The sequence below is a fragment of the Salmo salar genome, chromosome ssa10, assembly GCF_905237065.1.
Source record: "Salmo salar chromosome ssa10, Ssal_v3.1, whole genome shotgun sequence".
Classification (NCBI taxonomy): domain Eukaryota; kingdom Metazoa; phylum Chordata; class Actinopteri; order Salmoniformes; family Salmonidae; genus Salmo; species Salmo salar.
The window spans coordinates 22305614-22556264 of record NC_059451.1 but is presented as its reverse complement, the minus strand read 5'-3'; the positions used below and the strand labels follow the sequence as shown (position 1 = coordinate 22556264).

Sequence of the window (250651 nt, the reverse complement as noted above, 5' to 3'; positions counted from 1 at the left end):
CATCTAATATTAAGGAAGTCTCAAGGTTTTGCTCTCCTGGGGTAGAGTATCTCATGATAAGCTGTAGACCACACTATTTACCAAGAGAGTTTTCATCTATATTTTTTGTTGCTGTCTTTTTACCGCCACAAACCAATGCTGGCACTAAAATCACACTCAATTAGCTTTATAAGGCCATAAGCAAACAGGAAAACGCTCATCCTGAACCGGCACTCCAAGTGGCCGGGGACTTTAATGTTGGGAAACTTAAATCCGTTGTTCCTCATTTCTACCAGCATGTTAAATGAGCAACCAGGGGGAAAAAAACTCTAGACAACCTATACTCCACACACAGAGACGCGTACAAAGCTCTCCCTCACCCTCCATTTGGCAAATAATTATATCCTCCTGATTCCTGCTTACAAGCAAAAACTAAAGCAGGAAGCACCAGTGACTCTGTCAATAAAGAAGTGGTCAGATGACGCAGATGCTAAGCTACAGGATTGTTTTGCTAGCACAGACTGGAATATGTTCCGTGATTCCTCTGATGGCATTGAAGAGACCACATCAATCACTGGCTTCATCAGTAAGTGCATCGATGACGTCGTCCCCACAGTGACAGTACATACATACGCCAACCCGAAGCCATGGATTACAGGCAACATCAGCACAGAGTTAAAGGGCAGAGCTACCGCTTTCAAGGAGCGGGACTCTAACCCGGACACTTGTAAGAAATCCCGCTATGCCCTCCGACAAACCATCAAACAGGCAAAGCGTCAGTACAGGACTAAAATTGAATCGTACTACACCGGCTCCGATGCTTGTCAGATGTGGCAGGGCTTGCAAACTATTACAGACTACAAAGGGAAGCACAGCCGCGAGCTGTCCAGTGACACAAGCCTACCAGACGAGCTAAATTACTTCTATGCTCGCTTCGAGGCAAGCAACACTGAAGCATGCATGACTGCATCAGCTGTTCCGGACGACTGTGTGATCACACTCCGATTGGAGTAAGATCTTTAAACAGGTCAACATTCACAAGGCTGCAGGGCCAGGCGGGATACCAGGACGTGTACTCCGAGCATGCACTGACCAACTGGCAAGTGTCTTCACTGACATTTTCAACCTGTCCCTGACTGAGCCTGTAATACAAACATGTTTCAAGCAGACCACCATAGGCCCTGCGCCCAAGAACACTAAGGTAACCTGCCTAATGACTACTGACCTGTAGCACTCACGTCTGTAGCGATGATGTGCTTGGAAAGGCTGGTCATGTCTCACATCAACACAATTATCCCAGAAACCCTAGACCCAAGGGTAGGTAACAACACATCTGCCATGCTGATCCTCAACACGGGGGCCCCTCAGGGGTGCATGCTCAATCCCCTCCTGTACTCCCTGTTCACTCATGACTGCATGGCCAGGCATGACTCCAACACCATCATTAAGTTTGCCGACGACACAACAGTGGTAGGCCTGATCACCGACAATGATGAGAAAGCATATTGGGAGGAGGTCAGAGACCTGTCCGTGTGGTGGTAGGATAACAACCTCTCCCTCAATGTGATCAAGACAAAGGAGATGATTGTGGACTACAGGAAAAGGAGGACTGAGCACCCCCCCATTCTCATCGACGGGGCTGCAGTGGAGCAGGTTGAGACCTCCTTGTTGTCCACATCACCAACAAACTATCATGATCCAAACACACCAAGACAGTCGTGAAGAGGGCATGACAAAGCCTATTCCCCCTCAGGAGACTGAAAAGATTTGGCATGGGTCCTCAGATCCTCAAAAAGATCTACGGCTGCACCATCGAGAGCATCCTGACTGCTTGCATCACTGCCGGGTATGGAAACTGCTCGGCCTCCGACAGCAAGGCACTACAGAGGGTAATGCGTATGGCCCAGTACATCACTGGGGCCAAGCTTCCTGCCATCCAGGACCTCTATACCAGACAGTGTCAGAGGAAGGCCCTATAAATTGTCAAGGACTCCAGCCACCCTAGTCATAGACTGTTCTTCTGCTACCACACGACAAGCGGTACCGGAGCAACAAGTCTAGGTCCAAAAGACTTCTTCCCAGAAGCCATACGACTCCTGAACAGCTAATCAAATGGCTACCCAGACTATTTGCATTGTCCCCTCCCCCTTATCTGTTACGCTGCTGTTACTCTCTGTTTATAATCTATGCATAGTCACTTTAACTCTACCTACATTTACATATTACCTCAATTACCTCGACTAACTGGTGCCCCCACACATTGACTCTGTACCGGTACCCCCTGTATATAGCCCCACTACTGTTATTTTACTTATTTTTTACTTAACACTTATTTTTCTTAAAACCGCATTGTTGGTTAAGGGCTTGTAAGTAAGCATTTCACTGTAAGGTCTACACCTGTTGTATTCAGCGCATGTGACAAATAAAATTTGATTTGATTTGTTTTGTATTGTTAGGTATTACTGCACTGTTGGCGCTAGGAACATAAGCATTTCGCTACACCTGTGATAACATCTGCAAAATATGTGTATGCAACCAATAATAAATTAGATTTTGTAGTGGCTGCAGCTCAATCTCCTCTGTCCGCCGATATAAAGTTTGCGCCTATTCCATACAGGGGCTTGTGAAAGCGGCCTTTTTCTATACATGAGAGGATCCGGATCAGAAAGTCATCACAAAATCGTCTGTATAACCCAATCCGTGTAAGCTACAAACAAATAAGTCACCACCATCGAACGATGAGCCTTTCACAACATCCAGAAGCCTTTTCCATCAATAATGTGACCAAACATAGGTCTAAATTTCCTTATATCCCTAACATATAGGACAGACACTTCAAAACCTTGTTCCTTATGATACATTTTTTGACAGTCTGTTTTGCCATGTACAAATGTGATATTCAATGTCTTTCTATGGGCTTTAGTAGTAAAGGCCAAATTCAATGTTTCAACATATAATGTTTTAATATATATATATTTATACTTACAGAGGTCCTAAAATTCCAAATCAAATGGCTAAATGATACATTTTATGACCATCTTAAAACAATTCCATATGTTAGCTTAGTAGATATTATTGGTCTAGGCCATGTCCATTTGGCTTCGGCCCTAAAAGTTACATGATTCCTCATCAAAGCTTTCCCATGGTCTGCCCAAAGACTCTTTTAACTAGACCAGAGACTGTCATTTCCAACAGGAGAAAATTAATCATAGTGGGCAGAACAAGCAAGGAGGTGGGCAGAGCCAAGCACGAGCTAGTGAGATCCTATTGGTGCGCTCTAGTATATATTTGCATATTTCCATTAGGGAACGCCTACTCTGTGAAGTGCGCATGTGCAACAAACAACACCATTTAAAAAAAATTGGCAAAGGGTAAAGTCTACAAAACGCAGTCCACTCTGTTTGTTACAGATTCTAGTTTTGGAAACAGAAAACTGTATGGAGATCAAATGTTTCATCGATGAGAAGATTAGCAGAATTTCAGCCAAAATTCATCTTCTCCCACTGCCGGCAACTGGGCTTCCTCTCATCACCGTGTTTGGTAGTGAGTGTAAACACCAACCAGATGCTTTACGTTTATACATCCGGTAAAATATCTGTCTCGTTGTTCTATCTGTGGTGCCTGTGGAGCTCTACTCCAGCCTTTATGTAGCCGTAGCTCCTACTGAAGATAAAAAACCAAGGATAGCTAATCCAATCAAATAAAGATTTTAAAGGACAAATAACAATCTCCAAAACGTAATATCAGGTACCGTAAATGAATCAAAGTAAATGATAATGAAAACAATTCAACTTAAGGGTACTAACACAGTAAAATAGGATCAATTCCAAACTATTCAGAAATCCCCCCATTCCTTCCAGGCTACTTTACCACTCTTGGTTTGAACCCCGGGAACCCCTCAAATCAATTCAAAGCAAATGACATTTTATTGGTCACATACACATTTTTAGCAGATGTTATAGCAAAATGCTTGTGTTCCTAACTCCAACAGTGCAGTAGTATATAACAGTTCAGTAGTATCTAAAAACAATTCACAACAATACATACAAATCTAAAAGTAAAAGAATGGAATGATGAAATATATAAATATTAGATTAGAGCAATGTCGGAGTGGCATTGACTAAAAATACAGCACAATAGAATACAGTATATACATATGAGAAGAGTAAAGCAGTATGTAAACATTATTTAAACATTATTAAAGTGACTAGTGTTCCATTATTAAAGTGGTCAGTGATTCCAAGTCTATGTATATACAATTTCTCTTGGACTCTCTCAACTCAGATTAGCCATGTCCTATTTGAACAGACAAGGGCAAGTGTCAAGTGAGTTTCAATGGCGACAACAAACAATTTTGATTTCAATGTTTTACAATACACTTCATCATGTTTCAGAATATAAAAAGTATCAGTGTCTTTCTTATGAACATCGCCCGATCCCACCTGGGCAAGATGAATACCTATGTGAGAATATTGTTCATCAACTACAGCTCTGCTTTCAACACCATCGTGCCCTCCAAGCTTGTCACTAAGCTCAGGGCCCTGGGTCTAAACTCCTCCCTGTACAACTGGGTCTTAGACTTCCTGACAAGCCGACACCAGGTGGTGAGGATACCAACAACACCTCCTCCACACCGATTCTCAACACGGGTGCCCCCCAGGGGTGTGTGCTCAACCCCCTCCTGTACTCCCTGTTCACCCATGACTGCGTGGCTATGCATGACTCCAACTCAACAATCAAGTTTGCTGACAACACGACAGTGGTAGGCCTGATTACCAACAACAATGAGACAGCCTACAGGGAGGAGGTTAGAGCCCTAGTGCCAGGAAAATAACCTCTACCTCAATGTAAAAAAAACTAAGTAACTGATCGTGGACTACAGGAGACAGAAGAGGGAGCACGCCTCCATCCACATCGACGAGGCCGCAGTGGAGAGGGTCAAAAGCTTCAAGTTCCTTGGCGTGCACATCACTGAGAATCTGAAACGGTCCCACCATACTGACACCCTGGTGAAGAAGGTGCAATAGCGCCTCTTCATCTTCAGGCGGCTGAAGAAATTTGGTATGGCCCCTAAGACCCTCACAAACTTCTACAGATGCACAGTTGAGAGCATTCGGTTGGGATGCATCACCGCCTGGTACGGAAACTACACCCCCCTCAACCACATTGAGGCACATTGCCTGCGCTCCAGGACATTTACAGCACCCTGTGTCAAATGAAGGCCAAAAAGATCAGACACCCGAGCCACGGTGTCACGACTTCCACCGAAGTCGTTTCCTCTCCTTGTTCGGGCGGCGTTCGGCGGTCGGCATCACCGGTCTTCTAGCCATCGTCAATCCACTTTTCATTTTCCATTTGTTTTGTCTTGTTTACCTACACACCTGGTTTCCATTTCCCTCATTATTTGTTGTGTATTTAACCCTCTGTTCACCCCATGTCTTTGTGTGGGATTGTTTGTTGTAAGTGCTTGTGCACTTGTTTACTGGTGCGCGTCGGGTTTTTGTACCCATATTCTGTTGTATTTTTATGCCGTTGGTTTTTGGATTAAACTGCTCCGGCTACTACCTAGTTCTGCTCTCCTGCGTCTGACTTCCCTGCCACCAGTTACGCACCCCTTACACACGGTCTGTTCACTCTACTACCTTCTAGCAGATAGAGATGGTATAGGTTCATCAAAGCCGGGACCAAGAGACTGAAAAGCGCTTCTATCTCCAGGTCATCAGACTAGCTGGCTACCTGCTCGTTACTCTGCCCTGCACCTTGAGACTAATGCCTCATGTATATAGAGTCATTGAATGCTGGTCACCTCATATTCTGTTTCTATATTGTTGTTTTCTCACTGTGTAAGTACTGTATATACTGTATTCTCAACCTAGCCCATCCTAATATACCTACTACTGTACATACCATTTTATTTCCAGAATATATACTGTCTATATACACACCATATTACTATTCTGGATGCTGACACATGCTCACTCTATATCTACTCAAGATTGTTAATTTGACCCGTTCTGTCATTTCTTGTTGAGATTTTTTGATAATTTGTGTATTTCTATTGTATTTTCAAGACATTCTACTGCACTGTTGGAGCTAGTAACACAAGACATTCTACTGCACTGTTGGAGCTAGTAACACAAGACATTCTACTGCACTGTTGGAGCTAATAACATAAGACATTCTACTGCGCTGTTGGAGCTAGTAACGCAAGACATTCTACTGCTGTCACGCCCTGAGCTGAGAGAGACGGTTTATTTCTCTATTTTGTTAGGTCAGGGTGTAGGGTGGGCATTCTATGTTTTGTATTTCTTTGTTTTGGGCCGAGTATGGTTCCTAATCAGAGGCAGCTGTCTATCGTTGTCTCTGATTCGGAATCATACTTAGGCAGCCTTTTTCCACCTATGTTTGTGGGTAGTTGTTTTCTGTTTAGTTTTCTGTACCTGACAGAACTGTGTGCTTTCGTTTTCCCTTTGTTATTTTTGTTCGAGTGTTTGTTTGATTCTAATAAAAGATCATGAACACGTGCCACGCTGCATCTTGGTCCCCTCATTACGACAGCTGTTACAACTGCACTGTTGGAGCTAGTAACACAAGACCTTCTACTTGCGCTGTTGGAGCTAGTAACACAAGACATTCTACTGCACTGTTGGAGCTAGTAACACAAGACATTCTACTGCACTGTTGGAGCTAGTAACACAAGACATTCTACTTGTGCTGTTGGAGCTAGTAACACAAGACATTCTACTGCACTGTTGGAGCTAGTAACACAAGACATTCTATGCACTGTTGGAGCTAGTAACACAAGACATTCTACTGCACTGTTGGAGCTAGTAACACAAAACATTCTACTTGCGCTGTTGGAGCTAGTAACACAAGACATTCTACTGCACTGTTGGAGCTAGTAACACAAGACATTCTACTGCCCTGCTGGAGCTAGTAATACAAGACATTCTACTGTACTGTTGGAGCTAGTAACACAAGACATTCTACTGCCCTGCTGGAGCTAGTAACACAAGACATTCTACTGCACTGTTGGAGCTAGTAACACAAGACATTCTACTGTACTGTTGGAGCTAATAACACAAGACATTCTACTGCGCTGTTGGAGCTAATAACACAAGACATTCTACTGCACTGTTGGAGCTAGTAACACAAGACATTCTACTGCACTGTTGGAGCTAGTAACACAAGACATTCTACTGCACTGTTGGAGCTAATAACACAAGACATTCTACTTGTGCTGTTGGAGCTAATAACACAAGACATTCTACTGCACTGTTGGAGCTAATAACACAAGACATTCTACTTGTGCTGTTGGAGCTAATAACACAAGACATTCTACTGCACTGTTGGAGCTAGTAACACAAGACATTCTACTGCACTGTTGGAGCTAGTAACACAAGACATTCTACTTGTGCTGTTGGAGCTAGTAACACAAGACATTCTACTGCACTGTTGGAGCTAGTAACACAAGACATTCTACTGCACTGTTGGAGCTAGTAACACAAGACATTCTACTTGTGCTGTTGGAGCTAGTAACACAAGACATTCTATGCACTGTCGGAGCTAGTAACACAAGACATTCTATTGCACTGTTGGAGCTAGTAACACAAGCAGCTATTACAACTGCAAACCTGTGTACGCGACCAATAAACTTTGATTCTCTAAGATATAACAACAAACAATCTGCGTGAGCATGCACTCACCACAATGAATGCATGCCAGTAGGCCTTTCCCGACTACAAACAAACGTTACAAAATGGCCATGGAATATAGAGCGTGGATTCATGGATTATGTGAGTAGTGCTACACTACACATGTATTATCGCCAACATGTTATCTTATGTTGATCAAGATAGTGCCGTTAGAGATGGTCGCCTCTCTTCAGGTCCTTAGAAAACGATGCAGTTTTTTTAAATGTATTATTTCTTACATTGTTAGCCCAGAAAATCTCAAGTGTTATTACATAAAGCCGGGAAGAACTATTGGATATAAAAGCGATGTCAATTTACCATCATTACGACCAGGAATACGTCTTTCCTCAGGTCAACACAACGCTGGTCTGACCAATCGGATTCCACGCTTCAAGATTGCTTAGATCACGTGGACTGGGATATGTTCCGGACAGCCTCAGACAACCACATTGATGTATACACTGACTCGCTGAGCGAGTTAATTAGCAAGTGCATCGGAAATGTCGTACCCTCTGTGACCATTAAAACCTTCCCTAGCCAGAAACCGTGGATTGATGGCAGCATTTGCCCGAAACTGAAAGCGCGAACCACCGCTTTTAATCATGGCAAGGCGACCAGAAACACGACTGAATACAAACAGTTCAGCTATTCCCTACGCAAGGCAATCAAACAAGCAAAGCTCAGTACAGAGACAAAGTAGAGTCACAATTCAACGGCTCTAACACGAGACGTATGTGGCAGGGTCTACAGTCAATCACGGATTACAAAAAGAAAACCAGCCCCGTTGCGGACACCGACGTCCTGCTCCCAGACAATTAAACAACTTCTTTGCTCACTTTGAGGACAATACAGTGCCACTGACACGGCCCACTACCAAAGCCTGTGGGCTCTCCTTCTCCGTGGCCAACGTGAGTAAACATTTAAACATGTTGACCCTCGCAAGGCTGCTGGCCCAGAGGGCATCCCTAGCCGTGTCCTCAGAGCATGCGCAGACCAGCTGGCTGGTGTGTTTACGGACATATTCAACCAATCCCTATCCCAGTCTGTTGTCCCCACATGCTTCAAGATGGGCACCATTGTTTCTGTTCCCAAGAAAGCTAAGGTAACTGAACTAAATGACTATCTCCCCGTAGCACTCACTTCTGTCATCATGAAGTGCATTGAGAGACTAGTCAAGGACCATATCACCTCCACCCTACCTGATACCCTAGACCCACTCCAATTTGCTTACCACCCCAATAGGTCCACTGACGATGCAATCGCCATCACACTGTACACTGTCCTATCACATCTGGACAAGAGGAATACCCATGTAAGAATGCTGTTCATTGACTACAGTTCAGGATTTAACACCATAGTACCCTCGAAACTCGTCATGAAGCTTGAGACCCTGGGTCTCGACCCCGGCCTGTGCAACTCGGTCCTGGACTTTCTGACGGGCCGCCCCCAGGTGGTGAAGGTAGGAAACAACATCTCACCCCGCTGATCCTAGACACTGGGGCCCCACAAGGGTGTGTTCTCAGCCCTCTCCTGTACTCCCTGTTCACCCATGACTGTGTGGCCATGCACGCCTCCAACTCAATCATCAAGTTTGCAGACGACACTCCAGTGGTAGGCCTGATTACCAACAATGACGAGACAGCCTACAGGGAGGAGGTGAGGGCCCTCAGAGTGTGGTGTCTGGAAAATAACCTCTCACTCAACATCAACAAAACAAAGGAGATGATCGTGGACTTCAGGAAACAGCAGAGGGAGAACCCATCCACATCGATGGGACAGTAGTGGAGAAGGTGGAAATTTTTAAGTTCCTCGGCGTACACATCACGGACAAACTGACAAACCCACACAGACAGCGTGGTGAAGAAGGCGTAACAGCGCCTCTTCAACCTCAGGAGGCTGACTAAATATGGCTTGTCATCTAAAACACTCACAAACTTTTACAGATGCACAATCGAGAGCATCCTGTCGGGCTGTATCCTCGCCTGGTAAGGCAATTCAAATCAAATCAAATCAAATGTATTTATAAATCCCTTCTTACATTAGCTGATATCTCAAAGTGCTGTACAGAAACCCAGCCTAAAACCCAAAACAGCAAACAATGCAGGTGTAGAAGCACAGCGGCTAAGAAAAACTCCCTAGAAAGGCCAGAACCTTTGAAGAAACCTAGAGAGGAACCAGGCTATGAGGGGTGGCCAGTCCTCTTCTGGCTGTGCCGGGTGGAGATTATAACAGAATATGGCCAAGATGTCCAAATGTTCATAAATAATAATAATCACAGTGGTTGTTGAGGGTGCAACAGGTCAGCACCTCAGGAGTAAATGTCAGTTAGCTTTTCATAGCCGATCATTCAGAGTATCTCTACCGCTCCTGCTGTCTCTAAAGAGTTGAAAACTGCAGGTCTGGGACAGGTAGCAGGTCCGGTGAACAGGTCAGGATTCCATAGCCGAAGGCAGAACTGTTGAAACTGGAGCAGCACGGCCAGGTGGACTGGGGACAGCAAGGAGTCATCAGGCCAGGTAGTCCTGAGCCATGGTCCTAGGGCTCAGGTCCTCTGAGACAGAGAAAGAAAGAATTATAGAGTTCATACTTAAATTCACACAGGACACCGGATAAGACAGTAGAAATACTCCAGATATAACAGACTGACCCTAGCCCCCCGACACATAAACTACTGCAGCGTAAATACTGGAGGCTGAGACATGAAGGGTCGGGAGACACTGTAGCACCGTCCGACGATACCCCCGGACAGGGCCAAACAGGCAGGATATAACCCCACCCACTTTGCCAAAGCACAGTCCCCACACCACTAGAGGGATATCTTCAACCACCAACTTACCATCCTGAGACAAGGCCGAGTATAGTCCACAAAGATCTCCGCCACGGCACAACCCAATTGCACCGCCCTCAACCGCAAGGCTCTCCAGAGGGTAGTGTGGTCTGCAGAACGCATCACCGGGGGCAAACTACCTGCCCTCCAGGACACCTACAGCACCCGATGTCACAGGAAGGCCAAAAAGACCATCAAGGACAGCCATCACTAACATAAAGAGGCTGCTGCAAACATAAAGACTCAAATCTCTGGCCACTTAAATAAACAGACTTAATAAAGATATCACTAGTCACTATAAATAACGCCACTTTAATAATGTTTACATTGAGGTATCACTAGTCACTTTAAATAACGCCACTTTAATTATGTTTACATATCCTACATTACTCATCTCATATGTATATCCTGTATTCTACACCATCTACTGCATCTTGCCTATGCTGCACGCATTCGCTCATCCATATATTTATATGTACATATTCTTATTCATCCCTTTACATTGTGTGTACTTGTGTGTATAAGGTAGTTGATTACTTGTTAGATTTTACTGCATAGTCGGAACTAGAAGCACAAGCATTTCGCTACACTCCCATTAACATCTGCTAACCATGTGTATGTGACCAATAAAATTAGATTTTATTTGATTTGATTTATGTGTGCCGGAATGATGTTACTGAGATAGAAATGAAGGATTTGACTCAGGTGTGTGTGTAACTGCTTTGGTAGACCTACTCTTTCTCCATAGGGCACGGCTAGCCCTGTGACATGATATTTTTAAAACCTTAAGGTCAAAAGGAAATTGCATTGACATCTGAACCAAATCATGTTAGTGAACAAATTATAAGAAATTAAGACCATATTTAAAGCAATTAAATTGTATGATAAAACCAAATAAGCTTCACTCAGCCACATTATCAACCCCAGGCCTGTAGTCCTAAGTGTGTGTGTGTGCGAGCATAGAAGTGTGTGTGGACATGCTCCTGTTTGTGTGTGTGTCTCAGTGAACATGGATAAACACTGTGCCATATCCTCCAGCAGAAGCCATCTTACTAAAGCTGCAGAGAGTAGAGTAGAGCCCAGATGAGTAGGGGGGTGGGGAAGTGGAGGAGGGTGGAGGGCGGATGGGGAGGGGGAGGGGGAGGATAGTCGCTGGAGAGGAGAGAAAGGAGCATAAGCATTTACAGGCTGCAATTATGTGTAATTTTCCAACGGCAGCGAAATTAGAGCCACCAAACAAAACAAGGAGGCAAATTTACTCCCCGGATTAGCTTGTCATTGACACGTGATACATGCCAGGGGAGAGAAAAGAGGAGACATTACTAATGCAAATATTGACAAACAGTGGCATCTGGAGACAGGTTGGGCAGGCAGGTGAGGCACACGGCCAGGGAGGCTGGGAGGGTGTGATGGGGAGGAGCTATATGCGATACGCAGCACTCCACGGTTGCCATGGCACCACAGCCTAATGTCACTGCAGGGCAACAACTGGGCTGGTCTCATTGGTTGGGTAGACCTCAATGTCGTGGAGTACAGGTACACGTTGTTGAGGGTCAATTCACTATTTAGACTGCCCAGCTCCAAACAATCACAAAACTCCACACAAGTGGGTATACATTCAAAGGAACACCAGGTATATTTGATCCTTAAATGGGCTTCAACTCTGTGACTTCCAGACAATGAAAAGCTCAGTGCAGCACTGTGTATACTTAATTTACCAGTGCCGTGGTGTCAGAGTGGAGCGCTCCATCCATCCATCCATCCAGCCCAGAGCCACCACTCTGGGCAGCACACAGTGGTTAGAGGTTACGTTTTCAATGACATCAGGATGGGAGTCATTAAAGCAGCAGTGAGCGGCATGTAAATAATCCCATCAAAAGGAAACAACATAACAACCTCTGTTTAATCCGTAATTACCCTGGCTACACCCCTCAAATTCTGCACCCTTTGGCAGTGTTAATTAGCTAGCACAGTGCTAACGAGTAGCCAGAGGTAGGCTACACCACTTCACAGTCCCGTTGGCTGGAGCACTATTGGGCCGAGCATTGCTACTTTACATTGACTTCTATGGAGTCAGTCCGCCGAGAAGGCCTCTCACCCTCAGACATTCACCCTCAGACATTCAGTGCCCAAAAAAGTAATTTACAGGAGGAAAATCCTGAATAAACATAGGTGTTCTTTTAGAAGTAGAGAGAAGAACACCTCTTCCTGGCTGAGGACAAACTGTTTGCTGTTCTCCTCAAATGGATTGTGTTTTTAGATGGGGACTGTCGGGACATTTAGACAGTGTTGTTGCCATCGGTCTGAGGATGACTCTGCTTTGGTCCAACTTGTAGTCCTCCAGGTTCATCCCTGCTCTCCGCTGAGTGTCTTTGTCTCCTTTTGCATCTGAGGCTGCATATTCTTGCAAGTTTAATAAGATTCATGGTTGTAGGGCCTCATTTCTATCTGCTATTGCATTTGTGACCAACCAAATCTAAAATTGGTTTTGTTCCTAGATCTTTTGAAACTTGTGAAAGTGTACAGTAACATGGTTTGTAGCATAATGCACCTTCAGAGGTATACATTGTCACGTCCTGACCATAGAAATATGTTATTTTCTATGGTAGAGTAGGACAGGTTTTTTTTCTTCTGTTTTCTATTTCTATGTTTAGGTTCTAGTTTTGTATTTCTATGTTGGGGTTTTGTTTGGGATGATCTCCAATTAGAGGCAGCTGGTCCTCGTTGTCCCTAATTGGAGATCATACTTAAGTAGGGGTTTTTCCACCTGGGTTTTGTGGGTGATTCATTTTGAGTTGTGTATGTTTCACCTCTGCTTCACGGTTTGATGTTTTTGTCTTTCAGTTTATTTATGTATTGCATAGTTTCACAGTGTAAATAAAAATGTTGAACGACACACACGCTGCACCTTGGTCCTCTCATTCCTACGACAGCCGTGACATACATAGGATCTCATATGATACTGTTAGGTACCTTTTGGGGTACATATTCGGATAATCAAGTATAATGGCACATTTTTGTACCCAATATTTTGAATATAGATGTACAATAATCACACATATATTGGAGGTGTGGCTTAGTAGGGGTGTGACTTTCAATTCGCCACCCGTGAATGGAAGTGTTGTACCTGTTTAAGTGGCCTATGGTTAATACAATTATCAGTACTTTTTTTATGAGTGTGGAATGGAACTCTGCAGGGTCTGACATAGTGTTATAAAAGTACTGATAATATGCTAATATCAGAAAGCTCTGTAGTTGTCAACTTGTTCAACCAGAACAGGTTGGACTAGTTGGGCTTGGAGCATCAATACTGCAGCCAAGGCTAGTTGCTTGATTATCTAATAGCTTTTCACTACTCCAGTAATAGATGTACAGTACAGTAACATTAGTAACATTACAGTGCCCTTATTAATGTGTAATTATTCCGAAAAAGTACAAGTATTTTTATTACTCATTGTTACACAGTACTTACACTGTACTCCTAACCCTAACCCTAGCTTCATGTTCATGTCCAAGTTTCACCCTAACCCTAGGCTCAACCCTACAATACTTGTTACACTGTACATAATTACACAGTAATAAGGACACTGTAATGTAAAGTGAAACCGTAAAGTGAACATACAGTACCTGTACGGTTACAGCTAGATACTCAATAAGCTGTGTGTGCAAGATATTTATGGGTGTGTTGTATAGGGACAATAAAGCTCCACAGGTTATGTGAATGAGAACCTGTGACCATCCAGGTCTGCCAGGGGATCAGCGTCTGGATGTTCCTCCTCAACTGTGAACACAGACAGATCTGCTGAAGCCCAGGAAAACAATCCCATCGGCCAGGGGCATTGAGGCAGCACTGTGTCACCAATGATTTACCCCATTTCAGACCTCCACACACCATTTATCCCCCTGTTCTTCAACTCTATCTCTTTTTGGTTATAGTTCTTCCTGTGGTCGTGCATTTTGTGCAGATCTAAATATTGTCTACCTGAATGGAAACATAGACTGACGTTCCCCACAACACAAAGTGAGGAAATGTTGCCGTTTTGGCGTTGCTGTTGTGTACTACCAAGGTTTATTCTGGATCCAACTCAGTTTAAAACTGTTCAGGATGATGTGAATCAAATCAAATCAAATCAAACTTTATTTGTCACATGTAGACCTTACCGTGAAATGTATACTTCCAAGCCCTTAACCAACAGTGCAGTTCAAGAAAATATTTACCAAATAAACTAAAGTAAAAAATAATAAAAGTAACACAATAAAATAACAATAACGAGGCTATGTACTGGGGGTACCGGTACCGAGTCAGTGTGCGGGGGTACATGTTAGTTGAAGTAATTCGTACATGTAGGTAGGGATGAAGTGATGATGGCATAATAGTATGACAATTCAATAGCGCATGCGCTCGCAAAAAAGGATGCACCACTCACTAAGGATGCCCCACTCGCTTTTGACAATTATTTCAGAAAGCCTTGTGGGAGAGAACTGGATTTAAAAAAAAATTCTATAGCCCATATTCTAGCAGCAATCCAAAATGGACTAAATGATCTTGATATGAATTTAAAAAAGGACAACCCCCCCCCCCCCAAAATATGGTAAACAATTATGGTTGGATTCATATTGTTTTAGGCAGTGACCCGTGAAGGCAGAGAAGTGACTGATGTCTAATCCTATCCGGTTGTGGCTTTTCATTGCCACTCAGTTTGGGGAATGTAGGGGAACCATGCAATTATTTTTGATTTATTTACTTGGACACTTCCAGACATACTGAGTTGATTTCGTCGCTCGTGGCCCAGACTTCTCCTCTCATGGCCCAGGAGGTTTGTGTCCTCATTATTGTTACTACACTAATCTACACTGAACAAAAATGTAAACGCAACATGCAACAATTTCAAAGATTTTACTGAGTTACAGTTCATATAAAAAAATCTGTCAATTGAAATAAATTAATTATGCCTTAATCTATGGATTTCACACGACTGGGAATACAAATATGCACCTGTTGGTCACAGATACCTTTAAAAGAAAGGTAGGAGTGTGGATTATAAAACCAGTCAGCATCTGTTGTGACCACCATTTGCCTCATGCAGCGTGACACATCTCCATCACATAGAGTTGATCAGGCTGTTGAGTGTGGCCTGTGGAATGTTGTCCCATTCCTTTTCAATAGCTGTGTGAAGTTGCTGGATATTGACGGAAGCTGAACACTGAACACGCTGTCGTACACGTCAATCCAGAGCATCCCAAACATGCACAATGGGTGACATGTCTGGTGAGTACGCACGCCATGGAAGAACTGGGATATTTTCAGCTTCCAGCAATTGTGTACAGAAACCACATGTCATCTGCTCAGTACAACTGAAACTGGGATTTATCCGTGAAGAGCATACTTCTCCAGCATGCCAGTGGTCAGTGAGCATTTGCCCACTGAAGTCAGTTATGACGCCGAACTGCAAATATATGCCCTTTTTTTATATATATACACTGCTCAAAAAAATAAAGGGAACACTAAAATAACACATCCTAGATCTGAATGAATGAAATAATCTTATTAAATACTTTTTTCTTTACATAGTTGAATGTGCTGACAACAAAATTACACAAAAATAATCAATGGAAATCCAATTTATCAACCCATGGAGGTCTGGATTTGGAGTTACACTCAAAATTAAAGTGGAAAACCACACTACAGGCTGATCCAACTTTGATGTAATGTCCTTAAAACAAGTCAAAATGAGGCTCAGTAGTGTGTGTGGCCTCCACGTGCCTGTATGACCTCCCTATAACGCCTGGGCATGCTCCTGATGAGGTGGCGGATGGTCTCATGAGGGATCTCCTCCCAGACCTGGACTAAAGCATCCGCCAACTCCTGGACAGTCTGTGGTGCAACGTGGCGTTGGTGGATGGAGCGAGACATGATGTCCCAGATGTGCTCAATTGGATTCAGGTCTGGGGAACGGGTGGGCCAGTCCATAGCATCAATGCCTTCCTCTTGCAGGAACTGCTGACACACCCCAGCCACATGAGGTCTAGCATTGTCTTGCATTAGGAGGAACCCAGGGCCAACCGCACCAGCATATGGTCTCACAAGGGGTCTGAGGATCTCATCTCGGTACCTAATGGCAGTCAGGCTACCTCTGGCGAGCACATTGAGGGCTGTGCGGCCCCCCAAAGAAATACCACCCCACACCATGACTGACCCACCGCCAAACCGGTCATGCTGGAGGATGTTGCAGGCAGCAGAACGTTCTCCACGGCGTCTCCAGACTCTGTCACGTCTGTCACATGTGCTCAGTGTGAACCTGCTTTCATCTGTGAAAAGTACAGGGTGCCAGTGGCGAATTTGCCAATCTTGGTGTTCTCTGGCAAATGCCAAACGTCCTGCACGGTGTTGGGCTGTAAGCACAACCCCCACCTGTGGACGTTGGGTCCTCATACCACCCTCATGGAGTCTGTTTCTGACCGTTTGAGCAGACACATGCACATTTGTGGCCTGCTGGAGGTCATTTTGCAGGGCTCTGGCTATGCTCCTCCTGCTCCTCCTTGCACAAAGGCAGAGTTAGCGGTCCTGCTGCTGGGTTGTTGCCCTCCTACGGCCTCCTCCACGTCTCCTGATGTACTGGCCTGTCTCCTGGTAGCGCCTCCATGCTCTGGACACTACGCTGACAGACACAGCAAACCTTCTTGCCACAGCTTGCATTGATGTGCCATCCTGGATGAGCTGCACTACCTGAGCCACTTGTGTGGGTTGTAGACTCCGTCTCATGCTACCACTAGAGTGAAAGCACCGCCAGCATTCAAAAGTGACCAAAACATCAGCCAGGAAGCATAGGAACTGAGAAGTGGTCTGTGGTCCCCACCTGCAGAACCACTCCTTTATTGGGGTTGTCTTGCTAATTGCCTATAATTTCCATCTGTTGTCTATTCCATTTGCACAACAGCATGTGAAATTTATTGTCAATCAGTGTTGCTTCCTAAGTGGACAGTTTGATTTCACAGAAGTGTGATTGACTTGGAGTTACATTGTGTTGTTTAAGTGTTCCCTTTATTTTTTTGAGCAGTGCATATACAGTACCAGTCAAAAGTTTGGACACACCTACTTATTCAATGTTTTTTCTTTATTTTTACTATTTTCTACATTGTAGAACAATAGCGAAGACATCAAAACTTTGATATGAACACATATGAAATCATGTAGTAACCAAAAAAGTGTTAAACAAATCAAAATATATTTTATATTTGAGATTCTTCAAAGTAGCCACCCTTTACCTTGATGACAGCTTTGCACGCTCTTGGCATTCTCTCAACCAGCTTCACCTGGAATGCTTTTCCAACAGTCTTGATGGTGTTCCCACATATGCGGAGCACTTGTTGGCTGCTTTTCCTTCAGTCTGCAGTCCAACTCATCCCAAACCATCTCAACTGGGTTGAGGTTGGGTGATTGTGGAGGCCAGGTCATCTGATGCAGCACTCCATCACTCTTCTTGGTCAAATAGCCCTTACACAGCCTGGAGGTGTGTTGGGTCATTGTCCTGCTGAAAACAAATGATAGTCCCATGAAGCGCAAACCAGATGGTATGGCATACCGCTGCAGAATTCTGTGGCAGCTATGCTGGTTAATTGTGCCTTGAATTCTAAATACATCACAGACAGTGTCACCAGCAAAGCATCACCACACCATCACACATCGTCCTCCATGCTTCACGGTGGGAACCACACATGCAGAAATCATCCGTTCACCTGCTCTGCATCTCACAAAGACACGGTGATTGGAACCAAAAAATAAAAAAATAAATCTCAAATCAGACCAAAGGACAGATTTCCACCGGTCTAATGTCCGTTGCTCATGTTTCCTGGCCCCAGCAAGTCTCTTCGTCTTATTGGTGTCCTTTAGAAGTGGTTCATTGCAGCAATTAGACCATAAAGGACTGATTCACGCAATCTCCTCTGAACAGTTGATGTTGAGATGTATCTGTTACTTGAACTCTGTGAAGCATTTATTTGGGCTGCAATTTCTTGTTGCTAGAACCTGAATACTGTAAGTCTCCATCATTAGAAACAGTGGAAGCTTGGTCTGGGTGGGTATGAAGTGGAGACTGAGTTTGTGTGTGTGTGTGTGTGTGATCTCACAGGAATGCCCCTTAACCATTCATGGCCTCTCACTTTAAATGTAGTGTAAGCCACCAGATCTCCATGGGTCAAAATCTCTCTCCCTCGCTCTCCCTCTCTCTCTCTCTCTCTCTCTCTCTCTCTCTCTCTCTCCCTTCCTTCCCTCTCTCTCTCTCTCTCTCTCTCTCTTTCTCCCTCCATCTCTCTCTCTCCATACCCACATCAGCAGTAAGTTGACACAGGTCCTTCAGTACAGCGAGCATGTGTAATTTTTGGTGTTGTACACTGAAAACAACATTGGACCCAAGCGTTCTCAGGAGATGGCTGCTGAGGTGTTGGCATCTGCATCCATGCCTCTGCCACTGTGGTTTCGATGCGCCTCTTTGTTCCAACGAATTCCTCATCATCATCTCTGCCAGCTCCCAGGCCCCATTCTCCATCCTCCACCCTACAGCCCCCACCCTTTACCCTCCAGCCCCCACTCTCCACCCTCCAGCCCCATTCTCCACCCTCCACGCTCCAGCCCCCACCCTCCACCCTACAACCCACACCCTCCACCATCCAGCCCCCACCCCCATCCTCCACCCTCCATCTCCCACCCCCCATCCTCCACCCTCCAACCCCCACCCTCCACTCTCCAGCCCCCACTTTCCATCATCCAGCCCCCACCCTCCATCCTCCACTTTCCAGCCTCCATCCTCCACCATCCAGCCCCCATCCTCCATTCTCCAGCCCCCACCTTCCACCATCCAGCCCCCATCCTCCACCATCCAGCCCCCACCCTCTAGCCCCCATCCTCCACCATCCAGCCCCCACTCTCCAACCCCCATCCTCCACCATCCAGCCTCCACCCTCCAGCCCCCACCCTCCACCATCCAGCCTCCAGCCCCCACCATCCATCCCCCACCCTTCACCATCCAGCCCCATCCTCCACCCTCCAACCCCAGCTAACAAGGCAGTTCAGTTACTGAGGGGCAGTTCAGTTACTGAGGGGCAATTAAATCATCAAACCAAGCCATGGAGTGCATCATGCATGGGGGGGGGCTTAGTGATCACCTCTGTGAATATACTCACTGATCTAACTAATCTAGTTAACAGTGACCAAAGGCACGTCATACAGTATTGTATGAAAGATGTTGCATAAAGCCACCTATATGTTTATAAAATATTAACGGTATGTGGTCTGATCTGTTCAGCACCCAGTGATTTGTCATTAGTATAGAACAGGGAGTGCTGGGTTAACGACCCTATATTCATATTAATTGGAATCCACTGGTCCTCTGAGTCACAAAAGCCTGTAGAAAAGTAATTTAGAGACCCCACGCCAAAGACTGACCAGTATTCCTCCAGCGCCTAATCAAAATGGCTCTTGAGAGTCAGCAATGTGCCATTACACAGGAGCAGTAATTGTTATATTTCATTCTGAACACAGTGTCATTGTGGTGCTGATGCTGTTTACAGGCAGAGGTGAAGAATAGGTGTGTGCGTGTGTGTGTGTGTGTGCGCGCACGCGCCGTGTCCGTGTTCTCGAGCCACAACTGGTGATAAATATGCATGGCACATCTACTGTCTGTACTTAGGCAAAATAGATTGCATTGCTGGTGTGCAGAACATCTATCATTTCAGTCTGTGATTAATAGCTGTCCTGGGGATGACTGCTGCAAACTCCAGCCACATAGAGCCAGGCAAAAAGATAGACAACAGCAAATAACCTCCACGGTCAGGGGGCTGGGAACATTAGGCAAAGTTCAAACATCTCTCAATGTGTCCTGTGGCTCTGTGGTATTTGTGTGTTTATAAGATATTGGAATTCAAAGTTGTAAGGGATTATGTGACTCACTATTGATAAACAGAGATTCCCCCATTTCACATTTACGTATAGGGGCCATTAAGGTTTATATTTTACCCTTCTTTCTTCTCCTTTTTTGGTGTGTTTTTAGAGTAACAAAACATTGAGGGACGACATCTGCTTTTGTCTAAAAGTGGTTAAGATACATTTTTAGTGCTATGTTTAAGTGGTCTAAATTGATATAGAATTGTTCATGCTAGATTTGATCTACAGCAAACCGGGAACATTCCCAGGACATTAGCTAACATTCCTATTAAGTTCTAGTTAGGGTTTGATCTAACATTAGGATGATAACGTCCCACAAACATTCAAAGAACGATCACCAAGGCCTCCCGGGTGGTGCAGTGGTCTAAGGCACTGCATCGCAGTGCTGCCAGAGATTCTGGGTTTGAGCCCAGGCCCAGCCGCGACCGGGAGGTCCCGGGTTAGGGAGGGTTTAGCCGGCAGGGATATCCTTGTCTCATCGCCCACTAGTGACTCCTGTGGTGGGCCGGGTGCAGTGCATGCTGACCAGGTCGCCATGTGTACGGTGTTTCCTCCGACACATTGGTGCAGCTGGCTTCCGGGTTGGATGTGCATTGTGTCAAGAAGCAGCGCGGCTAGGTTGGGTTGTGTTTCAGAGGACGCATGGCTCTTGACCTTCACCTCTCCTGAGTCCGTACGGGAGTTGCAGCGATGAAACAAGACTGTAACTACCAATTGGGGAGAAAAAAGGGGTAAAAAAAAAAGAAAGATCACCAAATATTCTTTCTTGAAAATGTTTTAACTGAAATATCCTTGGAATGTTCTCCTAACATTCGCTAAAATGTTGTTCACAACATCTGTAATAACTACCACAGAACATTCCCATAATGTTCTCATTACGTTGCCAGGGGATGTAATAACACAATGTTCCTGTAATACACATAGAACATAGTGCTACTCAGTCTGCTGCGGCACCAGAATGATTATGTCTGTAGTGGATTTCCTTTTGCTCTGAAATCCTTAAATGGTGATTCAAACTATATGTCTTAGTACATATGCACATCTATGTACACCTCACCACAATCTGTCAAGCAATAATTTAACATAATATCTGAAATCATGTTCGTAGGGAAAATAAAAGTCAAAACATCTCAACTTTACAGTATATAAAGAGGATTGGTAGAATAAGAAATAATAGAGGATTCTTCTTTTTCTAAATGTAGTTATCCTCTCTCTGCAAAGACAAAGACCACAACCAGGAAGTCAGAGTAAAGGTGTGAACAGCGTTTCATGTATGCAATTCCCGTGCCAGTGGTGCAGTGGATTAATTCCATTGATGACACTCCAAAGCTCCCAGTGTCACGTTCTGACCAGTAAAGGGGTTATTTGTTATTGTAGTTTGGTCAGGACGTGGCAGGGGGTGTTTGTTTCATGTGGTTTGGGGTTTGTTGGGTTATGTTATTATGTAAGAGGGGTGTTTGTTTAGAGTGTTTCGGGATTTGTTGGGCTATGTTCTATGTTAGTATATTTCTATGTTTATCTAGTATGTCTAGTTCTATGTTTAGTTAATGGGGTTGACCTTCAATTGGAAGCAGCTGCTCCTAGTTGCTTCTAATTGAAGGTCTTATTTAAGAGGGGTGTTTATTTCTATGGGATTGGTGGGTAGTTGTCTCCTGTTTTGTGTCTGTCACCTGACAGGACTGTTTAGTGTCGTTTATTGTTTTTGTATACGTGATTTGTTTGTTTTTCCTTCTTCACATTAAAAAGAAGATGAGTATACACGTTCCCGCTGCGTTTTGGTCTGATCATTACGACACCCGTTACACCCAGGTTTGATCCCTGCTTGCGACTATTGACAAAATGCAGTATAACTATGTACAATCAATGCCTAATAAACTGGCAAGTGATTACAAATACTTGACATATGTGTTTCAACATGAATTGTTCTACAAGCAAATTAGATAGTACTTACACATGAAAAAAATTCCATGGACAGCTCAAAACATAATTGTATAATTCTAGGAACATAGGAATAACACTCTAAGAACATTGAGGGAATGTTTTGTGCACCCTGATACAAACATTGTAAGAATGTCCTCACAACTGGGAACCTATATCTTGTAATACCACACAATACTAATGACATGTTTTGGGAACTTTTAAATAACAGAAAAAAATGTGTTCTGTGAACATTTTTGCAACATTAGGGGAATGTTTTGTTCACCATATTGCACATTTTATGAATGTCGGAACAACTGGACAGATTTTGTGTTTTGGGAACCTATCTATTGTAATGTCCCTACATGGTTATTTACAAGATAATGAAATTTTTTCGGAATGTTAAAAGAACATTTAAAAAAAAAATTCTGTTAACATTCTTGCAACATCAGATGAATGTTTTCTCCACCCTAATACCAACATTGTCACGCCCTGACCTGAGAGAGACGATTTATTTCTCTATGTTGTTAGGTCAGGGTGTGGGGTGGGCATTCTATGGTTTATATTTCTATGTTTTGGCCAGGTATGGTTTCCAATCAGAGGCAGCTGCCTATTGTTGTCTCTGATTGGGAACCATACTTAGGCAGCCCTTTTCCCTCCTTGAGTTGTGGGATCTTATTTTTGTACTGCTGTGTAAAGCCTGCAAGACGTGACGGACGTTTTCCATTGTTTATTATTTTGTTTAAGTGTTCAGAGTTCAAATAAATATCAAGATGAACACATACCACGCTGCACCTTGGTCTACTGCTTTGGACAACTGTTACAAACATTGTATAATCATCAAAACAACTTGAAAGATTTTGTGTGTCAGGGGGAATGTTCTTACACCTTTTCCACAACTTAATTTAATATTCTGAGAACATTCATGGTTTGCTGGGTATAGACTTGTTATCACCTAGAGTATAAACTGGTTATCAACCTCCTCCATTATAATATTACTGTCATCATGTAAATTTCTGCCATGCAATTCCCAAAACGGAGCGCTCTCCAGTCAGTCAGTTTCATTTGTCCATTCAGCATGTCACTACGGGCGGGTGAGGTTCATTTGAGTGCTTACCATCTGGCCTGGAGGTGACACGGTTAAAGGCAAACAAAGGGCACAATGCAAATAATGTAAATAGCCTTCTACTTGCCCGTCTTTGTGACACAAGTCACTGGTTATTATCTGCCTCAGAATTATGTGTGTATGCTAATGAGCAGACATGTGGATATGTAGGTCACATCAACCTATTTTCCACAAGGCTTCCACCTCCCTCCTTCTCCTCCTCTACATAACACAGATACAGTACACACGCGCACATGCACACGCACACACATGCACACACATACACACACATACTAGCGCACACTCGGCACAATCACACGAACAAGCACACACACATACACACGCAAGTACACACACACCAGAGGAGGCTGGTGAGAGGAGCTATAGGAGGATGGGCTCATTGTATTGGCTGGAATGGAACTGAATCAAACACATCAATCCACGTGTCTGACTCCGTTACATTAATTCCATTCCAGTCATTACAATGAGCTCGTCCTCCCACCAGCCTCCTCTGACACACACAAACACACGTACACACACGTACACACACACACACACACAGTCAGACGCAAGCCCCTAAAACCTCTCCTTATTTCCTTGCTTCCTCAGATACCCATTTTTAGTTTGCACCAGTTCCACTGATGCTGGAGCAATGACTACCTTTGGCACACACCAGGATGCTTTCACACAGAGCAAAAAAATACTCTTGTGAAGCCTCCACCCCAGCGTGGGGCCCAGTGTTGCTGGTCCCACGGCTTCCCATGGTGTTATCTCAGCTTTCACTTTTTACTTTTCAAATCCTCGCAATGAGACGAGAGCATATTCCCATACCCCTACTTTTACCTCCCTGATTTATGTTATGAATGTGACTGTAAGTGGAAAGGGTTCATATGAAAGGTTGTTTCCTGCAGAGTAACTACTGTAGATACAGAAGCTGCTTTTGTCATTTGAGCACCGAGCACAGATAAAGTACACTACATGATCAAAAGTATGTGGTCACCTGCTCATCGAACATCTCATTCCAAAATCATGGGCATTAATATGGATTTGGTCTCCCCTCTGCTGCTCTAACAGCCTCCACTCTTCTGGAAAGGCTTTCCACTAGATGTTGGAACATTGCTGCGGGAACTTGCTTCCATTCAGCCACAAGAGCATTAGTGAGGTCAGGCACTGATGTTGGACGATTAGGCCTGGCTCGCAGTCAGCATTCCAATTCATTCCAAAGGTGTTCGATGGGGTTGAGATCAGGGCTCTGTGCTGCCAGTCAAGTTCTTTCACACCGATCTCAACATACCATTTCTGTATGGGCCACGCTTTGTGCATGGGGGCATTGTCATGCTGAAACAGGAAAGGGCCTTCCCCAAACTGTTGCCACAGAGTTGGAAGCACAGAATCGTCAAAATGTTTATTGTATGCTGTATCATAAAAATTTCCCTTCACTGGAGCTAAGGGGCCTAGCCTGATCCATGAAAAACAACCCCAGACCATTATTCCTCCTCCACCAAACTTTACAGTTGGCACTATGCATTCGGGCAGGAAGCGTTCTCCTGGCATCCGCCAAACCTTGATTCGTCCGTCGGAGTGTCAGATGGTGAAGTGTGATTCATCACTCCAGAGAACGCATTTCCACTGCTCTAGAGTCCAATGGCGGCAAGTTTTAGACCACTCCAGCCGATGCTTGGTATTGCGCATGGTGATCTTAGACTTGTGTGCAGCTGCTCGGCTATGGAAACCCAATAACAGCACTTACAGTTGAGCGGGGCAGCTCTAGCAGGGCAGAAATTTGACAAACTGACATCCTATGATGGTGCCACATTGAAAGTCACTAAGCTCTTCAGTAAGGCCATTCTACTGCCAATATTTGTCTATGGAGATTGCATGGCTGTGTGTTCGATTTTATACACCTGTCAGCAATGGGTGAGGCTGAAATAGCCGAATCCCCAAATTTGAAGGGGTGTCCACATAATTTTGTATTTATATTGTATATCCATGCAATAGTCTGTGTAAGATGCTGGTCTTATCCTTGAATTCTATTTATGGATGTATTTTGTTTCATCTTTTTTTTTTAAACACTCCACAGTCTCCACAGTCTGGATCACAAAGCGCAACTGTCATCCGGTTGTGTAGGTGTTTGTAAAAAATTGCTGTTTACTTTAAAGAGCATTAGTCATATCAGAGCTCTGGCTGGATAATAATGTTGCTTGCTTCCCTCCCAGCCTTTCATACCGTCCTTTTGTTGACCCCCGCTTTGCATCACATGCACTTTAGTCAAGTTAGTCCAGTACAAGCAGCGGATGACTTCTGTACACCAAACAGCAGCCATCTCTTCCCATTGTCTTCGCTACTGTTTTCATACACAAACATGTATTTAAAAAAAAAATGTCAATGTTCGTCATGTGTGTATTGAACAGAAATCTACCATTCAAAAGTTTTCAAAATATCCACCTAGTGTCACGTCCTGACCAGTAAAAGGGGTCATTTGTCATTGTAGTATGGTCAGGGCGTGGCAGGGGGTGTTTGTTTTGTGTGCTTTGGGGTTTTTGGTTCTAGTTTTCTATTTCTAGGTTTCGTTTTCCATGTTTGGCCGAGTATGGTTTCCAATCAGAGGCAGGTGTTTTTCGTTGTCTCTGATTGGAAGCCATACTTAGGCAGCCTGTTTTTTCCTGTGGGTTGTGGGTGGTTGTTTTTCGTATAGTCTGTGCACCTTACAGAACTGTTTCGTCGTATTGTTTCTTTTGGTTAAGTGTTCACGTTAATAAAAGAAGATGAGCACTTTACACGCTGCGCCTCGGTTCAATCCTTCCGACAGATGTGACACCTAGGCAATGTACAGTATGTGCTATTATTGTATGTGTACTGTAATAAGCTGTGTAAGGACGTATGTTCCTGGTCCATGCAATAACATAAAAAACATGAATATAATACCATACAGACTTGATTGAAGCTGAGAATGACCCCTGACTGTTTGTATGGGATGGATGGATTACAGTATATACTGGTGAACAGTGAGGATGAATGGTAGAGGCAGAATGCCAATTTAATACCAGTGCTCTCTGTAGGACAGCAGTAACAGACAAGAGTCAATCCTTGACTCCCTGGTGTGGCAACCCCCATTATCCGTCTGCTAAAAACCGGAATCTGGAAACCCTTCCCCCTTCACACGCACGCACGCACGCACACACACGCATACACACACACACTCACCCTTCCGGGCACTGGGAGGTCATAACACTCTACTGCTTGTCTCCCATGCGCCCTATACACTGCTGGCAGCAGTGTATAGGGCGCATGGGAGACAAGCAGTAGGGACAGCCATGGTGGTGGGGAATGTATGCATGCGCTTGTGTGGGCACGTGTGCTGGCAAGTGTGGTCATGTGTATGTTTTGGAAGAGAGAGGGTCAGAAACAGAGAAAGAGGCAGGGAGGGAAGAAGAAAAAGAGGGGGGTGCAGAGAGAGAAAGAAGGGAGAAACTTGGCACCATTCACATCTTGTGGGTTCTACAGAGGCATTTTGGATGCTGGTTGCCTTTTTGCCAATGATGCAATTTACCATGCCTCTGTGCCTACCATGCTACATGTTTTACCAGCGCTCCTTATCAGACTCTGACTGCGGTTTGCCATGGCCCTCCAGGTCCGGCTTATGTGCGTCTGAGCATTTCGGCAGCACAAAGCTTATTAAAGGAACAGGCAAAGCCACAAACGCTGCCCACATTCAGAGCTGCTATTGTGGTCTGCTTTCTGTGAGCATTGAAATGGTAATTCCACTCTGTCTGAGAGAAGAAATGCCAATATACTTGGGGGAGCAGCCTGGAATAGTCTAATGGTTAATGGCTTTTGAGCAGGCATGGGACATGTACACTGTATGGAGCAGGAAGTCTGTTTGCAGTCCCCATCTAACACAGGGGCAGGAAGCCACAATGGAAAACACTGGAAATTCTTCCTCCCAAATATCACAGAAAATAACGAGGGTCTTTTGGCATCATTACTGCAATGTTTCCTGAGAGCAGCCAAAGTAGCAGTCCATATGGTGTTATTCACTCTCTCCAACAAGCAAACCAAACTATCTCTCCCAAACCCCATCTCTCCTTTCCTCTGCTCTCCTCTCCTTCTCCATACTCCTATAGTAAACTGATTGGAAAACGGCAGTGGAATACAGTCATCAATAACATGAACCTCCTTCCTCTGACTGTGAGAGGGTAGAACCTCTCACTAACACACACTGCGTCTGTGTGTGTCTGTGTGCATGTGCGTCTGTGTGTGTGTATGTCTTTGTGCATGCGTGTTTGTGTGTGCATGTCTGTGTTTGTGTTTGTGTGTGTATGTTTATGTGTGTGTGTGTGTGAGTGTGTGTGTGTGTGTGTGTGTGTGTGTGTGTGTGTGTGTGTGTGTGTGTGTGTGTGTGTGTGTGTGTGTGTGTGTGTGTGTGTGTGTGTGTGTGTGTGTGTGTGTGTGTGTGTGTGTGTGTGTGTGTGTGTGCATGTATGCAAGTGTGTGTGTGTGCTGTGGTGGGGCTGTGGCACTTCCCACAGAAAGAAAACACATGAGAACATTACCACTGCTGCGGCTGCCTCTCTGCGCCTCTCCCCGGCCCGGCTCTCTTTGCCTCTTAAAGGAACAGGCAGCCGCTTGGCGAGCAAGTGGAGGAGCTACCGTGACACCCAGCACTCTGTACCACACCACGCAGTACACTGTGTGCCAAGCAGCTCCCAGGCCTCCTGTTCTAGACACCACAGTGCCAATGGCTTTCACATGGAGGGGGCGGATGGACGGGCGATGTTTAGAGTGAGGTACCACAGATGAACTTGGTGACCAAGACAAACCAGAGAATCAAATCAAATGAAGAGGAGGGGAAGACTGGTCCACAACTGGGTTTATAGGCTGCATCATGGTATTATATAAGACATGCTTAGGGCATTAAACACCACTTAAAGAAACAGCGTATTTACAGATAGCCTATTGTCAGATATCTTCCTGGTTACATACAGTAGATGGGGCCAGGGTTAGTATTTAGGCCTTAGGTAGCGATGTACTTACAGTATACTATAGATCGGTAGTGACATCTGTGCTGAAATGGTCCTATCAACATGTGAGAGGGATCTTCTGACTTCTTAATCCAATCAGCAAGAGAATGTCAGTCCAGAGATAATTCAGCCCAATCTGGCTCCTATTGTACTGTGTCTGTGTGGCTGAATCCACAATTGATAGATGTTTTAGTCTGTCATCATATGTTGTTAATAGAATGATAATTAATATTTTTTTACATGCACTGTTACCCCAAGTGTTGTACTTGATCGGCACTTGATTCAATGAATCCTAGGAATCTTGAGTATGTCACCAAGTATGTGCAGTGATCTTTTTAAAGTATAGTCTACATAACCTTGAGCATGTCTGACAGTACGCCTGAATATGCAGTTTAAAGCTGGAATCCTAAATGGTGAAACATCCACGTCCATTTGTGATATTACAACAACAAAGAAGTTACTGCAAATAACGAACACTGTTTCTTCCCCTCGGACATCATTGCATGTGCGATAGTACAGCACAATACAGTATATACTGCAATCGTTTTTACCAAGCTGCGCAACGATCCTCAACTCGGCAACAGAAACAATAACAATGGTGGTGGAGCGGCCAGTGGCACTGTTTCCCCCTTCTGCGGATTCCATCATTTAAGGCCTCAGGTTTGTAGTTTTACAAGCACAAAAAGGAATCAGAGTCTCCAAAGTGAAGGAGAGAGAAGGAACAGGGCACCATTTATGAGTCAGGGCTGAGTCAGAGGATAGCAGGGCGGAGAGTTCAGTACTGCCCTGTGTTTGGATGTTTTGGGTTCTGTTCTCCCTCTCTCTGGCCCCAAAAGAGGCCGCAGCACCAAACATACACACACACACACACACACACACACACACTCACACACACACACACACACACACACACACACACACACACACACACACACACACACACACACACACACACACACACACACACACACACACACACACACACACACACACACACACACACACAACCCTCATCGGCCCCAGGGACACACCTAAGGCAGGTGCTGAGAATCGGGAGAAAAGCATCCATTGGCTTTGCATTAAATTATTCAACCTGTGATTAATTATCATTTGGCCCCACAATGGCAGGAGCTGGGGGAATTCCTCTGCTGGACGGCAAGCTATTGTTTTTTTTTATTCCAACTCAGTCGAATATTTGGGAATACAAATAATTTCCAATAGTGCACCTTCACACACCACAAGGACACACTGCACTGTTGAAATGGTTGCTACACTACCCGTATCCATTGTGTTTCTATTGACATTGTATAAGAAATATATAACATGTTTACTACAGAGGAAGGTTGCTCTGTGCAGGGTGGTGGTCTATGAAGGTTATTTTTACCACATCAAGACAATAAATAATGGAGCATGAGTAGTTCCACCCCCAGCCACTTCTTAACGATGGAGTCAGAATTTAGGTTTTCAATTAGATCAAACTGTCAATGGGGGGGGGGCTGTTCACTTTTTGGGTTTCAGTTGAGGTTGCTCAACATGCAGGTTACAACTCGCCATTGTGGATTTCATAAACACTTCAAATAAGGGCTGTGTTTCATGTAGGCTTACCCTGGCGGTGACGTTTTGATAACCGTGTAAATCTCTCTCAGACAAGGTGACTTTAATCAATATATTCGGCTCGATTTAATCTCAGGTTTGAAAATTCTAATTAGCATCAAAGTTGACATCATGCAAGACTAAAAATCCCTGCAAGCTCCTCCAAATCATGTCTGGCTGACACCTTTTCTGTCAGCTAACTAGCTATTAGCTACGATCCAAAACAAAATATATATTGAACATTAAAATTTACTGTCGTCGGCCAGCCTGTCCTCCTGATTCCACCCCCAGTCCAACGGCCAGTCGGAGCGAGCCAACCAGGACTTAGAGACGACTCTTCGCTGCCTAGTCTCCGCTAACCCTACCACCTGGAATCAGCAACTGGTATGGGTTGAGTACGCTCGCAACACCCTTCCTTGTTCTGCCACCGGTCTCTTGCCCTTTGAGTGTTCTTTGGGATATCAGCCTCCGCTCTTCCCCGTGCAAGAGAAGGAAGTCAGCAATCCTTCTGCCCAGATGTTCATCCGCCGCTGTCGCCGTACCTGGAAGAGAGCCCTGGCCGCTCGGTTGAAGTCCACTCCCAGGTATAGGCGACGAGCGGATCGCCACCAGACCCTGCTCCACGCTATCGGCTAGGACAGAGGGTATGGCTCTCCACCCGGGACCTGCCTCTCTGGGTGGAGTCCCGTAACCCCCCCCGTTTCATCGGCCCGATACCCATCTTTAGAGTCATTAGCCCCACTGCTGTTCGTCTTTTGTTACCCCATACCCTCCGTATTCACCATACTTTCCATGTGTCTAGGATTAAGCCCGTGTCTCACAGCCTTTATCTTCTGTTTCCAGGCCCACCCCTCCTCCCCATGTCATCGATGGCCACACAGTGAGATGCCTCCTGAGTGTTTGACTATGGGGCAGTGGTTTCCAGTACCTGGTTGACTGGGAGGGTTATGGCCCAGAGGAGAGGTGCTGGGTCCCGGGTGGAGAGCCATACCCTCTGTCCGAGCCGATAGCTTGGAGCAGGGTCTGGTGGCGATCCGCTCGTCGCCTATACCTGGAAGTGGTCTTCAACCGAGCGGCCCGGGCTCTCTTCCAGGTATGGCGACAGCGGCGGATGAACATCTGGGCAGAGGGATTGCTGACTTCCTTCTCTTGCTCGGGGAAGAGCGGAGACATCGTGGACCCAGCCCTCATCGCCAACTTCCACCGCTGGCACCCCGGTCAACCAGGTATGCGCCCAAGTAGGACGCCAGAGGGTGCCCTAGAGGGGGGTACTGTCACACCCTGATCTGTTTCACCTGTCTTTGTGATTGTCTCCACCCCCCTCCAGGTATTTCCCATCTTCCCCATTATCCCCTGTGTATTTATACCTGTGTTCTCTGTTCGTTTGTTGCCAGTTCGTCTTGTTTGCCAAGTCAACCAGGGTTTTTGTGTCTCAGCTCCTGCTTTTACCAGTCTCTCTTTTTCTCACCCTCCTGGTTTTGACCCTTGCCTGTCCTGACTCTGAGCCCGCCTGCCTCACCACTCTGCCTGCTGACCTGTACCTTTGCCCCACCTCTGGATTATTGACCTCTGCCTACCCTGACCCTGAGCCTGCCTGCCGTCCGGTACCGTTGCCCCACCTCTGGTTCACTGACCCCTGCCTGCCTTGACCTGTCTATTGCCTTCCCCTGTTGGATTATTAAACCATTGTTAATTTGACGTTGTCTGCATCTGGGTCTTACCTTCATACCTGATAGTTCCATATTTAATGTAACTAATATTTGTCTTATTTAAGCATTTGGTCTTATCTTGTACAGAATACTATCCTAGTGGCAGTCAGATATTTAGAATGTGCCATGAATATTAGGCAGGTGTTTTGCAACGAAGCTATATAGCTAGCTACCTACCTAGATGATACTAGCAGTCTACCCTTATTTTTTACCAGATCCTCTTCTCCTGCAGCTGATAGAGGTCTTTATTTAATCCCTTATAATTTCTGCCAAGTATATGAACAAGGTGAAATCTATTTCAATTCCTGGTGTCAGAATGCACTGCTGTAATAAACAATTCAGAACTAACTTGTTGACATGTTCTTTTCAAAGCCAGATTAACTCATTATACAATGTATCCAGAACCATGAATGAATAAGCATATTTATTGTACATGAATGCACCTAGTCACCCATCGATCACGTCAAACACCTGAACTCTAACAATTACATTGTTTAAAATAAATCAACAGTAAACAATGCATACATAAGCCTTTTATACACAACATATAAACATCTCAATATAAGTAAACATAAAATGATTTATTCATCAATGCCATAAACGTGGGACATTGAAGAGAACCATGTGTAATATTATTACTATCCGAGAGTGCACAGATTCTTCTGCTTTTCCATTATAGGAATTAGACCAGAACAAATAACACAAAATGTAAAACAGTATATTGGGATTTTTGGTGGGTGAGTTACAAATGGAGAAACAATTGGATGTGTAAGGTAGGTTTAATATAAAAGGACTGCATTACACAGGTGAAAAAAAGGTAGCAACAACAGTACAACACAACATTTTTAAATGTGTTCCTGAGTCTAGATGTTATCCAATCAGGTGACGAACAAGTGAAGGAAGCAGCATATGGAAAATGAGTGAAGGTAAGGAGGGTTTACAGAGATAAAATGGAGAGTTCCAAAGTGTCCAAAGTTGAGGGACTATAAAATACATAGTGTGGAATAAGGGGTACCTAGTGAGATGGCTGGCCATGGTTTAAACATAAAATATTTCTGCACCCCTTCTAGGTCGTTGTCACAAATATCCGGTCCATGTCCAGTCATACTCAGGGTCCCTCACGTCATTCCGTCTCAGTTGCATCATTCAAATCGTGGTCATCATCGTGTGTCTGTGAATCACAACATTAAAGACAGCATTTCCACAAACTGAGCCATAAACAATACAATTTAAGCATTGAGGACAACATTTTGTTGACAAAATGGTGGTTTACACTATGTCTACTGTGTGTGAATGATGGAAGAATCTTACCCCGGTTGTAGGCCCATTTGAGTGTGTGGGGTCCCTTAGGCCTGAACATCAACCAGTACTGGGACCGTTGGAGACTTGGGATTCTTTCTCTCAAAGTGCTGCTTGAATGCATCTATGAAGGCCAAGTACAAAATGGAGGAAGTAAACAGTCTGTGGCTCAGATTGAATTCAAAGTTGACACAATTGATAAACTAAGCAATAAAATGCAACAAGCTACTACAATTACAGTTGAAGTCGGAAGTTTACATACACTTAGGTTGGAGTCAATAAAACTTTTTTTTCAACCACTCCACACATTTCTTGTTAACAAACTATAGTTTTGGCAAGTCGGTTTTAAGACATCTACTTTGTGCATGACACAATTAATTTTTCCAACAATTGTTTACAGACAGACTATTTCACTCACAATTCACTGTATCACAATTCCAATGGGTCAGAAGTTTACATACCCTAAGTTGACTGTGCCTTTAAACAGCTTGGAAAATTCCAGAAAATGATGCCATGGCTTTAGAAGCCTCTGATAGGCTAATTGACATCATTTGAGTCAATTGGAGGTGTACCTGTGGATGTATTTCAAGGCCTTCCTTCAAACTCGGGGCCTCTTTTCTTGACATCATGGGAAAATCAAAAGAAATCAACCAAGACCTCAGAAAAAAATTGTAGACCTCCACAACTCTGGTTCATCCTTGGGAGCAATTTCCAAACACCTGAAGGTACCACGTTCATCTGTACAAACAATAGTACGCAAGTATAAACACCATGGGACCACACAGCCGTCATACCGCTCAGGAAGGAGACGCGTTCTGTCTCCTAGAGATGAACGTACTTTGGTGCGAAAAGTGCAAATTAATCCCAGAACAACAGCAAAGGACCTTGTGAAGATGCTGGAGGAAACAGGTACAAAAGTATCTATATCCACAGAAAAACGAGTCCTATGTCGACGTAACCTGAAAGGCCACTCAGCAAGGAAGAAGCCACTGCTACAAAACCGCAATAAAAAAGCCAGACTGGTTTGCAACTGCACATGGGTACAAAGATCGTACTTTTTGGAGAAATGTCCTCTGGTCTTGTCACGTCCTGACCATAGAAGCTTTTATTTTCTATGGTAGAGTAGGTCAGGGCGTGACGGGGTTGTGTCTAGTTTAGATTTTCTATGTTGTTATGTTCTAGTTTCTGTATTTCTATGTTGTTGTTTTTTTGGATGATCTCCAATTAATGGCAGCTGGTCATCGTTGTCTCTAATTGGAGATCATACTTAAGTAGTTGTTTTTCCCACCTGGGGTTGTGGGAGATTGTATTTTGAGTTAGTGTATGCTGCACCTCTTCGTCACGGTTTGTTGTTTTTTGTTTGTTAGTTTATTGTATTGTCTTGCATAGTTTCTGTAAGGGCTGTCTTAAGAGAGAGTGGACCAAAATGCAGCGGAGTTAGTGTTCATGATATATTTAATGAAACGGAACACTATACAATTACAAAAACAATAAACTGACAGCCAACACAGTCCTGTCAGGTGCAAACACTGTAACAAGAACAATTACCCACAAAACCCAAAGGAAAAACATGCTCCTTATGTGTGACTCCCAATCAGCAACAACGAGCTTCAGCTGTGCCTGATTGGGAGCCACACACGGCCCAAAACAAAGAAATACAAAAACATAGAAAAAGGAACATAGAACGCCCACCCAATGTAACACCCTGGCCTAACCAAAATAAAGAACAAAAAACCCCTCTCTATGGCCAGGGCGTTACAGTACCCCCCCCCCAAGGTGTGGACTCCGGCCGCAAAACCTGACACTGAAGGGGAGGGTCTGGGTGGGCCTTCTTACGGCGGCGGCTCAGGTGCGGGACGTGGCCTCTGCCCCACCCTTGGCGTCGCCCTCTTAGGTGGCGCACCTGGCCGCGCCGAAGGTCTGGTGGGCGACCCTGACTTCGCCCGGCTGGCGGACGACCATTGTTGCGCCCGGCTGGCAGGCGGCGATGGCTGCGCCCGGCTGGCGGGCGGCGATGGCTGATCCGGGCAGACGGGCCACTCTGGCAGCTCCGGGCAGGCAGGCCACTCTGGCGGCTCCGGGCAGGCGGGCCACTCTGGCAGCTCCGGCCAGGCGGGCCACCCTTGTTGCGCCCGGCTGGCGGGCGGCGATGGCTGCGCCCGGCTGGCGGGCGGCGATCGGCGATGGCTGATCCGGGCAGACGGGCCACTCTGGCAGCTTCGGGCAGGCAGGCCACTCTGGCGGCTCCGGGCAGGCGGGCCACTCTGGCAGCTCCGGGCAGGCGGGCCACCCTTGTTGCGCCCGGCTGGCAGGCGGCGATGGCTGCGCCCGGCTGGCGGGCGCCGATGGCTGCGCCCGGCTGGCGGGCGGCGATGGCTGATCCGGGCAGACGGGCCACTCTGGCAGCTCCGGGCAGGCGGGCCACTCTGGCTGATCCGGGCAGGCGGGCCACTCTGGCAGCTCCGGGCAGGCGGGCCACTCTGGCAGCTCCGGGCAGGTGGGCCACTCTGGCAGCTCCGGGCAGGCGGGCCACTCTGGCAGCTCCGGGCAGGCGGGCCACTCTGGCTGATCCGGACTGGCGAGACCCACTGGAGGCCTAGTCCTGGGAGGTGGCACAGGACGGACCAGGATGGGGAGACCCACTGGTGGCCTGGTCCTAGGAGGAGGCACAGGACTGACCAGGATGGGGAGACCCACTGGAGGCCTGGTCCGTGGAGCAGGCACAGGACTGACCAGGATGGGGAGACATGCAGGAGGCCTGGTTCTGGGCGCAGGCACAGGATTGACCAGGATGGGGAGACATGCAGGAGGCCTGGTTCTGGGCGCAGGCACAGGATAGACCGGGTCCTGAAGACGCACTGGAGGTCTAGAGTGCACGGCCTGCACAACCCGTCCTGGCTCGATGCCCAATCTCCCCCGGCAGATGTTAGGAGCTGGGATGTAACGCACCAGGTCTCCAACCTGACTCTGCCACACTCCCCGTGTGCCCCCCCCAAAAAATGTTTTGGGGCTGCCTTTCGGGCTTCCTTCCCAGCCGTGTTCCCTCATACCGTTGCCGTTGGTCCTTCTTTCCTGCTGTCTCCACTCTTCTGAGTGCCACTACCTGTTCCCATGGGAGGCGATCCCTTCCGACCAGGATCTCTTCCCAAGTGTAGGATCCCTTGCCGTCCAGGATGTCCTCCCATGTCCAGTCCTTTCTCTCCCTGGTCCAGGATCCTTGCTCCTCCTGGCGCTGCTCCCTCCTCCGCTGCTTGGTCCTTGTTTGGTGGGTAATTCTGTAAGGCTGTCTTTAGAGAGAGTGGACCAAAATGCAGCGGAGTTAGTGTTCATGATATATTTAATGAAACGGAACACTATACAATTACAAAAACAATAAACTGACAGCCAACACAGTCCTGTCAGGTGCAAACACTGTAACAAGAACAATTACCCACAAAACCCAAAGGAAAAACATGCTCCTTATGTGTGACTCCCAATCAGCAACAACGAGCTTCAGCTGTGCCTGATTGGGAGCCACACACGGCCCAAAACAAAGAAATACAAAAACATAAAAAAAGGAACATAGAACGCCCACCCAATGTAACACCCTGGCCTAACCAAAATAAATAACAAAAAACCCCTCTCTATGGCCAGGGCGTTACAGTTTCACAGTTAAATAAAGAAAATGTGGAACGATACACACGCTGCGCTTTGGTCCGCTCCTTCATCCAACGAACAACGTGACAGAATCTCCCACCACCAAAGGACCAAGCAGCGTGCCCAGGAGGAGCAGAGATCCTGGGCCCGGGAGAAAAGAGAGTGGAGGACATCCTGGACCTGGGAGGAGGTAATGGCAGGGGACAAGACCCTGCCATGGTAGCAGGCGGAGATAGCGAGAGAGGAACAGCGACGATACGAGGAACTAGCATGGCAACGAGGGAAGCCCGAGAGACAGCTCCCAAACATTTTTTGGGGGGGGCACACGGGGAGATTGGCGGAGTCAGGTTGTAGACCTGAGCCAACTCCCCATGCTTACCGTGGGGAGCGTGTGACCAGGCAGGCACCGTGTTATGCGGTGATGCACACTGCATCTCCAGTGCGCATTTTTAGCCCGGTGTGCTCGTTGCCGGCTCCTCGTATTTGCCGGGCTAAAGTGAGCATTCAGCCATATTACTCCAGTGCTAGCCTCCCTACACTGGCTTCCTGTTAAGGCAAGGGCTGATTTCAAGGTTTTACTGCTAACCTACAAAACATTACATGGGCTTGCTCCTACCTATCTTTCCGATTTGGTCCTGCCGTACATACCTACACGTACGCCACGGTCACAAGACGCGGGCCTCCTAATTGCCCAGTCCGGTGTGACCTGTTCCTGCTCTCCGCACTCGCCCTGATGTGCGTGTTACCAGTCTGGCACCACCTGTGCCAGCCCCACGCATTAGGCCTCCGGTGCACCTGCCCAGTCCGGTGTGTCCTGTTCCTGCTCTCCGCACTCGCCCTGAGGTGCGTGTTACCAGTCTGGCGCCACCTGTGCCAGCCCCACGCATCAGGCCTCCAGTGCGCATTCCCAGTCCAGAGCTTCCGGCGACAGTTCCCAGTCTGGAGCTTCCGGCGACAGTTCCCAGTCCGGAGCTTCCGGCGACAGTTCCCAGTCCAGAGCTTCCGGCGACTGTTCCCAGTCCGGAACCTCCTGAGACGGCCTACAGTCCGGAACCTCCTGAGACGTCCTACAGTCCGGAACCTCCTGAGACGGCCTACAGACCGGAACCTCCTGAGATGGCCTACAGTCCGGAACCTCCTGAGACGGCTCACAGTCCGGAGCCTCTTGAGAGGGCCCACAGTCCGGAGCCTCCTGAGAGGGCCCACAGTCCGGAGCCTCCTGAGAGGGCCCACAGTCCGGAGCCTTCAGCGATGTCCTCCAGCCCGGAGCCTCCAGCGACAACCTCCAGTCCGGAGTCTCCAGCGGCGGTCTGCAGTCCAGAGTCTTTTGCGATGGTCTGCAGTCCAGAGTCTCCAGCGGCGGTCTGCAGTCCAGAACCTCCAGCGGGGGTTCCAAGTTCAGAGCCTCCGGCGACGATCCAAGTTCCGGTGACACAAAAGCGGAGGGATCAGCGGGCGGAGCGGGGGGATACGCCCCAAACCGGAGCCGCCTCCTATGATGCTGGATTCGCAGGAGGAGAGGGTTCGTCGTTCTGCACCCGAGCCGCCTCCTATGCTGGTGGATAAGCAGGATGAGAGGGTTCTTCGTCCCGAACCAGAACCGCCTCCGATACAGGAGGATCCGCAGGATGAGAAGGTTCTTAGTCCTGCACCAGAGCCGCCACCGACATTAGACACCCACCCTAACCCTCCCTTTTTATTTTTTCAGGTTTGCATTCGGAGTCCGCACCTTTGGGGGGGGATACTGTCACGTCCTGACCATAGAAGCTTTCATTTTCTATGGTAGAGTAGGTCAGGGCATGACGGGGTTGTGTCTAGTTTAGATTTTCTATGTTGTTATGTTCTAGTTTCTGTATTTCTATGTTTTCTTTTTTTGGATGATCTCCAATTAGAGGCAGCTGGTCATCATTGTCTCTAATTGGAGATCATACTTATTAAGTAGTTGTTTTTCCCACCTGGGGTTGTGGGAGATTGTATTTTGAGTTAGTGTATGTTGCACCTCTTTGTCACGGTTTGTTGTTTTTTGACTGTTAGTTTATTGTATTGTCTTGCATAGTTTCACAGTTAAATAAAGAAAATGTGGAACGATACACACGCTGTGCTTTGGTCCACTCCTTCATCCAACGAACAACGTGACAGGTCTGATGAAACAAAAATAGAACTGTTTGGCCATAATGACCATCGTTATGTTTGGAGGAAAAAGGAGGACGTTTGCAAGCCGAAGAACACCATCCCAACTGTGAAGCACGGGGGTGGCAGCATCATGTTGTGGGGGATGCTTTGCTGCAGGAGGGACTGGTGCACTTCACAAAATAGATGGCATATTGAGGAAGGAAAATTATGTGGATATATTGAAGCAACATCTCAAGACATCAGTCAGGGAGTTAAAGCTTGGTCGCAATGGGTCTTCCAAATGGACAATGACAGCAAGCATACTTCCAAAGTTGTAGCAAGATGGCTTAAGGACAACAAAGTCAAGGTATTGGAGTGGCCATCACAAAGCACTGACCTCAATCCTATAGAAAATTTGTGGGCAGAACTGAAAAAGCATGTGCGAGCAAGGAGGCCTACAAACCTGACTCACTTACACCAGCTCTAACAGGAGGAATGGCCAAAATTCACCCAACTTATTGTGGGAAGCTTGTGGAAGGTTACCCGAAACGTTTGACCCAAGTTAGACAATTTAAAGGCAATGTTATCAAATACTAATTGAGTGTATGTAAACTTCTGGCCCACTGGGAATGTGATGATTAAAGAAATAAAAGCTGAAAAAGATAATTCTCTCTACTATTATTCTGACATTTCACATTCTTAAAATAAAGTGGTGATCCTAACTGACCTAAGAAAGGGATTTTTTACCAGGATTAAATGTCAGGAATTGTGAAAAACTGAGTTTAAATGTATTTGGCTAAGGTGTATGTAAACTTTCGACTTCAACTGTACGGTATGAAAGACTGTACCACATAGGGCAGTACAATAGCCTACACTTGGAAAGGAACCTGAAGGCACATACTGTACCAACCAATACTACTCACCAGACACAAGGCAGGTGTGGACCAGTGCTGCCTTGGCTGCCGTCTTCTGGTTCGCAGATGCTCCCTTCTTCTTAGCAGCCGCCGCCATGGCATCAGTCAACAACTTAAACTTAAACTTGAGAGTGGCACACACGTTATTTATCAATACCCCCTCAATCCTACCTCAAAAACAAATGTGTGAATACCAATTAATTTAAAACCCACCATAACAGGTTGAACTAAATAAGGTTACATAAACTTGCCTATGAGCTATACTAATGATCTGCTGTCCAGGGGGTAACAGCAAACATATCAATGTTTTCCTGCAGTAAAGTAAGCACACTGTTGACTCAAGAGAGGATGATAATCAGTCCATCTCTGTAACCTCTCAAAAAGCCAGACGGAAATAATACACCTAGCTAGGGGAGCTACAGGTGAAGTAGTAGGCAACCCACCCCTCACCCACAAACAATTTTAATTTTATTTAACTAGGCAAGTCAGTTAAGAACAAATTCTTACTTACAATGACGGCCTACCCGAGGCGACGCTGGGCCAATTGTGCGCTGCCCTATGGGACTTCCAATCACGGCAGGATGTGATGCAGCCTGGATTCAAACCAGGTACTGCAGTGGCGCCTCTTGCACTGAGATGCAGTGTCTTAGACCACTGCGCCACTCGGGGGCCCGAACATCATCAAGAACACCTAGCCCTAGATTCATCATCTAAGTTAGCTAGCTAGTTTACTAGCAAGCTAGACTGTTGGTTTATAAAAGCCAAAGAAAGCTAAAATCGTTTTTATGAATTTTCTCATGCAAAACAAAGAAATACAAAAAACCTAGAAAAAGAACATAGAACGCCCACCCAATGTAACACCCTGGCCTAACCAAAATAAAGACCAAAAAACCCCTCTCTATGGCCAGGGCGTTACAGTACCCCCCCCCCCCCCCAAGGTGAGGACTCCGGCCGCAAAACCTGACACTGAAGGGGAGGGTCCGGGTAGGCCTTCTTACGGCGGCGGCTCAGGTGCGGGACGTGGCCTCTGCCCCACCCTTGGCGTCGCCCTCTTAGATGGTGCACCTCACCGCGCCGAAGGTCTGGTGGGCGACCCTGACTTCGCCCGGCTGGCGGGCGACCCTTGTTGCGCCCGGCTGGCGGACGACCCTGGCTGCGCCCGGCTGGCGGGCGGCGATGGCTGCGCCCGGCTGGCGGGTGTCCCTTGCTGCACCCGGCTGGCGGGCGGCGATGGCTGCGCCCGGCTGGCGGGCGACCCTTGCTGCGCCCGACTGGCAGGCGACCCTTGCTGCGCCCGACTGGCAGACGACCCTGGCTGCGCCCGGCTGGCGGGCGGCGATGGCTGTGCCCGGCTGGCGGGCGGCGATGGCTGCGCCCGGCTGGCGGGCGGCGATGGCAGATCCGGACAGGCGGGCCACTCTGGCAGCTCCGAACAGGCGGGCCACACTGGCAGCTCCGAACAGGCGGACCACTCTGGCAGCTCCGAACAGGCGGGCGGCCCTGGCAGCTCCTGACTGGCGGGCGGCTCTGGCGGCTCTAGACTGGCGGGCGGCTCTGGCGGCTCCGGACTGGCGGGCAGCTCTGGCGGCTCCGGACTGGCGAGACCCAGTGGAGGCCTAGCCCTGGGAGGAGGCACAGGACGGACCAGGATGGGGAGACCCACTGGAGGTCTGGACCTAAGAGGAGGCACAGGACGGACCAGGATGGGGAGACCCACTGGAGTTCTGGTACGGACGCTCGACATGCTTACTCCAGGCTGAATGCCCACTTTGGCCCGGCACGGGCGGAGAGCAGGCATTGGGCGAACTGGACCCTCCCAGCGCCCTGGAGACCCAGTGCGCAACGCCGGCGCAGGATAACCTGGACCGAGGAGGCGCACTGGAGACCAGACACGCTGAGCTGGCACAACCCGTTCTGGCTCAATGCCTGCTCTCGCATGGCACTTGCGGGGGGCTGGCATGTAGCGCTCCGGGCTATCAATGCGTACTGGGGACACCGTGCTCTTTACCGCATAACACGGTGCCTGACCAGTACTGCGCTGCCTCCTGTAAGCACGGGGAGTTGGCCCAGAATTAAATCCTGGCTATGCCACACTCCCCGTGTGCCCCCTCCAAAAAAATTTGGGGGCTGCCTCTCGTGTCCGTCACACTCCCTTGCCTCGTACCAGCGCCTCTCAGCTATCGCCACCTCGATCTCCCACTGCGGGCGGTGATACTCCCCAGCCTGAGCCCACGGTCCACCTCCATCAAGCAATTCCTCCCATCTCCAGGAATCCTGAACGATCCTCTCCATTTTTTTCAACGTCCATGAGTCCCGATAGCTCTTCTCCTTCCTCCGCTGCTTGGTCCGTTTCTTGGTGGGGGATTCTGTAACGGCTGTCGTCGCAAGAAAACCAAGATGCAGTGGAGGTTGTGGATTCATTAAAAATATTTAAGAAAATGAACCACTATAAACAAAACATCAAACAGCAACGAAAGCTAACAGTCCTGTCTGGTCAAAAATGAACGAGACAGAAAACAATCCCCCACAAAACCCAAAGGAAAAATCTGCTCCTTATGTGTGACTCCCAATCAACAACAACGAACTTCAGCTGTGCCTGATTGGGAGTCACACACGGCCCAAAATAAAGAAATACAAAAAACCTAGAAAAAGAACATAGAACGCCCACCCAATGTAACACCCTGGACGAACAAAAATAAAGAACAAAAAAACCCTCTCTATGGCCAGGGCGTTACAGTGTCACATGATCACAGTATATTGACCCCTGTTCGGAAAGTCCCCAGAGTCTGAAACACCACTAAGCAAGGGGCACCACCAAGCAAGCGGCACCATGAAGACCAAGAAGCTCTCCATACAGGGACAAAGTTGTGGAGGGACAAAGTTGTGTAGAAGTACAGATCAGGGTTGGGTTATAAAAATAATCAAAAACTTTCAACATCCATGGAGCATCATTAAAGCCGTTATAAAAAAAATTGAAAGAATATGGCACCACAACAAACCTGCCAAGAGAGGGGCGCCCAGCAAAACGTACAGATCAGGCAAGGAGGGCATTAATCAGACAGGCAACAAAGAGACCAAAGATAACCCTGAAGGAGCTACAAAGCTCCACGGCAGAGATTGGAGTATATATCCATAGGACCACTTTAAGCCGTACACTCCACAGAGCTGGGCTTTATGGAAGAGTGCTTGAAGAAAAAAATAAGCAAACACGTTTGGTGTTCGCCAAAAGAGAACACCATCCCCACAGTGAAGCATGGTGGTGGCAGCATCATGCTGTGGGGATGTTTTTCATCGGCAGGGACTGGGAAACTGGTCAGAATTGAAGGAATGATGGATGGCACTAAATACAGAGAAATTCTTGATGGGAACCTGTTTCAGTCTTCCAGACATTTGAGACTGGGATGGAGGTTCACCTTCCAGCAGGACAATGACCCTAAGCATACTGATAAAACAACACTCAAGTGGTTTAAGGGGAAATATTTAAATGTCAAGGAATGGCCTAGTCAAAGCCCAGACCTCTATCGAATTGAGAATCTGTGGGATTACTTAAATATTGCTGTACACCAGCGGACCCATCCAACTTGAAGGAGCTGGAGCAGTTTTGCCTTGAAGAATGGGCAAAGATCCCAGTGGCTAGATGTGCCAAGCTTATAGAGACATACCCCAAGAGACTTGTAGCTGTAATTGCTGCAAAAGGTGGCTCTACAAAGTATTGACTTTGGGGGGGTGAATAGTTATGCACGCTCAAGTTTTCTGTTTTTTAGTCTTATTTGTTGTTTGTTTCACAATAAAAAATATTTTGCATCTTCAAAGTGTGTGTGTAAATCAAATGATACAAACCCCCCAAAAATATATTTTAATTCCAGGTTGTAAGGCAACAAAATAGAGAAAATGCCAAGGGGGGTGAATACTTTCGCAAGCCACTGTATGTACATGTGGGCAAGGGTAAAAGTGACTGAGCAGCAGGATAAATAATGATAATAATAATAATAATTGTAGCAGCAGCATTTACTGTATATGTAATTGTGTGTGTGTGTGTGTGTGTGTGTGTGTGTGTGTGTGTGTGTGTGTGTGTGTGTGTGTGTGTGTGTGTGTGTGTGTGTACATGTGATGGTGTGTGTGTAGGTGTGTGGGTATGTGGTTGTGTGTGTGGCGTCACACAACCACATACAGAGAGAACAGTCCATGGCTGGTGTGGCTGAAGTCTTTGGCAATTTTCCAGGCCTTCCTCAGACACCACCTGGTATAAATGTCCTGGACGGCTGGGAACTCGGCTCCAATGATGCACTGGGCCATCCGCACCACACTCTTGTGGTCGAGGGCGGTGCAGTTGCCATACCAGGCTGTGATGGATTGGTGAGGATCTGAGGGCCCATGCCAAATCTCTTCAGGGGTCATGCCACCCCCCCCACACACCCTGTTTCCTGTAGTCCACGATCAGCTCCTTGGTCTTTCTGATGTTGAGGAAGAGATTTTTGTCCCGGCACCACACTGACAGATCTCTGACCTCCTCCCTGTAGATTGTCTCGTCGCTGTCGGTGTTCAGGCCTAACCCCGTTGTGTCGTCAGCAAACTTGATGGTGTTGGAATCGTGCGTGGCCACGCAGTCATGGGTGAACAAGGAGTACAGGAGGGGGCTAAGCACACCCCCCTTGTTGAGGATCAGCGTGGCGGAGGTGCTGTTGCCTACCTTCACCACCTGGGATCGGCCCATTAGGAAGTCCAGGATTCAGTTGCAGAGGGAGGTGTTCAGTCCCAGGGTTCCTATGCAAGGCAGTATCCAAATTAGAGTGGGTCCAGGGTATCTGGGATGATGTTGTTGATGTCAAATCAAATCAAATTGTATTTGTCACATGCGCCGAATACAACCTTACCGTGAAATGCTTACTTACAGGCCCTTAACCATGATGCTCAAAGTACTTCATAATTTCAGATGTGGGTGCTACAGGGCTATTGTCATTTAGGTAGGTTACCTTAGAGTTCTTGGGAAAAAGAACAAGTGTGGTCAGCTTGAAACATCTTGTGATTGCAGACTGGGACAAGGAGAGGTTGAAAATGTCAATGAAGATGCTTGCCAGCTGGTCTGCGCATGCTCTGAGGATGCGTCTGGGTATTCTGTCTGGTCACGCGGCCTTGCGAGTATTAACCTGTTTAAAAGGGCTGTTCTAAAACAACTTGCTGGCCATTTGTTTACTTCTTGTTCAGTCATGTTACCTAGCTAGCTAACAACCTGCTAACTTTACTAGAAGTATAGAGTTTCTAAACCCAGAGTATCAACAGCTCAACACTTCTCGAAGCAGACTCGACAGACCAGACAGAGGTTTGGGAAGTCACTGGGAGAAGTGAAAAATTCTTCCTTAGTTGTTAATTTGCTCGAGATTTAAAGGCACACCTAGATTTGAGTCAATGCCTAAAGTAGCTGTACATGTTATTACGCCAACTTAGTGAAAGTAACAAACTGACACGTTTTCATCAAAAACAACTTGATATCGAAGAAGTGCCTTTGATTTGATGGCCTACACATGCGCAGTTCGGCGCGAGAAGATCTAGAGACCGATGACATGTTTCTGGCATGAGCTTAGCTAACCAACTCGCCATGACATCACCTACAAGCTTGATCAGGGATTTATTTTGGAAAAGCAATTTCTAGGCATCTTCATACTTTACAATCTTTGCTAGTAGGCTATATTCGAACATTTGGGGGCACAGAAAGAAAGGAAAAGGAATAGCTTCTTCAGAAGATCAATGATCATAGCAATTAATGAATGTCTGATCTCTTGCATGTCATCACACACGTGATGTTCTTAAAGAGGCAGTTTAAATAATGCTTTTACACAATGGAGAAACCTAATATGCCCAACAACAGGCATATTTACATCCTCAGTAAAATATATTACAAATCTGTGACTCAGTTGTGATGCACAATACTTAAACTGATACATTTTGGGGAGACTGACTCATTATTTTGATATGTTTTAATGCTGGCAGTAGCCTTTCACACAATGGTCAGTTTGGCTATTTGTATAATTCAATTAGCTACCGTGAAATGTATTTGTCCAGCCCCTCACCTCCCTAGAACTGCTCAGTAAATTAAGTCAACGTTGGAGTGCAGCGAAAATGGCCTTGAGACTTTGGTCAATCCAGTAGAGCCCTTTTGAATGTATGATCTGAGAAATGTAAACCATCAGCTGACAGTGAAATGTAGTACACAAAGCTCATGTACTCTCCCAGTTAGTGAGCACAATCCATTTGTTTCTCTTTCAGGGACTGGACATTTAAGAAGTCTGTATAGGTCTGAGTGAGTGGCCTCTCAAAATAAAGCTTGCTATGGCCTACCCAGTTTTCTTAGACATGTTCTCTTCTGAATCGTAGTTATTCATTGCGAAACCTAGATATTTATTTGTATTGATTATGATGATACATGTCTTACGTATGTTACCCATAGAAGTCTCCTTTTTTCCCAGTCAGAATTGTAATGCTGAGAGCTCTCTAATGGGTACATTATTCAGTTCAGTCCATTCATTGTAACCTGGTAGAAAAAAGAGACATCTATAAAGTAAATACTTTTTGTATCATGGTCAGACAAAATTGCCATTTTGAACATTTATATTCAAGCAAGTACGAAGGCCTTAAACTGAGGGCTTCAGTTAGTCTGTTTTTCATATCTCAATCTCTTACATGTTTCTGAGGTCAGTAAACAAGAAGAGTGTGCGTTCCCCTTTAAGAAGCCCCTACCATTCCATAGCGGAGGGAGTAAGAATACATTCTCGAACAGCGGTTAAGAGGGGAAAAAAAATCCACCAGCGGTCTGTTTCAAGTCCCCCCAATAGAAACTGTGCCTGATTTGTGGCCAATGTTGGAGATGTAAAAAAAAAAAAAAAAAAGGAGGGGGGAGGAAAAACACTAAAGGGGTAGCTATGGAGATAGAACGTTTTCCTGGCTGCTTTCTTTGACAGGTGTTGAGAGGGGTAAAAGTCTTAAAACAGAATCCAGCATGTACGCCAAAGGTAAAGGAGCTGTCGTCCCTTCCGATAGTCAAGCGAGAGAAAAGTAAGTGAATTATGCACCATTTAAGAGTTTTACATGGTTAAAAGGAAGTTCCAACTTTCTAAACTATAGCTACCATAATTTAAAGGTGTGTACAGTACTCGCTCGCTCTCCTGAGTGTTGTTTACCCCTGCCGTGGTACGTCTCTTTAACTTTTTTTCTTGTTAGTTGCACTTTCTCGTTCTTTTAGATGATATTTATTACAAAATTCTCGCACGTTGTGAACGCAACGCACGGAAGAGTTGTTCGTCTTTTGTAGTTATGTTTCATTTGGGGTTACAAATGTGTCGCTTTCTGGAATTTAAAGATACAATGTAGCGCGCATGCAGCGATTGCATGAAGTTACAGTATTGCTACTGCGAAAAAAGATTTTCTCTTGAGGTTCTGTTTTAAAATATGGAATACGTCTAATGTCTTTCTAGATGGAGTTGCATGGACGCTGACTCTCACATTGTTTGAATGTGTAAAGTTTTGAGACGTGTTACGAGGGACTTTTCAAAATGCAATCGACCCGTACAGAAGGTCTACTAGATATCTTCTAGACGTCTATGCTACATGTTTTCTTGCCATATTCGTGTTTATTAAGGACTTGTACAGGACATCCCACTTGAGCAAATGACGAGGACTTTGTCTTGTCTGTTAAATTAAACTTTACTTATACCAACATCAGCAGACTAAACTCCACTCCATGGTAAAGGAAGTTTATACATACGTAAACTTTTTTTAAGCATGGTATAAGCAATGTATCATCTATGTTGGAGTGTTACTGTAACATTTTTAGACTATATCGAACTGATACATGTTTTAAAAACCTAGGACTAACAATGATCTCAATCCTTTTGATGAAATATTGTCTCATTATGATGCTTTGAATAATAATAACTGCTATATCAGAGTTCAAACGACTCTTTTATCCTCTTTAGGGGTAAGCAGAGAAACTGCCACAACTTTTAAAATGTCAGATGAACGGTTTTGATCATAAATGGAGACTCAGATTTAAACCAGTGCTTTACATGAAGGCTACATCTTATGTACTTTTTTGCTTTTTATGCTACACAAACTATTGTGTAGGGATTCTGATAAGAGTAGCACCGCTTCCTTCATGGAACAGCATGATTCCAAGAAGGTTGTGATATGAGAAACACTTTGTTACATATTTACCCTTCACAGACTGTGTAACCGATGACTGACACAATTATGAACAGAGTTTCTTGTCCCAAGATCACAGTCAATACTGTGAATACGATTAGATCAAGGCAACTGGATAGCTACGCTATCGCATTTTGCTTTTTTTTCCCTCATGTATGAATAAATACTTTTTAAAAATAACCTATTTTCAAACTTTTGGGGTGTTTGATGCTCAGCCGGATGTTAGAATTATATTATGTAGTTAGTGTTCATTGAAAAATATTTAAATTGACTTGCCTAAGTTGCATTCATCCTATTGCTGACAGTGTGGGGCTCATCATGATGAGTATTACTTGTAGGCTTCAGTTATGTGTCTTAATTTCACCCAAATTTGAATGTGTGAAGTAAATGGCATATTCTCTCCGTTAGAGAAAATCTTTCCTGTGTATTGACAAACGGAGGCAGCATTGTGTGCTGAGGGAGTATGAATCCTAACTGAAAACAATTCCATGTGGTTCATGTACCAATACAGCAAGAATAATGCATTTTGAATGGGCATGTGATGCCCATATATTCCCTGATTTTATTATAGGGAATCCTTTTAAAAACTTGTGGATTCCTACATATGCATCTTATTTGTTTACAATCAAAGGCAGATCCAGTAGACACAAGTGCTCTTAAAATGTAGTGTTGACTGAATATTTCCTCACTTAGTAATACAGAGACATACAGTAGTTGTGACAGAACAATATTCCCTCCACCCCATCCCTTTACATTTTACCTTGAAGTTAAATGACGATACAGTTGTCCCGTATGTCCTTTGCCTTGTTGTATGTTTCACTCACAAGAAAAATGAAGTTATTTGATTGATTGGCATCAGTTTATGCAGTGAACCCTCTGGCACCATCCTCTGCATGTGTGTGTTCTGTCACTGTGTGTTCTTAGAGTCCGGTAAGCAGGTGATGGCCAGAGTGAGGATGCACTTACCTTCTCACCTAACTAATGACTCTGCCATGCACCATGAGGCAAACGCATGCTTCTCTTTACGCTATGGTTAGTCAGGACGCTACCCATGTTGTCTGAAGTCTTGTTAGATTAACTCCTACTTAATTTGGAAATTGAAATGAAAGACCTATATGGTCTCTCTTTTTGTGGAGGTCGTCCATTTCTCACCAACATGTTTAGGTACAGCAGAGGGGAGACCATAGAGTAAAGGTGTCTAGTACAGAACCACTGACAGAGCAGATGGAAGTTATAAAAAGTGGACCAAGAATGGGGAGGGTATAATGGCTTATCAAAACCTTGAAGGAATCTAGAAGAATAAAGACTGAACCTGAGCTTGGTCACTTTTTTTTCTTCTAAAAACTCTACAAAATCACTAAGATTTTAATCTGATGACTGATGATGGTGTCATTCAAGGAAGTGCTCGACCTAGAGTTCAAGAGAGGTGTATAGAATGGAAGAGATGTTTGTTAGTTTTTCTTTGTTTACCTGTCCTTGAGGAGAAGCGTCAGATGCCTGTGGAAAAATGTAGAACAAGAACTCGTGCCCTTGTGACGAGAGGAATTAATTCCATCACACTCACTCTTTCTGCACTTGATTTAATTTGCTTTCCACAGGGTTGAAACAGAGGCTCCAACATTAATATGACCTTATTGTTTGTTAATTACAACGTCATTGAAATGTGCTGAGGAACCCGCTATCACAGGGCCCTTCCATGGACTTCATCAAATTGAATGTTTCTCATCATGATACAGTAGTCGGTCGTGCGTGACCCTGTCACACGTTGTAGTATTTACATTTAAGGCAATGCATACTCTATACATATAGGTTAGGCCTATAAGACATTTTATAATATTCAGAGGATAATTGAATATCTTGAATAAAGTGTTTGATTTGAATGTGTTTTTTTACATCCACACCCTCCCCTATATTCGCATGGAGTTTAATAGAGTTCTTGAGGTCTGAATGCACGGTTTTGATATCATACAAATGGCCCTGCCATATGCATTTTGGACTTTTGAGAAAGACATTTTAAGAACCACGTACTCACGTATGCAAAAACATGCCACTATTTTGTGATGAACCTCTGATTTTCTCTGGTTTGCTTTGAATGAATATGCTCATATTCAGAGGTGTCAACAGTCAATTCATTTGGTGCATTGGTGCATCCGCACATATTTGTTAGCTTTCTCACTTTTTAAATAAGTGAGACAGTATAAATATTGAGGCTACGTGCGTGAAGTCAGTAATCAGGTTGGTCACGGCACAGACAAACTCATGAAGTCTAAGTGTATTCTGTTGATTACACTAGCCCACGCATTATAGAAATGTTATAGCGACATGATACCTTTGTTTAAGTCTTATGTAGCTCATTTATTAAGTATAGACTGTGTGGAGGGGTCCAAATTACTGTTATTTCAGTACACTAGTAGTACATATTCATTCTTAACTGATAACAATATCTATTAGCTGCTTATTCCATTTATAAACCCTGTCTGCTTGGTATCTTGATGGTATTCTATCTTGCTCATAGAATCAAACTTTTGTTGAAATGAATCAATTTCCCCAAAATGAAGACTCTCAGGTTAGAATACAATGGCGTCCTTTCAAGCGAAGCATGTCCATAATTGTGGAGTCAATTTAGCTCGAGGCTAGCTCCTGGTAAAGAGACAGAGATGACTTTGGCAATGGGAATCCATTTTTGAGTTTATTAAACTGAAGTGTGTGTGTGTGGATTAACCCATGGCTGGTTTAAGCCATGCGTGTGTACAGTCTTTTGTCACTGTTTTGTGTCTGCAAAAAAATGGCCACAGTGTAAAAATGTTCATTTAATCTTAGTTTCATCTCATAAACAGGTAGCCTAACACTTGGAGAATGAAATTCTTCCAGAGGTGTCCTTTAATCTATGCATCCTCCTTTGCTTACAAGACATGTCAGTACTCATCAACTTGCGATCATGATCTTAATTCCTCTAGGCCTAGGCTTTTGTGAAACAAGGAAAAACTAAAAGGGCATTATGAAAACTGATACAATTACTATCTTGCATTCACCCCAACTCCCTTCTCCATCACTTCTCATGCATACCTTATCTAACCAAGCCCATGCATACCTTATCTAACCAAGCCCATGCTCTCGCTGCTGAATTATTTACACCAAGACAGGAAAGTTAATTTGCTAACTGTCTGTGCTTTAGCTGGCTAAACTTGGCAGAGGTGCTTTCATGTCTTGCGGGAGCGTAGTCTGATAGCCTGAGGTGGGATGTCAGGAGTGTACCTTGGATGAGGTGGAAGATCTCCCCTTGAAGTGTGGACACCGTGTAAAACTCTGGGCTGACTGTGGAGCTGGGGCTGCTGCTGCCTGTGGAGCCGGGGCTGCTGCTGCCTGTGGAGCCGGGGCTGCTGCTGCCTGTGGAGCCGGGGCTGCTGCTGCCTGTGGAGCCGGGGCTGCTGCTGCCTGTGGAGCCGGGGCTGCTGCTGACTGTGGAGCCGGGGCTGCTGCTGACTGTGGAGCCGGGGCTGCTGCTGACTGTGGAGCCGGGGCTGCTGCTGACTGTGGAGCCGGGGCTGCTGCTGACTGTGGAGCCGGGGCTGCTGCTGACTCGGGGCTGCTGCTGACTGTGGAGCCGGGGCTGCTGCTGACTGTGGAGCCGGGGCTGCTGCTGACTGTGGAGCCGGGGCTGCTGCTGACTGTGGAGCCGGGGCTGCTGCTGACTGTGGAGCCGGGGCTGCTGCTGACTGTGGAGCCGGGGCTGCTGCTGACTGTGGAGCCGGGGCTGCTGCTGACTGTGGAGCCGGGGCTGCCTCTAACGTTAGTCACTACAGAGCGGATCAAACTAAACCACCCACTCAACAGTAGTTGTCTAACTGAGCGAAGTCTACTGGTCTCTTGTCTCCTAACCTTTCCACAGCATGTAATTTGTATGACCATTATCCATGATGATGGGGTTTCAGTGGCCTCAGAGCTCTTTAGCTGGAGTCTGGCACGGAAGAGAACAGTGGGTTAGAGGGGTGGACTGGACCAGCAGAGCAATGGATTAGGATGTTGAGATTATCTTTTTTTTAGGCACCTGAGACATCACTAAAAATGACAGAGAAGATGAACCAGCACCACTCTTGATACTTTAAATATATTATTACGGAGATGTTCCCTTTGAGAGGACAGAGGACATGGAGCTTGTGTGTGTCAGACGGAGTCTCGTTTCAGAGAAGGTTTTTGTATGAACGAATGCCTTGTGCTTGGTGTCAGTGCTCTGTCTGTCTCCTGTCATGTGTGGCCCTAGGGTCTCCACTATGGTCGTTATCCTGTAGATCTCCCTTCTCACCATCACACAGTTGTCTTAACGCCTAGCAAGTTCCCTCTCTCCGTCTCCTTCCCTCTGCTGACGCCATCTCTACCTGCGCAGGGAGAGTCTCCACAACCCTCTTCCCTTGGCGGAGTTACACTCAGTGCTACTGACAGTGCAACAAAAGGTGTCCCCCGAAGCCAGGATTGAATGAGTGTTTTTAAATAATGCATTAGAACAGGGCAGGTGCCCATCACCAGGGCACAGAACCCCTCAGATCATACCAGTGTAGCCATGAAAATTTCATCAGGGCACTCATGGGAATTTCTGTTCGATCCAGTTCAGTGTGGACCAGCTTATAGAAGTCCACACATGCCGCTGGGTATTACAAACAGCCATGAGGTAGTCTTCTTACATTTTACAGAGGGGAGGCGGCTGGTGTACCAGGAACCTGACAAGTTTTCAGACTGGGAGAGCACAGGTACTTCCTGGTTAAAGGAGCGCCTCATTTTTTACTGGTTTCATTTACGTTCATTCAGAGCACATTCCCAGTGCTCAGTTCTCACTGGCTAGTTTGAATTAAACTCAGTTGAGACCTGATTACAAACGCCACCAAGCATTTTCAGTGTTACCAGGTAGTGTGGTCACTCTCCCCTCTATGATGAGATGAGTATGAAAATATTGCAGCCAGCGGTTTGCTCCACCGTGTCATTCATTTGAATATCATGCCATTACCCATAACCCATTGTTCTGCCCATCCTTCTCTTCTACTATCACCCTTGACCTACCCTCTAAGCCAGGGGTGTCAAACATACGGCCCTTGGGCCGGATCCGATGCTCTACACAGACTATCGGTAACATTTCAACTAACTATCTACTAACCCTAAACTTAACCATTGCCTTAACCTGTACCCTAACCCTTACTCTAAACCTAACCTTAGCAAGCAGTTGCTTATTAACAGATAGTTGGTTAATAGTATGACATCTGTAGAGCATCTACAGAAGGACTACCCAAATAAAGTGCAAAAGAAAATGTACAAAGCTGTGGATAGAGGATTTATAATTGTGACTCTGGACCTCGACAGCCCTGCTGTAAGCAGTCACTCCAGCATAACAAATCCACAGCCATAAAACAGACAGACCAGATAAAACACTGTGGCCATGATTGTGTTTGTTGTGTCCAGAACCATTTGTTTACACTAGATTACTGAAATGAGCAGTGAAGGTAATGTCTGATGTAACACTGAGAAATAATTAAGACGATAGGTGTCCCCTTTAACTAATGTCTAACGTTAGTCAGAACTGTTTTTTTTTTTGCAGTCTGTGGAAGAAATGTTTCCCTTGTATGAAGCGGGCATATCAAATGAATGATTACTTAGAGACAATGTCCCTTGTGCTTGGTTCAACATCAATTCAACATCCAGCACAAGTGTTTCTGAGACTCTGCTCCCAACAGTAGACTTAACCTAATGTGACCAAACTCACTTCTTTTTTTCCCTCCCAATTTTGTTACCCAATTGGTAGTTGGTCTTGTCCCATTGCTGCAACTCCCGTACAGACTTGGGAAAGGCGACGGTCAAGAGACTTTGCGTCCTCCGAAAAAAGACCCTGCCAAGCTGCACTGCTTCTTGACACACTGCTCGCTTAAACCGGAAGCCAGTCGCACCAATGTGTTGGAGCAAACACCGTACAACTGGCGACCGTGTCAGCGTGCACGCGCCTGGCCCGCCACAGGATTTGCTAGAGCATGATGGGACAAGGACTTCCCAGCCGGCCAAACCCCCCACTAATCCGGACGACACTGGGCCAATTGTGCGTCGCCTCGTGGGTCTCCCGGCTGCTCCACAGCCCGGGATCGAACCTGGATCTGTAGTGACACCTCAAGCTCTGCAGTGCCTTTGACCGCTGCGCCACTCAGGAGGCCCTTTCCCTCTTAGTAGAGTGTGGGTTCATCACTAGTCCAGGAGCACAGGGAGTACAGTAATTGCCAGCACAGGCGGCTAAATGACAGTCATAATGATACCAAAAATGCACACGGTAGTGTGGGTTGTCAGATAGTGTGACACCGACCCACGCTTGGCTGTCTCTGCTTTCCTCTTGTTTTCCTCAGCATCCATGTTAAAGGAGGAGCTCCGTAAACCACAGATGCTCTTTTTATTTTCTAGAGCCTCCCAATGGCTTCTCCTTAGAGTCTGCATGTTATCTGGCTGTCATTGTGAAAGTCTCTGGTTCCTACTGTAAATGTTAATACTGTGTACATACAACAGGTCTGACCAAAAATAAAATTGTATTTTATTACGACAAAACCTGCGTTCTCCTGGTTAACCCCACTGGTCTGTAAGGAGAGATCCAGTACAAATGCATTTTTCACCTGAGTTCCAGTTGGATAGGCTGCCTGCTAGCCCTGGAGAGGGTGAGAGATTCTCCGGAGGGGACGGAGGAGGTGCGAGATGGAGCCTCGACATTGACCTTTTTCTCTTTGTTTTCCAGGTTAGCTTTATATGTGTACGAGTATTTGCTGCACGTCGGCGCACAGAAATCAGCACAGACCTTCCTGTCAGAGGTAAGAAATGGCTTTAGAAGAACTTCCTGAGGTGAACGGATGAATGGGATTCCTCTCCATTGTATAGCGAGGGATGGAATTTACATTAGCGGTAGCCCTGGGGTCAAGAACCAATTTGGTCGTCTCTGTTTTGTAACACAATTGGATTCCAAAGTTTCGTATACAATGATATGGATGTAATGCGTCTAGACTAAGCTATAAGTTGATGAATAACAACAGTATTAGTCTTAAGATTTCTATAAGGACAATAAAAAAAATGTTGGCTGTTCTATTTGCGTTCCATATCAACACCTAGGCCACGCTCCTTCCTCTATTAGTCTGATAGCCCCTGAACTGTCAATGAGGTAAAGCCCATGTAATGTGTTGCATCCTCTTCCTTAATGGACATCCTTCCTCCATAGTGGCCTAGTATTCAGGCCTTCACCTCTCTAACACCTTCACGCCTTAAGCTTGCTACAAGCTTGACTTGCGTAGAGCTACGTGCCGGTCCATGCATTTCTAGACTCCCAAATAGCAACGTTCGTAAGGGGGACAGACATTTTTATAAAGTCTTCCCCTTTTGAGGTAGACAAAGAGAAATTGCGTTGAACTTCACCACTATGCTAATTTGAAAGAGAACCAACTGCATATTTAATGAATAGCTAGGCCTACATGTTATGAAAGTTTAGGTTTGATTAACATCTCCTCGTTTTGTGCCTGCTAGTAGGCTGTAGGTTATTCTGCTAGCAGTAACCTAGCTTCCCACATCTTCCCCCATGTGAAATAATACAATTTATAAATAATTTTCCCTGGCAAATATTCTTATAGCCTACTCACCAATGTAACCTATAACATAATCCCAATTTGATATGCTGCTTCAGTGTATTCGCTCCCATGTCAGCAAAACATCTAATGTCGTCATATCACGGAGAAAAGGCATATGGCTACCAGTTGTAGTTATTACTTCTCAACAAAATACATTTTTTGGGGGGGATTATAATAAGGCTACAATGTTTGGTTTATTGTTTGAACAGTCGTTGAGACTGTATTTGGTTATCAATGCAGAATATGCTACTTTGATGCATAGCCTATAGATCAGATCAAGGAACCAAGTGACAACACTGCCCCCGCGGCGCCATAAGGAATGATATGGCACGTCTCCTCAATTTTCAAGTTGCACAAAAGTGTGTAGAATGCTCCCGCCGTTTTTGTGACAGGAAAAACGACATTGCAACTACTGCGCTATGCTCCGTATCTACTGTCTGTTTAATGTGTGTAGACCCCTTTATGCTGCTCACTAAATATTGTACCATTATGGCTGTGGAAGAACGTTACTGGCATGCAAATAATGGAGGACTATATGCTAAAGACAAATATTATTTATATTATGTATCAGCTGTGCCCTTTCCCTAGGGTCAGGAGGTTTTCTCTGACCACTTAACTGGTGCAGGAAGCCATAACTAGGGCCATGAGTTTCCTTCCCAGGTTACTTCTTCAGGACAAATTCCTGGCCCTCCTTATACTGCTCTGTGTGCCTTCTGGAAAAAGTTGGGTTAAACTCCAATATCCTCTCTGTGATACCCTGGATGCTCATACTAGTCTATTTAACTCCTAGATTATTTACCATTCATTTAGCCAGCAGTGAGAGCTCTACTCACACATTTGGAGTGGTGTATATGCTCATTTGGTTCATAACTGCTCTTTAACACTCCCATGTGTTAGAAGTCAGATTTAATATGTTCATTTAGATGGACAATTGGTTAATAATAATGTTCTTAACCCCTGGACCTGCTAAAGTGATCTTTTTCAAGTGCAATGAAAGGTTGTGATTTTTTTTTTTTTCTTCTCATGATTTATTTCATATATAAAAAAAAAAACTCTGGCCCGTGTTCAAGCACAGAACTATTTCAGTGGTGTGATTCACCCAGCTTACATCACAACATTTCCCCTCCTGTATTATAATCTGTTCAGCTGTTATCATGTATTACAGCGTTGATGTTTCACCACTGTTCATGACTGTACCTGTGTGTCACTGCGTTCAAAAATGTCTGACGCATGGCCCAGGCCTACCTATGTTATGTTTTGAAAGATGCAGGCGCATTTTTTTTGTTGCCTCAGCTGGGTGTCCCTTATCAACCACACAGGAAAAATAACTTTAGATGACGGTTTTCTAAAACAGCCTAATTTCCTTAGAGATCCGGTCATGACCTGGAATTAACAGCATACTATTATACACAGGCTATATTTATTTTCTCCTGAGTCTTAAACTAAAATGTTGCTCTTTATCTTTCACAATGAATCACTCATTCCATATGTTCCCTGCCATTTACAGTGCATCCGGAAAGTATTCAGACCCATTAACATGTTACGTTACAGCCTTATCCTCATCAATCTACACACAATACCCCATAATGGCAAAACAAAAACAGGTTTTTATAACTTTACATAAGTATTCAGACCCTTTACTCAGCTCTTTTCAGGTCTCTAGAGAAGTCTGGGCTCTGGCTGGTCCACTCAAGGACATTCAGAGACTTGTTCTGAAGCCAGTCCTGCGTTGTCTTGGCTGTGTGCTTAGGGTCGTTGTCCTGTTGGAGGGTGAACCTTTGCCCCAGTCTGAGGTTCTGAGCACTCTGGAGCAGGTTTTCATCAAGGATCTCTCTGTACTTTGCTCCTTTCATCTTTCCCTTGATCCTGACTAGTCTCCCAGTCCCTGCCGCTGAAAAACATCCCCACAGCATGATGCTGCCACCACAATGCTTCACCGTAGGGATGGTGCCAGGTTTCTTCCAGATGTGATGCTTGACATTCAGGCCAAAGAGTTAAATCTTGGTTTCATCAGACCAGAGAATCTGGGTCCTTTAGGTGCCTTTTGGCAAATCCAATCTGGCTGTCATGTGCCTTTTTACTGCGGAATGGCTTCCGTCTGGCTACTCTACCATAAAGGCCTGACAGGTGGAGTGTTGCAGAGATGGTGGTCCTTCTGGAAGGTTCTCCCATCTCCACAGAGGATCTCTGGAGCTCTGTCAGAGTGACCATTGGGTCACCACCTCCCTGACCAAGGCCCTTCTCCCCCGATTGCTCAGTTTGGCAGTGCTGCCAGCTCTAGGAAGAGTCTTGGTGGGTCCAAATTTCTTCCATTTAAGAATAATGGAGGCCACTGTTCTTTTGACCTTCAATGCTACAGACATTGTTTGGTAACCTTCTCCAGATCTGTGACTCGACACAATCCTGTCTCAAAGCTCTACAGACAATTCCTTCGACCTGATGGCTTGGTTTATGCTCTGACATGCACTGTCAAATGTGGGACCTTATGTCCAATCAATTGAATTTACCACAGGTGGACTCCAAGTTGTAGAAACATCTCAGTGATGATCAATCTAAGCTCAATTTCAAGTCTCATAGCAAAGGGTCTGAGTACTTATGTAAATAAGGTATCCGTTTTTTTTTTAATATAAATTTGCTACATTTTCTAAACACTTTTTGCTTTGTCATTATGGAGTATTGTGTGTAGTTTATTCATTAAAAAAAAATTAAAAAAATTCATCAATTTTAGAATAAGGCTGTAATGTAACAAAGTGGAAAAAGTCAAGGGGTCTGAATACTTTCCGAATGCACTGTATGTGTTATATTTTGATAACTAACCTGTAATGAGAGAGCAGCCTTTAATGTGACTGAGAATGTCACACGTGGAAATTATAATTTAAAAGGGCGGAAGTCAGGCCATTCAATGTCTAATGCTTATATTCTATCTCAAGGTGTGTTTGTGAGGCTAAATCAAACCACAACCTGTCCAGGTTGACACAAGAAAGTCATACAGTAACCTAGTCTATTACAATGCTGATAAATCAATACATCAATCACCTAACCTGCCCAAAAGCTTTTCCCTCTCTCTGCCCTAAACGGTTCAGTGCAGGCAGCAGTGTTCGACTAACTGCCACCAAGGCACAGAACTGGACTAAAATATTAAGCACAGATCTGGGACCAGCTCGGAGAGATTAAGTTGCGAGGCTGAAGTGAGGCTTGCTGATTGCAGAACCCTCCTGGGCGAATCTCCTCCCTGAGATGGAGTGTTATTGGTGTGCTGCTGGATAGGGGTTAAGTTATGGATCACAGGCAACAGGAGGGAGAAGCTCTGCTCCTCACACAGTTTATTTCCATGAGGCATGCAGAGGCCTTTTTCCAGGGAATTTGCTTGTACTTGAGTTGTTTTTAAATATATGAAATCACATACACAGTATAATGTGGAGATGCTGATCAGTGATGTTTTCAAACCATTTTGTTTCCTGCTTTCTGGAACTCTCTTCTTGCCCTTTGTATTTTATGATAGCAGTGTAAGTAAGTACACAATATTCAAAATGCCTTTATAGCTCCCATATTATCAACAATACTCATAACTTTAGCCACAAAGGTCTTAAGTTTCTCTGTTCACGGTCGGTCTCTTTTCATCACATATAAATGTCAACAGTTCTACAATTAGCCACATTACGCCAATATAATTACTATGCTAAAATCTCAGGACCTCTGCAAAGCATGTTCGGCCCTTTCCAGCCCTCCCGTCTCCCACATGAATAGATAAGGGAATTCAGTCCCTCCAGATATGCTGAAGCAAAACACACCTGCTTGATGCCACCTAATGAGAGAGCTATCACCTGGCCTCTCAATTAACCCCTCGTCCTACCCCTGCACACTCGCCCATCTCCTCGGGGAACAGTCACTCCCTGCTCCCATGTACAGCAGAACCCTTGAACAGCCTCCACTGGCCCACACGTAAGTTAGTCTCATCCATCAGCTGTGTATAGGACAGCCTATAAAACTGGCAACAGTCACACCAAAAATATAGTCCTGATCACCAGCCACGTGCCTTAGAACTACAATGCATCGCATTTAGCCTCTATTACATGCCACGTTTCAAGGCTCACCTGCAGGGCCTGTAGGACTCATGGTGTAATTCTAGGAACTTACAGGAACTCAAGTCATTTTGTTCACCCGACCTAGAATACCTCCCAATTAAATGCTGACCGTATTATTTCCCAAGAGAATTCTCCTCCATCATCGCCATGGCCGTTTACATCCCACCTCAAGCCGTAAACTCGATGGCCCTCAAAGAATTTCACTGGACTATGCAAACTGGAATCAACATCCTGAGGCTGCATTTTATTGTAGCTGGGGATTTTAACAAAGCAAATCTGAGGACTAGGCTGCCAAAATTCTATCAACATATTGACTGTCCTACTCGCGCTACTAAGACTCTAGACTGTTGCTATTCAAACTTCCGGGATGCTTACAAGGCCCTCCTTTTGGCAAATCTGACCACGACTCCATCTTGCTCCTCCTGTGCTATAGGCAGAAACTTAAACAGGAAGTGCCCGTGCTCTGTACTATTCAACGCTGGTCTGACCAATCGGAATCCACGCTTCAGGATTGTTTTGATCACGTGGACTTGGAAATGGTCCAGGTAGCGTGCAAAAATAATCTAGACGCATATACGGATACGGTGACTGAGTTCAAAAGGAAGTATATAGGAGATGTAGTACCCACTGTAACTATATAAAAACCTACCCTGACCAGAAACCGTGGATAGATGGTAGCATTCGCGCGAAACTGAAAGCGCAAACCACCGCATTTAACAATAGCAAGGCGACTGGTAAAATGGCAGAATATAAACAGTGTAGTTATTCACTCTGCAAGGCAATAAAACAAGCTAAACGTCAGTATAGAGAAAGTGGAGTTGCAATTCAACAGCTCAGACACGAGACGTATGTGGCAAGGACTACAGAAAATCACGGACTACAAAAGGAAAACGTCGCCGAGACCGCCTTGCTTCCGGACAGGCTAAACACATTCTTTGCACGCTTTGAGGATAACACAGTGCTACCAATGATTGTGGGCTCTCTTTCTCCGTGGCCGATGTGAATAAAACATTTAAACGTGTTAACCATCGCATGGCTGCCGGTCCAGACGGCATCCCTAGCCGCGTCCTCAGAGCATGCGCAGACCATCTGGTTGGAGTGTTTATGGACATATTCAATCTATCCCTATTCCAGTCTGCTGTCCCCACATGCTTCAAGATGGCCACCATTGTTCCTGTACCCAAGAAGGCAAAGGTAACTGACTATCGCCCCGTAGCACTCACTTCCGTCATCATGAAGTGCTTTGAGAGACTAGTCAAGGATCATATTACCTCTACCTTACCTGCCACCATAGACCCACTTCAATTTGCTTACCGCCCCAATAGGTCTACAGACGATGCAATCGCCATCACTATGCCCACTGCCATATTCCATCTGGACAAGAGGAATACATATGTGAGAATGTTGTTTATTGACTATAGCTCAGCATTCAACACTATAGTACCCTCCAAGCTCATCATTAAGCTCGAGGCCCTGGGTCTCGACCCCGCCCTATGCAACTGGGTCTTGGACTTCCTGATGGGTCGCCCCCAGGTGGTGAAGGTAGGAAACATCACCTCCACTCCACTGATCCTCAACACTGGTGCCCCACAAGGGTGCGTGCTCAGCTCCCTCCTGTACTCCCTGTTCACCCATGACTTCGTGTCCAAGCACGCCTCCAACTCAATCAAGTTTGCAGATGACACGACAGTAGTAGGCTTGATTACCAACGATGATGAGACAGCCTACAGGGAAGAGGTGTGGTGCCTGGAAAACAACCTCACTCAACGTCAACAAAACAAAGGAGATGATCGTGGACTTCAGGAAACGGGGGTGTACTGTCTGCTATCTACATCGACTGGACCGCAGTGGAGAAGGTGGAAAGCTTCAAGTTCCTTGGCGTACACATCACTGACAAACTGAAATTGACAACCCACACACAGTGTGGTGAAGGAGGCGCAACAGAGCCTCTTCAACCTCAGGAGGCTAAAGACATTTGGCTTGTTACCTAAAACCCTCACAAATTTCTACAGATACAGCCCGACAGGATGCTTTCAATTGTGTATCACCACCTGGTACAGCAACTGCACCGCCCGCAACCGCAAGGCTCTCCAGAGAGTGGTGTGTTCTGCTCAACACATTACTGGGGGCAAACTACCCGCCCTCCAGGACACCTACAGCACCTGATGTCACAGGAAGGCCAAAAAGATCATCAAGGACCTCAACCACCCGAGCCACTGCCTGTTCACCACGCTATCATCCAGAAGGCGAGGTCAGTACAGGTGCATCAAAGCTGGGACCGAGAGACAGAAGCTGTTTTTCAATCTCAAGGCCATCACACTGTTAAACAGCCATCACTAACATAAAGAGGCTGCTGCCTTTATGCATAGACTAGGAATTACTAGCCACTTTTTAAGGAATGGAACACTAGTCACTTTAATGTTTACATATCTGGCATTACTCATCTCATGTCTATATACTGTGTTCTGTACTATTCTACTGTATCTTAGCCGTTCCGCTCGGACATCGCTCATCCGTGTGTGTGTGTGTATATAGTCTTAACTCATTCCTACTAAGATTTGTGTGTGTTGGGTATATGTTGTGTAATTTGCTAGCTTTTACTTGTTAGATATTACTGCACTGTCGGCACCAGAAGCACAAGCATTTCGCTATACATCTGCTAAGTCCGCGTATGTGACCAATACAATTTGATTTGACCTGACCAGGAAAAAGTCCTGGCCCTAGTTACATAATTGTTCCTGGTCAAGTCAGTCAGCAAAACCCTGGGTCCTAGTCATAACAGGAGAAAGCCAGAAAGTTTGGCATGCAAGTGAGGATGCATACAGTGCCTGCAATGTTCTGTAGCTCACACAGCGGCCACAGACGGTGGCAGTTGGAGTTAGTACTAAAAGGGCCGAGTGTGGTAGCTAGCTATCTCTGGGTTGATCTTATCTCAGTTGCCAGATATGGGGGGTAGAGGTGTATGAAGTGTGAGGAGCTGCTACTGAGATGTTTTTAGTGTCAGATCCACACTCTCTGCACTCCATTCTTACTGCATGTCTGTCAGAGGTGAAGTGGAGTGAGATGTGGTGAGTATGCATTATGGATGCACATGCGGCAGAGTCTTAACTCTCTCTCTCTCTCTCTCTCTCTCTCAGATCCGATGGGAGAAGAACATTACACTGGGGGAGCCCCCTGGATTCCTACACTCATGGTGGTGGTACGTACATTGTCTTCTATGTAAAGTCACATTTAAACGCCACACTTTATACACACACACACACACACACACACACACACACACACACTGCCATTCACAACATGATGTGTAGGAGTGGGAAGGTAATTGCTGGTAACAACAGGTATGTCTTCTGATGTCTGTGTGCACTGTACTCTCTTCACTGGATGATGAACTACAATTGTCCTGATCCCCTGTGGATCAGTTGGTAGAGCATGGTGCTTGCAACACCAGGGTTGTGGGTTCGATTCCCACGGGGGACCAGTGCGAAAAAGTAGAGAAAATGTATTAACTAACTTCTACTGTAACTCGCTCTGGATAAGTGTCTGCTAAAAAAATGTCTGTTTTTAACGTTTTACCCAACAATACTTTTTACCTCAAATTTGAACAGTCGGTATTTCTTTTAAAAGTTAAGCTATGACTACAGCATGTGTACCTGGTACTGTAAATAGGTTTTAGACTTTCTGTCTGTCAGAGTTGAAAACACCTAACCCATTATGGTCTCTATGGTATTTGTAGAACCAGCTTCAGTTGTATTCTTCCTCTTGTTGTAGTGGACCTGTCAGACGTTTTGATACCAAATAAATACTTCAGTGTATTCACGACCAGGATGCAGTCGCCTCTGAACTGACAGGCTGACATGTATTTCTCACTGGATGAGAAGGAAACACCCATGCCTGGGCTCCCCACCAGCTGACGGAGGGAAATATAGAGAGAGTGAGAGAGCGAGAGATAAAGGGGAGAGGGAGGGAGTGAGTTCACAGGCAGTTTTTGTTTGCCCTCTGTCCTGCGCTCCTCATCCTGAAAATCCCCTCCACCGCTGAACAGGGGCATTTTTAGCGGCATTCTGCCCCCTGAATCGCTGACCTGTTTTAATTGTGAATCATCAAATCAAATTTTTTTTTTTTTAATTTTTTTTATTTTTTTTTGTCACGTGCGCCGAATACAACAGCTGTAGACCTTACAGTGAAATGCTTACTTACAGGCTCTAACCAATAGTGCGAAAAAAAAAGGTGTGTGTGTAAAGAAATAAAACAACAGTAAAAAGACATTTGAAAATAAGAGTAGCAAGGCTATATACAGACACCGGTTAGTCAGGCTTATTGAGGTAGTATGGTTAAAGTGACTATGCATATATGATGAACAGAGAGTAGCAGTAGCGTAAAAAGAGGGGTTGGCGGGTGGTGGGACACAGTGCAGATAGCCCGGTTAGCCAATGTGTGGGAGCACTGGTTGGTCGGGCCAATTTGAGGTAGTATGTACATGAATGTATAGTTAAGGTGACTATGCATATATGATAAACAGAGAGTAGCGGCAGCGTAAAAAGAGGGGTTGGGGGGGGCACACAATGCAAATAGTCCGGGTAACCATTTGGTTACCTGTTCAGGAGTCTTATGGCTTGGGGGGTAGAAACTGTTGAGAAGCCTTTTTGTCCTAGACTTGACACTCTGGTACCGCTTCCCATGCGGTAGGAGAGAGAACAGTCTATGACTGGGGTGGTTGGGGTCTTTGACAATTTTTAGGGCCTTACTTTGACACCGCCTGATGTAGAGGTCCTGGATGGCAGGCAGCTTTGCCCAAGTGATGTACTGGGCCGTACGCACTACCCTCTGTAGTGCCTTGCGGTCGGAGGCCGCGGTCAGGATGCTCTCGATGTTGCAGCTGTAGAACCTTTTGAGGATCTCAGGACCCATGCCAAATCTTTTTAGTTTCCTGAGGGGGAATAGGCTTTGTTGTGCCCTCGTCACGACTGTCTTGGTGTGTTTGGACCATTCTAGTTTGTTGTTGATGTGGACACCAAGGAATTTAAAGCTCTCAACCTGCTCCACTACCGCCCCGTCGATGAGAATGGGGACGTGCTCGGTGCTCCTTTTCCTGTAGTCCACAATCATCTCCTTAGTCTTGGTTATGTTGAGGGATAGGTTATTCTGGCACCACCCGACCAGGTCTCTGACCTCCTCCCTATAGGCTGTCTCATCGTTGTCGGTGATCACTGTTGTGTCGTCAGCAAACGTAATGTTGGAGTCGTGCCTGGCCATGCAGTCGTGGGTGAACAGAGAGTACAGGAGGGGACTGAGCACACACCCCTGGGGAGCTCCAGTGTTGAGGATCAGCGTGGCAGATGTGTTGCTACCTACCCTCAACACCTGGGGGCGGCCCGTCAGGAAGTCCAGGATCCAGTTGCAGAGGGAGGTGTTTAGTCCCAGGTTCCTTAGCTTAGTGATGAGCTTTGAGGGTACTATGATGTTGAATGCTGAGCTGTAATCAATGAATAGCATTCTCACATAGGTGTTCCTTTTGTCCAGGTGGGAAAGGGCAGTGTGGAGTGCAATAGAGATTGAATCATCTGTGGATCTGTTTGGGCTGTATGCACATTTGTATGGGTCTAGGGTTTCTGGGATAATGGTGTTGATGTGAGCCATTACCAGCCTTTCAAAGCACTTCATGGCTACGGACGTGAGTGCTACGGGTCTGTAGTCATTTAGGCAGGTTGCCTTTGTGTTCTTGGGCACAGGGACTATGGTGGTCTGCTTGAAGCATGTTGTTATTACAGACTCAATCAGGGACATGTTGAAAATGTCAGTGAAGACACCTGCCAGTTGGTCAGCACATGCCCGGAGCACACGTCCTGGTAATCCGTCTGGCCCCGCAGCCTTGTGTATGTTGACCAGTTTAAAGGCCTTACTCACGTCGGCTACGGAGAGCCTGATCACACAGTCGTCCGGAACAGCTGATGCTCTCATGCATGCTTCAGTGTTGCTTGCCTCGACGCGAGCATAGAAGTGATTTAGCTCGTCTGGTAGGCTTGTGTCACTGGGCAGCTCGCTGCTGTGCTTCCCTTTGTAGTCTGTAAAAGTTTGCAAGCCCTGCCACATCCGACAAGTGTCGGAGCCGGTGTACTATGATTCAATCTTAGCCCTGTATTGACACTTTTCCTGTTTGATGGTTCGTCGCAGGATTTCTTGTAAGCTTCCGTGTTAGAGTCCCGCACCTTGAAAACGGCAGCTCTACCCTTTAGCTCAATGTGAATGTTGCCTGTAATCCATGGCTTCTGGTTGGGGTATGTATGTACGGTCACTGTGGGGACGACGTCCTCAATGCACTTATTGATAAAGCCAGTGACTGTATTCCTCAATGTCATTGGAAGAATCCCGGAACATGTTCCAGTCTGTGATAGCAAAACAGTCCTGTAGTTTAGCATCTGCTTCATCTGACAATTTTTTTATAGACCGAGTCACTGGTGCTTCCTGCTTTAATTTTTGCTTGTAAGCAGGAATCAGGAGGTTAGAGTTGTGGTTGGATTTACCAAATGGAGGGCGAGGGAGAGCTTTGTACGCGTCTCTGTGTGTGGAGTACAGGTGATCTAGAATTATTTTTATTTTTTTCCCTCTGGTTGCACATTTAACATGTTGATAGAGATTTGGTAGAACTGATTTAAGTTTCCCTGCATTGATGTCTCTGGCCACTAGGAGCGCCGCCTCTGGGTGAGTGGTTTCCTGTTTGTGTATTTCCTTATACAGCTGACTGAGTGCGGTCTTAGTGCCAGCATCTGTCTGTGGTGGTAAGTAAACAGCCACGAAAAGTATAGCTGAGAACTCTCTAGGCAAGTAGTGTGGCCTGCAATTTATCACAATATACTCTACTTCAGGTGAGCAAAATCTAGAGACTTCCTTAGATTTCGTGCACCAGCTGTTGTTTACAAATATGCACAGACCGCCCCCCCCTCGTCTTACCGGAGTGTGCTGTTCTATCCTGTCGGTGCAGCATGTAACCCGCTAGCTGTATCCCGTCATTCAGCCACGATTCCGTGAAACATGGGACATCAAAAACTGTAATATCCTATTGGTAGGATATTCGTGATCGTACCTCGTCTAGTTTACTGTCCAATGACAGTAATCGCACGTTGGCGATTAATATTGACGGTAACGGCAGCTTTCCTAGTTGCCTTCTGCGGGTCCGGACGAGGCATCCGGCTCTTCGTCCTCTGCGTCGCTTCCTTTTGCGAATTATTGGGATGTCCTCCCTGTGGGGTGTTTAGAGAATATCGTGTGAGTCCTGCTTGTTGTTGAAAAAATCTTTGTCTAATCCGAGGTGAGTGATCGTTGTCCTGATATCCAGAAGCTCTTTTTTGCCATAAGATACGGTGGCAGAAACATTATGTACAAAATAAGTTACAAATAACGCAAAAAAAACACATGATAGCACAATTTGGTTAGTAGACCGTAAAACGGCGGCCATCTCCTCCGGCGCCATTTTTGTTTTTGTTTACACAGCTCATAATGGTCCTTAAGAGAGCCTGTGTTCCCTCCGTCTGACAGATTTCACTTAAATCTACCAGAAGCACAGACAGATTGACATACACAAACATACAGTTTTTGGACAAGTTTACTTTCACGTTGCCTAACTCACGAAGTTTTAAAGTCTCCGATTGCTGAGGCACGGTTTGAGGGAGCCCCCTGTGTGTGTGTGTGAGCAGTTGCAGAGGAGAGAGATTATTAGCTGAACAGGGCCCCAGTGTGGTGTGACCCAGTGGAAGGGTGTCTGTCTGGGGCTGCAGCATGTGGACGGGGAGGCTCACTGGGGGGGCCTCCCCCTCCTACGTCAACCCCCTCCCCCAAACAAAAGGTCCAGATGGTAAGGGAAAGCCAACCACTCCCCCTCCCTCAACCTTTGTCTGAAGGCCTGTCCTTTGTTTGCGGAAGAGACCCCAAACGGATTAACTCCTTACATTCCAGTCTCCTTTGTGTTAACCCAGGGTGGGGGATTTGGCTGTTTTTCTTCCCTGCTTCTGTCTCAAACAGTTTCCTGTTGGGCCGCGCAGGGCTGAATGGGTTGAGGGAGGGGGTCAGTCATCCACATCTGTTGTTATGGACGCAGAGATAAAGCCAGGGCTCCGAGAGGGGTGCAGGTGTTGATTGTGTCATTAGCTCTCTACATTGGTCGGCCAAATCAATTGTTTTAGCCAGTTTTCACTGGACATCCACTCTGTCACCCTCTGAGAACCTCACCACAATACTATGTACACGGATCATCCCTCAAATTGCTTCCAGCTGAAATTCCTCCTTGCGAGGGGCAAAGGAAACACTCCAGCAAAACAGACTTGCCCCATCCTAGATCTCCTGGTTATTCTTTATAAAAGCAGGTATCAGGCAGGAACCTGGGGCTTTGTGGTTCCTTTCAGCCCGTCTGTGTCAGGCAGAGTAGATCTGCTATACCTGACCGAGAAAGACACTAGATCATCTGGCCAGAGCTTTCCCCTTGTTAGATAAATAAAGGAATAATCTGTTCCTCTGTCATCTTTAACAAGATGCGCACACATTTTTCCTTTATTCTCTTCGCCCATTTTCAGATGTTGAATTTATTAGTGAAATCCGAGGGGAGGGCTCCTGTGGAATTCAAGAACAGATTTACATGGCATGCTGTTTTAAGAGATGGGGAGTGCCTGTTTCTCCTGTGGCCTCACATTGGTACCAGGAGAATAGCAAACTTCAGTGGGGGTAATAAAGACTGAATGATTTAGTTTTTTTGATTGCAGGGGTTTGTCCCATTTTAAGAACAGCTCAGGCTGATAATAATAGTAGTAGCAGCCATAGTCAACATGTGTCTCCTCTTCTCCTGTCCTATCCTCTCCTCTCCTTAGCCTGGCTGCTCTGTCGCCTGACAGGAACTCACTCCAGCCACATCACTGTTGATTTAATGCCCAGGCCCTTACAACCACTTGTCTGTGTTTACTCTGCCCATAATGGCGGAAGGCACATTGTTACCACCAGGCTTTGTCAGAGCACAGTTAATTGTAGTAATTATCACAATGGCATTTCATTTTTGTAATTGTCTTATGAATGTTGATGCTGTGGAAAGTGTGTGTGTGGGGCCTGTTTATGCTGCCAGTCCACATTTCCACATTGTTTTGACTGGCAGTTCATTTGGATATGGCAGAATTTGCATGCCCTCTTAAGCTGGAGTATGAATCTCACACCCAGACTAATCTTAGGGATTCCACACAGCCAAGTTAATTTATTTAAAGAGATTGAGCGGTTCTTTGGCGACTAGTGAGTTTTTTTTTTTTTTTTTTTTTTAAAACCTCCTGCTTTGGGCTGGATGTGTCAATGTGTATGTAGTTCATACATGCATATAATCCATGAGCAGAATTACGGTTTTACCTCAATTAGCCACGAAATCCGTAGTTTTTTAAAAGCTACTGTTTTCTGGAAGCTGTGCAGCGCCATTTTCCCCCACCTGTGCCAGCCCCCTAGTAATTTGAGTTTTAGCCAATGAGCTTCAGCCCGTTGCTGTTTGAGTGACAGCTAGCAAAAGGCCTGCCTAGCGTTATCCAATGAGTTTGCAGGGTGGGCATAACAGCTCGTTGGACACAGCAGAGTTCGAGTGAAAGCAATGACATGGTGCACATATCTGCACATGCACTGAGTGAACAAAACATTAGGAACAGCTTCCTAATATTGAGATGCACCCCCCTTTTTGCCCTCAGAACAGCCTCAATTGCTCGGGTGTGGACTCTACAAGGTGTCAAATGTTTCACAGGGATGCTGGCCCATGTTCACTCCAATGCTTCCCACAGTTGTTGTGCCAAGTTGATTGGATGTCCTTTGGGTGGTGTACCATTCTTGTGAGCACTACATTCAAAAACGACTGGCTGAAATTATACAAAAGTTTGACAATTAAGGAGAGAATGCATCCACAGTATGAAAATCTCCAGTTGACAAAAAGGTCTGAGCTTTTCAACCTATAGCTAGCTAGTTTAAACTAGTCTTGGCTACCTTCAGACATGCTCCAGTGTTGCATGTACAGTCTCACTGAGACAAATCAACTTTGCTATTTGAAACTTTGGAGGGTGTCAGGTTATGATAACCCTGCTCCCCAGTCCCCGTCCCCTGGTTTGCACCTAGTTGCAGCTTTTCAGTAACCAACTATAACACGCGTCTTATTTCATTTCCCAGAGAGCTGATTGGATTTGAGATGGACCCTCTGTCTCCCTTCGGCAAGCGCGGCTCTGACAAAGCTGCAATCTCTTTAACGGCAGCTGATAGATATGATAATGCCGCCTGGCTTTATTGTCAAGTGACTGAAGGGCAGGCTTCATGGGCCCCCTCAACACACACACTCGCGCATAAACGCTCGCACATGCATAGATCCACACGCATGAACACGCATACACACACTTCTCTGTTCTCCAGCTTTCTCTACTCTGTTTCTGTGTGCTATTCATCAGGGAGTACAGGAGGACAGCTGACCCAGTCAGTGCACACCTGAGAGCAGTGGCTAGCAGAAAGTAAAATGTGTTATTATATAAAAACAGAGGTAGTTGTATCTTTGCTATACTTCACTGTGCTTACACTGTAATGAGACCGTACATATGAATGTACCTACCTTGTACAATAACTACAGAGTTTTAGCACCACTCCTATAAAAGTGTGGCAATATACAGTACCAGTCAAAAGTTTGGGCACAAATCAAAATTGTATTAGTCACATGCGCCGAATACAACAGTGAATTGCTTACTTACAAGCCCCTAACCAACAATACAGTTTAAAAAATCAGAATAAGTAATTAACCTCTCTAGGGTAGGTGGCACCAAATCGTCCCACCAACGTAACAGCCAGTGTAATCCCGTGGCGCGTTATTCAAAAACCTCAAATGCGAAAACTTCAATTTTTCAAACATATGACTATTTTACACCATTTTAAAGACAAGACTCTCGTTAATCTAACCACACTGTCCGATTTCAAAAAGGCTTTACAACGAAAGCAAAACATTAGATTATGTCAGCAGAGTACCCAGCCAGAAATAATCAGACACCCATTTTTCAAGCTAGCATATAATGTCACATCAAACCACAGCTAAATGCAGCACTAACCTTTGATGATCTTCATCAGATGACAACCCTAGGACATTATGTTATACAATACATGCATGTTTTGTTCAATCAAGTTCATATTTATATCAAAAACCAGCTTTTTACATTAGCATGTGACTAGCATGTGACTAGCATTCCCACTGAAAAAGCTGGTTTTTGATATAAATATGAACTTGATTGAACAAAACATGCATGCATTGTATAACATAATGTCCTAGGGTTGTCATCTGATGAAGATCATCAAAGGTTAGTGCTGCATTTAGCTGTGGTTTTGTTTTTTGTGACATTATATGCTAGCTTGAAAAATGGGTGTCTGATTATTTCTGGCTGGGTACTCTGCTGACATAATCTAATGTTTTGCTTTCGCTGTAAAGCCTTTTTGAAATCGGACAGTGTGGTTAGATTAACGAGAGTCTTGTCTTTAAAATGCTGTAAAATAGTCATATGTTTGAAAAATGGAAGTTTTCGGATTTTAGAGGAGTTTGTATTTCGCGCCACGCCCATCATTGGATATTGGAGCAGGTGTTCCGCTAGCGGAACGTCTAGATGTAAGGGGTTAAAATCAATTTTTATGCCATTTCTCATAAAAAAGCGATAATATTCCGACCGGGAATCTGCGTTTAGGTAAACAGACGAAAGAAAATAAAGCATTCGGTCGACTCGGGCACGCGCCTAAGCCCATAGTACTCTGATCGGCCACTTGCCAAAAGCGATAATGTGTTTCAGCCAGAGGCTGCCTCGATATCGTTAAGCTTTTTCCCGGGCTCTGAGAGCCTATGGGAGCCGTAGGAAGTGTCACGTTAGAGCAAAGATCCTCAGTCTTCAATAAAAAGAGCCAAGATGAAACACAACTTCTCAGACAGGCCACTTCCTGCATGGAATCTTCTCAGGTTTTGGCCTGCCATTTGAGTTCTGTTATACTCACAGACACCATTCAAACAGTTTTAGAAACGTTAGGGTGTTTTCTATCCAAAGCCAATAATTATATGCATATTCTAGTTACTGGGCAGGAGTAGTAACCAGATTAAATCGGGTACGTTTTTTTATCTGGCCGTGTCAATACTGCCCCCGAGCCCTAACAGGTTAAAGAACAGCATTTAAATAACAATAGCGAGACTCTACCGGTACCCCCTGTGTACAGTCTCAATGTGCAGGGGCACCGGTTAATTGAGGTAATATGTACATGTAGGTAGACTATGCAGAGATAATAACAGAGTAGCAGCGGTGTAAAAGAGGGGGTGGGTAGGCAATGCAAATAGTCTGGGTGGCCATTTTGATTGCTGAACAATTAATCTTATGGCTTGGGGGTAGAAGCTGTTTAGAAGCCTCTTGGACCTAGATTTGGCGCGCCGCTACCGCTTGCAGTGCGGTAGCAGAGAGAACAGTCTATGACTGGGGGGCTGGAGTCCTTGACAATTTTTAGGGCCTTCCTCTGACACCGCCTGGTATAGAGGTCCTGGATGGCTGGAATTTTGGCCCCAGTGATGTACTGGGCCGTTCGCACTACCCTCTGTAGTGCCTTGACGTCGGAGGCTGAGCAGTTGCAATACCAGGCAGTGATGCAACCAGTCAGGATGCTCTCGATGGTGCAGCTGTAGAACCTTTTGAGGATCTGGGGACCCATGCCAAATCTTTTCAGTCTCCTGAGGGGGAATATGCTTTGTCGTGCCCTCTTCACGACTGTCTTGGTGATGTGGACACCAAGGAACTTGATGCTCTCAATCTGCTACTCTACAGCCCTGTTGATGTTAATGGGGGCGTGCTCAGTCCTCCTTTTCCTGTAGTCCACAATCAATTCCTTTGTCTTGATCACGTTGAGGGAGAGGTTGTCCTGGCACTGCACGGCCAGGTCTCTGACGCCTCCCTATAGGCTGTCTCGTTGTTGTTGGTGATCAGGCCTACCACTGTTGTCATCTGCAAACTTAATGATGGTGTTGGAGGTCGTGCCTTGCCGTGCAGTCATGAGTGAACAGGGAGTACAGGAGGACACTGAACATGCACCCCTGAGGGGCCCCCATGTTGAGGATCAGCGTGGCGGATGTGTTGTTACCTACCCTTACCACCTGGGGGTGGCCCGTCAGGAAGTCCAGGATCCAGTTGCAGAGGGAGGTGTTTAGGCCCAGGATCCTTAGTTTAGTGATGAGCTTTGAGGGTACTATGGTGTTGAATGCTGAGCTGTAGTCAATGAATAGCATTCTCACATAGGTGTTCCTTTTGTCCTGGTGGGAAAGGGAAGTGTGGAGTGCAATAGAGATTGCGTCATCTGTTTATCTGTAAGGGCGGTATGCAAATTGGAGCAGGCCTAGGGTTTCTGGGATAATGGTGTTGATGTGAGCCATGACCAGCCCACTATGGTGTTCTGCTTAAAACATGTTGGTATTACAGACTGGGACAGGGAGATGTTGAAAATGTCAGTGACAACACTTGCCAGTTGGTCAGTGCATGCTCACAGTACACGTCCTGGTAATCTGTCTAGCCTTGTGAATGTTGACCTGTTTTTAAAGGTCTTACTCACATCGGTTGTGGAGAGCGTGATCACACAGTCATCCGGAACAGCTGATGCTCTCATGCATGTTTCAGTGTTATTTGTCTCTAAGCGAGCATAGAAGTAGATTAGCTTGTCTGGTAGGCTCGTGTCACTGGGCAGCTCTCGGCTGTGCTTCCCTTTTGAAGTCTAATGGTTTGCAAGCCCTGCCAAATCCGACGAGCTTTGGAGCCGGTGTAGCATGATTTGATCTTAGTCCTGTATTGACGCTTTGCCTGTTTGATGGAGGGCATAGCAGGATTTCTTATAAGCTTCTGGGTTAGAGTCCCGCTCCTTGAAAGTGGCAGCTCTAGCTTTTAGCTCAGTGCGGATGTTGCCTGTTATCCATGGCTTCTGGTTGGGGTATGTACGTACGTTCACTGTGGGGACGACATCATCGATGCACTTATTGATGAAGCCTATGACTGATGTGGTGCACTCAATGCCATCGGCGGAATCCCGGAACATATTCCAGTCTGAGCTAGCAAAACAGTCCTGTAGCTTAGCACCTGCTTCATCTGACCGCTTTTTTTATAGACTGAGTCCCTGGTGCTTCGTGCTTTAATTTTTGCTTGTAAGCAGGAATCAGGAGGATAGAATTATGGTCAAATTTGCCAAATGGAGGGTGAGGGAGAGCTTTGTATGCATCGCTGTGTGTGGAGTATAGGTGGTCTCTAATTTTTTTATTTTTTTTTATTTTCTCCGTCTGGTTGCACAATTAACATGCTGATAGAAATTTGGTAAAACGGATTTGTTTCCCTGCATTGAAGTCCCAGGCCACTAGGAGCGCCGCCTCTGGATGAGCGTTTTCCTGTTTGTCTTAAGGCGGAATACAGCTCATTGAGTGTACTCTACCTCAGGCAAGCAATAGCTCGAGACTTCCTTAGATATCATGCACCAGCTGTTGTTTACAAATATACATAGTCTTCTCCACTTGTCTTACCAGACGCCGCTGTTCTATCCTGCCGATACAGCGTACAACCAGCCAGCTGTATGTTGATAATGTCGTCGTTCAGCCACGACTCCATGAAGCATTAGATATTACAGTTTTGAATGTCCCGTTGGTAGTTTAATCTTCTTCGTAGGTTGTCGATTTAAAAAAAAAAAAAAAAAAAAAAATATTGCATGTTAGCTAGTACAACCGAAGGCAGTGGGGGCTTATTCGATCGCCTACGAATTCTCAGAAGGCAGCCCGACCTCCATCCTCTTTTTCTCCGTCTTCTCTTCATGCAAATGACAGGGATTTTGGCCTGTTCCCAGGAAAGCAGTATTTCCTTCACTTCAGGCTCGTCAGACTCGTTAAAGTAAAAAAAAAGAAGCTTCTGCCAGTTCGTGGTGAGTAATCGCTGTTTTGATGTCCAGAAGTTCTTTTCGGTCATAAGAGACAGTAACATCAACATTATGTAAAGAATAAGTTTAAAAAAGAAGTTACAAACAACACAAAAAAACACAGTTGGTTAGAGCACGTAAAACGTCAGCCATCCTCCCCGGCGCCATGATACTACATCTACTCAAAGGGTTTTTCTTTAATTTGACTATTTTCTACATTGTAGAATAATACTGAAGACATCAAAACTATGAAATGACACATATGGAATCATGTAGTAACCCAAAAAAATTTAAACATATAAAATACACATTTTTTCAGCAAACTTAACGTGTAAGTATTTGTATGAACATAACAAGATTCAACAACTGAGACATAAACTGAACAAGTTCCACAGACATGTGACTAACAGAAATGGAATAATGTGTCTGTGAACAAAGGGGGGGGGTGTCAAAATCTAAAGTAACATTCAGTATCAGGTGTGGCCACCAGCTGCATTAAGTACTGCAGTGCATCTCCTCATGGACTGCACCAGATTTGCCAGTTCTTGCTGTGAGATGTTAGTCCACTCTTCCACCAAGTCACCTGCAAGTTTCCGGACATTTCTGGGGGGAATGGCCCTAGCCCTCACGCTCCGATCCAACAGGTCCCAGACGTGCTCAATGGGATAGAGATCCGGGCTCTTCGCTGGCCATGGCAGAACACTGACATTCCTGTCTTGCAGGAAATCACGCACAGAACGAGCAGTATGGCTGGTGGCATTATCATGCTGGAGGGTCATGTCAGGATGAGCCTGCAGGAAGGGTACCACATGAGTGAGGAGGATGTCTTCCCTGTAACGCACAGCGTTGAGATTGCCTGCAATGACAACAAGCTCAGTTCGATGATGCTGTGACACCGCCCTAGACCATGACGAACCCTCCACCTCCAAATCGATCAGGCATCCAGAGTACAGGCCTCGGTGTAACGCTCATTCCTTCGATGATAAACGAGAATCCAACCATCACCCGGTGAGACAGAAACGCGACTCGTCAGTGAAGAGCACTTCTTGCCAGTCCTGTCTGGTCCAGCGACGGTGGGTTTGTGCCCATAGGTGACGTTGTTGCCGGTGATGTCTGGTGAGGACTTGCCTTACAACAGGACTACAAGCCCTCAGTCCAGCCTCTCTCAGCCTATTGCGGACAGTCTGAGCAGTGATGGAGGGATTGTGCGTTCCTGGTGTAACTCAGGCAGTTGTTGCCATCCTGTACCTGTCCCGCAGGTGTGATGTTTGGATGTACCGATCCTGTGCAGGTGTTGTTACACGTGGTCTGCCACTGTGAGGACGATCAGCTGTCCGTGCTGTCTCCCTGTGGCGCTGTCTTAGGTGTCTCACAGTACGGACATTGCAATTTATTGCCCTGGCCACATCTGCAGTCCTCATGCCTCCTTGCAGCATGCCTAAGACATGTTCACGCAGATGGGCAGGGACCCTGGGCATCTTTCTTTTGGTGTTTTTCAGAGTCAGTAGAAAGGCCTCTTTAGTGTCCTATGTTTTCATAACTGACTTTTTGCCTACCGTCTGTAAGCTGTTAGTGTCTTAATGACCCTTCCACAGGTGCATGTTCATTAATTGTTTATGGTTCTTTGAACAAGCATGGGAAACAGTGTTTAAACCCTTTACAATGAAGATCTGTGAAGAGTTTGGGCTTTTTATGAATTATCTTTGAAAGACAGGGTCCTGAAAAAGGGACGTTTCTTTTTTTGCTGAGTTTATATTTGAGATTCTACAAAGTAGCCACCCTTTTTTGCAATGAGAGCTTTGCACACTCTTGGCATTCTCTCAACCAGCTTCACCTGGAATGCTTTTCCAATCGTCTTGAAGGAGTTCCCACATATGCTGAGCACTTGTTGGCTGCTTTTCCTTTTCGTCCAACTCATCCCAAACCATCTCAATTGGGTTGAGGTCGGGTCATTGTGGAGGCCTGATGCAGCATTCCATCGCTCTACTTCTTGGTCAAATAACCCTTGCACAGCCTGGAGGTGTGTTGGGTCATTGTCCTGTTGATAAGCAAATGGTAGTCCCGCTAAGCGCAAACCAGATGGGATGGCATATCGCTGCAGAATGCTGTGGTAGCCATGCTGGTTAAGTGTGCCTTGAATTCTAAATAATCACTGAGTATCACCAGGAAAGCACCATCACATCTCCTCCATGCTTTACAGTGGGAACCACACATGCATTGATCATCCGTTCACCTACTCTGTGTCTCACAAAGACATGACGGTTGGAACCAAAAATCTCAAATTTGGACTCATCAGATCAAAGGACAGATTTCCACCGGCGTAATGTCCGTTGCTCGTCTTTTTGGGCCCAAGCAAGTCTCTTCTAATTGGTGTCCTTTTAGTAGTGGTTTCTTTGCAGCAATTCGACCATGAAGGCCTGATTTTGTGAATCAGGCTGCCATAGGGCAGCGCACAATTGGACCAGCGTCGTCCGGGTTAGGGTTTGTCCCGGGGTAGGCCGTCATTCTAAATAAGAATTTGGTTCTTAACTGTCTTGCCTAATTAAATAAAGTAATATTTAAAAAACTTGAACCCTGTGAAGCATTTATTTGGGCTGCAATTTCTGAGGCTTGTAACTCTAACCTTTTGGTGGTCCTCACGAGAGCCAGTTTCATCATAGCACTTGATGGTTTTTGCGACTGCACCTGAAGAAATGTTAAAAGTTCTTGAAATGTTCCGCACTGACTGACCTTCATGTCTTAAAGTAATGATGGACTGTTTTTCTTCTTTGCGTATTTAAGCTAATATGGACTTGGTCTTTTACCAAATAGGGCTGTCTTCTGTATACCACTCCTACCTTGTCACAACACAACTGATTGGCTCAAATGCATTAAGAAGGAAAGAAATATGACAAATTAACTTAACAAGGCACACCTGTTAATTGAAATGCATTCCAGGTGACTACCTCATGAAGCTGGTTGAGAGAATGCCAAGAGTGTGCAAATACTTTCATCAAGGCAAAGGGTGGCTACTTTGAAGAATCTCAAATATAAAATATATTTTGATTTGTTTAACACCTTTTTTTGGTTACTACATGATTCCATATGTGTTATCATAGTTTTGATGTCTTCACTATTATTCTACAATGTAGACAATAGTAAAAATAAAAACCCTTGAATGAGTAGGTGTCCAAACTTTTAACTGGTACTGTATGTTTTCAAACTGAGGCGATGAATGATTATCTTATACACACACAGTTATGGGTCATCAGCTCATATTTTCTGCTCCATTTTGCAGTCTGTCATATCAAGTGTCAGGCGTTTCACACGTTAGAAGTCTGGTTTTGCCGCCTCAGCAGAAAGAATGCATATTGTGGAGTATTCACCTTCGAATGTTTTTGAAAAAGCGTAATGTTTCTCTTGAGCCCCAGTCAGATCAGCAGCTTTTATGTGCTATCCATTAAATCAATATCTTAGGCGCAAGCAGAATTTAATGGGGACTAGTTAAACAGGTAATTAATTTCAATTAAGTAATTCAGAGCATTTGGATTGGAACCTGGTGCCCTCTTCAACCCTTAAGGACTGGATTTGCCTTAATTAACAAATATCATAAGTAATTGATCAGTAACCAGCATCTCTGGCCCAGCAGAATGAGATGTACATGGTTCGATTCGATGACACTACTTTGCTGTAGCTCTGAGGCGGGCTACAGGTTGGATTAGAATAGTTTAGGAAAATAAACTGACAAAGTTCTTTAATTTAAACCCTGGTTATAAAGGGTATAAGTAAAGACTCCTCGGCCAACTAACTTTTTAGCTTGATCATGTTTCACTTTGTCATAGATGTGGTCTCCATGGATAGATGGTAATTTAGCTTACGCTTCACACATCCACATACTGGGTATGCATGTGTCCCATGAGGGAATCAAACCCAGAACTGCATGATGTTGCCAGCACCATGCTCCAACCAATTCAGTCATGTGAACAATATCTGGCTGTTAGTGTAAACTGAAATTATGTCTAACAATGTTCTCTCCCCACAGTGTATTCTGGGATCTGTACTGCGCTGCTCCGGACCGGAGAGAGACATGCGAACATTCCAGCGAGGCCAAGGCTTTCCACGACTATGTGAGTCAACCTGTCACTGGTGTTGTCAGAGGCACAGTGGCCATTGTCACGTGGTTCTGTGTGGGCTACTGATAACAGCTAGACATTCAATGTTAATTTTGCATCATCAAATTGAGACATTTGCGTGCATGATTGTTTTGGTCATGATATGAATGTAGTGTTGCTTGGTCTCTTACTGCAATAGGTTCTATCCTCCTAAGCTTAGTGAAACAGTTTCCTGGCTACCCCTCTCACTTCCTCCCTGTGACCCCTGACCTCAGAGCCTTACCTAAACTGTCTGCTGAAGGTGAAATGTCAGGCCTCTGCAAGGTTTTTATTGGCCTTCAAATGGTTTCAATAAGGGTGGGAGCAAATAAAGCAACTTGGTGAGCTGTTGGCCTGGATTAAGTGCAGTGCTGGGGCTGATGCATGGGGCCCAATTGGGGGTGGCCTAGGGGTCATGGGCTTGCCTTCCCTGACCCTCTCATCTGCAGAAGAGCTGGATGTTCCCTGGCGCTGGAATTGATGTGCTGCCTGAACATGTGGAGGGCCTCAGAGTGGCCGGCCTATAAAAGGAGGCTCTTTGTTGACGCCAATCTCGGACTGCAAATGACCATGTTAATGTGCCCACTGATTGTGACCTCTAGCTCATTGGCGGGACCTGAATGATTTGAAGGTTAAGCTGCAGCCCCCTCGGACTTCATCTGCATCACTCAAGGCAAATGCGTTTTATTTCTTATCACCGCCATACCATAGTGCAGTATTCTCCTTTTTGGTCATGTTTTGGCTATGCTAAATAGTGGTATGACATACCCTTTAAAATGTTTCAAGTAAGGCTTATGCAGCTAATAGGTTATGTTGGTCAGATTGTATTACTACTAGTTTGTCGTTCACCTGGCCAGTTAGGAAAGGAGCTCTGGAAATGGGTCATGATAGTTCTATTCCTGCAGTAGACATTTTTAATTTAGCAGGTTTCCCAGTTCTGTGCAGTTCCATACTCCCATGTAGTCCGACAAGTATGAACAGACCAGACCTCCATCAGAACAGAGTCATTTGTTGTGAGTGTGTATTACACCAGCACAAGATTAACCCTTTAGAAACCAGGGTATGCTTTCATTTGACTTTTTAAAGTGTTTCATTTAAAAAAAAAAAAGACTTCATTACTCAAAATGACAGTGCCGACATGGCTTTTCACTGTGATAGAGATTGTATCTATGTTGGTTGGTGATACGGATTTGCACACGTCCTTGCACTTTGAAAAGCTATAATGTCCAGGTGAGTGAAATAAGTAAACAGCAGGTATATGTTTGGTGTTGTTGACGTTCGATGCTGTGAAACTTGGGGAATTGCTCACAGATGAGCAAGTAATTCATGATAACTTGGTTGGAACAGGCTAGAGGTCGACCGATTTTTATGATTTTTCGATACCAATTATTGGAGGACCAAAAAAAGGCGAGACCGATTAATCAGGCGATATTTTTTATTTATTTTTTTATATTTAAAAAAAAATAAAAAATTAGAATTGTTTTATTTTTTAAATTTTTTAGTTTTTGTTTCATTTATTAAAAAAAAAATACTATGTTTATTTTAATAATGACAATTACAACAATACTGAATGAACACTTATTTTAACTTAATATAATACATCAATAAAATCAATTTAGCCTCAAATAAATAATGAAACAGTTTAAATAATGCAAAAACTAAGTGTTGGAGAAAAGTAGAAGTGCAATATGTGCCATGTAAGAAAGCTAACGTTTAAGTTCCTTGCTCAGAACATGAGAACATATGAAAGCTGGTGGTTCCTTTTAACATGAGTCTTCAATATTCCCAGGTAAGAAGTTTTAGGTTGTAGTTATTATAGGATTTATAGGACTATTTCTCTCTCTATACGATTTGTATTTCATATACCTTTGACTATTGGATGTTCTTATAGGCACTTTAGTATTGCAGTATAGCTTCCGTCCCTCTCCTCGCTCCTACCAGGGACTAGTTAACCGTAAGGTTGCAAGATTCAATCCCTGAGCTGACAAGGTAATAATCTGTTGTTTTGCCCCTGAACAAGGCAGTTAACCCACCATACCTAGGCCGTCACTGAAAATGAGAATGTGTTCTTAACTGACTTGCCTAGTTAAGGGTCTAAAAAAATATTATTATTTTTTTTTTAAACGCCAAATCTGCGTCCAACAATACCGATTTCCGATTGTTATGAAAACTTGAAATCGGCCCTGATTAATCGGTCGACCTCTAGTACAGGCGAGCACATCAGCGGTGGAGCTCGAATGATAGCGCAATCAATCTCATGGAAATAGTTGGTGTTTAGCTGTGTATATAATTCGCTAACTATTTGGTTGATTTGTCTCATTTCTACCGATGTAATTCAAATGGAAATGGCCCAAGCTGCTTGTTATAGCTAGCTAGGTAATCTGTCAGGCAAGAAAAGTTGTGCGTAGCATTACATTTGGGCTGCGCTCACGAAGCGTCAACCTCACTCTCGCTAACTAGCCACCGACATGCAGGCTAGAGTAATTTGTGTTCATCTGTTGGGCTTAGGTTATGGTTTGTCATGTTTGCTAGGTGCAGATATTCATAGGCTATACATTGCGTTATTTTCCTATTATTTGACATGTTAGCTGTCATGTTAGGGTAGACGGCCGCACAGTGGAGATCATATGATGAGTTGGATATTTGTTTACGTAACCATCTAACAAGTTGCTTGTTTTGTCCTCTCTCTACCGATGCAATTTATGTGGAAACTGTCCCAGCTTCGTAACTAATCAGCTAACATTGGCGAACTCTATAGTTAGTCTGTTAGGCAAGAAATCAAGAGTTGAAATAGTTAAAAGATTTACTAAATAAAATGACAATACCGAGGCTATATACAGGGGGTACCGGTACCGAGGTAAATTAGAAAGATGGTGTGTGCATAGTTGAGAAAAAGCGAGGAAAAAAGAGCGAGACAGTGTGAGAGGGAGGGAGAGATTATGTTTCTATAATTGTATCCTAGTTGTTGCTCCTCTCCCCGTGTTACTCTCTTCCTTTAGGTCAGTGAAAGAGAAGAAAGTGATGTGGGGAGTCAGGACTCAGCAGCAAAAGGCAGGGAGGAAGAGGAGTTGGAGATGATTGGAGGGATAGAGATGTGGAGGGAAAGGAAGAGGAGGAGGGAGATGACGAAGCAGAGGGAGAGCATACCTGAGAGGGGAGCCTACGTTTCCATGGTGTGTGTCTGCCCCAAGTCCTACCATTCACCCTTGTGCCACACAGGGGTTTTGGTAGGAATTGATATCTGTTCCAGAGCTTGTAAGGGATTACAACAAGACAATGGGCGGGGTTGACCATCTTGACCAACTGATGAGCTATTGCAATGTTGGACGCACAGGCAGAAAATGGTGGTAGTATGTGTTTTCGGGGATGCTCAACATTTCCATCATAAATGCTTACATTGTGTGGGGACCCTGCAAAGGCCCCTTCCCAGAAACCACAGGCGCTGGGCCCTGAAGGCATTCAAAATGCAGCTTGTGTATTCTCTTTGATATGGCTATAGTGGCAGGAAGGGGAGCCAAGTGTGTGGCACCAGGGCGTGTGGACCGAGTTGTAACTCATTGGAAAGCAGGTGAAGTTTGAAGGGCACAAGTGTGGTGTGCATCCGGAGTGGACGCAGGGCAAAGAGTGGGAGCTGTGTAGAAACCTCCTTTGGGAAGCTCTATGTGTTCTGAGCCATTTTGCAGGATGGGGTTGTGCTACAGTGTGAAATATGACTTTGTCTCACAAATCTTTTATTGTCACTGAACAGTTGTTGTGTTTTGTATCTTCTCTCTTTATCTGACTCATACTTGTTGCATTCACTGAATTGTTGTCAAAGTAGGGTACTATCTCTTAGTGTCAGGCCTGGGCTGTACTAAATCTTGACAGAGGTTACCTACATTTTGAAATAGTCTCCGAATAGGTGTTTGCATTTTTACATTGTTACAGAAGTATGAATTGTTGTTAATCAATTCGTTTTTAAATACTTTCTGAATATTGTCCTCTGATCACATTTTGGATTATTTATTTATATGTAAATACTTGTAAGTATAATATTTCATACTTGGTACATTTTGAGTGAGTAATTTAGTCAAATTTACTACAATTTAAATACTCGTGTTTTTTGTTGTGGAGTGTTAATCATTTTTTGATAGTGAGTGTCTTTACACAATGGAGACAAAATGAGGGTTGTTCCTATTGACATGAATGTGGTGTCATATTAAAGAAGAGGTTGTTCTCTTTAAAACTAAGTTAACTTGTAATTGTCATTTGTTCTTTGTTTTTGAGCCATGTCTGTTTGTTTGAAATGTGAGAAAATTAGCTTTATCTTGAAAATTCTCAGTAATTTACAGCAGCATTCTAGAATTCTATTGGGGTCTAAAGGGTTAATTACATGGTTAATTAAACCCCATGCTTAATTAAAGCTGACAAGTGTCCCCAATTAATCCACACTGAGTGTACAAAATATTAAGGACACCTTCCTAATATTGAGTTGCACCCCCCCCACACACACACTTTTGCCCTCAACAGCCTACTTCTTATCACTTCTTAACCATCATTTATTCCAATAAAATATTTGTTGTTGTGTATTACGTTTGTTTTATTTGATGAATTTATTTTTTAATTCCAAGTCATCTCTATAGAGCTGCTGCCTAAAATTGCTATTTTTGTAGTTCTTCAACGTAAATAAGGCATACTTTCATGACTGCTGAATACCAACTATCAATCACTTAGATCATGTATTTTCAGGTAGAGATTCCTCACGAAGCAACAGCTGCTCTCTAAATCCCCTCATGATTGCGCATGATTCTTAAGTGACGTGTAGTTCGCGAGCGATTCGTTCTTTTTGAACAACTCTTTTTAATGACTCCAGAGTCATGATTTTGGTTTTTCGAGTGATTTGTTCATTTTAGTTGTTCATTAGACCTGCTGGCCGCGATGACTTCTACAGCAGGATTAATATGCGCTGCTCTGGCTCAGCGGCTCCAGAGATGTGCTCCAACAACGAACTGTCTCGTGTGTGAGCAGAAAAATAGATCATACTGCAGGCAGCATAGAGAAGGAAAATACATGTTTAGAACTGATAAATGATAGTATGGTGCAAGAATGAATGCAATCATTTTATTTAATAACAATCAATAACAATCAATTTGATTATTGAATGTTATTGATGGACACCACTTTGTAGAACAAAAACATACACAGCCTTCCTCTGCTGCTCAACACTCAAATTCGTGAACAAATTGGTTTGGGTGGCTGCTGCAGTTCGTAGCCTATTGGGCAAATCTCCCTCGCGGCAGTCATTCCGTTCACAATCTAGTCTGGTTGTGGCAAATAGACCTCGTTTTCAAAGGTATCAATAAATAATTGTATTTTTATGCCTAGCGATCACAGATTACGGGGGAACAAGAGGCTTGTAGAAGCATGATTTATTTCAAGTTTTTAGTTTATCTTTTGCCAGCAGGGGGGTCCTGCGTCCTCAGGGCATTACTGACTCAAATGAACGAAATGAGTCAAAATATTTTTGATTTTGACTGTACGAGTCAAAGATCAGAGTCAGTAAAAAGAGCAGAACTTCCCATCACTAATTCCTCTGTCTATTCCGTAGCGGGTGTAAAAGAAGCACCGACCGGACAAGTAGATGTGAAATAGATTATGGTCGTTGTAGTTAATTACCAAACTTTGTAGAATATTGGCCTGTTACAAACTACAACTCCCTACTACATCGCACAGTTCAGGCTGGATCTGATTTATCTCTATAGAAACAGTGCAATGTGTGCATTGAGCTCAGAAAAAAACGGAACAAAATGGAATTCAAGTAATTGAACCGACGTAGGTCAATTAGTTGTTTAAAAATAACTGAAATTTCAGTTAATCCCTCCGCACTACTCTCGAGGCAGCTAGCTACCTGTCTCAACCGTCAGCTACCCTCCATGCTAACTCTCACGACCCATTCAGCGAGTTGGTGGCAGGACTGGTGGTTAGGACTTCCAAGAAAAGAGTACTTACCTACATCTAAATGTGGCATAGGACCTGAACAAAGAAATAAAGCAATGTCTGCTCAGAATCGTTTAGTGACACGCACACACGTTTCAAAACCGACATGGTCTTCGTAAGGCACCTAACCCACACACCTAAAGATACATTACGTCCTTCGCTCCAGTGTCCAGATGTGGGGCTCCAGTTGAAGGTCCTCTGAGGGGATCTGTCCTACGCAGTGGTCAGCCCAATGTGGTCACTCGGTGTGGATGCTGTGGGGCTTTGGGGACCGCCACAGGGGCTCAGATGTCCTGCTCTTTTTTTGTTCTAATTCAAGGATTAATGGTCAGTTTTCCTTTACCCTTGACCTGGCTGAAGGTCAAAGTGTATCCGCTCGTCCGGGCTCTGTGTGTGATAAGGGGCTTTGTGAAGTGGACATTTGTCTTCCTCACAAGAAGTACATCGATATCACTGATCACCAATATCGTTTGACAAGAAATTATTGTTGTTGGTGGCATGAGAGTATGTTATAATTCCACATTTATCTGTATATTTCTACTGGATGGATTGAGCAGATTGGTTGAACTGTATGAAAATGCATAACCCTGAAACTTTTAAATAAGTTTGTCTATAGTCAAATCTTCCCATCCCTCAGTCATGTTAATTTCCATAACTCTCTGTGTTGCTGGTGGACCCGGTGTGTGTTTGGGGTTACAGACAGACAGGACACAGGGTTAATGTTGTGTGAAGAACCTTACCTTGGGCTGTGGCGGAGGGACCAGGGTGGGGGTGGAGGCGTGAATCCCCCAGGCCTGTCTCTGTCTGATTAACTCCAGCCGCTCCGATCCCTGTGGACCAGTGGCCTGATCAAGTCGCTGTCGCGGCCCGGCTGATAACAGCCCTATTCCCCCGCCATGTCTCCCAGGATCACAGGGAGAAAAACAACACGACTCCCATGAGTCACACTCCCAGGGGGAACAGTAGACTCTGTCTCTGGTGTTAGACTCTGAGTTTGTATGGGTACACACATTTTAGATGCCATCTCTGACTGACTGGTTGTGTTTTGTTGGGTACTGTGTCCACTGTCCAAGGACATGATAGTGGCCCTGGCTGGGTTTGAAGGAATCCACCATGACCCAAACCCTCTCCTATTTCCTTCTCCTGGGGCCTGGGAGGTAGACTTTGTAGGCCTTCCAGATTGGGGAATATAATGTGCTAATCCTCAAATCTGGGGGATGGTTCATGGCTAATCACTGGATTTTGGTGGGATTCTGACTCTGGCTGGGCTCCCGGAACTGAAAGACTCTGCACCCCTGGATGGCAGATCCAACGTGGTACAAACCTTCATAAACACACACCTGAAACACACCACACTGGAGATGCATGGAACGGAAAAACACAGCCTTTATAAATGTTTAAGAGGAATTTTCCTTTATTCCTTATTGTTGAAACTGTTTCATTGATTCCTATTTTTTCTTCAAATCATGTTTACTTACTGAGAGAAATCCACATTCATAATTCTCTTTCCTACTTGAATTTAATGTTCCTCAAAAGAGTGCTTAGAGTGAGGATTTTTTAAACTTTTGTTTTGTTTTTCCAAGCATGAGTCTTCTTTAGGTAATTCAGAATGAATGATGAAATTAATGATTTAAGAAAGTCAGAAACACACTTACATGGGTGTAATGCACCCAAAAATCTTAGGGGTCACACAGTACGTGAGAATGACTGGAGGGTGAAGTTGGACACCTGAAATAGCTTTTTCCTGCAATCTACAGCCATAATTGCCAGGTCGCAATTGTAAATGAGAACTTGTTCTCAACTTGCCCACCTGGTTAAATAAAGGTGAAATAAAAAATAAAAGAAATAAAAATAATCATTATGCTTAATTCTATGTAAAAACAAATATATAAATAATTTAAAATATATATTTTTTGCATATCTCATACCTATTGAGCTGTCTGTACCTGACTGGTGCTTATTTATAAAATTGCTTGGAGGCTAGTAGTCTTATAGAGAAATGACAACCAAAAAAACCCAGGACAAATCTGGAAGGGGCACGTGCTCCTGTGCCCCCTATGGGCAAGACGCCGCTGCAAACATACACAAACAAACACTTTCAGGAAGTAATAATGCTCCATCGTTAGACTTTGGGTGCGTTCGTAAATTCGCTCTGGCTATCTACTCTGATTTCAGAGTACTCTCGCCTAAGTGTGCCAGAGAGCAGAATAATTGATGAATTTACGAACGCTCAACACCGGTTGAATATGGCCGGTGTCTGTAAACGTCTGCAAAAAAGCATAATTAAGTTGTTGCCAGCAGCACAGTTATAATCACCAACACTCTGGATAATATGAAGACAGCCTAACCAGCTCTGCTAGGGTGAGTAAAATGATCAGAGTGAGCTGTTCCTTCATTTGTGTCGGGAAGTAGCTATCAAACTAGCCCACGTTGGCCAGTTCGCTTGGGTGGTTGACTGCCGTCGTGAGGTCCAAACGCTCGGATCAACCCTACTCCTCAGCCAGAGCATCCAGTGTGCACTCTCTGGCACTCCAGATTGAATTTACGAACACACCCTTTGTTCTTAGCACAAGCTAGAGGTCGTGACCCCACACATCTGCGATTCTTGCCACTGTGACATCAGCGCCTCCGGAGTGTCACTGATTTAGTGACAGAAGTGCGTCATTCACAAAGCCGTGTCTTAATACTCCCTGGATGAGCTTCATGCTTGTCTATATGATTTGTTTGGATTGACTATTCTCATTCAGACAGCTATGATGGAGACTCTCCTGTCAGTGGAAGTGGGGGCACGTAAAGGCAGATGCTCATCTAAAAGTCAACTTCTTGTTTAGTTTTTGTTCAACATGTTATGAAAAATAGCAACTGCTGATCATTTGAAAACTGAACTGGCCTGTCTGCTTATGAATTTCCATTTGTAAGCTTTGATTTGGCCTCTCCCTGAACCTTTTGGTAATGACCAGGACTCCTTCCCATCTACACAAAGAACTCCAGAACTCTTCCTTTGTTTGCTGTGAGCCTGAAAAGGTCCGATTGCATCAGGTACAATGACATTCAGGATGTTGGGTCTGTGTGACATGATTTTCTATTGTAAAATATCACTTTGACACCTGCGCTGACTTGAATACTTAAGTGTCATAACCTCTTGTCAGGCGAATAGAGGCAGTCAATAGAGCTGATGGTATAATGTAGGGGTTGCCTTGTGTCAGGAGAGTGAAATGATGTGGGATGTCTCCAATGACACTTGTCTATTCTCTTTTATAGTGGGTCGTCAGAAGTGCACTCAATAGGGAATAGGGTGTCATTTGAGAGGTAGCCAAGCTGTGGCAGACTGGAGTGTCCAGCAGGACTGAAACAGGTGGCACGGGGCTGGAGCGCTTCTCTGTAAACAACAACCATTGAGAAGCCATCCTTTGTGTGTACTTTGTCTGACTGTGTGTGTTTCTCTCATCTAGAACAGGTGCTCACTTTCCCTATTTCAATGAGTCAGTTCAATAAACCGTTCGCTTTGCCTCGGCCTTTCCCTTCGTCTCAACTTCTGTCCTTTACAATAAATATCTCCATCTCATCCTACGTCTTTCTCTTGCCTCGATTTCTCTTAGGTCTGGTGCACAGTCCTCCTCTCACTCTAACACCCCCTCCTCGCTCCTCCTCGTCTCTACCCCCTCTTTCTTATTCCTCCCCCTCTCCTCTCGTCTCCCTCCCTCTCTCTCAGAGGAGATTGATTGGGTAATCTGGCTGTGTGCCAGCAGTGCCCGCTCCGCTCAGGGGAAGGAGAGAAGCGGGGGCGGAATGACGACATGGAGGAATTATAATACCATATAGGGAGACGATGTATGGATGGAGACGGGGGAGGGGGACAGGCAGAGATGAGGTGTAATAGAGGCAGGATTGGCACCGCCATATCTTATTCATATTGTGGTGATATGTACACACTGTAAAGGCATGCCCCATCTCTCTCTCCCTCCCTCCTGCCAGCTCTGTCCCTCTCACGCTCTTACTCATTCCCTCCATCTCTCCCGCTCTCATTCCCTCTCCCTCTCTCTGGCAGGTTTTCTCCTCTCCACTGTTTTCTCTAGCTATCAGACCGTTTGTGGCTCTTGGCTGCGGGGCTGACACCCGTGACTGAGCGGGGCTGTCTTTCTGCTCCATGTTTACTGTTGTCTCCCATCCTCTCTTCTCTCTGCCTGGAATGAAAGGGCCAGTCCACATCTCACATCTCTATGTATCTCTGTGTAGACGTTTCCTAGCTGAACCTCAGAACAAAGGGTTGAAATCTCTGCCCCCGAGCTGTATGGGCGACTGTGGGTCTGGGAGTGACAGAATTATGGATCCTTTTTGTTTATCATTTGCTTCCTCAGGATGATTCTGCGCACGCTTAACCATGCGGTTGGTTGGTGGTATTTAATCTCAATAGTTCTAAGAGGGAGGGCTGTAGGTGGAGAGGTGCTGAATTAGGTTTTCACTCTGCAGATTACACATTTTTAATACATGCCACACAATGACTTATTTGGGTCATTATCAGCTTGGTCTCAATAGTCCTCTAAGAAGCTGCACAGATGCATCCCTAAATGGTTGGTGTCCCCTTTTGGAGGAGTTTAGTTGTGTTACTCAAACTGTATGTGGGCCTGCTGTTGGAAGCCTACTAGCGTAAGTGTGTGAATTTTCTGTGGAACTGTTGATATGGTGTGGAGTTGATTCTATAGGAGGAAGCTACCACAGGCTGGCGAGGGTCAGGTTTGCCCCTGAGTCAGAGGTGTGCATGTAGCCGTGCTCGTCCTGTCTGGAGCAGCCCAGTCACAGCTCCTCTCCTATCCTGCCACTGTTTCATCTACAGTCACACAATGCTTTCAAGTCTGGGGGCTGGCCACACTCCAACCACATCCACACACACCGTTCTGAAAAAATACCCTGCCTGCAGAAATTGGCATAAATTACTGACATTACACAAATAATGCTGCAGCGTCTGCTTTTGGGAAGCCTCACATTTCCCTAGGCGACGTTCCGACTCAGGCCGGCTGTTTTTATTACTGTGCCCCCCCCCACATTGAGGAGGGAGATGGGAAGAGAGGGCGACCTGTTTAGGATAGTGGTGAGTGTCCACTCCCAGCTCTTAGGTAGAAGACCCGTGGTCAACCTGGTCATGCTATATATTCTCTCCAACACCTGTAGAGCTTGTTCCTCTTACAGCGAGGCTCATTAGAGAGCTAACACTGATGGTGATATGGCTTGTCAGTTAATTCCACGGGACTGAAATGGATCTCCAGACGTTCACATTTGTTATTGCTGTTGGGAGTTGTAGATGGAGGCCTTATTTTCTCCCACACAAATCCCCAATCGAATCTACTCACGTTTGAGCTACTGCCTCGGTTAATATAACACACGTTTGATTGCTTGGGCTTTTTATGGTCCTAGAGTACACATCACAATCCAGCTAGGTGTGTGTTTTCAAATGATGAGCAGGGGAATATATAGGTGTATGAAGTAGTGGTTTGCTGCTGATAGTAAACGAGCTAACAAGCGTCTTTGATATTAGCTTTTTGACTCACCTAATTTTCCCATTCTGACTTCGACATCCTTCGTTTTTTTTCTGTTTCAACCACACTGTGTTCATTGTTCTCTGCTCATCGTTCTTGTGCAATCTCTTTTTTTTTCTCTTCTTTCTCTCTCGCTCTCTCTCTGAGAGGAGTCAGTGGGCAACCGTGTGGCTGGCAGCCTGGGCTGGCAGGCTGTGCTGCTGGCAGGCTGTGTGTCTGCTCTGCTGCTAGTGCTGCCTGCATTGGCCGGGCTCTGTCACCCAAGGCCTGCCATTGTACCAGTCTCAAGTACCAGCTGGGCACCCCAATTCGTAATGAAAATAAACCTGCCTCTTTTAATCTGTGTGAGTCAGTCAGTCAGTCAGTCAGTCAGTTGGACACCATGCTCATTGAGTCAAGTGGTGAGACAAACCTGGCTGAGACGTGCAACTGTCTCAACTCTGCATTACACTGCCGCCCTCCCTGATAGGATTAAAGACAAAAACAATTAGTCTTATTTGCAATTTAAATTCTCCCTAAATGCAAACTTAATCCCCCCCCTTTTTTTTTTAAACCGGCAGAAAAAACACAGAGATTCAAGTCTGTCTGGATTTCTTTTAGCTTTATTAACATGTAGAAGTTATCCCGAATAACGGTTGTGCTTTTAGGTTTTTCTATATTTGGTAAACACATTGTTCTTTGTTGAAGGGTTTTGTCAAAATGATGGAAAAAATGTAAAGAATCAGGATGAGAAGTGAGGACCTCATCACTCATGTTTACAGCATCGCACACCATTCACCAAAAATGCTAGTACACACACACACACACACACACACACACACACCCTTGAGGAGAACCTGAGGGTGTTGGCGAGGCATCTCTCCAGTAGGTAAAGGGGAAGCCAGGGGGAGCCACAGAGGTAATCACTGGGTCAGTGGGGAGCCATTACACGCTCAGTGAAAGGCTGGGGAAGTATATGGTATAAAAATAATCATTACTGTGCATTACAGTCACTGTCTGTAAATATGCCCAGGATGGCAGTAAAGGAACACATGCGTGCCGGGGCAGAGCTTCCATCAGCACAGTCCCTTGTCCCCACGCAGACATACAGCCTGTGGGAGCCACTGGGCCGGGTGTGTGGGTGTGCAAGCAAGCACCTTTTTGAGGATCTTTGGCTCCAATTCATGCCAGGTCAGCTGAAATGGCACAAAAAACATGCAATGTTTTAATTTTCTTTATTAAATCCCCTTGTTCAGTAAGAACCAGTACTTATTACCCACATAGCAGTGTGTTTTCATCTGTGTGGTGTGACACAGCCATGTGAAGTCCTTTCCTCTGGCCTGTAGTTGGCGCGTGGTTAACTTGGAGCCTGTACAGATGTGTAGGAGATGAGAGGGGGACACATCTGACACAGCACAGAGGGTCTCTCTCTGGGTTCTGTCATGGCTGCCCAGCACCCCCCTCCCCCCCAGACTGCAGTTCACATAGAATCTCTCTGGGTTCTGTCATGGCTGCCCAGCACCCCCCTCCCCCCAGACTGCAGTTCACATAGAATCTCTCTGGGTTCTGTCATGGCTGCCCAGCACCCCCTCCCCCCAGACTGCAGTTCACATAGAATCTCTCTGGGTTCTGTCATGGCTGCCCAGCACCCCCCTCCCCCCCAGACTGCAGTTCACATAGAATCTCTCTGGGTTCTGTCATGGCTGCCCAGCACCCCCCTCCCCTCCAGACTGCAGTTCACATAGAATCTCTCTGGGTTCTGTCATGGCTGCCCAGCACCCCCCTCCCCTCCAGACTGCAGTTCACATAGAATCTCTCTGGGCTTATGTGAGACTGGCAGGAGACGCATACGAACACACACACACATGTGTGAGGACACACACATGCACACATGAGCGCACACACACACACCGAATGAGAGCACTACCCCAGCAGTCTCTCACCAGCATGGTACTTATTTTTCCTCGCCTTCTGTGCTGAAAGCACTGTGTACTGTTGTCTGTAAAGCCAACCACCGTTCTAATGCTGCTGACTACAGACAGGAGGCTGTCTCATCTCCTGGTGGCAGAGCACAACACAGCACAGACCTATCTCTTTCCCTTGCTCTCTCTCTTCAGTAACATTCTGTGTGATAAAAATATATATTCTACTAGATATACAGTAGTATTATTAATACAAAACTATCAGTGTTGTTTATCTCACTTGGTGGTGTTTATGAGAGTGCGTACTGTACTGAAGTACTTCCATAGCACTGTTGCACTGTGTAAAGAGTCATCTGTCATTCAGTGTAGTCAGTCCCTGTGTGTCTGTTTATTTTTTTTCATGTGGTGTTGACTGCTGTTCTGTTGTGTTGTGTCATCAGGCTGGCAGGCCAGGGGTTATCTAGGGGTCAAAGCAGAGCTGTCCCCTTGTTAATCTTAATTATTCTAATTCTGAAAGGACTGGAATCCAAAATTCAAATCGCACATTGCTTTAACTCTGCCATATCCTCGGTGGTACATTGTGTCCTCGGTGGTACATTGCCTGAACTTTATGAAGTTGCGAAAGCTTTAGATTAGATAATGTCATTTATACTGCTCCCAAGTGGCGCAGCGGTCTAATCCACTGCATCTCAGTGCAAGAGGCATCACTACAGTACCTGGTTCGAATCCAGGCTTCATCACATCCGGCCATGATTGGGAGTCCCATAGTGCGGTGCACAACTGGCCCAGCGTCGTCCGGGGTAGGCCCAGCGTCTTTCTGGGTAGGCCCAGCGTCGTCCGGGGTAGGCCCAGCGTCGTCCGGGGTAGGCCGTCATTGTAAATAAGAATTTGTTCTTAACTGATTTGCCTAGTTAAATAAAAAATGAATGAATAGTGTATATAGGATGCTGCCTGTATACAGTAGGGCATGCAGGGCTCTGAAGTGCGACCGCATATGCTCCTATATATATTGTTGTGCGACCTGGAATTTTAATTTGGGAGCACCATGTGCTTTGAGGAAAAGAATCTGCCAGATAATAAGTGTTGTTTCTGAGTGCCCTTGAGAAAAAAACGAGAGCAGATTCATTAGCGTCATGGTTGCACCATTACTACAGCGAAAACCGGCTTGCTTCTAGCCCAAACAGGTCAAAACATCTGGGCCCGGTTTCCCAAAAGCATCTTAAGGCTCAGTTCTTTGTGGGAAACCGGCCCCCTGACCCATATTACAGGAGCACCAGCTTGTCTTTCTATATAGCGGATCGCCAGGACCACATTTTTCATTCATAAGCCTTGTCGTTCATAAACTACTCGTGCGTCGTTAACCATTTGTTTACACTTTGTTCCGCCATGTTACCTCATTGGCTAGCTACTTAACCACCTGGTAACTTTACCAGTATATCCAAACATTTGGTGGCACAGAAAGAAAGAGAGCTTTTTCAGGAGATCTATGATCATAGCCATGAATGAATGACAGATCTCTTGCATGTCATCATCACAAACCTGTCAATATACCATTTTCAATCTAATTAATCTCAATAGGAAAATAGTATTTTTACACAATGGAAAAACCTAATATTCCACAAATGACTTTGTAATTTCAATGACAGGTATTTGTATCAACATCTTTAGTGTTAGATATTAGTTTCTAAGGCACAGCATGTGCTTCAAAAGTAGCTTGAATTCATATAGGCTCAATGTAGGCTGTATCTCAATCAACTGAAACAGATTTTCTGATATAGATGTATTTATTTTTTAAGTTAAATTAGGAGCACCAGTGCTACCAATGGAATGTGTTAATTTAGAGTCCTGAGAACATGGCATTCTTGCATGTTATTGACTGAGCCTTTGCATGACTAAGCTTTGTATGTGTGTTATGGCCTGTCGGACTGATGCTGATCTATCCGTCTCTGTGCTATGCTGGGACCAGCCTGACCTGGTTTGGGGACTGTTGTGCTGTTCTTAGCTAGGCTACACTGGACTAAGTTTCTCCGGACCAGGCCAGGCTGGTCTTGCCGGGTTTGTGGGGCTGCACTGCACTGTGCTGTGCTGCGCTACACTGCTGTGCTGCGCTGCGGAGGCTCTAATCCCCTCAGTGCATGGCCAGATTACTTTCTGCTCCATATTGTCTGGGGGCGGGAGGAGGCTGCTCTAAAAGGCTCAGCACGGATCTGCCCTCTGCCAGGGAAGATGGCTCTTTATTTATTTATCCTGCTAACCAGTTGATTTGTTTGTTTATTTATGCACATTAGGCTTGGGCGGTATACCATATATACCGGCTATTTGGAAATAACCAAGGGATTTTTTTTTTTTTTCCAATACCGTCAACTACTTCTTTGAAGTTTCAGTACATTTTAATATTTGTAGCAACTTTTTAAGTAAATACCTGCAGTCAACTTGTGCAATGCAATAGGAGATAAAGCAGATCACGTTCTTCATTTCACCTGTCACACTATGCAGTCTCCTACATATCCTCATTCCCATCTACACATGCAAACAGACTTTTACTGATGCTTGAATGCTCATAACGAAGCTTACCGTAGTTCCCCAGAACATTTGAGCCAGTCACGTGTTTTGTTTGTAAATAGCACAACAGGAGAAAGCAGGAGCAGGTGAGTCCAGCTGTGTATTGACAGGGGTTGTGTTTTATATTAAAGGCAAGTGGTTTTTTTTGTTGCTTCAGTAGAGTGATCAGGGATATGCAACTATAGTTTTCCTTCACAGAAAATACATTAGTGCAACAAATTCAGCAGAAAATAGCTTCATTTTCTTCAGATGACAACAGAAGTGCAATGCTATTTGACTGGCAGCCGCACAAGTAAATGAGCTTACAATGAAAAAGCAAGGTCTTTTTTGCAAAATATGATGCATGGCCATCATATTTCTAATGTTCATCATACACTGAACAAAAATATAAACGCGACTTGTAAAGTGTTTCATGAGCTGAAATAAAAGATCCCAGAAATGTTCCATACACACAAAAACCTTATTTCTCTAAAATATTGTGCCCAAATTGTGTTTACATCCCTGTCAGTGAGCATTTCTCCTTTGCCAAGATAATCCATCCACCTGACAGGTGTTGCATATCAAGAAGCTGATTAAACAGCATGATCATTACACAGGTGCACCTTATGCTGGGGACAATAAAAGGCCATTCTAAAATGTCCAGTTTGTTCACACAACACAATGCCATAGATGTCTCAAGTTTTAAGGGAGCGTGTAATTGGCATGCTGACTGCAGGAATGTCCACCAGAGCTGTTGCCAGAGAATTTTATGTTCATTTCTCGACCATATGCTGCCTCCAACGTCGTTTTAGAGAATTTGGCAGTACGTCCAACCGGCCTCAACCGCAGACCGTGTGTATGGCGTCGTGTGGGCGAGCAGTTTACTGACGTCAACAGAGTGCCCCATGGTGGGGTTATGGTATGGGCAGGCATAAGCTACGGACAACGAACACAATTGTATTTTATCGATGGCAATTTTAATGTCCAAAAATACTATGACGAGATCCTGAGGGCCATTGTGAGGCCCATTTTATATTTTTTTAAAGGTATTTGTGACCAACAAATGCATATTTGTGTTTCCAGTCATGTGAAATTCATAGATTAGGGCCTAATGAATTTATTTCAAATGACTGATTTCCTCCATATGAACTGTAACTCAACTCAGTAAAATCAATGAAATTGTTGCATGTTGCATTTTTATATTTTAGTTCAGTATAGAAAGAATGTAGCTAGCTACATTTCCCAATGTTTTGCTTAAGTTATGCTTGCATTTTACCGGAGAAAAGTAGACTGGCTACACTGAGAAAAGTACAGAGAAAAGTAGTCAAACTTCAGTCAGGGCACTGTCTACTGATAGAATGCCCGTTTGTGAATTCTCATCCGAGTGGAGAAGTGCAACTGAATCACAAAATGTTTCTGATGCGTTAACGCAACCCTTAAGTTTAACTTGCTAATTATCTATGTAAGTGGCTTAATCATTAAGGTGATGGGGCATCATATTGTTAGCTTTCTGTGGTGTTTTGAGAAGTCAAAGCCCTTTTGATGAATTCTGTATCTTGATTTCCTTGTGTTTTTTCTCCTCCATTCTCGCCCAGTCTGCTACTCCCCCCTCCTCTCCAAGCAGAGCAGGCAGGCATGTTGCTCTAGTGACTCCAGACTCTACACAGACACAGCGTGTACACATGCTGCTCAAGAGCCAGTACTGTTGTTCTAAACTGTTCATTTGCATAATATCTCAGGTTCACATTCGCTTGTAAATACGCTTGCAAACTCGCCAAAAATGACATTCGGTAGCTCCTACCTATACATGTATAACTTTATGAGCTGGATCGCCTGTCTTTGCAATTCGTTTATTTTCGTCGTTTTGTTAGCATTCTGGTAATGGACGCCCAATTCTTTTGTAGTATTTCTTGATTTGTTTTTGGCACCCCCTTGTGTACTAAGCCTGTAAATCTCGTCGTGTGCGAAGGACGATATTACGATATGAAAATCTGTATACTGCCTAACCCTAATGCACATGTTGACTTCACATCAAATATTCAAAAAATAGGCTATATGGGCTACAATAGGCTATATGGCCTATTGTAGGAGAATTTAGGTTACCCCCTGGTCCCATATTCAGTGGTTCCATGACATTGTACATTGCCTTGACATTCTCCATCGTTTGCGCCAATCAATAGTAGTGGATGTAAAGTAAGTGTGATGGTGATTGAAGGTTCATCCAAACATAAACACTGTTAACGTGTAGTTGTTCACCGACTGACTGGCACACTAATAAAGCCACAGTAAAACATTCACTTCTGTGCATTTCAATGACAAAGGTGATGCTGTATTTTTATGGCCACAATTCTACCTTTGATGTACAATATGTGTCACACTAGGCATGTGAAAGTCATTCAAACCTCATACTCTTGAGGTTAGATGTTCATATGTCTGTAACCTCTGAATAACGGAATAATTCATCGCTTAGTTTTTAGAATATGACCATTTTAATGACTATAGTAATCACAATGCAATCTAAAGTCATTCCAGAAATTGGCATACGAATTGGTAATATATCCTATACTCTGCACGTTAGACTACATCTATCTTGTAAATATCTTTCCCCACAATACTTTCATATTATACCAAAGTATTATACAAAAATGTAGATTGATTACACTCCTATCACCCCCCCCCGCTCTCTCTCCTCTTTCTCTTGTGCGCCCTTCCTCTCCATCTCTCTCGTCTCCTGTGCACTCCATGCAGAAATGATTTCCATTTCTGAATTAATGAGGTTCTGCTGAACTGAGAAATGGCAAGACACACACACACACACACACACACACACACACACACACACACACACACACACAGCATTTAAAGACCAGTACGTGCACACGTACATGCAATCTCCTACATATCCAAATTCACATTCCCATATGCACATGCAAACTGGCTCTTACTGATGCTTGAATGCTCAATACAATTTATATTCACATATTATTTCTCCAGAAGTTAGTAAATGTACACATTGCATATAAAATTGGAGAAAGAATATCAATCACGCACATATATACATGTTTATAGATGGGTTGTAGTAAACCTGCAGACTAATATGTTCACACAGAACCCCTGAATTGCCTAATGATGATTGCTACATTTGCGAGTCTGAGTGTACTGACTAGTATACATGCACATGCTCAGATCACAGTAACATACATGCACACAGGCAGGCACTGCCTCATGGGTCAGGCCCCAGAACTGGGCCTAGTCACCATGGTAACACTGTGCTGGGTATGTAAAACACTACAGTGCTTTGGGATCGGTGGAGGGTGTTAACCCCCCCTTACACACACACACACCCCTCTCATTCCTCAGCAGCCTCTCTTCTCCCCCTTCTCTCTGTTAGGTTCCATAACACAAAGGAGCACTTTCTAAGCAACGCCCCCATGATAAGGAGTTGAAACGATCCACAACCACTGAGGCTGTATGTTAGTACAGTATGTGTCAGGATGAGATCCCAGGAGGTATAAAGCTGTGTTGGCAAGGTGGTTTTATTATTGGACGCCATATCTACATCAGCTATACTGTGGTTAGTACGAGTCTTTAAACACTATTGAACAAGCACACTTGTTCTCTATCGCTCCATATGCAATATAGTGTGTAGATGCTGATTCAAGAACAGGACCCAACTTCTAATCTAATTGGTATTTGTCAACCTGCAAAATTTGGGGTCTCTCACGCGCACACACAGGCACAGAGGGAAACACAGGAGTGCACAGACACTAGTTATTTTCTGTCCTGCCTCAGTGTTTTCCTATCCCATTCATCATCAGCGATACAAAGGAACAAATTCCAATTTCATTTGTTTTCATTCCATTAATTCATTTGCTTATTTCTCTCCATTCCTTTTTATTTTGATCCCTGGAAGAACCAGTCAACAGTCAATAATCTGTTAAATGGTATTGATCGCCACCATTTAGTTTCCTGGCCAGCTACTTAGGCTGCAAAGCTGATCAATGCGTTTGAATGGGAACCTCCAAGATAGAGGATTGACTACTGTGCTCGCAGTGCAATCATATCATTTGTCTTCATTTGGCAGTCAATTATTCACAGTAATGGCTTCCGTCAGAAATGGCATCATGAAGCCCTGACACAGACCCCACCCCTCCTTCCCCACACTGGAATGTGTGTGCTGTGTGCACCCCTCACCCCTTTCCTTATACAACTGCCTTAGAGGTTTCTACTCTGCCCTGTGTCGACCAATAACGCCTGCCTGTTACTACTTTACTGACGTGTGTGTGTGTGTGTGTGTGTGTGTGTGTGTGTGTGTGTGTGTGTGTGTGTGTGTGTGTGTGTGTGTGTGTGTGTGTGTGTGTGTGTGTGTGTGTGTGTGTGTGTGTCAGCCATGGAATGATAAGTGTATGCTTTCTGGTGGAAATGTACTATATGAAAGTAGTTTAACACATGAGAAAAGTGGTGTGTGTGTCTTGAGTCTCATGAGTGCTGTGAGGCGTTGTGTGGAGAGTATACGTGTGTGGATGAGGTAGAGGCCCTCTGAGCACGTGCAGATGGTGCCGAGGCTGGGCTCTGTGGACTGTGACAGACCTAGACTGGACTTCCTGAGCTGAAGAGCCCTTTCCTGAACCCATCAATCACTGACCGCTGTGTGTGTGTGTTCTACAGCCTAGAAGGGGTAGAGAGAACCCCTCAACACACCAGCCCTTATCCACACAACGGGGAGAAGCTGCCCTGCACATCTGTTTGTGTGCCCTTATGTGCTGTGGTGTGTTTCCAGCACTCTGATTGAAATTGACATTCAAAATACTGGGTCACCTGAAGTGCCTCATTTCAACATAAAAGGCACCCCGTTGACCTCGTCTGTAGGTGCCCCCTCCTATACACACAGCTGTACTTTGAGTGGCTTTTCCAAAGTGGCATTTTTATAGCGTGCTATAGGGGACCATCCCTTCCTTCCTAGAAACATTAACTCTTGTTCATCTCTAGCTCCCTGGCCAGGCCTCCTCCTCTCCTAGCTCCACCACCCCTGGTTTTATTGGTGTGAAGGAGTATCCCCCTCCCTCTGCCTGTTTTGAAGCGGCCCTGCTCGTATATCACAGACCTTTTCTCACAGGATATCCTCCTACTTCCTGTCTGACTCTCCCAGGGCTCTTTCTTTCTCTCTCTCCTCTCTCTCACTTTCTCTCTCCTCTCTCTCTCGCTCTCTCTCTCTCTCTCTCTCTCTCTCTCTCGCTCTCTCTCTCTCCCCTATCCCCTCCGCGCTCTCTTGTTAAGCCCAGGCGGGATAGAGGTATGGAGGGGTGGGGGCTGAGGGGAATACCTGTTAACTCTATTTCTTCTCCACACTTTAGCACTCTTCCCAAATACCCTGCGGACACGCTCCCACACACAGAGGATGTCTGGGTGAGATGTCTGGCCTACGCTAGTAGGAAGGAGCAGCCTTAGTTCTCTAGTTTTTATTGAGTCTATTTTGGTTCCACCTGGGCCCATCTATGCAGTTCATCATTGTTCTAAATGATGACTGTGAGAAAGGGGTCTTATGGCTGGTTGAGAGGGGCTAGAGTAAACCTGTTTATTGACACTAGTTTTATTGTAACCAGTGCTGTATCAATCTATACACTCCTTGCTAAGGACGGACGTCAGGTTTCAATCCAGCCATGGATATACAGTATTTCATCTTTTGGATGCTTGAACACTCTGTTCCACAACTGTTTATGTGTCCTCCATTTCCAGCGTTCTTCTTGCTCTACTACATATCTCTGTCCTTCATATCTCTTTTATATAGCATTCAGTATTTTAACCAGTTCACTTCAATTCCTTTCATTATTGCATCTGTATTTTTCTGTGTGCCCTTGTTGTCTTTTACCTCCCCCTTCCTTGTCTCCATCCTCTTTTTCTTCCTCCCTCCCTCCCTCATCCCTTTTCCTCCTGCTCTTTCTCTCTACCCCCTCCTCTACCTCTCCCTCTCCCTCTCCCCCATCACTCTCTCTCTCTCTCTCTCTCTCTCTCTCTCTTTCTCTTTGGTTGAGGACAAGGAGGTGAAAGCCAAGCGGATTACAGTGGCAGTTTAATCTGGCCAACCCACCAAGGGATTTCTCTCTACTTTCCTGTGAGGCTACTGGGGGGAGGGGCTGTGTTTGGAGTATTCTTCCTGTTTGGGCCAGGGCGGAGAGCCGCAACGCACACTGGGACGGGCCGGGGAGGCAGGCGAGCTGGGGGAGTGGTGATCTGTTATCAACTTGCCTTCCGTCTGTGGTTCTACGTTGCTCAGCTATCACAACAACACCCATAATTAAACCTATAATTAAACAACACAGAATTTCAAATGTTTACATACTGTTTTACCCAGTTTATGTTCTGTTTTCATAGTAATGCCTCATCCTATATAACTACTGCTTTACACACTTTTTCTATTCATATACTGTCCATACTGTTTTTACACACCATTATACACTGAGTGTACAAAACATTAGGAAAACCTTCCTAATATTGAGTTGCACCCCCTTTTTCCCTCAGAACAGTCTCAATTTGTCGGGGCATGGACTCTACAAGGTGTTGAAAACATGTTGACTCCAATGCTTCCCACAGTTGTCAAGTTTGCTGGATGTACTTTGTGTGGTCGACCATTCTTGATACACATGGGAAACTGTTGAGCATGAAAAGCCCAGCAGCATTGCAGTTCTTGACACACTCAAACCGGTGCGCCTGGCACCTAGTACCATACCCCATTCAAAAACACTTAAATCTTTTGTCTTGATCATTCACCGCCTGAATGGCACACATACACAATCCATATCTCAAGGCTTAAAAATCCTTCTTTAACAAGTGACATCAATAAGGGATCACAGCTTTCACCTGGATTCACCTGGTCAGTCTATGTAATGGAAAGAGCAGGTGTTCCTAATTGGGGGGTGTTTGTGGGTGTGTGTTAAACAAATCAAAATTATATTTTAGATTCTTCAAAGTAGCCACCCTTTGCGTTGATGACAGCATTGCACACTCTTGGCATTCTCTCAACCAGCTTCATGAGTAACTTGGAAGGCATTTCAATTAACAGGTGTGCCTTGTTAATTTGTGGAATTTCTTACCTTCTTAAAGCGTTTGAGCCATTCAGTTGTGTTGTGACATGGTAGGGGTGGTATACAGAAGATAGACCAAGTCCATATTATGGCAAGAACAGCTCAAATAAGCAAAGAGAAACGACAGCATTCTGCAGCGATACGCCAGCCCATCTAGTTTGCGCTTAGTCCCACTATCATTTGTTTTTCAACAGGACAACGATCCTACACACCTCCAGGCTGTTTAAAAGCTATTTGTCCAAGGAGAGTGATGGAGTGCATCAGATGACCTGGCCTCCACAATCACCCGACCTCAACCCAATTGAGATGGTTTGGGATGAGCTGGACCTCAGGGTGAAGGAAAAGCAGCCAACAAGTGCTCAGCATATGTGGGAACTCCTTCAAGACTGTTGGAAAAGCATGTCGTCATGAAGCTGGTTGAGAGAATGCCAAGAGTGTGCAAAGCTGTCGTCAAGGGAAAGGGTGGCTATTTGAAGAATCTAAAATATATTTTGATTTGTTTAACACTTTTGGTTACTACATTATTCCATATGTGTCATTTCATGGTTTTGATGTTTCCACTATTATTCTAATTTGTACTAAATAGTAAAAATAAATAAAAACCGTTGAATGAGTAGGTGTGTCCAAACTTTTGACTATTACTGTGTATATACAGTGTATTTGGAAAGTTTTCAGACCCCTTGAATTTTCCAACATTTTGCTACGTTACAGCCTTATTCTAATATATATATATATATATATATATATATATATATATTATTACCTCACCAATCTACACACAATAACCCATAATGACAAAGCAAAAAAAGCTATTTCCAGGTCTCCAGAGATGTTTGATCAGGTTCATGTCTGGGTTCTGGCTGGTCCACTCAAGGACATTCAGAGACTTGACCCGAAGCCACTCCTGCGTTGTCTTGGCTGTGTACTTAGTGTCGTTGTCCTGTTGGAAGGTAAACCTTCGTCCCAGCCTGAGTTCCTGATCGCTCTGGAGCAGGTTTTCATCAAGGATCCTTCTGTACTTTGCTCCATTCATCTTTCCCTCAATCCTGACTAGTCTTTCAGTCCATGCCATAGAAAAACATCCCCACAGCATGATGCTGCCACCACCGTGCTTCACCGTAGGGATGGTGCCAGGTTTCCTCCAGACGTGAAGCTTGGCATTGAGGCCAACGAGTTCAATCCTGGTTTCATCAGACCAGAGAATCTTGTTTATCATGGTCTGTCCTTAAGGTGCCTTCTGGCAAACTCCCAATTGTATAAACTGCCTTTAATTTTGCTGGACCCCAGGAAGAGTAGCTACTGCTTTGGCAGTAGCTTATAGGGATCAATAATAAATCCAAATACAAGTGGGCGATCATGTTCCTTTTACTGAGGAGTGACTTCTGTCTGGTCACTCTACCATAAAGGCCTGATTTGGTAGAGTGCTGCAGAGATGGTTGTCCTTCTGGAAGGTTCTCCCATCTCCACAGAAGAACTCTGGAGCTCTGTCAGATTGACCATTGGGTTCTTGGCCACCTCCCTGACCAAGGCCCTTCTTCCCCGATTGCTCAGTTTGGGCAGGCGGCCAGCTCAAGGAGGAGTCTTGGTGGATCCAAACTTCTTCCGTTTAAGAAGGATGGAGGCCACTGTTCTTGGCGACCTTCAATGCTGCAGAAATGTTATGGTACCCTTCCCCAGATCTGTGCCTTGACACAATCCTGTCTCAAAGCTCTACGGACAATTCCTTCGACCGCGTGGCTTGGTTTTTGCTCTGACATGGTGTCAACTTAAATAGAGGGGTCATGAGGATTATTTATGTCTGTAATAAAGCTATTTTGTGGGGAAAAATTCATTCTGATTGGCTGGGCCTGGCTCCTCCTGGCTCCTCTGCACCCCTGCCCAGTTATGTGAAATCCATAGATTAGGGCCTAGTGAATTTATTCCAATTGAGTGATTGTCTTATATGAACTGTAACTCAGTAAAATATTTTGAATTGTTCCATGTGGCTTTTTTAATATTTTTGTTCAGTGTATTTTTAAGCAATAAAGCCCGCGGAGGTGTGTTATATGGCCATTATACCACAGCTAAGGATTGTTCTCATGCACGATGCAACGCGGAGTACCTGGACACAGCCCTTAGTCGTGGTATATTGGCCATATACCACAAACCCCCGAGTTGCCTTATTCTATTACAAACTGTTTACCAACGTAATTAGAGCAGTAAAAATACATGTTTTGTCATACCCGTGGTATAGGGTTTGATATACCATGGCTGTTGCCAATCAGCATTCCAGGCTTGAACCACCCAGTTTATAAATATTTATATACATATAGTATATATATTTATATTCTGGTTTCTGACATTGTTTGTTCTGATATTTCTTAATTTCTTTTAGACATTTTTGAGGATTGTATTTTATTTTTTTGCTAGGTATTACTTCCCTTTTGGAGCTAGAAACACAAGCGTTTCGCTGAACCTGCGATAACATCTGCAAATCAGTGTACGTGTCCAATAAACTTTGATTTGATAGATATGAATACCTACCTCAGTTTTTAAATAGTCCATTAGATTTGTACACATCAGTATAAAAAAATTGTTGTCTGTCTTGTCCGAATCATTCCAATTCCACATCAGTCAAACATGTTTTTTAATTTTTGTTTTTCCAAATAATTTATAATGACTTGAATCAAGGTTGGAGCTATTTATTTTGGACATTTAGGTGGTAACAACAATGACCAACAGTAGAACATTGGTTCCTATAGAGAGGTCTGTCTTAATAGCTGCATCAGGTGGCTTTAAATGTTCATAGCAGAGCCTCGTATCCAGGGATGTGTTGGACGGCTGCCTTTCTCCGAATAACTAAATGACTTGAACCATATTTTTCCATTTTAAAGATCTAACTAGCTTATTGTACAGTGGCGCAACACAATGCTGGCTAAACGGTGGCTGTGCCCCAGCCTCTTCAGCCTTTCATGTGCCTCATATCACTCCCTCTTTCATCAGCGCACCCTGCTGTGCCATTTCAGTGGAGGGGTCCGGTCGCCAAACGGGATTAGCTTCCAACTGGTACTTGTTCTGATTTGATGAAAAGGGGCTTAACTAACCTCCAGCCTCAGAAGCTCCTGTGGGAGTAATGTGCCTCTTCAATTGTTTACCTTGAAATTAATGCCTCGGAAAGGCCTCGCCAAGGAGAGTCAAGTGTACACAATATGCGTTACGCTCACTTCATTTAGAGAACGTTAGGTTATTATTTCTTAGCCTATTGCAAAAGGTAGAGTATAGTACTAACGCAGAGAGGGTGGTGACTAGGTTGAGTCCTATGGGGAGGGGGAGCATGGCTCGCCCCAATGCCGCCACCTGCTCTCTGGCAATGGTGTCCACACTGATGGCCAGATCATTGGGTATCTGTTGTTGAAATGTTGACACTGGTGCTATCGTCTGCTCTGTGTTCCTCATATGCTCTTACTATGTGACGATGGCAGCAATACTGTAGCAGTGGATGATTAACAAGCAGTGTGAATTTTGGGAAATAATGTTCCCAGGTTTCACTGTATGTTGGAGCCCTGTTCCCTGTCACCTGTGCAATAATATCACCATTACCGTAGTTTACAATAATAGAGAAACCAGGAGAATGGCCAAGCAGCTATTAGTTCATATCTGGCTTGGCTAGATGTTCTATGAAGGCTTTGGCATGGTTAGGCTATGGTGCTGCTGCCATATGTTAGTGCCGTGTGTGTGTGTGTGTGTGTGTGTGTGTGTGTGTGTGTGTGTGTGTGTGTGTGTGTGTGTTGTATTCCTTTTCATGATGCTGTGTCTGTGATGTTCCGTAGTGCCAGTCTATGGGTGAGGAGGACTGATGGAGCCCTGGCCCTGTCGTTGACACTGCCCCACTGAGCAGCCTGTCGTCATGCCACGGATCAGCGGCTGGGGACCTTATTTTAGGCAACACCAGGTGCAGGGTGTTTCTGGCTTGTTACATGATCCGGAGCGAATCTGCAGGGGGGGTCCATGTGTGACCCTCAAAGAGGGTTGAATAAATGGGGGACTGGCCCTGTGACTGGGTCAGCCCTGTCTGCTGGAGTTGAGGAAAGGTCAGAGATTGGGTGGAGGTTCCAGGAATAGGGGTGTGAGATGCCTGGGTGTCTGCAGGCCATGTGAGCCCCGCAGCGGGGAGGCCTACCCGACCTGGCCCACACACCGCCCTCACCACCCCCTGTGCTCCGCCATCCCCAACCCCACATAAGCAGAACAATAGCTGGTCAAAGTAGGGCAGTTTTATCCCTCCTTCTCCTCCCCCTCTCAGTCCCTCACGTCTATCTCTAGCCCTGTTTTTCTCTCTGTCTGGCCTCATCTCTTTTCTCTCTCTCTCTCTCTCATAAACACGATGCTTTCTCGATCTGGGATGCCTCAGGGACAGAGCACAGACAGGACCTGTCACCATGACAACGGCTTCTGTGAGCTGCCTGACACCCAGACTCTATTGGCTGAGGGGTGTTGGGGCAGGAGGAGGAGGGAGAAGGAGAAGAGCGGAGGCAGACGACCCTATTTCTCCTCCAGGGACTCTGCGGCCTGCTCATGTTCACATGCAAAATTAGCATAGAGAGAGAGGGAGAGGGAGGGAGGAGGAGGGAGAACAGGAGGCAGCCTGGGCACTGTGTGTTAAAGGGTATGGGGGAACATTTTGAGGGATCTCCCCTGGGTCCTAGTGCCTGTTCTTGGCCAGACTGAACCCCAGAAGCCTGCAGTGTCATTTTAAAAATCATGATATGTTGTAATTTCATGTAGGCATAGTGAATCATACATCAGTTTCACTGAACTATAAAATGGTACTCTTAGTGCCTTGTATGCGCAAACTGTTCTGTGTGTGTGTGTGCACGCTTGTGCGTCCACCGCCGTGTGTGTTTGTTCACTAACTGACCCCCATCGACTGTAAAACAAGTGGTCTCCACAGCATTAGTTGGCCTGTGTGTGTTTCAACAACAATGGCTTGTTAATGAGGAGTGTTCTCTTCTCTTAGCAGAATTTGTACTTCAATACCGATACCAGGTTTAGTATCAAAATACTTGTTACCATCACGATATGCGATACCAAAACGATACGCGATACCAAAACGATACGCGATACCAAACGATACTGCGCACTTGGTTCAGACAGATATACTCAGCTACTGCTGTTCAATTGTTGGCCATCGTTTGAGTTCAATATCATTTTACGTTTGAAATTTGTTTGTAAATATTTGAGACATCTATGTATGTATTAATGAATCAATTATACCATCATATCAATTTGACTTTGTTTTTACCAATCTAACTACATAACAACATAATGATAATCATTTATTTGAATAGTACATCTCTTGATAAACTGGGTACAGGTGAATGCATATTGTGTGTGCAGGCATTGAGTTTGTTTTGGCTGATTTCATGGGGCTACAGATGCCAAACGATGACAAACAATCTGTTTCCCTTACATTTGGGACTTATTTTATTGTACTGATCAACATTTGCATAGAAGTAGCAATCTCTTATTTTATAAAAGTGTGTGCTGTCTCTAACCCAGTAATGACGTCATTCACAGGCTTTGCACACGGAGTCAGTTGTTTAAGTGAAGGAGACATTTGACATTTTTGTCATTTTAGCAGACACTCATCTCCAGAGTGACTTAATGAAGTGAGTTGTACTGGTCCCCCTTGGGAATCGAACCCACAACCCTGTCGTTGCAAGCGCCATGCTCTAGCAACTGAGCCACACGGGACGTGAGGCAGAGATGCGTGAGGGAGATGATTAAGTGAATGAATAAAGTTGTGAAAATCTGCATATTTTGCATTATGGCCACATACTAGGGTTGTAAATTGATGTTGGCTTCAGCTGTAAGCTAGCAATGAAAGTCTACAAAGCTGGACGCTACCTGTAACTTCTTTAATTGTAAAGTGTTCCAGCTTTTATGGACATTGTTTTGCGAACAGTAATTACATTTCAACATTTCTACATTCCGTATTTCATTATTCAAGTGTGTTAACTTCTGTGAAGCATGAGTGGGGAGCTAAACATGATGCAGTCCAGACTCCCAGTGCAAGTGGTTCCTTGTCAGTCAGGACAGGCTAGAAAGCTAGCTAGTAAGTGGAGCAGGCAAGAGAAATGAACGGTGTGTTTGCACTATAAGGGGACAACGGTTGCGCTGATAGACAGACTTGATCCTCTCTCAATCAGTGTACGATGTGAGACACATTTGATAGAAGTACCGAAAGTAACACATTCTATTACTGAACCGTTTTTCATCATTCTAGTATCGAAAAACTACTGAAGTTTCAGTTTATTGTGCAAAACTACCCGGTCAAGCCTCCTCAGATCAGCCTTCCTCCTCATCCCTCTCACACACCCTTTTTGGAGAAGCATCTGGGATCAGATCTACATTTACTGGATTACGGGGGAACGCATCATACACTGTTCTAGTTTAGACACACGCCTGTAGGATTGTCGAACGTTTACCTGCCGACAGTACTTAGCACCTATACGGTGTCGACAACCTATCTCTTTCGTGTTCAAACCGCAAAGACCTTGAAGTCGTCAGCCACTCAGCCTTGTTAAAATACTCCAATCCAGAAAGTGACAGTAGTGTTGTTTGGCAATGCATTTCCACATGTGTTGCTTAGTTTATGGTCTAGATTCCAATGTTAGCTAGCTGCGCTAATGTTGCTATTTTGTAGAAAGCCTTTACTGATTCTAGCCAGATGGCGTAGAAACAATTTAATTCACTCTACATAATCCCATACTGCCAGTGCCAGCCCATAGCCAAATGTTTAGCTAACGTTAACATATTCGCTATCCAGCACAACATAGCTAGCTAAAGACATTGCAGTAACACAGGCAGCTGTTTCATGGAAACGAATCTATTGTGATTTAATAATCATGTCAATACTAGAAACAGTAGTTAGCTAGCTTGTATTTAGTGTTGTGTGCATTGCGTCTGTGCACTCAGCTTGCTACCATCCCATAGCCTACATTGCATATGAAGTGTGAATGGCTCATGACATTTAACTGTGGATGTACGGAGAAAATCCCCTATTCCGCCCCCCCCCCCCTTTTTTTTTGTTGTCACTCCTGTTGGCTCCCCCACGTGGTGGTTCGTGCTCTCTGGTTGGCTAGAAGCCAAGTTGTTGGTCACTGACGAGCGTTGCGATTCTATAAGTAGAAACGGCAGGTTTGTCGCTACCGGGTCGGCACGCAGCAGGTACCGCGTTTGTTTTAGCAAGGGAAGGAACGGCCTCCCACTGTGATAAGTACCTATCAGAAGTGAGATTCTCAGTGTATTTCATGAATTACTGTCTCTTCCTTTTCAAAGTAAAAGACCCAATGTTCTGGGTGACGGTTTTGCATTACCTTGGTTATATGTGCTGTGCCTGCCAATTCTGTTTGGGCTGAAAGATCTCTCTTTCATTGATGAAGAAAAGATGGAAGCCTTGACTTCTGAAACCTCACCATGGTTTTGACGTGACATGTGGCCACAAACCAAGAAATGTCTCTGGTTCTACATGAGAGCTTATAGGAAACTAACTTCTGTAGCCCTTGAATGTGGGCATTCTTGAATTAAAATCATTATGGTTGTTTCCATCAGGGTTGGGCGATATGGCCAAAATGTCATATCACAGTATTTTTCTCATTTTTGACATTATTCAATGGTATTTGATGTTTCTGAATAATATAAATTCTAAATATGCTTTATGGGTAGTCGTGACCCTAGGATGGCAACAAATTAATTCTAAGTGGTTTTAATGGGTTTCTCCATTCTGATTGCTTCATACTGATTTAACCAAACTCAAACCACAAATAATAGGACAAAACTGACAGTGAAGTAGTCATTTGTAGAACATTGTATAGGAATCAAAATCCTATTTTGTAGCCTCTAACTCTGGTACTCGACCAATGGTTTCCATTTGAATTGTTAATTGTTTAGTTCCAGAATTCACTTCCAGCATTTTAATACATTTCTTCATTTCCTGCACTAATTTGTTAGCTACACACAGTGTCACTTTTCCTTTTGTCTTAGTATGCCTCTATTTCTTGACAGAATAATTATTTTCTTCTTTGACTGTGCATTTTTGGCTTATTTTCACCACTAGGGGTAGTTGACCAATTTCTGGCGTTCTTTATTTGGCAAGATTGCCCTCTCAAAGCTAGCAGTTTCTTACTGGCGATAAAAAACAGACTGCCATAATTTTTTCAAGTCATCACTGAATTATTTAATGTAGCAAATCAAACATTAAAATACTAGAAGGTAAAGTAAAAATCCCAACTGGTCCGTGAATGAATACCAGTATATAGGTTTTCTTTTTTTTCTTTTTAACGATTCACCGCCCATCCCTTGTTTTACATTTCAGCGTTTGAATTTGATCTAGAAATGAACACTTTTCTTCAGTTATATTTGTTGTGCTATAAATGAACACATGTTCATGAAAATATTCTAATAGATCTAGCAAGATTAAACAGAAAGCACACAGCGGCAATGGTTCCAAATGATATAGACGCGTTGGTTGTTTAGCAACAAAACTGACACGTGTGCAACTATGGGACCAAACAGACGGGGTTTACTTAGATTGTTGACATGAAAACTACATTTCCTCTCCAAATGTTTGAAAAGATTTGCACAATGAGCACTTGTTGTCTCTCAAATATACAGTTGTTGGTTAGCTAGCCAGCAATGTGGCACATTAGCATTGACAAGAAATCAGTCAAAACACTTCAAAACAAGGCATGGTGTCAAGAGCAAGATAAATCTAGCTGGAACGAGCCACCTACGATTCCCCACATGGCAGCTTCTTGTCATTGTTGCTAGCTACAGTGCCGTCAAAGTATTCACACCGCTTGACTTTTTCCACATTTTGTTGTTTTACAGCCTGAATTTAAAATGGTTTAAATTGAGATTTTTGTCACTGGCCTACACACAATACCCCATAATGTCAAAGTAGAATTATTTTTTTACAAATGTTTACAAATTAATTAATAATGAACAGCTGAAATGTCTTGAATCAATAAGTATCCAACCCCTTTGTTATGGCAAGCCTAAATAGGTTCAGGAGTAAAAATGTGCTTAACAAGTCACATAATAATGCATGGACTCACTCTGTGTGCAATAATAGTGTTTAACATGTTTTTTTAATTTTACATTTTATGTAACCTTTATTTAACTAGGCAAGTCAGTTGACGGCCTACCCTGGCCAAAACCTAACCCGGACGATGCTGGGCCAATTGTGCGCCACCCTATGGAACTCCCAATCACGGCTGGTTGTGATAGAGCCTGGATTCGAACCAGGGTGTCTGTAGTGACACCTCTAGCACTGAAATGCAGTGCCTTAGACCGCTGTGCCACTCGGGAGCCCGAATGACTACCTAATCTCCGGATGTGATTCAGGCTGCATCACATCCGGCCGTGATTGGAAGTCCCATAGGGTGGCGCACAATTGACCCAGCGTCGTTTGGGTTAGGTTTATGTCCTGAATACAAAGCATTATGTTTGGGGCAAATCCAACACATAACTGAGCACCACTCTTTATATTTTCAAGCATAGTGGTGGCTGCATCATGTTATGGGTATGCTTGTCATCGGCAAGGACTAGGGAGTTTTTTAGGATAAAAATAAACGTAATGGAGCAAACCACAGGCAAAATCCTAGAGGAAAACCTGGTTCAGTCTTTCCAACAGACACTGGGAGACATTCACCTTTCAGCAGGACAATAACCTAAAGCACTTGGCCAAATATACACTGGAGTATCTTACCAAAACAACATTGAATGTTCCTGAGTGGCCTAGTTACAGTTTTGACTTAAATCGAATGGAAAATCTATGGCAAGACTTGAAAACTTGACAGAGCTTGATACCTTTTTTAAAAGAATAATGGGCAAATATTGTACAATTCAGGTGTGCAAAGCTCTTAAAGACTTACCCAGAAAGACTCACAGCTGTAATCGCTGCCAAATGTGATTCTAACATGTATTGACTCGGGTGTGTTTACTTAGGTAAATTAGATATTTCTGTATTTCATTTTCAATACATTTGCTAAAATTTCTAAAAACATGTTTTCACTGTCATTATGGGGTATTGTGTGATGGGTGAGATTTAAAAATATATTTAATACATTTTGAATTCAGGCTGGAACACAACAATATGTGGAATAAGTCGAGGGGTATGAATACTTTATGAAAGCACTGTATCTGACCGTTCAGAATCATAACAAAGCACTGCTTCCTGCCCCATCGGTGCGCGCACATCATTTTCATAACGCTGTCAGCCAACCCGTCTATACAGTGCTTGCTGATGTGGCTGAAATCTTTCCGGTGTTTGCGTTACCTGCAGAAAGGCTGTGATATGCAATGCACCATGTTTAGGTGTCGTTTGGCAGGCTGCTGCCTCGGCTCTAAGTGAACATGGCTAATAAACTCTGTATGAGGGAGGGGGGGAAGAGAGGTATAGGAGGAGAGAAGGAAGGAGTTGAGAGTGAGACGGAGGGGGAGGAAGTGGAGAGAGGAGAGGCGATGAGAGGAAGAGGGACTCAGAGTGAGGAAGAGAGACTGGAAGAGAGGGGGAGGGTCTCATTGGCTGATCAGGATGGGCTGCCTCTCTGTGATCACTGACATATTTAGACTGTTAATCGAGGAGGGGGAGCATGTCTCCATGAATATAATCACGGAGACAAACACACTAGAAGGAATAAACATCTTTAGCTGTGCATGCACACGTGTTAACGTATCCATTTCCAGTAGGCAGCAATGCACATTGTCACAGAGAGCGATTGAGTGAGTGGGGGAATTGAAGAGAGGGCAAAAGGGCGGTTGATACCGAATCATCAAAACCAGAAGTTGAAAAAAAAGGCGCAGTGACGGAGGAGAGGAGGCACAGAGAGGGGGTCGCAGCACTGCTACAGCACAGCCTGTGGGTGTGGGGAGGCCCAGGGGAGGGAGGGTGCCTGACTGGGGGAGGGGTGCTGGTAGAGGGGGTAAAACACTGAGGAAACAGCTCAGAGAACAAACCAAACAGCAGTGAACCGTAAGCATGTTTCACTCCTGCAATGAATACTCTCCGCTGAGGAGTCTATTGGGCTTCTTAGCCAACTGCTGGAGCCACTCTCACAACAAAAGGAGAGAGCGAGAGACTCCATCTCTCTTTCTCTCTGAGGGAGCTTGATAGTGGTATTCTCTTTTTTTAAACCTTTATTTAACTTGGCAAGCCAGTTAAGAACAAATTCTTATTTACAATGATGGCCTACCCTGGCCAAACCCCAACCCCGGCAGCGCTTTGCCAATTGTGCGCCGACCTATGGGACTCCCAATCACGGCCGGTTGTGATACAGCCTGGAATCGAACCAGGGTCTGTAGTGAAGTCTCCAACACTGAGATGCAGTGCCTTAGGCCACTGCGCCATTCGGGAGCCCTTAACTCGGGAGCCCCACTAGCCTCACTTATGTGGGGTGAAGCTAGTGGATATATTTATTTATGGCGATGCTGGGGTGAGTTAGCCCGCTTACATGCACACTCATGTTAAAGAAAGTGATAAACATTACCACGGGAAACCTTACCACTGCCCCCTCTCTCCTCTCCTCTTTTCCTCTCGTCCCCCTTCCTCCATTACGATCATCCTGCAAGGTAAATATTTACCCGCTAGTGTCCAAACGGCAGTTGGTCAGGCCCAGGAAGTGTTGGGGTGCTGGCTGTTTGACGTGTGTGTGTGTGTGTGTGTGTGTGTGTGTGTGTGTGTGTGTGTGTGTGTGTGTGTGTGTGTGTGTGTGTGTGTGTGTGTGTGTGTGTGTGTGTGTGTGTGTGTGTGTGTGTGTGTGTGTGTTTGCCTGCATGTCTCCGTGTTGTGTATTCTAGTCCAGCCCCACCACCAGCCCAGTGAACTCTACTAGGTGGAGTGAGTATGCTGCGGCTGTTTGTCTCTCTCAGCCTGTGGTCCGGGGGATGCTGGCCAGGGTGGGTGGACAGAGACGTGGTTTATGGCCAATCTCAGCCTCTCCTACCATACACAAATAACTCCTGCCTTTTACTCAAATAGTGCTCTGTGGTTGCTCGTGACAGAGACATTTTATATGACAGTGTGTGTGTGCGCCTGGTGGTGCGGCATGCAGAACAGTTTGAATTCCTTGTTCTGTAATGGCTACACAGGCAGGCAGGTGATGTGACAGAGCGAGAGGGAGAAAGCTGTTCTGTTTCTCAGCTCTCCTCCCCTGTATTCCTGAAAACTAGTTCCCTCCATTTTTTCCCCTCCTATCTCCCTTTATCCCATCTTATCCTTATCAGTTCCAAACTACAGCCGTGCCAGCATTCCCTCACTCTTACACTTCGTCCCCTATGTGTCCACACTCTCCTGCAGTTGTTCTTACTCCCTCACTCCCCCTCTGTTCTGTAGCTCTCTGCTCTGTTTCTCTCTCTGCTTCCTTTCTCTCTCTTCTCTATCTTTCTATCTCTCCTCCCTCGTTCATTCTCTCTTTGCCCCAGGCCCTCAAAGGTTCAGGCAGCTCCACAGACCCTCCATTGTCTTGGGAATGCAGTTGCTGCCCCCCCCCCCCCCCCCCACCCCTCTCCTGCAGGAGCTCTGGGTGCTGTGCTCCTGGGTCCTGGTGGCCACAAGGTTACTGACTTTGACCTGAGAAACAGCACAGAGACCTGGAGAGGGAGGTCTGTGTGTGTGGGGTGTACAGCGGGACATGTTGGCGCTGCAACCTTTGTCTTAGTGCGCTGAAAAGACAGCTGCTGTTTATTAGCTGGTCCCACATTTGCCTTTTTTTCATGGCCCATGAACTCCTTGTCTCAATCCTGTTCCCTCTAGCTCTGTTGGTCTTTAAGTATATGTTCACACACCTACTAGGTCATTTCCACTTGGGACAATAGCTTTCTAAAAGGCATGTGCATTGTGGGTGAGCACAAGAAAATGAATACCTACGTCTTTTTTGTGTTTCTTCAAAAATCACTTTGTAAGGTTAAAGGTGGAAGACTCTGAAGTGCGTCCCTAGTATGGATGTCATAGCAACACTGACGTGAGACGGTCAACAACAGCTAGCGCCCCCACTGTCCTCACAATAGACGTTCCCCACCTACTAACACATCCTCACAGGTGTACTATTATGTATATGAGCTGAGGGTTAGTCAACAAAGGACTGGTGCCTCTGTTGGGGGGGGGGGGCAGTGGTGCTCCTGAGTGAAAGGTCGGCCCCCGCCCCCTACGCCCCTCTGGATTTGGAGCGGTGGCCTGCTCCCCTGGGAATGCCCTTCCTGCCAGCCAGGCCCATAATACTCCCCATCTGAAATAGGGTGTCTAGACTGGAACTGGATCAGACTGGACTGACTGGGACCGTTTTAAACGTCTCAGCCTTTAACACGCCCCTCAACCCCAATCTATCTCCCTCCCAATTTGTGTGTGTGTGGCTTTGTGCAGTTGGAGAGGAGTCCTGTATTAGCATTCTCAGATAGCACAGTCAACAGGCCCGAGTTGCTGAAAATGGCCACAACATGCAAGTGATACTAGCTCCGCCGCCCCCGAAAGTAGCTCTCAGAAACCGCTCTCGCCTCTTCCCCTTACCTCTCTATGTATTCTATATTTACAAAGCTCATTTGACTATTTTACCACATTAGCAGGAATAATATATGGTAATTATTTTATTGTTGCGAGCAATACATGTCTCGTTTAGGCTTTTAATGTCCAACCATGTCGCCTTTGGCGTTGTGGAATGTGTGTACCTCTCTCTCTAACTTCCCTGCTCTTTCTTTCTCTTTATTTTTTCCCTCTTTCTCCCTCTCTCTAAGCCTTCCCTCCCTCCTGCAAAAATAAAATGCTGTTGTACAGGGATAGTAAGAGGGAGGGGGGGGGTTGGAGATATTGGTAACCAGGCAGCCAGAAAGTCTTTTCATTTTTAATAAGTCCCATAGGAGGTCTTGCCCATAAAATGTATTATATTATGAAAACCTTCTGGCCAAGATGGGTACTGGGATCCCCGTTTGGTGCTACGCTGGCCCTTTAAGTGCTGGAGAGAGAGGCAGTATGTCTGAGTGAGGCCTATAAAATGAGCTCTTTGATCAGGCAGCCTGCAGGTAAGGAACAGTGAATCAGAACTGCTGTGATGATCTCATTGACAGACAGGGATTATACAGTTCATTCAGGCTACACTAACTGATATGTGTGGTATTCAATGCTGGGATGCTGTACTTGTTGGAGATGGTGTTAGTTAATTTACATTGTTTGTTTGATTGTTACCGGGGTTTCGAATTGCGTCATGACTTCATTTCGAAAAAGACTTTTGAAAAACCATACACGTACCATTCATTTCTGTCTGTATGTCCCTCAGTCAATACTCAGTGTGTTTCTAGAGTCCCTATCAGAGAAGCCCAGATCGGTGGTGACACCTGTGTGAAAGCAGCTGTAAAGGACCTAAAGGAGAGGTGGAGATCAACATCACACACTTGCTGAGCTCCTGTATACTACACACACAGTGGAGTCTCCTAGCGCCAGCCACCCTATTCCCTAATTAGTGGCATTAATAATCTTCAATTAGTCGTGTGTGTGGCTGGTGGCAGTCAGAAGACAGGAGCCTTGTCCTTGTTTAGACTGGAGCTCCATCATGGCAACTTCCTCTAGTGGCTGACACTGGCCTAATGAGGGGAGGAAGAGGAGGAGTGCTCACCGTTCTTCACACTATGGGGTTGGGGGGGGGGGGGGGTGTGTGTGTGCAGGGTTTGCTGTCCTCACCCTTTAGTAATTAAAGAGCAGGGCCAGCGGGGGGACCTGTGGAAGGCGGTCAGTGGAATGAACAGCAGGGCATCCTTACCGCTGGTCATTAACATCTAACACCGCCAATAAAGGCCTCCACGGCCGTGTGTGTGTGTGTGTGTGTGTGTGTGTGTGTGTGTGTGTGTGTGTGTGTGTGTGTGTGTGTGTGTGTGTGTGTGTGTGTGTGTGTGTGTGTGTGTGTGTGTGTGTGTGTGTGTGTGTGCATGACAAGGCCAACAGCAGAATCCGGACACGTGTTGCACCCCACTCACGCGTGTTTGTGTCAGTTTCACTTAGGTGTAATTTAACCCTGACACACACGCAGGCTGGAAGAGGTGGCTGCTCCTAAACGCCAACGCAGCGAGACTGAGAGAGGTGTGTTTGTTGTTTTTACACCTGTAATGTGCCACACACACATCCCCAGAGAGTCTGTCACACGTTAACCCTACCAAGAACATTCACACACACTACCATCTCATTCATTACTAACTGCCAGTTGGGCTGCTCTACCACTACCGCACATAAATTAGCCAGACACTGACAGATGCATGCTGGCACATTGATGGTTATTGTATGTGTTTGTCTGCTCTCAGCACAAGTGTCAGCCAGTTATTATATCTGCATCAGTGTGTCTGTGATGGGGAGACTGCAAAGCAGCAGGAGCCAAAGCAGGTGCTCCAGGGCAAGATGGGTGGAGACAGTTCCCCAGCCGAGATGCCTCCTCCTGGGCTGACCGCTCACAGGGCTGCCTGGGAGGCAGCTGGAGACTCCAGGCTCCAGGGGCCCTGATGTGGGATGCTGACGAGGCAGAGGTGTGGGTGTGGGGAGGGGTCTGGGGATTGGGTTGGACGAGAGGGGAGAGGGGGTTCCCTCTTCCCTCCCTGGCAGATTTGTTTACTGGTAATTAATTTACCTGATTGACACAACAGCTGCTGGAGCAGTGGGATGAAAGCAAGCGGTGTGCTGAGCCGGCCTCCTCTCTCCACTTGTCTTGGAGGGCTTTCCTGTGTAGCCAAGTTTGGAGTCAGGTTCCTGAGTTCCTGCACCACGCAGCTCCCGCTCTACCATTGATTAAAAGGCACATCTGTCAGCCAGCAGCCTCTCCAGCTAATCTTTAAGGAGTTGACTTCAGTGACAGAATGATTGGAACAGTTGAAGCTGGGACTGAAGAGAGGAGGAGAGTGGGAGAGGTGCAAGCAGAGTGGGAGAGGTGCAAGCAGAGTGGGAGAGGTGCAAGCAGAGTGGGAGAGGTGCAAGCAGAGTGGGAGAGGTGCAAGCAGAGTGGGAGAGGTGCAAGCAGAGTGGGAGAGGTGCAAGCAGAGTGGGAGAGGTGCAAGCAGAGTGGGAGAGGTGCAAGCAGAGAGGAGGAGGAGGAGGAGGAGGGGGGGGGGTGATGACAGGCAGCAGTCGCGTGGCCACAAATTCAGTGGTTGGTCATGGAGATTGACTGAGGCTTTCCAGTCCCAGCCCATGCAGATGCACAGCCAAGCAGTCTGTCTGCCAGCTACACTCTGTTCTACTGACTGCTACTATGGTCTCACCGCTGGCCCAATGTATGGCTGTGCACACACACACACACACACACACACACACACACACACACACACACACACACACACACACACACACACACACACACACACACACACACACACACACAGCACCCTCTATCTGAAATGGTTTTATTCCAATCTGTCTGGAGCCTCTCACACCTACTCATCAACCCCAGATTTCTTTCTTCTAAATCCCCTCATCTTCCAAAAACCTGAACTAGGACTTCATAGTATTACCATTAATGAACTCAGCCAGTCTGCTGTTCATCTCCAGCTCTGATATTCATATTGTTCCTGTAGCAGGAAGAGAACAGATGTAGCATGGGTGAATAATGTAGGTTTAACACAGTGGCTAAATCCACTCCTGGACTGTGTTTATAGCAGTAGTGTCTGCAGCAATGGCGGTTCTAGACCATTTCAACTGGGGGGGGGGGCAAGCTGGGGCCAGTTGTACTGTTAAAGGGGCCAGTTACATTAGACGTTATTGTTGTTATATTGTTTTCTTCACTGCATTGCAGGCATTAGCAGGCAAATGACCATGTTCATAATCATTAGTGTTCCGTCTAATAACGGATGTAAAAAAAGAACGATAGCAAAAATGAGTTATTTAAAAATTATTTCATACTCCACACTTAGGGGGGGCCACAAGGGGGTCCAAAATTGTTGTCACAGGGGCACTGCCCCCCCCCGTTGTCACAGGAGCACTGCCCCCCCCCAGAACCGCTAGTGGTCTGCAGGAGTTGAGCAGTCTCTCTCGCTCTCGCTCTGTGTTTGTGTTGTGGCCAGCCAGCCAGCAAGTGATCTGTGTTTCCCTGCTTGTCTCGGAGCAGATAAGACTGGATCTATTACCCCCTGGAACCCAGGTCCAGATCAATGGGGCAGATTGCAACGCTCACTCACTGTCTCATGTCCAGCTAGGCAGCAGGATGGATACTGATAATTAAACAGCGGTAGCTAATTACTTCAGAGTGCTCACAGAACAATCAATGGGTTTGGGTTGGTTGTGTGTTCTTCTTAGGAGATCTAAATACAGACCCACTGGAAGGAACCATCATTGACTGTATTATTTATTGATAGAGGGAAGGGAGAGTAAGCAGGACGCAGTGCCGCTGCTGCAGAAATACCGGAGACAGAAGGAGAGGAGACAATGGTGTGTGTAAATGGTTAAATACTGTGGGGGTATTGTGTATCTGCACATGTGTTTGTGTGCATGAGAGAGGGAGCTAGCGGTGGCAAACAGGCCAGCTATCAAAAGCCACAGGCTCCTTTAAACTCCATCTCTCTCCCTCTCTATCTCTGCTTCTCTCCCTCTCCCTCTTTCCCTCTCTTTCCCTCCCTCTTCCTCTCTCCCTCTCTTTCTTGCTCCCTGGCCAGGCTGATGATTGACGGCCTGAGGGTTTTAATGGGCACTAGAGAGCAAGAGCTGAGGTCGGGGTTGTCATGGCAACAAGGAGAACAGGCCTTTCGCTGCATTACCTGAGAGTGCAGTGGAGCCTCACTGGCTGGCTGACTAGCTGGCTGTGTGCTTCAGAAACAGGCTCCCCTCCTCACTCCTCCTCCTCCTCTCCCCCCCTCATCTCTCCTCCCCACCCTGAGCAGCCCAGCCTGCCGTCCATGTCAGCTTCTACTGACCAACCGGTCGCCTGCGCTCGGCTCAGCTACCCAGCATGCCACTGATCACACTGCAGATAATGCAGATGAGGCCACCTGTAATTGTCTCTGCTCAGACAGGTCTCTGTCTCTCCATCTGTGTACGTCTGTGTGTTTTAGCTCTCTCTGTGTGTGTGTGTGTGTGTGTGTGTGTGTGTGTGTGTGTGTGTGTGTGTGTAAGTTTGGACACACCTACTCATTCAAGGGTTTTACTTTTTTATTATTTTATACATTGTAGAATAATACTGAAGACATCAAAACTATGAAGTAACACATATGGAATCATGTAGTAACCAAAAAAGTGTTAAACAAATCAAAATATATTTGAGATGATTCAAAGTAGCCACCCTTTGCCTTGATGACAGCTTTGCACACTCTTGGAATTCTCTCAACCAGCTTCATCTGGAATGCTTTTCCAACAGTCTTGAAGGAGTTCCCACATATGGCTGCTTGTCCTTCACTCTGCGGTCCAACTCATCCCAAACCATTTCAATTGTGTTGAGGTCAGGTGATTATGCAGCGCTCCATCACTCTCCTTCTTGGTCAAGTAGCCCTTACACAGCCTGGAGGTGTGTTTTGGGTCATTGTCCTGTTGAAAAACAAATGATAGTCCCACTAAGCGCAAACCAGATGGGATGGCGTATCGCTCAAGAATACTGTAGTAGCCATGCTGGTTAAGTGTGCCTTGAATTCTAAATAAATCACTGAGTGTCACCAGCAAAGCACCCCCACATCATCACACCTCCTGCTCCATGCTTCACGGTGGGAACCACACACGCAGAGTTTACGCTGTTGGGATGAGTTGGACAGCAGAGTGAAGGAAAAGCAACCAACAAGTGCTCAGCATATGTGGGGACTCCTTCAAGACAGTTGGAAAATCATTCTCCAGGTGAAGCTGGTTGAGAGAATGCCAAGAGTGCAATGCTGTCAAGGCAAAGGGTGGGTACTTTGATAAATCTCAAATGTAAAATATATTTTGATTTAACCTGTTGGGTCTAGGGGGCAGCATTTGCACGTCTGGATAAAAAAAATGTACCCGATTTAATCTGGTTACTAATCCTACCCAGTAACTAGAATATGCATATACTTATTATATATGGATAGAAAACACTCTAAAGTTTCCAAAACTGTTTGAATGGTGTCTGTGAGTATAACAGAACTCATTTGGCAGGCAAAACCCTGAGACATTTTCTGACAGGAAGTGGATACCTGATGTGTTGTATTGACTTTAAACCTATCCCATTGAAAAACACAGGGGTTTAGGAATATTTTGGCACTTCCTATTGCTTCCACTAGATGTCACCAGCCTTTACAAAGTGTTTTGAGTCTTCTGGAGGGAGATCTGACCGAACAAGAGCCATGGAAAGATGATGTCCCATTAGACACCTGGCGCGAGTTCATGTTGGGTACCCTCGTTCCAATACGTTATAAAAGAGTATGCATTCGTCCACCTTGAATATTATTCATGTTCTGGTTAAAAAAGGCCCTAATGATTTATGCTATACAACGTTTGACATGTTTGAACGAACGGAAATATATTTTTCCCCTCGTTCATGACGAGAAGTCCGGCTGGCTTACATCATGTGCTAACGAGACGGAGATTTTTGGACATAAATGATGAGCTTTTTTGAACAAAACTACATTCGTTATGGACCTGTGATACCTGGAAGTGACATCTGATGAAGAGAATCAAAGGTAATGGATTATTTACATAGTATTTTCGATTTTAGATCTCCCCAACATGACGTCTAGTCTGTATCGCAACGCGTATTTTTCTGGGCGCAGTGCTCAGATTATTGCAAAGTGTGATTTCCCAGTAAGGTTATTTTTAAATCTGGCAAGTTGATTGCGTTCAAGAGATGTAAATCTATAATTCTTTAAATGACAATATAATATTTTACCAATGTTTTCTAATTTTAATTATTTAATTTGTTACGCTGACTTGACTGCCGGTTATTGGAGGGAAACGATTTCCTCAACATCAATGCCATAGTAAAACGCTGTTTTTGGATATAAATATGAACTTGATAGAACTAAAAATGCATGCATTGTCTAACATAATGTCCTAGGAGTGTCATCTGATGGAGATTGTAAAAGGTTAGTGCATCATTTTAGCTGGTTTTATGGTTTTGGTGACCCTGTCTTTGACTTGACAAAACATTACACACAACTCTTGTAAATGTACTGTCCTAACATACTCTAAATTTATGCTTTCGCCGTAAAACCTTTTTGAAATCGTAAAACGTGGTTAGATTAAGGAGATGTTTATCTTTCAAATGGTGTAAAATAGTTGTATATTTGAAAAATTTGAATTTTGACATTTATTTGGATTCAAATTTGCCGCTCTTGAAATGCACCTGCTGTTAATGGAGTGCACCACGGGTGGCACGCTAGCGTCCCACCTAGCCCCAAGAGGTTAACACTTTTTTTGGTTACTACATGATTCCATATGTGTTATTTCATAGTTTTGATGTCTTCACTATCATTCTACAATGTAGAGAATAGTACAAATAAAGTAAAACCCTTGAATGAGTAGGTGTGTCAACTTTTGACTAGTACTGTACACACACACACACACACACACACACACACACACACACACACACACACACAAGGTAACTGGCAAAATAAAAAGTGTTTTGTTGATGGTGGTGAAAACGCTGTCTTAGGCGCCACTCCAGAACCTCTCATAGGTGTTCAATTGGGTTGAGATCTGTTGACTGAGACGGCCATGGAATATGGTTTACATAGCTGCTGCCATGAGCATGTAAACTAATGGGGATCCATAATAAATACAAATAGCCATGGTAGCCAAAATAATGGCCTACCCAGCATTTTTATACATGACCCTATGCATGATGGGAAGTTAATTGCTTAATTAACTCAGGAACCACAGCTGTGTGAAGGCAACTGCTTTCAATATACTCTTTTATCCCTCATTATATACTCAAGTATTTCTATTATTTTGGTACATGTTTTGGTTGAACAATAACCGCCAGAGCCCTATGTGACATAGACCTACCTGGAGTCTGGATGAGACAGTAGTCTGCAATGACAGTTCCCGTGTGCCGCCATCATACCCATTTTTGGTTCAGTCCAGTCTGTCTCCATGGCTCTTCCACTGGCTCGGCCCTGACATGTTTAACATGCGGAGTGCTGCCGTGTTTGTTTCTGAGGGTTTTTTAGCCTTAACACGATGGCAGTAGTGTGTAAATGGCACACGGGGCCAATCAGCCAACATGATGGCTCCACTGTACTGGACTAACCACTGCCATTGAGTAAATACGTGCTGACAAACTCTGTTAACCACCTCCGCTTACTCACTCCCCTCCCCTCTGCCCTCTCGCCTTTCACTCTGCTCTCCCACTCACTTCCCCCTCTCCTCTTTCCTTCTCCCACTCTTCTCTTTTTGTTATTGTTGAAGCTGCACAGATGATTATAATCCACCATTTATGCAGTCACTATTTTCTTTTGCCTGCAGAAGGTATACAGGTATACAGCCTCTGTTCAGTGGCACCTGGTTCAACTGTATGTAATGAAAACATCTTCTTTACTACCATTATCTTGCAATCTCATCACACGCCTTTTATATACACTAAGGAGGAGAAGCTGTGTGAGTGTTTGTTTGTGTGTCATGGGCTGGCCCCTCTGGGTGTGTTCTGCTCTCAGTCCCTGACGGTGCCCATGGGGCTTACGGCTTCACACCCTCACACCAGGGGTAGCAGCCATTGTGTGTGTGTGCCGTGCCCTGTGGTCCCCTGGCCCGTTAGTGAGTTTCTGGGCCGGGGAGGGTCAGGGATGTAGTGGCTGTTTGCTCTGCGGCTGGCTGGGGGGAGGATCTGGTTACAGTGGGGAAGGGGGGAGGAGAGGAGAGGGGGCTCTGGGCTGCTGTGTAATCCCCTTCACTGGGTGCTGCCTGGTGAATAGACAGCCTGGGAAACACACAACAGACCCAGCCACTGCCTTACATACAGTACATACATTGGGGGAGGGGACTCCAAACCACATTTAACTGCTTAGGAGACATTTCACCAGAGCTAGCCAGACATATTCCATCCATGCCCTGTGTTTTTATTTCTACTCAGCATAAATGTTCACAGATTCATAGACAGACAGATGCTTGTCTTTTTTTAATATCGTCTTAATGCAGCGACGGAGAAGCAATCTGAGCCAGACATTCATGTTCCAGATAAACGTTACGCTGTAAATGCGTCGTTACTCTCCGCCAATTCCTCCCGCTGTCTGAAAACGCCAGAACCACCCAAAACAATCAATGTCTCGCTAATGTCCTTCCTCATGTTGAAAACACACCAAGAAGTGGAGGCCACATCAGACTCTTGTGGTGAAAGCCTAGACTTCTAGAAATGCCTTGTATGTATGTATGTATGTATGTATGTATGTACGTACAGTATATGTTGTATGTGTTGTTCAGAGTAGTGTATGACGTACAGTATATGTTGTATGTGTTGTTCAGAGTAGTGTATGACGTACAGTATATGTTGTATGTGTTGTTCAGAGTAGTGTATGACGTACTGTATATGTTGTATGTGTTGTTCAGAGTAGTGTATGACGTACTGTATATGTTGTATGTGTTGTTCAGAGTAGTGTATGACGTACAGTATATGTTGTATGTGTTGTTCAGAGTAGTGTATGACGTACTGTATATGTTGTATGTGTTGTTCAGAGTAGTGTATGACGTACTGTATATGTTGTATGTGTTGTTCAGAGTAGTGTATGACGTACAGTATATGTTGTATGTGTTGTTCAGAGTAGTGTATGACGTACAGTATATGTTGTATGTGTTGTTCAGAGTAGTGTATGACGTACAGTATATGTTGTATGTGTTGTTCAGAGTAGTGTATGACGTACAGTATATGTTGTATGTGTTGTTCAGAGTAGTGTATGACGTACAGTATATGTTGTATGTGTTGTTCAGAGTAGTGTATGACGTACTGTATATGTTGTATGTGTTGTTCAGAGTAGTGTATGACGTACAGTATATGTTGTATGTGTTGTTCAGAGTAGTGTATGACGTACTGTATATGTTGTATGTGTTGTTCAGAGTAGTGTATGACGTACAGAACCAGTCAAACGTTTGGACACACCTACTCATTCAATGGTTTTTCTTTTTTCTACATTGTAGAATAGTAGTGAAGACATCAAAACCATGAAATAACACATGGAATCATGTAGTAACCAACATTTTTTTTAAACATATTTTAGATTCTTCAAAGTAGCAACCTTTTGTCTTGATGGCTGCTTTGCATGCTTGGGGGATGGTGTATTGCTGCAGAATGCTGTAGTAGCCATTCTGGTTAAGTGTGCCTTGAATTCTAAATAAATGACTGACAGTGTCACCAGCAAAGCACCCCCACACCATCACACCTCCTCCATGCTTCATGGTGGGAACTACACATGCACATATCATCCATTCTCCTACTCTGGTCTCACAAAGACACAGTGGTTGGAACCGAAAATCTCAAATTTGGACTCATCAGACCAAAGAACAGATTTCCTCCGGTCTAATGTCCATAACTCGTGTTTCTTGGCCCCAGCAGGTCTCTTCTTGTTATTGGTGTCCTTTAGTAGTGGTTTCTTTGCAGCAATTCAACCATGAAGGCTCCTCTAAACAGTTGATGTTGAGATGTGTCTGTTACTTGAACTCTGTGAAGCATTTATTTGGGCTACAATTTCTGAGGCTGGTAACTCGAATGAACTTATCCTCGGCAGCAGAGGTAATTCTGGGTCTTCCTTTCCTGTTGCGGTCCTCATGAGAGCCAGTTTCATCATAGCGTTTGATGATTTTTGTGACTGCACTTGAAGAAACGTTCAAAGTTCTTGAAATGTTCTGGATTGACTGACCTTCGTGTCTTAAAGTAATGATGGATTGTCGTTTCTCTTTGCTTATTTGAGCTGTTCTTGCCATAATATGGACTTGGTATTTTACCAAATAGGGCCATCTTCCCTGACCACCCCTACCTTGTCACAAATGCATTTCAGGTGACTATCTCATGAGCTGGTTGAGAGAATGCCAAGAGTGTGCAAAGCTGTCATCAAGGCAAAGGGTGGCTACTTTGAAGAATCTGAAATATAAAATATATTTGGATTTGTTTACACTTTTCTGGTTAGCACATTATTCCACGTGTTATTTCATAGTTTCCATGTCTTTACTATTATTCTACAATGTAGAAAATATAAAAAATTAAGAAAAACCCTTGAATGAGTAGGATTTTTTTATGACTGGTACTGTATGTGTATACAGAGTTTTAATCTGTGTTTCTGAGTTGTGTGTGTGTTTCAGAGTACTAAGTGTGTGTGTTTCCTTTGTTTTGCAGAGTGCAGCCGCTGCCCCCAGTCCGGTGATGGGAAACATGCCCCCCAACGATGGCATGCCTGGCGGACCCATGCCCCCGGGCTTCTTTCAAGTAAAACCTCTATTTCTCTCTCTCTTTGTCCATCCCCTCAAACCCACAACATGCTAAACCTATGCCCCTCTCCACCTCCTTTTTTAGTCTGTCTCTCTGTCTCTCTCTGTCTCTCTGTCTCTCTCGCTCTCTCTCGCTCTCTCTCGCTCTCTGTCTCTCTCTCTGTCTCTCTCTCTGTCTCTCTCTCTGTCTCGCTGGCTCTCTCTGTCGTCTCGCTGGCTCTCTCTGTCGTCTCGCTGGCTCTCTCTGTCGTCTCGCTGGCTCTCTCTGTCGTCTCGCTGGCTCTCTCTGTCGTCTCGCTGGCTCTCTCTGTCGTCTCGCTCGCGCTGGCTCTCTCTGTCGTCTCGCTCGCTCTGTCTCGCTCTGTCTCGCTCTGGCTCTCTCTGGCTCTCTCTGTCTCGCTAGCTCTGGCTCGCTCTGGGTCTCTCTGTCTCGCTAGCTATAACGAGCGAATATGACATATGTTATGCTTGATTGAGCAGGCAGATAATAATAACCTTCTTATTAACGAGCGAATAATAGCAACCAATACGATATGGCGTGGCAACACCAATAATGACTACTTGTTGGAGCAATAACGGGCAACCTAATACGAACAGACCAACTAACAAACCACGTCATAGCAGAATATGGTACATATGCCGGAGCAAAGATATGCGGGCGAATAATAGGGCAGATATGTAACGAACTAATATGAAACGAATAATAATAGTGGCAGGCGAATAATAATAGCGATGGCGAGCGAATATTGGCGATGGCAGCAGACTAATTATTAGCAGTGGCAGGCCAAAAACAACGTGGCGGGCCAAATAGCGATGCGAGCCAAATAACGATTGATGGCGAGCAGGCAAAAATATGATTGATGCAGGCAGAGCAATATGATTGATAACGGAAACAGGCGAATATGGATTGATGTGAACAGGCTTGAATATGGATTGATGGCGAACAGATAATAATAGCGATGAACAGACTATTAATAGCGATGAACAGACCAATAATAACGTGTGAGCAGGCCAATAATAGCGATGTGGGCAACCATTGTGGCGATGAGCAGGTGAGCAGAGCCAATAATAGCGATGCTTGAGCAGGCAACGAATATGTCTTGATGTAACCGAATATGTCTTTATTATTACAGACAACAATAATAATTGTCTTGGTGAACCAACGATAATGTTAAGACAGACAAGATAATAATAATGTGATTAATGAAAATGGCGAATGAATAACTTGGTGAACTAAGATAATAGATAACGAATAATACGGTGACAATATGAATGCAATATGTGATAACAACGGGCGAATGACAATGCGATGAGCAACAATGAATAATAGACCGAGCCAATATGTGGGCAGACATGAACAATACGTGTAAAGATATGAATAATATGCGAATATAACGATGTATTGAAATGAAGACGATCGACAATCATGCCCAGGCTAAGACAGAACAATGAATACAATGCGATGGCAGGCAGGCAGATATGTGGCAATATGTGATGTGAACAGATATGTAGAATGAGCAGTAATAACGATGGCAGGCAAGTATGGCAATGGCAGTGAAATATGGACGGATATATGTTGGGGCGAACGTGTGGGGCAGGCCAATAATAACAGAGCAGATAGGGCATATTTGCCGGGGCAGACAATATGGGGGCAGAATATGTGGATGGCAGACCAATAGCGATGTGAACGAATATAATGGCGTTAACGAGCAAAGATAATAGCGATGGCGAACAGACCAATATGCGATGTAGATAAAAATAGTAATGGCGTTGGTAATATTGTGAAATGAAAATAATAGCGATGGCAGGCCAAATAACGGATTGATGAGCAGAGCAGAATAACAGGATTCTTAGACAGGAATATGATTATTAGATAACAGAATTATATTTGATGCACAACAATTATGTGAATTGCAAAACAATAATAATAACGTGGCAGGCAGGTATGTAATGCTTGAACGAATTATGTGGAGTGACGGGCAAATATGTATATGTTGATTAAGAACAGGGCAGGCAGGCCATATGTATAGCAGGCGAACAGCAGGAATAATAATAACGATGTACGGGTGAATAGTCTTAACGGGCAATAATATGCTTCCCGTTACGGGCATAATAACGTTAACTAAAGACGAGGGCTTGATAATAATAACGATTAGCGAACCAGATAACGTGGCAACTTTAGTGTGCAGACCAATAATAGCGAGTGTGGCAGGCCAGCGTAATAATAATAGTGTGAATAATATATATGCGTATGCCGAATAATAATATATGATGGTAACCATGTAAAGACAAGAATAATATGTGTTAACCGACAGATAATCTTATGAGAAATGTAACACCATATTATGTATTATATGTAATAAGTTGGGCAGATAATAATAATATAATTATCTTGTTGGTTTAATAATAATAATATCTTAAATATTAATATTAAATATATATCAACAGTGAATATGTCTTGATGAATAATAATAACGTAAGATAATAATATGTTGAATATGTCTTGGTAGATAAATGTCTAATAATATGTGAATAACGGTAAAATAATAATAATATGTCTTGATGTGGGCAAATATTAATAGCCGTGGCAGAGCAGACTAATAATAATGATGTGATGTGCAACACATATATAATAATAATAGATAACAAAGATAATAATATTAATAACGATGGCGAATATTAATAATAATAACTATGTGATGTGAGCAGATAATAATAATAATAATAATAATAATGATATAAACTAATATGCGTGCCGGAAATAATAATAACGATGGCGATATATATGGAATACGTATGTATATACGTGTGGTTCGAATATGTATGTAACGTGCGAACAGACTAATAATAGCGATGGCGAGCAGATATATATATACGTGTGAAACAATAATAGCGATGAGCACCTTCATATAACAACGTGCTTAAAAATAATATAGCGATGCAAACGTGCGAATATGCCAGGCAAATGCCCAGGCGTGCCGGAAATACTTGAAACGTGCCGGAAACCAGGCGTGTAGATAACGAATAACAGGCAGTGTAATAATATATGGCGATAAACTTGAATATGTAATATGCGAATAATGCTGGTACAATATCTTGGTTTAATATGCCAATGACATGGTTGATATGTGAATATGTGGGTTTGAATAATAGCAGGCGAATAATAACGAGCCAATAATAGCAGAGCAGGCCAATAGTAAATAACAATGAATATGGCAGAAATATAGGTAAGCGAATATGTAGACCATATGTGATGGCAAATATGTGAATATGCGAAGACCAATGCATTACAAGGGCAGGCTGTCTTGAATGGCGCAATGTATGTGATGAACGATCTTCTTAAGAATATATCTATATAAGTGGGCTAATATGATCTTAATGCATTAGCGAATAATGTAAACAACGAATATGCTTAAAATGCAAAATATGCGGTACTATTATCTTGATACGAATATATGCTTGAGTAGACAGCAGACCAATAATAATAATGTGATGAACAGGCAAAGATAATAATAATATGGTAGACAACAGATAATAATAATAATATTGGTAGACGAGCAAGACCAATAATAATGCATTGGGCAGACAGAGATAATAATAATGCTTGTTGAACAGACAACCAGCCAATAATAATAACGGTAACAGCAGCCACATATGCGATATGTAGACGCGAATAGCAGATATGCGTGGGCAGACCAATGAATAGCGAATGAATAGTGATAGACAGACCAATAACAGATAGCAGATAATGTGGGCAGACAGGGCAAGATAATGACGATATTGTTGAACAGGCAGATAACCAAAGATATGTATGTGAACCTGTGTTAGGGCAACCAATGCGAGCAGACCAATAACTGTTGGGCAAATATGCGGTAGACGAATATGTGAGCGATAGGCAGATATGTAGGCAGATATGTGACGGGCTGAAATATGTGAGCAGATATGAGCAGATCTTAGTGAATATGTAGAGACTATATCTTGTTGGTCTTAACAGACAATAGCAGAATATGCTCTTGTTGGATCTTGAAACAGAATATGTCTGTTGGTCTTAGGCTAGGCACAGAATATATCTGATAGATCTGAAACCTAATATATCTGTGGGTCTGCAAACAGGCTGAGAATAACAGCGATCGTGCAAACCGTGGCTGAGCCATACTTGATGTAGGCTGCGAGTATATACGAGAATATGTACGATACTTAGGCTACGGCTGCAAACAGATGCAAACCAGATATATATGATATAAACGAATAATATACTAATACATGGCAAACGGTTCAATAATATGTGATACAATATGTATGTATGCTTGATGTGAAACAATATATGTAGAGCAACAAGAATAATAATATGGCAGTGGCGAGCAGGTATGTATGTGATGGCGCGGTAAGAATAATAATAACGAATAACGTTTGGAATAACCGGAGAAGCATGTGATGATGCTTGAGCAGATATGTATATCTTGATGAATATGTGTATGTGTGATGGCAAACAAACAATATATGTGATGCTTGAATAATAATAACATGAGACAAGACCAATGTGACATATGTGAACAGACCAATAACATCATAATATGTGATGTGAGCAGATAATAATAACTAATAGTGGCAGGCGGATAACCTGTGATGTAGATATGAGAATAATAATAGCGATGGTGAATAATATGCTTGATGTGTAGATAATAATATGCTTGATGCTTGGTAGACCAATAACCTATGTGATGTGGTGCAGGAACAGATAATATGCGATGGCGGGCAGACCAATAGCGATGGCGGGCAGACAATAATAACGTTAGCGGGCAATTAATAATATGTGATGTGAGCAGATAATAATAATAGCGGTGTGAGCAGACAATAATATGCTTGATGGCAGAGCAGATAATAGCGATGAGCAGATAATAATAATAGCGATGTGAACGAAATATGTGATGGCGAACGGAATAATAATAACGATGGCGAACAGATAATAATAATATGATGTAACAGGGCAGACCAATAATAATAACGATGGCAACAAAGATATGGCGATGGCAAAACGGGCAGATATGTGATGTGAGCAGACCAATGTGAACAGGAATAATAGCGATAGCGTGCTGAGCGAATATGAACAATATATATGTATATATATATGTAATAACGTGTGGTTGAATATATATGTAACGATGCAACAATATATGTAACGTTAACAATAATATGCTTGTTCTTGAGCGAATATGTGATGTGAGCAAAGATAATATGGTGTGAGCAGGCCAATAATAGTGTGAGCAGACCAGCATGAGCAAAATATGCCGAACAGTGTGAATAACAAGATCTTAAATCTTAAATTCATGTATAATCAACGTCTTAATCACGTTACTTAATACGGAGCAGTGCGGAATAGCGGGCAGTGTGGGACCAATAATGCTGAACGACCGACAGATATAATAATAATAATAGCAACAGACAGATAATAATATTGATGAACGGGCAGATATGTGCGGTAAGAACGAATATATATGTGAGCAGGTATATATGCGTGGGCAGATAACGAATAGCAGATAACGGTAGACTTGAGCAGGTGTAAGTGAGCAAAGATATGCTTGGTGAATATGTAGGCTAATGCTTGTTGGATGGGCAGAATATTTGATAATAACGTTGGTTAGCGAGCAGGTATGTAGGCATGCTGTATTGGATGCAGGCAAACAAACGAATATAACAATGGTCTACATTTTTTTTTAGTGTTTCTGTGGGTCTTAAACGTTTCTTATTTCTTAACTCGTTTTTATACGTGAGTCTTAGCTCCTGCTCCTTGTATCTCCTAGCTTTACTTATTCATTGATCTTAAATTTATATTATTGCAATTACCAACATATCGAGTGGTCATGAATCAAAATACACAACAATGGCATGGCGAGCAGAACTATGCTATAATTTAATACCAATATACGCAGGCGGAATAATATGTATGTGAGTCTTGGTGAATAATAATATGATGTTGAACGGAATAATAATATGTGATGGTGAATAATAATATGTGGTCTTAACGATAATAGCGTGTGGAATAGATAATAATAATAGTGTGGTGGAATATATATGTGATCGGCGAGCAGATAATATGTGATCTTAATAATATTAGCGTTAGCGGGCAGGAATGATAATGGCGATGTGGGCGAATAATAATGGCAGTGTGGGCAGATATTAATAATGTGATGTGAACGAATACTAATAACGATTGGCGGGCAGATAATAATAATAATTAACCGAATAATGTGGTAGATAATAATAATGGTAACATATGTATTGGAGCGGCGAACAAGATGATGTTAACAATATATAATAATGTGTTGAACATAATATGAATAACCGGTTTGGAATAATATATGTGATGCTTAGCAATACATGTGGCGAACGGAATATGTCTTGATGTAACGAATATATACATGTGAACAGATATGTCGCGATGTGAACAATATACGTTAGCAAGATAGGAATAATATGTGAACAATAATGCGATGCTTAACAATATATATGTAACAACAACGAATAATAATATGCTTCGTTAATAGCAACAGCAAAAACAGACCAATATATATCGTGATGGCGGGCAGACCAATAATATTATTATCTTGATGAACGAATAATAGCGATGGCGAATAAATAAATATAATAACGATGTAAAGAACGAATGCGATATGATGCGAGCAGCAGATAATAACGGTGGCGAACAGACCAATAGCGATGTACGAACGGAATAATAATATGGTAGATAATAATAGTAGGGCGACCAATAATAATATGCTTGATGTGAACGAATAATAACAATAATAGCGTGGCAAAGGCGACCAATAATAATAACGATGTGAACGAATATAATAACGGTGTGAACAAAGATAATATTAATAATGTGATGCAACACTTTGTGGCGATGTAACAGATATCTTGTGATGTAACAATAATAGCGATGCAACGAATAATAACGATGCGTGTGAGCAGATAATATGCCGGGCGAATATGAAACGTAATAATAATAATAATAGCGATGTGGTTGGGCTATGTAATATGTTTGGATGCTTGGGCAAATAATAATATGCTTGATGTGAAACGAATAATAGTGTGAAACGAATAATAATAACGTGTGGGCAGATAATATGGCGATGGCAACGATAGCGATGGCGAACATAGACAGTAATAATATGAACGATGCTTGAATAATAACCGGGCGATGGCAACATGCCGAATAACAACATGTGAAGCAACTATAAACGTGAATATAAATTACACAACGTCAATATAACGTCTTGAATTATGCGGGCAACAAGCAATTAATATATGTAACACAATTGTCTTGTTAACACAATATATATCTTATAACAGACAATAATAATGTCTTGATGAACAATATGTAATGTGACGGGCAGACAAATAAATAATATGATAATACGAGCAGATAACGTTGAACGGGCGTGTGATAATAACGGAATATGCCATGGTCTTGAACAGGTGTGTGAAAACTATATGGTGGATAACAATATATGAAATATGTCTTGCCACATAGTCTCGCTGGCTCGCTGGCTCTCTCTGTCGTCTCTCGTCTCTAATAGTCTCGCTCGCTGTCTCTCTGTGGTCTCGCTCGCTGGCTCTCTGTCGTCTCGCTCGCTGGCTCTCTCTGTCGTCTAAAGCCGCTGGCTCTCTGTGGTACAAGCTCGCTGGCTCTCTCTGTAAGTCTTAGAAGCTCGCTGAAATATACTCTGTCGTCTCGCTCGCTGGCTCTCGTCGTCTGGAAGTGGTTTGAATATATGCTTGATGAATACGGGAATATGCTGCGAATATGCGATGGAAGTGAGAATACAGCAGGCTCTTGAATAGACATATATATAAACGAATATGTAAATATGCTTATGTGATATAAAACGGTTTAACATGCGCCGTAAGAATATGCGGGCGAGAGCAAGAATAGCTAATAACTCAGCAAGAAACGAATAATAGCGATGAACGGAATATGTCTTGATGTGAACAGGTATGTATCGTGGAATATTGGTTTAGATGTCTTAACCAACAATATTAACTAATATTGATGTGAACAAGATAATAATGTATGTAGCAGTGGCGGGCATGATAATAGCGCGATGTGAACAGACCAATAATAATAATAATAGGTCTTGAGCAGACCAACAGAATTAGCAGATAGCGAATAATATATATGCCCCGTGTGGTAAAATAATAATAGCGATGTAAGAACTTCCGGAATAATAATAATAATGATCGGATATGTATGTGGACGCCGAACAATAATAATATGATCTTGAACGGAATAATAATAATAACTGATGTGAACAATATATATTAACATGTAAACCAAATTGTATATGTGATGTCAAACTGAAATAATAATATGCGTTGTAAGAATAATAATATGATAGACAATAATAATAGTGAATATGTGTGATAATACAACGATATGCGATGTGGGCAAAATAATAATATGATGTGAATAATAATAGCAGATGCGACAGAATATAGCGATGCCAACAATAATAGCGATCATAATAATAACGATGTAACCGATATAATAACATGCAAAACAAAGATATGGATATAACATATTACAGGTGGCAACAATATATGGCGATCAACGAATAGTAAGTGTAACAATAAATGCTTGGTCTTGAACAACCGGTTCAGATAATGTGTGATGTAACAACAAGACAATAATATGTGTGATGGCAGACAGACAATAATATGTGGCGATCAACCGAACCATGTAATAATGGCGATAACGGGCCAAATAAATAATAACGTTAATAGGCAAAAGATGAATATACGATCTTGAACAGGAATGTGCGTCTTGAGCAATATTGTGATGTAACAATAATAATAATTAACGTGAATAATAATAACCATTGGAATACGAACGATAGATGTAACAGACAATAATAATAATGTGATGTGGGCAAAATAATAATATTTAATAACATATAATCTTAGCCGAATGAATAATAACGATGCTTAACGGAGCAGACCAGCAACAACGCAACTATATATTGCGTTTATTGGTGAACAAAGATAATAATAATAACGCGTGGCGAGCAAAGACAGATAATATGTGATGTAACAAACAATAATAATAACTTGATGTAACGGGCAGATATGTGCGTGTAAATGAGCAGACCCATATATGTGTGATGTGAACGAACGAATAATGGCGATTAGCGAACGGGCAGGCCAATAGTGCGGAGCAGATAACCTATATAGCGCGTTAACCGGCAGAATATTAATGCATGCAATTTGGAATATTGTGATGTGGATGTGGCGGTTTGAATATGTATGCCGGGCTTAATAAACGGAACAGGTGATAGCCGCAACAATATTGTGGTAGCAGGCACAATATACGCGGAACAATAATGGCGATGTTGAATAACGAATAGCGATGTGAATAGCGATGGTCGCGAATAGCGAATATGAATAATATCTTGATGTGAATATGAATATGGAATATAACATGCTTGAATGTAATAAAATAATATAATAGGTGCTTGAATAACGAATGCGAATATGTCTTGGTGATGGCGGTGCAGATAATAATACGCGTTCTTGGACCATGAATAATAATTAGCAGATGACGGGAATGACCAATAATAGCGATGTGAATAAACCAATAACTATATGGCGTTAATGGTTTAATGAATAGCGAGCGATAGCAACGAATATGTTGAATAATAGCGAATAGCGATGTAGACGAATAATAATAACATATGTCGCGTTAACCGAATAGACAATAATAACGGTGCCAACAAAATAACTGTATAGCGATGTGAACGAATAATAATATAATAGTGTAACAATATAATAATAACCGTGTGAACAAAGATAATAATGTGATGTGAACAGATAATATGTGATGTAACAAGATAATAACGATGTGCGAGCAGATAGTGTGAACTGAATAATATGTCTTGATGTGAACGAATAATATGTGATGGCAACAGATATAATAGATTGAACGAATAATAATAATAATGGTCAACAACGTAATAATAATAGTGTGGGCAGACCAATAGGTGGCGGGCAGACCAATAGCGTGCGGAGCAGACCAATAATGGTGGCGAGCAGATATGTGCGATGTGCGCTCGCTCTCTGTCTCGCTCGCTCTCTCTGTCTCGCTCGCTCTCTGTCTCGCTCGCTCTCTCTGTCTAGCTCTCGCTCTCTGTCTCATTCATACTCTCTCTGTCTCGCTCGCTCTCTCTGGATTGCTCAGGCTCGCTCAAACAAACTCTAGCGCTCGCTCTCAACGCTTTCTCTGTCTCACTCTCTCGCTCTCTCTCTGTCTCGCTGCTCTCTCTCTCTCTGTCTCGCTCGCTCTCTCTCTCTCTGTCTCATTCGCTCTCTCTCTGTCTCTCGCTCTCTCTCTGAACGAATTATGTGTGTGATGGCGAACAGATATATCTTGGAGTGTGAACAATAATAATAATAGCGTTGTGAACAATGCGAATAATGGCGATGGCAGACGAATAATAGCGATGGATGGCGAGCAGATAGTGTGAACAGACCAATAATATATGTGTGCAATATAATGTCTTGGATGGCGAGACGGGCAGAACTGGCGGAATGGCGAATGGCGGTGGCGAACGATATGTTAATAATTAGCGAATATAATAATAATTATATGTAATACAATACGGGCAATAATAACCGCGATGGCAACGAATAATATGCGGTCGCGGAGCAGATATACAATATGTGGCATGAACCGAGCAGAGCAATATTGTGGAACGGGCAGGCGAATAATAATAATTATCTTGATCGTGAGCAGATATGTTAATAATAATAGCGTGAGCAGATAATATGTGATGTGGTGGGTAATAGCGATGTTGAGCAGACAATAATAGCATTAATAATGGTGGAGCGTATATATGTGATGAACTAATAATGTGGTTTGACCAGCCAATAGCGATGGCGAGCAGATAATAACGTGTGAACAGAATAATAATAGCGATGAGCAGAATATGAATATATATGCCGATTAACGAGCAGATATGTGGTCGCCGAGAACAATATGTCTTGATAATAATAATAAATGAATATGTAATATGGTGATAATATGTGTTTGAAAGTAATAATATGATGGATAATATGTGATGGTGTATGTGTGATGTGAACACAGATAATAATAATGGCATTAACAACGAATAATAGCGGCATGAACGAATATGTGGCATGGGTGAACAGACAATATTAACTTGAACGAACGAACAGATAATAATATGCCCGTGCGAATAAACAAAGCATGTATATGTGATGAACAGACCAATAATAATATATGTGATGTAACAAAATATGTATGTGAATAATAGCAGTGAACCAAATAATGTCTATGTCTTGATAACGAAGCGGAATAATAATAATAAAGCAGTCTTTGAACGAATATGTGATTAACGGAGCGAATAATATGCGGTGTAATAATAACGGATAATAATAATGTTGGATATGTGGTAAAGATAATAATATGGTGAATAATATAACATGACCAATAATGCTTGATTAATGGCGAACAGACCATGAGTGTGAACGAATAATAATCTTGATGTAACGAGATAGCGAATAATAATGCGAGCGGAATAATAATAGCGATGCCGAACAAGAATAATAATATGTGATGTAACCAATAGCGATGGCGAACGAATAATAATAACGATCTTAACAATAGCCAACCAATAATAATAATAACGGTGCAGACAGCAGACCAATATGTGTGATGGCGGGCAGACCAACGAATAATAATAATATGATGTAACAGATTAACAATAATTTAAAGACGAATAATAACGATGGTGAAATTAATAATATGGAGGCGGAATAGCTATGTAATAGCGATGTGAACGAATAATAATATGGCGATGTCGGGCGTATATGTGATGTACTAATAGCAGTGTGAATAATATGCGATGTAATATATGTGGCAAACAAACCAATATGTCTTGATGGCAAACGAATAATAATAATAACGATGCTTGAACGAATAATAATATGTGATGTGAACGAATAATATTAACGATAGCGACGAATAATGTGATGGATGTTGAATAGTTTTGGATAATAATAATAGCGGGAAAGCGTAGCGAGCAGGTGAGCGTAATGTGGAAGCAGAGCAGGGCGCGTGATCTGTGGCAGAATAATAATAACTGATGTTGAATAGCAAAAGAACGGATCTTGAACGAATAACGTGTGCGAACTCCATAACCGATGAATAGACAATATGTGCCCGATGGTAAATGTCTTGATGTTAAATATGTAGTGTGTCGCGGTCTTGGGAAGCAAAGACATGTGTGATGTGAATAGATAATAATGCGGTCTTGAATCTTGAATATGAGCAAATCTTGAATAATAACAATATGTGGACCTGGTGAACAGACGTAATGTAATAATAGTGAATAATGATGAAGTAATAATGATGGCGGGCAGATAATAATGGCGATTAAACCGAATAATAATAATAATATGATAACGAACGAATAACCATATGTACGAGCGAACAAGATAATAGTGGCGGAGCAGAATAATAATGCGATAAAACGAATAATAACTATCATGATGTAAAGAACAATAATAATAATAATATATGTGATCGCGAGCAAAGTAATAATAATAGCAGTGAACAATAATAATAACACGATCTTAACAATATGGCGATAACGACCAATATGGTCAGCGGCAGACCAATAATAATAATTGAACGGAATAATAACATTGATGGCGAACAATATTGTGCGTGGCGGGCAGATAATAACGGATGTAAACAATAATAGCGTGGCAACAATATAATATGTAACAGACCAATAATAATAGCGATAACGAATAATAATATGTGATGGCGAACGAACAATAATAGCGATGTGCGAATATGCTGATGTGGGCGAATATGGTGATGTGAACGAATATGCTTGATGTGAACGGAATATATATGTGATGGCAAAGATGAATAATAACCGATGTGAACGGAATAATAGCGATGTGAGCAGATATGTAACGGAATAGAGTGAAATAATAATAATAACGATGTAAAACAGACGCGAATAACATATGCAGGGCGGGCGAACAGATGGCGAGACCAGCGATGGCGAACGAATAATAATAATAACGTTAATAATAATATGATCTTACAAAATTATGAATATGCGAGGCGAGCAAAACAAATAATATCTTACAGGACTTGAATAAATATGTGATGTGAACAGACAATAATATCTTGGTCTTGAACGAATATTGATGTGAACAGACAGACAATAATAACGTTAATAATATGGCGATGGCAGATAATAATGTACGTGTGAACAACTTGAATAATAATAATGTGATCTTGAACAAAGACAGATAATAATAATGGCGTTAACGAGCAGATAATAATATGGCGATGCGAACAGATATGTATGTAATATGCGGATCTTAGACGAATAATAATAATAACAGTGTGGGAGCAGACCATATGGCGATGGCAACAACAGGAGCGAATAATATGTATGCCGATGTGAACAGACAGATAATGATGTGAGCAACGAATAATAATAGCGATTAATGTGATGTGAATAATACGTTAATATTGTGAACGAATGACCAATAATATAACGTAATAATGTGAAACAGATAATAATATATTGATCTTCCGAACGGGCAGACAATAATAACGCTAGCGGTGGCAGACGGGCGAATATGTGTGGCGATTAATAGACAAATAAGTAATATGTCTTGATGTAACCAATGGCAGCATATGTGTGATGGCAAACAGGAATAGCGTGGCGAACAGACAATATGATGTGGCGGAATATGTCCCGTTAATGTGGTAGATAATATGTGCGGTGAATATGTCTTCGATGGAATAATATCTTGATGCTTAACCAATAATAATAGCGATGGCGAACACAGATAATAATAATAACTGATGTCGGGCAGATATGATTAATAATATGTGATAACAAGAATAGATGATGCGGTCTTAACCGGAATGAATAATAATAACGGCATTAATGAACAAAATGGCAGATAATATTAATAGCGATGTGAACGAATGTGAATAATATGTGGTCTTGAACGAATATGAATAATAATAATGGCGATGTGAACAACTAATATGTCTTGATGTGAGCGAATAATAATAATAGTCTTGAACAGATAGCGATGTGAACAGATAATATTAATAGCGATGGCGAGCAGATACCAACCGTAATATGTGATGTAACAATATGAACAATATGTCTTGATGGCAACACAGATAGCAGATAACAATAATGATGTGGGAGCAGATAACGGATATAATAATGCGATGAATAATTGTGTGACAAACAGATAATAAGCAGAACAATAATAATAACGATCGCAACCACAATACTAATATAACCGTGCTTGAACAGCAGATAATAATATGTGCGATCGTAACAACGTTAATATGATAATATATGCTATGTAATATGCATGAATAACATCTTGGTGCCATAATAACGGTCTTAACACTAATATATATGTATAACGAATGCGATGTGAGCGAATATGTATAATATAACGTGGCGGGCAAATATGTATATATGCCGATCTTAACAAAATAACTGTATGTGCGGTGTGACAATAATGTGATCTTGATGTGAATAACGTTGAATAATAATAGCAGGAGGCAACCACAGCAGCAGGTATATTGTAATATGAAAAACCCCAATATGAGTAATATATATGTATTAACGCGCGGTGTAACAATATAGCGATGTTGAACATAGATACGTCGCAGATATTGAATAATAATGTAGTCGAAAAAAATAGCGTGGCAGGCGCGAATAATAATGTGTGATCTTGAGCGCTTGAATATGATGTGAATAACACGGAATAATAATAGCGATGTAGGAATAGCGGTGGCGAAATAGCGAACGAATAATGAATATGTGGTGGAACTATAACGAATAATAATGGCGGAGCAGATAATAAATGTGTGATGTGAATAATGCGACGTAACGTGGCGAACAACCATAATAACGATGTGACGGAATAATATATGAAAAAAACGAGTATATATGTGATAGCAGGCAAATATATATGATGTAAGGCGCGAATAATAACGTGTGAGCAGACCAACGTATATGTGATGGCAACGGAAGAATAATATCGCGGGTTCTTGACGGAATAATAATATGTGATGTGGCAGGGTATGTGATGTGCAAACGAATATATGCTTGATGAGAACGAATAATAATAAATGATGTGAGCAAAATATTAATATGCGTGTGAGCAGGCAATATGTAACGATGTGAAACGAATATGTATATGCTTGATAACAAACAGCAAATAATATGATGTAACAATATAATCATGGCGATGTGAATAGTTTGAATATGTGTATGAAACAATAGCGAGCAGAACGGAATAATAATATATGGGCTTGTGCGAACGGGCGGCGATAGTAAAGATAAATAATATGTGATGTTGAATAGCGGGCAGATGTGGCGAAACGAATAGATGGTGTAGATAACGTTGGCGAATAACCGGAATAATAACGTGGCGAAGAAATAACCGCGTGTGAAATAACCACGTATGCTGGTGGCGCAGTATTATGTGATGAGCGAACTGTTATGTACTTGATGCGAATAACCGAATAAATAACGGAGCAGAATATGTGAATATGTAGACAGATATGTGAATAATGTGATGTAAACCCAGATAATGTTTGAAATAATATAACGTTAGCGAACAAAGATAATAATAGTGTGAACAGATAATAATATGCTTGATGTGAGCAGATAGCGTATGGAGTGTGAACGGACCGTAATATGGCGATGGCGGGCGGGCAATAATATGCCCGATGGCGGGCAGACGTGGCGGTGGCGAGCGAGAATATGTAATAACGATGGCGAACGAATAATAATATGTGATGTAGCAAAATACAATATAATATTGTTATGAGCAAACTATGGTCTTGAACGAATAATAATATGTGATGTAGACAGAATATGCGTGATTAGCGAGCAGATATGTAATGGCGATGTGAACATGAATAATATGGTGTGAGATAATATTAACGGTGTGAACGACAATATGTGTGATGGCAACTGAATAATAGCGATGTGAACAGATAATAATAATAACGGATGGCGACAAAGATATTAATATTCTTGGTGATAACCAATAATGGCAACGCCAATAATATTAACGATGCGAACAAAGATAATAACAGTGAACGAATAATAACTCAGCAGCGATGTGAGCAGATAATAATAATAACGATGTGAGCGAATAATAATGTGCTGAACAGATATGTCTTGATGTAGCAGATAATAAACAACCATATGAATGCTATTAATATTAACGTGAGCAGATAATAATCATGTAACAGACAGATATGTCGCGGTGGATATATTGAGTGTAAAGATATGTGGCGAATAATGGGTGATGCGTGTGAACGATAATAATATGTCGCGAGTGCTTGTCGCGAATAATGGCGATGGCGAATACGCTAATAATGGCGATGGCAGGCAAGTAATAATAGTAATATGATGTGGCAGAGACAATAATAATAGCGATGTATTGATGTGATGTATGTGATGCTTGAATATCTCGCGATGCAGATAATAATAGCGATGGAACAGACAATGTCTTGATGTGAACAACAGATAATAATAATATGATGTGAACACGAACAATATGTAATAATGGCGTTAACGAACGAACAGATATAATAATGGCGATGAACAACGCCAGATAATAATAGTGATGTAACAGAATATAGCGATGGCGAAACAGCGAATAATAATGTGTGATGGCGAGCAAGAGCAGAATAATAACGGATCAGCGAACAGAACGAATAATAATAAAGTGGCGGAGCAATAATAATATGTGATGTAACAACGATAATATGTGATCTTAACAACAACAGATAATAATAATATGATCATAACAGACAACAGATATGTCATCTTAACACCAATATGTCTTGATGAGACAGACAACCAATAATATGTTTGAAGACAAAGATAATGTTTTGAGCAAGAACAATATGTCGCCGATCATGAACGAACGAAAGATAATAATAATAGCGATGTGAACAGACAGATAATAATAACGTGTGGTGACTTAGTGTGTGTCATGGTGTGAACGGGTGAATAATAATGGCGTTAATAATGGTGTGAATAATAATGTGCGATCAATATGTGATGTAACGAATATGTGATTAATAATATGATGTAACAATATATGCGATGTAACACAATATAATATCTGGTCTTAACAGACAAGCGAATAATAATAATAGCGGTCTTGAACAACGAACATATGTGTGATCACAACAACAATACATGATGGCAACACGCAATAATAATAACATCAATACAACAAACAACGATATACTACAACCAGACAATAATATGTGACAACGAACAGATAATATGCTGAACGGCAGATATTGTGTATGGAACGAGCAGATAATGCTGAACTAACAGACCAGTAATAATAACGAACAAGAACAACGATAATAAAACGAACAGATATGTGACAACAATATGTCTTGATCAAAGCAGATATACGAACAATAATAATAATGTAACAAATATTATTCACATACATCTCATAATGTGAACAGATATGCCGGAATAAATATGTAGATAATAATAACGTTAACAAAGACCAATGTTTGATAATAATAGCGATGTGAGCACGAATAATGAGTGTAGATAGATAACAATAATAATAACAGATGGCAACAACCGTAATAATATGCTTGATAGCAGATAATAATAGCGATGTGAGCAAAGATAATAATAATAATAACATGAACCAATTTATATAACGATGTTGAGCAGATATGAATAATATGTCTTGATGTAGACAGATAATAATAATATGCTTATTAACAATAATAATAATAGTAGATGTAGAACGAACGGAATAATAATAATAATAGCGATGAACAGATAGCAGATAATAATAATAACGATGTAACGGGCAATAATAGCGATGGTGAACAGATAATAATAACGTTTGGGGCGGGCAGATAATAATAATAACGTTGGTGTGAACGAGATAATAATAATACTGATGTAACAAATATGTATGTGAATGAATAATAATAGATGCTTGGGCAGATAATAATAATAACGATGTAGCACATGAGATATCATGATTAATAATAATGCATCGCGGAACAGATATGTGATCTTAACAACAATATATTCCGGTCATATCACGTCTTAACACAGATAATATAACTTGATGTAACAACAATAATAGCGATGCTTAACAACAGATAATAATAATATACGACACACGATATATGCTAACGGCGAACAAGATATGTAATCTTAACAACAACAATATTATTATGATCGCCGAACGGATATGTATGTAGATGCGATGAACAGATATGTATGCTGATGCAATCTTGAACAATAATAATATGCTATAGCAATCTTGACAATATGTGTGGTCTTGGTCTTGAACAGATATGTGCGGTGTAATCTTCAGATATGTGCGGTCTTGATCTTGGGTGACCATCTGATAAATGAAGTGGGATTCCACCACATTCCATACTAAAGCGACAGTTAGGTGATTAAATCCTCAAGCAACGAAATGTGTATATGAACGGGCAGATAATAGTGTGATCTTGAACAGATAATATGTATGTGGGCGAACGGAATAATGTGTAATAATGTGAGACAGACAGATAATAATAATAATAATAATAATATGAACTAACGGGCAGACCAATAATAATATGGAGCGAACGAACAAAATAATAATATGTGGGGCGGGCAGATAATATGTGTATGTAATGGAAGGATGAAGGAATAATAATAATATCTTGATTAAAACGAACAGATAATAATATGTGATGTGAGCAATATGCTTGATCTTGAGCAAGAATATGTGATGTAACAGCAGATAATAATGGCATGTGATGTAACGAACAGATATTATGATGTAACAACGAATATTAATAATGTACGTCTTGAACAGACTGAACAATAATAATAACTTGTTCTTAACAACGGTTAATAATAATAGCGATGTGAACAACAGATAATAACGATAACCAACAACGAATAATAACGAACAAGATAATAATATGTGTGATGTAACGACAGATAATTGTGGTGGCGAACAACGAATAATAACAATAATAGCGGTAAAGACAGACCAGCGATGTGAACGGGCAGGGCAACAATAATATGATCTAATAATAATATGTGATGGCGAATAATAGCGATGTAAAACGAATAACCCGAAATGCGATGGCGAGTATATGTATGTATGTGATAAAAAAATATGTGTATATGTGATGCCGTGTGAATAATAATAATATGATGTGGTTTGAATATGTGATTTGCGATATAATATTAGGTGATATGCTAAACACGCGATATGTGAAATGTTTTCGAATAATATATGATGGCGAATATAGAATAATAATAGCGATGTGACAGGCAATAGCGATGTGAACAGGCGGAATATGGCGAATAATAATAACGATGTTGAATAATATGCGGTAGGTATATGCTGATGCGTGCTGAGCAGAATAATAATATGTCGCGATCGCGTGCAGATATGATGTGAATAATAATAATAATGATGTAACGATTATGTGTGTGGCGATGTGGTGGAATATGTGTGATGGCGAGCAAGAATATGGTGTAATAGTGAATATTATGTGATGTGAATATAATAATGAGTGGCAACAACTAATATGCTGGTGCTGAACGGGCAGATAATATGTGTAATAGCAGTGGCGAACGGGCGAATAATAACATATTATGTTGTGTGAGCAAGGCAGGCAATATGTATGTCTTGATGTAGAACAGCAGAATAATAATAGCATGTAACATTAATAATAATATGTGTGGGCAACTTAACATGTCACGTTGTAACACGAATAATGTATATGGTAAAGACAGATAATAACAGTCTTGAACAACGAATATCTGATGTAACACTAATACCCATGTACACGCCAATATAATAACATGTAACACGCAATATAATAACGAACACAACCAATAATATGTCTTGAACAACAACCGGGCAATAATGAAGAAACGAACGAATAATAATGACGAGCAGGCGTAATAAATAACGTGTGAACGGGCAGGTAATATGTAGTGAACAGCCTAACGATCTTAACGATACACCATGGTAACGTTGGAATATATGCATTAATAATGCCATGGCAAAGATAATATGCAATAATATGTGATGTAACGAATAATAATAATGCGTTAATGTCTTGATTAACGAACAGACCAATTAATAATATGATCTTGAACAGGCAAAGATAATAGCGATGTTGAACAATAAGCAGACCAATAATAATAACGACAACGGCAGATAATAATAATAACTTGATGTAACAGAACGGGCAATAATATGTGATACTTGAACGAACGAACGAATAATAACGATGTAAACGGGCGAGCAATATGTTGAACGGGCAAACAGATATATATGCGGGTGAACGAACGAATAATAATATATGTAGACAGAACAGATAATAATATGTCTTTGAGCGAACGAAAAAGGAATAGGGCAGGTAGATAACATAGCGGAACCAACAACAATAATAATGAACAACGAATAATAACAGAACAACGATATATGTTAAACCGAACCATACAACGACCAATAATCTTGATGTAACAACAATAGCAGGCAGATAACCTTAGACAGACCATGCGAACGAATAACGAATAATGCGGATGTGAATAAATATTATAACGTGTTGAACAGATAATGATGGCAACGAATAATAATATGTGATGTGCGAATAATCTTGATGAGCAGATAATAATAATGCCGATGTGAACGAATAATATGGCGATGGCGAACGAATAATAATATGGCGATCGGCAACAGACCAACAATAATAATAGCGATGTGAACAATAATAATATCAGCGTTGGCAAAGAACAATATGTGTGATCAATAACAATAATAATAATAATTAACGATGGCCGGGCAGGCAGGCGTAATATGCTGATGGCAAAAACAACGGCCAATAATAGCGATGTGAACAGACAATAATAATAGCGATGTGAGCAGATATCTATGCGTTATGGCGAGCAGATAGTAATATGTGTGATCTTGAACGGAATAATAATATCGTGATGCAACAATAATATGCTTGATAACGGGAATACAATAGCCGTGAACTGAACAGATATGTGGAGTCGTAATAATATTAACAGTGTGAACAATATGGCGTTAACAACCAACAGACCAATAATGTGATGGCGATGGCAAAGAACAATACATAATAACGATGTAACACAATAATGTGTGATGGCGAACGGGCAGATAATAATAGCGAACAGGGCGAATAATATGAACTAATATCTTGGGGCAACGAATAGCAATCTTGAATATGCGTAAAGACGGGCCAGATAATAACGTCTTGAACGGTGTGTAGTGGCGATCTTGAGCGAATAATAATAATGATTAACGATGTAGACGGAATAATAATAATAATGATGTGATGCGGGCAAGATAATAATATGTGGTCTTACGTCGCGGGCAGACCAGCTATGTAATAGCGATGTACGATAGCGGAGCAGACAAATAATAATTAGCGATGAGCGGGCAAATAATAATGAATTAACGTCTTGAACGAATAAGTAATAATAATAGCGGTGATTAACGTGCGGGCAGAATAAATAAATAATAATAGCGATTAACGATCTTAACCAACAATAATAACGTTAGCGTCTTGAACAACAAGATATGTGATTAACGTCTTGAACAACAGATAATGATGGATCTTGAACAGACGACTGTAATAGTCAACCGGAATACAATATGATCAGCAATCTTGAACAGTAATGAATAATAATAATATGTGAGACAAGACAGACCAATAATAACTAATAATGAGACAGGAACAATGACCAACGTATGTGGACAGATAATAATATATTAATATGGACCGGAGCAGGCAGATAATAATAATAATATGCTGAACAAACGGGCAGGCAATATGTGCGGGCAGAACGATAATAATGCGATGTGGGTGGTGAATTATGCCGCAGTGTGAACAGTTGGAATAATAACGGTGTGAACAGATAATAATAGCGATCGGGCGAGCGAATAATAATATGATGAACGGGCAGACCATAATAGCGATGGCAACACAATATATCCATGTGATCTTAACAACAATATATCAACAAATATTAATAATATGCTTCATCGCAACAAAGAACAAGATATGTGTAATAATATGTGATAACAATCATGTAACACGAATATATGTGATGCAAAACAACCGAATAATAATATCTTAACACAATAATATGTAGAACAAACGGGTATGTCTTAAACAACAATATAATGCGGACAGCGAGCAGATAATAATGTGATCTTCGGGCGGAGCAGATAATAACTGATGTGTGGTGGGCGAATAACCATCTTGATTAATGTGGTGAACCGGAATATGTGATGTGCTTATACAATATAATAATAACAGTAACGAACAGATAATAATAATAACATTAACGAACGGATATCTTGGTAACAACAGATAATAATGTCTTGTTAGTTGAACGAATAATGTGTGGATAACATAATAATATTGTGATGTAAGACGAGACAAAGATAATAATAATGGCGATGAATAGAATATAATGACAACGAATATTAATGATCTTGGTCTTGTTGCAGACGGGCAGATAATAACGGTGGAATAGATAATAATATGCCGTCTTGGGCGAATAATAATCTTGAACAATAAATATCTTGTCTTGAATAACAGATATCGTGCGAACGAATGGCAGACAATACTTGATGCATCCGTTAATTAACGTCTTGAGCAGATAATAGCATGCATGCCAGTCTTGAGCAAACGAATAGCGATGCCATCGCCGTCGCAACAACAATATGCTAGTCGCGATGCGTCGCGAACGGGCAAGACGGCGATGCTGATGCGTCGCGGGCGAACGGAATATGTCGCGATGTTCCCGATGCCAATGCGGGCAGGCAGGTATATGGTGATTAACGTCTTGAGCAGGCAGGTAATATGCTGATGCGTCCGGTAACCTGTGCTGATGCCCGATGCTGTAGGCAGATCTCTCGCGATGTGGTCTGTCTGGGCTTGAATATATGTGATGTGGTCATATCGGCAAATATATGCCCGATAAATGCGTGCAGGTAATAATAATATGCAACGAATAAGCAAACGAATAATATGCTGAGGGCGAACCGGGCGATGTGCGGAACTGAGCAGATGTATATGTAACAGCGATGCCGGGCATAATAATAATAGTGGCGAGCAGGTGTATGTATTAGTAATAACGTGTGAACTTGAATATTAATAATATATGTGATGAATATGTAATATCGCGATGCTTGAGTGAATAATAATAATATGTCATATATTAACACGGCCTGTATCTTGATGTGGGTAACAATTATAACGATGTAGAACAGCGGAATAATAATATGATGTAGGCGAACGAATAATAATAATAACGATGGCGGGCGAATAATAATAGCGATGGCAACGGGCAGATAATAATGGCGATGGCAACAAAAGACGGGCAATGTTGATAGCGAGCAGGCGGAAGTAATAGCGTGCTTTAAGGAGCAGACAGGCCAATATGCTTGTGCGGAATAATAATAGCGATGGCGGGCAGGCGAATAATAGCGATGAGCAGGCAGATAATAATAATAATGCTAACAGAACAATAATAATAATAGATGTAACGAACAGATAATAATAATCTTGATCTTGAACGTTGGAATAATAATGTGATGTGAACAGATAATAATAATAGCAGTCTTGAACAACAATAATAATAATAAATTACACGCAACCTTAACAACGTTGAACGACATATGTCGCATTAACATATTATAACACATATAATAATATGAGACAACAAAGATAATAATAATAATAATAACATCTTAACCAATATGTCTTAACCAATATATGTGCGAACAAAGATATATGTATATGCGGGGGCGAACGGTGAATATCTCTTTTGAACGGGAGCGAACGAATAATAATAACAGTCATGAACGAACAATAATAATAACGTGAACGAGCAGATAATAATAATAACGTTAACGGGCAGATAATATGTGAATGTTGAACGAGATAATAATGGCGGTAACCAACAGATATTAATAACATAACAATATTATTATGGCGATTATAACATATCATCAAAGCAGACTAATATCGATGGCAGACAACGGGAAAATAATAATAATACGTGTAACGATATAACGTGTAAGAACGATAATAATATGCTTGATGTACCAATTTCGTGATCTTAACAGACAATAATGCGATGTGAGCAAACGAGATGTAATATGGTCTTGGAGCAACGGACAATAATGGCAGACAGACAATTTTGATGTAACCAATATAATGTAATCGCGGGCAAAATATGCTGGTCTTGATCTTGGCAGACCAAGCAATAATAACGATTAACATCTTAACAAACAGATAAATAGCGATGTAATGTGAACGGGCAGGCCAATAATGTTGATGCCGTGGAACGGGCGAACAGATAATAATAATACTTGAGTCTTGATGTAGAGCAGACAGGCGGAATATGTCTTGATCTTGATGTAACAACGAATAATATTGTCGCGTCTTAGACAACGGAATAATAATAATATGATCTTGATAAAAGACGATAATAATAATGTGATCTTGATCAGCAGACAGATAATAATGTGATGCGTCTTGAACAGATAATACATCTTCGTCTTGAGCAAGGCAGATAATAGTAATAACGATTACGTCTTGAACCAATATATATGTAATACATCTTAACCATAATAATAATAATAATGATCTTAGTCTTTTGAGCAAAACAGACCTATAGCGAGCGGGCAATAATATGGGAGCAAACAATATATATGCGGGCAGGAGCAGATATGCGGGCAGAGCAGATGTGTGTATATATGACGGGCAGATATGTGTGTATGCGGTGGTGGGCCAATATGTCTTACATTCTTGAACAAAAGGAATATGCGATCTTGAGCAGGCAGACTATGTATGTGATGGCAAACGGGCAGACAGATAGTATGTATGTGTATGCGGTGTGCTTGGGCGACCACTAATATGTCTTGATCTTGTCTTGAACAAACGACAATAACATGCCGTCGCGGGTGAACATGAATATGTGATGCGTCTTGGGCAAACAAAGATATCTGTCTTGATATGAACAGAACAGAATGCGATCTTGTCTTGAACGGCAGACATATGTCTTGGTCGTAATCTTAGACGTTGAATAATAATAACGTCATAATCTTAACGGAGCAGATATGTCTTGGTCTTGCGTCTTGGGACGGATAATATGCATGCAGTCGCGAACAGACAAAGATAATATGCTGATGTGATCTTGGGCAGACACGAATGTATGGTGCCCGGTCGCGGGCAGACAGACCAATAATAACGATCTTGATCTTGAGCGAACAGACAATAATAATATGCTTGATGTACGATGGGCGGGCAGATAATAATATGCTCTTGGTCGCGTCTTGGGCAGAACAGAATAATAATAACGGTGTAATCATAACGATATGTATGCTGATGTATGAACAACGAATAATATGTATATGTTGTGGGCAGACCATATATATGTATAATATGCGAGCAGAGCAGGCCATATGTATGTGAACGGGCAGAATAATATGCGGGCGACAATTAATACATATATGCAACCAACAATATGTATGTATATGTGGAGCACAGCAGGCCAATAATATGTATGTGAGCCGCGTAATATGTATGTATGCTGATGTGAAAAGACAATAACGATGTGAAACAACCATATATGTAATGCAGGCGCGAACAATAGTGTGTGGTCTTGAACGAACGGAATAATAGCGATGATGGCGAACGAACGGAATAATATATGTGGTCTTGAACAGACCATATAATAATAGCGATGTGGGCAGATAATATGTCTTGGTCTTGAACGAACAGATAATAATAATGAACAGACTAATAATAATAATATGCTGAACGGGCGAACGGAATATATAATATGGATGTGAGCTGAATAATAATGGTGGGCTAAGGAAAACCATGATGTAAATTGAATATCCAATGGCGGTGTGAACAATATGTGATGCGGGCGAAACTATAACATGTGTTCCGGATATATGCGTTGTATGATGTAACGAATAATAGCGATTGTGAACAAGATAATAATAGCGATGTAACAGACGACAGACCAATAGTAACTTAGATATATCTTGATGCAACACAATAATAATAATGTGATCTTAACACATATAACTAACGGCAAAATAATAATAACGATCTTAACGGGCAACCAATAATAACAGACAAAACGAATAATAATAATGTCGCGATTAGTCTTAGACAGATAATAATAATGATAACATATCTTGAGCAACAATATTAATAATAGCGATGCTTAATCTTGAACGAACCCAAGATTAATAATAATAACATTCTTGTCTTAGACGGGTAATAATATTGTGATCTTGGGCAACAATATAATGCCGCGATCGCGTGAACGGGCAGATATGTATGTGGATGCAATATGAGCAGATATGTATGTGTAATCTTGAACGAACTGAATAATAATGGCGATGCTTATCGTGGCGGGCGGGCAGACCAATAGCGATGTAAATGTAGCAAGGCAGATAATATGTTGATGTGATGTGAGCGGGCAGACCAATAATAGCGATGGCGATAGCGAGCAGGCGAATATTAATGCGATGTAATCTTGAACGAATAATAACATGTGTTGCAATCTTGAGCAAACGAATATCTCTCTCTCTCTGGCTCATTCAGCTCTCTCTCTCTCTCTCTAGCTCTTCACTCTCTCTCTCTCTGGCTCTTTCGCTCTCTCTCTCTCTCTGGCTCGCTCTCTCTCTCTCTCTCTGGCTCGCTCATTCGCTCTCTCTCTCTCTGGCTGCGCTCAGCTCTCTCTCTCTCTGGCTCGCCTGATCTCTCTCTCTCTGTCTCGCGCTCTCTCTCTCTGTACAAACAAACTCGCTCTCACCCTGTCTCTTTCGGCTCTCTCTCTGTCTCGCTGTCTGGCTCAAGCTCTCTGTCTGGCTTTTAGATATGTGTGTGAACGAACGGATATGTATGCTTATTAACAGATAATAATGTGTATCTAAACAATATATAATGTGGTGATGGCGGAGCAGACAGACAATGTGTGATGTAACGGGCAGATATGTGATGTAACAACAAAACAATAATGGTGCTTAACAGACGGGCAACGGAATAATATGTGAGATTAACGTCTTGAGCAGATAATATGTCTTGGTCGTGATGCAGACAGACAAATATGTCTTGAGTCTTGTGTGAACAACAGATATCTTGATGCGTGCGGAGCAGTGTATATGCTTGATACGTCTGGGCAACATTTCGCGATGCTGTCTTAGACGAGCAGACAATATCTTGATCTTGTCATATGATGACTATAATAATAACGATGCTTGATCTTGGGCAACTACCAATAATGTCTTGGTCTTCGTCTTGAACACAATAATATTAATAATCGTCTTGAACAACAGACCATGTGTGTCTTGATCTTGATCTTAACGGGCAGATAATATTCAGCGATCGCGTCTTGAGCAGGGCAGATAATAATGTTTGATCTGCAACGGGCAGACAATAATAGCGTCTTTAATCTTGAACGAGCAAAAGATATGGAGTGCGTCTTGAACAACGAATAATAATATGTATCTTGTTCTTGTCTTAACGATATGTGTAATAACGTGTAGTCTTGGGCGAACGGAATATATAATGCTGTCTAACGAATATGTGTAATATGTGACGGCAGATATCATATATTATAATAGACGCAAGAATAATAATAGTAATAATAAACGATATAATAATATGCCAATTAATAATAATAACAAACAGACAAAGATAATATAACAAACAAAATAATAATATTGCGGGTGAAGGTAGAATAATAATATGCTGGGGGCAGTATATATTATATAATTACGATGTGGTAATATATATTAACATGTAAAGGCGCAATATGTGATCTTGGGCACAACATATATATATACATTCTTGAGCCGAACGGAATTTTAACAACAAAACAATATATTACGTCTTGAACGAACAGACCAATAATAATGCGTCTTGAACGGGCAGATAATATGTCTTGATGTGAACGAACGAGATAATAATAGCGATGTGAACGGGCAGATAATAGCGATGAACAACAATATGATTAATAATATAATATGTCTGTTACACCACAACATAATAATAATATAACACGGAATATAATAGCGTTACAACGGAATAATAGTGGCAACCAACAATAATATGCGATGTAACAACGAATAATAATGAGTGTAACAACCGAATAATAATAATGATGGCGGTTGAGCAGATAATAGCGATTAGCGAACGGGCGATATTAATAATATGGTGCGCAGACGGGCAACCCAATATTTTGATAATAAGACAGACAGATAATTATGGATGTAACAGACCAATAATAAACGTGGAACGAACGGGCCAAAATAATAATAATCTAACGGGCATAATATATTGCTAATCTGAGCACATAGCAATCTTGAATAATAATAATAACAATCGTAACAATGCGAATAATAGCGATGAACGAATAATAATAATATATAGCGATGTGATGCATGTAACACGAATAAAATGTGATGTATCGTGCCGATGTGAGATATTATGTGTGTCACGATTTTCGACGATTCTTATCCGTGGCTGTTGCGATATATGCTTGGGATATTTATTTCTGCGACGATACATGCTTGATCATGTCGTGTGTCTCGTCTGTCTGTCTGTTCGTCTGCTGTCGTTCTGTCTCGTGTCTGTGTGCTGTCTGTCGCGTGCGTGCTGTCGGTCGGCGTGTCGCCGGCTGCGCGTCGTGCTGTCCGCATCTCGTGTGCTGGCACGCCTCTGTTCGCTCGCTTCTGTCTGCTGCTTCGCTCTCTATCGCTCGCGCTCGCTCGCTCGCTCTCTCTGTCTCGCGCTCTCTCTGTCTCGCGCTTTCTCTGTCTCGCGCTCTCTCTGTCTCGCGCTCTCTCTGTCTCGCGCTCTCTCTGTCTCGCGCTCTCTCTGTCTCGCGCTCTCTCTGTCTCACTCCGTCTTTCTCGTTCTTTCCCATATGTCCTTGTGTCCACTCCCTCCATCAGTCTGTGTGGCCAGGGAGTTTGGGATGGGAGGGAGATGTTTCTCTGGGTTGTGTTGCTCCTCTAATTCCTCCTGTCATCACTGCTCTCTGATGACTGTCTGGGAGGCTAGGGAGATCACCTGATGATGGGGGCACAAACCCTATCTGACTGCGCGTACGCACGCGAACACACACACACACACCATAGCTAAAAAATATCCTGAAAATAACACTTGTAAATGTCATGAAGCAAATATGGTTTCCACGTTGTCTCGGTGTGGGGGTTTTATAGGGAGAGGGAAAGAGAGAGGGGGAGAGAGAGAGAGAACAGTGTGTGCGTGCTGGGGTCGTAGGCAATGTTAATGATGTATGTGGAGTGATCAGAGCAGGGAGCTGCTATCTGATGGTGTTGCGTGAGTGACATTGCTTTCCATAAATAGTCTGCTGCGTGCATTGGAGGGGGGGGACAGGGAGAGGGGGGGCAGAGAGGGAGACAGGGAGGGAGAGACAGACAGACAGGGAGAGAGGAGGCTGAGATGGAGAGAGAGAGACGGATATGGGGAGGGAGGGAGAGGAAGTCTTGCTCCAGTGTTCTCCACTGCAGCAATTCCCTCCCTGCTCAGCGGCCAGTCAGGCAAAAGAGAGAGAAGGGAAGGAGTGTGAAACGAGAGCCTGCAACACACACACTCTGCTCCCTCCAGAGCTTCATATGTGTGCTATCAAATTCCCCCAGCAAGTGGACACTGAGGCCGGAACAATGCTGTGGATCAGTGTGTAGTAGTATAGTATGGAGCAAAGATGACACCAGTTATTCCCTTGGCATCGTTTTACACTGGTGTACTGTAGAGACACTCACAGAGGGAGAGCTCTCTGACAGACTGCCCCTCCCAGTCATGTAGTCTGTTGTTGTTGCCTATTTACAGTAAGATCTTGCTAATCATGTGTTACTTCTGTTTGTACTACTATACTTATTATCCAAGCTTAGACCTCTGTAGAGGAGTTGTGGTGTGCTCTGAAAGCTCCCAGTGAAAAATGATAAACACTTCACTGTTATGGACAAGCACTGTCTTCTGTCTACTAATGACCTTCCTCCTCTCCTCCCTCCTTCATGTGCCTGCTATCTCTCTCTTTTGCTTTCTCACTCTCGCTCTCTCTCGCTTTCTCTCGCTTTCTCTCTCACACACAAACTCCTGTCTCTGCCCCCTCTTTCTTCTGCTAACCTCTCCTTTTTGCAGGATTCAGCCACCTTCCTCTATTTATTTCAACATTCCTCAATCTTCCACATCCTGCTTCTCTCTCTCTCTCTCTCTCTCTCTCTCTCTCTCTCTCTCGCTCTCTCTCTCTCTTTCTCTCTTTCTCTCTTTCTCTCTTTCTCTCTTTCTCTCTTCTCTCTCCTCTCATGTCTGACTGTCTCTTTCTGTTAGGGAAGGAAGTACATGAAAAAGTATTCAAAAGTAGTGCATAAATCAGAGCGTTTCAGAAGGTGCTTGCTAGGGTGTACAGTATGATTGTGCATAGCAGTGTATGTGTGTGTACAGTACTGTGTACAGTATGATTGTGCATGGCAGTGTGTATGTGTGTGTACAGTACTGCATACAGTATGATTGTGCATAGCAGTGTGTATGTGTGTGTACAGTAGTAGCAGGCAGTGTGTGTGTGTGTACAGTAGTAGAAGGCTGTGTGTGTGTGTGTGTGTGTGTGTGTGTGTGTGTGTGTGTACAGTAGTAGCAGGCAGTCTGTGTGTGTACAGTAGTAGCAGGCAGTGTGTGTGTGTGTACAGTAGTAGCAGGCAGTGTGTGTGTGTACAGTAGTAGCAGGCAGTGTGTACAGTAGTAGCAGGCAGTGTGTGTGTGTGTGTGTGTGTGTGACAGTAGTAGCAGGCAGTGTGTGTGTGTGTGTACAGTAGTAGCAGGCAGTGTGTGTGTGTGTGTGTGTACAGTAGTAGCAGGCTAGTGTGTGTGTGTGTGTGTGTGTGTACAGTAGTAGCAGGCTGTGTGTGTGTGTGTGTGTGTGTACAGTAGTAGCAGGCAGTGTGTGTGTGTGTGTACAGTAGTAGCAGGCAGTGTGTGTGTGTGTGTACAGTAGTAGCAGGCAGTGTGTGTGTGTGTGTGTACAGTAGTAGCAGGCAGTGTGTGTGTGTGTGTACAGTAGTAGCAGGCTGTGTGTGTGTGTGTGTGTGTGTGTGTGTGTACAGTAGTAGCAGGCAGTGTGTGTGTGTACAGTAGTAGCAGGCAGTGTGTATGTGTGTGTACAGTAGTAGCAGGCAGTGTGTGTGTGTGTGTGTGTGTGTGTGTGTGTGTGTGTGTGTGTGTGTGTGTGTGTGTGTGTGTGTGTGTGTGTGTGTGTGTGTGTGTGTGTGTGTGTGTGTGTGTGTGTGTGTGTGTGTGTGTGTGTACAGTAGTAGCAGGCAGTGTGTTTTCTAGCATCCGTCCCAGATGCAGAGGAGAGGGGTAATTAACATAGGTGACCCCAGCACTGCCGTGGTAGCAGCAGCCCAGAGAGCGAAGACTGGGCTGGGGGTAGAGGGGGGGCCCCCGCAGCTTCAAGACTCCCCTAATCTGTACCTTGCAGGCCAGGACTCAGATCAGGCTCCTGCAGGAGAGGAGAGAGAGAGAAGTGTGGAAGGAGGACCACAAAGCTTGCATGTTGGCGTCTGGCCCAGATCTGCGATTCTCCCTGGTATAGCAGGGGTCAGCCCGCTTAATAATCCTCACGCCAAAACTCCACTGCAGCAGCCCCTCTGGGAAGGGCAGGCCCAACTCACACTAGGAGAGGACAAGGAGAAACTGCCGGCACGCACAAACAGCATGTTGGCCCAGTGGGGATGGAAGAAAACAATGTCAATCCATTGGTATTACAAACACTGAAGGAGTAAACGGTGGTGATAAATGGAGCAGGGATGGTTTGTAATCTATATGTACTGTTACAGGAATATCTCTCCATAGTCGTTACTGTCATTGAAGTTGGATCACAATTGAACGTATTGTAGGTCTGTAGCCCGGGTGTAAACTCTAAATCAAGACTGTGTCTGAGTCGAGGTACCGATAGGTAGACTTGTCGAGCTTAGGGATAGTAGCTACTCTCTTGTTGAGAATCAGGTGCTGAACTCTGAGTTGGACTACCCATTGTGCTTGGAGATGGCTTGGTCTCTATGGTAGGTTAGACTGGATCCAAGAGGTAAAAGTTTGAAAATGCTTAGTAGAAGAAGAAGTGATGAGTGAATGGGACCACTGGAGAAGGAATGTTGGCATTCCTGGGCCAACCCTTTCTCTCTCTCTCCACTACCAACCACTCTGTTGTTCACTCTATCAACTGTCTGTCTGTAGCCTGGTCTGGAAGTAGCATATCGACTGACATTCCTGACCGCTGAGGCAGGAGTCATAGATACACGGCAGTGACTCACAGAAACATGCTAAACGGCTGTCAGCGCACTGTTCTCCAGTCTCTCCCCACCGAGCTGACATGTTGCCATGCCATGAGCCTGTAGAGCTGCTGCCTCTGCCCGCTGGAATGTAAGAAAGGAATGACAATGAGTGTGCATTGTGCTGTTGTTCATCCAGGCTTTGTTTGTTGTGTTTCAGTTTGGCTTTGTGCTCTGCCTACCTCTCTCAGTAGTTCCACACTGCCCTCTTGTGGTGGTGGGTGGTACTGTATATACGGTACATACATACACATGACTGGCTCAGTATAGCCATCCGTTCTGTGTTCAGTGTTACTACCCCTTCAGGGATAGCAGCAGCAGAGGTGTTGTGTTCTTCCTAATGCAGATCTGAGGAGGGGGAGTCTGGGAGTACGTCGGGGGGGTTTTGTTGATGGTTTTGTGGTACGCTGCCAAGCTGTTATCTCCTTAGCTGGGTTGAAAATGATTGTATTAATTGCTTCATTTACCCCCCCCCCCCCCCCCTCCCCCTCTCTCTCTCACACATACGCTCTTACAAACACAGACACTCGCACAGACACCCACACACAGTCCGGCCTCGTTGTTTTTCAGACGTGGATTGGCCTAGTATCTTTTTCTCTCTGCAGGCACACATCGAAGGGACCGCAAACCTCATGAATGCCATATGCTTCCCCATTCAGTCCTAATAGCATGGAGACTGAGGGAGGCCAGAGTAGCGAGTGGAGCTCCATTATAAGGTATTATAGAGGGCCAGATAGAGAGAGGAGGAGCAGGGGCCTGCAGGTTACAGCAGCTGGGCTAGTGTTGCCTGGCTCTGGGGGTGGCTTGTTAGACACACTGCTACGACAGACTCCCCAACAATAATAACTCTGGGGTCTGACGGAAGGACGGCGCTTCCACTGCAGCGCTAGCCCTCCATGCTAACCTGCTGAGGCCAGCTAGCGCAGCTGGTGTTAACCACAACCCAACACGCTGCTCAGGACCCACCTCAGTCATTTCTAGAACACTTCCAGTATGTCAGAGCTACCACTCTATAGATGCAGCCACATTTGTTACCATTTAAAAATGGAATATTTGTCTCCAGTCAATATTGGTAAGAATTGGGAATGAAAGCACAAGGCCACTATGGTAAGTGGGTTTTATATACAAAACACATACTTGTGAAGACTTCATGTGAAACACTCTGTTGGGCAACAATTAATGTGGATTCAATACACCACGCTGCAAACACTTCATCTCAAGAGCTCCTCATAGATCCACAGCTATGTGCCTTTATCAACATGGCTCTCACATGGAGAAGCCTGTACGTGAGGTGGCTGAGGAGGACAATGGCTGACTGCCTACCCCATTTACCCTGTACACCTCTCAACCACCCAGGTTTGACTTGCTGCTTGACTTCTCGGGCTGAAGCATTTCTGTACTGCATCTGTAATGAATCTTTTATAAAATAATAGTTGAATGCATTAGAGTCGAGGTTTTTATCCCTTTGTTTATTCTGCTCGAGCAGTGCCCACGGGTTTTCACTGCTCTCCTCTGTCAGCTCACCACCGTCTCCCCGGTGCCAGAGCTTCTCATGGTGGGTGAGAATGAGAAGATGCTGCTGGTATCTGTGCAGCTGCTGCTGCTCGGTCTGTTGGAACTGAAGAGAGCTTGTTTGATTTACCGAGAATGAGGTTTCATCAGACAGGTTGGATCTTCCTAGTGAGATGACGTTGAATAGTAGAATTGTCTCCTGGCCAGGTGCAAAGAACTGCAAACGATCAGTGTCTCTCTGCTGCCGTGGAAAGACGTTCAGGTGAAATGGGGACGTATGTGTGTGTGTGGAAGGGCTTGGTACTCATCCAGGTGTGTGTCTGGTATTGCTGATTTGAAAGGGCAGGATTACCAGTCTGCAACATTACCTGAAGGCTTCAAGGGTAGTGTGTGTGTGTGTGTGTGTGTGTGTGTGTGTGTGTGTGTGTGTGTGTGTGTGTGTGTGTGTGTGTGTGTGTGTGTGTGTGTGTGTGTGTGTGTGTGTGTGTGTGTGTGTGTGTGTGTGTGTGTGTGTGTGTGTGTGTGTGTGTGAGAGAGAGAGTGTTGCATGGTTACCTGAGTGCTTCAGGTCTCATGGAGGTTCACAGACTGGTTGATAACACGCGGCTGTGAACGTGTGTGGTCTCCTCTCTGTACACTGTATGACTCTGGCTTTACATATGGCTTGTTAAAGTTGGAACAGTTCCTGGTTTGAAGGTGGTTGCTTAGCGGATTATCTGAGGTTAGTTATCGGTTGTTCCATATCTCATATGTTTACATAGTTCCTGTATATGATCAGCTCTTTTGTCATCTTTTTTTTACACAGAGAGATGTTCTGTTGGTTAGAAATTAAGTTTAAGAGATTCATTGTGTTAATTATATTTCATTGGACATATTATTCAACACAAAGATGTATGATGCATTTAAATAACTATATTGGAGATCCATACATTCATATGTGTTGTGGTAGGGATCTACGGTACAGACGTTATGAACAGTTAGCCATAGTGGTGTATTGTACTGCTGCTTCTGTCCTGTGCTGCTGTTATTGTGTGGTAGACGGAGCAGCTACAGCCAGTTTCAGTCCATGGTCCTCCAAGCATCACTGTATCACTCACCTCCCTCCCTCTTCTCTCTTAAAGGGACCTCCCGGCTCCCAGCCGTCACCCCACGCACAGCCACCCCCACACAACCCCAACAACCCCATGATGGGACCTCACGGCCAGGTAAGACACACTCACACATACCCTGGTCTCTCACACACACTCTGCCCCCTCTCTCTCGCCTTTTGCTGCACGGGCAGGGACACACTTTTTTTTCGTGCCACGTCGATACAGATGCGCCCGGAAGGGATTTTCTTAGCAGGTTAGAAGAGCATTTTCGCTAACCCTAACCCCTTTCCTAACCTAATTCTCCTAACCTGCCACATTCTCCCTACCTGCTGCATAATTTCTCCTAACCTGCTATGAAAAAGTAACTTGTGGCGTGAAAAGAGTGTTTCTCACACAGGCAGGCAGTCCCTCTTCCACTTTCTCACTCAATCACTATCTCCCTCTGCCTATCCACTCACACTGAGGCCTCTGTTCTCTTCCTCCCTCTCTTCCTCTTCTACACCCACTCACTCCTTATCTGTCTCTCTCTCTTCGTCTCACTCACTCACTCACTCACTCACTCACTCACTCACTCACTCACTCACTCACTCACTCACTCACTCACTCACTCACTCACTCACCCACACCCCCTCTCCCCCTACTCCCACTCCTAACCTGGCTCCCACCCCCCACAACATATGTCTATACAAACTGCCCTGCTACCTAGTTGTGGACAGACAGACAGACAGACAGTGGCCATGACGCTGTAGATAGGATAAATAATTCAGTTGTGTTGGCCCAGCTGTAGGAAGGAGAGGAGGGGAGGAGCAGGCCGACTCTCTCCTCTTCCTAAGCCCAGCACTCACTATCCCATCTCCCATCAATATCCCATTAATATTGCAGCAGTGCCTGACGCTGTGGAGCGCTCGTACACAAACTCACCACAACTTGGCTAAGACAAAGGCAGAGGGGGAGAGATGGAGATTGGGGGAGAGAGACAGGAAGGGACCTAAGGGGAGAGAGAGGGGGTGGAGGGGAAACGGCAGTTTTTCCCTTCAGGGCCTGGTCATTATATAAGCTGTCCTCCAGCTGGCCTCGTTTCCCCTCGCCCAACTAGTAGCTTGCGTTTAATTGGCTCTGAAAGCCTGTTTCTTTGTTGTCATGGTGTCATGTTTCGCCTGCCTGTACGCATTTCTGATAGCGTGATAATGTGTTTGTAATGATTTACTGTCAATCACACTGGTTAGTTGCACTCTTGATGATTATATTATATTTAAGTTTGTTGTCCCTTGATGGATTAAATTATTTTCTGAATTTCTTTGCTTCGTTAGATACGTCGAGCTATTTTCTGTGGTTGCATCACACTGTAGAAATGTTTCTTGTAGCTCTCTGTGGTACGATGGTCAGTACAGTGTGTGGATGCATATTGAAAAACAGATTCACTACCCTCCCAGCCACATCCACCACCCATCTGTACCCTCATCCGCTACTGTTCCCTCATTCCACATGCTGCGTCACCCACAACCATGTGCACCCTCGGCTATATATCTGTCTCTCGGTCTCTGTATGTTCTATTTGTTTTCAGCATCCGAGGACTGGTCTTCAGAACCCTGACACAACCTTTGCCATGTGTAGAATGACAACAAAGCACCTTCAAACTTGGAGCTTTTTCTCCAGCACAATGGCTCCCCCTGCTGACAGCTGCAAGTAACACAGTAGCATGATGGATAGGACTAATGTTAACATCTGTCCTCCTCCCCACAGCCTTTCATGTCCCCACGGTACCCAGGTGGACCTCGTCCCTCACTTCGCATGCCAAATCAGGTAAGGTATCCATCTCTGAGGTGTACATTTTTAGGGAGTTGAATGCTCTGTGCTAATGTTTCTCTCTCTCTCCCTTCAGCCATCTGTGGGAGTTCCAGGGTCACAACCACTCCTGCCAAACAGTCTGGATCCCACTAGACCACAGGGTATAACTTAAGGATATGTGCTTGTAAAATGTATTTGGTCTGAAATTGTCCCATGCTGACAACTTTCTCTCAATTGTTCCTCCTCCAGGACATCCAAACATGGGCGGCCCGATGCGGATGAACCCCCCTAGAGGGATGGGCGGCATGGGCCCACAGGTACAGCCAGGCACCATCCCTCTCCCCTAAAGTCTGCTGCTCCACCCCTCTGTCCATGAACCCCATGTCCCTTTACAGCACAACACACTGAACACACAAGGTTTTATTCATCTCTACTTTATTCCATAAATTTAGTCTCAACCTTTTTCTATCGGTCTCAAAGCAAGCCTGACATAATACCTCTCAAGTACCACTCTCTCCTCTTTGAGTTTTTAATTCCGCTGTCTAGTTTCCAATCACCAAGTCAGTCAGTTTGAGCATCGTGGCCCTCTGTGCCCTGCTGCCCTTCTCCCCGCCTCCCTTACTGTGTGACTTTGGCAGTCAACAATTCAGCAGCTGGTGCGGCATCTGCTCGACAAGTGTAATCGTCTGCTGAACAAAACTCTACCTCTGAGTGGAGCTGCTCTGTGTCCTGCCCCACGCTGCCGTCCTGCCAAGCCCCCACTGTGCAGCCATCACATCACAACTTAGACACACACAAGTCCGCCCCTGTTATCGTTATACACATACATTACTAATCAGGATCGAGTCATTAAAATCTCAGCACCTGGCTCAAACAGAACAAATGAGAGTGTGATCCCTGGCATGTATTCTCCTCGGTGGTATGAAAGGTTGACGCGGTGTGTTCCTCTCCCTGTGTAGAACTATGGTGGTGGAATGAGGCCTCCTCCCAACTCGATGGGGCCAGGAATGCCAGGGATGAACATGTGAGTACAGTCATTCTCCAAAGGCATTTCATCACCTCCATCTACTTCCCATAATGTTTTATTTTGTCCAAATATCTGAATTACTAATACAATTTCTATTAATAGCACTGATGGGACGTAAGAATATTTGACAAGCAACAATTTGAGGGAATACAAGCTCTAATTTGTTCTGCAGTGAGCCTCTCTCACACAACCTCTTCTCCTCCCCTCTGTCTGTCTCAGGGGTCCTGGAGGTCGAGGTTGGCCCAATCCCAACGCAAACTCAGTAAGTCCTGCCCACTCCCCTTCTCAATCACTCTAATGCCTCATTGGTTTTAGAGCCATTTCTTTGTTGTGAAAGTCACACGTTTACTGATTGTGTCCCCTTTCTGTTCTCTCTCTCTAGATAGCCTATTCCTCCTCATCTCCTGGAAACTATGTGGTAAGTCTCAAGCCTAAACAATGACTAGTATTGTTGGCCATAGCTGACATCTGATTGCTACTTTATATGTCCAGATGTTTTGGGAATATCATTCCTCTAAATCCCTCTCTCCTCTCGTCTTTATCCCAGGGTCCTCCAGGGGGCGGAGGCCCACCAGGAACTCCCATCATGCCTAGCCCAGGAGGTTCGTCCTACTTATTTGTCTCCATGTGCCTCCTCACTCATCCCACTCTAATTAAACTCCCAGTGCTCATTTACTTTGTGGGCGCAGCCACACTGACATATTGAGTGATATTGTATGTTAAACAACCGTAGCTATTTATGTGTGGTCTATACTGGACCTGTGTAAATTAGCAGAGTATTGAGCTGTGCTCATCTGACTGTGATCAGTCTGATGTTCCTGTTGAGGACAGCACAGACAGAATAAACTGCTCTGGTCTACCATCCTGTGGATGTGCCGTTTTTGTTCGGGTTTGGAGCGGTTTCTTTTTGTGTCCACTATTTATTATTTATATACATACTTCTATTGTGATGCGTTGCCTGGGCAACCTGTGCACAGTGCTCCTTACACGTAGAGCTGGAACACAGTTTTCCACTGCAGTCGCCAAGGCCCCCCCCCGCGCTCCGCCACACCCTCCGTCACGACTGCACAACCTGCTGCACAACCTACACCCAGGGCCACAAACAGGCATCAAACCCCACACTATCTTTCTTTTTCTCCCTTTCTCTTGCTCTCTCGCTTGCTCCCCTTCTCGCTTCCCTTCTCGCTCCCTCTTTTTCCCTCTCTCTTTCACTCGTTCTCTCTTATCTATCCCTTAATTTGTTATATACATGTATCTCCTACTCTCACCACACTGCAATGTCAGCTCAAGGTCACCTCTATCCTCATATTCTATTCAGGATGGAGACACAAGGAGAGCAGTATGATGTGCTGGTCCTGTTTACTTCCCACTGGCTCTGTAGTCATCAGGATTTAACCCCAAGTTCATGGAAACATGAGATATGAAAAGTGTGAGACATTAGGCTTTCCCAATCCATGTGGCTAGATGAATTATAACCTGCATGTGTCTGTATGGAGCATTGTCATGTTTGGTGGTTTTGTAGAGTTCAATCTCAAAGCTGTCCATGCATGTGGCTGAAGGAAATACAGAACAACACTGTGTAGTTGTGTTCAGAGTTACTGTAGCCTGGACTAACTGTTTCCTTCTCACCAGACTCCACAAATTCCAGTGAAAACATCTACACAATGATGAATCCTATTGGCCCTGGTGGTAACAGACCTAATGTAAGCGAGCTCTTTGTTTTTCATGGGTTTCCTGTTTTCAAATCGGTAGAGGTGATCATTATATAATTGAATATGATAATGACAAAGATCAGTAAGTTGTAACTTTTTTACAGTTCCCGATGGGGCCGGGCCCTGATGGCCCGATGGGTGGAATGGGAAGCATGGAGCCACACCATATGAACGGATCGCTAGGTGAGTTTTAACAGCAGCGATCAGCTGATCAATCATTTAGAATATTCTTCTCTGAAAATTGCGTGTCAATATTAGGCAGTAATTTAGAACTACCGTAGAATATTGACGTGGTCATCTAGTTTAAATTGTTGAAAATCGGTAGCAGAGTCCTGTGCGAAGTAGCACTTTCCTATTGTGACAATGCCCTCTTGTGGACGGTAGAGGGAATGCTCCCTTCATAGTAGTATTGATTGAAGTGGAAGCAGATTATGTGGGCAGCACGCAGGCACATTGATTATGTAGACAGGTGAGACATGATCGATGAAGCCAATGAAGTTGAGTCTCATCTGTATTTGAAACAAATAGCTTAATTAAAGCACATTAGCTGTGTTAAGTGTTGAATGTGATCCCCAGCCAGAGATGTTGATTATAGCTTTACAGTGATGAGCTTTTCTCTCATGTCAATCTCTCTCTCTCTCTCTCTCTCTCTCTCGTTGTTTTCAGGCTCTGGTGACATGGATGGGTTGCCAAAGGTAAGCCTCTATAAAAGACTCCATATTAGATAGACTTACATTCATTTCAACCCACACCCATCAGCTAAAGTTTATCCAAAGCACTTATAATACTGATGATTTGGTTTGGACCCAAACCATGACATCCAGTCACTAGAAATGGCTGATGAGAGTGGAAAGGCCTGTCTTGGTAAATCTTGATTTGTTTCTTTCTCGGTTTGTGTAGAATTCTCCCAACAACATGGCAGGCATGAACAATCCCCCGGGAACTCCGCGGGATGATGGGGAGATGGCAGGCAACTTTTTAAACCCATTCCAAAGTGAAAGTGTGAGTTCTCCAGAGTGGTTCTCTTCCCTAACCTGCAACCATCAGGCAGCGTGCTTCAGTGAACAAATTCTCATCTCACTGCTGACTTTATTCCTATATCCTAAACGCTTTCCCTTCGGTCTTTACTTCACGTTGTCGAAATTAGATTTGTTTTATAATGTCAACGTAGAAAATTCCTAATTACCTGGCTGTCTCATAAAGCAGTCTGCTTGTTAACACATTTTTACGTTGACTAAATCGTAATTACATTTAGTGAAGTTGCTTATTGCTTGCATGTTGAATTGGCATCATATGAACAGTGTAATATAGCATTGGCTCATCTATTTCCCCCCTTCCCTTCTTCTCTCTTTGCAGTATTCACCCAACATGACGATGAGTGTGTGATTTATTTTTTATTTTATCTTTTATTCTATTTTATTTTGTTTCTTTTTTATCTCTCCCCCTTACCCTCCCACCCCACTGCATCTTGCATTGCCCCCCCCTCCCCGGATGGCGTGCTGTGTTTTCAGCCCCCCGGGATGTCACTGGAGTGCAGGACTCCCATCAAGATCACCCATCCCAGTGTGTGCAAAGTGGGGCTTCTGAGCAGGAAACAGTCTCAGAGCCACAGGAAGAGCCAGCTCAGTGACTCTCCCTGTCCGCCTGGTTTCCTCACAGGCCCAGGACAGTGAGAGTGGGGGACTCTGGCTGTCTTGTCTGCAGGAACCTTCCTCAGCAACAGTTCTCTCAGCATCAAGGCTGGTGGCTCCACTCTACTTTATCATGTTATTATTTGTTTGTTCAAATGTTGTTTTTGCATGCAGCAGTTGCGAGGTTTGAGGCTCACCTTCATTCAGTTAATGTGTCCTTGTTTTGAAATGAAAAGCTTAACTGGTGATGCATTAGGGCAAGAACAGTTTATTATGTTTGTATTTTATTAATAATAATGATATCATTTTCATAATTGATATTGTTATGATGTAGTTATCATTTCCTGTTAAGGGCACATTGTATCTCAACAACATCGACAACAGAATAAGCACACACTCAAAAAATGCACAATGACACTTCTGTTTACATGATTTTAGGTATTTGATGTTTCTTGTTTGTTTTTTTTGTCTCAACGCCCTACGCATACCTCTGTTCTGTTCTTCGCAGAACTTGTAGCCAATGTCTTTACTACCAGAAAACCATGGCACCAAAATGTAAACACTCAAGCAGAGTGTGATAGGAGTACAAGAATAGCTCTTCACCTGCTTGAAATCACTCATCTAGGAATGATCCTTCCTAAGACTCCCATCCATGTTAGCACTGGAGTTCCCCAAAACGTCAATGTGAAAATGGAGGCGATATCAGAAACTTCTTAATCCTTTGGTACTCTAGTCTGTCAGTCTTCTACATGTCTGGTCACACGTACCCCTCCCAAAATGTTGAGTCAGTGTATATAAGTGTTTGTTCAGGCTTGTTGCATTACTGTGCAAAGATGGACTGATCAAATGTAATTTGGACAATTGCTAATTCTACTTTCAGTTCAGGTGGCTTTGAACATGTATTATTCTGTCTTGCAACCTGTGTCCTTCCAATTCAGTAAAGACAGAAAGGGTTTTACAGACCCTCTATGTTCTTCTATGGATTTGCTCTTGCCTGTAAATACAACATATTTAGCTTGTATTGTGCTTGTTTATTTGTTGTTTTGATATACAACTTGTCTGTGAATCCTGAAAGTGGATCCTTCTCCTCCTGCATTGCTTTGACTGTTACCCTGCATACAATCTCGAGGCTCAATCTTTATTTACTGATTATGTCATACAGGCCACTTGCTATCGGTTTCCACGTCGTTGTTGTTGGTGTACAAACCTCTATCTGCTTCCTTCCAGTTAGGGTTGACCTCACAGATCCTTATGATCCGGTGTCTGACCCCTCTCACATGCAACCATAGTTTAGAGAGGGGCCAACTCCACAGAGCTCCCATCCACCTGTCCCCTCTGTGGGTCTGGGCCTGTCCACGGGCTGCTAGATCCTGGGTATGGGGTGGCTGTAGCACCACTGGTGATGGGAGTGTGAAATGACTGGAGTGACTGCACGGTGTGGCTTAATTCACTCTCCCCGCTACAAGAAAGGAGTGCTCTATAGAACCGAGTAGCTTTTAGTCCACCTACTCACACTTGAATATGTACTTTGAGAAATTAGAGAATTCCACCTGGTTGGACTGAATTGTGAGTCAAACTGTGTCTATTATTTTAGTTTTTTGTTTTATTTAGTTTTGAATTTCTATGAAGTCTATTCAAGAAATTGTGTGCAAAAAAGGCCATAGAAAATGTACACCTAAGGAATGAATTGACCCAAGGCTGTTCCTCAAACTTTCATGTGATTTTCTTATGTTTTGTGCTTCTTTGAACAGTTAAGCGGCAGATAACGTTTATTTCAAAAAGTCATTTTTCAACAAGCTACATATTTCTGTTCTTATTTAATATCATTCTGGCCCCTGTCTGTGATTTGGTATTTTGCCAGTGACCTTGCTATAGTGTTGGCAGATACTTTTATGGAGTAGCTTGGATTCAGAGCTACACAGATTCAGAGCTGAACAGGGACATCTTCTGGGTAAGTTGTTTTGAGGAACGACTAGCTCCAGCGTTCCTCTAGCAGACTGACTGGCACACAGCCCTCTGTCCCCCACCCGCCCCCCTACAGCCCCATCCTCACACTGTTGAGCCCCCCTTTCCTTTAATTTCCTTTTTGTAAATACTGTATAATGCATTTTGATATCATTGACATGTTTTGATATGTCAGTCACTACCAATGAATACAGCTGAAAGTAAATTATAAATGAACTGTCCATGTTTTCATAATAAAGAGACGATGTGCTGGACATTTGATTGGCCATAACAAAATTGTGGTAAAAATGAAATATGCATGAACATACAGTAACTGCACCCTAAACACTTATTTCTGGTCGGGATACATATGTGAAAATAAACTGTCATCCATTTAGCTGGGTTTGATGCGTCGTTTGATTATCTTGTAAGGACAGAGAGGGCGGTGAAGGGGATGTATGATGTCAATGATGCTGTTTATTCTTGCAATTGGAGCGTCCTCACTCTGTCCTTGTCTTCTATTACCAATATAAATAATCTCAAATGGTTTCTAAGAATGGTTATTGCCTACTCAAATGCCATCGTCTCAGTAAAACATGTGACCACCTATTATTACAGTTTTTAATATGAAGGATTTTTAACAATTTAAGAACTTTAGAAAGGAAAACATACTTAATGTCATTTTAAATTAAAGAACAGATCAAAAGTAATGCTTATGCGGAAAAACTGTGTCCTTGCTATTCACTCCTGATGAAATAGCGTTGTATATATTGATTCTCACTGATCCTCTCTCAGTCCTCTGTGTATAACAAATGTTGGCCATCTCTGTACTTCTATTGTGATGTATAATACTGTAACATTAGGAAGATTTGCGGGTGATGGGATGGTTGTGTGGGGCAGGGGTCAAGGGGAGGGGATATAAATATTCTCCTGTACCGTTCATTGTCCTTTCTGATGACATGGCAGTATTCTATATGAAGCAGTCTGTCCCTTGGGTTTGCTTTGTATTTCATGGTAGGATAGTTCAGATCTTGTCTTAGGGAGTTAGGTGTCTTGTGTAGGTAATAAATATGTCCTTTGTATGTTTCTTTATATTGTAAAGTTTCTTTAGACTGAAAGAAAAACGGATAATTTGCTTATCAAAAAAGAAACTGCATCAATAATAAATGTAATTTGATTTTTCCTCGTTTGTTCGAGTCTTTTTTTCTGTGCACATCTGATCATCAGTGTGTATTTATTTTATTAATTGACACTTCACACAGCCTGATGCTTTTCAAACTTTTGCAAGCAATCGTAAAATATGACAGCTCATTTGAGAATAATGTAGCCATTAAGAGAATAAAAAGGGATTAATCTCCCAAAGTATCTTATACCCCCTGTAAGACAGTAATAATAATTTACTAAATTGTAAATGTGTGGTTTGAACCTATTTCAATGTTATTGGCAACCCTATAAATTCATTCAATAATTTTTTTGAACCAATTATATATACACTAGATGACTACCTGGGTGCTGTTTTGAAGCAGCCGCGCCTCCATCTTGGCACTCCCCCACAATTGTAAAACATTTTGGGAAGCTATAAGCAATAAGACCTGAGGAGGTCTGGTATATGGCCAATATACCACAGTTAAGGGCTGTTCTTATGCATGACGCAATGCCGAGTGCCTGGACACAACTCTTAGCTGTGGTATATTGGCCATATATCACAACCCCCGAGGTGCCTTATTGCTATGATAAACTGGTTACCAATGTAATTAGAGCAGTAAAAAATGTTTTGTCATACCCGTGGTATACAGTCTGATATACCACGGCTCTCAGCCAATCGGCACTCGGCTCAAACCACCCAGTTTATAAATGCATTTATTAATGTCTACCTTTGTTTTTGCCACATGTATTCTATTACAGACACCTTTGTGCATACTTTTAAATCATATAATGTGTGCTAAACAAAAATATAAAATAAAACAAATATAAAATGTTACTTAAATACGAATGTTATTGTCCTCACTACACCAAACATTACTAAATACATGTCATTTTGTCCTTGAAACATTTATTTAAAATACTGTTGAATTCCATTCATTCCTATGGAGGACTGCTTCTTCGTGTTGGCTTAACCTGTTGTGAAGTTTTGATGACTGTAAATCTCTCTAGGACAAGGTAACTTTTATCAATATATTCACCTGTATTTAACCCCCCCCCCCCCCCAGTGGTTAGCGTGTTGGGCCAGTAAATGAAAGGTTGCTGGCTGTAATCCCCGAGCTGACAAGGCTATCATAAAGAACTACAAATGCCATGATGAGACTGCTGAATCGAGGTAAAGGTAAAAACTCTGGATTAACTATCTAATGCTAGCTAAACATAGTAATGAATAAATTAGCACAATTTCTTTAAATGGACAATTCTGTGAACAGTCTTGTGCAAGTTTTTAATTGACACAATTCAATACCTGTTAGCAAAGGTGTCTTGGCGTGCAGGAGCTTGCATGGATTTGTAGTTTTGCATGATGTCTACTTTGACGCTAATTAGCATTTTAGAATCAGATTATATAGAGCCAAATATATTGATAAAAGTCACCTTGTCCGGAAGCGATTTACATGGTTATCAAAACCAGGGTAAGCCTACGTGAAACACAACCCTTAATTGAAGTGTTTCTAAAATCCCTTATGGGAAAAATGAATGGAACTATTTCCCTGTTTGAACGCTAGGTTTTACGGGTAGTATGACAGCTCCACTGTGGGGTTCGATATGGTGACTGGAGGCTTCAAAGCCTCTCATTTGCCAATGCAGAGCGTCAGCAATCCAGGGTTTAGATCATTGGTTTGAACAGCCAATTAATCTGTTTCATCTGGATCTACCAATCGCGTGATCGCTTACAGCAAATGAGCCAATAGAAATAAAGGAACGATGTCAGGCCAAGTCTTTCTACGCCTGCTAAATTCGGTTTTTGGTGTCGGCCCAAGGTGAACTCAGGAAGAGTCTGCCATCGCATGACAGAAGCATCAAACAAAGCTAGCTATCATCACAAACTCTTCTTCGATCAGACATTCTCTCTTTTTATCAAACATATCATAAGGTAAGGGTACTCACTGTAGCATCGTTAAAATAAACATGAAGGACAATTACAGAGGGGTAATTTTGTATAAGATAGCAACTAACTAGCTAGCCTTCTAGCAGGCAAGCTTGGTCGCTAGCTAACTCACAACAACAAACTTCTCAAAGTTCTCGAAACACTCACTGAAATCCTGAACATTCTTATCACCAAAATTATTTAAAATAACTGATACTAGTTTAATTTGAACAGTTAGCTATATAGCTAATGTTATCTTGCTTATGAAATGTGCTAGATAACTACTAGTAATTGGCTATAGTTATGCACAGTGCCAGCTAGCTACATTTATTGCCAACTAACTTAACTAGCTACTGTAGCAAGCTAGCTAACTGGCTGTTTTCTAACGTTTCTCTCTAAGAAACGCAATGCGTCTTCACTGTTATGGTAACTAGCTAACGTTACCAGACCCAGAATCATAGATGAATCTTGTCAAACCACAGCAATCCATTCTTTCTAAACAAGATGCACTGTATAATTCCAGTGTGTATGGCCAATAACACCCCTTTATTTGAAAGGCACAGTTTATGCTGTTTATCAAAACATGCATGTCTTTTCTCTGCTGTATTTCTAAATCACATTGACATTTCAACAGATGACTGACAAAGAGGAGGTGACTGCTGCAGGTGATAACCCAGAGATGATTCTTACAGGGAAGAAGTCAGGGAAAGCCTTGCTGCTGGACAGTGGGGAAGACTTTGATATGTTGGATGATGATGAAATTGATGATGACCCTCCTCCTTTGGAAGATGCTGGGGGTGGGAAGAAGACTAAAAAAGAGCCTGCAGAGGACCAAGATGCTAGCCCTTCATCTCTAGTAGATGAGTGGATGGATATACTAGGTAACAAAATGACCCTTATATTTACTATAGGTCAAAGAAAAAGGACAATGATCACTTATTGACAGTCATCACTATTTGGTTAAGCTTATTCTCACTTATCTATTTGCAGGTAATGGCCAGCTAAGGAAGAAAGTTCTGCGGGCAGGGAATGGGCCAGACAGCAGGCCCACAAAAGGCCAGAATGTCGTGATTCACCTGAAGACTTCACTGGCTGATGGGACTCTTATAGAAGAGCAACCTGAGCTGTCTTTCACTCTGGGAGATGGTGATGTCATCCAGGTACATTCTACTTAGTCTTTTAAGTGAAGGCAAATCTGATCTGATTCTATACAATGCAGTGACGTGAGTAGATACGAGAAATGTAAATGGAACAAATGTATGTTTCAAGTTCAGTGTTGATTTTTATCCACCAGCAATGCCTCCAATTTTGATCTTTGATTTAAGATGAGAAGTATAACTATCAGGCTTTAACTCTGGTGTGCTTTCTCGCAGGCTCTGGATCTTACAGTGCAGCTCATGGAAATGGGGGAGAAGGCCCTCGTCCAAGCCGACGCTAAATATGCGTATGGTGCCCTGGGGAGGTATGGAGGGTTTCTTAATCTTGCTGGTTCTTTGTGGTTTCACTGGCATGTCTCGTTGTTACCCAAACAAGTCATCTATTCTGAGATAACTGAAATGCTTGCTATGCTTCATGACATCAGAGTAGATATCATTAACCCTTGTGTAGTCTTAACATTCTGTATACTCCCCTTGTCCTGAGGGACAAAAAAATGACCCGCCTTCACTAAACCCCTAAAATAAAGCAGCTTAATTGAATTTTAAACCCCAAATCTATTTTGCATGAAGAAACAACCTGTCATTCATCACGAACTTTGTGAATATCTGGGTTTTCCCTTTCACAATGCAGTAAGACTGCATTTAATCAGTGGACACCACTCGTTTTTATTACAACACACCTGTAATAAGAGTTTTTTTTTTTATTATTGCTATAGGTACTGCATAGGTGTAAACACTTTTTTTGCAAGAGATGGCACTTTTATAGCCTAAGAAAGTATCAGAACTGTGCAGAAAGTAGTTTTGAATGCATTTTATTTAAGGGAAATAATAAGTCTTGAACTTTTTTGGCAACATAATGATATTCTTATATACTGTACAATGAGGAATTCAACTACAAAATACTAGTCTTATCCCATTTTTGGAACCATTGCCCCCACCTACAAGGTGTATAAACAATAAATAAGCTAATAGATACATAAATCAATCAACTCTAATTAGCACATGTAGGACAGTATGCAAGTGTGTGTACATGGACTTTGCAGATGTATTTGTCACATGTGCAGCACATAGTATTTGTTTTACAGTCCTTCTTTGGGGGGCAGAATTGGCATCTCCTCATCATGCCTGCTGCAGCCTCAGGTGGATCAGGACAATATTCAGCCCCCTGAACAGCTTTCACAAGCGCTGCTGTGCGAGGGAGGCGCTCCCTTCTTTGAATGTGTGGGGTTACAAGTGTCTTTCCCAGCTGCTCCAAGAACAACACCCTCTTGTTCTGCTTGTTAGGCATCCAGGTAGGGTTGATCTTGTTCCATATCACGAAGGCATTGTATGAGGACACATCAATGATGTTATGGAAGATTGCCTGCTGGCCTCTCGTCATCCTCCTGCAGCTATAAGTTCCAATCACCTTGTCCAGGTTGTCCACGCCTCCTTTGTTGTGGGTGTAGTCCAGGATGATGGCTGGCTTCCTGTCATCACGCATCTTCCAAGCATAGCTGGATTGTGTCACAGGCCACCCATTTCTTGATGGTGTACTTTGCTGGGCATATACTGCTGGAAAGGACAGCGACCTTTTGACAAAAGAGATTAGTATCAGTGTCACAGAAAACAATCACATAAATCAATGATATTACAGCAATACAATTAACAGTGAATCACTTACATTACAGATATGAAAATAAAAATGGAACCAGTTGCTCATCCACTGTTACTTCAGGGCCAGGGTTGTGGATGTATGGCAGACGCTCCCACAACTTCTCCCAAACCTCTCTTATGGCTGCCAGTTTGTCTCCCACGTCTTGCAGGTCTTGACTCACGGTTATCAAATCTTGAGAAAGTGTGAAATACTTTCAGTGGCATGGAAAATCGCCCTTCCACTCTCTGGATCGCAGAGACTATATGTAGCCTCGCCTCTGGACCTATACACACCCCTTAAGATTAGCAGCCCTATGTAGGCACGCAGGTCAATCTCATCCATCCTTTTCCAGTTGTCTCCATATTTACGGGAACCCTCCATTTGTAATCTCCAGGCTGTTTCTTTTTTTCGATGGCTGATGTGTGATGAACATGTAGAATGTTGAGGCGATGTCCTGGGCAACTGCATGTCTTGTGGGCCCTGGGGTCAGCCTTATGACATTTTGTGCTGCCATCCTGCCCTGGTTGTCATATGGTAACAATGACCATGTTATTTTGCTCTTCTTCAGCTTGGGTATTTCTTCTTCATCTGAAGATGATGCATCGTGCTCTGGGTAGTATTATTCCCCATCTTCTTCAGATACCTCCTTCTAAATCATTGTTCTCTTGTTCCTCCTGGACATCTGAAAAAATCAGATCTAAGACCTGTTGTGCACTGAAACGGCTTCTGCAGAGAGAGAACTGGGGGGACTGTCATCTGCAGCACCTTTATAGCCTCTGACTGCATTCCACATTAGTAAACAATGTTAATTTTGTCTGAACTTGAATCATGTGGAGGGGAGATCCTGCACAAGAACGTTTTAGTTTTGTCTGTGTGCTACTGATTTAACACAATCTAAATTGTGTGTTTTTGTGGTGTAAATTATTTTAGAACTGCCGGGTGAAAAATGACCATAAGACAGTCTTTGTACCCTGGTGGTGTACAGATTTAATGTAAATATGAACAGATGCAACATTTCACTTTTTCTAATGTTGGGGTCACTCTAGGAAAAGTAATCAAATTTCAAGTTGAAAAAATATCATTTAGGGGGATTTCTCTGTTAAACAGTGGAGGGTCATTTAAAAAAAAAAATATATATATATATATGTTTTACACTTAAGACAACACAAGGGTTAACTTGTGTTCCTCTTAATGGGAGCTAAACTCCTCAGCACTCTTCCCTTTTTTAGAAAGAGCAGTGAGTGGAATGGTGCGGTCTTGAGCTCACTGCTTATAGTACACGACCTGACTTTGCTCTCTGTGTGCTCCCTGCACCTCTGTCTCCACTGGCAGCCTTGCCCCTGAGGTGCTTCCCAGTGCTGATCTGGCCCTGGAGGTACAGCTGCTGGATGCCACTGAGGCCCCCGACCTTGAGCTCCTCTCCCCCCAGGAGAGGGTCGCCCTGGCTGGGCAGAAGAGGGAGAGGGGGAACGTCTACTACCAGAGAGGAGACTACGCCTTTGCTGTAAACTCTTATGGCTTCGCCCTGCAGATCACCGAGTCCAGCTCTAAAGGTGACCGTGGTGACAGATTTTTTTTATTTGCGAAAGCACTGTTTTTGGATGGGCCTGTAATTTACTGATGGTGTGACTGCTGTTTCAGTGGACATTAGCCCAGAGGAAGAGGAGGAGCTGATGGACATTAAGGTGAAGTGTCTAAACAACATGGCAGCTGCCCAGCTCAAGTTGGATCACTACGAAGCAGCACTACGGTCCTGTGTTTCAGTGCTGGCCCACCAGCCAGACAACATCAAAGCCCTATTCCGCAAAGGGAAGGTAGGTATCACACAACTGAATGTGTGTATTTGAGTGTGCATGTCTGAAAGCATCACCATGGACTTCTGTAGGTATTGGCCTTGCAAGGAGAATATGCTGACGCTATAAGGAATTTGAAGATGGCCCTGAAGTTGGAACCAAGCAACAAGGTACTGCACTCAACATTCACAAAATCATTATTTAGAAAGATGTGGAATGAAAACAAATTCTCAGGACCACATGTTTTTGCAGTTCTTTCTGACATCCACCAGGTGGTGCCACATTCTCTAATATTGGTGATGAAGGAAACCAGGTGGACTGCAGACTCATCATTTTGGTGGATCTGATTTCGTGTTGTTGCTGTAAATAGGTTGGTTTATCGATGCCCAGGTGATATCTAAGCATTGGTTAAACATGTTGCTCCCTGCACAGGGAAATCGGACAGAGCGAACCATAGCACGTTTGCTACTTGGACCAGCTGCATGTTAATAATACTTACCACTCATGCCCCCCCCCCACTCACTCCTGCCGCCTCTGTATTTTTTCAGTCCCCCACACCAATGTGAAATCATGCTCTGAGAGAATGCCTTGTACAGTTGTCCCACACAGTTTTTTATCTTCTTGGACACTAATGTAGTGCATGAGTGTGTTGGGCTGGTAGTTGTTCATATGTTGACATTTTCTATTAGCATTAGACAAGCTCTTGCATTCTGGGCTGCAGGGTGCACCACAGAGTTGGTTACACCATCTCAAGTGTGGCTGCCTGGGAATGTTTATGGTGGTGTTTTTGCTGAAGTGTTTTAGATTAGGAGCAGTAAACCATTACAAGTAGAATCTCAATGGTCTAGATTAGAAGATTTCATATTTAGATGCAAAAATTGTGGTCCACTCCCTACTTTATTTTTTATGGATGTTATCGTTTTCTTGTCTGAATTCATTTAATTAACTAAATATGCCTTTATCTTCTCAATACAAAAGTTTTTTGTAAAATCGGGAAAGATGACAAGAACTGCAGCAGTTATGTAATTTCTGTCCTCAAACATTACTGTTGTGTACATGACCAGAAGTATCGGCTGATTTGAACATGGGAATGCTAAGGGGGGCCCTGTAGAAACCTGATATTGTGAAGCACCCATTTAATCTTAGCAGCATTGGGAGATGAAACCCTAAGAGCAGAGACTTACCCAAACTCTCTACCCTCCTCTGTCCACAACACAGTGCCTTTAAGTGGCTCCTTGGAAGCTGTAATGGACATTTTTGCCAGTACTGTGAAAATGTCCTAAATTTCCCACTCATAAACCCTTGAGACGAATGACTAAGACTTGATATGAAGGGGCTTGCTCATGCAGCGACGCTGTTAACTTACTACCCTTTTGTTGGCTGGATTTGTATTGGCACGAATATTCATTTTACAGTAGCATCAATTCCTAATAATCAAGCCACCTGCAGTTAACAGAACACCTGACTATTATGGTGCATAAATGATGCCATGAGGCATTGGGAATGGGTTGTCATCAGTGAATGTGTATTTGTATACACAGGCTATGTGATTGTGGGAAGGGGGTAGAGTAGTACGCCTGCAGCTTATTCTCACACTTTGCTGTCTCCTGGGGTAGACCATCCACTCAGAACTCTCCAAGCTGGTGAAGAAGCACTCGGAGCAGAAAGGCGCCGAGCAGGCCATGTACAAGAAGATGCTAGGCAACCCAGGCAGCGGTGACATGCAGAAACACCAGGCCAAGTCATCATGGGTGAGACAGTCCTCACATGATGCTTAACCTGCTCATGTCAACAAACTGATGCTAGCATAAAATGTTATTTGAACCCAGCTGGGGATCAGAAATGTATGTTTCGAAGGTGTACATGGATGTCTTACCTTTTGAACTTGTGTCAAAGTGATGATAGTCTTCCAAGTCAACATAAAGCCTCACATTTAGTTTTCTTTTGTCCCCAGGGTGTCAGCTGGAAATGGCTGTTCGGTGCCACGGCTGTAGCCATCGGAGGTGTCGCCTTGTCAGTTGTCATAGCTGCCAGAAATTAGATAAGACCAATACTTTTTCTGGTGATTGCCTGCACCCTCCAAAGTGGGACCCCACAAAAAGCAACTGGACATCTGGCAGTGCCTGTTGGAACTGGTAAAAAAAAAAAGGGGGACAGAAATGGATTTCTGCCACAACCTTTAGTGTGACGGTCCATAAGTTTCTCACACTGTTCTATCACTGCTTGGGAGAATTATGACAAATACTATACAATAAACATTTGTATATGAAAAGTACTTACCACCATTTATTTCCAGAGACAAATTGTTAATTTCTGCTATATGGTAATGATTCTAAATATAAATTGATTGAGCACTCTGAAATGAGAATTCTATGAATGATCGGTTAAAGTTATTTAAAATTAGCGAATGTGATATGGTCCTATATTTTTAAAGCATATGATTGTGCAATTTTATTTCTGATAATTTTTTATTTGTATTCTGCTTTTACTGGGACAGTGCCAATGATGGGTATGAGATGAATCTAGATGCTGTATTATCTGGCCCTGGGACCCACACAGTCTTGGTTGATGGAAACTGTCACATTCTTTTAAATGGCAGAAAGAAGAAACTAAGTCAATGGAGAATACCTCACTTTTGATAATTCTGAGAAACTTTGAAGGGTAAACCTTCTAAATCCAATTTTAGGTTAGGTCAGTTTAACAAAACGGCTATTTGATTTTCTATCATTTTGTTATATTCATGATATGTGTTATAGTCATGATGCTTCTCACCAAATGAGAAGTATCATGTTTTCTCTACAACAGACTATATGTAAAAAGACAGTCAAGTGTTGCAAACATTGTTTTGAGTTTCTCACATTCCTTTATTTGTTAATTTTGTATTTATTTCAATAAAAGTTTGTCAATTCTGTTACTATGAGCCACACCCTTTTTTTCTTTTTTTTTGTATAATCAACCTTTTGGGATCTAATCTTTAAGTTGACTTGTCACCCTTACAACTGTCAATCTCTGTTTGACAGGTTGGGAGCACTTCATCACCTCCTGTTATTACAGTACATAGACTCCACACCTACACACTTAAGTCAAATGAGTGCTTGTTACTGTCAAAGAAAGTAAATGGATTTATAGCACTACAGGAGGTAGAAAACACTTATTTGTCTATTTTATATTTGACACTATGCTCCTTTTCAATATAAACTGTATCTGTGTCAGACGACTGGTACTCATTTGCTTAGAGCAGGGGTGTCAAATTCATTCCGTTGAGGGCAGTGCTTTTTCTTTCAATTTGTTTCCAATTAAGAGCTATACAGCCACGTGAGGGGAATTCCTAACTAATCAGTGACCTTAATTCATCAATCAAGTACAATTGAGCGACCCTCCGTGGAATGAGTTGGGATCTATTTTGCTGGTTGGCTTTACAGTTAGCAAACTAGAGCATTTCCTCTCATGTCCTATTTTTTTTTTTTTTTTTTTTTGTACCAATGTGTTATTGACTGGACATTCTCAACTCATGGATTCAGTCAGACATTGACGTCTCGTTGACGTAGTCCAGTGACCTAGTGTTTACCTCTTCCTTGCAGATCTCTGGTGTGTGTCGGCTTTACCCTGGTAGCCACTGACCAGACATGTCTCATGTTTCACATGTTTCACATGTCTCATGATTCACATTCTATTCTCAATGCCTCATATTGCAGTAAATAAACAGTTTATGATTAATCCTCCTTATAAATGTGTCGACCTTATGTCACGTGGATATGTTTATATATTATTTAGCGTGTTTCAATTTAACTTGTGACTTCATCACGCAATGCACGTAACATGAATATTCATTGTAAAGCTAATGATAGGTTTGTGCGTTTACGACACAGTGCTGTTCGTGCATGAGCGTGGAGGAAACGGTAGCAAGATGGCGGCGTTGAAGGAGGAGCAGTGCTACGGATTGTCCTGTGGACGAGTGAGCAATGGCAGTAATGTCTCCGTCTTTCACGTAAAACTCACTGACAGCGCCTTGAAAGCATTTGAAGGTTATCAAAGCAGCAAGGTAAGTTAACAACTCAAGTACATTGTTATTTAACGACACGTTGGCTCTATTTTGCTGGGTGGCTGACAGAGCTAGTCGCTAACAGTGGATATGGTAACGTTACTTCGCTGCCAAACCATGCCAGCTCAACTAGAACTAGCCAGCAAGCTTAATTGGTTCGATAGTCACTTAACCAACGTTTAACAATTTTATTTACATGAGTTAGATGGTAGCTCATTACTCACTAGAAAAGTAAGTTATTTTATGCTAGGTAACTGAGTTAGATTTTTTTTTTTTATACCGATTAGTTAACTTTTTTAAAAACCTGAACGTAGTGGCAAACGAGGCTGGTAGCTGCCAATGCGTTTCAGATATAACACTAGCTAGCTTTATCCCCAAGGCTCGCTAACTCGCATAACAAGTGTTCTTGTCAGCATAGGTAGGAATTCAGCTATCTAGTTTTTGTCGTTACCACCACTAGTCCGAATCGAGTAGTTAACGGTCAACTACATGAACTAGCTAGGTAGCAAAGTTAGCTAGCTAGCCAACATTAACTAACCAACTTGTTACCTAGATTTGCTGTTAAACCTTTGATTCGGGGTCTGTAATGGAGTTAGGGGCGAATGTTATAACTATATACAATGTGGCTGTTAGCCGTCTAGTTAGCTAAAAACAGTTAACGTTAGCTAGTGGTGTTGAACAGCTAACTTGGCCAATCGATGACATTTGACAAAGTTTAGTAGCTAGCTAAGTTTGCTGAGTTAACACTAAACTCTGGCGAGCAATGTCATCAGCTAGCTACCTAGCCAGCTATGCATGAATTGTAATCCACACGGTAAAGTGCAATTAAATCCTTAGGTTACGTTGCTTTGCTCTGTTGCTTCTGGCAGTCCTGAAAAGTGAGCTTGGAGGCTAGACATCAGTAGCCCAAATTGCCTGCTCGATCTTGCAGTTTTTATGTCAGTTTAACTTTCTCCCATTTACAGCAATTTCCATTTTTAAAAAGCTAGTAAATAACAATGTTCTTGTGGTGATGATAGTCAGTCATGGATTTGGAGAGTTATGTTAGTTAGCAATATAAAAGGTCCCCTCCCTACCTTTATAATTCTACTCCTCCCTTTCTTGATTCTACTTGGGGAGCTGCCTGGCTGGCTCAGTATATATTTGACTGAGAAAAGCCTGGTCATGCAAGCTAGTTACTGTATAACAAACTAGTTTTATAGGTACTATGGCAAGTGTTTTTATGATTGTCTTTAAATTAATTTAGGTTAGAGGAAGTGCCCAACACAGCCAGTGATATTTGACATCAGCTACCTACCCTGGTAACACTTAACTATCCTTCATGTAGGTAATAAGAACATGGATGATATCCTGCTGTGCTTGTCTTTGAAGCACATTGCCTATTAGTATCATAATTCTATTGCATTTTCATGCCCACTAAACAAACATTAATTTAAAGACTAGGCTTAATTGTTAGGAGTACAATGCAACTAGTCTGGGTAGCACTTTGATTAGCTGTTCAGAAGTCTTATGGCTTGGGGGTAGAAGCTGTTTAGGAGCCTTTTGGACCTAGACTTGGTGCTCCTGTACTGCTTGCTGTGCTGTAGCAGAGAGAACAGTCTATCACTAGGGTGGCTGGAGTCTTTGACAAATTCTAGGGCTTTCCTCTGACACCACCTGGTATGGAGGTCCTGGATGGCAGGAAGCTTGCCCCCAGTGATGTACTGGGCCATACGAGCAGTTGCCATACAAGGCAGTGATGCAACCAGTCAGGATGCTCTCGATGGTGCAGCTGTAGAACCTTTTGAGCATCTGAGGACCCATGTCAAATCTTTTCAGTTTCCTGAGGGGAAATAGGCTTTGTCGTGCCTTCTTCACGACTGTCTTAGTGTGTTGACCATGATAGTTTGTTGGTGATGTGGACACCAAGGAACTTGAAGCTCTCAACCTGCTCCACTACAGCCCCATCTATGAGAATGGGGGCGTGGTCGGTCCTCCTGCAGTCCACAATCGTCTCCTTTGTCTTGATCACGTTGAGGAAGAGGTTGCTGTCCTGGCACCACACGGCCAGGTCGCTGACCTGCTCCCTATAGGCTGTCTCATCATTGTTGATCAGGTCTACCACTGTTGTGTCATCGGCAAACTTGATGGTGTTTGAGTAGTGCCTGGCGATGCAGTCACGAATGAACAGGGAGTACAGAAGGGGACTGAGCACGCACCCCTGAGGGGCCCCTGTGTTGAGGATCAGTGTGACGGATGTGTTACCTACCCCTATCACCTGGGGATGGCCTGTCAGGAAGTCCAGGATCCATTTTCAGAGGGAGGTGTTTAGTACCAGGGTCCTTAGCTTAGTGATGAGCATTGAGGGCCCTATAGTGTTGAACGCTAAGCTGTAGTCAATGAATAGCATTCTCACATAGGTGTTCCCTTTGTCCAGGTGGGAAAGGGCCGTGTAGGGTGTAATAGAGATTGGGGTGGTATGCAACTTGGGGGGGGTTTGATGTGAGCCATGACCAGCCTTTCAAAGCACTTCATGCCTACGGACGTGAGTGCTACGGGTCAGTAGTCATTTAGGCAGGTTACCTTTGTGTTCTTGGGCACAGAGACTATGGTGGTCTGCTTGAAACATGTTATTTCAGACTCAGTCAGGGACAGGTTGAAATGTCAGTGAGGACACTTGCCAGTTGGTCAGCAAATACTCGGACTACACGTCCTGGTAATCCGTCTGGCCCTGCAGCCTTGTGAATGCTGACCTGTTTAACCTCTTGGGGCTATGTGGGACGCTAGCGTGCCACCCGTGGTGCACCCTATCAACAGCAGGTGCATTTCAAGAGCGGCAAATTTGAAACCAAATAAATGTCAAAATTCAAATTTTTCAAACATACAACTATCTTACACCCTTTGAAAGATAAACGTCTCCTTAATCTAACCACGTCGTCCGATTTCAAAAAGGTTTTACGGCGAAAGCATAAAGTTAGATTATGTTAGGAGAGTACATTGACAATAGCTGTGTGTAATGTTTTGTCAATTCAAAGACAGGTGTCACCAAAACCATAAAACCAGCTAAAATGATGCACTAACCTTTGACAATCTCCATCAGATGACACTCCTAGGACATTGTTAGACAATGCATGCATTTTTAGTTCTATCAAGTTCATATTTATATCCAAAAACAGCGTTTTACTATGGCGTTGATGTTCAGGAAATCGTTTCCCTTCAATAACCGGCAGTCAAGTCAGCACCACAAATTAAATAATTAAAATTAGAAAACATTGGTAAAATATTATATTGTCATTTAAAGAATTATAGATTTACATCTCTTGAACGCAATCGACTTGCCAGATTTAAAAATAACCTTACTGGGAAATCACACTTTGCAATAATCTGAGCACTGCGCCCAGAAAAATACGCTTTGCGATACAGACTGACCGCCATGTTGGAGAGATCTAAAATCGAAAATACTATGTAAATAATCCATTACCTTTGATTCTCGTCAGATGTCACTTCCAGGAATCCCAGGTCCATAACGAATGTAGTTTTGTTCAAAAAAGCTCATAATTTATGTCCAAAAAGCTCTGTGTTGTTAGCACATGATCTAAGCCCGCCGGACTTCACTTCATGAACGAGGGGAAAAAATATATTTACGTTCGTTCAAACATGTCAAACGTTGTATAGCATAAATCATTAGGGCCTTTTTTAACCAGAACATGAATAATATTCAAGGTGGACGAATGCATTCTCTTTTAAAACGTATTGGAACGAGGGTACCCAACATGAACTCGCGCGCCAGAGTCTAATCGGCCATCACCGTTCCATGGCTCTTGTTCGGTCAGATCTCACAGTAAAAGACTCAAAACACTTTGTAAAGGCTGGTGACATCTAGTGGAAGCAATAGGAAGTGCCAAAACATTAATCAGCCCCTGTGTTTTTCAATGGCATAGGCTTAAAGGTAATTCAACACATCAGGTATCCACTTCCTGTCAGAATCTGTCTCAGGGTTTTGCCTGCCAAATGAGTTCTGTTATACTCACAGACACCATTCAAACAGTTTTAGAAACTTTAGGGTGTTTTCTATCCATATATAATAAGTATATGCATATTCTAGTTACTGGGTAGGATTAGTAACCAGATTAAATCGGGTACGTTTTTTTATCCAGCCGTGAAAATACTGCCCCCTAGCCCCAACAGGTTAAAGGTTTTACTCACATCGGCTGCGGAGCGCATGATCACAGTTGTCCGGAACAGCTGTTGCTCTCATGCATGTTTCAGTGTTACTTGCCTCGACGTGAGCATAGAAGTGATTTAGCTTGTGTCACTGGGCAGCTTGCGGCTGTGCTTCCCTTTGTAGTCCGTAATAGTTTGCAATATCCCTGCCACATCCAATGAGCGTCGTAGTCGGTGTAGTAGGATTCAATCCTAGTCCTGTATTGACGCTTTGCCTGTTTGGTGGTTCGTCGGAGCGCATAGCTGGATTTCTTACAAGCTTATGGGTTAGAGTCCCGCTCATTGAAAGCGGCAGCTTTAGCTTTTAGCTCAGTGCAGATGTTGCCTGTAATCCATGGCTTCTGGTTGGGGTATGTATGTACAGTCACTGGGGACGATGTCATCGATGCCCTTATTGATGAACCCAGTGACTGATGTGGTGTACAGAAGAATCCCAGAACATATTCCAGTCTGCTAGCAAAACAATCCTGTAGCTTAGCATCTGCTTCATCGGACCACTTATTTTTAAGGACCGACGCTCTGGTGCTTCCTGCTTTAATTTTTGCTTGTAAGCAGGAATCGGGAGGACAGAATTATGGTCAGAATTGCCAAACTGAGAGAGCTTTGTACGCGTCTGTGTGGAGTAAAGGTGGTCTAGAGTTTTCCCTCTGGTTGCACATTTAACATGCTGGTAGAAATGTGCGGTAGCTAAACTGGAGGGATTGGACTGCTGTGATCTGTGGCGATGCGGGATAGCTTTTCTCTTTTATTACCCTGCCTGAGCTTGTTGCTGATTTCAGAGGATACAGCCTTGTAGTTGATGAATAGTGGCACTTTTTTATGCCTTTCATCCCAAGGCTCCATTGTCCACTGCTGAGGGAAATAAGTTTTGAAATGTATCTCGTAGCGGTTAAGAGCGTTGGGCCATTTAATCCAAAGGTTGCTTGTTCGAATCCCAGAGCCCGCTAGGTGAAACATCTGTCTGTACCCTTGAGCAAGGCACCTACAAGTCCTCCTGTACCGACATGCCGAGTAATCCCTTAAAGGGATATTCACCCAAATTACACAATGACATATTGGTTTCCTTATCCTGTAAGTAGTCTATGTACAAGGTATGAAAGCAATAAATGCATTGGTTTTATTTCCCTTGCTCTTCTTCCAAATGCAAAAGTTTTAGCATTTGTTTCACATTCAAATCATGGGACCGATATTAGCATTGTCCAAATTATCTAACATTTGAGTCGCAACAGTCACTTCTAGGTCTGAACATGATGTGTGAGAAATGCTAATGTCGGTGTCATGACTTCAATATGGTTTGTGCTATATATGGGATTTGGGCAAATGCTTTTGGAGAAGGTGCCAGGGAAACCAAAGCATGGATTGCTGTCGTTTGTAGTTTGGGTGAACTATCCTTTTAAGCTATGTCAGTATGTAATAATATAAACCTCATCCTATATTCACTGGTATTACACCACAAAGGCTTCCCAGACGAAACAGTTCGGAAGAGTTTGTGCATATAATTTGTCATTGTTATGACAGTTTGGCAAAAACTTCAATTAATGACAGATTTCTTATCTTAGGTTATTTCTGACTCTTTTGGCTACAGCGTCTCAAAATGGACAGACACTACTGAACTCAGCAAAAAAAAGAAATGTCCTCACTGTCAACTGCATTTATTTTCAGCAAACTTAACATGTGTAAATATTTCTATGAGCATAAGATTCAACAACTGAGACATAAAATGAACAAGTTACATAGACATGTGACTAACAGAAATGGAATGTGTCCCTGAACGAGGGGGGGGTCAAATTCAAAAGTAAGTCAGTATATGGTGTGGCTACCAGCTGCATTAAGTACTGCATCTCCTCATGGACTGCACCAGATTTGCCAGTTCTTGCTGTGAGATGTTACCCCACTCTTCCACCAAGGCACCTGCAAGTTCCCGGACATTTCTGGGGGGAGTGGCCCTAGCCCTCACCCTCCAATCCAACAGGTCCCAGACGTGCTCAATGGGATTGAGATCCGAGCTCTTCGCTGGCCATGGCAGAACACTGACATTCCTGTCTTGCAGGAAATCACGCACAGAACGAGCAGTATGGCTGGTGGCATTGTCATGCTGGAGCGTCATGTCAGGATGAGCCTGCAGGAAGGGTACCACATGAGGGAGGAGGATGTCTTTCCCTGTAACGCACAGCGTTGAGATTGCCTGCAATGACAACAAGCTCAGTCCGATGACGGCTGTGACACACCGCCCCCCAGACCACGACGGACCCTTCACCTCCAAATCAATCAGGCATCCAGAGTACAGGCCTCGGTCTAACACTCATTCCTTCGATGAACGCGAATCTGACCATCACCCCTGGTGAGACACAACCGCAACTCGTCAGTGAAGAGCACTTTTTGTCAGTCTTGTCTGGTCCAGCGACGGTGGGTTTGTGCCCATAGGTGACATTGTTGCCGGTGATGACTGGTGAGGACCTGCCTTACAACAGACCTACAAGCCCTCAGTCCAGCCTTTCTCAGCCTATTGCGGACAGTCTGAGCACTGATGGCGGGATTGTACGTTCCTGGTGTAACTCGTGCAGTTGTTGTTGACATCCTGTACTTGTCCCGCAGGTGTGATGTTCAGATGTACTAATCCTGTGCAGGTGTTACACGTGGTCTGCCACTGCGAGGACCATCAGCTCTCCGTGTTGTCTCCCTGTAGCGCTGTCTAAGGCATCTCACAGTACGGACATTGCAATTTATTGCCTTGGCCACATCTGCAGTCCCCATGCCTCCTTGCAGCATGCCTAAGGCACATTCACACAGATGAGCAGGGACCCTGGGCATATCTCTTTTGGTGTTTTTCAGAGTCAGTAGAAAGGCCTCTTTAGTGTCCTAAGGTTTCATAACTGTGACCTTAATTGCCTTCCATCTGTAAGCTGTTAGTGTCTTAACGACCGTTCCACAGGTGCATGTTCATTAATTGTTTATGGTTCATTGAACAAGCATGGGAAACATTGTTTAAACCCTTTAAGATGAAGCTCTGAAGTTATTTGGATTTTTATGAGTTATTTTTGAAAGATAGGGTCCTGAAAAAGGGCCGGTTCTGTTTGTTGCGTTTATCTACTTTAAAATGTTTTTTAATCAAACGTCTTAAATGAGTATGCAAGCACACTCGTTCGTGTCTTCTGCTAGCCAAACTAAAGCATGCCGATGCCTTAAGTGACAGGTTGGCCTAGCTCGACAGCGTTTACATCTGAGGGAGCCATTGATACCCTTTTGACCCCTCTGAGTAATGTGCACAGTGTTTTAGAAGCTGACTCTGTGGTGTAAAGGTAAATCCTGCATCATTAAGAGGGTGTTTTCCCTCAGCCCTGTAGTCAGCTGGCCACAGACAAAGTAAGATACAGCTTGAGAAAGCTCAGACACTGCAAAGAAGGGAGGGAAGCTAAGATGACAATGCCTTGTGCTCCAGGACTCCCGAGTGGTGCAGCGGTCTAAAGCACTGTCACTACAGACACCCTCTTTTGATTCCAGGCTGTATCACAACCGCTGTGATTGGGAGTCCCGTAGGGCAGCGCACAATTGGCCCAGCGTCGTCCGGGTTTGGCCGATGTACGCCCGTCATTGTAAATAAGAATTTGTTCTTAACCTCTTGGGGCTAGGTGGGACGCTAGCGTGCCACCTGTGGTGCACTCCATCAACAGCAGGTGCATTTCAAGAGCGGCAAATTTGAATCCAAATAAATGTCAAAATTCAAATTTTTCAAAAATACAACTATGTTACACCATTTGAAAGATAAACATCTCCTTAATCTAACCACGTTTTACGATTTCAAAAAGGTTTTACGGCGAAAGCATAAATTTAGAGTATGTTAGGACAGTACATTTACAAGAGTTGTGTGTAATGTTTTGTCAAGTCAAAGACAGGGTCACCAAAACCATAAAACCAGCTAAAATGATGCACTAACCTTTTACAATCTCCATCAGATGACACTCCTAGGACATTATGTTAGACAATGCATGCATTTTTAGTTCTATCAAGTTCATATTTATATACAAAAACAGCGTTTTACTATGGCATTGATGTTGAGGAAATCGTTTCCCTCCAATAACCGGCAGTCAAGTCAGCGTCACAAATTAAATAATTAAAATTAGAAAACATTGGTAAAATATTATATTGTCATTTAAAGAATTATAGATTTACATCTTTTGAACGCAATCAACTTGCCAGATTTAAAAATAACCTTACTGGGAAATCACACTTTGCAATAATCTGAGCACTGCGCCCAGAAAAATACGCGTTGCGATACAGACTAGACGCCATGTTGGGGAGATCTAAAATCGAAAATACTATGTAAATAATCCATTACCTTTGATTCTCTTCATCAGATGTCACTTCCAGGTATCACAGGTCCATAACGAATGTAGTTTTGTTCAAAAAAGCTCATCATTTATGTCCAAAAATCTCCGTCTCGTTAGCACATGATGTAAGCCAGCCGGACTTCGCTCATGAACGAGGGGAAAAAATATATTTCCGTTCGTTCAAACATGTCAAACGTTGTATAGCATAAATCATTAGGGCCTTTTTAACCAGAACATGAATAATATTCAAGGTGGACGAATGCATAGCCTTTTATAACGTATTGGAACGAGGGTACCCAACATGAAGTAGCGCGCCAGGTGTCTAATGGGACATCACCGTTCCATGGCTCTTGTTCGGTCAGATCTCCCTCAGAAGACTCAAAACACTTTGTAAAGGCTGGTGACATCTAGTGGAAGCAATAGGAAGTGCCAAAATATTCCCTAAACCCCTGTGTTTTTCAATGGGATAGGTTTAAAGTCAATACAACACATCAGGTATCCACTTCCTGTCAGAAAATGTCTCAGGGTTTTGCCTGCCAAATGAGTTCTGTTATACTCACAGACACCATTCAAACAGTTTTGGAAACTTTAGAGTGTTTTCTATCCATATATAATAAGTATATGCATATTCTAGTTACTGGGTAGGATTAGTAACCAGATTTAAAAATAACCTTACTGGGAAATCACACTTTGCAATAATCTGAGCACTGCGCCCAGAAAAATACGCTTTGCGATACAGACTGACCGCCATGTTGGAGAGATCTAAAATCGAAAATACTATGTAAATAATCCATTACCTTTGATTCTCGTCAGATGTCACTTCCAGGAATCCCAGGTCCATAACGAATGTAGTTTTGTTCAAAAAAGCTCATAATTTATGTCCAAAAAGCTCTGTGTTGTTAGCACATGATCTAAGCCCGCCGGCTTCACTTCATGAACGAGGGGAAAAATATATTTACGTTCGTTCAAACATGTCAAACGTTGTATAGCATAAATCATTAGGGCCTTTTTAACCAGAACATGAATAATATTCAAGGTGGACGAATGCATTCTCTTTTAAAACGTATTGGAACGACGGTACCCAACATGAACTCGCGCCCAGAGTCTAATCGGCCATCACCGTTCCATGGCTCTTGTTCGGGTCAGATCTCACAGTAAAAGACTCAAAACACTTTGTAAAGGCTGGTGACATCTAGTGGAAGCAATAGGAAGTGCCAAAACATTAATCAGCCCCTGTGTTTTTCAATGGCATAGGCTTAAAGGTAATTCAACACATCAGGTATCCACTTCCTGTCAGAATCTGTCTCAGGGTTTTGCCTGCCAAATGAGTTCTGTTATACTCACAGACACCATTCAAACAGTTTTAGAAACTTTAGGGTGTTTTCTATCCATATATAATAAGTATATGCATATTCTAGTTACTGGGTAGGATTAGTAACCAGATTAAATCGGGTACGTTTTTTTATCCAGCCGTGAAAATACTGCCCCTAGCCCCAACAGGTTAAAGGTTTTACTCACATCGGCTGCGGAGCGCATGATCACAGTTGTCCGGAACAGCTGTTGCTCTCATGCATGTTTCAGTGTTACTTGCCTCGACGTGAGCATAGAAGTGATTTAGCTTGTGTCACTGGGCAGCTTGCGGCTGTGCTTCCCTTTGTAGTCCGTAATAGTTTGCAATATCCCTGCCACATCCAATGAGCGTCGTAGTCGGTGTAGTAGGATTCAATCCTAGTCCTGTATTGACGCTTTGCCTGTTTGGTGGTTCGTCGGAGCGCATAGCTGGATTTCTTACAAGCTTATGGGTTAGAGTCCCGCTCATTGAAAGCGGCAGCTTTAGCTTTTAGCTCAGTGCAGATGTTGCCTGTAATCCATGGCTTCTGGTTGGGGTATGTATGTACAGTCACTGGGGACGATGTCATCGATGCCCTTATTGATGAACCCAGTGACTGATGTGGTGTACAGAAGAATCCCAGAACATATTCCAGTCTGCTAGCAAAACAATCCTGTAGCTTAGCATCTGCTTCATCGGACCACTTATTTTTAAGGACCGACGCTCTGGTGCTTCCTGCTTTAATTTTTGCTTGTAAGCAGGAATCGGGAGGACAGAATTATGGTCAGAATTGCCAAACTGAGAGAGCTTTGTACGCGTCTGTGTGGAGTAAAGGTGGTCTAGAGTTTTTCCCTCTGGTTGCACATTTAACATGCTGGTAGAAATGTGCGGTAGCTAAACTGGAGGGATTGGACTGCTGTGATCTGTGGCGATGCGGGATAGCTTTTCTCTTTTATTACCCTGCCTGAGCTTGTTGCTGATTTCAGAGGATACAGCCTTGTAGTTGATGAATAGTGGCACTTTTTTATGCCTTTCATCCCAAGGCTCCATTGTCCACTGCTGAGGGAAATAAGTTTTGAAATGTATCTCGTAGCGGTTAAGAGCGTTGGGCCATTTAATCCAAAGGTTGCTTGTTCGAATCCCAGAGCCCGCTAGGTGAAACATCTGTCTGTACCCTTGAGCAAGGCACCTACAAGTCCTCCTGTACCGACATGCCGAGTAATCCCTTAAAGGGATATTCACCCAAATTACACAATGACATATTGGTTTCCTTATCCTGTAAGTAGTCTATGTACAAGGTATGAAAGCAATAAATGCATTGGTTTTATTTCCCTTGCTCTTCTTCCAAATGCAAAAGTTTTAGCATTTGTTTCACATTCAAATCATGGGACCGATATTAGCATTGTCCAAATTATCTAACATTTGAGTCGCAACAGTCACTTCTAGGTCTGAACATGATGTGTGAGAAATGCTAATGTCGGTGTCATGACTTCAATATGGTTTGTGCTATATATGGGATTTGGGCAAATGCTTTTGGAGAAGGTGCCAGGGAAACCAAAGCATGGATTGCTGTCGTTTGTAGTTTGGGTGAACTATCCTTTTAAGCTATGTCAGTATGTAATAATATAAACCTCATCCTATATTCACTGGTATTACACCACAAAGGCTTCCCAGACGAAACAGTTCGGAAGAGTTTGTGCATATAATTTGTCATTGTTATGACAGTTTGGCAAAAACTTCAATTAATGACAGATTTCTTATCTTAGGTTATTTCTGACTCTTTTGGCTACAGCGTCTCAAAATGGACAGACACTACTGAACTCAGCAAAAAAAAGAAATGTCCTCACTGTCAACTGCATTTATTTTCAGCAAACTTAACATGTGTAAATATTTCTATGAGCATAAGATTCAACAACTGAGACATAAAATGAACAAGTTACATAGACATGTGACTAACAGAAATGGAATGTGTCCCTGAACGAGGGGGGGGTCAAATTCAAAAGTAAGTCAGTATATGGTGTGGCTACCAGCTGCATTAAGTACTGCATCTCCTCATGGACTGCACCAGATTTGCCAGTTCTTGCTGTGAGATGTTACCCCACTCTTCCACCAAGGCACCTGCAAGTTCCCGGACATTTCTGGGGGGAGTGGCCCTAGCCCTCACCCTCCAATCCAACAGGTCCCAGACGTGCTCAATGGGATTGAGATCCGAGCTCTTCGCTGGCCATGGCAGAACACTGACATTCCTGTCTTGCAGGAAATCACGCACAGAACGAGCAGTATGGCTGGTGGCATTGTCATGCTGGAGCGTCATGTCAGGATGAGCCTGCAGGAAGGGTACCACATGAGGGAGGAGGATGTCTTTCCCTGTAACGCACAGCGTTGAGATTGCCTGCAATGACAACAAGCTCAGTCCGATGACGCTGTGACACACCGCCCCCAGACCACGACGGACCCTTCACCTCCAAATCAATCAGGCATCCAGAGTACAGGCCTCGGTCTAACACTCATTCCTTCGATGAACGCGAATCTGACCATCACCCCTGGTGAGACACAACCGCAACTCGTCAGTGAAGAGCACTTTTTGTCAGTCTTGTCTGGTCCAGCGACGGTGGGTTTGTGCCCATAGGTGACATTGTTGCCGGTGATGACTGGTGAGGACCTGCCTTACAACAGACCTACAAGCCCTCAGTCCAGCCTTTCTCAGCCTATTGCGGACAGTCTGAGCACTGATGGCGGGATTGTACGTTCCTGGTGTAACTCGTGCAGTTGTTGTTGACATCCTGTACTTGTCCCGCAGGTGTGATGTTCAGATGTACTAATCCTGTGCAGGTGTTACACGTGGTCTGCCACTGCGAGGACCATCAGCTCTCCGTGTTGTCTCCCTGTAGCGCTGTCTAAGGCATCTCACAGTACGGACATTGCAATTTATTGCCTTGGCCACATCTGCAGTCCCCATGCCTCCTTGCAGCATGCCTAAGGCACATTCACACAGATGAGCAGGGACCCTGGGCATATCTCTTTTGGTGTTTTTCAGAGTCAGTAGAAAGGCCTCTTTAGTGTCCTAAGGTTTCATAACTGTGACCTTAATTGCCTTCCATCTGTAAGCTGTTAGTGTCTTAACGACCGTTCCACAGGTGCATGTTCATTAATTGTTTATGGTTCATTGAACAAGCATGGGAAACATTGTTTAAACCCTTTAAGATGAAGCTCTGAAGTTATTTGGATTTTTATGAGTTATTTTTGAAAGATAGGGTCCTGAAAAAGGGCCGGTTCTGTTTGTTGCGTTTATCTACTTTAAAATGTTTTTTAATCAAACGTCTTAAATGAGTATGCAAGCACACTCGTTCGTGTCTTCTGCTAGCCAAACTAAAGCATGCCGATGCCTTAAGTGACAGGTTGGCCTAGCTCGACAGCGTTTACATCTGAGGGAGCCATTGATACCCTTTTGACCCCTCTGAGTAATGTGCACAGTGTTTTAGAAGCTGACTCTGTGGTGTAAAGGTAAATCCTGCATCATTAAGAGGGTGTTTTCCCTCAGCCCTGTAGTCAGCTGGCCACAGACAAAGTAAGATACAGCTTGAGAAAGCTCAGACACTGCAAAGAAGGGAGGGAAGCTAAGATGACAATGCCTTGTGCTCCAGGACTCCCGAGTGGTGCAGCGGTCTAAAGCACTGTCACTACAGACACCCTCTTTTGATTCCAGGCTGTATCACAACCGCTGTGATTGGGAGTCCCGTAGGGCAGCGCACAATTGGCCCAGCGTCGTCCGGGTTTGGCCGATGTACGCCGTCATTGTAAATAAGAATTTGTTCTTAACCTCTTGGGGCTAGGTGGGACGCTAGCGTGCCACCTGTGGTGCACTCCATCAACAGCAGGTGCATTTCAAGAGCGGCAAATTTGAATCCAAATAAATGTCAAAATTCAAATTTTTCAAAAATACAACTATGTTACACCATTTGAAAGATAAACATCTCCTTAATCTAACCACGTTTTACGATTTCAAAAAGGTTTTACGGCGAAAGCATAAATTTAGAGTATGTTAGGACAGTACATTTACAAGAGTTGTGTGTAATGTTTTGTCAAGTCAAAGACAGGGTCACCAAAACCATAAAACCAGCTAAAATGATGCACTAACCTTTTACAATCTCCATCAGATGACACTCCTAGGACATTATGTTAGACAATGCATGCATTTTTAGTTCTATCAAGTTCATATTTATATACAAAAACAGCGTTTTACTATGGCATTGATGTTGAGGAAATCGTTTCCCTCCAATAACCGGCAGTCAAGTCAGCGTCACAAATTAAATAATTAAAATTAGAAAACATTGGTAAAATATTATATTGTCATTTAAAGAATTATAGATTTACATCTTTTGAACGCAATCAACTTGCCAGATTTAAAAATAACCTTACTGGGAAATCACACTTTGCAATAATCTGAGCACTGTGCCCAGAAAAATACGCGTTGCGATACAGACTAGACGTCATGTTGGGGAGATCTAAAATCGAAAATACTATGTAAATAATCCATTACCTTTGATTCTCTTCATCAGATGTCACTTCCAGGTATCACAGGTCCATAACGAATGTAGTTTTGTTCAAAAAAGCTCATCATTTATGTCCAAAAATCTCCGTCTCGTTAGCACATGATGTAAGCCAGCCGGACTTCTCGTCATGAACGAGGGGAAAAAATATATTTCCGTTCGTTCAAACATGTCAAACGTTGTATAGCATAAATCATTAGGGCCTTTTTAACCAGAACATGAATAATATTCAAGGTGGACGAATGCATAGCCTTTTATAACGTATTGGAACGAGGGTACCCAACATGAAGTAGCGCCAGGTGTCTAATGGGACATCACCGTTCCATGGCTCTTGTTCGGTCAGATCTCCCCTCCAGAAGACTCAAAACACTTTGTAAAGGCTGGTGACATCTAGTGGAAGCAATAGGAAGTGCCAAAATATTCCTAAACCCCTGTGTTTTTCAATGGGATAGGTTTAAAGTCAATACAACACATCAGGTATCCACTTCCTGTCAGAAAATGTCTCAGGGTTTTGCCTGCCAAATGAGTTCTGTTATACTCACAGACACCATTCAAACAGTTTTGGAAACTTTAGAGTGTTTTCTATCCATATATAATAAGTATATGCATATTCTAGTTACTGGGTAGGATTAGTAACCAGATTAAATCGGGTACATTTTTTTTATCCAGACGTGCAAATGCTGCCCCCTAGACCCAACAGGTTAACTGACTTGCCTAGTTAAATTAAAAAAACAGCTGTGAAGTGTGTTCACAAGGACTGGCTGGTCCTGTTTTTCCTCTGTCTGAGGACTTCTGTCTATTCCAAACACACAGCAGAATGACTCATCTTTTCTTGCTTTGTGAAATTAAATATTGGTTGTAGATGGAATAGAGTTAAGCACTGCCAGTTCATTTAGGCCTCTGGCCCCATGTTGACCAGGAGGAAAACCTATGAGATGGTATATAGCAGTATTGACACGGATGGGTTTATGTGACATTATATGCTAGCTTGAAAAATGGGTGTCTGATTATTTCTGGCTGGGTACTCTGCTGACATAATCTAATGTTTTGCTTTCGTTGTAAAGCCTTTTTGAAATCGGACAGTGTGGTTAGATTACCGAGAGTCTTATCTTTAAAATGGTGTAAAATACTTCAATTTTTCAAAAATATGACTAATAGCATATCTAAGGTATTTGAATAACGCGCCACAGGATTCAACTGGCTGTTGAGTAGGTGGGACGCAAGCGTCCCACCTAGCCCATAGAGGTTAACACATCCTGTTTCACCATCCAATAATAAATTATTTCCTTTTCTAAGTCTAGTCCTCCTCTGAGAATGGTATTATACAGTAGGCTTGGGCGGTATCCAGATTGTCTTACTGACCTTGTGCCATACCAGGATATTTGATTACACCGGCAATGAACACAAGGCGGTGCCAAAAAATGGCCTTATTACCAGAATGCTAACAAAATTAGCACAAGTATTAGTGCATCTTCAATGGAGGCTGCTAGCTAAATATGCTAACTAGCGCAAATGAAAATAAATGAATTGCCGAGACAGGCAATCCCGCTCCATAAAGTTATGCATGTATAGGTAGGAGCAACCAAATGTAATTTTTGGTGAGTTGGGACGTTGACAAGCAATGTGAATGAGAAACATTGTGCAAATGAACAGTTTTGACAATTGCTTGTCTGAAGGAAGACTAGTACTGGCTCGAACAGAATGTGTAGACTTCACGCTGTCTGTGTGGAGTCTGGCGTCGCTAGGGCAACAGGCCGAGAACGGAGAGGAGAAGAAATGTAAGGAAATGAAGATAGCGGCAGCTGTACACAACTCATCCAATGGGCTTTGACTTCTCAAACACGGCAGAAAGCTAACATATTATGCCCCATCACTTTAATTCAGCCATGTACTTGCAAGTTAAACTTAGGGCTTGCGGTTTTCACGCAGGATAAAAAGAATGCATAAAATATCTAGTTGCGTTTTTATAAACGCAGATTTAAAATGCTTATTGTAATTTCTGCTCGGCATCAGACTTTTGCGCTTCAGTTGCACTTAAGCACTCAGAATGCCGTTTGCGAATTCTCATCTATCAGCAGACAGCACTCTAACTACTTTTCTCAGATAAAATGCAAGCGTAACTTTAAGCAAAACATGAAATGAAATGTAGCTGGCTGCAATCTTTCTATGATAAACATTACAAATATGATGGCTGTGCTTTTTTTGTTGCTTTTTCATAGTAAGCTCATTTATCTGTGGCTACCAGCCAAATAGCGTTGCACTACTGTTGTCATCTGATAACAGTTAAATGTGTTGCTCTAATGCATTTTCTGTGAGGTAAAACTATAGTTGTATATCCTTCATCACTCTTGAAGCAAGAAACACTGTTGGCTTTCAATATAAAAAGGGACCCCTGTCAATACACAGCTGGAATCCCTGCTCCTGCTTTTTCCTGTTGTGCTATTTAAGTGATAATGCCCTAGAAGCCGGTGGTTGGAGGATTATATTGGCAAACGTATTGCACAAGTTGAGGGAAGGTATTTACTTAAAAGTAGCTACAAATATAAAAATGTATTGAACTAGTTTAAATGGTATTTCCATATACACCGGTATACCGACCAACCCTAACAAGGGGCACTGTTTTTAAACCTCACTGAGGCTCTGTAATCCGGAAGTTAGCAATGCTAACAACTACATGTAAAATCAGAGAATGCGAACAAGCACATTGCAAACATTTTATACAGTCTCTGACCTAAACTGTACAAGTAACTTAAATGCTACTCAGTTTGCTACTCGCTCAAAACAGACAGCACGGCTCTTGATCTAGGAGCGGATTCTCTGTTACCAAGCAGACACTGATTTTGGATAAACTAACCACTTTAGCAAGATGTCTAACTAGCTACTAAATTAGCAAACTGAAAACAACACCAGTGCATATTTTGCACCTTTTAGACAGTTAACTTAATAGTTAAGGTACATGGCTGGCAAATATTTAGTTGTGAATTCCATACTAGATCACCTCTCGTAGTTATGTGCTTGTAAACAAACACCACATGACTCGGGACTACCGGTAAGCTTCATAAAGAAAAGTAGTCACCGATGAAGTGAGGAATGTGATCTTTATCTTCTAATGTATTGCACAAGTTGACTGCAGGTATTTAATTAAAGTAGATACAAATACTCAATTTTATAATACAAAAAAGCAAATAGTTTAAACGGCATTGAAAAACCTGTTATTTTCCAAATACCCCGGGAATACGGTATACCTCCCAATCCTATTATACAGCATTTAGAGCGTTGTGCAATAGTCCTCAGGTAGCATGGCAGACTGTTATCCATGTCTGATTTGAGCAGTGCCAACGTCAGCACGTTCCTCTGCTTGTACATCTGAGTGGTTGTACAGAGTGAACTCGAGCTCCATTCTGGGGATTGCCAATCTGGAGACTAACGCACAAGGAAAAATAAGGCCTAATGCGATTTATTTTTTATCCTTCGAAGCTTTGATATAAATGGACTGCAAAGTGTTAAAACTTGGCCTCTTTTATGTCGCAGTCATCCTCTCTCTACCTTACATATCCCCCAATTGTAAGACAAGCGCAGGTTGTACAGAATTGAATACCGTCCAAGACCTTTTCAGAACATTCTATTGCTGTACCGTCTTTTGTTTTTTGATAGGCAGTGTTTATTCAACCGGCTGCTGGTTTTCATCAAAGTATATTTTGCCACCAGATGCCTCCAGTTACTAAAGCAGTAACCTTTTTAGAAAAGCAACCAGTGTATGAAATCATGCTAAAACCTTCAAGATGGCACCTACAGTAGGCTATTTCAGCAAAATGGATAGAAATGGAGTTGAACTTTTGGTGTCCCTCTGTGGGATGATTGACAATGTTTTGGCCCAAAGCCTTTTGGTTTCAATTGGTGAGGTAATGGCCAAGTTATTCTTGGCAGGCAGAACACATTTTTACATTATGTTCCTTACACAGCATTGAGCTCTATGTATGATAAAAGGATGAAGAGAAGTTTATAATTTCTAACCAGTTTTTCATTGATAAGCTAAATAAAAACATGTTTCGCACATGTGATCCAGTCTTGCTCGTAAGCTTACAGAGATGTTTGCTACAAGTAGCTTCACAAACTAGCAGAGGAGACACGCCTCATATCCTTTCATTGGAGAGCCTTTTCAGTCCTTTTAGTTTGCTGGTGGGCACAAGGAGAGATGTTAATGCTCTGGGTTGACTTTTCCCCTTGACACAAGAGACAAGGGACTGATTGAGCTTTAATGAGCTGTCCTCTATCCTTAATTTAACTAGTCAAGTCAGTTAAGAACATTCTTATTTACCATGACGACCTACCGGGGTACAGTGGGCGGAATGACAGATTTTTACCTTGTCAGCTCGGGGATTCGATCCAGCAACCTTTTGGTTACTGGCCCAACGCTCTAACCACTAGGCTACCTGCTGCCTCACTCAGTATGCACGTTTGTTGCCTCCGGTGAAGGCCTTCGATTGGCTGTCACTGGAAACGGTGTATTCCAGCCTCATAAAGACACGTTTCCACCCAATCGTGCAATCCGTCAGTTGAAATAAGCCAAAATAGAATGTACTTTCTTACTGCTTGTTGCCCATTTGTTAAACAGTAGTCCATATTTTGCGTTGTCTGAAACTCATGTAATTTTCTTATTTGACGAAGAACGCACTTTGAAAGTTTGTCTCATGCTATCTGGGATGATACAGGGAAGGTTTCCGACCCTATGGGAAGTAACAGCGACTGGTCTGGATTTTGTTGCTTCGTGTTGGTCAGCCAGCCCTGGTGCCATGGATATTTAAGGAATGCTGACTCTCCAGTTTGAACAGAACGAATGGGGCACTAGCGAGACCATAACCACAGCCATATGACTCCCGTGGGCTAGTCATACTGGACGGCCTGGTGTCAATGTGTACAGAGCAGACCTAACCTGCGTTCTTGCTACGTCTCATGTCTAGTCATTGCATTGTAAAAGAGCTCATGGACAAATGACCCAGTAGTTAAGTGTTGGGAGCTGCCCCAGATAATGTCCTGTCCTGCTGGTCTGGTGCTGTTGGATCTTTAGACCATGTCTGAGGCCCTGGGCCCACGTGGGGAGCTGCACTGTTCCACTGCCCTCTTACCTCACAGATGAGTCCTGGACAATTCAGGAGGATCCTGATCCTCATAACAGCATCTGTCATTACTTTTAGTTCCTTTGTCACAGGTTAGTTAATGTCCCATAATTGGATGGTATTATGTGGGTAATTTGCTTTGACTTATGCTGATAAGCACACACCCCTGAGGGGCCCCCGTGTTGAGAGTCAGTGTTGCGGAGGTGTTGCCTACCCTCACCACTGGCGGCAACCTGTCAAGAAGTCTCGGATCCAGTTGCAGAGGAATGTGTTCAGTCCCAAGGTCCCGAGCTTAGTGATGCACTTGGACTTGACTATTGTGTTGAATGATGAGTTGTTGAACATTGAGTTTAACTTGCTACCAGAGAGAAACACAGGGAAAAGGTACCAGAGAAAAGTGTACACATCAGTCGGAGCGCTGTATGGTGATCAAAGCTTGTTCATGAATGGTGGAATTTGATTGGTCAAGACGAAAGCAAAGAGATTTCTGACCCAGAGAAGTGCAACTGAAACACAAAATTAGTCCTTTTACATTCATGATTTGGAGCAAACTCTGACGCCGAGCAGTATTTCCAATAAGAATAATTTTAATGTTTTTTTGTCCTTTTCTGCCTGAAAAACACAGAATCCTGCCTTAATGCGTCCTCTGTGGTGTCTGTCGCATTTTGAATAGTCTTCTCCACTTCAACCTACAACTGGAGCTCCTAGCCAAGAGTTCCTTTTTAATGCATTGAGATTTTCAAAGTTCTAGTAAGGTGTATGTATCTCAAGTTCCAATTTCTGCCATTTGTAGAAGCTTCATAGAAATGTCACCTTCACTTTCCCGACTGAATTTTTCTTTCTACGGAATTTGATTGCAACTGCTGTCTGTAGAGGAACTGGGCAAACTAGCCTAACCTTGTAGTATTTTGATTTCGTTTTCAAGTGTGGAACAATGGTATTACGTCGTCACTATTTTCAAACGTCACTGGTACATGGAAAAAATGTCCAATTATTATATCTCTGTGGGAACAGCCTCTTCTGTCAATCATTAATTTAAGCTGTTTTTATGCCTGTGTGGTTTAATACATTAAGCAGTTTTATGTAACTTAGTAAATTTTTGCTTCGAAGAACTGAGACCCCTTTGACGTGGTTCCAAATAAGCCAACACAATGACCCTCATTGATTTGTGAGTGTTTTACATTGAGTTTAAACTTTAAACCAGTGTTTTATAGTAGTGCAAATATCTCCCCAGAGAGATGAGGGGAATACACCACTGCACTGTTATCTATAGGGATGTTTATTTGGTGAACATTGAGGCCTGCAATGTTTTAGGAGTAGCCCTCCTACTGACCCTGACACATGACATTCTAGTCATAGGCTAGTCTTGTTACAGGCAGGTTCATGTGGATGGGGATTAAGACTAACTATTATTGTCTCTTCTATTGCAGGACTGTAATCCAAATAGAATGTAGCCCTAATGTTAAAAGGGGAAAGCACCAGTGAAAACTTTGTACTTTGGCAGGAATGGGTCTGTGCATATGTCTTCTCTTCGCATGCAGTTAACACGAGACTCAGACAGCTGACACTTTGCCAACTAGTCTGCAGGTCAATAACTTCCCAGTGTCCAAACCACTCATTAAACTGCCAACAACAAGTGAATGTTGAAGGATCACCATCGCTCTAGCCTTGTGTTGTCAGTCTTTGTCTTACAAAGGTACTCCCCAGAGAGTAGAAATCTTGGGCCTAGACTCAATCAGATTTGTCTCTTACTTTGTTGCATGACACCAGCTGGTGGCCATTCTCTGGTATTGTGTGAACTTCCATGACCCTGTCATTGAGTCATGGTCAGAATTAGGCATGTGACTTTACCAGTATTGCAATATTTTTTTCTATGGCAAAAATTAAAACACAAAGCAGGCAACTCTTTGGTCCTTTAAAACCTGCTGTATGTAAAATATTGTGTGATATAGCTTGGAAATTAAATGTAATCTAGTCACATGTAATCTTTGTTTCCAGCATTAGGGCTGTTTTTCCTAAAGAAGTTCAATCTGCTTTGTTTTTTGTTTCCTTGCCGCAACACTAACGAGTATTGCAATACTGCTATCGTCCCAGACCTAGTCAGGGGCCACATTCTGTCCTAAGGTTAGCTCTGTAGAACATTCTGGGCTCCAGTCCCAGAGAATAGTGACATGTCAGCAGCCCATTCAAATGAACAGGCTGAGTGTTGCACTCTGTCAGTGGAGGGGGATGGGGGAGCTAAATTCAGTGCTCTGTTTTACATTGCAGGGGGGACTGAATGTGCAGGCTCCATTAAAGGTCTGGCTGGCTAGTTGGACTGAGCACATGTCGAGGTAAAACCAGAGGGGAGCTCTTCACAGGAAAGGGAGGGGTTGTATTGCAGAACATCTCTATTCTGTTGGTTAGAAATATGAAGTGCATGTTTCATTGACTGTTTGGTATTCAGTTACTTGTGAAATTTAAATTCGCACTTTAAATCACACATTCCAAATCATTCACTCAAATCTGACCACCAGTGTTGGTTTTAATACATTCCTTGTGCGTTGTCTTTATGCCCTGAACACATACATATTACCTTTTTGATGTGTCAAAAGTCACCCATGATTTGAGAACACTAAAAAACATAATTATATGACTAATGGGAAAGTACGCATGCCAGGGGCTACCCTGTTCAAAGTGCTATGTTCTCAGCTGCTGCTGTGAATGAGCTCTGTGGCTGCGTTCAGTCGGGCCCTATAAAATCTGCATTACGGAGAACGTGGACCCAATCACGGAATCCAGACATTAAAACAGAATTCGACAATATAAAATAATGTATGGAACTTAGTAGGAAATCAACTAAATGTATTGAACTTAACCATGACAAAAGGCATCAGTGATTCATATTTTCTAGCCACTTTCTGAAACCTTTGTGTAGCCGTTAGCGATGCTAATGATAACCTTCTGGTAGATGGAAAGGCTTTCCCAAAAGCATTCTTAATTACATTTTTAACTTCAAAGTAACCTATGCCCACCTGGCAGAATGATATCATGACTATTGACATAAATCCAGTGTCCATTTGTTTTGCAAATTGAATTTTATGTCACAAGTGCCAAATTAAGCAGGTGTAACTCTGCCATCACAGGAGCGCTACAGAAACATCGCTAACCAATGGTCTCTTGCTAGTGCTCACTTGCATTAAGCCTTAGACTACAATTGTCACGCCCCTGTGTAAAATCAAATTAACATTTAAAAAAATCCACATCAAAATGCATCTGTTTAAGCTGCGTCTCAATCCGCCGATATTGCCGCATCTGCGGTGAAAGGTGGCAGAGCTAGAGCGGTGTTTGTTAAACCATGAGACATCCCGAAAATCGGTCTTCTCGCACAATCAGATGTAGCGTCCAAACGGTTTGGCCTACAAACTACACTCGATTGAAAGATGAGATTCTCACGAACACGATGGTGTTCTGTTTTGCTCTAGGGCCTCAAGACTCGTCTGAAGGTTCCCGGTTTCCTATTTTCTACATTTAAGCATAGATAAAGATTCGTGCCAAAAATAAGGGCATAAATGCATGTCAAAAATTAACTGATCATATCTCTGATATAGGACAGATGCATAATAAAACACATTTTGTAGGGCTCTGTCATTGGTTGAGTGTTCTGCAGTGCCAGCATCCCCTCAGTGGCAGCGCGACCCTGCTCTTTCCAAAGGCTGTTTTGGGCAGGCTAGCCTAGCTTTGTGGTTCACGTGAGTTCCAGACGTGTCAATGAGGAAGGAAACCAGATGGACTTCCTCTTGCTTGTCAGTTGTCGTCAAGCATTTTCCCTCCGAATATTGTTCCTTTGTTCATTACATAGGCAGGCTAATTTATTGAAGCTTGGCACTGCTTAGTGGAATTATTTTTTGTGCTTTGTCTCCCATCAGGAAAATCATGTTATGCTCTTAAGTCTCATGCAACCAAAAGTTTCCTCAGTGGTATATGTTTATGGCTAGGTCTGCTTGACTTGGATAGAGTAGGCTATACACTGACATGTGCCCAGCTGTCTGCTGTGCTGCTACCATGGCTTCTTTAGCAGTAGCAGTGTACACCATTGTGTAATAGGTTTAAAGCTTCACCTAAGGTGAAAGGGAGAACTTGTTCTTCAGTCTTATTTTTCTCTCACACATTCGGACACGGTCAGGCTTTGTTGTAGGTTGAACGGATGATTACCCTGATGGGGCTCCAAAACCCCACATGCTATGGATGGAAGTTTGTGTACAACTTGTTTACCTAAGTTATTTTGCTCATAACATTAGTTTGATCAACTTTTTGTTTATTGTTCTATTAAGCCTTTGAAGTATTTCTCATGCCTATTCACACAACTGATGTTGGTTTGTTTAGTCTGCCTATGTCATGATGCATTTGCTATAATTTGGCTGTGCTGTTGGGTACATTGTGATCTAGGGTTGGGTAAATTCTAGATGTCCATACCTTCATACCGTGCCGGTGCCATCCCGGGTATACACGGTTTTACCGGTAGTGCACACAAGGGGCGCTATTATTTTTTGACTCACCTCACAAAGCTCCCATTTTGCTAATTTTGCTTCTTTGTAAACAAACACGCATGACTGCCTTAAACTGTTGTTTTTTAGGGAAACTAGTACCTGTTGGCTTCATAATGAACTTCATCATAAAAAAAAATATATAGCGGGCAAAATGAACGTGTTCTGCATGATCTATTACCTAGTGCACAATTTGACTGCAGGTATTTATGAAAAAATTATTAATATTCAAATCCCCAAAAATGTCACTTACCAAAAATGCTAACAAGTACCAAGGCGGTGGTTCCTAAACTTTTTATACTCCTGTACCCTTTCAGCAAACATCCAGCTGCGTACTCTTTCTAGCACCAGGATCAGCATGTTCTCAAATGTTTTTTTTTTTGCCTTCATTGTAAGCTTGCCACACACTATACGATACATTTATTAAACATAAGAATGAGTGTGAGGTTGTCACAACCCGGCTCGTGGGAAGTGACAACGAGCTCTTATAGGAACAGGGCACAAATAATAATCTTATATAACTGTATTTGTTCATTGAAAAATGGAGAATAACTCGCCACAGGTTAATGAAGGGTATGCTTGAAAGGATGCACAACTCTGCGATGTTGTATTGAAGAGTGTCTTCAATCATTTTCCACACAGTCTGTGCCTGTATTTAGTTTTCATTCTAGTGAGGGCTGAGAATCCACTCTCAAATAGGTACGTGGTTGCAAAGGGCATCGGTGTCTTTAACAGCGCGATTTGCCAAGGCAGGATACTCTGAGCACAGCTCATTCCAGAAATCTGACAGTGGCTTCTGATTTTTAAATTCAATTTTCACAGAACTGCTTGTTGCAATTTCTGAGGCTCAATTGTTCAGATATCGGTAACTGGACTGGAAGCAGGGCATGAAAGGGATAACGAATCCATTTGTTTGTCATCCGTTTCAGGAAGGTACCTGCGTAATTGCGCACCCGACTCACTCAGGTGCTCGCTATATCACATTTGACATTGTCCGTAAGCTTGAGCTCATTTGCACACAAAAAATCATACAATGATGGAAAGACCTGTGTGTTGTCTGTGTTAATGTAGACAGAGAAGAGCTCCAACTTCTTAATCATAACCTCAATTTTGTCCCGCACGTTGAATATACAGTTGAAGTCAGAAGTTTACATACGCCTTAGCCAAACACATTTAAACTCAGTTTTTCATTCATTCCTGACATTTAATCCTAGTAAAAAAACTTTGTCTTAGGTCAGATAGGATCACCACTTTATTTTAAGAATGTGAAATGTCAGAATAATAGGAGAGACTTCAGCTTTTATTTCTTTCATCACATTCCCAGTGGGTCAGAAGTTGCACTCAATTAGTATTTAGTAGCATTGCCTTAAACAATTTAAACCTGGGTCAGACGTTTCGGGTAGCCTTCCACAAGCGTCCCACAATAAGTTGGGTGAGTTCTGGCCCATTCCTCCTGACAGAGCTGGTGTAACTGAGTCAGGTTTGTAGGCCTCCTTGCTCGCACACGCTTATTCAGTTCTGCCCACAAATTTTCTATGGGATTGAGGTCAGGGCTTTGTGATGGACTCTCCAATACCTTGACTTTGTTGTCCGTAAGCCATTTTTCCACAACTTTGGAAGTATGCTTGGGGTCATTGTCCGTTTGGAAGACCCATTTGCGACCAAGCTTTAACTTCCTGACTGATGTCTTGAGATGTTGCTTCAATATATCCACATGATTTCCCTTCCTCATGATGCCATCTATTTTGTGAAGTGCACCAGTCCCTCCTGCAGCAAAGCACCCCCACAACATGATGCTGCCACCCCTGTGCTTCACGGTTGGGATGGTGTTCTTCGGCTTGCAAGCTTCCCCCTTTTTCCTCGAAACATAATGATGGTCATTATGGCCAAACAGTTCTATTTTTTGGTTTCATCAGACCAGAGGACATTTCTCCAAAAAGTGCAATCTTTGAACCCATGTGCAGTGGCAAACCGTAGTCTGGCTTTTTTATGGCGGTTTTGGAGCAGGGGCTTCTTCCTTGCAGAGTGTCCTTTCAGGTTATGTCAATATAGGACTCATTTTACTGTGGCTATAGATACTTTTGTACCGGTTTCCTCCAGCATCTTAACCTCCTTACATCTAGACGTTCCGCTAGCGGAACACCTGCTCCAATATCCAATGATAGGCGTGGCGCGAATTACAAATTGCTCAAAAATACAAAAACTTCAATTTTTCAAACATATGACTATTTCACAGCATTTTAACCTCTTGGGGCTAGGTGGGACGCTAGCGTGCCACCCGTGGTGCACTCCATCAACAGCAGGTGCATTTCAAGAGCGGCAAATTTGAATCCAAATAAATGTCAAAATTCAAATTTTTCAAAAATACAACTATGTTACACCATTTGAAAGATAAACATCTCCTTAATCTAACCACGTTTTACGATTTCAAAAAGGTTTTACGGCGAAAGCATAAATTTAGAGTATGTTAGGACAGTACATTTACAAGAGTTGTGTGTAATGTTTTGTCAAGTCAAAGACAGGGTCACCAAAACCATAAAACCAGCTAAAATGATGCACTAACCTTTTACAATCTCCATCAGATGACACTCCTAGGACATTATGTTAGACAATGCATGCATTTTTAGTTCTATCAAGTTGATATTTATATCCAAAAACAGCGTTTTACTATGGCATTGATGTTGAGGAAATCGTTTCCCTCCAATAACCGGCAGTCAAGTCAGCGTCACAAATTAAATAATTAAAATTAGAAAACATTGGTAAAATATTATATTGTCATTTAAAGAATTATAGATTTACATCTTTTGAACGCAATCAACTTGCCAGATTTAAAAATAACCTTACTGGGAAATCACACTTTGCAATAATCTGAGCACTGCGCCCGGAAAAATACGCGTTGCGATACAGACTAGACGTCATGTTGGGGAGATCTAAAATCGAAAATACTATGTAAATAATCCATTACCTTTGATTCTCTTCATCAGATGTCACTTCCAGGTATCACAGGTCCATAACGAATGTAGTTTTGTTCAAAAAAGCTCATCATTTATGTCCAAAAATCTCCGTCTCGTTAGCACATGATGTAAGCCAGCCGGACTTCTCGTCATGAACGAGGGGAAAAAATATATTTCCGTTCGTTCAAACATGTCAAACGTTGTATAGCATAAATCATTAGGGCCTTTTTAACCAGAACATGAATAATATTCAAGGTGGACGAATGCATACTCTTTTATAACGTATTGGAACGAGGGTACCCAACATGAAGTAGCGCGCCAGGTGTCTAATGGGACATCACCGTTCCATGGCTCTTGTTCGGTCAGATCTCCCTCCAGAAGACTCAAAACACTTTGTAAAGGCTGGTGACATCTAGTGGAAGCAATAGGAAGTGCCAAAATATTCCTAAACCCCTGTGTTTTTCAATGGGATAGGTTTAAAGTCAATACAACACATCAGGTATCCACTTCCTGTCAGAAAATGTCTCAGGGTTTTGCCTGCCAAATGAGTTCTGTTATACTCACAGACACCATTCAAACAGTTTTGGAAACTTTAGAGTGTTTTCTATCCATATATAATAAGTATATGCATATTCTAGTTACTGGGTAGGATTAGTAACCAGATTAAATCGGGTAAATTTTTTTTATCCAGACGTGCAAATGCTGCCCCCTAGACCCAACAGGTTAAAGACAAGACTCTCCTTTATCTAACCACACTGTCCGATTTTCAAAAAGGCTTTACAGCGAAAGCAAAACATTAGATTGTCAGCAGAGTACCAATCCAGAAATAATCAGACCCATTTTTCAAGCTAGCATATGTCACAAAAACCCAGAAGACAGCTAAATGCAGCACTAACCTTTGATCTTCATCAGATGACACACCTAGGACATTGTTATACAATACATGCGTGTTTTGTTCAATCAAGTTCATATTTATATCAAAAAACAGCTTTTTACATTAGCATGTGACGTTCAGAACTAGCATACCCCCCCGCAAACTTCCGGAGGAATTTGCTAACAATTTACTAAATTACTCACGATAAACGTTCACAAAAAGCATAATTATTTTAAGAATTATAGATACAGAACTCCTCTATGCACTCGATATGTCCGATTTTAAAATGGCTTTTTGGTGAAAGCACATTTTGCAATATTCTAAGTACATAGCCCAGCCATCACGGGTTAGCTATTTAGACACCCGGCAAGTTTAGCACTCACCAATATCAGATTTACTATTATAAAAGTTTGATTACCTTTTGTTGTCTTCGTCAGAATGCACTCCCAGGACTGCTACTTCAATAACAAATGTTGGTTTGGTCCAAAATAATCCATCGTTATATCCGAATAAGGGCATTTTGTTCGTGCGTCCCAGACACTATCCAAAATGGTAAATCAAGGTCGCGCGCATGGCGCAATTCGTGACAAAAAAATTCTAAATATTCCATTACCGTACTTCGAAGCATGTCAACCGCTGTTAAATGGCATAAAAATTGATTTTATTCTCGTAGAAAAGCGATAATATTCCGACCGGGAATCTCCTTTTCGGCAAACAGAGGAAAAAAATCACAAAGGCGGGGGCGGCCAGGTCACGCGCCTAATCCCACAGTCCCTTGATCAGCCACTTGAGAAAGGCGATAATGTGTTTCAGCCTGGGGCTGGGATGACGACATTCTGTTTTTTCCCGGGCTCTGAGCGCCCATGGACGACGTAGGAAGTGTCACGTTAGAGCAGAGATCCTTTGTAAAAGATAGAGATGTCAAAGAAGTTCAAGAAATGGTCAGACAGGCCACTTCCTGTAAAGGAATCTCTCAGGTTTTGACCTGCCATTTGAGTTCTGTTATACTCAGACACCATTCAAACAGTTTTAGAAACTTTAGGGTGTTTTCTATCCATATATAATAAGTATATGCATATTGTAGTTACTGGGTAGGATTAGTAACCAGATTAAATCGGGTACGTTTTTTATCCAGCCGTGAAAATACTGCCCCCTAGCCATAAGAGGTTAACAAGGTCCTTGTTGTTCTGGGATTGAGTTGCACTTTTCTCACCAAAGTATGTTCAACTCTAGGAGACAGAACGCTTCTCCTTCCTGAGCGGTATGACGGCTGCGTGGTCCCATGGTGTTTATACCTGCATACTATTGTTTGTACAGATGAACGTGGTACCTTCAGGCGTTTGGAAATTGCTCCCAAGGATGAGCCAGACTTGTTGGGGGTCTACAATATCTTTTTTGAGGTCTTGGCTGATTTTCTTTTGTCTCATGATGTCAAGCAAAGAGGCACTGAGTTTGAAGGTAGGCCTTGAAATACATCCACAGGTACACCTCCAATTGACTCAAATGATGTCAATTAGCCTATCAGAAGCTTCTAAAGCCATGACACAATTTTCTGGAATTTTCCAAGCTGTTTAAAGGCACAGTCAACTTAGTATATGTAAACTTCTGACCCACTGATACAGTGAAATAATTTGTAAACGATTGTTGGAAAAATTACTTGTCATGCACAAAGTAGATGTCCTAACTGACTTGCCAAAACTATACTTTAACAAGAAATGTGTGGAGTGGTTGAAAAACGAGTTTTAATGACTCCAACCTAAGTGTATGTAAACTCCCTGTAATCCTAGATTCAGATCCTTCATGCAAGGAAAAAACATCAAAACGTCTTTCAAGCTGTCAGGCATTGTCTTGGCAGCAAGAGCCTCTCGGTGGATGCTGCAGTGTACCCAAGTGGCGTCGGGAGCAACTGCTTGCATGAGCGTTACCACTCCACTATGCCTCCGTCATGGCTTTTGCACCATCAGTACAGATACCAACACATATTGACCAAGTCCATTTGATGTCACAAAGCTCTCCAGTACTTTAAATATATCCTCTCCTGTTGTCTTGGTTTGCAAAAGGTGTCTTCCTTAATTGACCCCCCCCTCCCCCCCATAAACGTAACGGACATATACCAGGAGCTGTGCCAGGCCCACCACGTCTGACTCATCCAGCTGTAACACACAGAATTCACTGGCTTATAATAGACACAGTAATTGTTTCGAAACATCTCCTTGTCACTGATGCGTTGTGTAAGTGTTTGAAGGCTTTGTTTCTATTTGTTTTTGGCCTTTTCCCCCAAGATTGTCCCAACCATATCTGTGGCAGCAGGAAGAATTAAGTCCTCCACAATAGTATGGGGCTTGTCTGTCTAAGCCATTCGGTAGCTCACCGTAGATGCTTCTAGCCCCATCTTATTAATAGTATGTTTATTTTATCAAATCAAACTTAATTTGCCACATGCGCCGAATACAACAAGTGTTGACTGTACTGTGAAATGCTTACTTACAAGCCCTTAACCAACAGTGCAGTTCAAGAAGAACATTTACCACGTAGGCTAAAATAAAAAGTAACACAATAACAACAAGGCTATATACAGGGGGCACCGGTACCTAGTCAATGTGCGGGGGTACAGGTTAGTTGAGGTAATCTGTACATGTAGGTGGGGGCAAAGTGACTGCATAGGTAACAAACAAACGGTGAGTAGCAGCAGTGTATAAAACGGGGGGGGTTAATGTATTTTGTCCGGTGGCTTTTTAATTTTTTAAATCTTTTTTTTTATGAATTGTTCATTAGTCTAATCGCTTGGGGGTAGAAGCTGTTGAGCCTTTTGGTCCTAGACTTGGCGCTCCAGTACCGCTTGCTGTGCGGTAGCAGACAGAACAGTCTAACTTGGGTGACTGGAGTCTCTGACAGTTTTATGGGCTTTCCTCCAACGCCACCTATTATATACGTCCAGGATGGCAGGAAGCTTGGCCCCAGTGACGTACTGGGCCATTCGCACTACCCTCTGCAGCACCTTACGATCAGATGCTGAGTAGTTCCCATACCAGGCGGTGCTGCAACTGGTCAGGATGCTCTTGATGGTGCAGCTGTACAACCTTTTGAGGATCTGGGAACCCATGCCTTATCTTTTCACTCTCCTGAGGGGGAAGAGGCATTGTTGTGCCCTCTTCACAACTCTCTTGGTATGTTTGGACCATGATAGTTTGTTGGTGATGTGGACACAAGGGAACTTGAAGCTCTCAACCTGCTCCACCACAGCCCCGTCGATGTTAATGGGGGCCTGTTTGGCCTGCCTTTTCCTGTAGTCCACGATCCGCTCCTTTGTCTTACTCACATTGAGGGAGAGGTTGTTGTCCTGGCACCATGCTGCCAGTTCTTTGACCTCCCTATAGGTCGTCTCATCGTTGTCGGTCATCAGGCCTACCGCTGTTGTCGTCAGCCAACTTAATGATGTCTTACTACTCGAAAGTCGTCTTAATTCTCACTCAAACTCCCGTGGCTTATTTTTCAAATTGGCATGTTTTTGTTTCTCTAAAATGTCTGTGCAAGAGTCAAGGTTTCATTGAGTTGTGAGTACTTTTGCACATAAAACACGGGGAAGGAAAGGCACTACTCCCAATATAAGTGAGCCCCAAATCAATGTAGTTAGCATATTTGCTCCTCTCCGATGGTCCAACGTCCCTGTCTGTTCGGTGCTTTCCCGGGTAAGGGGGCAGTAGCTCTTCGGCTGCATCAGATTCACAACTGTCAGTGTCCATGCTAGCTGGGCTAACAACAAATGTAGAATTACTGATGCTAGCAGTGGTTGTGCTCGTGGAGGCAGAACAACTTGCCGTCAACAGGTGAAGTACTGCTGGTAGTAGCAGTACTACCACTAGAGCTGGTATGTGTCTATGGATGTGGGCCTTACTAAATGGACTACTTGAAGTAAAAAAAATGTGTGTATGTATGTATGTATATATATATATATATATATATATGTATATGTATATGTATGTATATGTATGTTTTTTTTTTTATTTTTTTTTTTTTATTTTGTTTTTTTTTTTTTTATTATATGTATGTATATTATGTATATGTATATATATGTATATATGTATATTTATTATGTATATGTATATTATATGTATGTATATGTATATGTGTATATATGTATATATATATGTATATGTATATCTATTGAGGTTTACCGATTTATGATTTTAACGCCGATACCGATTTATTGGATGACCAAAAAAGCCGCAGATTTTTTTTTTTTTTAGGTGTATATATGTATTACACACAGCTCTGAAGTGACAACGACACTGAAGACTCTGCTTAGGAGACAAATACTTTCAACTGTTTGAATAATAAAAATAGAGTTTAAGTTACCTGTGATGAATGCTGAAAACAAACTAATTTCTATATGCAGGAAATCCTATTTTAAATGGGCATGGTAAGAATTGATTACCAAAGTGCGAGTCATAATTCCCATGACACCTTCTAGCAAAATCTGAAAAGCGGTTCCTTCATTTATTCCATAGGATATTTTTAGATTAACTTAAAATAAGGTTTGGTTTAGGCTTACACCACCTAGCCAATTTTATAACTGTGTAGATATCCATAGGATATAACTCTGATCAATATACGCGAAGATCATTTTTTTTGTAGAGTGGATTTATGAAAATATGTTGACAAACGTTACCTAGTGAGATTTACACGGGTATCAAAACGCCGAGGCGGTTTAAGCACAAAACACAGACCTTATCTGAAGTAGATCAAGACATTCTCTATGGAAGACATGAACGGTAAAATAACGAAGGAACCCCTTTCAAGTTCAGCCGCAAGTTATTACAGGAATTATGACGCGTCGACTATTTCTCTCTAAACCATATACCTTTGACTATTACGAGCCTGTTGCTGCCTACCACCACTCAGACTGCTCTATCAAATCAGACTTAACTATAATATAATAAACCTTAGTTTCTGGATTTGACCATATTAATGACCTATCATCTCAAACATTACATCGCACAACCTACAATGTTATTTCATAGTTTCGTAAAATTCTGCCAAATTAGTTCGCAACGAGCCAGATTCTGTATACCCTGATTCTGCGTGCAACGAACGCAAGAGAACTGACACAATTTCACCTGGTTAATATTGCCTGCTAACCTGGATTTCTTTTAGCTAAATATGCAGATTTAAAAATATATACTTTTGTGTATTGATTTTAAGAAAGGCATTGATGTTTATGGTTAGGTACAGTCGTGCAACGATTGTGCTTTTTTTCGCCAATGCGCTTTTGTTAAAACATCCCCGTTTGGCGAAGTCAGCTGTCTTTGTTAGGAAGAAATAGTCTTCACAGTTCGCAACGAGTCAGGCGGCCCAAACTGCTGCACATACCCTGACTCTGTTTGCAAGAGAAGTGACACATTTTCCCTAGTTAAAAGAAATTAATGTTAGCAGGCAATATTAACTAAATATGCAGGTTTAAAAATATATACTTGTGTATTGATTTTTAAGAAAGACATTGTTTATGGTTAGGTACACGTCGGAGCAAAGACAGTCCTTTTTCGCGAATGCGCACCACATCGATTATATGCAAAGCAGGACAGGCTAGATAAACAAACTAGTAATATCATCAACCATGTGTAGTTAACTAGTGTTTATGATTGTTTTTTTATAAGATAAGTTTAATGCTAGCTAGCAACTTACCTTGGCAACGTAAAGCAGGTGGTTAGAGCGTTGGGCTAGTTAACGTAAGGTTGCATCCCCAAGCTGACAAAGTAAAAATCTGTCGTTCTGCCCCTGAACAAGGCAGTTAACCCACCGTTCCTAGGCCGTCATTGAAAATAAGAATGTGTTCTTTAACTGACTTGCCTAGTTAAATAAAGGTTTACATTTTTTTTCCTTCAAAATAAAAATTGGCAAATCGGTGGCCAAAAATACCGATTTGTTATGAAAAACTTGAAATCGGCCCTAATTAATCGGTCGACCTCTTAGATATATATCTATCACATTTTTATTTGGGTACCCCAACAGCATTGTGCGTACCCCACTTTGGCAATATCTCTAAGGAATCGTTAGACAACGCTAACTAAATGCTAATGAGCGCATTGCCAACATTTTGTACGTTTCTGACCTAAACGATAAAATTGAACTCAAACGCTACTTAACCAGCAAGGCTCTTGTTCCAGGAGGGGATTCTCTGCTGTTAGCAAGCGAATGCTTGATTTTGGAAGAAGCAAACCACTTAGCTAGATAACTAACTACTAAATTGGCAAACCAAATGCACAACTGCAGAGCATTTAGAACATAAAGGTAATATTTATAAGAGATCTAGCTGGCAAACATTTTAATTGTGAATTCCATACTGTAATTAGATCACCTGGCGCATGCTGCATAACAGTGTGACTCATAAGGCTCCGGTATCTTGTCATTGTGTGCTTGTAAACATAGTGACTGGGGACTAGCGTTTAGCTACTGAACATAATGTGACAGATGAAATGAAGAACGCAATGTTCTTTATCTCCTAATGTATTGCACAAGTTGACTGCAGGTGTTAAAGTAGCTACAAATATTCAAATAGATTTTAAAAACATCAAAGATAGTTTTGGCGGTATTGCAAAACCATCCCGTGGCTTTTTCCAAATACCTCGGTATACTGGCCAAGCCTATGGTCATCAGGCTATGCTCATCTGATTTTTATGGGTGTGCTTTGCGAAAATCTAGAGGATTTATTGACCGGGTTTGTACCCCGTAACTTAATTTATCAGCCTCATCTAGGGGCTGCTAACAGCTGAAAATATTTTGAAAATTGTCAGCACCTTGAACACTGTACTGATTGGCTGGCTGTTGTAATGAATAGCCTGTGTGATGAAAAACAAATGACTGGCAAGCTGCTTTTATGCGTACAGATTATCTGATGAATTTGCCTGTGTATCTCTCTGCTCGTGTGTCTATGTAGGTGAACACATGAAAAGGAGGAAGGAAGCTCTGCTGATTGAAGTTGATAGCCTGCTGCTTGCTTTGCATTTCAATCCTGTCACCCTCTAAAGGGATGGTTTAATGGGTTGAGCGATAGCAAGGCCTTAATGTTTGGAGCGGCATTGCGAGGCAATTTCCACTGCACAGGGGCAGGTCCAAAATAAACTAATCTGAGTGCTTGATGTGAAATACAGACGGTTGTTACCCCTCATCCAAAAATGACATTTTTGAAAGCTCATGCTGACAGTGATCCACTGTGAGTTAGTATGCACATGGGAAATAAAGGGACTACTTCCTCACCTGTTGCTGCTTGACATATTAGTTCTATCATAATGTTCATAGGACATTAGCTAGATTATCAAGATTACTCTTTTTGTATGCCTAGACTTTTTGAAGATTCATAACAAGGGTAATACGATGGTAATTTTTAAGATGGTTAGATTTCTCTATTGCACAGTGCTTTGTTCAGTGTGCCTTTCACTTGAATGGGCCTTACTGAACAGTCCACTACATTTCCCCACCAAGCAGGATTTATGAAGTTTCACCCACTACATTTACTTGTTCAGTATGATCACATTTTTCAATGTGACTGTATTAATTTGTCCTCGTCCATCTCTCTCAGGGCCTGTCTTCACAACCGCTGATCCGATTTACTGGAAGCCAAGGGGTAAGTGCATTCGTAGTTTTTATAAACCTTTTTTAATTTTGAATGTGTCTGAGTGAAATTGGGATCACTGTCTTCAAATTATATGTTGAGTTTGCACCACCGACTACATTTTCCTATCGGTAAAAAATGATTAACTCAGTGACTGTGTGTGTGTGTGTATATAACCAGGCACTGACTAAATTGCCTCTGTCGCTGCAGTGAGCTGTATTTGTTGTCTGCAGGTGACTGGCAGGATTAGATTTTCCTGTAATTTTAGCGTGGCTGCGCTGAGCAGGAAGAGCACGGCTGTACTCGCAGCCCTGGAGTAGTGGTTCCCCTCCCAGGGTGGACAGACAGGAAAGGAAAGCTTCTATCTGAGAGACAAGGACCCAGACCAGCCCATCACTCTTCCAGTTCTAGCAGCAATAGCCTGTACAATTCACCCATACATTCTGCAGTAGCATTAAAATAGAAAAAAAACTAAGGTGAGCGTTGTTGCATTCTTATTACAAGCAGCATTGTATGCATTCCAGACATTTAGCTCTGCTGGTCCAACGTTTCTCCACCAAACGAAAGCTTACTAATGTGGGTCACAGTGGAGCAGCCTCAAAGTCGGAGGTAACACTTTTCAAACAGTTCATGTCTTGCCTTATACCCTGTGGTGTTTACTGTGTAGATTAATCTATTTGTTATCATGTCAGAGGTCTCCAGAAGTTAAACTGGAGCGGTGCCTCAGATCTTGCTAACGTGTCTAATTTATTGGTTTGGATAAGCTAGGCCTTATGTCTAATCAGTACTGTTTAGGACTAGATAAGCTAGGTGGGCTGCCTGAACAGTAGCATGTAGAGAAGGAAGGTGGGTCCTAGCAATCCAGTGAGTGGTTACAGAAAGGTTTGTGGCCATTGGATTGTTCTTTAACTTCTGTCTCTTGAATGTCTTTAACCGTCAGTCTGTAATATTTGATAAAGCTAGAGAGTTTTGAAGGAGTAGCTGATTTCTTCTTATTGTGGTATATCTCCATCAGATGCCTGTCTTTCCTCCCTGGCTCATTTCAGATGCTTGTAGTGGGAGAGGAGGGATCAGTAATTGGTCCGATCAATTTGAGAGATCAGAGGGTTAGAAAAGACGGTGTTTTTCCGTGATGAGTTATGGCTGGTTCTGGGTGTGAACCTTTTCAGAGTTCACTGGAACGCTAATGAGAGAGGGGAATGAGGGGGAAAGCTGCTAAATCATGTCGGCTGCTCCGTGAGTCCCATAACATTAACATTCATATTGGCAAAGCTTTCATTCACAGCCACTTCCAGGGTCAAGGTGGCATAATAGAACCAGCTCAAAGAACAGCCAGGAAAGGTAAACATCCTGTTTGTTTGTGTCAGTGTTCCTCAGGCTGTGTGTCTGGCTGTATTTGGTGAGGACCGGTATGTGCCAGCGATGATGGCCCCCTGCTTTACACAGCCTCTCCCGCCGCAGTTTCATTAATTATAGCGCTGAGGATGAGACCAGAGGAGCTGCTGTGAAGGGCCAGTCCTCTCGAGTCCCCCCGGCCTGAAAAGAGGCTTTGTTTGCAGGACACCGTGTAAAATAAGAGGGGAGAAGGGGGTTGAAAATGGTTCAAATCCACTTGCTTTTCAAATGGTAGCGGGGTAGGGTGGGGGACCGTGTCTGTCTGGGGCAGAGGGTACACTGGAGTGTGCCGTTCATTCAGCTTTTTGAGGTTGAACTTCCCCTCTTTCCATGCTTCCATTTTTTCATTTGAATACTTGCACCATGTTTTGGTAATACATAATTTTGTCTTAGCATTTCCTCTAGGAGAAGGCTGCTTCCAAACTTTCTGGTTTGGCTAGATGCAGTGGTTTTATGGAGCGGCAATGGTTTTTGTGGATTAACAAGGCTTTTAAAGAGGGTTGTCAGTCACCACCTGATGGTAACATGTCTACGTGAAGTTCCAGTGTACATGGATAACTACCAGTATGCTCAGCCAGTAGCCCATTACTGCAGCAGTACTTTTGGTTGGCCCCATGCCTGCAATGGGAAAAGGGCATCTGTTACGTGAAGTCATAGTCATCCCACAGTCAGGCCTGGCTCTGTCATCCTGTACTGTCAGACTGACTCACCCCTCTGCCTTCGTGAGTTCCGTTGCCTCTTAGTCATCTCGGGTTACACACACAAACACACTTTCATTATACGTTGTGTGTGTGTGTGAGGGTAACATACTCCTACAGCTGAGGAACATTTCAATGTAAGTGTCTGGTGTGCACATATGCAGAGTCACCACAGTTAACAGGAAGTGGTGAATGTTGATAACATTCAGCGGAACCTTTGAGTGAGGAAGCATAACTGTTTTCCTGTATTTGTTTTGTTCTTGTGATGTAAGATTAATGTAATATCCAGGCTACCTCAACTGGACATTGAGTTTCATATAAACATACAAGGCAATCCGTTGACACCTCGGCACTGTGAAAGGCTAGGTCTTCATGTGGAGCATGTAAGGCAGGGTTGTACTGGAGCTGAGGCTCAGCATCTCACATAACCGAGCCCTTGGCTCCCAGGAAGGCGGGGACACAGTGTTTATTTATAGATGGCCACCTGCAGGCTTCACATGTGTTGGGACCTTGGGTAAACAGAGCCGAGCAGTGAATCACTGCTCTCCAACACTGCAGGGAGCCACTAGGGGTCTGTCAGCCAGCCAACTACCCCAACACAGCCCTTGCCCTGCCTCACTGCTCTCCTGTTAGACAAGACAGACTAGCTCACATACCCAACTACCCTCTACCCCAGCAGGCATAGGTCCAGGATCAAATTTAGGAAATTAGTTGATTTATCTGTTCCTATGTAGGAGGAGAGGGTCTGTTAATTCACCACTAAGGTCTAAGGGGCCTGATTTCTACTAAGGGTGCGTTTGGAAATTCGCAGAATAACTGATTAATTTACGAACGCTCCCCACCCATTTGAAAAATGGCCGGTGTCAGTAAACGTGGGCAAAAAAGCATAATACAATTTAAAGCTGCACAGTCTGGTTAACCTGAACAGCCTAACCAGCTCTGCTAGGGCAAGTGAAATGGTCAGTGAGGTGTTCTCTCATTTTGTGTCTGGAAGTAGCTATCAAGCTTGTCAACGTTAGCCAGTTGGCTTGGGTACTTGACTGCTGTTGAGGGGTCAAAGCTCAGATCAACCCTACTCCAGTGTGCGCTCTAAACGCTCTGAATTTACGAACGCCCAGAGCGCACTGAGCACACTCTGGCACTCCAGATTTGAATTTACGAACCCACCCTAAACTAACATATGGAATTATTTTAAGATGGTCATTCCAAGGATAATTTACCTCTTTGATTTGGAATTTTAGTATAAAAATGATTTGTTTGAATTTGGCCTTACTGCTATTAGCCCATAGAAAAGCATATTCATAGATGGTCAAAATATCTATAAAAAAGGAAGTATGTTTTGAAGGGTGTCTCCTATATCAGAGGGATTTTTTTTTTTACACTAGTACTTCTGTATATACTTCCATTATTTGTTTTAACTTGTACCGAGCTACCTTCAGACGAGGCTTGTGGGCATCCTAGAGAAAACTGTGTTTGAGAATCTTACCTTTCGATGGTGGTGTCATATTAGTGTGTAGCCCAAACTGTTAGGAAGCTTCAGACAGGTGGTGGTACCAACTTCAGACGAGTCTTGTGGAGTTCGTAGTGTTTGAGTCCTATTAGTTTGTCGGCCAAACCGTTTTGGAAGCTAAAGAATGTTTTGGTGACGAGCCGATTTTCGGGATGTCTCCTGGTCTGACACCACTGTAGCTCTGCCACCTTCCACTGCAGATGCGGAAGGCTGACATCGGTGGATGCGGTCGATTTGAGACTCAGCCCATGCAAAAAAACATCTCTAGATTTAAACAGATATTTGCTTATGCTAATTCGATTTCCATGGGGGTGTGGACATGGACTCTAGGTTAATGCCAGTTTAGCCTGCTCACAGTTTCTCTAAGATTGTGGTGTTTGTGTCCTAGATACTGAACTCTGACAGCTCAACAACACCTGTCTAAATGAACATTGGAATATTCTTGTTGCTGCTTGCATTTTACAAATTAATTTTCCCTCTTTAAAAAAAGTCTGTGGCCCCTGTCATTTAGATGCATTTGGGCCTCAGCGCTGGGCGCTAGTCATTTCCAAGTTTGCCTAGAAGTAACACCTGTAATGTTGGAGCAGCAGAGAAATTATGTCTAAGTGTGGTGGGGGACTTTGGGTTGCGTCTAGCTGGCTGTGTATTTGCATTTACTAAGAATGTTACAGCACGGAACAGTGGGGACTTGTGGGCTAACCTAGCTCGGCTATGCACCCCTGTATTAGCTTGAAGCCTCACCCTGTTACTCATCATCCCACACCGCCGCCATGCAGGCCTGAATGACACGCATACCTATACTGTACATTTGTTTGTGTAGTACATATACAGGCAACTTCCAAAATAATAGCACAGCTTCAGTGGCACAGATTCTACAAGTGTCTGGAACTCTAGAGGGATACAACATCATTCTTCCATGATAAATGTTATCATTTGGTGTCTTGTTGATGGTGGAAAACGCTGTCTCAGGCGCTGCTCCAGAGTATCCCATAAGTGTTCAATTGGGTTGTGATCTGGTGAGACACACACACACACATTTGAAATCCCCTATGCTCCTTTGAAACCCCTCTTTCGAAGTCCCAGATCTCTTCTAGCCATGGCAGCCAAAATAATGGGCAACTGGGAATTTTTTATACATGACTATAAGAATTATGAGATGTTAGTTGCTTAATTAACTTAAGAACCACACTTGTGGAAGCACCCGCTTTAAATATACACAGTGTACAAAACATTAACACCTTCCTAAGGTGGAGTTAACCCCCTTTTGCTCTCAACAATTCTTCGGGGCATGGACTCGACAGTGTGTCAACCGTTCCACATGCTGGCCCACGTTGACTCCAATGTTTCCGCAGTTGGCTGGTAGTGGATCTCTACTCTGAATAGCTTGTTCCATCTCATCCCACAGCTGCTCATTTGGGTTGCAATCTGGTTACTGGGCAGGCCACTGCAGTAAGCTGAATTCACTGTCATGTTCATGGAACCATTCCTGGACAATCCTAGCCTTGTGGCATGGGGAAGTTACCCTGCTGAAAAAATGTATTCCCAGATGGATACACTGCTGTTATGATGCAATGATGTTCCGCTATCCTGTGGCACGCAAATATTGCTCCACTTACCAAGGGGCACAATGTGTGCCATGAAAACACATCTAACACACGGCATGATGGATACATGTTCTCATGGATTTCTCAATACCCTAGTCGTCCAATCAGCGTGAAACAGAAGGAACCGGTATTCATCAGACCAGGCAATGTTTTTCCAATTCTCTAGTGTTTTCATTCCTTAGCCCACTGCAACCATAGTTTCTGGTTTTTTACTGAAAGAAGTGGAACTCTGTAAGGTTGTCGGCTGCCATACGCCATTCATGTCAAGGTACCATGAGTTGTGTTATTTTATGGGTCTTGGGCACCAATGTTGTACTGGACTGTCAGTTGACTGTAGCCCATTTATTGTGCTGCACAATTCGTGTCACCGTTCTGTCCTCTTTCATTAATGACCCGTTTTCAACCACTGGCCTGCCATTGGCTGGATGTTCTTTGGATGGTGGACCGTTCTTAATACACAGGGGAAACTGAGTGTGGAAAAACCCTGCAGCATTGCAGTTCTTTAACAAACTGGTGCGCCTGGCACCTACTACCATACCCCATTCAAAGGCACTTAAATCTTTTGTCTTGCCCATTCACCCTCTGAATGGCACACACGTACACAATCAATTTCTCAAGGTTTAAAAATCCTTCTTTAACCCTGTCTCCGCCCCTTCATCTACACTGATTTGAAGTGGATTTGACTAGGCCTGACTTAAGGCTGTCGTGGTCATAATTGTCAGCCGGTGATTGTCAAGCAAATAACTGCCGGTCTCACGGTAATTGACCGTTTAACACTTTTAGCATCTCCTGGTTTCCACACACAGCCTACAAGCCATTGATGCAGACCTTTTGGAACATCCATTTTTAAAACATTTACATCCATTTAATATAGCTTACACCGCAATAAATCCATTTTATTTTAGACAGGTCTAAAGAAACATGAAGAAAATGTAGTCTATTTCAGAAGAACAGAATAGCAAACACAGGTGTCCTTATGTTAGGCCCTGATATGGAAGTGGGCTACACTAGTTCATTTAGCACACAAGATTGGCTTAGAATTCAGTGGCATTATTTTATAGTCAGAATACAATTGAACATGGCTGAAATACAATAGAAAGGATATTTTCTCTAAATGATTTCTAAGGAAGTGCGCACATGCGGCTATTGTGTTGAGTGGTTAACAAAGAAAAAGCTACTCCTATATGCTTAATTTAGTGTTATTTATGCCAACATTGGGCTATATGTATTGATTTTTTTTTTAAATATATCTTCTAAGGCTGCATGATGTGACTAATGATCACATTTTTTTGCATGGAAGGCATGAGCAGGCTGCACACATTTCATCAGTCTCTCTCTCTCTCATTCACAATTTGACAAGTTCTTCATAATATTCTCACCAGGTCTCACATTTTCCCACAGCATCCCCCTTGTGTAGCCGTAATGCCCCTTTTTAAAAAATCCATGCCTTTTGTGGCCGTTGTGCCCTTGGGCTGAATATAATTATAATTCCCGGCTGCCGTGTTCTGAAAGCACCTCTGACTCACATGGCTTTCTCAGATCTCCATTCTTATAGCAAATACCTGTCACGTGATCTGGGTCCTTCTCACAGCTAAGTAGGCTACAAGTAAAGACCAACACATGGGGGACCCAACTGCGTGTGTCCCTCTTATCGAATTCCCAGGCTTGTATTGAAGATGTTAAAACTGTCCATGTTTGGCCTACTTTTAGTCAGCCAACAAGATGAGTAAGCCTAACAAACAGCAAAAGCACAAGTCTGTCTACTATCCCCCATAGTACCAAAGTTGACCGATATGTCCTTCAGTGCAAAGAATGTATGTTCCAAACATATGCTGGGACAGTTGTGGGATGCAATAGATCCTAAATTAATACAACCAATCGCATCAACTACAACTTTTAAAAGCAATGAGGCAGATGCAACCGATCAGAATGATTAGCTTAATGTTAAATATTACAGCATTAGACCTCTCACTAAAGGCATCAGCCATACAAAAGTTACCATTAAATCCAAAATGGTTCTCTAGTAAATTAGTAAGAATGTCTCACCCCATTTTCAAGAATGGTCTTTGTCCCTTTATTCAGATTACAACAGGTTATTTGAATTTTTTTTAATTTTTTTTAACAAGCCATAGAAATTCGGTTGCAATTTCAGTTTAATCCACCTGAAAAGACAGAACAAATAATACAACAAATAGTGGTTAAACTCATAGTAATTGAAATAAATAAATAAAATGTTTTAAAGGTGTAATTTTTGTAAATTGACAAAAAAAAGGACTGCTGGCGTTATGACACATGCAGCTAACACAGACATAGAATTGTCTGCTCTACCCAAAATTACAACCAACTAGCAGCATTACCACAAAAATGGAAGTGGCAAGTAGAAGGGGGAAAAGTAAGGAGCTTGGCTGTCGGCCCTGCATTAAAGACAAAAAATGGTTAAAGAAAATTGTGATGAATAAAAATATACCAGTTTCATGTAAGGACCAAAAAATTGACAGCTGTGCCATATAAATTGCAAAATAGTTGAGATTTTCAATGTACTGATTCCTTGGCACATGGTTTATGAATTGACCCTGTCTTTCAAAGAGAGTTCGTAAAAAATCCAAATCCATAGATCTTCATTGTAAAGGGTTTAAACACTGTTTCCCCATGCGTGTTCAATGAACCATAAACAATTAATGAACATGCACCTGTGGAATGGTAGTTAAGACACTAACAGCTTACAGGTGGAAGGCAATTAAGGTCACAGTTATAAACTTAGGACACTAAAGAGGCCTTTCTACTGACTCTGAAAAACACAGATGCCCTGCTCATCTGCGAGAACGTGCCGGAGGCATGAGGACTGCAGATGTGGCCAGGGCAATACATTGCAATGTCTGTACTGTGAGACCGAACGGACAGCTGATCATCCTCGCAGTGGCAGAACACGTGTAACAACACCAGCACAGGATCGGTACATCCAAACATCACACCTGCGGGACAGGTACAGGATGGCAACAACTGCCCGAGTTACACCAGGAACGCACAATCCCTCCATCAGTGCTCAGACTGTGTGCAATAGGTTGAGAGAGGCTGGACTGAGGGCTTGTAGGCCTGTTGTAAGGCAGGTCCTCACCAGACAATGTTGTTTATGGGCACAAACACACCGTCGCTGGACCAGACAGGATTGGCAAAAAGTGCTCTTCACTGATGAGTCGCGGTTTTGTCTCACCAGGGGTGATGGTCGGATTCGTGTTTGTACTCCGGAGCGGGATCGAGGTGGAGGGTCTGTCATGGTCTGCGGCAGTGTAATTTCCCCCCCCAGAAATGTCCGGGAACTTGCAGGTGCCTTGGTGGAAGAGTGGGGTAAAGTCTCACAGCAAGAACTGGCAAATCTGGTGTAGTCCATGAGGAGATGCACTGCAGTACTCCAATGCAGCTGGTGGCCACACCATATACTGACTGTTACAGAGAGAAAGGCCAGTACTAAAGTAAATATAACTATTGTGTATAAACTGAAGGTAGAAGCCTAAGTGTTATTGTTTATTAGTTTACTCCAAAATGGGGAGGGGTGGTAGGGTTTGCGGAATAATAAAGGTATTGTAATGAAACTGGCAGGGAGCAGGTCTCCCGAAGTCCAGCGGGCTATTGACTGCCGCAAAAGCATGCTCCTGCATCAGTAGATATCCACGCTTTTAAATCTATATTAAAAAAGTGTGTATGGGGGAGTGGAAATTATGCAGACAATTACATTTATGGAAGCAACACTTTGCAATATTGAAGCTGATCACCCCCTAAAAATGTTTTTATAAAAAGTTGATAAACTAAGGCTATTTCTTCACATTATAAGCGCAGCCGTGCGCACACGGCAGTAGGTTATAAGCGTGACGGTTCCATAATGCAATCAATTAGCGTGAAAACACTGTTCTCATGTGAACACATGCGGTTATGCATGAATTTGACTGCGGTCATGACTCTTGACCACAAGTGTGGCGGTAATATGGTCACCGTAACAGCCCTAGGCAGACCCCATTTGGTCGATTAGGCTGTTGGTCTACCGATCGTATTTAGTGTCTCAGTTGTGAAATTTCTTTTTTGTGGCATGTCTTGATTGACACCTGTCTCGGTGTACTAATCCATTACGGAGGAGCGGGGATGTCACCTGTAGTGCATTTAACCTTAATTCCCATAATTGCTAATCTACGATGTTTGTTTGGCACCAAAATCCGAGCATTACGCACATTTGTGAATAAAAATAGTGAAGTATGATCACATTTATAGTAAAATAAATGCTGCAGTAGCGGTTTCTAAAGTATTTCTGCCGTTTTTGTTTCATAGCTGGTAAATCACACAAAGCACTACAAATAGGCTACAATATAGTGCTGCAACACTGCCTGGCCGGGGGCTGTGCGCACGTAAAGAGCTGAGTGAAAGATACATTTTTAGTAGAGCTGCGCACAGGCATAAATGGGTCTAATTTTCTTGAAACCAAAGTCTGAAGTGAGACATGACTTGGTCCTTGTGTATCTTGGCTATTTACATTGTTTTGTTCTATGCTTCTACTAGACAGACTTCATCTCACAGCAGGCACGAACATGACTCCAGTCATGCTACCACTGTAACCTCCCGCCGTTAAAGGGGCAGGTAAAAATGTTTGTCATATGTAACATTTTGGTTAAGACACGGATCACAAAATGAAATTAAACAATGTACCACATTACTACTTACTGGTAAAACATTTGTTTTAGTAACATTACAAAGCATGCTCATCTGTTCTTTTTCTTTTGTTGGTGTAATTTTGGTGGCGGAAAAATATTTTGGTTGATAAAAATCTGAGTAGTTGGTATATTTTTATATCTACCTGCTGGTGGAGCAAAAGGTACATTTTATGCCCAGAGGCCTAGGCTACCTAGTCTGCAAATGTAGGCTTATAAATGTGGCCTTTTTTGAGGATCTGATAGTGTTACTGATTGTCTTAACTCACAACCACCTAATGAGTTGTGGCACTTTTTCCTTCACATCAAACAGCATGTAAACAGTCTGTTTTTTACATCCCTAGAGAATGACAGTAGTTCATCAATGTAGCGCCTCTCCCTTTCAATAACCACTGTGTGAAAGGGAAAATGTCATGCTCTGATTCAGTGGAAACTTCATAAAATGCCTAATTACTTCTTATCCCATGTGCAAATAGCCTACAGCTGTGTCTGCCCGGAGCTCACTAGCAAGGGAAACTGAGGGTCCAGAATATTTTCTACAATGTTGCAAGTTTCCAGCTGTACCAAGTTGATACAATGTTTCAATTTCCTAGCAGACAGGCCATGTGTAGCCAATATGCTTTATTATGCTATGTTTTTTTTTAATTTGTTGGCTTTATGTGGGTATTTTTACATAGTTGGCCATGGCAATAGTTACTTTTAGATTTGTATATTTAAAAAATATATTAATCTCATCCACATGACAATGCTTTTGAGATTGGAGGACTTTATTGTAAAATAAATTAAACTGTTCCATGATAATGCACATATGAAAATCATAACTGTCACGCAGATCGGTAGAAATGCTAAGATAAATTAGCACTCCTAATGGAAAAGGTTGCCGACCCTTGGTGTAGCCTATTACCGTCAACTTCTAGAGCAAAATGGCAGAATCTGCGAAGGCCGGCAGCAGCGGGGGGGGGGGGTTTGGGAACCATTTTTCCCCCCTTCTTTTGGTTAGGCTAGTTTGATCTCAGGCTCACTGTTGGGGTGGCAAGTACCCTAGTGGTTAGCGCATTGTAACCGGAAGGTTGCAAGATCGAATCCCCGAGCTGACATGGTAAAAATCTGTCGTTCTGCCCCTGAACATGGCAGTTAACCCACTGTTCCAAGGCCGTCATTGAAAATAAGAATTTGTTCTTAACGGGCTTGCCTAGTTAAATAAAGGTAAAAAATAAATGAATTCTTAGTTATTTATTCACAGCGTGCTTAAAACATCAGACAAGCTCAGTAGCCTACATATAGTTGATTTGATTAAATCATGTCTATATATGGAAAAATACTGGTTCTAAATTTTCGACCAGACGATTGGTTGAAAGAGCACACTGCTCTTGGTCGACCAATTCTTTTTAGTCGGACAGCCTTAGATTTACCATGTGACATCTATGGGATCATAGCTTTCACCTGGTCAGTCTCATGGGAAGAGGTCTTCCTAAAGTGTTTCCTTTTATTTTGTCAGTTACCTGTGTTGCTCATATGTAACTGGGTGGTGAGTGGGTTTACTGTATCTGAAGAGGTCACCCAGGGGCCAAGTAATGCTTTGACTTTATTCACTGAACATGTCAGAACACCAGATGGGCCTGGGGCATGCTTAGTGGTTCAACCAGCATTTAGCGCTTTGCTGATATGGTTCCCCTATTGGAGACCTACTGTACTCCACACCAGTACACGTGATTGCTCATAAGTGGTTTTACTGTATGGAGGGCAGTGAGACAGTCGGCAAACAATGCTGTAAGATTTATTCTCTAAACCTGTCACACAAGCTGGTGGATGATTTGAATGTAACAGATTATGGATGACCTTTCCTATATTTATCATTAAATGCACTCGCAGGGAAGAATGGTAACCATTTGATTTATTTTCCTCTGTCCACAGAAAATCTCAATACCGTGGTCGGAAAATCCGAATGAGCTGCGACTGTTTACTTTCTACTTGTCCAATGTGGGTAGAGACAACCCACAGGGCAGCTTTGACTGCATCCAGCAGTACATCACCAGGTGAGAGACCACAGGAATTGGACATGGGCTGGCCTCATCCCCTCTTTGACATATAACACATGCACAAATTCATCACTCATTCACGCATTTTTATATACATATAAATACCCTTTAAAGTTCTGTTTTGGATTGAAGCTTCTGTACCATGGCCCCATGCGGAGGAGTTTGTTAACATGGTTAAGAGCTGAACTGGATTAGGAATGTCCTGAAATGTGTTTTTAGGAGAGTTCTATCTGCCTCTGGAGTCTGATCGAATAACAATGTTGTGCAAATGTATTGAATTGGGTCAGATGTTTGCGTATTGACGAGAGGAACTAAGTCCCGGCTCTGACTGTCTACTGTTTTAACACCTATCATGTCCTCAACCATTTCTAATGAGACGTGTTTGGCTGGAGATCACCCTGGATGCTTATGAGCCCCTAATTCCAATATAAACCAGAGGCAGAGCTGCCAACTTTATTTCATCCTCTTCCAAACCATCAAAGTTAGGAAGAATTAAAGGAGGAAACAAAGTCAAAACCAGGAAAGATTATGATTTAATGCAACGTTGGTTTGTTAATGTGGGAAACCACTGTTGAATAGAGAATCAAGTTATAATGCCCTCAAGACAGTGGTATGTCATGAATATTAACCCAGTTAGGAGTGTTGGGCATAAAACGTTTACAGAATGTACTTCCTCACTCGTCTTTATAGGCAGTAGTGTTTCACATAAGATTTTTATTTTTTCCCTGCAGTGGTGGCAAGCGTAGGGGGTCACTTAGTTGACCTGTTGGTCTGTCTGTTTAACCCTTTCTCCTGTGTGTTTCTCAGTGAGGGGAGCATTCAGCTGGACTGCCTGGGTGGAATCCAGGACAAGATCACGGTGTGTGCCACGGACGACTCTTACCAGAAGGCCAGGCAAAGCATGGCTCAGGCAGAGGAGGAGACCCGCAGCAGGGGTGCGATCGTCATCAAGCCTGGGGGGAGATACGTGGGTAAGGCCCTTAGACATTGTCTACACTGAGAGCTGTGGTAACACCCAAATCAGTCAAAAACATGGGCTACTAATTTAGCCCTAGTCTAGGATGGATGCATACAAGATTTATCAAGTTTATTTTTTGGGAGATGTTCCCTCATGTCTGTGTACATCCAGGGTGAGTGAATGCTGACTCAGTGGGAGGGACATTTTCATGTGAATGCTGCTCCTTGGTAAGCTGTCTAATATCAGGGTGTGGTAGGGTGTGTGGAGCACGCCAGGCAGTCAGAGCAGTAGCATGCTCATCAGCCAGGCTCTTATTGAACATGTGGGTTATTTCCACATCAGTCAAGTGCTCCGACCTCCTAGTGTGGCCCCATCCAGTGGGAGAGATTTTAGACTCTTATCCAGCCTCCTCCAGGGTAGAGATGCCATTTCCACACTGAAAACACACACACGCAGGGCTGCTTCAAGTGAACATCAAACATACTGTGTGGGCTTTTTACTAGTCTCAGGAGTGCTGCATACTGAAACTGGTTCTGCTGCAGTTCAGTGAAGACCATAGCAGCCCTGAACAGAAACAAATGTACCTAGAAATCAAACTGCATAATCTCTAATATGCATTGTTGTTTTTGATTAAGCTTTTAGGATACACTGCAATTTACTTGTTGGAGAGGAAGTTAAAACGGTGTGGTGTCATTTCTGCCGAGTCCCAAGCCGTCTTAGTCACACTTTTATATCCACATGACCTTAATTCTGGTGAAAAGTAGCTGAGCTCACAGTGTATGTGTAATTGCAGGCTCATGGTTCCCTGTGTAGGGCCCAAGGGGCTGACTTGGCAGGATGTTTAGGAGCTCAGACCTTCACAATGCCATGCCTGTGACTCGGCACCAAACCAATTGCCTAACTGCCCAGTCGCCACAAACGCCATCACAGATTCACAGATGTGTTTAATGTAGCTGTTTGGCCAGGAAGCAGCTTGTTCAACTATATGTACTGTGGTGACTTTATAGACTAGTTGGGTTCATTTATGAAGCTCACCCTGATATTATAACAGGTACTGCTAGATGTGTACTTTTCTCTGTTGAAGAGAACATTTTGATGGCTGTCAAGTAACTTTTTGAAGATGTTCGTAATCAACCTACAGTACAACTTCTCATTACAAAGCCAACCTCTCATGGTTATGCCACACAGGCCCAACCTTTCTGACACAGCCATGTCTCTGTTCTAATCAGGTAAGAAGGTGCAGATCCGGAAACCAGCACCTGGGCTGTCTGACATCGCTCCATCGCGGCGGACGTCGCGGCCTGTCATCATCTCTAGCAGTGCCGGGAAGAAGAGCACGGCGCAGCAGAGGCCCCTGAGGGAGCGCCTCACCCACCTGCTAGCCCTCAAGCCCTACAGAAAGCCTGAGCTCATCCTGCGCCTGCAGAAGGATGGCCTCTTGCCCTTCGACAAGGACTCTCTGGACAGCCTCCTGCAACAGGTTAGTTAAGTCAGTCACGCTCCTAGGGTATGGTGCCTTTCACAACAGGTTAGTTAAGACAGTCACGCGCCTAGGGTATGGTGCCTTTCACAACAGGTTAGTTAAGACAGTCACGCTCCTAGGGTATGGTGCCTTTCACAACAGGTTAGTTGTACTGGGGCTTGGCAGACCCATGGCCCTTCTGAGCCCAGTGTCCTCAACAGATAAGTTAGTCACAGGACCCAAACCACCTACTAGAAGTCCCTTAGAGCCAGGGGCTTAGCCTGTGTTTACAGGCCAGCCCTCCAGCCCACTGCTTACAGAATGTTCTCACTGCCTGTGTTGCAGGGTATTAATGGTGCATTTCTTGAGGATAGGTTTAGAATATGCATTCCTCCAGAATACTGTCATGGCATTAATGTCATGTATTGATTGCTGTCTATAGGTGGCTAACCTAAATGTGAGAGACAACACCTTCACATTGAAGGACTCTTTGTTGAAGGACATTCAAAAGGACTGGCCAGGCTACACTGAGGGAGACCAGCAACTTCTGAAGAGGATCCTTGTTCGGTATGTGCTAGGTGGCGCTATATTACTATATTGCATGCCATATTAAAACCAGTGCTTTTGTGTACAGTTCCACATGTCAATAACTGCCAGTGGCATGAACCAGCAATAATGGAATCCTCCTCACTTTGGTTTGTGTACTTTATCACCTCAGCTTTGTTAGTTTAAACAAATGTCCATAGAATCCCAGGTGCTGTAGTTCCAGATATCCTCAGGAATAGTAGACTGAAGTCTGAAACCAGGCACCACTCACCATGTGTGGTTTTCTCTCTGCCCTGTGTTCTTGACACGCCTAACTGGCTTTTTTTACTGGTGGGACCAGTGAAAAAAATCTGGTTTCTCAAGATCTGGGGCAGTAAGGAAATGCAGCTTGCAGCTAAATTTAGAACAGGCATTGCAGTGTGCTTAGTTGGGTTTACTGAGTTGACCCAAAATTGTTGGACTCAATATAGCAGGGAATATTTCACATTCTCAATGATTAAATGTTTCTATGGACTTCATTCAAAAGCAAGAGATGCCTACCATATGTCTTTTTGGACTGTACTTTGAGCCTTGGCTAGCTTATCAGCTGAACACCCTCCCACAATGTTTGAACACCAGCTATGGTCACGCAAGTGTAGTGCAGAAAAATGATTGGAAGACCTGTGATGCAACACTGTTCCAGCACATGCTGATCCTTGTGAGGTGGCACTGGTTCAAGGTCCAGGCTCGGCGCTTGAGTCGAGGCTCCTTAGGCTTCAGCTGTGACAGGACCACTGCACAGCAGCCAGCCTTCTCCCTAGGCTGTTCTCCCCACCCCTCTAGCGTTTCTTACACTTTCGCCTTTTTTTTTCTCCCTCTCTGTAGGGGCGGGACTTGGCTAATTCCCCGCTGTATCCCACTGCCCCCTACTGTCAACACTCTACCAACATACACAAATAATATTCTGTTGATGTACACACATCACACAATCTCTGTATACTGTGTTTTTATTTAGCAGCTGATACTTAGCATCTCACCCAAGGCTTTGCCAGATATCTGTTTATGATGTCTGACTTGTTTAACCAGGTCAGTTAAATGTGTATTTCTGTCTGAGACAAGGAAAATAACAGAATGTAGAGCAAGGCCACCATAATATGGTCGTGTGCCAATGTCACAGGCCCAGTGGAACTGGGAGTCAAATCAAATTGGTCACATACACGTGTTTAGCAGATGTTATTGCAAGTGTAGTGAAATGCTTGTGTTTCTAGCTTTAACAGTGCAGTAATATCGACAAGTAATGTCTAACAATTTCACAACGCACACAAATCTAAAGTAATGGGGGAAAAATTATGAATTGACCTTGGAGTTGGTGCTTTGAATGAACACACCGACGTAGAACTAGTTACATGACAGACTTGCCAACTCAATGAATGTACTTGTGCACTAGATTTAACCTGAATTCAGGAAGTTTTCCAAAATAATGAATGTCTGAATTGGGCTCACGCAATGTATTATTTATGTCTGTGGTGACTCAGCTTCTGACTTGTTTTGTTTTAGGAAAATGTGTCAGGCCCAGAGTCAGACTCTGAGCACCACCACAGTGGTTCCTCCAGCTGAGGTCCCACTCCCAGTGAGCCCTCCCAAAGAGCTGGCTAGCAGCTCCCCGTCGCAGGTGAGCCATCTCTTCTTCTACTTCTCCTTGTCTCCATGCCCCTGCTCCTCCCCTTCTTAACCACTTACTTCCCACTCCTTACAGAGTGTCCTCATAGGGCCTTCCACTGTTTGTGGTCCCATTAAGAGGAGTTACTGTAGATTTTGTTCGCTCCTTCCCCTCTGAGTTTTCCTGAGACACCGCATGTGCTTTACCTTCGTTTCCTCCCTTCTTACGCATTAGTAAATACACACCCTCCTCCGTACACACACAGTTGGTTCTGGTGTTCATTGAAAAGAGGGTGTTTTGGAACACTCGCTGTAAACATAAACCCACCAAGGTGCAGTTGTGTATGTGGCCAGTCTGGGTTTGGTGAGAGAAGTTCTACCAAACTAAACAGGTTATGGAGCTGTGAAGGTCCACAGGGCTCCAAACTGTACCCAGTGTTATTTCAGAACCAAGGACTTTCTGCTCCACTGTGACTAGGTCAGCCACTTCCGAAGTTGTTAGTGTAGGTTGGATCAAATGTAGTCTGTTAGTAATACAGTACCATGCATTGTGTGGAAAGGGGATGGTCATCCTTGGGGATGGGCACGGTTTTCCAGATATCTGAACAGACGTTAGTATTCTATTACTTGAGTGTTCATTTTTGCAGATCTCTTAAGGCCTATTTTGACAATGAAAAAGCTTTTAAATAAATTAAATTACGTTATCCTTGTGATATTACCCACAAGGATATACCATGACATTTGAAATACTTAATCTAATCTAATATAGCAAAGTTTTGAATGTAGTTTTTATAACTGTGCGTTGAGCTTCTGCTGCGCATTTAGCCCTCTAGTCCAGTCTGCCCTGACATTGGTATTCTATTTTCCCCACTTCAAATGGTAAAGGCACACACCTAACAGTTTCCACAAGACCTGACACAGATCATTGCAAAACACCTTTTTTTTGTGACTGAATCAGTTCAATCATAGTGAAAATCAGACTACTCTTTTACTGTTGCTTTTAGTGAAAAACTACAGAGAAAAGCAGCCTGTCTGCTGTTTACTTCTGCCATATGCATTTGTCATTCTTGTCAAGAGAAAAGCATTTGTTTGTGGGGGGGCGATCCTGCAATCTGGCAAGAAATGTCATTGAGATTATTTGAATAGTGAAATGCCCGTCCCTAGTCATCATACTCCCAATGTGGCTGAGAGATCCCTTTCACTCTGACCTTCTCTGCTTCACACCAGCACGAGCTTAAAGTTAATACTCAGGGTTTTAGTAAATATTCTTAATCTGTCAGTAATAGTTATCTGCTCATATTTTTTCTCCGAATCCTTAGAGTTGAAATGAGTCCATATTCCTGTTTTTAATTTTCTGCCTCAAACTCTGTTTGTGCCAGAAACGACCTGCTGCAGATTTCATCGATCCTCTGGCCAACAAAAAGCCCAGGATATCACACATGGCTAACAAGGCAGCGGTGCCAATAAATGGCAAGCCGAGTTCCTCCAATGGAAAGGAGGGGAGTGGGGCAGTGGTTGCGGTGCCAGCGGTTGAAGGCGTGACGTCCAGCTCCCAGCTCCCCCTACTTGACATCCACCGGCCCTTCGACCCACTCTCCGACGTTAGCAACGACTCCAGCCACAATGGCCGGGACTGTGAGGGCCAAGAGGCCGCTGTAGCTGAGAGACTGAGCCAGCCACCAGTTTTCTCTGGGCCCGCAGCGCTGTCCGTACCAACCCTGGGCCTCTCGTCCCTCGGACACACCGGCCTCGATGGGCCCCAGGGCAAGGGCACCTTGCCCTCCCTGCACGGCAAGTCCAAGAAGAAGTCCAAAAAACACAAAGACAAGGAAAAGTCCAAAGAGAGGGAACGTGGGCGAGTGAGAGAGGAGAGGAAAGGAGCAGAGGAGCGTGTTCCTGAGCCAAGAAAAGCCTGTGACATCACCTCCAGCCCTGAGAAACTGAAGAGCAGTAGTATTCCACACAGCAGCACAGGTGAGATGTGTACAAGCTATGGTGTGGATCTTAACCTCTCTATAAATTTACAGAGAGAAGTCTGTCATTGTACAATTAGATGAACGATTGGCAGAAGGGAAACCTGTTAAGCATGATTCCATCTCATGAATTTTGACCTTGGTGATTAATGAGACATTTTCAAAGTGGAAAGATGACATTATGTACTCAACATATCCGTCCCAATTTTAAATGAATTGATAAAATGGATGAATGAATCCTATACCTACAGTACCAGTCAAAAGTGTGGACACTACCTCATTCTTTATTTTCACTGTTTTCTTCATGTAGAATAATAGTGAAGACTTCAAAACTATGAAATAACACATATGGAATCATGTCCTAACCAAAAAAGTGTTAAACAAATCAAAATATTTATTTGAGATTCTTCGAAGTAGCCACCCTTTGCCTTGATGACAGCTTTGCACACTCTTGGCATTCTCTTAACCAGCTTCATGACGTAGTCACCTGGAATGCATTTCAATTAACATCTGGGGTATGTGGGGAAAAGAGACACTTCTCGTTAATCCAACCACACTGTCCGATTTCAAAAAGGCTTTACAGCGAAAGCATAACATTAGATTGTTAGGACAGTGCCTAGACAAGAAAAACCACAGCCATTTTCCAAGCAGGGAGAGGCGTCACAAAAACCAGAAATGCAGCTAAAATTAATCACTAACCTTTGATCTTCAACAGATGGCACTCAGGACTTCATGTTACACAATAAATGTATGTTTTGCTCGATAAAGTTCATATTTTTTTTATATATATAAATTTTACATTGGCGTGTAATGTTCAGAAATGTTTTGCCTCCCAAAACTTCCGGTGAATGAGCACATCAATTTACAGAAATACTCATCATAAACGTTGATATAATATACAACTGTTATTCAAAGAATTATAGATACAGCGGTTGCATTAAGCAGAAGTGTGACAGATTTCAAAAAGCTTTACGGTGAAAGGAAACTTTGCAATAATCTGAGTAGAGCGCTCAGACACCAAAAGAAGCCATACAGATACCCGCCATTTGAGTCAACAGAAGTTACAAATAACATTATAAATATTCACTTACCTTTGATCTTCATCGGAATGCACTCCCAGGAATCCCAGTTCCAGAATAAATGTTCGATAAAGTTCATCTTTATGTCCAAATACCTCCATTTTGTTCGCGTTCAGTGGAGTAATCCAAATGCACTGTGCTCGCGCAGTAACTTCAGACAAAAAGTTATTACAGTTGGTAGAAACATGTCAAACGATGTATAGAATCAATCTTTAGGATGTTTTTATCTAATATTCCAACCGGATGATTCCTTTCTCTTCAGAAATGAAAAGGAACACACCTAACTCTCACGGGAGCGCGCGAGATTGAGCTCATGTCATTTTCTCAGTCATCTGACTCCATATGCTCTTATTCTCTCCCCATTCACAGTAGAAGCATGAAACAACATTCTAAAGACTGACATCTAGTGGAAGCCTTAGGAAGTGCAAAATGACCCCACAGACCCTATTAGAGGCAATCACTTGAAAAACTACAAAACTCAGATTTCCACACTTCCTGGTTGGATTTTATCTCAGGTTTTTGCCTGCCATATGAGTTCTGTTATACTCAGACATCATTCAAACAGTTTTAGAAACTTAAGTGTTTTCTATCAAAATCTACTAATAATATGCATATCCTACCTTCTGGGCCTGAGTAGCAGGCAGTTTACTACGGGCACGCTTTTCATCTGGACGTCAAAATACTGCCCCCTACCCCGATGAAGTTAACAGGTGTGCTTTAAGCTAATTTGTGGTATTTATTTTCTTAATGTGTTTGAGCCAATCAGTTGTGGTATACAGAAGATTGCCCTATTTGGTATAAGACCAAGTTCCATGTTATGACCGCTCAAATAAGCAAAGAGAAAAGACAGTCCATTACTTTAAAACATGAAGTCAATCCGGGAACATTTTAACAACTTGAAAAGTTTCTTCAAGCGCAGTTGCAAAAACCATCAAGCGCTATGATGAAACTGGCTCGTGAGGACCGCCACACAAAAGGAAGACCTGGAGTTAGCTCTGTTGCAGAGGGTAAGTTCATTAGAGTTAGCAGCCTCAAGAAATTACAGCACAAATAAATGCTTCTGAGTTCAAGAAACACACATCTCAACATCAACTGTTCAGAGGAGACTGCATGAATCAGGCCTTCATGGTTGAATTTCTGCAAAGAAATCATTACTAAAGGACATCAATAAGAAGACTTGCTTGGGCCAAGAAATACAAGTTATGGACATTAGACTGGTGGAAATCTGTCCTTTGGTTTGAATCTAAATTTGAGATTTCTGGTTCTAACCACTATCTTTGTGAGATGCAGAGTAGGATGACCGGATCTCTGCATGTGTGGTTCCCAAGGTGAAGCATGGCGGTGGTGATTTGCTGGTGACACTCTGATTTATTTAGAATTCAAGGGCACGCTTAACCAGCTACCACAGCATTCTGCAGTGATACGCCATCCCATCTGGGTTGCGCTTAGTGGGACTATCATTTGTTTTTTAACAGGACAATGACCCAACACACCTCCAGGCTGTGTAAGGGCTATTTGACCAAGGAGAGTGATGGAGTGCTGCATCAGATGACCTGGCCTCCACAATCACCCGTCCTCAACCCAATTGAGATGGTTTGGGATGAGTTGGACTGCAGAGTGAAGGAAACACAGCCAACAAGTGCTCAGCATATGTGGGAACTCCTTCAAGACTGTTGGAAAAGCATTCCAGGTGAAGCTGGTTGAGAGAATGCCAAGAGTGTGCAAAGCTGTCATCAAGGCAAAGGGTGGCTACTTTGAATAATCTCAAATAAAAAACATTTAGATTTAACACTTTGGTTACTACATGATTTCATAGTTTTTAGATGTCTTCACTGTTCTACAATGTAGAAAATAGTAAAAATAACAAACCCTTGAATGAGTAGGTGTCCATACTTTTGACTGGTACTGTATATTACTGCAGTCTGCGTTCTTGTGAATGGAAGCCCTAATTGATCTGTGAGTTTATTGGCTTCAATTAAGAAAGTAGGGCTGGGAATTGCGAGGGACCTCACGGTATAGTATCACGATACTTAGGAGCAGATACGATATGTATCACAATTCGATTCTTCAATTTTATCGTGATTTGATGTTCCTAAAATATTGCTCACTGTCGGCTGCAGATGAACAAGCGGGCCATAAAACGAGTTTTGATCAGTGGAAGTAAGTGCTGAAAACATGTTGGCTCACCATTTTTATTTGAGGACAAGCTATAGGAGGAGAAATACCTAAGCTTTGTCACAGGTACAGTAGATGAGCTGTAGCTAATATTAACTACCTAGCACAAGTTTTACTTGGAGTCATAGAATCGATATATTGTTAAACCTTAAACTTCACTTACAAAGTAACCTTGTGCTTCCTTTCAGATCTCAATGGAATGTGCAACAACACCAGTGTTCCTTCGTCATCGACTGAGATGGCAGACTATTTATCGTAAGCACTTCCTACCTATAAAACCACAATACATGTATTAGGAAATTACCATTTGTTTCAGTGCAACAGATTCTAATGACATGGAAAGTGTGCAATTGAAAGCTATTTCATTGAAGTACTCCACTCTTACTTCTGCATTCTGTTTCCTCTTTCTGAACAGGGAGTATACCGTGATTGGCTCTTCCGAGCAGCGTCAAACATACAAGAATTACTTTAATACTGAGTATAGTGAGTACCGGGGCCTCCACGCTCGGATAGAGGGCATCACCCGGCAGTTCACTGTGCTCGACACTGAGCTTAAGCAGCTCCAACAAGGCACAGACAAGTACAAGGTACGACCCCTTTGGCCCACTGACGCATACTCTCTACGGTTCTACCTAAGCTGCTGGTGTTGTTATTATTGTTCCAATGTTCATCTTAAGGATTCATTTGTAGTTAATGTTCTGACAATCACTGATTGACACGTTTATTAATTGTTTTGCCATTTTTGTCTTTTAGACAATCCACAATCAGATACTCCAAGAGTATCGTAAAATAAAAAAGGTAATCTTTGCATCTGACAATTTGTTTCTCATAAAGCTGCTCAAGTAATTTTTCAACATACTGATTTTGTTTTACTTTCCCTCAGACGAATCCAAACTATAGCCAAGAGAAGAACCGCTGTGAATATCTACACAGCAAACTGGCACATATAAAGAAACTTATAGCAAACTATGATCAACAGCAACTTCAAAACTGGACTGGTTGACATTTTCTCTTTTCTCTCTGCAAACCGAAGAAAGAGAAACTCTGGATTCTGTTTGCTCTAAAATAACTTATTAAAGATGCCATGAAGGGAGGGGTTATTCCTAAAGATGCCATGAAGGGAGGGATGATTCCCCTCATTGGGGCCAAAAGCACTAGTGAGGACAAAGCAGACCACATTTCTTTAACTTTTTTTCTTTCGAAGATGTGACACTGGCATGTTTGGCCAGATCTCTGTGTAGCTACACTGCATCCGGAAAAGCTTTGTGTGCTGTTTCTCATACTCTGTCCTAAGTGCACAGAGATCTCTCGAAATGGAAAAACCACATTCTTTGGAGATCTCCAAACAGCCTTTCCTGGTTTGTAGACTGGGCGGTGGTGGTGACACTGAAATGGAGCCGGCAGATCTTATGCCAAATGCAAATAGTTTGTTTGAGAACAGATAAAATGTAATGAATTATGTTATCACATTTTTCCCCATATATTGAAATGGAAGGTTCTAAACTCTATTTTACTGATTTTATTTATTTTTTGTTCTTCCATAGGAGTAACAAGTTCTGTTATTTTACACTCCTCAATATCAGTACTACAAAAGTGTCTCTTTTTTTTTTTCTTCACATCTTGAATGTTAGTCAGTATTTTATGCAAAAACTGCCTTGGCAATCAAATTGTCCATCTGTTGCAGTTCATTTTCTTTCCTTTTAAAGAGCTGCACCTATCCCCATCGATTTAATAAAGACAATGCTATAACATCCAGTCAGGCATAGGTGCCTCTGCTTGGCTTTTCTTACATATTGTTCAAATGTCTTAACCAGAAGGACATCATGTAAGAGCAGCCTCAGGTGATAGGAGCTTACTGAATTTAAAGGGTTAACACAAGCTGGGAAAGTTGTTTCTGTTTGTTATCCCACCACCAGTCGTGGCAAGCTCTGATTGTTTTTCATATGGTTACGGTGATGGTACTTGGCTATGCCTGTATGCTATGGGGCAATGTTTTCCCTATGCAGTTGTTAAACCAGTTCACAATGGTGTCACTCAATTTGCCAGACCCACTGCCATGTACACCAGACAAGTTTGGATCCTTGGTGATCAACTAATGCATACAGGGAAGATGAAATAATCATCCCTTTGACCTAATGTAGTCTGTTAAATCACAAGTTGGAAGATACAGTATTAGTATACCCCATGCAGCAGCTTTTACCATTGTAACTTTTCTCTTTGCGACTGTTTTAAAGTGTACTAGAATATATTGGTAGTATAATTTCCCTCTAATTCATGCAAACAATTGGCTCTTAAACAAGGGTTTTATTTCCTATATCTAGTACTTGTTCATCTACATGATTGTCAAGACTGTTAACCCAAGACCAGCCTCACCTATCTTCCAAATGGAGTGGATGACTTATCTTTGTATCTGCCAGGCTAGTCTTCCAGATCTTTGTGTCCTGAACCCCTGACATGATCAGGAACGCTGTAATGTTTTTGGAATCTGTCACTGAGCTCTCCCGAAATTACTGTTCAGTAAATTTTGGTCTAGTCAACTAATGCCTTTCTGATCGACCTTTCTATGTGAAGATGAATAATCGTTAATCTTGTTACTCTTACCTGGGTTTTGTCCAAATGAGACATTTCCCTTTGTCCATCAGAGTGCGTGCTTTATGAATGTTACAATGACCAGTATCTTTACTTAAAACCGCTTCCTAAGGAAATACAAATCCAAGCAAAGGCCTGATAAAACCTCAATATGGAAACTATTTCTAACCAGCATTAAAACCATAACTAAATGCTCTCCCATGAATCGAGCAAACGGCAAAATCATTTGAGTATGTTCTACTTACCATTGGCGATTTAAAGAATTGTTGATTTTAGTTGGGACGTCATTGTTATTCGTATTTGCCCTATGACATTTCAAGTCTTTGGTTATGATGTGAAAGGGCTCTTATTCACTTCAAATGGGATATCCATGCGCTCAGATGTTTCAGTGTAATGTATCATCCCCTCCTGAAATCCAAACACGGCCAGCGTTCAGAGATTCATTTATCATAATGCTGATTATTGGGGCTGATTTGAGATTGCCTCTGGATTGAATGTTCTGTGATCAGAATCAATTCTCAGCATCACCCAGTACCGTGGAACCCTTTAAATAAGTGACTTCATCTCGGCGTGAGTTGTTTTACAGAGACATTCTGATAGGATTACTGTATACATTTCTCTTGCGGTCAAATACATTTTGATGCCGTTCTCATCAATAAAGATGGTTAAGGCATTTATTTGCTCAGATATGGAGCTAAGTTGTGTTAAGTATGAATTGCCAGTACAGAACACTATGGAATGAGTTGAATGTGCCAAATGACCTGTTGTATAGGTTTTCATATGACTACAAATGGTGCTGTTTTAGCAAAGAAATGGCTTTGGATGAGTCTGGGATATTGGCGTTTAAACCCAAAGCACGCTTTTTGAAACCGTAAGGGATTAGGACTTAAATTGACAAATTTCAATAAAATTCTTTCAAAGCCTTTATTTTGGGTCATATTCTGAGGTAGTTATTGCACTTTTATTGTATAGCATTTGAAACACACAAAACCACACATTGAGTTTGAGGGATGATTTGTTAAATATTACAACTGTCAAATGCTAAACATTAATGATCGTTTTCCTTATCCCTTTTCAGTCATAACCTGAGATTTTACTGAATACAGGAAAAGGGTTACTTTCTATAGCGGTTCCTTTGGTTCTAAATTATTCCTCCTTCCTGGTACTTTAATTGCCCAGGGTCGTCAGTTGTTTTGCTGATAATTGTAGTGTTTCCTGCCCCATTTCTAAATGTGATTTCCCCATGATAATTTGCCGGGAAGCCTATATTTAGCCCTGTGGACATGAATCATAGGAGCCTGATGAGAAATTGTGGCAGACCTCTGACGTTTGACTTTTCTATTGACAAAACAATAGTATCTGAATTTGTTTAGCTCCATTGTATCTTGTCTAACCTGTCCTTGATTAATATGAATACCATTGTCAAGAAGCAACATCATGGCATGTAGAGATAGACAGTACAGTATTGACGTCAACAGTGAAACTGGATGTATTGCCTCACAATCCTCTTGGGGGCAGCAGTACTTTGTTTATAGATTGCAGTTTGTGTCCATGACTATCAATCAGGAGAAAGCTTCTATGTGTAGCAACAATACTTTTGGCCTTGGAGCGAACAGAGGCTACATTAGTGTGACAGGTTCCGTTGCCACAAAAATCTCTCTTCAATATCGGGTTGGTAAAGCCCATCAGAATACCATTCCATAGGCTGTATGTATGCTGTGTATTTGTGGTTCTGTTGAGCTTTATTATATCCCACAGGAATGTTTAGTTTTCCTGCCTGATACAGTTGAAATTTGGCTCCAAAAAACGCATTGGCGTGGATATGTGGGTAGAAGACGGCTATGTGTGGCTAACAGGAGGGCAGCAATCTGACGCACTGTGTGAAAGATCTCAGAAATCCATACATTTATCCAGTTGGTCAGGCTAAGCTGCCTTTGGCTCCCGTCTGAATGTTGGCCTCAGCTCAGGGAGCTGGAGGGGTGTCAGCGAGTTCAGTTTGGCAGCTTGCCCTGCTCCTGGTGGACTCCAGGCTTGCCCCCTCCCTCCCCTCGACAAACACTACCACACACTATTGAGCCTCTCTACAGAGAGGCATAACTACACCAGAGATTAAGGGCTTTGCCTGTGTGTTCATTGGTCTGTCAGTAAGGCATAATCCTCTCATTTGTCCTAAAGATAGGGCTGAGATATATTCTGTAGATTAGAAGTACAGAGCACCACCCTCATTTGGGAAAGTAGGTAATGTTTGAGTGTAACTGGCTGATTTTAAATTACTTCTACACACCTCCATATTTGATCATTACACAACGGGTCCATGCATATGTACAGACTCAACACTGTTGGAGGAGATGACAAGTACAAAGTGTTGTTCATTTTAATTTGGAAACAAAAATGAGCTTCTATCCTGAGCCTCCCATTCCCCCGCATATTTCCAACCACCCTTCCCTCGCAACCACCACTTATACCCTAAGCCCCTCCCCCCAAATCCACCCCTTCGACAGGGAAACTAAGAATGTAAAAAGAAATATAAGTGTGTGTGTGGCTGTCCATGTGGGTGCTTGAGTGAGAAAGACAAGTGAACCAATCAGTAAAAAAGTACAGCCCTCTTCATTACACTGCGTGCACAATTATTAGGCAAATTGTATTCCTCGGGATTAATTTTATTGTTGAACAAACAATGCTCTGTCAATAAAATGTTATTGAACCTCAAACCTGAATGTTTAACAAAGGAGAAGTGAGTTTTGTCTTTCTCAGGGAAATATGTGCACAATTATTAGGCAACTAAATTACAAAAATTTCTCTCAACTCACTTGCTTATTCTCAATTTTTTGAGTAAGTGTAACAGCTAAGTAACACAAAATGACAATTGTATAACATTTTTGGCCTCAAAAATATTCAGTGACCAATATAGCCACCCTTATTTTCATAACTGCCATGAGCCTTCCATCCATGGAGTCTGTCAGTTTCTTGATCTGTTCACGATCAATTTTCACTGAAGCAGCAACCACAGCCTCCCAAATGCTGTTCAAAAAGGTGTATTGTCTTCCATCACTGTAAATCTCACGTTTGAGAAGGGCCCACAAGTTCTCAATAGGATTTAAGTCAGGTGAGGAAGGGGGCCAGGTCATTATTCAGGCATCTTTGAGGCCCTTGCTGGCTAGCCAAGCAGTGGAGTACTTGGATGCGTGTGATGGAGCATTGTCCTGCATAAAGATCATGGCCTTCTAGAATGCTGAGGACTTCTTCCTGTACCACTGTTTGACGAAAGAATCTTCCAGAAACTGGCAGTAGGTTTGGAGTTGAGTTTCAGTCCATCTTCAACCCGAAAAGGTCCAACTACCTCATCCTCAATGATAGCAGCCCATACCAGTACCCCTCCTTCACCTTGCTGGCACCCGACTCAAAGTGGTGCCCTGTGTCCATTACTGATCCAGCCACGGGCCCATCCATTTGGTCCATCAAGAGTCACTTTCATTTCATCTGTCCATAAAACCTTTGAAAAATCTGTCTTCAGGTATTTCTTTGCCCAATCTTGACGCTTCAACTTGTGAATCTTATTCATCTTGTTTCAGCCTTCTTGACCTTGGCCATGTCTCTGAGCACTTGACACCTTGTACTTTGAAGACTCCAGGTAGGTTGCAGTTCTGGAATACGGTGGCACTGGAGGATAATGGGTTCCTGGTAGTTTGACGTTTAATTCTTGTCAAGTCTTTTGCAGTTCATTTGCGCCTTTTCTTCCACATGCATTTTTTGGACCCCAGTTGACTATTCGCAACAAAACGTTTGAATGTCCGGTGGTCACACCTCAATAGTTTAGCTATTTAAAGAGTGTCGCATCCGTCTGAAAGGCATTTTACATTTTAGTTTTTTTAGTGTCAGGTAAAATGGGTCAAAAAAGAAATTTAACTGAGGTAATGAGGCTGCCTAATAATTATGCACACCTTGATATAAGGTGTTATTCACTTTCGCCACACCCTCCCTCATTACACAAATACATATCACCTGAAAATGATTAAATCCAATAAGCATTCAAGTTTATATGGTTTGGAGTTCGAAAATGTGAATAGAAACGATAATAAGATCAGAATACTCACTTGCCTAATAATTGTGCACGCAGTGTAGACTCATTGTGCCTACAACATCAAGGACCCTTTCCAGACTCTGAAGTCAGGAAGACTTCGAGTTTGGTATCAGCCAGACTAGATTTCGTTCCCGTGCTGTTGAGTGTATGTGCGTTCATGCTTCAGCACTGCAGACGCGGCTGCAGAACTGACAGGAGTACTACTCAAACTTCTTGTGTGTACGACAGTGCTGCAGGTAGGTGGAGCGATGGCTGAAGCTCCCTCCACAGCACTCCTCTGGGCAGACAAAGGTCATCCCACCCTTGTGGAAATGCAAATTGTCCTTTAGTGACACCTCCCATTTAAAGTTGCACCCACAGATAGTGCACCCGAAGGGATCTTCTGTGGAATTTCTGATGCTTTGTCAGGCAGGCTGCCCGCTTGAAACCTTTATCACACTGGGCACAGAAGAAGGGACGAATGTCTTCATGCACCACCTGATGCTTGTTAACATCAGCTTGAAGCTTTTGCCACAGATGGGGCAGAAGTATGGTCGTTGGTCAGAGTGGACCAGTCTGCTTGATGAGGTCAGAATTTCAAATGAAGTGCTTGTGACACTGAGCACTCGTATGGCATCTCTCCACTATATATCTGCGGATGATCCTACAGGACATAATGCATCAGAACATACACTTTTTGACAAGGAATCTACGGGTGTGTTCTAAATGGCCCATAAGCAGGATTGAAATGTTTTACACTAGCATCCATTTTCTATTGCTACTGTGACCTCTGCATAATGTAAAGAATTTCTCTCCCAGATGATCATTATAATTCTGTCGTGCATTTCTTGGGCGTTCCACGTCTTACGTTTCTAGTTTTAGTGGTACTATTGTGACCATTTCTCACTATTTTACTCTCATTTTGTCCTGCTGCATTTGTTAAGTTCCAAGTCTTCCTTTTGAGGTTCTAGTTTTACAGTGACCCTCGGATTCGAACTATCCTTTTGTCCTGTATACCTAGGTCACATTTGAGGTTCTTGTTGTGACACTACAATGATGTGGAATTTCTGATTCCTCAGTGTCCTGAGTATTCTAATTTCACTGAAACATCAGTGACCTTCAGGTCTGTTTCACTGGGGTATTGTTCTGTGTGACTATCACGACTATTTCTGTTGATCACATTCTTCCTCTTCGCGTTTCACCTTCATTATCGTGCAAAATAAACAATTTGTTAAATAGTTGTTTAAAAGGAATTATTATATTGCAAATAACTACCCTGTCACTGTCATTGGGCGTTTAATATCATTCTCTTCCCTATGACAAGTATACCCTGACCCAGTGATTTTGACCCTCAAGGTATCTCTGTTGGCTCTCCCACGATGAAATGCTGTAATATAACAGTTCTCAATCACTGATGGGTTGTTAAATCCCAATGGAGACGGATGGCTATACACTGATCTACAATGTAGTTTACAAAAGTTCAACAGGAAGGCTGGTCTGAATGCTCATTTAACTTCAGTAAGAATAACAATTCACTTTGTTTCCTATTCTATGGGCATAGTGGGAATGAATACAAACGTATCATCATCAGCAAGCATCTTGTTTCTTCTCTTTCCTGTTACCCATGTGCGGAATGTCATTCACTTTTTTACCTAAGCACAGCACAATAATGCTCCTTCCTCACACTTGCTATTTAACCTATGGGCTCACTGGCAATTTTTACCTTCCTCAATCTCAACCAATAGGAGTAAATCTTGATGTATTTGTATGTCAATTTACTCTTTGTTCTCGCACTTGCTGATTATCAGCAACAGTTTTGGACAACCCCACCCACCACCTATAACCTTAAGGCCAGTCATTGGAACACCTTTCACCCAGCATGGCAGTTTGGATGCCAGCAGCCCCACATAGGGATACATGCCATCACCTGGCTGAGGATCTTCCCTCAGAAATGAGACCATTCCCAAAACGATTTAATGTCATATTGCATTCAGTATTTGTTGTTCATTCAGTTAAGCCTGTACTTGACTGAAATTACAGTGAGGTTCACAGTCAAATCTGAGCAGTAAAATTGGGAGTCAGGATTAGAGCCCTGGAAACCCAGCAACACTGGTCTTGACACTCAGACCCTGGTCCTGTGTTGTGACGGAACACGAAGTAAAAAAAATTGAACCTAATTGCAAGCAAGGAGCAATGGGGAGGATGGTATGGCGAAAGCAGATGTGGAACGTTAATCGGATGGTGGTGGGAAGGGATGAATTGACTTTTGTACAAAATAAATGGGAAAAGGAGCCAAATTGCTGTGGAAAATGTAAAGTTCTGTTAATACTCCACATCTGGTAGGAGTGCGTTTTTTGTAAAAACAAACAATGTATGCCAGACTTGGTGAATCTGTTTTGAAGCATTTAAAACGGTGGAGAACAATTTGGGTGAAAATCATGAGAAGTGGGCTTGTTTTCAGTTTGTGTATCTGCCGATTTAGAAAAGGCGTGTGTTGGGTCTCACCCAAATTGATGCATTTTCTTTGATCTATGGAGCAGGGCACGAGTCATTTCTGGAGTCTCGGAAGGAGGTCACTAGCTGTACGGTGTTTCCTCCGACACATTGGTGTGGCTGGCTTCAAGGTTAAATGAGCAGTGTGTCGAAGCAGTGTGGCTTGGTGGGGTCGTGTTTTCGGAGGATGCATGGCTCTCGACCTTCGCCTCCCCTAAGTCCGAACGAGAGTTGTCGATGCACGAAGAATGAATCGTGTGGTTAATGACATGAAGATTCTGTTCTTGTGGGGGTTTTTTTATGTGGAGTGTCTCCCTACCCGAGTGGAGCTGGGATATGTGTACTATCCTGTGGGAGCCTTTATATCCAGGCCTTTACAATGTAACTGCTGTAAAATGTTTGGACATGTAGCGAGTGTCTGCACATGGGAGAAGCCAAGCTGTGGGAAAGATCATGATGATGGAGACTGTTTAGCAGAAGAGAATAAACAAGGAGCAATGTGTTGTAACTGTGGAAGAGAACATGAAACAAAGTAAGGGCAGTTCAGAGAGTCTTAAGCAGAGGCTGTCAAAAAGGTTGAAAGAAGAAATGGTCTCTGAAGGTCCCATAGTGAATACTGTAAGCCTACAGTACTGTTGATCATTTTTTATTTCACTTTTTATTTAACCAGGTAAACTAGTTGAACAAGTTCTCATTTACAACTGCGACCTGGCCAAGATAAAGGAAAGCAGTGCGACAGAAACAACAGCACAGAGTTACACGTGGAATAAGCAAGCATACAGTCAATAACACAATAGAAAAAAGAGTCTATATACAGTGCGTGCAAATGGCATGAGGTAAGGCAATAAATAGGCCATAGTAGCGAAGTAATTACAATTTAGCAGATTAACACTGGAGTAATAGATGAGCAGGTGGTGGTGTGTAAGTAGTGATAATGGTGTGCAAAGTAAATAAAAACAATATGGGAATGAGGTGGGTAGATTGGGTGGGCTATTTACAGATGGATTATGTACAGCTGCAGCGATCGGTGCCATTTTATTATACAAGTAGTCCTCGATAGGCCTGAACTCTGACACCTGTTCATCTTAGTGACAGAACTCAGGCCATTGTTATTGATGGGTTTAAGTCAGAATTTCTTGAAGTACATAAAGGTGTTCCGCAGGGGTCGATACTAGGACCTGCTCTTTTCACTATATATAAAATGCTATTGGTTAATCGGTTTTAAAATTATTATAATTATTATATGCATACTTATGTACTCAAACGCCCCGACTGCTGACCTGGCTGTGACAAGGCTACAGTCCAATTTTGCAGTTGTGTTGGAAGCCCTTACTGATTTAAAACTCGTACTTAATACGGGCAAAACTACACTGAACAAAAATAAACATGCAACAACTTCAAAGATTTTTCATAGTTACAGGAAATCAGTCAATTTAAATGAATTCGTTAGGCCCTAATCTATGGATTTCTGGCCTGGGAATACATATATACATCGGTTGGTCACAGATACCTTTAAGAAAAAAGGTCATGACCCTGGTGAGGACGACGAGCATGCAGATGAGCTTCACTAAGACGGTTTGTAAAGAAATTCTCATGTAAGAAGGGCTTTATAAATCAATTTGATTGGTTGTGCAACCCCACAGTTTCATCAGCTGTCCGGGTCCAACAAATGAAGCAGCCGGATGTGGAGGTCCTGGGCTGGCGTGGGTACACGTGGTCTGCGGTTATAAGGCCGTTTGGACGTACTGCCAAATTCTCTAAAATGGAGGCGGCTTATGGTAGAGAAATTAATATACAGCTCTGGTGGACATTCCTGTAGTCAGCATGCCAATTGCACATTCCCTCATCTTGAGACATCTGTGGCATTGTGTTGTGACAAAACTGCACATTTTAAAGTGACCTTCAGATGCAATCGTTAGGCACGTGCAGGAAAGAATGAAACAGTGTCTGCCACCAGTAAGTACAGATGGTAGTATAAATCCTCCTGCATAGTACCCACAGCCGGACAATTTAAGGCTTCTGGAAAGAAATACTTGTCAGCATGCTCAACCGATGTTGGTCATTCGGCCGACCAAAAACGTAACTCTTTGTCCCCATTCAGCAAAGAGTCAGAGGCCGAGCCTTCTCAGGTCTCTCCTTCACCCGTTACGTGGTCTGACCCACGGAAGCCTCCCACCATTAGCTCTGACAAATTTAAAACCTTAGTCATTGGTGACTCCATTACCCACAACATTAGACTTAAAAAGAATCATCCAGCGATCATACACTGTTTACCATGGGGCAGTGCTACTGACGTAAAGGTTCATCTGAAGATGGTGCTGGCTAAGGCTAAAACTGGCAAGCGTAGAGAGTATAGGGAGATCGTAATCCACGTCGACACCAACAATGTTAGGATGATAGTCATAGGTCACCATGTGCAACATAGCTTCAGCGTGTAAATTAGCTAGAAAGATGTGTCGGCATCGAGTAATTGTCTCTGACATTCTCCCAGTTAAGGGGAGTGATGAGCTCTACAGCAGAGTCTCACAACTCAATCGCTGGTTAAACTGTTTTCTGCCCCTCCCAAAATATAGATTTTCTTTTTTAGATAATTGTTCCTCTTTCTGGAACCATCAAGCCTGGCCTGCTGAGGAGTGACGGACTCCATCCTAGCTGGAGGGGTGCTCTCATCTTATCTATCGACATAGACAGGGCTCTAACTCCACAATGAGATCGGGTGCAGGCCAGGCAGCAGGCTGTTAGCCAGCCTGCCAGCTTAATGGAGTCTGCCACTAACACAGTCAGTGTAGTCAGCTCAGCTATACCCATTGAGACCGTGTCTATGCCTCGATCTAGTTTGGGCAAAACAAAAACATGGCGGTGTTCGCCTTAGCAATCTCACTGGAATAAAAGACCTCTTCCATTTCTGTCATTATTGAAAGAGATTGTGATGCAGTGGCCTGACTGGCCTGACTGAAACATGGCTCAAGCCTGATGAGTTTACTGTGTTAAATGAGGCCTCTCCTGTTTACACCAGTGACCATATCCCCACGCATCCCGCAAAGGCGGATGTGTTGCTAACATTTAAGACAGCAAATTCAAATTTACAAAAAATAAAATGAATGACTGTCCTTTGAGTTTCTAGTCATAATCTATGCAGCCTACTCAATCACTTTGTATAGCTGCTGTTTACAGGCCTCCCGGGCCGTATAC

The 250651-nt window shown here is 43.1% G+C and overlaps 3 protein-coding genes across 10 annotated transcripts; all 3 read left to right on the top strand.

Annotated features, from left to right (window-relative positions):
• Nucleotides 1-46526: 46526 nt before the first annotated feature.
• Nucleotides 46527-170539, top strand: LOC106613785 (single stranded DNA binding protein 4). Of its 3 annotated transcripts, none has more exons than XM_045687512.1 (18): nucleotides 46527-46796; nucleotides 54697-54769; nucleotides 62796-62857; nucleotides 78623-78707; nucleotides 126035-126124; nucleotides 161286-161369; nucleotides 162999-163058; nucleotides 163138-163204; nucleotides 163293-163360; nucleotides 164003-164067; nucleotides 164290-164332; nucleotides 164453-164488; nucleotides 164618-164672; nucleotides 165703-165773; nucleotides 165887-165965; nucleotides 166449-166477; nucleotides 166683-166784; nucleotides 167294-170539. In XM_045687512.1, the coding sequence occupies exons 1-18, from the start codon at nucleotides 46741-46743 to the stop codon at nucleotides 167453-167455; spliced, it is 1287 nt and encodes a 428-aa protein (XP_045543468.1). In that variant the 5' UTR covers nucleotides 46527-46740; the 3' UTR covers nucleotides 167456-170539. The 3 variants fall into 3 exon arrangements, with proteins under 3 accessions (XP_045543468.1, XP_014071872.1, XP_045543469.1); XM_014216397.2 differs by lacking the exon at nucleotides 167294-170539 and adding an exon at nucleotides 167139-167287; XM_045687513.1 differs by lacking the exons at nucleotides 46527-46796; nucleotides 54697-54769 and adding an exon at nucleotides 62700-62706.
• A 1590-nt stretch (nucleotides 170540-172129) lies between these two features.
• fkbp8 (FKBP prolyl isomerase 8) lies at nucleotides 172130-179927 on the top strand. Of its 6 annotated transcripts, none has more exons than XR_006756917.1 (10): nucleotides 172133-172433; nucleotides 173062-173308; nucleotides 173418-173587; nucleotides 173801-173889; nucleotides 176553-176773; nucleotides 176862-177034; nucleotides 177106-177183; nucleotides 177286-177383; nucleotides 178630-178764; nucleotides 178968-179055. XR_006756917.1 is itself a non-coding variant. In XM_014216394.2 (9 exons), the coding sequence occupies exons 2-9, from the start codon at nucleotides 173062-173064 to the stop codon at nucleotides 179052-179054; spliced, it is 1200 nt and encodes a 399-aa protein (XP_014071869.1). In that variant the 5' UTR covers nucleotides 172133-172433; the 3' UTR covers nucleotides 179055-179927. The 6 variants fall into 6 exon arrangements, 3 of the variants coding, with proteins under 3 accessions (XP_014071869.1, XP_045543466.1, XP_045543467.1); XR_006756918.1 differs by having other exon boundaries at nucleotides 177266-177383; XR_006756916.1 differs by having other exon boundaries at nucleotides 172130-172433; nucleotides 177106-177383.
• A 936-nt stretch (nucleotides 179928-180863) lies between these two features.
• On the top strand, nucleotides 180864-241833 carry LOC106613783 (RNA polymerase II elongation factor ELL). Its single transcript, XM_014216393.2, has 12 exons — nucleotides 180864-181055; nucleotides 216514-216558; nucleotides 228362-228483; nucleotides 229294-229457; nucleotides 230674-230924; nucleotides 231349-231473; nucleotides 232989-233103; nucleotides 234470-235064; nucleotides 238506-238572; nucleotides 238733-238904; nucleotides 239071-239115; nucleotides 239201-241833. The coding sequence occupies exons 1-12, from the start codon at nucleotides 180921-180923 to the stop codon at nucleotides 239318-239320; spliced, it is 1956 nt and encodes a 651-aa protein (XP_014071868.1). The 5' UTR covers nucleotides 180864-180920; the 3' UTR covers nucleotides 239321-241833.
• Nucleotides 241834-250651: the final 8818 nt, after the last annotated feature.

Excerpts from the sequence above, each read along its gene's own strand:
- LOC106613785 (XM_045687512.1), top strand. The coding sequence starts at position 46,741 with ATGTACGCCAAAGGTAAAGGAGCTGTCGTCCCTTCCGATAGTCAAGCG. Across the intron at positions 161,370-162,998 it reads TGATGGGACCTCACGGCCAG|CCTTTCATGTCCCCACGGTA; the intron begins GTAAGACACACT and ends TCCTCCCCACAG. Across the intron at positions 164,489-164,617 it reads CATCTCCTGGAAACTATGTG|GGTCCTCCAGGGGGCGGAGG; the intron begins GTAAGTCTCAAG and ends TCTTTATCCCAG.
- fkbp8 (XM_014216394.2), top strand. The coding sequence starts at position 173,062 with ATGACTGACAAAGAGGAGGTGACTGCTGCAGGTGATAACCCAGAGATG. Across the intron at positions 173,309-173,417 it reads TGAGTGGATGGATATACTAG|GTAATGGCCAGCTAAGGAAG; the intron begins GTAACAAAATGA and ends ATCTATTTGCAG. Across the intron at positions 177,184-178,629 it reads AGTTGGAACCAAGCAACAAG|ACCATCCACTCAGAACTCTC; the intron begins GTACTGCACTCA and ends CTCCTGGGGTAG.
- LOC106613783 (XM_014216393.2), top strand. The coding sequence starts at position 180,921 with ATGGCGGCGTTGAAGGAGGAGCAGTGCTACGGATTGTCCTGTGGACGA. Across the intron at positions 229,458-230,673 it reads GCCTGGGGGGAGATACGTGG|GTAAGAAGGTGCAGATCCGG; the intron begins GTAAGGCCCTTA and ends TGTTCTAATCAG. Across the intron at positions 230,925-231,348 it reads TGGACAGCCTCCTGCAACAG|GTGGCTAACCTAAATGTGAG; the intron begins GTTAGTTAAGTC and ends TGCTGTCTATAG.